General features: G+C 52.8%; 15 protein-coding genes and 5 long non-coding RNA genes across 30 annotated transcripts in view; 9 read left to right on the forward strand and 11 right to left on the reverse strand.

The window, feature by feature from the left end:
- Positions 1 to 9472, forward strand: part of VWA5B1 (von Willebrand factor A domain containing 5B1) — a 39897-nt gene extending 30425 nt beyond the window's left edge. The window contains exons 15-21 of the mRNA XM_064171753.1: positions 1 to 233; positions 2654 to 2791; positions 4257 to 4453; positions 5356 to 5494; positions 6443 to 6512; positions 6737 to 6860; positions 7481 to 9472. The exon at positions 1 to 233 is cut by the window's left edge and continues 76 nt beyond it. Coding sequence (XP_064027823.1) covers positions 1 to 233; positions 2654 to 2791; positions 4257 to 4453; positions 5356 to 5494; positions 6443 to 6512; positions 6737 to 6860; positions 7481 to 8203 — 1624 coding nt within the window. The 3' untranslated portion in view covers positions 8204 to 9472. The remainder of the gene's footprint in view (positions 234 to 2653; positions 2792 to 4256; positions 4454 to 5355; positions 5495 to 6442; positions 6513 to 6736; positions 6861 to 7480) is intronic.
- A 209-nt stretch (positions 9473 to 9681) lies between these two features.
- LOC135190482 (uncharacterized) lies at positions 9682 to 11014 on the reverse strand. The gene is made up of 2 exons (XR_010308542.1): positions 10869 to 11014; positions 9682 to 10758 (listed from the first exon to the last, which is right to left on the reverse strand). It is a non-coding gene; the product is annotated as an uncharacterized LOC135190482 (long non-coding RNA).
- Positions 10475 to 12100, forward strand: LOC135190481 (uncharacterized). Its single transcript, XR_010308541.1, has 3 exons — positions 10475 to 10580; positions 11620 to 11683; positions 12020 to 12100. It is a non-coding gene; the product is annotated as an uncharacterized LOC135190481 (long non-coding RNA).
- Positions 12101 to 35785: 23685 nt separating this feature from the next.
- On the reverse strand, positions 35786 to 41370 carry LOC135190402 (trichohyalin). Its single transcript, XM_064171755.1, has 4 exons — positions 41364 to 41370; positions 38035 to 38172; positions 37747 to 37971; positions 35786 to 37135 (listed from the first exon to the last, which is right to left on the reverse strand). Exons 1-4 carry the CDS (start codon positions 41368 to 41370, stop codon positions 36501 to 36503), a joined length of 1005 nt encoding a protein of 334 aa, XP_064027825.1. The 3' UTR covers positions 35786 to 36500.
- Positions 41371 to 45337: 3967 nt separating this feature from the next.
- On the reverse strand, positions 45338 to 49331 carry CAMK2N1 (calcium/calmodulin dependent protein kinase II inhibitor 1). Its single transcript, XM_064171828.1, has 2 exons — positions 48991 to 49331; positions 45338 to 47249 (listed from the first exon to the last, which is right to left on the reverse strand). The coding sequence occupies exons 1-2, from the start codon at positions 49148 to 49150 to the stop codon at positions 47179 to 47181; spliced, it is 231 nt and encodes a 76-aa protein (XP_064027898.1). The 5' UTR covers positions 49151 to 49331; the 3' UTR covers positions 45338 to 47178.
- Positions 49332 to 54356: 5025 nt separating this feature from the next.
- MUL1 (mitochondrial E3 ubiquitin protein ligase 1) lies at positions 54357 to 59120 on the reverse strand. The gene is made up of 4 exons (XM_064171901.1): positions 58983 to 59120; positions 58785 to 58872; positions 57301 to 57421; positions 54357 to 56010 (listed from the first exon to the last, which is right to left on the reverse strand). Exons 1-4 carry the CDS (start codon positions 59109 to 59111, stop codon positions 55278 to 55280), a joined length of 1071 nt encoding a protein of 356 aa, XP_064027971.1. The 5' UTR covers positions 59112 to 59120; the 3' UTR covers positions 54357 to 55277.
- A 2929-nt stretch (positions 59121 to 62049) lies between these two features.
- On the reverse strand, positions 62050 to 63729 carry FAM43B (family with sequence similarity 43 member B). Its single transcript, XM_064171902.1, has one exon. It carries the CDS (start codon positions 63222 to 63224, stop codon positions 62322 to 62324), a length of 903 nt encoding a protein of 300 aa, XP_064027972.1. The 5' UTR covers positions 63225 to 63729; the 3' UTR covers positions 62050 to 62321.
- Positions 63730 to 68055: 4326 nt separating this feature from the next.
- Positions 68056 to 72980, forward strand: CDA (cytidine deaminase). The gene is made up of 4 exons (XM_064171847.1): positions 68056 to 68325; positions 69402 to 69513; positions 69729 to 69786; positions 70662 to 72980. Exons 1-4 carry the CDS (start codon positions 68151 to 68153, stop codon positions 70773 to 70775), a joined length of 459 nt encoding a protein of 152 aa, XP_064027917.1. The 5' UTR covers positions 68056 to 68150; the 3' UTR covers positions 70776 to 72980.
- A 474-nt stretch (positions 72981 to 73454) lies between these two features.
- On the forward strand, positions 73455 to 85143 carry PINK1 (PTEN induced kinase 1). The gene is made up of 8 exons (XM_064171779.1): positions 73455 to 73789; positions 76125 to 76382; positions 77660 to 77763; positions 78283 to 78465; positions 79774 to 79937; positions 82179 to 82306; positions 82391 to 82627; positions 83999 to 85143. Exons 1-8 carry the CDS (start codon positions 73457 to 73459, stop codon positions 84248 to 84250), a joined length of 1659 nt encoding a protein of 552 aa, XP_064027849.1. The 5' UTR covers positions 73455 to 73456; the 3' UTR covers positions 84251 to 85143.
- Positions 85144 to 87459: 2316 nt separating this feature from the next.
- Positions 87460 to 94108, forward strand: AGMAT (agmatinase (putative)). Its single transcript, XM_064171785.1, has 7 exons — positions 87460 to 87812; positions 87911 to 88113; positions 90711 to 90759; positions 91336 to 91531; positions 93071 to 93250; positions 93758 to 93842; positions 93940 to 94108. The coding sequence occupies exons 1-7, from the start codon at positions 87460 to 87462 to the stop codon at positions 94011 to 94013; spliced, it is 1140 nt and encodes a 379-aa protein (XP_064027855.1). The 3' UTR covers positions 94014 to 94108.
- Positions 94109 to 95905: 1797 nt separating this feature from the next.
- DNAJC16 (DnaJ heat shock protein family (Hsp40) member C16) lies at positions 95906 to 117458 on the reverse strand. 6 transcript variants are annotated; one of them, XR_010308507.1, is made up of 15 exons: positions 117181 to 117458; positions 116149 to 116215; positions 113964 to 114294; positions 110660 to 110844; positions 109290 to 109394; positions 107794 to 107952; positions 106824 to 106954; positions 105206 to 105389; positions 104491 to 104673; positions 104184 to 104260; positions 102539 to 102619; positions 101966 to 102064; positions 100760 to 100930; positions 98465 to 99365; positions 95906 to 96856 (listed from the first exon to the last, which is right to left on the reverse strand). XR_010308507.1 is itself a non-coding variant. In XM_064171774.1 (14 exons), the coding sequence occupies exons 1-14, from the start codon at positions 117354 to 117356 to the stop codon at positions 98969 to 98971; spliced, it is 2343 nt and encodes a 780-aa protein (XP_064027844.1). In that variant the 5' UTR covers positions 117357 to 117458; the 3' UTR covers positions 95906 to 98968. The 6 variants fall into 6 exon arrangements, 4 of the variants coding, with proteins under 4 accessions (XP_064027844.1, XP_064027843.1, XP_064027845.1 ...); XR_010308506.1 differs by having other exon boundaries at positions 95906 to 98260; XM_064171774.1 differs by having other exon boundaries at positions 95906 to 99365; positions 100760 to 100927.
- On the forward strand, positions 109756 to 114052 carry LOC135190425 (uncharacterized). Its single transcript, XR_010308508.1, has 3 exons — positions 109756 to 110028; positions 110672 to 110738; positions 113968 to 114052. It is a non-coding gene; the product is annotated as an uncharacterized LOC135190425 (long non-coding RNA).
- Positions 116956 to 126749, forward strand: CASP9 (caspase 9). 3 transcript variants are annotated; one of them, XM_064171784.1, is made up of 10 exons: positions 116956 to 116993; positions 118511 to 118730; positions 119181 to 119261; positions 120002 to 120033; positions 121817 to 121993; positions 123620 to 123709; positions 124380 to 124527; positions 125008 to 125187; positions 125347 to 125456; positions 126149 to 126749. In XM_064171784.1, exons 2-10 carry the CDS (start codon positions 118634 to 118636, stop codon positions 126239 to 126241), a joined length of 1008 nt encoding a protein of 335 aa, XP_064027854.1. In that variant the 5' UTR covers positions 116956 to 116993; positions 118511 to 118633; the 3' UTR covers positions 126242 to 126749. The 3 variants fall into 3 exon arrangements, with proteins under 3 accessions (XP_064027854.1, XP_064027852.1, XP_064027853.1); XM_064171782.1 differs by lacking the exon at positions 116956 to 116993 and adding an exon at positions 117549 to 117691; XM_064171783.1 differs by lacking the exons at positions 116956 to 116993; positions 123620 to 123709 and adding an exon at positions 117549 to 117691.
- A 2398-nt stretch (positions 126750 to 129147) lies between these two features.
- On the reverse strand, positions 129148 to 132976 carry CTRC (chymotrypsin C). Its single transcript, XM_064171756.1, has 8 exons — positions 132808 to 132976; positions 132596 to 132711; positions 132403 to 132500; positions 132180 to 132305; positions 131114 to 131250; positions 130888 to 131033; positions 129329 to 129478; positions 129148 to 129222 (listed from the first exon to the last, which is right to left on the reverse strand). Exons 1-8 carry the CDS (start codon positions 132974 to 132976, stop codon positions 129205 to 129207), a joined length of 960 nt encoding a protein of 319 aa, XP_064027826.1. The 3' UTR covers positions 129148 to 129204.
- Positions 132977 to 134710: 1734 nt separating this feature from the next.
- Positions 134711 to 141601, reverse strand: EFHD2 (EF-hand domain family member D2). 3 transcript variants are annotated; one of them, XM_064171850.1, is made up of 4 exons: positions 141397 to 141601; positions 136854 to 137001; positions 136568 to 136702; positions 134711 to 135901 (listed from the first exon to the last, which is right to left on the reverse strand). In XM_064171850.1, the coding sequence occupies exons 1-4, from the start codon at positions 141591 to 141593 to the stop codon at positions 135767 to 135769; spliced, it is 615 nt and encodes a 204-aa protein (XP_064027920.1). In that variant the 5' UTR covers positions 141594 to 141601; the 3' UTR covers positions 134711 to 135766. The 3 variants fall into 3 exon arrangements, with proteins under 3 accessions (XP_064027920.1, XP_064027921.1, XP_064027922.1); XM_064171851.1 differs by lacking the exon at positions 141397 to 141601 and adding an exon at positions 140293 to 140600; XM_064171852.1 differs by lacking the exon at positions 141397 to 141601 and adding an exon at positions 138212 to 139278.
- Positions 141602 to 141873: 272 nt separating this feature from the next.
- On the reverse strand, positions 141874 to 146209 carry LOC135190459 (uncharacterized). The gene is made up of 3 exons (XR_010308527.1): positions 146129 to 146209; positions 142979 to 144051; positions 141874 to 142268 (listed from the first exon to the last, which is right to left on the reverse strand). It is a non-coding gene; the product is annotated as an uncharacterized LOC135190459 (long non-coding RNA).
- Positions 146210 to 146714: 505 nt separating this feature from the next.
- LOC135190460 (uncharacterized) lies at positions 146715 to 152430 on the reverse strand. Its single transcript, XR_010308528.1, has 3 exons — positions 152379 to 152430; positions 152237 to 152298; positions 146715 to 146793 (listed from the first exon to the last, which is right to left on the reverse strand). It is a non-coding gene; the product is annotated as an uncharacterized LOC135190460 (long non-coding RNA).
- A 1170-nt stretch (positions 152431 to 153600) lies between these two features.
- On the forward strand, positions 153601 to 154729 carry MRPS16 (mitochondrial ribosomal protein S16). Its single transcript, XM_064171786.1, has 3 exons — positions 153601 to 153715; positions 154176 to 154436; positions 154522 to 154729. Exons 1-3 carry the CDS (start codon positions 153703 to 153705, stop codon positions 154647 to 154649), a joined length of 402 nt encoding a protein of 133 aa, XP_064027856.1. The 5' UTR covers positions 153601 to 153702; the 3' UTR covers positions 154650 to 154729.
- Positions 154730 to 158749: 4020 nt separating this feature from the next.
- SLC45A1 (solute carrier family 45 member 1) lies at positions 158750 to 242969 on the reverse strand. 2 transcript variants are annotated; one of them, XM_064171777.1, is made up of 11 exons: positions 242842 to 242969; positions 223911 to 224002; positions 220710 to 220934; positions 169204 to 169616; positions 168147 to 168239; positions 165876 to 166100; positions 164175 to 164914; positions 162882 to 163035; positions 161068 to 161244; positions 159602 to 159807; positions 158750 to 158965 (listed from the first exon to the last, which is right to left on the reverse strand). In XM_064171777.1, exons 4-11 carry the CDS (start codon positions 169601 to 169603, stop codon positions 158768 to 158770), a joined length of 2193 nt encoding a protein of 730 aa, XP_064027847.1. In that variant the 5' UTR covers positions 169604 to 169616; positions 220710 to 220934; positions 223911 to 224002; positions 242842 to 242969; the 3' UTR covers positions 158750 to 158767. The 2 variants fall into 2 exon arrangements, with proteins under 2 accessions (XP_064027847.1, XP_064027848.1); XM_064171778.1 differs by lacking the exons at positions 220710 to 220934; positions 223911 to 224002; positions 242842 to 242969 and adding an exon at positions 173832 to 173953 and having other exon boundaries at positions 158750 to 159049.
- On the forward strand, positions 220180 to 232298 carry ERRFI1 (ERBB receptor feedback inhibitor 1). The gene is made up of 4 exons (XM_064171781.1): positions 220180 to 220269; positions 227526 to 227722; positions 227847 to 227923; positions 229466 to 232298. Exons 2-4 carry the CDS (start codon positions 227601 to 227603, stop codon positions 230662 to 230664), a joined length of 1398 nt encoding a protein of 465 aa, XP_064027851.1. The 5' UTR covers positions 220180 to 220269; positions 227526 to 227600; the 3' UTR covers positions 230665 to 232298.
- Positions 242970 to 243793: the final 824 nt, after the last annotated feature.

Below are 243793 nucleotides of genomic sequence, written 5' to 3' on the forward strand. Positions count from 1 at the left end.
CACTGCCCGCAGCTCCCCCAGGAGCCTCTGCAAGGCCGTGGTGAAGGGGCTGAGGAGCAACGAGCCTGTGCAGTGGGAGATCACCTTTGACATCCACCCTCTCTTCCAAGAGAGGCAGGGCCAGGGGGATGGCGACACAGACCTGTGGAGTGAGACCTTCCACCACCTGGCGGCCAAGTCAGTCATCAGGGACTTGGAGCAGCTGGCAGAGAAGGAGTCTGAAATCGAGCATGGTAAGAGGCACAGGGTCACAGAGTGGCAGGGGCTGGAAGGGACCTCCAAAGCTCAGCCAGTCCAACCCCCCTGCCAGAGCAGCATCACCCAGAGCAGATCACACAGAACACATCCAGGCAGCTCTTGAGTATCCCCAGAGAGGGAGACTCCACAGCCCCCCTGGGCAGCCTGTGCCAGGGCTCTGCCACCCTCACAGGGAAAAAAAATCCTCCTCATGTTTAAATGAAGCTTCCTATGGCTCAGCTTCCACCCAGTGCCCCTTGTGCTGTCCCTGGGCATCACCCAGCAGAGCCTGGCCCCAGCCTCCTGCCACTCACCTTTCCCTATTTAAACCATTGCTGAGGTCACCTCTCAGTCTCCTCTCCCAGCAGCACAGCTCAGCTCCCTCAGGCTCTCCTCCCAACAGAGCTGTTCCATTCCCTTCAGTACCTTTGTGGCTCACTGCTGGACTCTTTCAAGCAGTTCTCTGAGGTCCTTCTTGAACTGAGGGGCCCAGAACTGGACACAATATTCCAGATGTGGCCTCAGCAGGGCAGAGCAGAGAGGCAGGAGAACCAATCTCAACCTACTCACTACAGCCCTTCTAATCCACCCCAGAATGGCCCTGGCCCTGCTGGCCACCAGAGCACACTGCTGGCTCATGCTGGCTCACCCTCCCACCCACCAGCACCCCCAGATCCTTTTCCCCTGTGCTGCCTTCCAGCAGCTCAGTCCTCAACCTGTCCTGCTCCCTGGGGTTGTTCTTCCCCAGGTGCCAGACTCTACACTTGCCCTCCATGAATTTCATTACATTTCTCCCTGCCCAACCTGTCTAAGTCTCCCCCTAAGGTGCAGCTCCTGCCCACCCCTTGCCCTGCCTTGATGTGGTCTTCCAACAGCTTCAGCAGCCTCCCCAGCTGGGCAGGCACCAGGGAAATCATAGGGAATGTCTCATGTGCTTCCCAAATGAGATCCCTCCCTCCAGCTGCCTTCCTCCTGCTCCTGCAGCCTTGCTGCTCATACACTCATAGAAGTGTTTGGGTTGGAAAAGCTCTTTAAGATCACCCAGTCCAACCATCAACCCATGTCCCTCCCACAGTGCCATGGCCACACACTTCCTGAACACCTCCAGGGATGAGGACTCCACCACCTCCCTGGGCAGCCTGTTCCAAAGCCTGATGACTCTGGCAGGAAATGAATTGTTCCTTGTGTCCAACCTAAAACTCCCCAGACACTATTTCAGGTCATTTCCTCTTGTCCTATCACTTAGGGAGAAGAGACCAACCCTCACCTGGCTCCAACCTCCTTTCAAGGAGCTGTAGAGAGCCAGAAGGTCTCCCCTCAGCCTCCTTTTCTCCAGGCTCAACACCTCCAGCTCCCTCAGCTGCTCCCCCCCAGCCCTGTTCTCCAGACCCTTCACCAGCTTGGTTGCCCTTCAAGCACATGAACATGCTTGAGCTCCTCTGTGCTCCCCTGCTTCACACCTTGGGTGACAGGGATTGCTTTCAAGGAGTTAGTCACTTGGAGCTGGGAGGTGGCATCCAACTCAGAGGGTTTACCAGGCACACATTGCTCTTCTGGGCTCCACATATCCCTGGGGCTGGTCCAAACCTCTTCTCCATCAAAATGCAGCTGTGCATGCAAAATAAGAGCAGATGAAGTAGTAGGCAGAGTTTAGAGGGATCCAATCCCTGCTGGGCAGGGAGCCCAAGGATGGAGGTGGATCTGGGAGCCCAAAGATGGAGGTGGGTTTGAAACCCAAGGACAGAGGTGGATCTGGAAGCCTGAGGATGGAGGGAGGTAGGTCTGGAAGCCCAAGGATGGATGGAGGTGGGTGTGAAGCCCAAGGATGGATGGAGGTGGGTGTGAAGCTCAAGGATGGACGGAGGTGAGTCTGGAAGCTCAAGGATGGATGGAGATGGCTCTGAAGCCCAAGGATGGATGGAGGTAGGTGTGAAGCCCAAGGATGGATGGAGGTGGGTCTGAAAGCCCAAGGATGGAGGTGAGACTGGAAGGCCAAGGATGGATGGAGGTAGGTGTGAAGCCCAAGGATGGATGGAGGTGAGACTGGAAGGCCAAGGATGGATGGAGGTGGGTCTGGAAGCCCAAGGATGGAGGTGAGACTGGAAGGCCAAGGATGGATGGAGGTAGGTGTGAAGCCCAAGGATGGATGGAGGTGGGTCTGAAAGCCCAAGGATGGAGGTGAGACTGGAAGGCCAAGGATGGATGGAGGTGAGTCTGGAAGCTCAAGGATGGATGGAGATGGCTCTGAAGCCCAAGGATGGATGGAGGTAGGTGTGAAGCCCAAGGATGGATGGAGGTGGGTCTGGAAGCCCAAGGATAGAGGTGAGTCTGGAAGCCCAGGGATGGGGCTGGGCCCAAGGGGTGGATGCAGCCACAGGGCAGGTGGTCTCTAACCCTGGGGTCTCTCACGTGGCAGGGTCTGGGCGGCGGTACCAGGTCAGTGCTGTCCACACCAGCAAGGCCTGCAACATCATCAGCAAGTACACTGCCTTCGTGCCTGTGGACCTCAGCACCAACAACTACCTGCCCACCACCGTGGAGTACCCCCACATGGGTAAGATGGGAGTGGGGAGGGGGTGCTGTGATGCCCTGCGGGGAGGGTGGCACCTGGGAAGCCTCACTTAGAGCAAACCCTCTGAAGCAAACCCTCAGTTCAGCACCAAACAAGGCCATGGCTGAGCCTAGCATCGTGCCTGCTGCTCTTGGGGGCAAGAACTTCTTCCCCTCTGCCTCTCAAAAGGTCTGCTCTCGGGTGTGGATGCCCAGAGATGCCCAAGCTCATCAGCCTGTGGGGCTTGCTGCCACCATGTGTGTGCCAGTCCCTCTCTGAAGCTGACAAATCCCTTCTCTTATGCCAAGGAGCAGCACCCAGGCAAGGCAGCCAGAGGAGCCAAGGGCCTTGGGTAGGCTTAGATCAATGAGCCAACATGAGTGGGATGAGTTTCAACGAGGCCAAATGTCAGCTCCTGCACTTCGGTCACAACAACCCCAAGCAGTGCTACAGGCCTGGGGCAGTGTGGCAGGAGAGCTGCTGGCAGAAAGTGATCTGGGAGCTGTAATAGACAGGAGCTGAGTGTGAGCCAGCAGTGTGCCCAGGCAGTGAGTGTGAGCCAGCAGTGTGCCCAGGCAGCTGAGTGTGAGCCAGCAGTGTGCCCAGGCAGCTGAGTGTGGGCCAGCAGTGTGCCCAGACAGCTGAGTGTGAGCCAGCAGTGTGCCCAGGCAGCTGAGTGTGGGCCAGCAGTGTGCCCAGGCAGCTGAGTGTGAGCCAGCAGTGTGCCCAGGCAGCTGAGTGTGGGCCAGCAGTGTGCCCAGGCAGCTGAGTGTGAGCCAGCAGTGTGCCCAGGCAGCTGAGTGTGAGCCAGTAGTGTGCCCAGGCAGCCAAGAAGGCCAATGGCATCCTGGCTGGGATTAAAAATGCTGTGGCCAGCAGGAGCAGGGAGGTGATTGTCCCTTTGGAATCTGCTCTGATGAGGCCACACCTGGAGTGTTGTGTTCAGGTTTTGGCACCTCAATACAAGAGGGATGTGGAGGTGCTGGAGCAGGTCCAGAGGAGGGCAGGGAAGCTGGGGAAAGGCCTGGAGAATGAATCTGATGAGGAGTGACTGAGGGAGCTGGGGATGGGTGGTGTGGAACAGAGGAGGCTGAGGGCAGAGCTCATTGCTGTCTCCAGCTACCTGAAGGGACACTGTGCAGAGGCTGCTGCTGGGCTCTGCTCACACGGAATTGGAGACAGAACAAGGGGGAATGGCCTCAAGCTGAGGCTGGGGAAGCTTAGATTGGACATTAGGAAGAAGTCTTTCATGGAGAGAGTGGTCAGGGACTGGAATGAGCTGCCCAGGGAGAATGAGCTGCCCAGGGAGGTGGTGGAGTCCCCCAGCCTGGCTGTGTTTCAGGGTGGTTTGGATGTGATGCTTGGAGCGATGGTTTAAGGTGACTCTTGTAGAGCAGGGTTCTGGGTTGGACTTGGTGCTCCTGAGGGGCTTTGCCAACCTGCCTGTTTGTGTGATTCTGTGATTCAGGGAACAGGAGGCACCGTGGCTCTTCCCCTGGACGTCCCCAGTCAGCCCTTGGCCAGCACAGAGGTGATGGATTCCATGGTCCTTGGGGGTTTGGCTGCTTCCTGGTGTTCCGCACTGCTTTGGGCTATGAAGGGACACCTTCCCTGGGCTCTTTTGCTTCTCCTTCTCTCTTTGAACGTGGTGCTCATCAGCCACGTGTCTGGCTGGCCTCCACATGGGTTCTTCAGTGGAGAAGAAGCTGCAGTTTGCCCTGAAGCTCCCAAATCTCAGGCAGTGGCTGCTGACAGCTCTGGGAAGTTAATTGGCAGCCGTAGCGCAGGCAACACGAGGGATGGAACCAGGATAATTAGAGGCAAGGGGATGTGAGCCACTTGCTTGTCACCAAATCCCCTGCTAATGAAGACAGCTTGGCTTGGACCTTGCCTGGCCTTGTCAGATCTGCTGCTGAAGTAAAATTTCCCCCTGATCAGGCTTGTTAATCACAGAGCCATGGAGCTGCTTCGGTTGGAAAAGCCCTCTGAGATCATCCAGTCCAACCATCAAGCCAGCACCACCATGGCCACCAAACTGTGGCCCAAGGTGCCATGGCCACAGGTTCCTTGAACACCTCCAGTTCTGGGCTCCTCAACTCAAGAGAGATGTTGAGGTGCTGGAAGGTGTTGAGAGAAGGGCAGCAAGGCTGGGGAGGGGCCTGGAGCACAGCCCTGTGAGGAGAGGCTGAGGGAGCTGGGGGGGTGCAGCCTGCAGCAGAGGAGGCTCAGGGCAGAGCTCATTGCTGTCTGCAGCTGCCTGCAGAGAGGCTGTAGCCAGGTGGGGTTGGGCTCTGCTGCCAGGCAGCCAGCAACAGAACAAGGGGACAGAGCCTGAAGCTGTGGCAGGGCAGGTTGAGGCTGGATGTTGTTAGGAAGTTGTTGTCAGAGAGAGTGATTGGCATTGGAATGGGCTGCCCAGGGAGGTGGTGGAGTCTGTGTGCCTGGAGGTGTTGAAACCAAGCCTGGCTGGGGCACTGAGTGCCATGGTCTGGTTGGTTGGGCAGGGCTGGGTGCTAGGCTGGGCTGGCTGAGCTTGGAGCTCTCTTCCAACCTGCTTGATTCTATAGGGACTCCACCAGCTCCCTGGGGAGACCTGTTGCTGGGTGGGATTGCTGATGGGCTGCTCCATTGCAGGTGAGGACAGCAGCCTGCCAGCCTGCAGCACCTCCTACTCCTCAGCCTGGGAGCGCTGCCAGCTCCCTGAAGGTAAGGAAGGGGCAGGTGGCACCTGCCAGGGCAAAGGGCTGTGATTTGGGGGCCTTCACTGTTGAGGTTTTGGGGCTTTTATAAATGCTTATGGTCTAAAGTGAGACCTGAGTCCTCGTGGGGTGCAAAGGACACAGCCTGGGGGGGGCTTTGGTCAAGTTTCACTCAGTCTTGTGTTTAATTGCATTGTCCAAGCAGGAGAAATGAGGCAAAGGGAGAGGGACAATGGTTTGGGTTGGCAAAGCCCTTTAAGCTCAGCCAGTCCAACCATTCTCTGACTCTACCAAGGCTGGGGCTAAACCATGGCCCTCAGCATCACATCTCCAAGGCTTTGAAACCCCTCCAGGCACGGGGATTCAGCCACCTCCCTGGGCAGCCTGCTCCAGTCTTTGAGAACCCTTTCAGGGAAGAAGTTTCCTCTAATGCCCAACCTAAACCTCCCCTGGGGTAACTCGAGGCCATTTCCTCTCATCCTGTCACTCCATGGGAGAAGAGACCAACTCCCACCTCACTCCAGCCTCCTTTCAGGGAGTTGCAGAGGGACAGAAGGGTCTCCCCTCAGCCTCCTTTACTCCATGCTGAACTGTCCCAGCTCCCTCAGCTGCTCCTCCCCAGCCCTGTTCTCCAGACCCTTCCCCAGCTTCATTGCCCTTCTCTAGACCTGCTCCAGCCCCTCCATGTCCTTCTTGGAGTGAAGAGCCCAAAACTGAACCCTCTGCTGGTTTGGCCTCACCACTACTGAGTCCAGAGGCACAACCACTTCTCTGCTTCTGCTGGCCACACATTTGCTACTCCAGCCACCCTACCCCAAGCCTGGAGCTGCTTGTGCCCATTCTGCCAATGGCTCAGGAGCAGAACAAGCCAGCCCAGGTCCCAGCACACAGACTCTGCTCCCTTTCACCCTCTTGCAGCACCTGGTTTTACCTCCAGCTTTGTGTTTCTTCCCAGGGTCCTTACAGAGCCTGTCTGCTGCTTCTGCACCAGCTCCAAAATCCATTGAGAGCCTCTTTGCTCCCAGGTATGGACCACACCAACCTTCCTCTGACCTTAGCAGACATCTTGCACTACTGTGGGTCTGATGCTGACACAAGCAAGGCTGGGAGGAGGGACAGCCCAGGGCTAGCAGCTTGAGCTGAGACCAAGCCTGCTGCCAGTGCCTGGGGACCAGGGGTGGTTTTTGGAGGGCAGGGTGGGCAGCAGGAAGGGCACAGAGCTGATAGCTGCATTTCTGTCCCCCTGCAGGCTGACCCTGGACAAAACCAGGCTGCTGATTCGAGCTGCCAAGGGCTTCATGAGCAAACCTCCAAGCAGAGGGAGCGAAGCCAGCTCCGAGGGTGACAATGAGAGCATAGACTACCTGCCCCTGGTGAGGAGCTCCTCCCTGGGTCGGGATGGGGTCTCATGGTCACAGCTGGGAAGCAGAGGGCAGGATAATCCCCTTGGACTCTGCCTTCTGCTTTCTCTGAGGGCCACATCCAGTGGTCTGCTCAGAGATGGAGAGCTGCCCCATCCACACATGCCCTTTCCTCCTGAGCCTCCTGGCAGTGGTTGGTATCTTAGAATCATAGAATGTCAGGGGCTAAAAGGGACCTCCAAAGCTTACCCAGCCCAACCCCTCTGCCAGAGCAGGATCACCTGTACTAGATCACACAGGAACACATCCAGGCAGCTCTTGAATACCTCCAGAGAGGGAGACTCCACAGCCCCCTGGGCAGCCTGTGCCAGGGCTCTGCCACCAACACAGGGAAAAATTCCTCCTCATGTTTAATTGACACTTCCTATGGCTCAGCTTCCACCCAGTGCCCCTTGTGCTGTCCCTGGGCATCACCCAGCAGAGCCTGGCCCCAGCCTCCTGCCACTCACTTTTACACATTGATAACCATTGATAAGGTCACCTTTCAGGCTCCTCTTCTCTGAGCTAAAGAGCCCCAGCTCCCTCAGTCTCTCCTTGCAAGAGATCTTGGAGCTTCTCTCTGTGCCTTGCAGGCATCCCTGCAGCTGGCCTGTGGTGCCTTTCTCCTGAACTCAGCCTTCTGCACCGCCGTCAGCATCCCCATGGAGAAGCTCAAGTGGACATCTCCCTTTGCCTGCCACCGCCTGGCCCTCAGCCCCTCTGGCTCCTCCAGCGCCAGGAAGACCACTCCCTCTGGGGAGCACCAAAGCCTCAGCTCCAGCCAGCAGCTCCTTGTCCCTGATGAGCCCAGGAAGACTCCCACCACGGCCAGAGGCAGCAGCCCAAGCGCGGTGCTGGAGGCCACCGGCCGCCTGCGCCACTTCTCGGGCAGCGCAGTGGAGAGCATCTCCAGAGCCCTGAAGGCTGAGAAGGAGCTGTCCCCCCCAGCCATCACCATCCGACGCTTCTCCTCCCCGGAGTGGCAAGCTGGCAGCAGCCAGGGCTTGGAGGTGGATGGCTCCAAGGTGCAGCAGCTGCTCTTGGACATCGAGCTGCAGCAGCAGACGGAGCCGGAGGGGCTGCTGTGGGCCACGGCGGTGGCCTTGGCTTGGCTGGAGCACAGCTCAGCTTCCTACTTCATCGAGTGGGAGCTGGTGGCTGCCAAAGCCAGCCTGTGGCTGAGCCAGCAAGACTTCCCAGAGGGATCCAGCCTGGCCACGGTGAAAGCTGCAGCCCAGCAGCTCTTTGTCCTGCTCCGGCACTGGGATGAGAATCTGGAGTTCAACCTGCTGTGCTACAACCCCAGCAGCGTGTAAAGGGGATGGGGGAGAGAGGCTGGGGCAGCTTGCTGAGGGACATGTCCTCCAGCAAACACCTCCAAGGAGCTTCAGCTGCAAGGACACTGTGTGGTTATCAGAGCAAGTCCTGCAGGCTGAGGCAGCCAGGCAGGATCCTGCTCTCAGCAGTGGGCTCCTGCCCTGGGATTGCTGCTCGCAGCAGGATGCTGTCTAACTGGAGCATCACCTCCAGCTACAGCAATTCCTTCTGCTGCTGGTTCCTTCTGGCTCCCAGCCCCAGACCCAAAGCAGGTCTCCCTGATGCCTGCTTGGCTCATCCCATCTTTGCTTGGCTATCTCTTCCCAGCCTCAAATTGCTGCCAAGCTTCTGCTGTGGTTTCCCTGGCCCTGAGCCGATGCTCTCCTGAGGGTCCTGCCTGGCTTCTGCCATCTCAGATGTCTTTTGTAGGAGGTGAACATCTGCAAACAGGCTCATCTGGTGGACCAAAGGAAATCCAGGGTGGCACCAACCATCTGAAGAGCAGCCTTGTGTCCAGGGGTAGGGATTCAACCCCCTCCCTGGGCAACCTCCTCCAGTCTTTGAGAACCCTTTCAGTGAAGAAGTTTCTTCTCATGTCCAACCTCAACCTCCCCTGCTGCAACTGGAGGCCACTGCCACTTGTTATCCAAGTCCCACCTGGCTCCAACCTCCTTTCAGGGAGCTGTAGAGGGCCAGAAGGCCTCTCCTCAGCCTCCTCTTCTCCAGGCTGAACGACCTCAGCTCCCTCCTCACAGCATCTGTGTCCAGGCTCCCTCATCAGCCTTATTGCCCTGCTCTGGACCAGAGAGGTTCTGCTCTGGCACCTCTGGAGTGAGGGCCCCCAAACTGAACCCATTAGACTCACAGAAAGGGTGTGAGTCTCCTTAATCCTGCCAGCCAGGACCTCAGCAGGTGTGGGGACATTCATCCTTGTCTCCCCACACCATGCCCAAAGGAGCTGGATGCCCTCACCCCCAGACTCACTCTGTGCCAACCAGGCTGGGGGGATTGGGTGTTGAGCTTCCTGCCTGTCCCCAGCTGGGTCGATCCCTACCTGGTGGCCCCCAGGGTGGGTTTCCCTGCAGGATCCATCCAGCAGCAGCTCCACGGATCAAGTGCCTACGGAGGGACCCTCAGGCCATCACCTCTGGCGTGGTGGCAATGCCCGTGGAGCCCAGCCCAGCCCTGCTGCCTTCCATTCCCTCCCTTGGCATGTAGCAGCCTTGCTGTGTCCCAGCAGGTTTCTGTTCTGTGTCTGTGCGTCTGGGGGTGGGTAACGGGAGGGGGGTGGGGGGGCACCCCTCGGGTCTCTGCTCTCGATGTCACCTGTCCAAGGTCCCCAGCATGGCAGTGCAAGGTGGCACTGCAGGTTTGCCAGCTGGGCGCCCTGGCGCGGTCGTGTTCTCCGTTGCAGAAGTGTCGCTGTCCCAGTAAATCACAGCCTGCTTGACTGCTCCCTGCGACTCCTTTGTTTTGGGGGGAGGGGGGAGGAGATGGATTGCTGGAGCTGTGCCTTCCCCTTCTCACCGGGGCCACCCCAGCTTGGCTGCAGCATCCAGAGAGGCACAGAACGGTCTGGGTTGGAAGGGACCTTAAAGATCTGCTAGTTCCAACACTGCCAGAGCAAGATCACCTAGAGCAGGGCACACAAACACATCCAGGCAGGTTTGGGCACCTTACCCCTGCCTGCTCCCGCTGGTGCGGGGCTTGGCCGTTCCTTCCCTTCCCCATCCTCGTTTCCCTTCCCCCGGTTCTCCACCCTGCCCATCTTTGCTGCACCCTTGGCAAAGCCACAGGGGTGGGCACCGCTGCTGTCCCCATCACCTTGCCCCACACTGAGCTGCGACACCACTGCGTGCCATGGAAGTGCCCCGGCCGTGCCTGCCCCCTGTGCCGCAGCTCCTCTGCATTCATTAGCTGGCCTTCGCTGGGCTAATTGGGCCACTAATTAGAGCAGGGCTGGCTGCTAGGAGAGGCTGGGACCTGCTGTCTCCTCCAGGGATGGAGCGGGGCATGATGGAGGTGGGGACGAGCAGCTTCGGCCACAGCATCATCTCCGGAGGGTCCTCTTCAGCATCCCACTTTGCATCCAAGGGGGTTTTTCACCCCAGGAAGTCATCTCCTGGAGGGAGGCTGCTCTGATGCTGTTGCCAGGGCGACTGCAAGTGTCTTATTAAGAGGAATTAGTTTGGGTGCAGTTGTCAGCCGCAGCTTTAATTAATCAGCTCCTTTCTCTGCCTAAATAAATATTTACCGGAGGAGAAAGAGACTTCCCAGCCCCGGGGTTGCATCACACCACCGGCACCGCCGCTTCGGGGGCAGGAGCTCGCTGAACGCAAACCTGCATCCTCGGGGCTGCCGGTGTGGGTCTCAAAGGTGCGTGTGTTGGGGGGTGGGAGGGGTTGTGGTGGGTATCGGGACCCCGAAGAGCCCCCTCCACGTCTCTCCCAAGCCCTCTGGCAGCAGGGAAGAGCTCGCAGCCAAACGTCTCCGCCGAGGGTTTGTCTGCAGGCGAGCGCAGGAGCCTGTCTTGGCTTTGAAGGGGTTATGAAACCTGCAGGAGTGGGGGAGGACAGGAGAGCTTTAAAAAGAGCCGTGGTGGCGTGGCGTGGCGTTCCCCCCACGCCCCCCAAACCCAACCTCCCCCCTCTCCCCTCCCCTTACCCCCAGCCATCTCCTGCCGAAAAGGGCTGGCACGGCGCCGGCAGCCGCTCAAGCACAGATTGTGCCTCTGCCCCCGTCCGCCTGCCAACCCACTGAACTCCGCCGAGAAATCAGCTTCTCAGCAGCTTTTTCTGCCTTTCCCCCGATGCTGTTGAGCAGAGAAGAAGGGCTTGAGGCCGTGCTTGCAATCACAACCTCCCCTCTCCCATCTCCTCCCCTCCGAGCAGCCATCAGCTGCTCCAGATCCTTTCACGCTCCCAAAAGATGCGGCAGAGCAAACTGGGATGCTAGGGATGGGATCAGCAGCCACCCTAGGTGACCCTCCCCCCCCTCAAATAAAAACCCCTTGCCCAGGCAGCAGCCTGGGATCTTAGATATAATAAAAAATCGTGGGTTGTTTTTTTTCTTCCCCCCCCCCCTTTGATTTTTGCCTAATCCCAAGACTGGAGCATGGTTATGAGGGGCTACAGCCTATTGGTGCTGTGGGATTCATGCCTCAGCTAACCCTCACCCCCAAATCCTGTCCCAGACAGCAACTTGGGGGCTTATATTTCATTAACATTTATGTTTTTTTCCTCTTTAGGGATATTTATTCCCCCCAGTCCCAAGACTGGAGGATGTTGATGGGGGTTGAAGCCTGTTGGTGCTGTGGGTTTCATGCCTCAGCTAACCCTCACCCCAAAAAATCTGTCCCAGGCAGCACCTTGGGATCTTCTATTTCATTAACATTGATTTTTTTTTTCTCTTTAAGGTTGTTTTATTTCCCCAGTTCCAAGACTGGAGCATACTGATGGGGGTTGAAGCCTGATGATGCTGTGAGTTTCATGCTCCAACAAGTCCTTAGCCCCTAAACCTTGTCCCAGGCAGCATCTTGGGATCTCATATTTCCTAGAATCATAGAATCAACCAGGTTGGAAGAGACCTCCAAGATGCTCCAGTCCAACCTAGCACCCAGCCCTAATAAAAATCTCTTTAGGGATGTTTTTCTCCCTTGATTTTCCCTAATCCCATGAGTGGAGCATGTTGGTAGGAGGTGCAGCCTGTTGGTGCTGTGGGTTTCATGTCCCAGTTGACCCTCACCCCAAAAACTCTGTCCCAGGCAGCATCTTGGGATCTTATATATCATTTACATTGAGTTTATTTCTCTTTAGGGATATTTTTTCCCCCCAATCCCAAGACTGGAGCATGTTGATAGGAGATGCAGCCTGTTGGAGCTGTGGGTTTCATGCCCCAGTTGACCCTCACCCCAAAAACTCTGTCCCAGGCAGCATCTTGGGATCTTATATATCATTTACATTGAGTTTCTTTCTCTTTAGGGATATTTTTCCCCCCCAATCCCAAGACTGGAGCATGTTGATAGGAGATGCAGCCTGTTGGTCCTTTGAGTTTCATGTCCCAGCTGAGCCTCACCCCCAAAAACCTTGTCCCAGGTCACAGCATGGAGATCATTTTCTATCAGCTAAAGAACTTGGAGGCTTCTGTAGCTTTGTGGATGTTTTGTTGTTGTTGGTTTGGATTTTTTTTTCCCCCTTCCTCTTTCATTTTCCTCAATCCCAAACCTGAGCCACTGCTGCTGGAGGATGCAGCCTGTTGGTGCTGTGGGTTTCGTGCCCCAGCTGAGCCTCACCCCAGACACTCTGTCCCAGGCAGCATCTTGGGATCTTATATATCATTTACATTGAGTTTATTTCTCTTTAGGGATATTTTTCCCCCCCAGTCCCAAGACTGGAGCATGTTGACAGGAGATGCAGCCTGTTGGAGCTGTGGGTTTCATGCCCCAGTTGACCCTCACCCCAAAAACTCTGTCCCAGGCAGCATCTTGGGATCTTATATATCATTTACATTGAGTTTCTTTCTCTTTAGGGATATTTTTCCCCCCCAATCCCAAGACTGGAGCATGTTGATAGGAGATGCAGCCTCTTGGTGCTTTGAGTTTCATGTCCCAGCTGAGCCTCACCCCCAAAAACCTTGTCCCAGGTCACAGCATGGAGATCATTTTCTATCAGCTAAAGAACTTGGAGACTTCTGTAGCTTTGTGGATGTTTTGTTGTTGTTGGTTTGGGTTTTTTCCCCCCCTTCTCTTTCATTTTCCTCAATCCCAAACCTGAGCCACTGCTGCTGGAGGATGCAGCCTGTTGGTGCTGTGGGTTTCATGCCCCAGCTGAGCCTCACCCCAGACACTCTATCCCCAGACAGCATCTTGGGATCTTATATATCATTTACATTGAGTTTATTTCTCTTTAGGGATATTTTTCCCCCCCAGTCCCAAGACTGGAGCATGTTGACAGGAGATGCAGCCTGTTGGAGCTGTGGGTTTCATGCCCCAGCTGAGCCTCACCCCAGACACTCTGTCCCAGGTCACAGCATGGAGATCATTTTACATCAACTAAACAGCTTGGAGGTTTTGGTAGCTTTGTGGATGTTTTGTTGCTGTTGTTTTGGTTTTTTCCCCCCCCTCCTCTTTCATTTTCCTCAATCCCAAACCTGAGCCACTGCTGCTGGAGGATGCAGCCTGTTGGTGCTGTGGGTTTCATGCACCAGCTGAGCCTCACCCCAGACACTCTGTCCCAGGTCACAGCATGGAGATCATTTTACATCAACTAAACAGCTTGGAGGTTTTGGTAGCTTTGTGGATGTTTTTGGTTCTGGTGGTGTTCTTTCCCCCCCACCCCCCCTCCCCTTTGATTTTCCTCCCTCCCAAACCTGAGCCATTGCTGCTGGAGGATGCAGCCTGTTGGTGCCGTGGGTTTGGTGGCTCCCAAAATAGAGCCTCAGGGGCAGCTTTTGGGTGTCGGGGAAGGCATCTGAGCAAAGTCATGTGGTTGTTATGCAAGACTTGATGATAGGTTGTAAACAGCTATTAAAAGTGATTGACAAGCCCAGGATGAAGGCTCTTCTTTTTTCAGGTGGTTGGTTGGGGGGGGGGAGGGGGGGAAATGATGACTAATAATGATTAAAATAATTAGCAAATGGAGACCTTCCATAAGTGAGGGAGGAAAGCTTTAGTGAGGATGGAGGAAGGTGTGGTGGAGGCATCTGGTCTGAGTGCTTCCCCTCAACCCAAGGAGGATGTTTGGCACACGAAGTTTGGGAAGGGTTGTTGTTGGTTTGTTCTTGTTGCTCTTTTCACCGGCCAAACCTCCAGGAACTGGGAAGGGTTTTTTGTTGGTGCCATCCATATCAGCTCCTGATCCTCCTGATGCTCTGGCAGGCAATGGCCAAACTCTCCTGCACAAAGCAGCAGCAGAAACACAGCATTCCAGAACCCCAGCGTGGGGAGGGATGGAAAGGACCTCTGGAGATCATCCAGCCCAATCCCCCCTGCTGAAGCAGGGCACCCACAGCAGCTTGCCCAGAAGCACAATGGCCAGGGGGGGTTGGAAGCTCTCCAGACAAGGAGACTCCACAACCTCTCTGGGCAGCCTGCTCCAGGACTCCTGCACCCTCCTTCTGCTCAGATGGAACCTCCTGGGTTCCACTTTGTGCCCTCTGCCCCTTGTCCTGTCCCTGGGCACCACTGACAAGAGCCTGGCCCCAGCCTCTTGCCCCCCACAGCTCCTTTAGCTCTTGCTGAGCATTGCTCAGATCCCCTCTGGGGCTGCTCTTCTGCAGGCTCTCGGCCCCAGGGCTCTCAGCCTTTGCCCCTCACAGAGCTGCTCCAGGCCCCTCAGCAGCCTTGGAGCCTCTGCTGGACTCTCTCCAGCACTTCTCTGTCTCTCCTGAACTGGGCAGCCCAGAACTGGACCCAGTCCTCCAGCTGTGGTCTCACCAGGTCAGAGCAGAGGGAGAGGGGCACTCCTCTAGGTCTGCTGTCCACACTCTTCCTCATACACCCCAGGACCCAATTGGCCTTCTTGGCCACCAGGGCACATTGCTGCCTCATGGGCAATTGGTTGCCCCCAGCACTGCCAGCTCCTTCTCCACAGAGCAAAACTCCACTGGCCTCAGCCTCCACACTCTCTGCCCCCAAGCACCAAGCAAACCTGGGTGCCCTTCACCCACCTCACAGTAAATCTGGCTGGCAGGAAACAGGGTCTTGAAGGTGGCTCCAAAGGCAATGACATTGAAGAGGCAGGAGGGCATCAGGCTCTTGAGAATGACCAACAGGGCATCCTGGGGGGGGGGGGGGGGGGGGAAGCAAACAAAGCATGGGGCTCTCACCAGCTCCAGCACTGGGAGCTCTGGCCAGACCCTTCCTGCCCACCAGACCTCCTTTCCAACCTATGTTTTTGATCCCCCAAAGCCAACTTTAAACCCAAGAAAGAAACCCCAAGCCCAGCTGCAATCTGACAGATTTGGCTTCGCTGAGTCTTGCCAAATCCCAGCACCCCTAAAAATCCAGGGAGTGAGCAGCCTGATGAGAGCAGCCCCGAGTTAATTAGGAGAAACAAGCAGATTATGGGGAAGACAGCTTCTATTTATCTATAAATACTCCAGTAATCAGCAGTGGAGGGCAAGGGAAATCCAATAGGAATATCTGGCTGTCTAAGAAGCTTTCTGAGCAAAACGTTACACAATCAGCTGTGGTCCCCTGGGATCTGGCACCAGCTCCCAGCAGCCAAGGGGGCTCGAATTAAACACAGTAACCCTGAGCAGGGGGAAGGAGGAAGGGTCCCAGAGCTTTCTGCACCCACAGTGAGTGAGTTCTGTGCCTTGAGATCCTGCCAGGAGCTCCACAGGGATGGCAGAATCCCAGCATGCTGGGGGGTGGAAGGGATCCTCCAGCCCAACCCCACTGCTCAAGGAGGGCACCCACAGCAGGGGGATTTGGAAGCTCTCCAGACAAGGAGACTCCATAACCTCTCTGGACAGCCTGCTCCAGGCCTCCTGCACCCTCACACCAAGGAATTTTATCCTCCTGTTCAGATGGAACCTCCTGGGTTCCACTTTGTGCCCTCTGCCCCTTGTCCTGTCCCTGGGCACCACTGACAAGAGTCTGGCCCCAGCCTCTTGCTCCCCACCCTTTAGCTCTTGCTGAGAATTGCTCAGATCCCCTCTGGGGCTGCTCTTCTGCAGGCTCTCAGCCCCAGGGCTCTCAGCCTTTGCTCCTCACAGAGCTGCTCCAGGCCCCTCAGCAGCCTTGGAGCCTCTGCTGGACTCTCTGCAGCACTTCTCTGTCTCTCCTGAACTGGGCAGCCCAGAACTGGACCCAGTCCTCCAGCTGTGGTCTCCTCAGGACAGAGTAGAGGGAGAGGGACACTCCTCTAGGTCTGCTGTCCACACTCTTCCTCATGCACCCCAGGACCCAATTGGCCTTCTTGGCCACCAGGGCACATTGCTGCCTCATGGGCAATTGGTTGCCCCCAGCACTGCCAGCTCCTTCTCCACAGAGCTGCTGTTCCAGCAGGTCCTCTCTCACCTGTCCTGCTGCAGGGCATTGTTCTTTCCCTCCCCTTGCCCTGGTTGAGCTTCAGGAGGTTCCTCTGCCCAACCCTGCAGCCTGCCCAGGTCTGGCTGAAGGGCAGCACAGCCTGGGGGGAGCATCAGCCACTGCTGCCAGTCCTGCATCAGCAGCAAAGAGGCTGAGGATCCTCTCTGTGCCTTCACCCAGGCTCTTGACAGAGACCCTTGAACAAGAGCAGATCCAGCCCCGACCCCTGGGCAGCACCACAAGCTCCAGCCCTCCAGCTGCACTCTGCACCACCTCTCACGACCCTCTGTGCTCTGTCCTTTGGGCAGCCCTCAGCCCACCAGTGCTGTGGAGGTGGAGGTGACCCTCGGAAGCAGCCCCCTGGCTGTGTCCCTGGGCTGCCCGCGGCGCTGCGGCAGCAGCAGACGTTGGCTGCTGTCAGTGGGTGCTGACAGGGCACAGAAATAGCTGCTGCTGCCTGCCCCACGCTTTCACACTCCACCTGCACTGCCTCCCGCTCCTCTCTGCAGAGAAACAGAAGGTTTGGGAGGGGGGGAGATGAATTTAGGGAGCCCCACACATGCCCTTTGCTGGGCATCACCTTAAGGATGGGGGTTTGGTGGCAATCAGCTGGTCCAATGCTCACCTTGAGGCTGGGAGCTCTCAAAGCCACTTTGGGTTGGGTTTTTTCCCCTCCTTGCTCACACCCCCAGAGCAGCTGCACTGAGTTTTTGTGCTCCTGGAGCTAATACAAAGCTGGAAGGTGAGGTTTGGGGTGGTGGTGGAGTTTAGGGAGCCTCACACATGCCCTTTGCTGGGCACCTCTTTAATAACAATCATTTGGTGGCAATCAGCTGGTCCAATGCTCACCTTGGGGCTGGGAGCTGTTGAAGCACCTGGGCTTGGGCCACTCTGGGTTGGTTCTTTTTCCCACCCTCCTTGCTCACACCCCCAGGGCTGCTGCACTGAGATTTTGTGCTCCTGGAGCTGATACAAAGCCAGAAAGTGAGTTTTGGTGTGGTGGTGGAATTTAGGGAGCCACACACATGCCCTTTGCTGGGCATCACCTTAAGGATGGAGGTTTGGTGGCAATCAGCTGGTCCAATGCTCACCTTGAGGCTGGGAGCTCTCAAAGCCACTTTGGGTTGGGTTTTTTCCCCTCCTTGCTCACACCCCCAGAGCAGCTGCACTGAGATTTTGTGCTCCTGGAGCTCACACAAAGCTGGAAGGTGAGGTTTGGGGTGGTGGTGGAATTTAGGGAGCCCCACACATGCCCTTTGCTGGGCATCACCTTAAGGATGGGGGTTTGGTGGCAATCAGCTGGTCCAGTGCCCACCTTGGGGCTGGGATCTCTCAAAGCCACTTTGGGTTGGGTTTTTTCCCCTCCTTGCTCACACCCCCAGGGCTGCTGCACTGAGTTTTTGTGCTCCTGGAGCTCACACAGAGCTGGAAGCTGAGGTTTGGGGTGGTCTTACAGGAGGGTGTGGTACAGGTCTGGGTTTCTGAGGAGGCTGGCCCTGGCAGCAAGTCTCAGCTGTGAGTGTCCTTGTCCCAGGGCTCAGTTTTTGGAGTGGTTGTTGTCCCTGCCCTGTGTGGAGGAAGGGGAATGGAGATCTGCTCCCTTGTGCTGTGAGGAGCTGGCACCAAGGGTCACCATAAGTGTTCAGTTCAGCTCTGGGGATGCTTTAGAGCCTTGCTTTGAGTTTAAATCAGGAGAATTTCTCCTTCTCTGCTTTTAGTTTGTCTCCTACAGGTTTTTTTTTCTCCTTCTTTCTGGTTTTCTTGTGCCAGCAGCAAAGTCACCTTTGCCCAGAGAAGCTGCTTTGGGCTGGGAGCTTGTCCCCTCCTCTCAGGAGCTCCTTTTAATTGATAAATCATTAAATCTCCTGAGCACACACAGATGTTGTGCTGCAGATGCTCAGCTAGAGGTCTGTGAGCTTCCCCTCCCTCCCTGCTCATTAAATCAGGGGGGGTTCTCTTATTTTTTGGGGGGGAGGGGGTGTGTGTTAACCCTTTCTGTGCACAAGGAGGACAGCAAGGGCTGCAGGGAGGGTGGCAAAGTGATGTGGATCTGTGGGGTGAGAGGGTGCTGGGGTAAAAACATCCACCAGCCCCGAAGCTGTGGGGTACAGCCTCTGGCTGTGGGGTGCAAATGGCTGGAAGAAGGTGGCTGGCTGGGGTGGTCAGTCCTCCCAGCCCCCTGGTTTGGGGCAGAGGGTCCTCCCAATGCTCTGGTTGGGGTGGTGGGTCCTCAGAACACTCTGGTTTGGGGTGGTGGGACCTCCCAGCACACTGGTTGGAGATGGTGGGTCCTCCCAACACTCTGGTTGGGGGTGGTAAGTCCTCCCACCTCTCTGTTTTGGGGTGTTGGGTCCTCCCAACACTCTGGTTGGGGGTGGTGGGTCCTCCCAGCTCTCCTGTTTGGAGTGATGGGTCCTTGGAATGCTCTGGTTTGGGGTGGTGGGTCCTCCCAACACTCTGGTTGGGGGTGGTGGGTCCTCCCAGCTCTCCTGTTTGGGGTGATGGGTCCTTGGAATGCTCTGGTTTGGGGTGGTGGGTCCTTCCAGCCCCCTGGTTTGGGGTGGTGTTTCTTCTTACCCCTCTGTTTTGGAGTGGTAGGTCCTCCCAGCTCCCTGGTTTGGGGTGGTGGGTCCTCAGAATGCTCTGTTTTGGGGTGATGTGTCCTCCCAACACTCTGTTTTGGAGTGGTGTGTCCTCCCAACACTCTGTTTTGGAGTGGTGGGTCCTCCCAGCCCCCTGGTTTGGGGTGATGTGTCCTCCCAACACTCTATTTTGGGGTGATGGGTCCTCCCAGCCCCCTGGTTTGGGGTGGTGGGTCCTCCCAACACTCTATTTTGGGGTGATGGGTCCTCCCAGCCCCCTGGTTAGGGGTGGGGGTCCTCCCAAACCTCTCCTGCCTTGTGCTCCTGCCAGCTGATGTGATGAGCTGATGTCCAAGCACCACAATGGGCAGAAATGACACATTTCTGGGGGGAGGAACAACACACCTTTGGGGGAGACCCCCCCCATCTTTGGGGGAGAACCCCCTATCTGTGGGTGTGCATGCAGAGGGTGCAGCTCCCTGTGCATGCTTAGCAGGGAGTGCATCCCCAGGCTGCTGCTGGCCTCCTGGTTTGAAGGCAGTGGGGTGAGGTCCAGGAGCCAAAGTGACCCTTCCCCACATGCCCCCTGCTCTGCAGGGGGGGCTCCCAGCCTGCCCAAGCCCTGCAGAGTGCTTCCCTCAGCACCCCTTTGCTTCCTGCCCCCTTTCCCTGGGGATAGCTCCAATTCCAGGGCTGGAAGTGAAGGCAAGCAAGTGTTGGGTGCTGTAGGGGTGGGTGCTCAGTGGGCTGGGGGTGCTGGGCAGCCTTTCTCCTGGGTTTGAGTCAGGATGGGTTGAATTCTTTCACTTTTGGGTCTCTCCAGCACGGCTGTGAAGGGACAGAGCAGGTCACACTGCAGGGGGGGGGTCACATCATTGTGTTTGGGGATGTGTCACACAATCACAGATTGCACTGGGTTGGAAGGGACCCTCAGAGGTCATCTTGTCCAAACCCCTCTACACTCAAGCAGGGACAGCACCAACTAGAGCAGGCTGCACAGGCACACATCAAGTTAGACCTTGAATGTCTCCAGGGATGAGGCCTCAACCTCTCTGGGCAACTTGTGCCAGTGTCTCACCACCCTCACTGTGCAGAACTTCCTCCTGATGTCCAACCTAAACCTCCCCTGCTCCAGTTCCAAACCATTGCCCTTGTCCTGTCCCCACAGGCCCTTCTGAACAGTCCCTCCCCAGCCTGCCTGCAGGTCCCTTCAGATACTGAAATGCAGCTCTAAGCCCTCCCTGGAGCCTTCTCCTCTCCAGGCTGCACAGCCCCAACTCTGCCAGCCTGTCCCCATAGCAGAGGTTCTCCAGCCCTCTGCTCATCTTTGTGGCCCCCTCTGGGCCCTCTCCAGCAGGTCCTTGTCCATGTGTTGTGGTCCCCAGAACTGGATGCAGTATTCCAGCTGGGATCTCAGCAGAGCAGAGCAGAGATGCAACCCTGCCGAGGGACCCACAGGACACTCCTGCAGGGGACAGGCTCAGGCTAAGGCTCCCACCCCACAGCACAGCTCTGGGGCCATAGTCCCTGCTGGCTTCCCTTTACTTCTTGAGGCTGGCACTTGCTGCTGGAGCTTATGCAAGCACCAGGAGCCTTGTGTAACAGTGCTGCGGGGGTGGGCGCCCGGGGTGGGAGCCCGCAGGCAGCCGCACACCCGGCAGCATCCCTGCACCTGCCTGCCTCCTGTCTGCACCTTCCCTGCCTCTCCCCCACCCCGCACCTTCCCTGGCTGCTGCCTCCTGTCTGCACCTTCCCTGCCTCTCCCCCACCCCTGCCCCTTCCCTGGCTGCTGCCTCCTGTCTGCACTTTCCCTGCCTGCTCCTCCATTCCTGCACCTCCCCTGCCTCTCCCCCACCCCGCACCTTCCCTGGCTGCTGCCTCCTGTCTGCACCTCCCCTGCCTCTCCCCCACCCCGCACCTTCCCTGCCTGCTCCCCAACCCCGCACCTTCCCTGGCTGCTGCCTCCTGTCTGCACCTCCCCTGCCTCTCCCCCATCCCTGCACTTTCCCTGCCTCTCTCCCACCCCTGCCCCTTCCCTGCCTGCTCCCCCATTCCTGCACCTCCCCTGCCTGCTCCCCTGCCTGCTCCGCTGCCCCTTCCCTGCCTGCTCCCCCATTCCTGCACCTCCCCTGCCTGCTCCCCTGCCCCTTCCCTGCCTGCTCCCCCATTCCTGCACCTCCCCTACCTGCTCCCCTGCCTCTTCCCTGCCTGCTCCCCTGCCCCTTCCCTGCACACCTCCTCCTGCTTGCCCCTTCCCTGGGTGTTTCTCTTGCTGGTGTTCAGGGCTGTCAGATGAACTTTTGGGGGGATCTTGTGGCTGTTTGGTCCTGGTTAGAGCCAGGAAAGACTAGAGCAAGGCTCTGGATTTCCCAGTCGGGCTAGGAACTAACCTGGGAAGGTTGATACACTCCAAACAGGCTGACCAGGGTCGGTGCTGAGCAGCATTTACTTGCAGGGTTGATGAGCTGGGGGAACAGCTCTCCAAAGCCCCTGAGAGGGCTGGCTTGGGGGAGGGTTTGTCAGGTCACAGCCTCCCCTCACTCTCACTCCCTCTGTGCCAAGCTGTGAAGTTGTTTTTCTCATTAAATCCCATCTTCTTTTTTGCTGTGTTGGGTGGTTTTGAGCCCCCTCCTCGCCCCTGCTTCAGCGGCCAAGTTGGGGCTGAACTCGTTGCTATGGAAACCAGTTGAGGATGCTGCCAGGATGCGGAGGGAGGATGCTGAAGGGTCTCATCCTGCTCTCGGTTCAGGATGACTCTGCTGCTTTTCCTTAACCTGTGGGATGGGAGTGGTGCATTAACTCAGGCAACAAGGCTGGGATGAACCTGGCCAGGAGGTTAGACTCCATAGGTGGTTAAACTCAGCTCAGCTTTGCCCCAGGTTAGGTCTAGAGCTCACAGGCAGCTCAACCCAGCACTTGGCATTCCTTCACTCTGAGGATTGGGGCTCTTTCTAGACTCCATAGGTGGTTAAACTCAGCTCAGCTTTGCCCCAGGTTAGGTCTAGAGCTCACAGGCAGCTCGACCCAGCACTTGGCATTCCTTCACTCTAGGGGTTGGGGCTCTTTTTAGGCTCCATGAGTGGATAAACCCAGCTCAGCTTCGCCCCAGGTTAGGTCTAGAGCTCACAGACAGCTCGACCCAGCACTTGGCATTCCTTCACTCTAAGGTTTTGGGTTTTTTTCCCCCTGTTTTGGCCAGGTCAGGTGAAAATAACCCCAGGACAGCTTACCAAGGAGCACCTCCTCCATCATAAACCCTGTTCCTTGCTGCTTTCCATCCCACGGAGGATATTAGCTTGGGAAGAGCTGGGGCTGGATTGCACCCAGCTGGGAGCTGAACTTGACTCTACCACACGTGAGTGTCCTGCGTGTAGAGCTCCACCCTCCCACTACCAACCCAACCAGCCCAGAGCAGGGTCCCTGCCCCAGACCTGCTTCCCCAATGAGCTGATGCTTCAAGTTTCAAGCGACGCTAAGCTGATGAACTGCTAATTAATTAGAGCTGGTCGGAAAGCCCTCAGAGCATCCTCGCAGCAGCGGCAGCAGCTCCAACCTCCCCTGCCTGAGGGTCCCCCTCCAAAACCACACACATTTAAGACGCTTTGAGGCTTCCCCAGACCTGCCTTTTGCAGGATGCTGGAGGGGAGCGTGTGTGTGTGCTGGGGTGTTCATCCCCACCGGGTGGAGTTGGGGGAGGGGATTTGGGGAGCCTGGGGTGGGGGGAGGGTGGGACGGAACTACAAGAGGGTGCTGCAGGCTGAGCCCCAGCACATGGCTCTGAGTCATGATGTGTTTGTTTGTGTTTGTGCGGGTAGGGAGCAGAAACGGGAAACAGGGAGCTGCAGGGGAGAGGAGGGGATGGGATGGGGTGGGATGGGATGGGATGGGATGGGATGGGGGGGGTAAGAAAGGACACACACACACAAACACAGCCTGTGCCTGCCTGGCTGACTCAGAGCTGGATCAGTCCCATCTCCACACCCAGCACCCTGACTCACCGCCGGGTATTTTGAGGGGGTTATGTCACATGCTGGAGGGTTTTATTTTGGTGGCTTGGTTAGGTTGCTTTTTCTTTCCCCCCCACCTCCCCTCCTCCACTTCTCTTTCCCCTCCTCTTCCCTCCTCCTAGCCCTGGGATAGGAAGAGGGGAGCTGCTGCTCTAAGCTCCTGATGGGACCCCAGGAGATGCTCCCATCTGTGTTTTCCATCCTTGCTCTTCATCCTTATTCATGGAGGGAAGGGGAAAGGGTGAGGTGGGGGTGGGAAGATGCTGAAAAGCCACCAAGTGAAGGGTTTGTAATGGGTGGCACAGGGGCACCAGTGCAAAAAAAAATACAGACCCAAAAGTAAAAATCATAGAAATGGATAATTGTGGATCCACAGCACTGAGGGGAGCCCAAATTTCTCTGCTTCCCTCCCTTCTCCCCACAGCACATCAGTGGCAGGGAGGTTGGGCCACTTCTCTGTGCAGATACATCTCACCAAAAACCCAGGGGAGAAAGCCTGGTGGAAAATCTCCAGCAGGAAATCTTCTGCCCAGGCCAAGCAGCGAGGCTGGGAACTGGGACAGCCTCAAGTAGGCAGCAGCCACGCTTCAGAGTGTGAGAAATGCTCCTGGGCTGCAGAAATGGGAGGCTGTGTAATCCTCCTCACCCACCTAAATGAAAGAACCCCCCCAGAAAATAAAAGAAACCCCCTCAAAACCAAAATAACACCCCTCAAAATAAAAGAAACCCACCCCAAATAAAAGAAACCCCCCCAAAAATAAAAGAACCCCTCCCAAAATAATAGAAACCCCCCCAAAAAATAAAGTACACCCTCCCCCAAATAAAATAATCTCCCTCAAAAACAAAAGAATTCCCACAGAAATCAAAGAAACTCTGCAGGAAATGAAAGAATTTCCATAAAAATCAACAAAATCATCCATAAAACAAAAGGATTCCCACAAAAATCAGAGAAACCATCCTGGAAATAAAGGAATTCCCATAGAAATCAAAGAAACCATCCAGGGAATAAAGGAATTCCCATAGAAATCAAAGAAACCATCCAGGGAATAAAGGAATTCCCACAGAAATCAAAGAAACTATTCAGGAAATAAAGGAATTCCCATAAAAATCAAAGAAATCATTCATAAAACAAAAGGATTCCCATGAAAATCAGAGAAACCATCCTGGAAATAAAGGAATTCCCATAGAAATCAAAGAGACTATCCAGGGAATAAAGGAATTCCCACAAAAATCAGAGAAACCATCCAGGGAATAAAGAAATTCCCATAAAAATCAAAGATATTATCCACAAAACAAAAGGATTCCCATAAAAATCAAAGAAATCATTCATAGAACCAAAGAATTCCCACAAATATCAGAGCAACCATCCAGGGAATAAAGGAATTCCTACAAAAATTAGAGAAACCCTTAGAGGGAATAAAGGAATTCCCATAAAAATCAAGGAAATCAGCCATAAAACAAAATAATTCCCACAAAAATGAGAGAAAACATCCAGGAAATAAAAGAATTTCCATAAAAATAAGAGAAACCATCCATAAATAAAGTAATTCCTGCCAAAAAATCAGGGAAACCTTGCAGGGAATAAAGAAATTCCCATAAAAATCAAAGAAATCATCCATAAAACAAAAGAATTCCCACAGAAATCAAAGAAACTCTGCAGGAAATAAAAGAATTTCCATAAAAATCAACAAAATCATCCATAAAACAAAAGGATTCCTACAAAAATCAAAGCAACCATCCAGGGAATAAAGGAATTCCCACAGAAATCAAAGAAACCATCCAGGGAATGAAAGAATTCCCATAAAAATCAGAGAAACTATCCAGGGACTAAAGGAATTCCTACAAAACTCATAGAAACCATCCAGGAAATAAAGGAATTCCCATAGAAATCAAAGAAACCATCCAGGGAATGAAAGAATTCCCACAAAATCAGAGAAACCATGCAGGAAATAAAGGAATTCCCACAAAAATCAGAGGAACTATCCAGGGAATAAAAGAATTCCCATAAAAATCAGAGAAACCATCCAGGGAATAAAGGAATTCCTACAAAACTCATAGAAACTATCCAGGAAATAAAGGAATTCCCATAAAAATCAAAGAAATCAGCCATAAAACAAAAGAATTCCCACAAAAATCAAGGAAATAATTCATAGAACCAAAGAATTCCTACAAAATTCAAAGAAACTATCCAGGAATTAAAAGAATTCCCATGAAAATCAGGGAAAACATCCAAGAAATAAAGGAATTCCCATAGAAATCAAAGAAACCATCCAGGGAATGAAGGAATTCCCACAAAATCAGAGAAACCATGCAGGAAATAAAGGAATTCCCACAAAAATAAGAGAAACCATCCAGGGAATAAAAGAATTCCCATAAAAATCAGAGAAACCATCCAGGGACTAAAAGAATTCCTACAAAACTCATAGAAACTATCCAGGAAATAAAGGAATTCCCATAAAAATCAAAGAAATCAGCCATAAAACAAAAGAATTCCAACAAAAATCAAGGAAATCAATCATAGAACCAAAGAATTCCTACAAAATTCAAAGAAACTATCCAGGAATTAAAAGAATTCCCATGAAAATCAGGGAAAACATCCAAGAAATAAAGGAATTCCCATAGAAATCAAAGAAACTATTCAGGAAAGGAAAGAATTCCCACAAAATCAGAGAAACCATGCAGGAAATAAAGGAATTCCCACAAAAATCAAAGAAACTATTCAGGGAATAAAAGAATTCCCATAAAAATCAGAGAAACCATCCAGGGACTAAAGGAATTCCTACAAAACTCATAGAAACTATGCAGGAAATAAAGAAATTCCCATAGAAATCAAATAAATCATCCAGGGAATTAAAGAATTCCCACAAAAATCAAAGAAACCATCCAGTAAATAAAGGAATTCCTACATAACTCATAGAAACTATCCAGGTGGGGTTGGGCTCTGCTGCCAGGCAGCCAGCAACAGAAGAAGGGGCCCCAGGCTGCAGCTGTGCCAGGGCAGGTTGAGGCTGGATGTCGTTAGGAAGTTGTTGGCAGAGAGAGTGATTGGCATTGGAATGGGCTGCCCAGGGAGGTGGTGGAGTCTGTGTGCCTGGAGGTGCTGCAGCCAAACCTGGCTGGGGCACTGAGTGCCATGGTCTGGTTGGTTGGGCAGGGCTGGGTGCTAGGTTGGAGTGGATGAGCTTGGCAGCAGAGCCCAACCCCACCTGGCTACAGCCTCCTTGCAGGCAGCTGCAGACAGCAATGAGCTCTGCCCTGAGCCTCCTCTGCTGCAGGCTGCACCCCCCCAGCTCCCTCAGCCTCTCCTCACAGGGCTGTGCTCCAGGACCCTCCCCAGCCTTGCTGCCCTGCTCTCAACACCTTCCAGCACCTCAACATCTCTCTGCAATTCAGGAGCCCAGAACTGGACACAGCACTCCAGGGGTGGCCTGAGCAGTGCTGAGCACAGGGGCACAAGAACCTCCCTTGTCCTGCTGCCCACACTGCTCCTGAGCCAGCCCAGGATGCCATTGGCTCTGCTGCCCACCTGGGCACTGCTGCCTCCTCTGCAGCTCCTCTCTCCCAGCATCCCCAGGTCCCTTTCTTCCTGATTGCTTGCACCCCAAAATCATCCCAAAAATGGGATAAATTGGGAAAAGAGATAATAAAAACCTTTAACAATGCCTCAAGTCCATGCCACGAGAAGCCTTTTTCCCAGGGTGAGACCCAAAGGTGAGGGAAAAGGCAGGAAGCAAAATCTCTGAGGCCACATTTGATGGGGGAAGAAGGCCAAAAGGAGGCTCCTGCACCCCAAAAGGAGACTGCTGCACCCCAAAACGAAGAGGAAGCCCAAAAAGGACTGCTGCATCCTAAAAGGAGGCTGCTGCACCCCAAAAGGAGACTGCTGCACCCTAAAAGAGGGAGTAAGCCCAAAAGGAGAGTGCTGCACCCCAAAAGAAGACTACTGTACCCCAAACGAGGGAGGAAGCCCAAAAGGAGACTGCTGCACCCTAAAAGAGGGAGTGAGCCCAAAAGGAGAGTGCTGCACCCCAAAAGAAGACTACTGTACCCCAAACGAGGGAGGAAGCCCAAAAGGAGACTGCTGCACCCTAAAAGAGGGAGTAAGCCCAAAAGGAGAGTGCTGCACCCCAAAAGAAGACTACTGTACCCCAAACGAGGGAGGAAGCCCACAAGAAAGCTGCTGCACCCCAAAATGGAACTGCTGCACCTCAAAAGAGGGAGGAAACCCAAAGTGAGGCTGCTGCACCCCAAAAGGAGACTGCTTCACCCCAAAAGAGGGAGGAAGCCCAAAAAGGACTGCTGCACCCCAAAAGGAGGCTGCTGCACCCTAAACGAGGGAGGAAGCCCAAAAGGAGGCTGCTGCACCCCAGAAGGAGGCTGCTGCACCCCAAAACTCCTCAAGCCCAACTCCATCACCCAGCAGGGATGGACACAGCGCAGGAGTGAGCAGCTGCTGGGGTTTCTCTCACCCCTGTGGTTCAAAAGGTTGGAAGGGATGGGGAGGTGTGGGGGGGGGAGGGAGTAGGAGGGATGGAAATGGATTTCCTTTCTGCAGGGTGCAATTTCTTCCCTGCTTTGGATTTTTCCCCCTCCCTTCCCTCCAATTCCCATGGTTTTAGAGGCTGTTTCCACCTGGGAACGGTGGAGATTTCCACCCATGAACCACCCATGGCTTGAAGCAGAGGACTGATCCAACAGCATCAGGAACAAAAGGGCTTTGATGGCACTGAAGTGACCAGGGTTAGATCTGCCCCACCCAAGGGCACTTAAAAAAAAACCGAATTGGGACTTTTATAGGATTTTTTTACAACAAAAGGGGGGGAAAAAACCAAAATTGAGCAATTTTCTCTCCCCAGACCTACAGCATTTGGATGGGGGTGGGACACACACACACACACGACAGGACAGGATGGAGCATCCCTTGCTCCCTGTCCTTCCTTGCTCCCCTCCACGGTAAATAAATGGCTTTGCAGGGAGCTCTGCCCTAGTTTTAATGTGTCCTAGTTCTGCTGAAGAGGAGAAAAAAAGGCAGAAGAAGGAGAAGAAAGAGAAGAATATTTATTTTGGGCTGTTGCTACATGGGCATCCTTTTGGAGGATCATTTTTTTTTGGGGGGGGGGGTTGGGGGTTCACCTGTTCTTCCTCCTCCCCCTCATGCTCTCTTTTGCTCCAACTGCAGCCCACTGCCCTTGATTTTTAAAGGGCTTGTTTGGCCATGGATTATTGCCAGCTGCTCTGGTGATGTGCTGGGAGCATCCTCTCTGCTGGCACCACCCCCAGCACGCACACCCCCTGCCAGGGATGCCAGCAGGGCAGGGGTTTGGCATCAGAGGATGCTCAGGGTTGGTGCCATCAGGCTTTAAAGGCTGCAGAATGAAAAGTGGCCTTGGAGATGGATTAAAACATCCTCCCCTGGCTCTTGGAGGGGCTGAGGTTTGGCTTTGCTAGGGGAGAAAGCATTTGAGCACCTTCCCCCAGTGCCAAATTCCCTGGGCAATGGGATGGAAGCATCTTTGGGGGCAGGATTTTGCCATCTCAGTGCCACCCAGGACCTCTGCTCCTCGCCTGTCCCTCCAGCACCAGCTCCATTATTGCCAGCTGCTCTGGCGATGTGCTGGGAGCCTCCTCTGTGCTAGGAGCATCCTCTGTGCTGGCACCACCCCCAGACCACACGACCCACCCACTCCCCGAGGATGCCAGCAGGACAGGGTTGTGGGCTCAGAGGATGCTCAGGGTTGGTGCCATCAGGCTTTAAAGGCTGCAGAATGAAGAGTGGCCTTGGAGATGGATTAAAACCTCCTCCTCTGGCTCTTGGAAGGGCTGAGGTTTGGCTTTGCTAGGGGAGAAAGCATTTAAGCACCTTCCCCCAGTGCCAAAACTCCCTGGGCAATGGGATGGAAGCATCTTTGGGGGCAGGATTTTGCCATCTCAGTGCCACCCAGGACCTCTGCTCCTCGCCTGTCCCTCCAGCACCACCTCCTTCCAAAGGTGCTGAGCTTCCTTCCCTTAAATTAACCTTCAAATGACTCTTCTGTGGGTGGGTTTTTTGGTGGAGCTTTTGTGTTTTGGCCTTTTTTCTCCCCATCACTGCCAAACCATCCCACACGGGCTAGGCTTGGGTGGGTTTTTCCCCCCCCCCTCCCCCCAGTTTCCATGGGGATTTGGCTGCCGGGGGCCCAGTTCACGGGGAAAGTGATGGCAGTGGGGGAGGTTGGTTTAATCCTGCCGTGCCTGTAACCGGAGCTCGGTGATGGCCCCAGGCTGCCTGCCCAGCCCTGGCATCTCCCGGCCAAGGTCACCGGGGAGACCGCAGGCAGCCGCCCGCCCGCCTTGGGCCATCTGTTAAATAATGTATGTCATAAACTCCTGCCCCACGGCCAGCTTAATCCTTAAATCCTCCTTCAGAACATCAGCTCCCAGCCAGCCACGGCCCGCAGGGTGGGCGGGGGTCCCCAGCTTGGCTCCTTGGCTGCATCTTTCCCCACCAGCCACCCCACAAACCCTCTTTCCCTCAGCCCTGCGTCCTGCCCGCGAAGGCAGCTCGGCAGCCTCTGCTGCTCCATTATTGATGTGCTGTGCATGAAAGATGCAGATAAAAGAGTGCTTGATAATTTAGCAGAATCTCCTCTCCTTTCAGCTTCCCTTCCCCCAGCTGGCTCCAGCCTTTCCCTCCCTCTTCAGCCCCAGCACCAAGCTGGGTATCTGGCGTGTGGATCCCATCCCTGCAGCACCCAGCCTGGGGGAGGGGGTTGTGTGCTCAGAAGGCTCTTGGAAGGGTGGAGCAAATGGGTAATTTGGGGCTGGTGGAGCCTTTGTAGGGGGAAAAAAAAGGCAGTTTTGGTGAATTTAATGAAGCAGGTGGCTGCATCCAGCTCATGGTTATGGGGGGGCTTATGAGGCACCCAGAGCTGCCTCCTCCATGGGATGCTCTGCTCCCCTGAGGGGTGCTCTGCTTCTCCATGGAATGATCTTCTCTTCCATGGCATGTCCTGCTCCTCCATGGAATGATTGCTCTTCCATGGCATGTCCTGCTCCTCCATGGAATGATCTGCTCTTCCATGGCATGTCCTGCTCCTCCATGGAATGATCTGCTCTTCCATGGCATGCTCTGCTCCACCACAGGATGCTCTGCTCTTCCATGGAATGCTCTACTTCTCCATGGCTTGCTCTGATCCACCATGGTGTGCTCTGCTTTTTCATGTCATTCTCTGCTTTTCCATGTCATGCCCTGCTCCACCACAGGATGCTCTGCTCCACCATGGCATGCTCTGCTTTCCCATGTCATGCTCTGCTCCACCACAGGATGCTCTGCTCCACCATGGCATGCTCTGCTTTCCCATGGCATGCTCTGCTCTACCATGGCATGTTCTGCTCCACCACAGGATGCTCTGCTCCACCACAGGTTGCTCTGCTCCACCATGGCATGCTCCTTTCCACCATGACATGTTCTGCTACACCATGGCATGCTCTGCTCCACCACAGGATGCTCTGCTCCACCATGGCATGCTCTGCTCCACCATGGCATGCTCTGCTCCACCATGGCATGCTCTGCTCCACCACAGGATGCTCTGCTCCACCATGGCATGCTCTGCTCCACCATGGCATGCTCTGCTCCACCACAGGATGTTCTGCCCCACCATGGCATGCTCTGCTTTTCTCTGTGGTGCTTTCCTCCCCTGCCAGCCCTGCACTTAACACTCAGCTGCTGGTAAGGATAAAATCCATTAAATCAGGGGGGAAAATCCCTCCCCCCCTTACCCCTTCTCCTGCTTTCTGGGTGCATTGGGTCACCCCAGCTAGAAAACCCTGAGGCCAGTGGTGTCCACCAAGCCCTGTGGCTGCCACCTCAGAACTCAATCTGCCAAGGGAGAAAGGAAAATGATTGGGGAAAACAGAAAGAACTGGGCAAAATGAAGAGACTTTTCAAGGGAGCACTTCAGCAACCCCCCTGATGCCATCCCAGCCCCAGGAGAGGCTGTGTGGGCTCAGACTGGTGGAATAAATAGCCAGAGCTCTGGGGAGGGAAGTGCTGTGCCTACTCTCCAGCCTTGGCACCCCCAAAATGGAGAGATTTGGGCTGCACCCGAGCTCTTCTCTCCCCAAATTAACCAACCTGCCCCCTCCCCAGATCATCCCCAGAACCAGCCCTGCTTGGTGGCATCACAGGCTCACAGATGTCAGGGGTTGGAAGAGACCCAAAGAGCTCATCGAGTCCAACCCCCCTGCCACAGCAGGAGCATACTACCTAACAGAGCTCACACAGGAACACATCCAGGCAGGCTTGGAAAGGCTCCAGAGGAGGAGACTTCACAACCTCTCTGGGCAGCCTGTGCCAGGGCTCTGGGACCCTTACAGTAAAGAGGTTGCCCCTTGTGCTGAGCTGGAACCTCCTGTGCTGCAGCTTCCATCCACTGCTGCTTGTGCTATCCCAGGGAGCAGTGAGCAGAGCCTGTCCTCCCCTCCTGACCCCCAGCCCTCAGATGTTTATAAACACTTATTCAATCCCCTCTCAGTCTTCTCTAGACTAAGCAGCCCCAGGTCCCTCAGCCTCTCCTCACCAGGCACTGCTCCAGTCCCCTCATCATCCTCATAGCTCTGTGCTGGACTCTCTCCAGCAGATCCCTGTCCCTCTGCAACTGGGGAGCCCAAAACTGAAGGCAGTGCTCAAGATGAGGTCTCAGCAGGGCAGAGTAGAGGGCAGGAGAACCTCCCTTGATCTGCTGCACACACTCTGCTAATGTCCCCAAGGACCCCATTGGCCTTCTTGGCCCCCAGGGCACATTGCTGCCCCATGGATGTTCTCTCCCAGCACTCTCAGGTCTCTCTCCACAGGGCTGCTCTCCAGCAGCCACAGTATCACAGTGTCACAGTATCACCAAGGTTGGAAGAGACCTCACAGCTCATCAAGTCCAACCCTTTAGCACAGAGCTCAAGGCCAGACCATGGCACCAAGTGCCACGTCCAGTCCTGCCTTGAACAGCTCCAGGGACGGCGACTCCACCACCTCCCCAGGCAGCCCATTCCAGTGTCCAATGACTCTCTCAGGGAAGAACTTTCTCCTCACCTCCAGCCTAAATTTCCCCTGGCACAGCCTGAGGCTGTGTCCTCTTGTTCTGGTGCTGGCCACCTGAGAGAAGAGAGCAACCTCCTCCTGGCCACAACCTCCCCTCAGGTAGTTGCAGACAGCAATAAGGTCACCCCTGAGCCTCCTCTTCTCCAGGCTAACCAATCCCAGCTCCCTCAGCCTCTCCTCGTAGGGCTGTGCTCAAAGCCTCTCCCCAGCCTCGTTGCCCTTCTCTGGACACGCTCAAGCATCTCAATGTCCCTCCTAAACTGGGGGGCCCAGAACTGAACACAGCACTCAAGGTGAGGTCTAACCAGTGCAGAGTACAGGGGCAGAATGACCTCCCTGCTCCTGCTGGCCACACCATTCCTGATGCAGGCCAGGATGCCACTGGCTCTTTTAGCCACCTGGGCACACTGCTGGCTCATGTTCAGGTGAGTATCAATCAGCACCCCCAGATCTCCCCCCACCTCCCAGCCTGTACTGACACACTGCTTTTAGCCCCAAACATTATTTTCTTTGCAACAAATCCTCACCCCAGGACCCATTTCCCTGCTGGGATGAGATTTGCTCTCACAGTACAAAGTTTAACAGGTATGAGAACCCTTTTCTCCCCAAAATGAACCAGTCTGCCCCCCCAGATCACCACCAGCACCAGCCCTGCTCAGCAACATTCTGCTTCCATCATGAGAGATTTATTTTGTGATACCCACCCCCAACCCCAGCATCTGTTTCCCTTGGCACAAAGCTTCGCTGGGTTGGCTCCTGCTAACCCCACCCCACTGCCAGGCAGTGCTGCATGATGATGGTCATAGAATCATAGATCAGTCAGGGTTGGAAGGGAGCACAAGGATCAGCCAGTTCCAACCCCCTGCCATGCCCAGGGACACCCTACCCTAGAGCAGGCTGCACACAGCCTCAGCCAGCCTGGCCTCAAACACCTCCAGCCATGGGGCCTCAACCCCCTCCCTGGGCAACCCATTCCAGCCTCTCACCACTCTCCTGCTCAACAACTTCCTCCTCACCTCCAGCCTCACTCTCCCCACCTCCAGCTTTGCTCCATTTCCCCCACTCCTGCCACTCCCTCACAGCCTCAGAAGTCCCTCCCCAGCTTTTTTGGAGCCCCCTTCAGATCCTGGAAGGCCACAGTAAGGTCACCTGGGAGCCTCCTCTGCTCCAGCCTGCACAGCCCCAACTCTTTCAGTCTGTGCTCACAGCAGAGCTGCTGCAGCCCTCTCAGCATCCTCCTGGCCCTGCTCTGGACACTCTCCAGCATCTCCACAGCCCTCTTGTCCCAGGGGCTCCAGAACTGTTTGCAGGACTCCAGGTGGGGTCTCAGCACAGCAGAGCAGAGGGGCAGAATCCCCTCCCTGGCCCTGCTGGCCACACTGCTGCTGCTGCAGCCCAGGCTCTGCTTGGCTTTCTGGGCTGCAAGTGCACACTCCTGGCTCCTGCTGAGCTTCTCCTCCAGCAGCACCCCCAAGTCTCTCTCCTCAGGGCTGCTCTCCAGCCTGGCACAGGGAATCAGCCAGGATTTGGGATTTGGGGGGGCAAGGGAGGAAAGGCAAGGAGGAACACATGCATCCCCCCATCTCCCCCACCCCCATTTACCACCAATTTTTCCCATCTAGAAAGGAGTTGGGAACCTTTTTTATTGGCTCCCCATCCCCAGCTGGTTTGTGGGAGTTGAGTTTTGCCATTGGATTTTTTTTTGCAGGGGATTTATGCCCTGGAGGTGCTTCCTAAGGAAAGATAAAAATAATCCCATAAATTACTGTTAATTAGAATTAATTTTTTTCAGGGTACAGCATGATCCTGGGAGCTGGGGGGAGGGAGGAGGTCTGAGCTGGAGCACAGGCAGGCATTCTCTGGTTGGTTTTGCTGGTGTTTTGGGAGTTGAGAGTCCAGTGGCTGTGCTGCCACTGAGTGAGACCTGGCCAGGCTGGAGAGCTGGGCACAGGAACCTCAGTCCTGCAGGGGAGGAAAAACTTCCTGCAGCAGGGCAAGTGAGGGGGGAGCAGCTCAGTGGAGAAGGAGCTGGGAGTGCTGGGGGACAGTAACCTGCCTGTGAGCCAGCAATGTGCCCTGGGGGCCAAGCAGGACAAAAGTATCCTGGAGTGAGTTCAGAAGAGTGTGGCCAGCAGGTCAAGGGAGGTTCTGCTCCCACTCTGCACCCACAGAAGCAAACCTCTCCCACTCGGAGGGGTGGCTGCTTCCGAGGGTCACCTCCACAGCACTGGTGGGCTGAGGGCTGCCCAAAGCACAGAGCACAGAGGGTCGTGAGAGGTGGTGCAGAGTGCAGCTGGAGGGCTGGAGCTTGTGGTGCTGCCCAGGGGTCGGGGCTGGATCTGCTCTTGTTCAAGGGTCTCTGTCAAGAGCCTGGGTGAAGGCACAGAGAGGATCCTCAGCCTCTTTGCTGCTGATGCAGGACTGGCAGCAGTGGCTGATGCTCCCCCCAGGCTGTGCTGCCCTTCAGCCAGACCTGGGCAGGCTGCAGGGTTGGGCAGAGGAACCTCCTGAAGCTCAACCAGGGCAAGGGGAGGGAAAGAACAATGCCCTGCAGCAGGACAGGTGAGAGAGGACCTGCTGGAACAGCAGCTCTGTGGAGAAGGAGCTGGCAGTGCTGGGGGCAACAAGTGGCCCATGAGGCAGCAATGTGCCCTGGTGGCCAAGAAGGCCAATTGGGTCCTGGAGTGCATGAGGAAGAGTGTGGACAGCAGACCTAGAGGAGTGCCCCTCTCCCTCTACTCTGTCCTGAGGAGACCACAGCTGGAGGACTGGGTCCAGTTCTGGGCTGCCCAGTTCAGGAGAGACAGAGAAGTGCTGCAGAGAGTCCAGCAGAGGCTCCAAGGCTGCTGAGGGGCCTGGAGCAGCTCTGTGAGGAGCAAAGGCTGAGAGCCCTGGGGCTGAGAGCCTGCAGAAGAGCAGCCCCAGAGGGGAGCTGAGCAATGCTCAGCAAGAGCTAAAGGAGCTGTGGGGAGCAAGAGGCTGGGGCCAGACTCTTGTCAGTGGTGCCCAGGGACAGGACAAGGGGCAGAGGGCACAAACTGGAATCCAGGAGGTTCCATCTGAGCAGGAGGAGAAAATTCCTTGGTGTGAGGGTGCAGGAGGCCTGGAGCAGGCTGCCCAGAGAGGTTGTGGAGTCTCTTTGTTTGGAGAGATTCCAACCCCCCCTGGCTATAGTGCTTCTGGGCAAGCTGCTGTGGGTGCCCTGCTTCAGCAAGGGTGGGGTTTGGACTGGATGATCACGGAATCATCGAACCAAGCAGGTTGGAAGAGAGCTCCAAGCTCAGCCAGCACAACCTAGCACCCAGCCCTGCCCAACCAACCACACCATGGCACTCAGTGCCCCAGCCAGCCTTGGCTGCAACACCTCCAGCCACACAGACTCCACCACCTCCCTGGGCAGCCCATTCCAATGCCAATCACTCTCTCTGACAACAACTTCCTAACAACAGCCAGCCTCAACCTGCCCTGCCACAGCTTCAGGCTGTGTCCCCTTCTTCTGTTGCTGCTTGCCTGGCAGCAGAGCCCAACCCCACCTGGCTACAGCCTCCCTTCAAGTAGTTGTAGACAGCAACGAGGTCACCCCTAAGCCTCCTCTTCTCCAGAGCTCCCTTCCACCCACCCCACCCTGGGCTGCTGTTATCCCTGTGGAGCACTTGGCAGGATCTCAGGGTGTGAAGCTCCTCCAGCAAGCAGCTCCTGCTTTAGCAGAGAGAGGGTTTGGAGTGGATGATCTCCAGAAGGTCCCTTCCAACCTCTACCATGCTGTGACTCTGGGCTGGTTCCCAGCAGCAGGAAGCCAGGAAAGAACCAGCAGATGGATTTTTGGTTTGTTTGTTTTTTTCCTGCTGTTGTTTTGGTTTGGGTTTGGGGTTTGGTGGGTTGGGTTTGGTTTTTTTGTTTCCTTTTTGTTTCATTTTCCTCTTTATTTGAACATTGCAGAAATAGCCCTGTGGAAGTGGATCAAAGTGCAACATACACAATATTTAAGAGAAGAAGGAAAAGAAAGGGGAGGGGGGGAAAAAAAGGAAGGAAGGAAGGAAGGAAGGAAGGAAGGAAGGAAGGAAGGAAGGAAGGAAGGAAGGAAGGAAGGAAGGAAGGAAGGAAGGAAGGAAGGAAGGAAGGAAGGAAGGAAGGAAGGAAGGAAGGAAGGAAAACCCCAAACCACAACCCAACCAAAAAAACCTGCTCTGAGCTCTGTCACTCAGCAGAGAGCCTGAGCCAAGAGGGCAAATTGGTTGTTTGGGTCTGGTTATGGTTTGGGTTGAGTGAGGGTTGGGTTTTTTCCTTTCTTCCCCCCCTACCCCCCCCCTTCCCCCTCCTTTTGTCACCTTTTTGTTGTTAGTTTCCAACGCACATCCATGCAAAAAAGAGTCCCAAAAGAAAGGTTAGAAAAGACAGAAGTGAAAGGGGGAAAAAAAAGATGAAAACCAACAAACCAAAAACAAACAAAAAAAAAATCTGACCCCAAACAACAACAGAACCACAAAGCCCAAACGAGCCCTCGGAGGAAGCCGCAGACCCCCGGGGGCTGCGCGGCTCAAGGGAGGGGAGCGCTGCGCTCCGGCGGCTCCGAGCCTTTGGGCACTCTTGTGGTGATGTTCAGCTGCTGCTCTCTTGCCTCTCCCTGCTGCTTTGTTGCCTCTCTCTGCTGCTCTGTTGCCTCTCCCTGCTGCTCTGTTGCCTCTCCCTGCTGCTTTGTTGCCTCTCCCTGCTGCTCTGCTGCCTCTCTCTGCTGCACTGTTGCCTCTCTCTGCTGCTCTGTTGCCTCTCCCTGCTGCTTTGTTGCCTCTCCCTGCTGCTTTGTTGCCTCTCCCTGCTGCTTTGTTGCCTCTCCCTGCTGCTCTGCTGCCTCTCACTGCTGCACTGTTGCCTCTCTCTGCTGCTCTGTTGCCTCTCTCTGCTGCTCTGTTGCCTCTCACTGCTGCACTGTTGCCTCTCACTGCTGCTCTGTTGCCTCTCACTGCTGCTTTGTTGCCTCTCACTGCTGCTCTGTTGCCTCACTGCTGCTCTGTTGCCTCTCACTGCTGCTCTGTTGCCTCTCTGCTGTTTTGTTGCCTCCCTGCTGCTCTGTTGCCTCACTGCTGCTCTGTTGCCTCTCTGCTGCTTTGTTGCCTCTCTGCTGCTCTGTTGCCTCTCCCTGCTGCTTTGTTGCCTCTCCCTGCTGCTCTGTTGCCTCTCACTGCTGCTCTGTTGCCTCTCACTGCTGCTCTGTTGCCTCTCTGCTGCTCTGTTGCCTCTCTCTGCTGCTTTGTTGCCTCTCTCTGCTGCTCTGTTGCCTCACTGCTGCTCTGTTGCCTCTCTCTGCTGCTCTGTTGCCTCACTGCTGTTCTGTTGCCTCTCTCTGCTGCTCTGTTGCCTCACTGCTGTTCTGTTGCCTCTCTCTGCTGCTCTGTTGCCTCACTGCTGTTCTGTTGCCTCTCTCTGCTGCTCTGTTGCCTCACTGCTGCTTTGTTGCCTCTCTCTGCTGCTCTGTTGCCTCTCTCTGCTGCTCTGTTGCCTCTCTCTGCTGCTCTGTTGCCTCTCTCTGCTGCTCTGTTGCCTCTCACTGCTGCTCTGTTGCCTCTCTCTGCTGCTTTGTTGCCTCTCTCTGCTGTTCTGTTGCCTCTCTGCTGTTTTGTTGCCTCTCTCTGCTTTGTTGCCTCTCTCTGCTGCTCTGTTGCCTCTCTCTGCTGCTTTGTTGCCTCTCTCTGCTGCTTTGTTGCCTCTCTGCTGCTCTGTTGCCTCTCTCTGCTGCTCTGTTGCCTCACTGCTGCTCTGTTGCCTCTCTCTGCTGCTCTGTTGCCTCACTGCTGCTCTGTTGCCTCTCTCTGCTGCTCTGTTGCCTCTCTCTGCTGTTTTGTTGCCTCTCTCTGCTGCTCTGTTGCCTCTCTGCTGCTCTGTTGCCTCTCTCTGCTGCTTTGTTGCCTCTCACTGCTGCTCTGTTGCCTCTCACTGCTGCTCTGTTGCCTCTCTCTGCTGCTCTGTTGCCTCTCTGCTGCTCTGTTGCCTCTCTCTGCTGCTCTGTTGCCTCTCACTGCTGCTCTGTTGCCTCTCACTGCTGCTCTGTTGCCTCTCTCTGCTGCTCTGTTGCCTCTCTGCTGCTCTGTTGCCTCTCTCTGCTGCTCTGTTGCGTCTCTGCTGCTCTGTTGCCTCTCTCTGCTGCTTTGTTGTTGCCTCTCTCTGCTGCTCTGTTGCCCCTCACTACTGCTTTGTTGCCTCTCACTGCTGTTCTGTTGCCTCTGCTGCTCTGTTGCCTCTCTCTGCTGCTTTGTTGTTGCCTCTCTCTGCTGCTCTGTTGCCCCTCACTACTGCTTTGTTGCCTCTCACTGCTGTTCTGTTGCCTCTGCTGCTCTGTTGCCTCTCTCTGCTGCTTTGTTGCTTTAATTTTTGATCCATAACTTTGAAACTTATTTTTTTTTTAAATCCTTAATTTTCAATCCATTATTTTTGATCCAAATTTTTTAGACTCCTTCTTTTTTTTTTTCTTTATCCTTAATGTTTCATCCATTCTTTTTAAACTTCTTTTTTTGTTTTTTTAATCCCTAATATTTGATTTTTTAAAAATCCATTTTAAAATCCATATTTTTAATGCATAATTTTTTGGACTTTTTGGGTTTTTTTAATCCTTAATTTTTGATCCATAATTTTGATTTTTTTTAATCCTTAATTTTCGATCCATATTTTTGATTTATTTTTCTATCTTTAATTTTCAATCCATAATTTTGATTTTTTTTTAATCCTTAATTTTCAATCCATAATTTTGATTTATTTTTTTAATCCTTAATTTTAAATCCATAGTTTTGATTTTTTTAATCCTTTATTTTCTATCCATAATTTAGATTTTTTTAATCCTTAATTTTCGATCCATAATTTTGATTTTTTTATCCTTAATTTTCAATCCATAATTTTGATTTATTTTTTAATCCTTAATTTTAAATCCATAGTTTTGATTTTTTTAATCCTTTATTTTCTATCCATAATTTAGATTTTTTTAATCCTTAATTTTCGATCCATAATTTTGATTTTTTTATCCTTAATTTTCAATCCATAATTTTGATTTTTTTAATCCTTAATTTCAAACCATAATTTAGATTTATTTTTTAATCCTTAATTTTCAATCCATAATTTTGATTTATTTTTAATCCTTCATTTTCAATCCATAATTTTTATTTTTTAATCCTTAATTTTCGATCCATAATTTTGATTTATTTTTTTAATCCTTAATTTTCGATCCATAATTTTGATTTTTTTAATCCTTAATTTTTGATCCATAATTTTGATTTATTTTTTTTATCCTTAATTTTTGATCCATAATTTTGATTTATTTTTTTAACCCTCAATTTTCTATCCACACTTTTTATTTTTTTTAATCCTTAATTTCAAAACATAATTTTTATTTGTTTTTTTAATCCTTAATTTTCAATCCATAATTTTCCTTTTTTTTTAATCTTTAATTTTCGATCCATAATTTGGAAACTTTTTTTTTTAATCCTTCATTTTTGATCCATTATTTTTGATCCATAATTGCTAAACTTTGGATTTAATCCTTAATTTTTTTTAATCCCTCATTTTTAATCCATTATGGATAAAAATGAATGAATCAAAAGTAATTTTGGGCCTTTTTTTTTTTAACCTTTAATTTTTGATCCATAATTTTGAGTTTTTTTTTAATCCCTAAATTTTGATCCATTCTTTTTGATCCATATTTTTAATGCACATTTTTTAAACTTTTATTTTTAATCCCTAATTTGTGATCCATTATTTTTGATCCCTAATTATTATTCATAATCTTTTGGACCTCTTTTCTTTTTTAATCCATAATGTTTGATCCATATTTTTTGGACTTTATTTTTAATCCCTAATTTTTGATCCATTATTTTTACTCCATAATTTTTGATCCATTGTTTTTACTCCCTAATTTTTGATCCATCATTTCAAAACTTTTGGTTTTTTTTAATCCATATTTTTTGATCCATAATTTTTGGATTTTTTGTTTTAATCCCTAATTTTTGATCCATTATTTTTAATCCTTCATTTTTGACCCATCCTTTGGAAACTTTTTCTTTGAAATCCCTAATTTTCAAGCCTTTCTTTTTGATGCCTAATTTTTGATCCATCATTTTCAGACTCCCTTTTTTTCTAATCCCTATTTTTTGATCCACAGTTTGAAAACTTTTTCAATCCCTAATTTTTGATCCATAATATCTGAACTTTTTTTTTAATCCCTAATTTTTTTATCCACAATTTTGAAACTTATTTTTTTAATCCTTATTTTTTTTTTATCCCATAACTTTCAATCCATTTTTTTTTACTTCTTTTTTTCCTTTTAATCTATTTTTTCCATTATTTTTGACCCATAATTTTTGGACCTTTTTTTTTTTAGGCCATTTTTTTATTCCAAATTTTTTTAACCATAATTTTTAAACATTCCTTTTTTAATCCATTCTTTTTGATTCACATTTTTTTATCCATAACTTTTTACTTCCTTTTTTTTTTAAATCTATTATTTTTCTCCATAATTTTTTACTTATTTTTTTAATCCATTATTTTTAATCCATATTTTTTACTTATTTTTTTAAATCCATTATTTTTAATCCTTTTTTTTTTACTTCTTTTTCTTATCCATTATTTTTAATCCATAATTTTTTACTTCATTTTTTTATCCATTATTTTTAATCCATAATTTTTACTTCATTTTTTATCCATTATTTTTATCCATAATTTTTTACTTCTTTTTCTTATCCATTATTTTTAATCCATAATTTTTTTACTTCATTTTTTAATCCATTATTTTTAATCCATATTTTTTTACTTCATTTTTTTATCCATTATTTTTAATCAATTTTTTAACTTCATTTTTTTATCCATTATTTTTAATCCATAATTTTTTACTTCTTTTTTTTTTTATCCATTATTTTTATCCATAATTTTGTACTTTTTTTTTTAATCCATTATTTTTTGGAGGTTTTTTTGTTTCATCCATTCTGTTTGATTGATCACTTTTGACTCTTTTTAATCCATTCTTTTTCATCTATTCATTTTTTATTCACTTTTGGACTCATTTATTGGATCTTTTTTTCCCCTATTCTTATATACTTTTAAATGCCTTTTTTTACCTATTATTTTTGAATCTATTGTTTTAGTTCATTGATTCTTGATCCATAATTTTTGACCTTTTTTTTTTTTTTGAGCCATTATTTTGATCTATTTTTTTTCTGTCTACCATTCAAACCATTTTATGTTTTATTCTTTTAAATCCTCTTTCTTTAATCCATTATTTTTAGCCTATCTTTTCCAATCCAATTTTTTAACCTATGCTTTTGCTCCCTCAGGTTTAGGTTTGGCAATTCTTGATCTAATGCTATTTTAATCCACTGTTTCTCATCCATTAATTGTTGACCCATTCTTTTTGATCCATTCACTTAGCTCCATCAGCTTTCAATCCATTCATTTTGATCTGTGCATTGTTGATCTATTCTTTACCCACCATTTTTGATCCATTACTTTTTTGATCCAGTGATTTTTGATCCATTATTCAGCTTCACTTTAATCCATTATTTTGTGCTCTAATTTTTTTAACCTATAATTTTGAACCCTTATTTTTTAATCTTTTTTTTTTCATCTATTTTTTGACCCATTCATTTTTTGACCCATTCCTTTTTTGACCCATTCTTTTCTGGCCCATTCCTTTCTGGCCCATTCCTTTCTTACCAAGTATTTGGATCCATTGATTCTTTTTTATCCATTGGGTTTTTATCTATCATTTTGATCCATTTATTTTTTGTCTATTACTTTGATTCACTCTTTTTGATCCATTTATTTTGATCCATTTAATTTTAATCTATTACTTTGATTCACTCTTTTTGATCCATTTATTTTGATCCATTTAATTTTAATCTATTACTTTGATTCACTCTTTTCGACCCATTTATTTTGATCCAATTTTTTTATCTATTACTTTGATTCACTCTTTTTGACCCATTTATTTTGATCCAATTTTTTTATCTATTGCTTTGATTCACTCTTTTTGATCAATTTATTTTGATCCATTTATTTTGTTCCATTTATTTTTTTTATCTTTTTGATTCACTCTTTTTGATCCATTTATTTTGACCCATTTATTTTGATCCATTTAATTTCTATCTATTACTTTGATTCACTCTTTTTGATCAATTTATTTTGATCCATTTATTTTGTTCCATTTATTTTTTTATCTATTACTTTGATTCACTCCTTTTGATTCTTTCATCTGTTCTTCTGATTCATGTATTTTGATCCATTTATTTTTCTTATCTATTATTTTGATTCACTTATTCTATTCCATTTATTTTTGATCCATTGGGGTTTTTTTTATCTGTTTTTTTTAATAATTTATTTTGATCCATTTTCTTTAAGCTGTTGTTTTGAGTCACTAATTTTGATCCATTAATTTTTGATCCATTGGCTTTTTAGCAGTGATTTTAACTCACTAATTTGATCCATTCTTTTTTAACCCATTGCCTTTTGAGCTGTGATTTTGATTCACTAATTTGATCCATTCTTTTTTAACCCATTGCCTTTTGAGCTGTGATTTTGATTCACTACTTTGATCCATTCTTTTTTAACTCATTCCCTTTTGAGCTGTGATTTTGATTCACTAATCCTGATCCATTCTTTTTTAATCCATTGCCTTTTGAGCTGTGATTTTCATCCACTAATTTGATCCATTCTTTTTTAACTCATTGCTTTTGAGCTGTGATTTTGATTAACTAATTTGATCCATTCTTTTTTAACCCATTGCTTTTTGAGCTGTGATTTTGATTCACTAATTTCATCCATTCTTTTTTAACCCATTGCCTTTTGAGCTGTGATTTTGATTCACTAATCCTGATCCATTCTTTTTTAATCCATTGCCTTTTCAGCTGTGATTTTCATCCACTAATTTGATCCATTCTTTTTTAACTCATTCCCTTTTGAGCTGTGATTTTGATTCACTAATTTGATCCATCCTTTTTTAACCCATTCCCTTTTGAGCTGTGATTTTGATTCACTAATCCTGATCCATTCTTTTTTAACCCCTTGCCTTTTTAGCTACAAATTTGATTCACTAATTCTGATCCATTGACTTTTGATCCTTTCCTTTTTTTTAATATATTCTTTTGATTCATTAATTTTGATCCATTCATTTTTTAATCCATTTAAAAAATCGATTTCAATTCATTAACTTTTGACCTATTATTTTTTATCTACTATTTTGATTCATTAACTTTTGACCTATTGGTTTTTTTTAATCTACTATTTTGATCCATTTATTTTAATCCATTCATTGTTGTTACCCATTATTTTGACTCACCAATTTCAATTCACCAATTTCAGTTCCTTAACTTTTGACCCATTGTTTTTTACCCACTATTTGGATCCATTTATTTTGATCCATTCATTTTTTTTACCTATTATTTTGGTTCACCAATTTCAATTCACCAATTTCTATTTATCAATTTTGATTCACCAATTTTAATTCCTTAACTTTTGAGATATTGCTTTTTTTTTATCTACTATTTTGATCCATTTTTTGATTGTTTGCTATTTCACTTCATTTATTTTGGTCCACTTATTCTTTTATCTATTACTTTGCTCCATATATTTTTGATCCCTCTTTAAAATTCTACTATTTTGCTCCACTGTGGGTTTTATTTTGCTCCATTTATTCTTTGATCCACTACTTTGCTCCATTAATTTTTGCTCCATTTATTCTTTGATTCATTACTTTGCCCCATTAATTTTTGCTCTATTTTTTCTTTGATCCATTTTGTTGCATTAATTTTTGCTCAATTTGTTCTTTGATCCACTACTTTGCCCCATGAATTTTTGCTCTATTTTTTTGATCCATTCTCTTGTTCCATTAATTTTTGCTCCATTTATTCTTTGATCCACTACTTTGCTCCATTAATTTTTGATCCATTTATTCTTTGATTCATTACTTTGCCCCATTAATTTTTGCCCTATTTTTTTGATCCATTCTTTTGTTTCATTAATTTTTGCTCCATTTATTCTTTGATCCACTGCTTTCCCCCATTAATTTCTGCTCCATTTTAACTTTGATCCACTACTTTGCCCTATTAATTTTTGCCCTATTTTTTTTGATCCATTCTTTTGTTTCATTAGTTTTTGCTCCATTTATTCTTTGATCCACTGCTTTCCCCCATTAATTTCTGCTCCTTTTTTTCCTTTTATCTACTACTTTCCCCCATTAATTTTTGCTCCATTTTTTCTTTGATTCATTACTTTGCCCCCTGAATTTTTGCTCCATTTATTCTTTTATCTACTATTTTCCCCCATTAATTTTTGCTCCATTTTATTTTGATCCACTACTTTGCCCCATTATTTTTTCCTCCATTCTTTCTTTGATCCACCACTTTGCCCCATTAATTGTTGCTTCATTCTTTCTTTGATCCACTACTTTGCCCCATTATTTTTTGCTCCATTTTTTCCTTTTATCTACTACTTTACCCCATTAATTTTTTCCTCCACTTTCTTTTATCCACTACTTTGCCCCATTAATTTTTGCTCCATTTTTTCCTTTTACCTACTACTTTACCCCATTAATTTTTCCTCCACTCTTTCTTTTATCCACTACTTTGCCCCATTAATTGTTGCTCCTTTTTTTTCCTTTTATCTACTACTTTGCCCCACTATTTTTTGCTCCATTCTTTCTTTGATGCACTACTTTGCCCTGATAATTGTTGCTCCTTTTTTTCCCATTTATCTACTGCTTTCCCCCATTAATTTCTGCTCCATTTTTACTTTAATCCACTACTTTGCCCCATTATTTTTTGCTCCATTCTTTCTTTGATGCACTACTTCGCCCTGATAATTGTTGCTCCTTTTTTTCCTCTTATCGACTACTTTGCCCCGTTCATTTTTCCTCCTTTCTTTCTTTGATCCCCTACTTTGCCCCGTTAATTTTTGCTCCACTTCTCCTTTGATCTACCACTTTGCTCCATTTATTTTTTGATCCATTTATTATTTTTTTCTTAATCCTTTCTTTTTTTTTTTTTTCCCCTCCATTGTTGGTTGGTTGTTTTTTTTTCGGCTCCACTCTCTTTGTTATCTCAAGCACAACCTATTGAAGACAGGAAACTGCCACGAGAGAAGAAAGGAACGAAAAGAAAGAAATCATCAAACCAAACCAAGATCACCCACACTACAGAACTGCATGGTGGATAGAAAAGCTGAGCGTCCCTCCCTCACCCTCCCCATCCCCTCCCCAGACATAGAAAATCTCTCCCTTTGCTCACAGCAACCAAGAAATACAAGCTTTAAAAAATAAACCTGCAATTCTTCTGCCAGACCCTTCCTTTATAAAAGTTTGGGGTTCTTCTTTTTTGTTTGTTTGTTCTCTTCTTCCCCCCCCTCCCTCCCCTACCCCACTCAACCCAACCTCCCTCCCCCCCTCTCCCCCTTCCCCTTGAGGACCCTTCAAATGAAATAGATTCATATTTTCAAACCAGTTTCTAACACTCAAAGACATCAACATGAAGTAAAATAAAACCCAAACCAACCCCAAGGGGATAGATAAGGGGAGGGGGAAACCCAGCCTGGTACATCCCAAGTGCACTGATTCGTTTTTGCAAGGTTAAATAATGTAAACACTGTCCCCATGGGGAGTGACCCCGGCTTGGGGGGGGGGGGGGGGGGGGATGTAACCCCAGGCCTGCCCCCTCCCCCCCAAAAAATATTCATCCATTGCTGCCCCACTCCCTCCTTTAACCCCCTTGGTTTGACGAGGTTTGAAGTTTATGAACCTCTTATCCCTTTGATCTAGCATGGATGGAGGGGCATAAAATTCATGCATACATACACACACCCTCCAGATGTAGCACACTTTGAGCTTCATGAACCTCTTATCCCTTCAATCTAGCATGGATTGAGGGTCATAAAACTCATAACACCACCCCACCCCCCTCCCAAATCTAACACTCTTTGAGGCTCATAAATCTCTTCTCCTTCCAGACTAACATGGGTTGAGCTTCATGAACCTCTTACCAACCTCCCCAGATCTGAGAGAGTTTGAGCTTCATGAACCTTTTACCAACCTCCCCAGATCTGAGTTTGAGCTTCATGAACCTTTTACCAACCTCCCCAGATCTGAGTTTGAGCTTCATGAACCTTTTACCAACCTCCCCAGATCTGAGAGAGTTTGAGCTTCATGAACCTCTTACCAACCTCCCCAGATCTGAGTTTGAGCTTCATGAACCTCTTACCAACCTCCCCAGATCTAAGAGAGTTTGAGCTTCATGAACCTCTTACCAACCTCCCCAGATCTGAGAGAGTTTGAGCTTCATGAACCTTTTACCAACCTCCCCAGATCTGAGAGAGTTTGAGCTTCATGAACCTTTTACCAACCTCCCCAGATCTAAGACAGTTTGAGCTTCATGAACCTCTTCCCAACCTCCCCAGATCTAAGACAGTTTGAGCTTCATGAACCTCTTACCCTCCAATACAACCCAGACTGAGGTTCATAAAACTCATACCCTCCTCCCCCCACCCCAATCTAAGGTGGCTTGAGGTTCATAAACCTCCTACCCTTCCAATTTAACATGGTTGAGGTTCATAAAACTCACACCCCCTCGAAATCCAACCTGGGCTGAAGTTCATAAACCTCTTCCCCTTCCAGCCTAAGGCGAGTTGAGTTTCACACAACTCATACCCTCCCCCGCCCCAACCTAACACACTTTGAAGTTCATAAACCTCTTGCCCCCACCCACACTTAGCACACTTCGAGGTCCATGAACCTCTTACCCTCCAAACTCCCATCTCACACATTTGGAGGTTCATAAACCCCCTATCCTCCCCGCCCCGCCCGCAGTCTAACACAGCTGGAGGTTGATCAGATGGAGCCACGAAGTCAGGAGCAGCTCAGCGCGGCGGCGATGCCTGGGTTCATCCCTTGGCGCCGGCGGGGTGGGGTCGGGGGGGGGGCTGCTGGTTGTTTCTTTCCCGGGTTTAGTGTTCTTCGACTTCTCATCCATCTCGGTTTGTGCTTGTCGCTGGGCTCCGTCTCCCTCGCTGCCTCGCACCCCTCCTCCCCTCCCAGGAGAGGGCAGGGGGTGGTGGTGCTGCTGGGTGGTGGGGGCTGCAGGCTGGTGAGGTTGGTTCTCCCAGGGCTTGCTCGGTGTTTGGGGGGTGGGTGTGTGTGTGTGTCTGTTGGGGGGGAGGGAGGGGGGATTTTATGCCGATAACCGTCGGAAACCGACTCCCACCCCACTCCCCACCCCGGCGTCCTCCCCAGCTTCATCCGAGCATCCCCAGGGAGGTTTTAAACACCGGGGGGGGCCTTTTCCGAGAGGTTTTGCAGCACATCATCGATTCTGTCATCTTCAATCACCACTGGAAAGGAGGGGAGGAAAAAAAGCCCTGTCAGGGTGAGGCATCTTCCTCTGCCACCCCCTACCCAAGGTCACCCCTGGGGTGATGGCACACTGCAGTGACTGGTTTGGGGCTGGGGTGAGGGATCCCACGTCCCTGGCAAAGCTCTATGCTCCATGGTGTAGCTGCTCCCTGGCAGGGCTCCCCAGTTCCCCGCACCCTGGAGTGGTGTCCTGGCCCTGGGGAAGGTACATGGGACACCGAGGCTTGTCCCCAAGGCAGGTCCTTTCTACTCTACACCTGAAGGATGGTCTGCAGGGCACAATATCCTGACCCTCAGGAAGGTACCTGACACATTGTGGCTTGTCCCCAAGACAGGTCCTTTCTCCTCTACATCCCTGGAGATGGTCCCTGCTGCCCTGCACCCCAGCAAAGTACCCAGAACATGATGCCCTGTCCCAGAGATGGTGCCCATCATGCAGCTCCCCAGGACACAGCATCCGATATCCTGCAGGGAGCATGATGCATCGTGTCCTGCCCTTGGGGAGGCTGCCCAGTGTCCTGCATCCCTAGGGAAGCTCCCTAGAGCACGATGCCCATCAGCTCACTGCCGTCTCCAGGGATGTTCCCCTCTCCCCGTTGTCCTGCGTCCCAGAAGGGTCCCCGGAACACGGCGCCTGTCACCCTCTAAGGTACCCACCGCATCGTGCCCTGTCCTCGGGGATGCTCTCTGCATCCCGGCAAGGTTCTCAGTGCCCCATCCCAGGAGAAGGTCCCTGGAAGGTGATGCCTGGCATCCTACAGGGTACCCGGTGCACTGTGTTCCATCTCCGGGAATGCTCGCTGCATCCCGCTGCCCTGCAGCCCTGGGGAAGGCTCCCGGTGCCTCATCCCGGGGTTCCTTTCGTCTTCCCGATGTCCTTCATCCCGAGAAGATCCCTGGGACCTGATGCTCGACATCCCACAGGGTTCCCGGTGCACCGTGCTCTTTCCCCCGAAGGCTCCCGGTGTCTTATCCCTGGCGATGCTCCCTGCATCCCCTGTCTCTGGGGATAACCTCTGCATCCAGCAAAGGCTCCCGGTGCCTCGTCCCGGGGGATGCTCCTTGCATCCTGGGAAGGCTCTCGGTGCCTCGACACCTGCGATGCTTCCTGCATCCAGCAAAGGCTCCCGGTGTCCTGTCTCCCGGCATAATCCCTGCATCCCGCTGTTCCGCATCGCAGAGAGCTACCGGTGCCCTATCCCCGGGAATGCTCCATGCATCCCGAAAAGGTTCCGGGTGCACCATCCCAGGAATGCTCCCTGCATCCCAAAAAGGATCCGAGTGCACCATCCCCGGGAATGTTCCTGTATCTCGGAAAGGCTCCGAGTGCATCATCCCGGGAATGCTCCCTGCATCTCGGGAAGGCTCAGAGTGCATCATCCCCGGGAATGCTCCCTGCATCTCGGGAAGGCTCAGAGTGCATCATCCCCGGGAATGCTCCCTGCATCTCGGGAAGGCTCCGAGTGCATCATCCCCGGGAATGCTCCCTGCATCTCGGGATGTCTCCGAGTGTACCCTTCCCGGGAATGCTCCCTGCATCTCGGGATGTCTCCGAGTGTACCCTTCCCGGGAATGCTCTCTGCATCTCGGGAAGGCTCCGGGTGCATCATCCCGGGAATGCTCCCTGCATCCCTAAAAGGCTCCCGACGCCCCATGCCCGGGGACGGTCGTGATGCTCCCCCCTCGCTCCCCCCGCTGCCAGTCCCCTCCGGCACCCACCTCTCTTGCTGCGGCCGATCTGCCCCAGTTTGGGGGGCCGCTTGCCCTGCCCTCCGGCGAGGAGCGTGTCGGGGCCGCGGAGCCGAACGGGGAAGGGCAGCTGCCCCACGGCCGCGTCCCCCGCCAGCTGCCCCTCGCCGTAGGGCGGCCCCTCCGACATGGGGGCGGCGGGGGGGGGGCCCGCCGCCGCCGCCACCCCCCGACAGCCTCCCGGGGCTCGGGGCCCTCGGGCCCGGGGCAGAGGCGCAACGGGGCGCGAAGCGGCCGCCCCGTCACATCCCGGCCCCGGCTCCGGTGCTGCTCTGGCGGCTCCGCGGCTGCGGCTGCGGCTCCGGCGGCTCCGGCGATAGAGGAGCGGGGGGCGGGACCGGGCGGGACGGGGCGGGAGCGGGACGGCCCCTCCCAACTCCCCCTCGGTACCGCCAGCGGCACCGCCCCCGCAGGCTGCCCCGCGCTCCCCGGGGATCCTCGGAACTGCCCCACCGGAGCGTCCCGCAGCATCGCCGGGGAGCGGGGAGCTGCCCCATAGCACCCACGGGGAGACGGGAGATGCCCCATAGCACCCACGGGGAGACGGGAGATGCCCCATGGCACCCACGGGGGGACGGGAGATGCCCCGCAGCACCCACGGGGGGACGGGAGATGTCCCGCAGCACCCACGGGGAGACGGGAGATGCCCCGCAGCACCCACGGGGAGACGGGAGATGCCCCGCAGCACCCACAGGGAGACGGAAGCTGCCCCATAGCACCCACGGGGAGACGGGAGATGCCCCATAGCACCCACGGGGAGACGGAAGCTGCCCCATAGCACCCACGGGGAGACGGGAGATGCCCCATAGCACCCACAGGGAGACGGGAGATGCCCCATAGCACCCACGGGGAGACGGGAGATGCCCCATAGCACCCACAGGGAGACGGGAGATGCCCCATAGCACCCACGGGGGGACGGGAGTTGCCCCATAGCACCCACGGGGAGACGGGAGATGTCCCGCAGCACCCACGGGGGGACAGGAGCTGCCCCGTAGCACCCACGGGGGGACGGGAGATGCCCCGCAGCACCCACGGGGGGACGGGAGCTGCCCCATAGCACCCACGGGGGGACGGGAGCTGCCCCATGGCACCCACGGGGGGACGGGAGATGCTCCATAGCACCCACAGGGATATGGGAGCTGCCCCATGGCACCCACAGGGAGATGGGAGCTGCCCTGCAGCATTCCTGGAGAACTCAGAGCTGCCTCATAGCATCACCAGCGTGCCCCACAGTAGCTATGGGGAGCCTGGAGCTGCTTCACAGCATCCATGGGGAGCCCAGTCTTGCCCCACAGCACCCCTGGGGATGCCCCACAGCATCTCTGCTGAGCATGCAATTGTCTACAGCATCCATGGGGAGCCTGAGAACTGCTCCACAGCCACCCCTGGGGGACCCACAGCTCTCCCGGTGCATCCCTGAGGAGCATGGAGCTGCCCCATCCTTTCAGTGCCCCACAGTATCCTTAGGGACTGCAGGCTGCCCTCCAGCACCCAGAAAGCTCAGGCTGCCCAACAGCCATCCTTAGGGAGATCAGAGACACCCCACAGCAGCCCTGGCAAGCCTAGAGCTGCTTTAGAGCAACCCTCAAAGAAACCAGGTTGCCCCACAGCAGCCCTGTAGAGCCAGAGCTGCCCCACAGCAGCCCTGGAGATCCTGGAGCTGCCCCACATCTGCTCCCATGAAGCCCAGAGCTGTGTCAGAGCATTTCTGGGGTGCCTTGGAGTATCCCCAGGGAGCCCAGAGCTGAACGACAGCATCCCTGGGGATCCTGGAGGGGCTCCACAGCAGCCTCCTGCAGAGGCTGGAGCTGCCCCACAGCATCCCTAGGGACCCCAGGAGCAGAGGCTCAGCCCCACACCTGCTCCACAGAGCCAACCAGAAATGAGCCATTGCAGAACCTTTGGTCCTTTCAGGGAGCTGGGGGGGGGATGCTGCTAGGTGGGGACTCATTCTGGCTGCTCTCAGCTGTTGGTCCCCAGGACACATCCCTGCACAAGCCTTCCCAGAGAGGGTCTTTTAGATGGCTGTGAGCTTCCAACAGGTTATGGGACAGATCATCTTGAGTGCCATCACACAGCACCTACAGCATGGCCAAGGGATCAGGCCCAGGAGCATGGGTTTAGGAAGGGCAGGTCCTGCCTGACCAACCTGAGCTCCTTTTATGATCAGCTCTGCTCAGGCCACACCTTGAGTGCTGTGTCCAGTTCTGGGCTCCTCAATTCAAGAGAGATGTTGAGGTGCTGGAAGGTGTTAAGAGAAGGGCAGCAAGGCTGGGGAGGGGCCTGGAGCACAGCCCTGTGAGGAGAGGCTGAGGGAGCTGGGGGGGTGCAGCCTGCAGCAGAGGAGGCTCAGGGCAGAGCTCATTGCTGTCTGCAGCTGCCTGCAGGGAGGCTGTAGCCAGGTGGGGTTGGGCTCTGCTGCCAGGCAGCCAGCAACAGAACAAGGGGACACAGCCTGAAGTTGTGCCAGGGCAGGTTGAGGCTGGATGTTGTTAGGAAGTTGTTGTCAGAGAGAGTGATTGGCATTGGAATGGGCTGCCCAGGGAGGTGGTGGAGTCTGTGTGGCTGGAGGTGTTGCAGCCAAGGCTGGCTGGGGCAGTGAGTGCCATGGTCTGGTTGGTTGGGCAGGGCTGGGTGCTAGGTTGGGCTGGCTGAGCTTGGAGCTCTCTTCCAACCTGCTTGGTTCTATGATTGAAGCCTGAGCTCCCAGAGCCCCTCTCCTGTGCTCCCCCGCACACCCCCGAGCTGTCAGCTCCTTACATAAGGTTGAGTCTATGCCTGAAAATGGTGGGGGGAGGTAGGGGAAAAGGCTTGAACACAGGAGGCAAAAGGTAGTGGGGAAAGCACACACACCACCCCCCCCCACCCACAACAGAAAGAAAAAGCAAGTGTATTTTTAGGCTCTGAGTGGTGCTTCTGCTCCCTGAATAGAACTGTGAGGGCTGAGGCTGCATCCTGCACCGGTGGAGGGGGTGTGGGGGAAGTCACCTCCCTGCTGCCCCCCATGGGGAGGGATGAAGTTCTTTGGGGTAGTTGGACCCCAGAAGTGCAGCCAGGGAGGGGAAGGCAAAGGCTTGATAGGGCTGGAATGGGCACAAACCAAAGCCCTCTAAAGATGGTTGGACGATAGGAAAAAATTGCTTCTAAGAAAAGGAGTTGAGGAGAGGTCTGAGTTGGCCCAGACCTTTAATCCAGCCTCTTGGGGAGGTGGCAGCATGACCCAAGCAGAGCTGATCCCTAGGGATTTCTCCTTGGGTTGTTTGGGTTTTTTTTCCCCCCCCTCGATGCACTCCGAGCTGGCAATGAAAGGAGATTTTTGTTATCTGGCAGCAACAGAAGGGCAAAGAAAGGGCGAGGCAGGGGCAGAGGAGAGGCGAGAGGAATTCTGGCTGCTCCTGCTGGGATTCTGGCTGCTCCTGCTGGGATTCTGGCCGCTCCTGCTGGGATTCTGGCTCTTCCCGCTGTCAGGCAGCTCACAGGCAGGCAGCCACTGCCATCTACAGCCGGAGAGAGGCCGGGATGCAGCTGTCCAAACCCCCTCGTCTGCGGCTGAGTCTGGCCCTTAGAGGTGCTGAGGCTGCCCAAAGCCCTGCTGCTTGGGCTGGATGCATCTTTCTGAGGCACTGGGCTGCCAAATTCCTGATTCTGGGGCTGGATTCAGTGTTTCATGGTGCTGAGGCTGCCCAGAGCTCTATTCCTGGGACCAGAGCGGTGCTGGGATTGCCCAGACTCTGCTCCTGGAGCTGGATTCAGCCCTTCATAGTGCTGGGGCTGGATGTGGTGCTGAGACTGCCCAGAGCCCTTCTCCTGGAGCTGGATGTGGTGCTGAGACTGCCTGAAGCTCAGCTCCTGTGGCCAGAGTGGTGCTGAGGCTGCCCAAAGCCCTTCTCCTGGAGCTGGATGTGGTGCTGAGACTGCCCAAAACTCAGCTCCTGTGACTAGAGTGGTGCTGAGACTGCCAAAAGCCCTTCTCCTGGGGCTGGCTGTGGTGCTGAGACTGCCCAAAGCTCAGCTCCTGTGACTATAGTGGTGCTGAGACTGCCCAAAGCCCTTCTCCTGGGACTGGTTGTGGTGCTGAGACTGCCCAAAACTCAGCTCCTGTGACTAGAGTGGTGCTGAAGCTGCCCAAAGCCTTTCTCCTGTGGCTGGTTGTGGTGCTGAGACTGCCCAAAGCCCTTCTTCTGAGGCTGGATGTGGTACTGGAACTGCCCAAAAGCTCCTAGGACAGAATGTGACCCCTTCCCAGCACTGGGGCTGCTCTTCAGACACTGCCCAGCCACTCTGGCTAAAGTGTCAGGAGGAGAGGAACCACTGCTTTATGGAATTCACCACTTCTCCTGGCAGTTAATGGAAAAAAAACTGTTTTTAGTGTGCCAGGGCAAGGGGAGCCCTGGGAGGGGAAGCAGCAGGTGCAGCGGAGAGTCTGCCCCAAATCCCAGGGGACCAGCTCAGCCCTGGGGGTTCCTGGGGGCTCCTAACTCACTCACAATGCAGAGGCTTTCCCCTTCCCTAATTAGAGCTAACTGATGCTTTGTGCTCGTTAAGGCACCCTATGTGATTCATGGCAAAATGGGGGGGACAGGGCAGGGAATTTCCCTGGGTTTGAGTGAAATTTGGGGGTGTAGCAGTGCCTGTGGCACAGAGAGCAGTGTCTGTCCTGAATGGTGTCAAATCCAGTGCAGAGGGACCCAGCAGGGTCATTCTCCCCCTCTACTCCACTCTGCTGAGATCCCACCTGGAGTACTGCAGCCAGTTCTGGAGCCTCTGGGACAAGAGGGATGTGGAGATGCTGGAGCCTGTCCAGAGAAGGGACAGGAGGATGCTGAGAGGGCTGCAGCAGCTCTGCTGTGGGCACAGACTGAAAGAGTTGGGGCTGTGCAGGCTGGAGCAGAGGAGGCTCCCAGGGGACCTTCTTGTGGCCTTCCAGGATCTGAAGGGGGCCTAAAAAAAGCTGGGGAGGGACTTTTGAGGCTGTCAGGCAGTGACAGAACTGGGGACTGGAGTAAATGGAGCAAAGCTGGAGGTGAGGAGAGTGAGGCTGGAGGTGAGGAGGAAGTTGTTGAGCAGGAGAGTGGTGAGAGGCTGGAATGGGTTGCCCAGGGAGGTGGTTGAGGCCCCATGGCTGGAAGTGTTTAAGGCCAGGCTGGCTGAGGCTGTGGGCAGCCTGCTCTAGGGTAGGGTGTCCCAGGGCATGGCAGGGGGGTTGGAACTGGCTGCTCCTTGTGGTCCCTTCCAACCCTGACTGATTCTATGGTTTTATGATTTCTCCCCCCCAATCCCAACCTCATGTGCCTCACGTTCCCCAGGTGTTTATCCAAGACAGACCCAAAGCCAACCACATTTTCCATCCTATTTTATTACCTTCCCTCCCGTTTTCCACTCCAGCAGAACCAGCCACAGCCTTTTCCTCTCCTCCCTCTCACATCCTGGTATGATGACCCTCAAATCCCCTGTGCCCACACAACCCCTCACAAAAGCTCTTCAAGAGCCCACCCTGCTCAAAGTCAGTCTCTAGAGCCAGGTGACAGCATCACCCCAAATCCTGCAGCCTCTCAGAAGCCAAAATTGAGCTTCCCCCAATTTTTATGAGATTTTGCAGTCAACTCAAAGCCCAGCACTTAACAGAGGAGGTTGAAGCTGCATCTCCCAGCTGAGCATGGTGGTTATTTGCCAGGATTCCTCATTTCCCACCCTAAAAACCTCCAGAGCAAGCATGCTCTGAGTCCCCAGCAGCCAGACTGTCACCTTTGAAGCCCCACTCAAAGCACTCCATGGACTCAAGCTCCCTCCCCTTCCCCAAAACCAAACACTCAAGCAGCAAGTGACAAAACCCCTTGGGGAGAGGCAGTTTTCTCCCCCCAAAACCAAGCCCTCAAGCAGCAGGGAGAGAAAACCCCTTGGGGGGAGGCAACTTTCTCCTCCAAAAATCATTCAAGCAGTGAGGTGAGGAAAAAAAAACCTTGACAAGAGGCATTTTTTTCCCCTCAAAACCAAGCACTCAAGCAGCAAGGTGACAAAACCCCCTTGGGGAGAAGCAGTTTTCTCCTCCAAACCAACCACTCAAGCAGTGAAGTGGCAAACCCCCCCTGGTGAGAGGCAGTTTTCTCCCCCTAAGCCAAGCACCAAGCAGTGAGGTGAGAAAAACCCCTGGATAAGAGGCAGCTTCCTCCCCTCAAATCAACCACTCGAGGTGAGAAAAGCCCTTTGGGGAGAAGCAGTTTCCACACCCAACGTTCTGCCTCCTCAGCCAGAGCCCTTTAACTGTTGTACAAAGGAACCACCCTGGAGATGCCCTGGCGGCAGATTGGGCACTTCCTGGGCTCGGGGAGTGCCAGGTAGCACTGGTGGCAGGAGCAGACGTGGCCACACTCGAGGAAGACACAGGCTTTGGGGGCGCTCAAGCAGACCACGCAGGCGTTTTTCAGCGTCTCTCCCCCCTCGGCCTTCACCTCCCTCAGCAGGCGCTCCTGGGCCTGCCGGAACTCCTCCTGCATCTGCCTGAGCTGCTTCTTCTCCAGGTGGTGCCGGTACTGCCTCCGGAGGAGGAAGAAGAGGATGGCACAGGTGGCAAAGCCGAAGAGGACAGTGAGGGTTTTCCAAAAGCGAGCGTTGGCCTCTTGTCTGTGCAGCAGGGAGTCGAAATCAGAGGTGCTCAGGTAGTAGGGCATGCCCTGCTTGGGTGGCTGCAGCTTGATGGTGGCGCTGTCCAGGACCAGCTCGCCCACTCCCGTCAGGGCCGTGCCCACCTTCAGCATCTGCTCCGTCTCCTGGATGCCCTTGGGGCGCTCGCCGCTGATGTAGTGCCCGATGACGTCGGTGAAGGACTGCACGGAGGGGTGGAACTTCTCATACACTGTCTCCAGGCTGAGCTCAGCAGCTTCCAGAGGCTTCATCACCCGCACGGCGACGCCGCCGGCGCCCTCCTCGGTTGGCACCAGGTCGAAGGGGGTGGTGTTGGTTCGCTGATGGATCAGCTTCTCGTAGTCGTTCCTGGGGAGAAGGCAAGAGTGAGGGTTGGCACCTCCCACGTCAGGCCTAGGCACAAAGAGACCTTTGACAAGGGCTTGTAGTGAGAGGATGAGAGGCAATGGAGCTGGAAGAGGAAAGATTGAGACTGGAGATGAGGGAGAGATTCCTGAGAGTGAGGGTGGGGAGGCACTGGAACAGGTGGCCCTGGGAGGTTGTGGCTGCCCTTTCCCTGGAGGTGTTCAGGTTGGATGAAGCCTTGAGCAATCTGGGCTAGGGGGAGGTGTCAGAAGGGTCAGAACTGGATGACCTTTAAGGTCCCTCCCAGTCCAGTTATTCTGTGATTTTGAGGACTGCTACATGTGGCCTGCCCTAAGTTTATGAGGATAAGACTGATGGGGGAGCAGCATCTTTCCCCTCATGGCACCACCTGGCTGTGCAGGAGGTCTCCACACCCTCACCTCATAGAATCCTGCAATAGTTTGGGTTGGAAGGGACCTTGAAGATCATCCAGTTCCAAACCCCATGCCATGGGTAGGGACACCTTCCACTAGAACAGGTTGCTCAAGGCTTCATCCAACCTGGCCTCAAACACCTCCAGGGAGGTTGTGGAGCACAGAAGCACAGAATGTGATCAAAGATCACATTCTGTGCTTCTGTGCTCCACAACCTCCCTGGGCAACCTGTTTCAGTGTCTCCCACTGTCACTAGAAAGAATTTCTTCCCATTATCCAGTCTAATATCCACCTCAACACTTCCACAGCCTCAATGGAAGCAGTATGGGCTTCCCCTGGCACCAGGAGTGCACCTCAGCCACCTAAATCCCCATCTCCCTGTGGCTACCAGAACCAAATGCTGTATGTCACACACCAAAGTGATAAGCCAAGGTTGGAAGAGCATCACTACGTTCCCATTTCAGCAGCTCTCACAGGCCAGGCTGCTCTCAGGAGCTTCCTCAGGTCCCCTCTGTGTGGGTATCACTCAAACCCAGCCAAATTTCTGCTTTGGAGGTGTTGTTTGTTCTCAGGAAAGCAACATCCTGTGCTCACCTCCATGATAACACCATGGGGCTGCTGATAATGCTCTGCCCATGGTGGGTTGCTCTATGTGCTTGTTTCCTGCAGCCCTTACCTAAAGTCTGAAGGCTACAGCCCTGAAAACAGCCACACATGGCCCATGTTGGCAGCTGTAACAAGGTCACTGGGATATTCTGGGTGACTCTGACCACACCTAAAGTGATTTCAGGGTATCAGGCCCCCCAAAGACACTTCAGCTGGTCTGTAAAGTGCATGTTGGTGGGCACCAGGCACATACCAGAGATGGGTTGTTCGGTTCCACACCATCTTGTGCTCCTGCAGTGTCAGCCTCTGAACAACACCTTTACAGTTCTCCACAAACTGGCTGCTCAGGGTCTCCTTAACGGATCTCACCACACCTGGAAGACAAACCTGGAGCATGTGAAGGGCTCCTGAATCACCTGTTCTGCTTTTTATTGCCTACAGTGAGTATAGCAAGTGTCTGAATGAGATAAGCTTGTAGGCGATACTAAGCTGGGCAGCAGTGTTGATCTACAGAGGGTCAGAAGGCTCCACAGGGGAATCTGGACAGGCTGGAGCAATGGGCCAAGGCCTCATGGGATGAGGTTCAACCAAGGTCAAGTGCTGGGTCCTGTACTTGGGTCACAACTCCATGAAAGGGACCTCTGGGTGATGGTAGAGAGCAGCTGAACATGATCGAGCAGAGTGTCCAGGTGGGCAGCAGAGCCAGTGGCATCCTGGGCCGCATCAGGAGCAGTGTGGGCAGCAGGACAAGGGAGGTTCTTCTGCCCCTCTGCTCAGCACTGCTCAGGCCACACCTTGAGTGCTGTGTCCAGTTCTGGGCTTCTCAGTTCAAGAGAGATGTTCAGGTGCTGGAAGGTGTCCAGAGAGGGGCAGCAAGGCTGGGGAGGGGCCTGGAACAGAGCCCTGTGAGGAGAGGCTGAGGGAGCTGGGGGGGTGCAGCCTGCAGCAGAGGAGGCTCAGGGCAGAGCTCATTGCTGACTGCAGCTGCCTGCAGGGAGGCTGTAGCCAGGTGGGGTTGGGCTCTGCTGCCAGGCAGCCAGCAAGAGAAGAAGGGGACACAGCCTCAAGCTGTGCCAGGGGAGGTCTAGACTGGATGTTGTTAGGAAGTTGTTGTCAGAGAGAGTGATTGGCATTGGAATGGGCTGCCCAGGGAGGTGGTGGAGTTGCAGTCCCTGGAGGTGTTGCAGCCAAGGCTGGCTGGGGCACTGAGTGCCATGGTCTGGTTGGTTGGGCAGGGCTGGGTGCTAGGTTGGGCTGGCTGAGCTTGGAGCTCTCTTCCAACCTGTTTGATTCTATGAAGGCTCCAGGCTTGGGAAAGAGTGGCTGGATACTGCCCAGCACGGGAAGATCTGGCTGAAGGTTGACACCTGGTGAAGATGAGACAGTGTGTGCCCAAGTGTCCAAAAAGACCATCAGCACCCTGGCTTGGGTCAGCAAGAGCGAGGCCAGGAGCAGCAATGCAGGGACAATCCTCCCATACTGGGCACTGATGAAGCCACACTTCTAGTAGTGGGTTCAACTTTGGGGCCCTCACTCCAAAAAGGACACTGAAGGGCTGGAGCATTGCCAGAGAATGGCAACAAAGCTGGTGAAGAGTCTGGAGAACAGCGCTGGGGAGGAGCAGCTGAGGGAGCTGGGGTTGTTGAGCCTGGAGATGAAGGGAGGAGAGCAGCACCGTGGGACTGGCGCTGAGGCCGCCCGGGCATGAGGCCCGCGGGAACGAGGCCATTCCCCTACCTTCGATGACCGCGTAGGGCACACATCGGCCCGGCGCCTCCAGCAGCACTGCCCGCAGATCCCCGTCCAGCTGAACCCTCCTGGCACCCTGCGGGGAGGAAGCAGAGGCCAGGGCTCAGCGGACGGGACCAGGCCGCGATTCGGGCCCGGGCCCCGTGATTGCATTTCCCCGACCCGGCAGAGCCGCCCGGTACCCACCTGCAGGCCGCGGGCGACGCGAGCCTTCTGCCGGTACACGGAGTAGAGCAGAGCAGTGACAGCGGCGCTGGCGGCCAGCAGCGCGGCCTGCAGGGCCGAGGGCCGCCCGCCGCCGCCGCCGCCCTCCATGGCCGCCGTTACCGCGGCAACAGCCTGGACGCCGCCGCGCGGCGCAGAGTGATGACGTCACGCGCGACGCTCTGGCCACGCGGCACCGCTACCATAGAGTCCGCGGTCCTCCAGGGCCGCCGATCCGGGCTGAGGCGGCAAAAAGGGGCTTAGGAACACCTCCCCCAAGCTTTCTAGGGGGCAGGTGTCCACCAGAGCTCAGCCCTAAAGGGCATGGGAAGGGGAGGCGGCCAAATGCCGGCCTCACGGGGCGTTAGGGCGGCGCAAATGCCCCCTCTGGGCTCTGGCAGAGGGTGGGACAGATCCCAGCCCTCCATCCCCGCCGCCGCCTTTTCTCGGGCGGGTGCAAGCTCCCAGCGCACAAAGCCTTGTGGAGGATTGGCCCAGGTCCGAGCTACCCCTCAGGAGCTTGCCAGCGGGCTGCAAATCCTCATACGCTGTGGCTGTGAGGGGAGCACCCCCAGCACATCCCCACCCCCAGGGTGGGGAAAGTCAAACCCCAGCCCCTACAAGCCCGGGGGATGTGAGGCCAAAACGCTGGGCTTGAGCGTGTCCAGAGAAGGGCAACGAGGCTGGGGAGAGGCCTTGAGCACAGCCCTACGAGGAGAGGCTGAGGGAGCTGGGATTGGTTAGCCTGGAGAAGAGGAGGCTCAGGGCAGACCTTATTGCTGTCTGCAACTACCTGAGGGGAGGTTGTGGCCAGGAGGAGGTTGCTCTCTTCTCTCAGGTGGCCAGCACCAGAACAAGAGGACACAGCCTCAGGCTGTGCCAGGGGAAATTTAGGCTGGAGGTGAGGAGAAAGTTCTTCCCTGAGAGAGTCATTGGCCACTGGAATGGGCTGCCCGGGGAGGTGGTGGAGTCGCCGTCCCTGGAGCTGTTCAAGGCAGGACTGGACGTGGCACTTGGTGCCATGGTCTGGCCTTGAGCTCTGTGCTAAAGGGTTGGACTTGATGATCTGTGAGGTCTCTTCCAACCCTGATGATACTGTGATACTGTGTGTGATATCTGCCCACACCCCAGCCCTAAAGCCTCCTGGGCAGGCAGGGGTTGTTTAAACCCCCTTACTGTGTTACAGGGGAGCATCCCCAGTGCCCTCTCCCAGGGGGTTGGTGGGGGAACAGCCTCAGTCCCAACCCCTCCTGAGCTCTGGTTATCACACACACAGTCTCACAGTATCATCAGGGTTGGAAGAGACCTCACAGATCATCAAGTCCAACCCTTTACCACAGAGCTCAAGGTTATGTCAAGCCTATCCCTCCCCAGGCTGGGGTTTGGGCAGATAACCCCCCAGAGCCCAGCCCCATAGCACCTTGGTGGGGGGATTGATTCTGCCCCTTGGCTCTGCTCTCCTCAGACCCCACCTGCAGTCCTGGGGGCAGTTCTGGAGCCCCCAACACAAGCAGGACATGGAAGTGTTGGAGCCAGTCCAGAGGAGGTCTCAAAGATGCTCAGAGGGCTGCAGCAGCTCTGCTCTGAGCACAGGCTGAGAGAGTTGGGGCTGTGCAGCCTGGAGAAGAGAAGGCTTGGAGGAGACCTTGGAGTGGCCTTGCAGTATCTGAAGGGGGCTGCAGGAGGACTGGGGAGGGACTATTGACAAGGTCTGGGAATGACAGGAGGAGGAATAGGTTTGAGCTGAGGAGAGATTGAAAGTGGATGTTAGGAAGAAGTTGTTTGCAGTGAGGGTGGTGAGACACTGGCACAGGTTGCCCAGGGAGGTTGTGGAGCACAGAAGCACCCAGTGGGATCTTCGATCACATTCTCTGCTTCTGTGCTCCACAACCTCCCTGGAGGTGTGCAGGACCAGATTGGATGAGGTCTTCAGCAGCCTGTTCTGGTGGGAGGTGTCCCTGCCTATGGCAGGAAGGTTGGAACTGGCTGAGCTTTGAGGTCCCTTCCAAGCTAAACCATTCTATGATTCTGATTGTTTGCATCCCCTCACTGGGTATCCTATGGCCCCCAAGGGCTCCCCACTATGAGGATACAGCTCAGTGCAACAGGAAAGAAGCAACAGAAGAAGGGGACACAGTCTCAAGCTGTGCCAGGGCAGGTCTAGGCTGGATGTTGTTAGGAAGTTGTTGGCAGAGAGAGTGATTGGCATTGGAATGGGCTGCCCAGGGAGGTGGTGGAGTTGCCATCCCTGGAGGTGTTGCAGCCAAGGCTGGCTGGGGCACTTAGTGCCATGGTGTGGTTGGTTGGGCAGGGCTGGATGCCAGGTTGGGCTGGCTGAGCTTGGAGCTCTCTTCCAACCTGCTTGATTCTATGATTCAGTGTGGAGCCCCTACCCCCATTTTATAGCATCCTTCTCAAGCAGGCTGGCGGGGGGGGGATGGACACACAAACCCCTGTTCCCCCCTCCTTACCCCCTTGCCACTGCTTATTCTGGAAAAGCAGTGAAAGAGGAGGGAAAAAATAGTAACTAAAAGGATAATTTGCAGTAAATCTTTGCTAAATTACCAATCTTCATGCTCTCAGTGCTGGGTTTGGGGTGTGCAGGGAGGGCCTGCAGACAAACCCTGCTCTCTGCTGCGAGGGTCTGAGTGCCCAAACCTCCCATCACAGCCATCTTGGCATCAGGGCCTTGTGCCAATCCCCCCCCCCCCCATCCCAACCCCAGCTCTATATTTAAAGTACTGGTTGCCATGACTACGCCATCAGCTCTCGTCAGCCCTCGGTGCTGCAGGAAGGGTGCAGAGGAAAAAAATGGGGACCCCAGCACCACACACACACACAATCCCCCTACCCCCTTCAAGGTAAATTCAGTCTAAACACCCCCACACCCACCACACCCACCCCCCCCCCCCCAAAGCTGCCTCGGTGCTTAACTCTTCCTCTCCCATTGGCAGGGCTGGGTGCAGGAGGGATGCAGGAGGGATGCAGGAGGGATGCAGCAGGGATGCAGGAGGGATGCAGGAGGGATGCAGCAGGGATGCAGGCGCTGTTACACCACACAAAACCACACATTGCACTTTATTATGGCTGCTGCTGCTGCTGCTGCTGCTGCGGAGGCACGAGAAAGGGTCCATGTGCGGGGGGCCAGCGAGGGCCCGGGGGGGTGCAAAGCCCCTCCTGGGGTGCAAACCCCCATCCTCCCGAGGGCCTTCTTGGTAAAGGAAGCCACCTCGTCCGCATCTGTCCCCAGGGAGGGTCTGGCTTGCAGAGGACACCTCAGCCCCAGGATGCTGGGGTTGGGGCTGGAGGGGGGAGCCACCCTCAGCAGAGGGCAGCCCGGGGGCCACGCAGGCTGCAGCCCCTCATCTCCCTGGCCAGCCGCAGCACGGCGGCTCGCTCGCCGGGGCCGCCGTCCCCCAGGGGTGCCCCGCTGCCGAAGGCAGCCTCCTCCTCCTCCTCCTCCAGGATGGAGCTGAGGCGCGGGGCGCAGCGAGCCCGCTCGGCGGGCGGGCGGTAGGGACACTTGGCGTTGAGCAGCTTGCGGAGGGGCACCAGGGGGACGATGGCGTCGCCCAGGAGCTGCTGCTGGACGTGGCGAAAGTCGTTCTGCCTCTTGAGCCTCTTGAACTCGTTGAAGGCGGAGGCCGAGGTCTGGTAGAGCAGCAGGGCCATGGCGCGGGCCTTGTCTGCCTTGGAGACCATGACGGCGTGGCAGCGCAGCACCACCGCCTTGTTCTTCACCTGGTGCCGGTACACCCAGGCGAAGACCTTGGGGTGGCGGCGGTCGGCGGCGCAGTAGGTGATGCGGTGCAGCAGGTACGCGTGGCCCAGCCGCCGGGCGCCCTTCTCGCAGGGGCTCATGCGGATCCCTTGGGGTCCCAGCGTCAGCTTCATCTTGGCTCCGCCGGCTCCGGCGTCGCTTTTAGCCCAGATCTTGCCCACCGCTTCCTCGGTGCAGCCTTCGCCTTTGGCGTGCAGGGTGACGGCGTTGCCCAAGTACCTCACGGTGTAGGTTGGGTCCTCTTTATTCAGCTCCACTTTCTGGCGCTTGCCGCGGAAGACGCTGCCCAATCGCTCCAGCGGGCAGTCGGGCAGGAGGTCCGGGCAGGAGCGGAGGAAGCCAGCCAGCAGCGCCGCGTAGCTCAGCCCCGGCCCCAGGCTCTTCCCTTTGCACTTACGCTCATTCTCCACCAGCACAAACTTGCTCCGGCGCCAGGGCAGCATCTCCGCTCCGCTCTCCTCCCCCTTACCCTCCCCCGCAGCCTCCCCGCACGCCTCCGCTAATTCCCACTCCCACCGAACCACTCGCAGGGAAAATAAAACCCCACCGAAGAAAAAAAAAACAAAACAGATTGCCTCTCCCCGGCTCTAAACGCCTAAACCCACGCTGGGGGGTGGGGGTTGTGTTATCTCCATATACACCCCCCCACCCCACTCTGGGGGGGGGTGGCGAGCCCCTACCCCAATTGCAGCAGCGGTGAGCGATGCTGTCAGCCCCACGGAGGATGCGGAGATGCTCGGCCAAGGAATCTCGGCGGCGTTCCGGCTGCTGCTGCTGCTGCTGCTGCTGCTACTGCTGCGGGGAGCGATGGCGGGGATGCAGCTCTCGCTCTCCCCGTGGGCTGCTCCACCTCTCCGCGCCGTCGCCGCTGCCACCGCGTCGCCCCGGCCCCTCGAGCACGCGGGGAGCCGCCGGTGGCCTCCCCCCCACCATCACCCTCTACCTCCTCCGCCCCCTCTACCGCCGCCGCCGTGCGCGCCGACGGATGCGCGCTTGGCTTCGTGTTCGGGCAGGGAAGGGGAGATGCTGGGAACAGAGAGATTCACCCACCCCCACCACCAACATCCATGCAGCTGCCAGAACTCCTGCCCCAAACAGCCCAAAAAGGGAGTTCGGGCAGGATCTGGTGTGTGTGTGTGGAGGGTGATTCTGGAGAGGGTCAGACATCAGCTCCTGACCCTGGCATGAGGGAAAAAAGAGCTTCCCCCGCCCCAGATCTGAGCGTTGCATCACAAGAAGCACTAAGGTTGACTGAGCCTGCAGGTTTGCTGTCATTTTTTGCTCCAGAAATCCCATTTTTCTGCATTATTCCTCAGGCAGCCAGACCTTGCTGCCTCTCTTGGGCTGAGCTTTTAGCTTTTGAGCTGAGCTTTTGGCTTTGGGGCTAAGCTTTTGGCTTTGGGGCTGATGTTTTGGCTTCTGAGCTGAGCTTTCAGACTTTGGGCTGACAGTTGAGGTATGGAGCTAAGCTCTTAGCTTCTGGGATGAGCTTTTTGAGCTGAGTTTTTTGGCTGAGCTTTTGCCTTTGAGGCTAAGCTTTTGCCTTTGAGGCTGAGGTTTTGGCTTTGGGGATAAGCTTTATGGCTTTTGGGCTGAGGTTTTTGCTTTTGAGATGAGCTTTCAGGGTTTGGGTCTAAGCTTTTGGCTTCTGGGCTGAGCTTTTGGCTTTGGGGCTGACGTTTGGGCTTCTGAGCTGAGCTTTTGGACTTAGGGCTGAGAGTTGAGGTAGGGAGCTAAGCTCTTAGCTTCTGGGCTGAGCTTTTGGCTTTGAGGCTGAGCTTTTGAGCTGAGCTTTTGGCTTTGGGGCTAAGCTTTATGGCTTTTGAGCTGAGCTTTTGGCTTTGGGGCTAAGCTTTATGGCTTTTGGGCTAAGCTTTTGGCTTTGGGGATAAGCTTTTAGGCTGAGCTTTTGACTTTTGAGCTGAGCTTTTGGGGTTTGGCCTAAGATTTGGAGAATGGGACTAAGCTCTTGGCTTCTGGGCTGAGCTTCTTGAGCTGAGATTTTTGGCTCAGCTTTTGGCTTTGAGTCTAAGCTTTTGGCTTTGAGGCTAAGCTTTTGGGTTTTGGGCTGAGCTTTTGGCTCTTGAGCTGAGCTTTCAGGGTTTGGGGCTGAGCTTTCAGGATTTGGGCTGAGATTTGGGGTATGGGGCTAAGCTCTTGGCTTTTGGGCTGAGCATTTTGAGCTGAGTTTTTTTGGCTGAGCTTTTGGCTTTGGGGCTGAGCTTTTGGCTTTGAACCTGTTGCTTTTAATTCCAGCCAAGGTCCTGGGACAGCTTCTCTGCAGGAAAAACAAAATGCTGGTCCCCCATGGAACAACCTGGGGAGCTTTTATGGGAGTGCTATGGGGTGTCTGTGAGACTTCAGCCCTGTAGTGCAGTCTGAGGCTGTTCAGGGTTCAGCTTCTTTGGCTCAAATCCTATTTTCCACCTATTTTTTTTTCCAAGGCACTTGGGTTTTTTTTAATGTGGATGCAGCAGGGAAGCTTTGATCCTGGGGACCCACAAACATGCTCCAGATGCTTTGAGATTGAAAAACAGGAAAGAGAAAGGGGTAAAACAGCAGCCTGTGCCCCCAGTTTTGGGTCCATTTGGGAAGGAAAACCCTCAGCAGGGTGTTGCAGGGAGTAGGAAGCCATTTCCCAGCAGCTTCCCAGCTTTTCTGTGGTTTGAGCAGAGCAACTGCAGCCTTAAAATAGCAGCTTTGCAGGCAGGCAGCACCAGCCCTGTTCCTCTCACTGCTGTGGCTGCAGAGCTTTTTGTTTTCTTCAGCCAAAATCATTTGAAAATTGTCTGAATTTTGGTTGTTTTGGGTTGTTTTGGGTTTTTTTCCCCCCATTGCAGCTCAGGCTGTGTGGTTTGCTCCTGGCACAGGGATGGTTTTGGAGAGGTGGCAGTTAGGGAATGAGTGCAAATGAGGAAGGTTTTTATCTACATCCGGCCTCTATCTCTTGCTCTTTCTGCTCTCACCCTCAGCAGCAGAGATAAGGAGGCTTTATTTAATCACTTGCTGCTCACATCAACAGGGCAGGTTTAAATCCTCCCCAAAAGCTTGTTTAAGATTTAAGAAGTGGGTCCCTCTGCTCTGATCTGCTCCCACAGTGCCTCCCACCAGCTGCCCTGAGCTTAGTTTTGGTTTTCTCTCCCTGACTCTGGGGGAATTGCAGCACATAGTGGGGCACAGGGGAATCAATGAGAAAACAACCAGGATCTGCACTCTGAAAGCTTGGGAGGGGGGGGAGAAAGGGGCTTGGAGCTGATTCAGGGCTGCCAACCCTTCCCCTCTAGCTGCCTATTGCTTTGGCTGGCAAGATTCATCATCCAGGGTGAACAGACACCTGCTCAGCACAAGGACACTGTCACCATTAGGTGCCAGGGTGAACAGACACCTGCCCAGCACAAGGACACTGTCACCATTAGGTGCCAGGGTGAACAGACACCTGCTCAGCACAAGGAAACTGTCACCATTAGGTGCCAGGGTGAACAGACACCTGCTCAGCACAAGGACACTGTCACCATTAGGTGCCAGAGTGAACAGACACCTGCTCAGCACAAGGACACTGTCACCATTAGGTGCCAGGGTGAACAGACACCTGCTCAGCACAAGGAAACTGTCACCATTAGGTGCCAGGGTGAACAGACACCTGCTCAGCACAAGGAAACTGTCACCATTAGGTGCCAGGGTGAACAGACACCTGCTCAGCACAAGGAAACTGTCACCAATAGGTGCCAGGGTGAACAGACACCTGCTCAGCACAAGGAAACTGTCACCAATAGGTGCCAGGGTGAACAGACACCTGCTCAGCACAAGGAAAGTCAACCTTCTTGTTATCCCCTGGGGCAATATGGATCTCAGCATTCCAGCTTTGGTTTCTGGGTGCCTGAGGTCCTGTCCCTGCCTCTCGCTCCCGGTGTTTACACCACAGCTGAGGCTGCTTCCACTACAGGCTTCTCATTTCAGCCTCTCAAAGTTCATCAGCAACAACCCAGTGCTAAGATTTGCTGGCAAAAATCAGCTGCTGAGGTGAAAAATCCTCCCCAAATCCAGCAAACTGGACAAAAATCCCAGAGATCAATCAATGGGAGGTCATGACACCCAGCCTGGAAGCCAGAAACCAGAGGATTAAGCTCTTCCAGCAAGGGCAAAAGCAGAGAAATCTTTGCTTCAAGAGCAGCTTGGTGAACAGCTCAGCATCCCAGGAGGCCTTTACCCCAGGTGGGCTGATTCCCATGGAAGCATGGGTGGAATTCCACTATCCTGAACCCAGTTTGGGCTTGAAGGTATCTCCCAAACTGGGCTTTTTACCACCTCCACCTTCAGCTTTCCCAGCTGTTAAACATTAAAAAGAACCTGGGGAGACATGAAAGAGGAGGCTCCCAGATGACCTTCTTGTGGCCTGCCAGGATCTGAAGGAAGCCTACAAAAAAGCTGGGGAGGGACTTTTTAGGCTGCCAGGGAGTGACAGGACTGGTGGCAATGGAGCAAAGCTGGAGATGGGGAGAGTGAGGCTGGAGGTGAGGAGGAAGTTGTTGAGCAGGAGAGTGGTGAGAGGCTGGAATGGGTTGCCCAGGGAGGGGGTTGAGGCCCCATGGCTGAGGCTGTGTGCAGCCTGCTCTAGGGTAGGGTGTCCCTGGGCATGGCAGGGGGGTTGGGACTGGCTGCTCCTTGTGGTGCCTTCCAGCCCTGCCTGATTCTATGAATCTATGAATCTATGAAAGAGAGGCACACATACAATTAATTAATGCTGCTTTCAGTCACATCGATTTCCTTCTTTGGACGTCACCAATCAGGAGCTGCCATTCCTCCCTCTAGGAAGAACTGTGATGACATTGATCCTACGGAGCTGGGCAACCAGTTTGCAACCGGGGAAGGGTAAAGGAAGAACCAACCAAACCGAAGCAAAACAAAACAGCGAAGCAAAGCAAAACTAAACAACGAAGCAAAACTAAACAGCGAAGCGAAACAAAACAGCGAAGCAAAACAAAACAACAAAGCAAAACTAAACAACGAAGCAAAACAAAACAGCGAAGCAAAACAAAACAACGAAGCAAAACAAAACAACAAAGCAAAACTGAACAACGAAGCCAAACCGCAGCAGCGGCGACGGAAAAAACTCTTTGCTGGGACAGAAAGTGGAAGAGGAGGAGGAGGAGGAGGTAAACAAATAAATACCAGAGAAATTGGAACAAAGGAGGCAGCAGACAGGGAGGGGACATGAAAACCCCTGATGGACTAGGGAAGGAGGAGCAGGGGGGAAGTCAGGGATGCTGCCCGCCGGCCGGGGCGTTATCCCGGCGGGGCTGGCCCAGCTATTCTCCAAGCGAGGAAATATTTAACCGCAGCGTCAGCGAGCAGGGCAGGAGGGTGCAGGCATGGATAGCTGCGGGCAGCGGCTGGCCCCCACTGTCCCCCCGGCCCAACGGAGGGCTGAGCCTTTGCAGCTTTTGCTTCGTCGCAGCCAGGAAGCCAAAAACTCTGCTTATTGCCCCTACAGCCGCTTCCCGGTGGGTGCTGCGCTGCTCACCGCCAGCGGGGAGATCTTCTCCGGTAAGCCACAGCTCTCACACCCCTTTCTTTGCGTTTTGGGGGTTCTCCTTGCAACCCTTTGGCCACCTATAGGGCTGGCATAGGGTGCTGGTTGTCCTCTCCCCTTAGGTGCCTCTTAGCAGGAGCCATCCCGGAGCGAGCCAAAGATCGCGGCGGATGGGCAAATCAATAAGGGGAAGTAGGGAACGTGTGGGTGAGAGGCTGGGACGGGTGGAAAATGGCTTTTCTTTGTACACTGTCCCCCCCAGTAACTCACCTGGAGGGAAGCCGGTGGGGGTTGGGAGCCCCCAGGGTCAGATGGAGCAGGTGGGAAATGGTTTTGCTTTGCTGTTTCCTTCCAAACTACATCTCCTGGAGAGAAGCTGTGGTGGAGTTCAAGAGCTCAACTTACCCAGAGGGGAAAGCTGGTGGGGTTCAGGAGCCCAAGACCAGGTGGTGCCCGTGGAAAGTTGCTTTTCTTTGCATATTTCCCCTCCAAACAACTCACCTGAGGGGTTGCAGAGTCCCAAATTAAGTGGTCCACATCGAAAGTGACTTTTGTTTGCCATCTCCCCCGCATGTAACTCACCCAGAGGGAAGCTGGTGGGGTTCAAGAGCCTAAAACCAGGTGGTGCCTGTGGAAAGTGGCTTTTCTTTGCATATTCCTCCCCACAACAACTCACCTGAGGGGTTTAAGAGCCCCAGAGTAAGTGGTCCACATCGAAAGTGACTTTTGTTTGCCATCTCCCCTGCATGTAACTCACCCAGAGGGAAGCTGGTGAGGGTTGAGAGCCCAAGACCAGGTGGTGCCTGTGGAAAGTGGCTTTTCTTTGCATATTCCTCCCCACAACAACTCACCTGAGAGGTTTCAGAGCCCCCAGATTAAGTGGTCCACATCGAAAGTGACTTTTCTTTGCCAACTCCCCTCCAAACACCTCACCCCGAGGGAAGCTGGAGGGGGTTCAGAGCCCCTAATCAAGTCGTGCCTGTGGAAAATGGCTTTCCTTTGCATATTTCCCCCCCCAGATAACTCTCCCAGAGGGAAGCTGGTGGGACTGGGGGATGTCTGAGTGGGTGTGCTGGGTGCTTCCTCGCAGGGTGCAACGTGGAGAACGCCTGCCACAGCCTGGGGGTGTGTGCCGAGCGCACTGCCATCCACAAAGCCATCTCAGAGGGGCACACCAGCTTCAAGGCCATGGCCATCTCCAGGTGAGGAGGGATGGGATGGGGAGACAATGGGAAAAGCCTCGAGGGTGTTCTGCTGCAGCAGCCCAAGTGGGTTTTTTTTGGAGGGGGATGGTATGGGGGAGGAATTAGGGGGGAAATCTGCTACGGCTTCGTGTTTATTGTCATGTGAAGGTCTTCTGCAAGTGTTCTCCTCTGCAACCTGAGATTGAGCTCTGTGCCTTCTTTTCCTTTGGCAGTAACATGGGGGAGGACTTCATCACACCCTGTGGTGCCTGCAGACAAGTGATGAGAGAGGTGATGGCTCACATGGGGGTCTTACGTCCCCTGATTCCAGGCACCATCCTCTGATTCAAGGCATCATCCTCCCAACCCCAGGCATTCTCCCCAACCCCACCCTGATCCCAGGCACCATCCTCCTGACCCCAGGCATTCCCCCCCACCAACCCCACCCTGATCCCAGACCTTCCCACCCTGACCCCAGGCATCTCCCTGACCCCAGGCATCTCCCCTTAATCCTTGGCATCTCCTTCCAATCCCAGGCATCATCTTCCCAACCCCAGACATCATCTCCTGACTCCAGGAATCTCCCCTCAAAACACCCAGTGGTACCATCCCCAGCTCTGAGCTCCTCACATTCCACTCTCTGCTGAGGAAAGGGTATTCTTCCCTGTCTCTGTCCCACGGGAATGGGTGGCCAGTGGTAATCTATTAACTCACCCTCCTCAGAGAGTTTTATTCCTCCTGGGAGCTGCTGGGTGCTGGATTTGACCCTGGAGCCATCAGCCCAGCTCTGACATGCCTGAACACGGGGATTTTCCTGCCAAAGCTGAGCTCTCTGTGGAGCCCATCTGGCTCTTGCCTCCCTCCATAGCCCCCACAACCCGTTTTGGGATGATTAATATTTAAGGGGGATGTAGGGGCTCTGCTCAAAGGCTGGATTTAGCAGGCTTGAAGGCAGCAGGGCTCACCCTGAGGGGGCAAACCAGCAAGATCTGAGCCCAAAATATCTCCCAGGGGAGATGTTGCAGAAAAGCCCCCCCAAAAAAAATAGGCATAAGAGAAGGGGATGCTCCCTGCCAACCCAGCCCCAAAGAAGGATTATTTAAAGAAGAAGGAAATTAAGGAAGAAGATTCCTCATCAGGCACTTCTCTCTCCTCTTCTCCTCCAGTTTGGCACAGACTGGGACATCTACCTGACCAAAGCAGATGGCACCTACATCGTGAAGAGGCTGGAGGAGCTGCTGCCACTTTCCTTTGGCCCTGAAGACCTGAACAAGGCATGAGCAGCACGGCCAGCACCAGCCTTTGCCCTTCAGCAGCAGGGGAGAATGGTTGAGGATGGTTCTCTCCCTCCCCCCCAGCGTGTAAGGAGCTTTGTGTGGGACAATGCAATGGGAAATGTGTTTGTAGTGCTAAGTTCCTCCCGTTCCTCTCACTCCCCTTCTGATTCAGCGCTGATTCGCAGGCACCAGCCCCACCTTGCCGTGGGGAAGCAGCCAAATCGAGTCATAGAAATTCACTTTTCAGGGGAAACAAAATTGTCCAGGTTGGAGGAAAGGAGCAAGTTTACAGGCTGGGAAGGGGTTAGGGCATCTCTTGGGCTTCTCAGAATCACAGGATCACAGAACAGTGAAGGTTGGAAGTGATCTCTGGAGATCATCAAGCCCAAACCCCTGGATCACCCAGGGCAGGTGACACAAGAACACATCCAGGTGGGTTTTGAAAGTCTCCAGAGAAGGAGATTCCACAACTTCTCTGGGCAGCCTGCTCCAGAGCTCCAGCACCCATCAGAGAAGGTTCTCCTCATGTTGAGGTGGAATATCTTGAGTTCATTTGTGCCCCCTGTCCCTTGTCCTGTCGCTGGGCACCACTGAGAAGAGCCTGGCCACATCCTCTTGCTCCCCACCCTTTAGCTCTTGCTGAGCATTGCTCAGATGCCCTCTGGGGCTGCTCTTCTGCAGGCTCCACAAACCACTCTAGAGTGCTGCAAAATCCTTGCTTGGGAAAATGCTGAATGCTTCAGCTCCAAATGAGAAGCCAAAGCAGCTCCACCGACCCCAGCAGGTGGCCACAAACCAGTTCAAGTCAGGCAATCCACTGGAGCTGAGTGTGGTCCTCTCCTCGAGTCTCTCCAGTTTGTTTTCTTTGCTTTTCCTGTTTGTGGGAATGAAGGAGAGGAGTTTTGGGGGGGGGTTCTGGAGGGTTTTCTGTCTCCAGAGCAATGCCTTTTGCTGATTGCACTCTTAATTAGGCACAATGCAAATCGATTGTGTTCCATTTCCCAGCCAGCACTGGGCTGGGCACCACTGCCCGTGCCCAAGTGAAATAAAAGCAGCTCTGCACTTTTGGCAAACAGTGAGTTGCAGGGAAGGGGAGAAGGGGTCCTAAGGCTGCCCCACTGCCAGGCAGAGCAGGGAGGCACTTGCTTTGCAGGCACGACATGACCAGGGCACTGCATGGCCCAGAGGCAGCATGCTCCTGCCTTCCCTGGCACGGCATAGGCCGTGCCCTGCTCCATGCCCTGCTGTGCACTGGGCTGTGTGCCAGCCGTGCCCAGGGCAGGACTCTGCTCCATGCCCTGCTGTGCACTGGGCCATGTGCCAGCCGTGCCCAGGGCAGGACTCTGCTCCGTGCCCTGCTGTGCACTGGGCTGTGCCCCACTGGTTTGTGCCATGCTGTGTCCAAGCCATCCCCAGGGTAGTTCTCTGATCCACGTCCTGTTGTGCACTGGGCTGTGCCCTGGCTGTGCTCAATTCATGCCCAGGGTAGTTCCACACTCCATGCCCTGCTGTGCATCAGGCCATGCTCCAAGGTTCACCAGACTATGCCCTACTCCATGCCCTGTTGGCCATCCCCAGGGCAGTTCTATGCTCCATGTCTTGTTGTGCACTGGGCTGTGCCCTGGCTGTGCTCAATTCATGCCCAGGGTGGGGCCATGCCCTGCTGTGCACCAGGCCATGCTCCAAGGTTCACCAGACTATGCCCTACTCCATGCCCTGTTGGCCATCCCCAGGGCAGTTATATGCTCCATGTCTTGTTGTGCACTGGGCTGTGCCCTGGCTGTGCTCAATTCATGCCCAGGGTGGGGCCATGCCCTGCTGTGCACCAGGCCATGCTCCAAGGTTCACCAGACTATGCCCTACTCCATGCCCTGTTGGCCATCCCCAGGGCAGTTCCATGCTCCATGTCCTATTGTGCACTGGGCTGTGCCCTGGTGGTGCTCAAGGCAGTGCCCAGGGTAGTTCCATGCTACATGCCCTGCTGTGCATCAGGCCATACCCCACTGTTCACCACTGTGCCCTTCTCCATGCCCTGTTGTGGACTGGGATGTGCCCTGTCTGTGCCCAAGCCATGCCCAGTCCAGTGTCATGCTCTGTGCCCTGCCCCACACACAAGGCACACTGAGCTGTGCCCTGCTCTGTGCCCTGCATTGCACAGGGCTGTACCATGCCTGTACTCTGCTCCATGCCCTCCTATGCACTGGGTTGTGCACTGCTCCATGCCCAGGGCAGTGCCCTTCTGGTGGCTGCTTCATGCTGAGACCCGCCATGCTCTGGGCTGTGCCCTGGCCGTGCCCACGACACTGCTCTGCTGGTGCCACGCTCCACGCTGTGCCCTGCCATGCACAGGGCTGTGCTCTGCCCATGCCCTGCTGTGCATTAGGCTGTGCCCTGCCCCATGCCGAGGGCACTGCCCTGCTGGTGCCACGCTCCACGCTGTGCCGTGCCCATCCAAGCCCCTGGCCCGGGACCTGCACCGCCTCGCTCCGTGCCCCTCCGGTTCCCGCCGCAGGGCCTGACCGCTGTGGGCGGGGCCTGGCCGCGTAGGGCGGGGTCTGACCGCGTAGGGCGGGGCCTGACAGCTGTGGGCGGGGCCTGGCCGCGTAGGGCGGGGCCTGGCCGCGTAGGGCGTGTCCGTGCGTCAGACGCAGCCGCGCACGCGTGACGTCAGACGCCGCGGCGCCATGGCGGTGCGGCTGCTGCTGGCCCGGGCGCTGCGCCTGCTGCCTCGCTGCCGCTGGGCCCCCCGCGCCGCCCGCCCCGAGCCCCGCCCCGACCCCCGGCCCGCTCCGCCGCCCCCGCTCCCGCCGGCCCGACCATGGCTCTCCTGGCTGCCCGCTGCCTGCCGCCTTCTTTTCCTGCGTGGGCCCGCCCGCGGGTTAGCGTCCGTGGCGCGGCGAGGAGGAGGCGGCGGCGGCGGCGGAGGAGTCTGCCTGGCGCTGGCCATGGCGCTGGGGCTGGTGGAGCCGCGGCTGGAGGAGCAGCGACGGGCAGAGTCGGCCTGTCGGCACATCCAGGTGAGGAGAGCTCCGCTCGGGGCTGCTTGCTGCGGGACCCCAGGGCACGGGCACGTCTATGGGGAGGGCCTCGGGCACCTGCAGTGGAGGTGAGGGGGTGGCCTTGCTACGGGGACCCCCCCAGACACACCTCCCCTTCCCCGAGAGATCGTGGGATTGCAATGTGCGGCTCGCAGGCATATTCCCCAAAGCAGGAGACCCCCTCTTCCCAAAAAGAGGATGCTGGGGAAGGCTGTTGGTACCTAGGCCTCTCATCACCCCAGAGCAGGTAGCAGAGAGGCCTTCACTGCGGGCCGCCGCTTGCTCCCTGGGCTCCCTACAAAGGTCAGGACCCTGGTGATGTGGGATCTGTGTCCCAGGAGGCTGTTGCTGAGCCCCCAGGTCCATCCCCTGTACCTGAGGCTGATGGGAGGCCTGTGAGGCTGGGCCAGGCTGTGCTGGCAGGGCACTGGGCACATATTTCGTGGGTATAAATAGAGCGTTGGTGTTCAGAGCCAGCTGCCCTACTGGCCTGCACCTGTCACGTTCTGTGGAGGTTCTGCCTTTCCCTGACGTTTCTTGCAGTGCTTTCCCCCCACTGCCCTCCCTGAGGAGTTAAATTGGTGTTTTCTCCTTTCCACCGTCCCCAGATCTGTGTCCCTTTACCCCCTGGATAGGTACTGGTGCCTCGGGGTTGTAGTTCATGAAGAAATGCACTGATTGATGTTGGTCCACACACGTTAGGGTGGTGCAGGCTGTGGTGAAACTCAAGCACAGCCCTCTTGTGTTTGGTTTCCTCTTGTCTCTTCTGATTTCCTCCCCCTAGCTTGCTCCTGTCGTGGATTCACTCTCCCTTGAACTAAGCAACCCTCCTACACAAAAGCTCAGGGCATTGTTTTTCCATCAGTTGTGGCTCTTAATTGGATTTTCTTTTCCTTTGGGTTTTTTTTTTCACTCCCTTCTGATTTATTTGTGGAGGTGGAGCACAGTGTAGCACCCTACCTCTGATAGACATCATCTACTTAGCCTCCTCTTTGCACAACATAAATGAGCTCTGGATTAGCCAACAACTCCCTTTCTCCTTCCTCTTTGCCATGTGCACCTACAGCACCCCTGCAAAACCCACTTTTGGGTTTTCCCCCCCCCCTCTCTGATTTATTTGTGGAGGTGGAGCACAGTGTAGCACCCCACCTCTGATAGATGTCATCTACTTAGCCTCCTCTTTGCACAACATAAATGAGCTCTGGATTAGCCAACAACTCCCTTTCTCCTTCCTCTTTGCCATGTGCACCTACAGCACCCCTGCAAAACTCACTTTTGGGTTTTTTTCCCTCCTCTCTGATTTATTTGTGGAGGTGGAGCACAGTGTAGCACCCCACCTCTGATAGATGTCATCTACTTAGCCTCACCTTTGCACAACATAAATGAGCTCTGGATTAGCCAACAACTCCCTTTCTCCTTCCTCTTTGCCATGTGCACCTACAGCACCCCTGCAAAACTCACTTTTGGGTTTTCCCCCCCCCTCTCTGATTTATTTGTGGAGGTGGAGCACAGTGTAGCACCCCACCTCTGATGGACATCATCTAGTTAGCCTCCTCTTTGCACAACATAAATGAGCTCTGGATTAGCCAACAACTCCCTTTCCCATTCCTCTTTGCCATGTGCACCTACAGCACCCCTGCAAAACTCACTTTTGGGTTTTTTTCCCTCCTCTCTGATTTATTTGTGGAGGTGGAGCACAGTGTAGCACCCCACCTCTGATAGATGTCATCTACTTAGCCTCACCTTTGCACAACATAAATGAGCTCTGGATTAGCCAACAACTCCCTTTCCTATTCCTCTTTGCCATGTGCACCTACAGCACCCCTGCAAAACTCACTTTTGGGTTTTTTTCCCTCCTCTCTGATTTATTTGTGGAGGTGGAGCACAGTGTAGCACCCCACCTCTGATAGATGTCATCTACTTAGCCTCACCTTTGCACAACATAAATGAGCTCTGAATTAGCCAACAACTCCCTTTCCTATTCCTCTTTGCCATGTGCACCTACAGCACCCCTGCAAAACCCACTTTTGGTAAAGGCTGATTCATTTCAGCCAGAAATATATGGACTGCAAGGTACTTTTTGCCCTGCCAGAAATATATGGACTGCAAATTACTTTCTCCCCTGCCAGAAATACATGGCCTGCAAGTTGCTTTTTGCCCTCTGGTTACAGCAGTTTGAGCCTGGTGGTGGCTCTCAGGGTGGAGCAACCCAATGGGATGTGTGGTGCTGCTCAAGCAGTGGTGAAGTTCTTTGCTGGGGAGTCGTGGATGACTGAGCAGGTCTCTCATTGCTGCCTTTCCTTCTTGCTTTCAGACAGTGTTTGTTGGAAAGAACAAGCCCCAGAAAGATCCCCTCAGCTCCTCCCGTTGGCAGGGCTTCAAGCTGGAGGAGTATCTCATTGGGCAGCCCATTGGGAAGGGCTGCAGTGCTGCTGTCTATGAAGCAGCCATTCCTTTCTCTCCTGGGCAGCTGACAGGGCAGGGTAGAGGCTCAGCTGAAGAGGAACCTGTAGAGAGACAGCAACCAAAAGGAGGTTTTCCCTTGGCCATCAAAATGATGTGGAACATCTCGGTAAGGAGTTGGTTCTTCATTTCCTTCTCTGTCTCTGTGAGGGTCTGGCTGGAAGGTTTAATGCTGATGTGTTGACAGCACTAATTATCTGGTGCCTAATGAGCTTGTCAAAGAAGTGATGTTGATAGAGCTGGTGTTGGGTGACAGCAGCTGAACATGAGCCAGTGTGGGTGTCCAGATGGCCAGGAAAGCCACCAGCAGCCTGCCTTGAATCAGCAATATTGTGACCAGCAGGACCAGGCCAGGGGTTGTGCCCATGTAGTGGGCACTGGTGAGGCCACACCTTAAGTACTGGGTTCAGTTTTGGGCTCCTCACTTCATTGAGGTTCTGGAATACATCCAGAGTGGAGCAACAAAGCTGGTGGAGGATGTGGAGAACAGGGCTGGGGAGGAGCAGCTGAAGGACCTAGGGGTATTGAGCCTGGAGAAAAGAAGGCTGAGGGGAGACCTTCTGCATCTCTGCGACTCCCTGAAAGGTTGGAGTGAGGTGGGGTTGGTCTCTTCTCCCCAGTGTCAGGCAATAGCATGAGAGGAAATGGCCTCAAACTGTCCTGGGAAGGTTTAGATTGGATATTAGGAATAATTCCTTTGCTGCAGGAGTGGTCAGGCACTGGCACAGGCTGCCCAGGGAGGTGGTGGAGTCCCCATCCCTGGAGGTGTTGGAGAAACCTGTGGCCATGGCACTGTGGGACATGGTTTAATTGCTGTGGTGCTGCTGGGTTGAGGGTTGGACTGTGTCCAGTTCTGGGCTTCTCAAGTCAAGAGAGATGTTGAGGTGCTGGAAGGTGTTGAGAGAAGGGCAGCAAGGCTGGGGAGGGACATGGAGCAGAGCCTTGTGAGGAGAGGCTGAGGGAGCTGGGGGGGTGCAGCCTGCAGCAGAGGAGGCTCAGGGCAGAGCTCATTGCTGTCTGCAGCTGCCTGCAGGGAGGCTGTGCCAGGGCAGGTTCAGGATGGATGTTGTTAGGAAGCTGTTGGTAGAGAGAGTGATTGGCATTGGAATGGGCTGCCCAAGGAGGTGGTGGAGTCTGTGTGCCTGGAGGTATTGAAGCCAAGCCTGGGTGGGGCACTTAGTGCCATGGTCTGGTTGATTGGGCAGGGCTGGGTGCTAGGTTGGACTGGCTGAGCTTGGAGCTGTCTTCCAACCTGCTTGACTCCATGCTCTTAGAGATCTTTTCCAACCCAAACACTTCTATAATCTGGATTGTCAGCTTTGAGTGTGTGCCAGGGCTGGCTGGTTCTGGAGCTGAAGCCAAGGTGCTGTGTCCTTGCTGTTTCAGGCTGGTTCGTCCAGTGAAGCCATCCTGGATGCCATGGGCCGGGAGCTTGTCCCAGCCACAGGCCTTGCCTTAGCTGGAGAATATGGAGCAGTCCCTGGCTGCAGGTATGGAAACAGTGGTGCTGCACTGGGGACACACTCAGCTCATCCACCAGTTAAGAACCACACACTTCAAACAGCATCCAGAGGTGGAATTTCCTCTGGTGGGCTTTTCTCCAGCACAGTTAGGAAACCACACAGGCACTGGCTCCAGAGCTGCTTTGCCCCTGGCTCGAGGCTGGTTTTAGTCTTACTTGCTAGCCAGGGAAGCCCTGAAGGGAGCTTCAGCTTTCAAGAAGGCTGAAAAGGGACTCTTCACAAAGGCCTATAGTGATAGGATGAGGAGCAGTAGTTTGAAATGAGAGCAGAGCAGATTTAGATTGGATGTGAAGAAGAAGTTCTGCACTGTGAGGGTGGTGAAACACTGCAGCAGGTTGCCCAGGGGGATAGTTGAGGCCCCATCCCTGAAGATATTCAAGGTCTGGCTTGACAAGGCTCTGTGCAGCCTGATCTAGTGGAGGATGTCCCTGCTGACTGCAGGGGGTTGGACTGGATGTCACCTGTGGTATCTCTTTTTCTGCACAGAAAGCCTGTCCTTGGGAGGAAGAAGTTGCAGCCTCATCCAAACATAATCCAGGTGATCCGAGCCTTCACCTCCTCTGTGCCCTTGCTGCCTGGAGCCTTTGCAGACTACCCTGATGTGCTTCCACTCAGCCTGAATCCCAGAGGCATTGGCCACAGCCGCACACTCTTCTTGGTGATGAAGAAGTAGGTGGAGAGAAGCTTGTTCAAGTGACTTGGGCTTCTTGGCACTGTGTGTTCTGCTGCTCCAAGCCTCCTTTGCCCTGTGCTGCTGCCAAAAAAGCGCAGCACACTCTTGGAAACACCTCCCAGGGCCTGTTCCAAGCCCTTGAGATGTTAACTCTTGTTTGACGAGGAGGACAAGCTGTTCTTTGTAATAACTCCAGGCAGAAACGTGGAGCTTGTCCCCATTTGCCTGCCCTTGTAGGTCTGAGCTCCACCCCTTGTTTGAACACACCACTGGAGACATAGAATCCAGAAAGAGCTTTGTTAGTGCTTGGTGTCTCTGATGCTCTCAGCTGGGGTATTACTGTGGCACTGACATGAAAGCACCTTCTGTTTCCCACCCTTATTCTGCCTTTGTCTCTGCTTCAGCAGTATCTTCTTTCTCCTCATTAGCACATCTGCAGGCTCTGCATTATTAATCTGCCTCCTCTTCCATGCCAAACATGATCACCAGTCCATAAAACCTTGTCAGGAGTAACCACTGGATTCCTGGGACCTCTCAACAGGCTCTTCAAGAGGCTTCTTTTATTTGCAGTTATCAAACTTGGGTGAAGGCACCAAAATTGCAGTGGTTGGTGTTGCAAAACAAAGGAGTACAGCAGGTGGGGAGTGGAGATTCTTCTGCTCCTCTAATGAACTCACCTGGAGACACCAAAATGTCAGTGTTTGATGTTGCAAAGCAAAGGATGGGAGTACAGCAGGTGAGGAGTGGAGGTTCTCTGCTCCCCTAACCATGGAGGTCAGGTGAAACCACCAAAATTTCAGTGTTTGATGTTGCAAAACAAAGGAGTTGAGCACAGCAGGTGAGGAGTGGAGGTTCTCTGCTCCCCTAATCATGGAGGTCAGGTGAAACCACCAAAATTTCAGTGTTTGATGTTGCAAAACAAAGGAGTTGAGCACAGCAGGTGAGGAGTGGAGGTTCTCTGCTCCGCTAATCATGAACTCAGCTGGAGACACCACAATTTCAGTGTTTGATGTTGCAAAACAAAGGGGTTGAGCACAGCAGGTGAGGAGTGGAGGTTCTCTGCTCCCCTAATCATGAACTCAGCTGGAGACACCACAATTTCAGTGTTTGATGTTGCAAAACAAAGGGGTTGAGCACAGCAGGTGAGGAGTGGAGGTTCTCTGCTCCCCCTAACCATGGAGGTCAGGAAGAATTTGACACATGCCAGGCTGTTGTGTCCCCCAGGCAGCCAGCATGGAAGCTGAACCACAAGGGGTAAGCTTCCAGGATGCTAATTCCAACATTTTTTCCCTTATCCTCCCTAGCTATCCCTGCACCCTGCGTGAATACCTGAAGGAGAACAGTCCAGATGTTCCTCTCTCCACCATGATGATTCTCCAGCTGTTGGAAGGTGTGGACCATCTCGTCCGGCAGGGAATAGCGCACAGAGACCTGAAGTCTGACAACATCCTGGTTGAATTTGATTCTGGTAGGTAGCTCCACCATATCAGGTGGTGCTGGAGGTGCCTTTGCTGCAAGGTCTGGCTCTGTCATCTCTTGGTAGCCAAACAGCATGGGGTGGGTCAGAAAATGTCACCTCTTGGTCAGGTGCTGCACCCTAGGGTGGCGAAGGAGCAGCTGGAAGGCAGGGGAAATGAGAGAGTTAAAGCCCAAAGCAGCATTCCCATAGGCTTGTACATTCACAGGATGGTTTGGGTTGGAAGGGACCTCAGAGATCAGTCAGCTCCAACCCCCATGCCATGGGCAGGGACACCTCACACTAGATCAGGTTGCCCAGAGCCAAATCCATCCTGGCCTTAAAAAAAATCAAGGATGAGGCTTGCACCACCTCCTTGAGCAACCTGTTCCAGGGTCTCACCACTCTCATGGTGAAGATCTTCTTCCTAACATCCAATCTGAATCTTCCCTCCTCTAGCTTGGATTCATTCCCCCCAGTCCTATCATTGCCTAAAAATGTCCCTCACCAGCATTCCAGTGGCCCCCTATCAGCACCCTAAAAAGTCCCTCCTCAGTTTTCTTGTAACCCCCTTCAGATACTGGAAGGCCACATTAAGGTCTTAGAGCCTTCTCTTCTCCAGACTGAGCAGTCCCAACTCTCTCAGCCTGTCCTCGTAGCTCATCCAGCCTGGCCTTCAACAGGGAGGGAGCAGCCACAACCTCCCTGGGCAACCTGTGCCAGTGTCTCCCAACTCTCACTATAAAGAACTTCATCCTAATTTTCAGTGTAAATCTGCCCTCAAGCTTCAATCCATTCCCTCTCCTCAGCTTGTTCTCCTGTCAGCCTTTTTCTAATTGAGATTTTAATTACCTGAACTGGTTTTCAGCATAATTAAGATGGCAAATGGGCAGGAAACAATGGCAGGCAGCCAGATCTGGGTAATTACAGTCCTGGAGGGTTTTCAGCACTGCTAACACCATCCTTCTTTTCATGAAGGCAGAGCTGCTCTGGAGCCATCCTGAATGCAGTTAGGAATGATTTAAGGCATTGATTTTTCCAGATGGGAGCCTGGAGAAGTGATGATTCTGCTTTGTAATGTTCAGCTTGTCAGCAGGACTGCAAGGTTCCTCCAGGCCTTTGTTCTATAGCTCAGTAGATATCCATGTGCTGATAGCTTGTGCTGTGCATAAAGACAAAGGGGGAAAGATAATAAACATTCCTCCTTCATAACCTCTTCCTTGGAAGAAGTGGTCAAGACCAGGCTGCATGAGGCTTTGAGCAACCTGGAGATGTCCCTGCTGACTGCAGGGGTTTGGGCAGGCTTACAGGCTCACAGGATGTTAGGGGTTGGAAGGCACCCAAGGAGATCAAGTCCAACCTCCCTGCCAGAGCAGGACAATCCTATCTAACACAGATCACAGAGGAGCACATCCAGACAGGCCTGGAAAGGCTCCAGAGAAGGAGACCAAACAACCTCTCTGGGCAGCCTGTGCCAGTGCTCTGTGACCCTTCCAGTCAAGAAGTTCCCCCTTGTGTTGAGGCAGAACCTCTTTTGCTGCAACTTAAACTCGTTGCTCCTTGTCCTATCCCAGGGAGCAGTGAGCAGAGCCTGTCCCACACCTCCTGGCAGCCCTCAGATATTTATTAACATTTATCAAATCCCCTCTAAGTCTTCTCCAGACTAAGCAGCCCCAGGGCCCTCAGCCTCCCCTCATAAGGCAGTGCTCCAGTCCCCTCATCATCCTCGTATCTCTCCACTGGACCCTCTCCAGCAGATCCCTGTCCCTCTGAAACTGGGGGGCCCAAAACTGAACACAGTATTCAAGATGAGGTCTCAGCAGAGCAGAGTAGAGGGGCAGGAGAGCCTCCCTTGACCTGCTGCACACACTCTTCCTAATGCACCCCAGGATCCCATTTGCTTTCTTGGCCACAAGGGCACATTGCCTCCAGCAGAACTGGAGGCAAGGTTGGAGGTGAGGTCTCAGCAGAGCAGAATCTCCTCTCTTGCCCTGGTAGTCATGTTCGCTGCAGAGAGGTTAGACCTGATGACCTCTAGAGGTCCCTTCCCACCCAAGCCACTCTGTGGCACGAAGGAAGAAGCTTTGCTTTAGCAAACCTGATTTCAGCTGACAGCACAGAGGTGGCGCAGGAGGACACTGCTTGGTCCTGCTGATTGCCGAGTGGAGACTGATCCAGAAAAAGACTTTTTGGTGTCTCCACACCAGGTCCTCCCAAACCAAGCACTGACTTTGCTCTCTTTGTTGTCCTCAGCTGGCTGCCCCTGGCTGGTGATCACAGACTTTGGCTGCTGCTTGGCAGATGACAGCATCAGCTTGAGGCTGCCTTTCAGCAGCGCCTACGTGGACCGGGGCGGCAACGGCTGCCTCATGGCACCCGAGGTAAATCCCCACCCCCCACCGTGGTGATGCTTTGTGATGCTCAGGCTAGAGCTGTGTGCTTGAGCATCTCCATCTCTGGGGCAGGTGATCACAGCATCCCCAGGCCCGGGCACAGTGATCAACTACAGCAAAGCTGACGCCTGGGCCGTGGGAGCCATCGCCTATGAGATCCTGGGCCTAGCCAATCCCTTCTATGGCCACGGGGGCTCCTCGCTGGAGAGCAGGAGTTACCATGAGGACCAGCTGCCCAGGCTGCCCCAGCATGTGCCCCTGGAGGTGAAGCAAGTGATCAAGATGCTGCTGCTGAGGGATCCTGACAAGGTGAGGCTTGTCTGGAGGAAGGGGACTGCAAGAAAGCTGAGGAGGGACTTTTTGACAAGGGCTTGTTGTGATGGGATGAGAGGAAATGGATTGAAGCTTGAGGAGGGCAGATTTAGGCTGGGGATTAGGAGGAAATTCGTTACAGTGAAAGTGGGGAGACACTGGCACAGGTTGCACAGGAAGGTTGTGGATGCTCCCTCCCTGGAAGTGTTCAAGGCCAGGCTGGATGAGGCCTTGAGCAACCTGGGCTGGTGGGAGGTGTCCCTGCCCATGGCAGGGGGTTGGAACTGGATGTTCTTTAAGGTCTGTTCCAACCCAGCCTATTCCATGGTGCTAATACTGCCTGTAGCTGATGAGAAGGGACTCAAACATCTCCTGTGAAGAAAGACTGAGAGCCTTAGGGATGTTCAGTCCTGAGAAGGCTGAGAGGGGATCTGATCAATGCCTACAAATGCCTGAGAGGTGGGTGTCAAGATGAAGGTGCCAGGCTCTTCTCAGTGGTGCCCAGTGATAGAACAAGGAATAATGGGAATAAACTGGAACTTGGGAAGTTCTACCTCAACTTGAGGTAAAACTTTGCAGTGAGGGTGCAGGAGCCCTGGAGCAGGCTGCCCAGAGAGGTTGTGGAGTCTCCTTCTCTGGAGGCTTTCAAGACCCACATGGATGTGTTCCTGTGGGTGATCCTTCTTTGGCAGGGTGGTTGGACTGGCTGATCTGTAGAGGTCCCTTCCAACCCCTTTCATTCTGTGAGTGCAGATCATTTCACAGCAGGGCAGATAATGATCAAAGACAAACAGAAGGTCTGTGTGACCTCTCACTGAAGAGTTGCAGGGATTTCAGTGGATGTTTGTGTTAGAAACTGGACCTTGAACTGGGGGGTTAGCTGCAGCTTCCTGATAGTAGTGGTCATAAAGAGCTTTTGAATTAAGGAAAGGAGCCTTCCAGTGCCTGCAGTGGTACAAGAAAGCTGGGCAGGGACTTGACAAGGGCTTGGAGTAATAGGATGAGAGGGAATGGATTGAAACTGGAGCAGGACAAATTTAGTCTGGAAATCAGGAAGAAATTCTTTGCAGTGAAGCTGGTGAGACACTGGAACAAGTCGCCCAGAGAAGTTGTGGCTGCCCCATCCCTGGAAATGTTTAAGAGCAGGCTGCATGAGGCCCTGAGCAGCCTGAGCTAGTGGAGCTGTCTCTGCCCATGGCAGGGGGGTTAGAACTGGATGATCTTGAAGGTCTCTTCCAAACCAGCCCATTCTGTGATTCACAGGGACTCTGTGGTGGCTCAGAGGAGGCCTGGAGTACTTTTGACAGTGGAGATGCTGCACACTAATGATGTGACCTCAGCTAATCTGCCCTCTCCTTCCTTTTGCAGAGGTTGTCTGCCAGAGTGGCTGCCAACGTGCTTCACCTCAGCCTCTGGGGGGAGAACATTCTGGCCTCCCAGACCCTGAAACCTGACCAGATGGTCTCCTGGCTCCTCTGCCAGTCTGCAGCTGCCTTGCTCATGAACAGGCTGGTGGATAAAAGCCTGGTAGAAACCAAACTGAAGATGTGCTTCCTGGCAAACCTGGAGTATGAAGAGCTCTGGGCAGCAATATTCCTCTTACTGGCCTGGAGAGGCTGATCTGGGTGAAGACTCACCCAGGATACAACATGTGGTAGATAAACAGCACTTTAAAGGCACATAGGAACCTCTCTGTCTGCTGGCACCTCCTAGAGCTTTAGGGAACCAGACTGGGTTGAAGAGCTTGAGTTTCTCCCTAGCCAGCATTAGTACCCACTGCTTTTCTCTCCCTGCTAGAGGAAGTCCTCTAGCTGCATCACCCTCATGGTGTGAGCATCTTGCAGGTGTCTTGAGGTAACCTGGTTGGGTTTGGTCACATTTGGGAGTTTTTCAGTGACCTCTGAGTCCTGTGTTGTGTGAAGGAAGTCCCCTTTCAGAGGAGGCACTGGCTGGCTGCTCTTCACAGGGATTTGAACAGTAGACTTGAGAAGGCCAAGCTGACAAAGGGATGTGCAGTCTTAAGGAAGGCAGTGATCACCTCAGAGTGCTCTTCTGCAGCCCCAAACAGAAGTTGCCATAAAATAACAGCCCCAAAGCCTCTTTGAAGTGCTGCAGCAGCAGCAGCTCGCAGTGATGCACCATTAAAACATCCATCTGGTGGGACACAAAAGACTTTGAACTCAAAAGCCACTTAGATTTGTTTCTTTCCCATCATATCTGTGCAGTGACTGCTAGGATGGGGTCCCAGGCAGCCAGGCTGTGCACAGTTAGGGATGATACTGCAGGGGAAGTGGGGTTGACCTGCTGGAAGAGTTCAGAGTGATGTTCTTCAGTCTTACCCATGTGTTCTCCCTGTTCAACAGGGGCAATCCCTTGGTCAGGGAAGACAGGAGACAAGAAGCAGCATGTTTATGAAAACATCATTTGGTTTTTGTGTCTGTTACTGTGTTTAGAGACCTTGGGGTGTGTAGGGGGAACATTTTTGCCTGTTGCACAGTAAACTGAAGATTTAAGTTCTGCTGCTGAGTGGGTTCTTTAAATCCCCTTTCATCACATCCAGATTTGAAGCCATGGAGCAATGGGGACAGCACTGCCCTGGTTCACTGGTGTCTGTAGAACACTTCAGTGCACCAAGTGAAGTGTCCTGAAGAGGAAATGACTTTGCCTTGTGGTTGTGCCTGGTCTGTACTCACCCAGACTGGGATATCACTGCCTGCTCCTGCAGTTTCCAGGTCCAGAGACAGTGTGTCCAAAGGCTGATATCCCTCATCATCATCGTGTGAGAGGAAGGTGCCAGCAACAAGCAGAGAAATGTGGGGTTGTTTAGTCCTGAGAAGAGAAGGCTTTGAGGAGACCTTATTGTGGCCTTCCAGTATCTAAAGGGGGCTACCTGGGGATGGACTTTTAGGGTGCGAGGTGGTGATAGGACTGGGAGGAATGGACCCAAGCTAGAAGAGAGGAGAAGTTCTTCACCATGAGAGGGTGGTGAGAGACTGGAACAGGTTGCCCAGAGAGGTGGTACAAGCCTCATCCTTGATTGTTTCTAAGGCCAAGCTGGATGTGGCTCTGGGCAGCCTGATCTAGTGTGAGGTGTCCCTGCCCATGGCAGGGGGGTTGGAGCTGGATGATCTTTGAGGTCACTTCCAGCCCTGAGAAATGTGTGAGGCTGTTACTGAAAAACAGCATCTGCTCCAGCACCAGTGCCACACAACCTGCTGGGCACAGCCCTGCTCCTTCTGCCTGTGAACCCAGCAGGCTGCTGGGGCTGTAAAGAGGCCTCAAAACAGGACACACAACCTGGAGAATCACAAAAAATGAGCTCTTGGGGCAAAAAAAAGTGGCAGAAAAAGAAACTGAAATCCTGTTCTGAATCTGCTCCTGATTCTGAAACCCTAACAAGCTGCTGCTGCTGGTTCTTAGGTGCCAAGTTCTTACAGTGTGGTTCCAGCTGAGACTGCAGCCTTGGATTTGGGTAGGAGCCCTTCTGTGAGCTCTGCACTGTCTCTGACAGTGAGGCCAGCTGCTGGCAGTGTCTCTGGAGCTTTTTGAAGAGTAAATGGTGTTGCTTTTCTGCTAGATCCCCTCTCTGAACCTCTCTTTTCTTGAGTTAGCTGAACAAGATGGAGCTCCCCTTACTGGTCTGCTGAGCCCTTCCTTGTCCCTGCAGCACAAGGTGTGGAATCCACACACAGCCCATGGCCAAGCCCCTGTGTGGAGCAACTTTCTGCTGTCAGTATTGCCTGGTTGGTGGTTTGGTTTTTTCCTTTCCTCCGTTGATTTTCTTCCCAGGTTCAATCCCTGCACAAGGGGACACAGCCTCAAGCTGTGCCAGGGCAGGTCTAGGCTGGATGTTATTAGGAAGTTGTTGTCAGAGAGAGTGATTGGCATTGGAATGGGCTGCCCAGGGAGGTGGTGGAGTCTTGTGTGCCTGGAGGTGTTGAAGCCAAGCCTGGCTGGGGCACTGAGTGCCATGGTCTGGTTGATTGGGCAGGTCTGGGTGCTAGGTTGGACTGGATGAGCCTGGAGCTGTCTTCCAACCTGCCTGATTCTGTGATTCTAGGTGGGAGGAGCTGGAGCACAATTCTAAGTGTGCCAGCATTATTTCAGCCAGGGTTTGAGGCACACTGTTTAGCTCCAGGCTTTGGAAGCTCACTGCCACTGAAATCCTGCTCATTTCACCCCTCTGACCCAGAAAAAAAGGGCCTGAAATGCCTGTCCCACAGCACCACAAAATCCCTGTCTCTGCTTCTCCTTTGCTTGCATTTTCTCGCTGAGGATGTGCTGAGGCTGGGCTGTTGCTTTGTGTCCTTTCACTGCCTGCCTGTCACTAACCAGAGTTGTGATTCTTCAGCATTCTGGGGGAGGCTTTTGTGAAGCACAGCTGAGAAGTTTAATGCAGTCCACTGGCAATGCTGCCTGGCTTCTACAAATGCCCCAGGGGAGAAGAGCTGGAGCATTCCCAGGATACCAGTTGGACTTGGGCATCTTAAAGGTCTTTTCCAGCCTAATTGATTCTGTGAGCCTCTGACTCTTTGCTTTCCCAGCTCTAATCCTTGGACAGTCTCTTGGCAAGCTGAAGCCTCTTGCTGCTGTGCTTCTTCCTGCTGTTCTCTGTGGCAGGGAGAAGGAAAGGGGTGGCCAGGAGGGGAAACACAAGGCTGGAGCCAAAAGCTTTACCCTTCCTGGGGCATCAGGTTGGCCAACTGCCCTTTGAACCGCAGGGGGAGGGCGGATGGGGGCATGGCAGAGGCAGCTGGCTCCCTGCCTGGCTGGGATGGGACAGGCTGCACTCCCAGCGCAGAGCACGGGGTTGGAGCCCGTGGGGCAGAATGAGACCCCTGCTGTGGGCTGCCTGCAGCCAGCTGCTGCCCCTGGAAGCCAAGCTCTGTGCTCGCCAGCTCTCTCTGGCCACCCCAGGCTGTGCCCTGCGGTCCTCGCTTCTCCGGGCCAGCTCCCTACCCGCTGTGCCCGCGGGGCTCTGCCGGCGCCCAGCCCTGGGGCACAGGTCCCCTTACCGCTGGGGCTCGCAGTTCAACGTGCCCCCCAGTGCCCTCTCCGTGGCCCGGCCCGCAGGGGTCTGCTCCATGCTGAAGCTGCCAGTCGAAGCCTCCGCAGAGGGGCTGGACGCAGCTTTCGTCGGTGTCCCGCTGGACACAGGCACCTCCAACCGGCCGGGAGCCAGGTAAAAGGGGCAGCCGTGGGTGGGAGAGGGGTTGGCAGCACGGTGCTGGCACTGGGAATTCTTGCCTGGCAGCTTTTTCCAGCCCAACCCTCGCCCAGGTTCGGTCCGCGGCAGCTGCGAGCCGAGTCGGGAATGCTGAGGAGGTTCAATGGCAGCACCGGGGCTGCGCCTTTCGACTCCCTGCGGGTCGCTGACATCGGGGACGTGAATGTCAACCTCTACAACCTGCCTGCCAGCTGCCGCCTCATCCGAGAGGCCTTCCAGAAGATCGTGGCCTCTGGCTGTGTGCCACTCACCTTGGGTAAGGATCCTGCATCTCCCTCCTGTGCCACCGCATCACAAGGACTCCTCTCACCCCAGCGCCCTCCTCATCCTCCCCTCCGCCAGGCTTTGTGCACTCGTGGCCAGGAGGGGCGATGCCATTCTGGGGGGGATTAGAAGGGCTGTAGTTAGTAGGTCGAGAGAGGTTTTCTTGCCCCTCTACTCTGCCCTGGTGAGGCCACATCTGGAGTACTGTGTCCAGTTCCAAGAGGGACATGGAAGTGCTGGAGAGAGTCCAGCACAGAGCCACAAAGGTGCTGCAGGGAATGGAACAGCTCTGCTGCAAGGAGAGCCTGAGGGAGCTGAGCTGTGCTGCTGGGAGAGGAGACTGAGAGGTGACCTCAGCAACGGTTTAAATAGGGAAAGGTGAGTGGCAGGAGGCTGGGGCCAGGCTCTGCTGGGTGATGCCCAGGGACAGCACAAGGGGCACTGGGTGGAAGCTGAGCCATAGGAAGCTTCATTTGAACATGAGGAGGATTTTTTTCCCCTGTGAGGGTGGCAGAGCCCTGGCACAGGCTGCCCAGGGGGGCTGTGGAGTCTCCCTCTCTGGAGATACTCAAGAGCTGCCTGGATGTGTTCTGTGTGATCTGCTCTGGGTGATGCTGCTCTGGCAGGGGGGTTGGACTGGCTGAGCTTCGGAGGTCCCTTCTGGCCCCTGACATGCTATGGTTCTGTGAGCAGGTTGCCCAGGGATGTAGCTGGAGACATTCAAGGTTAGGCTCAATGTGTCCCTGGGCTGCCTGCTCTAGTTGGAGGTGTCCCTGCTGACTGCAGGGGGGTTGGACAAGGTGACCTTGGAGGGTCCCTTCCCACTTGGAGCACTCTTTGAATTGGGTGAGCACTGGAGATGGCCTCTGCATAGAATCATAGAGTCATAGAATGAAGCAGGTTGGAAGAGAGCTCCAAGCTCACCCAGCCCAACCTAGCACCCAGCCCTGCCCAGTCAACCAGACCATGGCACTAAGTGCCCCAGTCAGGCTTGGCTTCAACACCTCCAGAGATGGTGACTCCATGGGGTGTTGTGGTAAACCATGGGGAAATTGATGCCCTCTCTGCTGAAACTGCTGCCACTCCTGGCAAAAAATGGGGAGAATGGAGCATCCAAGAGGCTGTTTCAGTGCCCAACCTGAAGCTCAACCACAAACCTAAACACAGAATTGTAGAATGCCAGGCTGGAAGGAACCTCAAGCATCATCTGGTCCAACCTTTCTAACTGATGGTGCTGGTGTCCTGTTGAGCAGGAGCTAAAGAAAGAGCAGTTTGTGTTCCTCTGGAAAGCTTCCAGCTGGCACAAGGCATGTTTTGGGCACGTGTTCAAGTGCCCAGCTGTCACAGCTTGGCATCACCCAGTGCAGTGAATGTGTTCAGGAACCATGGGCACCTTGTCAGCTGCAGGGCCCTCAGAAGTTCACTCAAGCACCTATTTATAAGCCTGGTCAAGTGTCCTGCTCCATGGGCAGCCCCTGCCAGCATTTCACAGCTTCAGAGATGGCATCAGGTTGGAAGGGACCCTCAAAAGTCATCTGTGCAAACCCCTTGCAGGCAGCAGGGACACCTCCGACTAGAGCAGGCTGCACAGGGACACAGAGTCTGACCTTGAATATCTCCAGGGATGAGGCCTCAACCACCTCCCTGGGCAGCCTATGCCAGTGTCTCACCACTCTCCTTGTGCAGAACTTCCTCCTGATGTCCAATCTAAACCTCCCCTGCTCCAGTTTCAAACCGTTGCTCCTTGTCCTGTCCCCACAGGCCCTTCTGAACAGTCCCTCCCCAGCCTGCCTGCAGGTCCCTTCAGATACTGAAATGCAGCTCTAAGCTCTCCCTGGAGTCTTTTCTTCTCCAGGCTGAACAGCCCCAACTCTGCCAGCCTGTCCCCATAGCAGAGGTTCTCCAGCCCTCTGATCATCTTTGTGGCCCCCTCTGGACCTTCTCCAGCAGGTCCTTGTCCTTGTGTTGAGGGCCCCACAGCTGGGCACAGCGGTGCAGGTGAGGTCTCACAGAGCAGAGGGGCAGGATCCCCTCTCTCCATCTCTGCCCATGCTGCTTTGGATGCAGCCCAGGCTGCCCTTGGCCTTCTGGGCTGCCAGTGCCCATTGCAGGCTCCTGTCCAGCTTCTCACCCACTCTTTCTGGTTCTCCTGAGCAGGGAAGAGGAGAGAGGAAACAACCTGCCTCAGGTTTTCATGCAGGAATGAATCACAGAACTGACCAGCTTGGAAAAGACCTCAGAGATCACTGAGTCCAACCTAGCACCTAACACCTTCTAATGAACTAACCCATGGCACTAAGGGCCTCATCCAGCCTCCTCTTAAACACTTCCAGGGATGGTCACTCCACCACCTCCCTGGGCAGCCCATTCCAATGCCAATCACTCTCTCTGACAACAACTTCCTCCTAACATCCAGCCTGAACCTGCCCTGGCACAGCTTGAGGCTGTGCTCTCTTGTTCTGTCCCTGGCATACAAACAAGAGGAGGATAAATTCAGTGGGGAGGAAAACCAAGCATCTCCTGGGGACAAACGTGCTGAGTGCTGAGCACCTCCTGTGGCACTGCACCCTCTTCCCTGTCCTGTTGCAGGTGGAGACCACACCATCACCTACCCCATCTTGCAGGCTGTGGCTGAAAAGTAAGTTTCTGCCTTGCCCTGGAGGTGTAGAAGGAGGACCTGGGAAAGACTCCTCCTGCTTTGCTGCCTGTGGGGTAGGTGGGCAGGGGATTAACAGGGTCACAGGGACAGGGATCTGCTGGAGAAGGTCCAGTGGAGAGCTATGAGGATGATGAGGGGACTGGAGCACTGCCTGAGGAGGAGAGGCTGAAGGACCTGGGGCTGCTTAGTCTGGAGAAGAGAAGACTGAGAGAGGATTGAATCAGTGTCTATAAATCTCTGAGGGCTGGGGGTCAGGAGGGGGGGACAGGCTCTGCTCACTGCTCCCTGGGACAGGACAAGCAGCAGTGGATGGAAGCTGCAGCACAGCAGGTTCCAGCTCAGCACAAGGGGGAACTTCTCTCCTGGCAGGGTCCCAGAGCCCTGGCACAGGCTGCCCAGAGAGGCTGTGGAGTCTCCTTCTGTGGAGCCCTCCCGGCCCTGTCTGGATGTGTTCTGTGTGAGCTGTTAGGTAGTATGCTCCTGCTCTGGCAGGGGGGTTGGACAGGATGATCTCTTTGGGTCCTTTCCAGCCCCTGACACCTGTGTCCCGCCCAGGCACGGCCCCGTGGGACTGCTGCACGTGGATGCCCACACGGACACGGGGGACGGAGCCCTGGGGGAGAAGATCTACCACGGGAGCCCTTTCCGGCGCTGCGCGGAGGAAGCGCTGCTGGACCGCGCCCGCGTGGTGCAGATCGGCGTCCGCGGCTCCTCCTACGACCCCGACCCCTACCGCTACTGCCGGCAGCAGGTGAGCCCGGGCTGCCTCCGGCCCCTGCCTCCCTCCCTGCCGCAGCAGGGACGTGGCATCGTAGAGCCTCGGTTTGGAAGGGACCTTGGGGCTCACAGGATGCGGAGGGTTGGAAGGGACCCAAAGAGCTCATCGAGTCCAACTCCCCTGCCACAGCAGGAGCACACAGTCCAGCTCAGGGCTCACAGGAGCACATCCAGACAGGGCTGGAAAGGCTCCAGAGAAGGAGACTCCACAGCCTCTCTGGGCAGCCTGTGCCAGGACTCTGAAGTACCTTCTGAAGTACTCTTGGTTGGTGAAAAGCTCCGCAGGAGCCTGCAGTGTGAGTGCAGCCCAGAGAGCAACCCTGTGCTGGGCTGCAGCAAGAGCAGTGTGGGCACAGGGCAAGGGAGGGGATTCTGCCCCTTGGCTCTGCTCTCCTCAGACCCCACCTGCAGTCCTGGGGGCAGTTCTGGAGCCCCCAGCACAAGCAGGACATAGAAGTGTTGGAACCAGCCCAGAGGAGGTCTCAAAGATGCTGAGAGGGCTGCAGCAGCTCTGCTCTGAGCACAGGCTGAGAGAGTTGGGGCTGTGCAGGCTGGAGAAGAGAAGGCTTGGAGGAGAGCTTGGAGTGGCCTTGCAGCATCTGAAGGAGTCTACAGGAGGGCTGGGGAGGGACTGTTGACAAGGTCTGGGAATGAGAGGATGAGGAGGAATGGGTTTGAGCTGGCAGAGAGGAGATTGAAAGTGGATGTTAGGAAGTTGTTTACAGTGAGGGTGGTGAGACACTGGCACAGGTTGCCCAGGGAGGTTGTGTGCTCCATAACCTCCCTGGAGGTGTTCAAGGCCAGGTTGGATGAGGCCTTGAGTGACCTGTTCTAGTGGGAGATGTCCCTGCCTATGGCAGGGGTTTGGAACTAGCTAAGCTTTGAGGTCCCTCCCAACCTAAACCCTTCTATCATATACTCAGTTCCCCACTCAGTCTGGTGTTATGAGCCAGCTCCACCAGGACTGATCTGGTCCCATCATCAGGATCATTTATGAAGCTATTAAACAGTGTTGGGCCCAATAGCAAGAGTGACAGAATAAAGAGGGCATAGGCTCAAGTTGCCCCAGGGGAGATTTAGGTTGGACACAAGGATCAGTTTGTGCCCCAGAAGGGTTGTCCAGGCCTGGCCCAGGCTGCCCAGGGCACTGATGAAGTCCCCATCCCTGGAAGGGTTTCAAAGCCATGGAGGTGTGGTGCTGAGGGACATGGTTTGGTAGTGCCCTGGCAGTGCTGGCTTAAGGCTTGGGCTCAACGACCTTAAAGAGCTCTTTCAACCTAAATGTTTCTGTGACTGGCAGCTGGATCCCTGGGGGACTCCACCTGTGCCAGGTTCCATCTTGGCCTACGCCAGAAGCTGCAGGACAAACTCTCCTGCTGCATTGAGCCCAGGCAAAGAAAGTGGTGATGAGTGGAGGATGCTTCAAGGTGCAGCTCGGCCCTGGGAGGAGGATTTATCCCCACGGGGCCAGGGGATGCTCCCATTTGCTTTTCCCTCTCTGTGCCCATCGCAGGGTTTCCGGGTGGTGCCAGCTGAGGAGTGCTGGGGGAAGTCCCTGGTGCCACTGATGGCAGAGGTGAGGGAGCAGCTGGGGGCCAAGCCAGTGTACATCAGCTTTGACATCGATGGGCTGGACCCTGCCTACGCCCCGGGCACCGGCACGCCGGAGATAGCAGGGCTGACCCCTGCCCAGGTAAGGGGCACAGCACCTGGGCTCCTGCAGCCACGGAGGGGCAGGGGTTGGAGGGGGCCTCCGAGGGCTTGCTGAGGCCAGCAGTGCCATCAAAGCCTCTGAGCAGCTTCATGGCCTCCTCCCTGACTGTGCTGCACTGAGCACTCCAGAGCTGGCCCCAGCAGTGTGTGGGTGGGGGGAGCTCAGCAGAGCGCTGCAGAGGGGCAGAATTCCCTCCCTGCCCCTGCTGCCTATGCTGCTGGGGATCAGCCCAGGCCAGGGCTGGCTTTAAAGGGGATGATGGCACCAGCAGAGTGAAGCCAAGGGTTAGGGAGGCCAGGGAGCATTCGATGGGGGGGGTGAAGAGTGGAAAAGTTGACCTGGAGTGGTTGGGCTTGCACAGGCTGAGCTTCCCCAGGTGCACAAGAGTAAAGCAGAGCCTCCACCATTCCCACTTGGCCAAATGTCTTACTTGATCCCAAATCTGGTTGTTATGTGGTTCTCCCCCCCCCCCCCCCCCCCCCCAAGGCTTTGGAGATCATTCGTGGCTGCAAAGGGCTGAACATTGTGGGGTGTGACCTGGTGGAAGTCGCCCCAATGTATGATGTCTCTGGTGAGTCTAAAGGTGCTTGGAAGTCCAATGTGCATGCATGGCAGAGGTGGTGGCCCACCATGCTTGGACATCCATGGCTTCTTGTTCCCCTTTCTAGGCAATACAGCCCTGCTGGGGGCAAACCTGCTGTTTGAGATGCTCTGCGTGCTCCCTGGAGTGAGGACACTGTGAGGGCAGCTCCGAGCTCAGCCCAGGCTTTCCTGGTCCTTTTCCCTGACTGTGGAGCTTGCAGTGAGGAATAAATGGCATTTGCTGCTGGGAAGGGTGATGTGATGGGTTTGAACAGCTCCTTTAACTGGTGTCTGGGGTTGGGATGGGAAAGGGAGAAGCAGAGAAGCGCAGGCTGGGGAGAGGCCTTGAGCACAGCCCTACGAGGAGAGGCTGAGGGAGCTGGGATTGGTTAGCCTGGAGAAGAGGAGGCTCAGGGCAGACCTTATTGCTGTCTGCAACTACCTGAGGGGTGGTTGTGGCCAGGAGGAGGTTGCTCTCTTCTCTCAGGTGGCCAGCACCAGAACGAGAGGACACAGCCTCAGGCTGTGCCAGGGGAGATTTAGGCTGGAGGTGAGGAGAAAGTTCTTCCCTGAGAGAGTCATTGGACACTGGAATGGGCTGCCCGGGGAGGTGGTGGAGTCACCGTCCCTGGAGCTGTTCAAGGCAGGACTGGACGTGGCACTTGGTGCCATGGTCTGGCCTTGAGCTCTGTGCTAAAGGGTTGGACTTGATGATCTGTGAGGTCTCTTCCAACCCTGATGATACTGTGACACTGTGATACTCATCCAGTCCAACCGTTCCCTGACTCCACCAAGGCTGGGGCTAAACCATGGCCCTCAGCACCACATCTCTGTGGCTTTCAAACCCTTCTGGGGATAAGGATTCAAGCACCTCCCTGGGCAGCCTGTTCCAGTCTTTTGAGAACCCTTTCAGTGCAGAAGTTTCTTTTAATGTCCAACCTGGTGCAGCTTGAGGACATCTCCTCTTGTACTGTAATCTGTTCCTTGGCAGAAGAGCCCAACCCTGATGTGGCTCCAACCTCCTTTCAGGGAGCTGGAGAGAGAGCAATGAAGTCTTCCTCAGCCTCCTTTTCTCCAGGCTGCACAGTCTCAGCTCCCTCAGCTGCTCCTCCCCAACCCTGTTCTCCAGACCCTTTCCCAGTTTCATTGCCCTTCTCTGGACCTGCTCCAGGTCCTCAAAGTCCTTCTTGGAGGGGTCCAAAACCAAACCCAGGCCTCAAGGTGTGGCCTTATGAGTGCCCAGCACAGGGGGACAATCCCTTCCCTAGTCCTGCTGATCACACACTTGATCCAAGGCAGGATGCTGGTGGCCTTCTTGGCCATTTGGCACAGCCTGTCTCATCTTCAGTACTGTGTCCAGTTCTGGGCCCCTCAATTCAAGAAAGATGTTGAGGTGCTGGAACATGTCCAGAGAAGGGCAACAAAGCTGGTGAGGGGCCTGGAGCACAAATCCTATGAGGAGAGGCTGAGGAGCTGGGCCTGTTTAGCCTGGAGAAGAGGAGGCTCAGGGGTGATCTTATTACTGTCTACAACTACCTGAAGGGGCATTGTAGCCAGGTGGGGGTGGCCTCTTCTCCCAGGCAACCAGCAATAGAACAAGGGGACACAGTCTCAAGTTGTGCCAGGGTAGGTATAGGCTGGATGTTAGGAAGAAGTTCTTCACAGAGAGAGTGATTGGCATTGGAATGGGCTGCCCAGGGAGGTGGGGGAGGCACTGTCCCTGGGGGTCTTCAAGAAAAGGCTGGATGAGGCACTTAGTGCCATGGTCTGGTTGATTGGTTAGGGCTGGGTGCTAGGTTGGACTGGATGATCTTGGAGGTCTCTTCCAACCTGGTTGATTCTATGATCTTTAGCCACTGCCCATCAATTCAGAGTGTTCTGATGAGGCTAAAGGTGTCCTCAGTGAGCAAAGAGGGAGCAAGGGCAGCCAAGGGGAGCCTTAGGCTCATTCTGAGAGTTCCAAGGAGAACATTTGCCTAGATTTCTGCTGGAGATAAGCAGGAGGACTGGTTCAGTGTCCTAAGACATGGATGGAAACACAGAGCCACCTCCTCCCAGGTTAAAATAGTTTATTTTGGTTGTGAATCTGTAATCATCTTAAAACCAAATGACATCAGTGCCTGTCACTATACAAAGAAAACAAAACCAAACCAAAGGCAAAACCAAACAAACAAAGACAACTTTGCCAAATAAGTTAATTTCCCTCCCACACTCCCAGTATCAAAAGTGCAAAATGATCTCCCTAGGTCCCAGTCCTGTGCCCAGGCTGCTCTTCCCTGGCAGGTTTTGGTGCCAGAGGGAGCAGCAGCAGGCAGATGCCCACGACACTCAGCCCAGGGAGCAGCTGTGGGCCAAGCCTTTGGCTGGGGGTCTGCATCCCTTGGCTTCAGTTGCCCAGTGGTGTGAGATTGCTCAGCTGCCACAGGGACAGTGCCCTAGGGCTGGATTCCTCCATCTTTGGATTCTCAACCACCAAGTGCAGAACAAAAGCATTCTGCTGACCAAGAGAGGTCGAGTGCTGTGAGCTAGGAAATGGCCTGGGGGTGCTGACTCCCAGCTGCTGGGAGAGGGCAGTTGGAGCTCAGGCATCAAGCAGCCTGCACCCCATGCTCTCTACAAGCAGTCAGGCAGCTGCTGCTCCACCACTGACACCAAAGGGAACTAACTGAGGGAGTTAGGACACTTTGGGGGTTGCTTCAGCCACTGAGAGAAGTTTTCCTCTAGAAGGGACACAGGGCAAGAGAGTCTGAGCTGAGCACAAGGGCTGACAGCAGAGCTACAGCCAGACAGGAAATGGAGGCTGGACTCCTGCAAGTGCTCCTTCAGCAAAGCTCTGCTTCCAAGAGGGCCTCACCTGTGCTCTGAGACAATTCAAACCAAGACTGCAGCTGGAGTGTGGCCCAGGAGCTGTGTTTTGAAGGCCCTGCCTGGGGCAGGGCTGAATTCCTTTGCTGAGGCACAACCAGGCACTTTGTCAAGAGTTTGCTCCTGGTTTCTCCCCACCTGCAGAGGCAGCAGAGAATCAGAGAGAATTGGTTTGCTTTGCAAAGTTAAGTGGAGCCTTCCACTGGGCTAAACCCTATTCTAGCCACATCCCACATGGAAAACTGCAGGAAAAGCATAGGAGAGCCAGAGGCATTGCTCCAGCCAGCAGAAAATGCAGTCTAGCAGCATCAGGCTGGGCTTTTGCTCTCCCTCCAGCTCTGTTTCAGCAGAACCTGTGCACCTCAGAGCCCTGTGGCTGGGAGAAGCCCTCACCTTCCTTCCTCCCCTAAGCTTTAGTGCCTCACTCAAGCTGCAGCTAAAATTAAGTAACCTCACAGGGGGTTGGTTGGTAGCATTGTAGCCTTTATTTGGAAGTAGATTACAGATGGTGGTGGAGGTTCCTGTGGTGGCTGGAGCACACCAATCTGCTCCCAGGGCGGGGAGGGGCGCAGCAAGCCAGGGCTTTGTGAGCAGCTAGGGCACGGTGGCAGTGAGATGACTTTTCCTATGGGATGGGCAGCGAGCTCAGGGGTTGGCACTGTCATTCCTGCCACCTGGCTGCTCCACAGAGATGGTAACTAAGGTGGTGAGCGCTGAGTGAGCTTTTAGTTAACACCACATGCTTGACCAAGTCAAGGTCAGAGCCCTGCTGTGGCAGCTGCCCCATGCTTTGGCAGTGCTGGAGCCCAACAGTGACTCGGTACCGTGGGGGCTGGGCAGAGAGATGAGGACCAAGGTGCTGGGGTCTGCCCTGGAGCAGCAAAAAGGAAGAACAAACCCCTTGAGACTTCAGTCCTGGCCACAAAGCTAAACCCTGCAGCTTTGCTTTCTCACTTGAGGAGTGGAAAGCAGCCTCAAGTGTGCTGCTTTTCTCCCTCTGCCTTGCAGAAGTCCTCCTCTTCCCCCTACATGGTGTTGACAGTGTCTGCTGGAGCAAAGCAGAACCCAAACCCTGCGACTGCTTTAGCTTCACACAGACCTAAGTGTTCAAAAAGACCAAAAAACCCCAAACAAAACCCCAATGCAACCAAAGAGAAACCCAAGCAGCAGCCTGCCTGCAGAGGAACAAAGCTTTGTGATGAGGAGGAAAGAGGTGAGAGGCTGAAACCAAAGATCTCCCAGCCAGGCCTACACCAAAAGGGAGTTTCACAGGCGAGCGACGGTCTGATGATCCAGCACTTCTGGGGCAAGGTTTCAAGGATACAATCATTGAAGAATTAGGTTCCTTGATACAAAGAAAGGTTGCTTTGTACTACAGACGTAAGGGTGCTTGGAAGGAGCTCAGATCAGCTCCCTAGCAGCTAGGTGGAGTTTCTCTTACACATCTACTGGCTCATAGCAGCTCACGCCTACGATCTGAGGACACAAAAGTTATGGCTCTAGGAGACATCGTCTAAGATCGACAGAAGCAGAGAAAGGCATCTGAAAAAAAATCCAGGTGACACTGAAAATGGCTCAACCCCTTGACAAGATTCTGTGCCAAACCCCATCCCTTGCCAGCTGCAGCTGGAAGGATGAAGAGGAGCGTGAACCACGCAGCTCTCCTGCCAGCCTGCGCCACAGGCGAGTCCCAGCTGCAGCCTGGCTACGGGGGAGGTGCTCCCAACCACGCTCCACATCACTTACCACGGAGGGGAGGCTGATAAAAGTACCACTGCCTGGTGGGAGGAGACCTGTCAGATGGGCAGGGCCAGGGAAGGTCTGCAGGTTCTTGCCAGTGTTACACCATGCACCATGGGCTAAGCACACGGGGAAGGAAGGAGAGAGACAACCGGGACCTGGTCTGCACTGAGCCGCCGCAGCAGAGGAGTCACAGGTCTGTTTTCTTCAGCTGAGGTCAAACAAGGATGAGCTGTCAGGACAAGGAGGGGTTACCAGACTGCTTGGCTCTGGGGTAGTTTGGTGTCCAAACGCACGAGGAGGTGGTGGATGGGATTTTGGGGTGCTTGGCTGCACTCCCAGGCTCCAGACACAGGGGGAGATTATTTTCTAGTCGCCAGCCCTAAGAGGAGAGTTCAATCTAAAACCTAAGGTCCATTCATCAGGCTTGTGTGGATGTGCTCCTGGAAAGAGCTGTCCCTGGTCATCTTCATAAAAAGTTTTGTCCATGAGGATCTCTTTTAAAACCCCTCAGTCTAGTGCTGGCCACGAGGGGATATAGAACCTCTGCAAGGACCCCTCCAGCAGCCGCTCCATCCAGAAGGACAATTTGTGTAACTTGTTTTTAATGGATCTAGATCCTGGGCTGCAGGAAGGTTTCCCTCTGGCTTCTGTGTGTAGTGAGGAGTCATAATCCTCACAGGATCCCAGGGTTCCCCCCTCGTCCCCTGCTCTGTGAGGCTTAAAGAGGCAGAAGTATTTCTTGTGGCCGTTCAGGGCCAGCACGTAGCCGGTGTAGTCGCGCTCCAGGAAGTGCTTGTCGTACTGGTTCGGGATGGGGGCTGCATCCTGGGCAAACTCCAGCAGGTACTCCAGCCACTCCCGGTGCTTGTCCAGGCTGAGGAAGGAGAAGTGAAGAGAGCTGCTCCTGGGGAAAGAGCAGAGGAGAAGCAGGGTTAGCTGCCTTCCCGGCTCTGGCTGGGTTCCTGCTGGACAGGCAGGCGTGAACAAGGGCAGGCACTGAGACGGAAGCACTGAACCATAGCGTGGGGAGGGATGGAAGTGACCTCTGGAGATCAATCCAGTCCAATCCCCCTGCCACAGTAGGGTCACCCAGGGCAGGTCACACAGGAAGACCTCTGGAGATCAATCCTGTCCAATCCCCCCTGCCACAGCAGGGTCACCCAGGACAAGTCACACAGGAACACCTCTGGAGATCAATCCAGTCCAATCCCCCTGCCACAGCAGGGTCACCCAGGACAAGTCACACAGGAACACCTCTGGAGATCAATCCAGTCCAATCCCCCTGCCACAGCAGGGTCACCCAGGACAAGTCACACAGGAACACCTCTGGAGATCATCCTGTCCAATCCCCTCTGCCACAGCAGGGTCACCCAGGGCAGATCACACAGGAAGACCTCTGGAGATCAATCCAGTCCAATCCCCCCTGCCACAGCAAGGTCACCCAGGGCAGATCACACAGGAACACCTCTGGAGATCAATCCTGTCCAATCCCCCCTGCCACAGCAGGATCACCCAGGGCAGATCACACAGGAACACCTCTGGAGATCAATCCTGTCCAATCCCCCCTGCCACAGCAAGATGACCCAGGGCAGGTCACATAGGAAGACCTCTGGAGATCAATCCTGTCCAATCCCCCCTGCCACAGCAGGATCACCCAGGGCAGATCACACAGGAACACACTCACTGAGACTGGAAAGTCTTCAGTGAAGGAGACTCCACAACTTGTCTGGGTTGGACTGGATGATCCCAAATGTCCCTTCCAAGCCATAGAATCATAGAATCACAGGATGGTTTAGGCTGGAAGGGACCTCAAGGATCATCCCATCCATGATGGGATCCTGGGATTCTGTGAGTGCAGAGGCTGCTTTGCTGGCCAGCAGCACTGCTCCTAACTTGTCATCAGAGGCAGGGACACCTCCCACTAGAACAGACTGCTCAAGGCCTCATCCAACCTGGCCTTGGCCACCTCCTGGGAGGTTGTGGAGCTACTGTCATCAGAGCTGCCCTTCCCAAGCTGCTAAAGCAGTAACTGAAACCCAGGAGAGGATCCCAACTAAGTGGAAATTGAATCATAGACTCATAGAATGGTTTAGGTTGGAAGGGACCTCAAAGCTCAGCTAGTTCCAACCTTCTGCCATAGGCAGGGACACCTCCCACTAGAGCAGGTTGCTCAAGACCTCATCCAACCTGACCTTGAACACCTCTAAGGAGGTTGTGGAGCTCCTAACTTGTCATCAGAGCTGCCCTTCCCAAGCTGCTAAAGCAGTAACTGAAACCCAGGAGAGGACCCCAACCTACCCTGTGAAGGTGTAGACTTCCAGGGCAAACTTCTGGAGGAGCATGGTTTTGGTGGAGTTGGACAGGATCAGGACCACGTTCATGTGACCCGGCCTGAGGCGCACCAAGTTGCTGTTGTAGTTGATGTCTGTCAGCTCAGTCACCTCCACAAAGCCCTTCTTGGGAATCCTGCTGCAACACAACAGTGTCTGAGTGCCAGGGGAACAAGGCACCAGGCTGAGGATGGAGACACCATAAAGCCTTCCCTAGTCTTTTACACTGAACTGTGTGACTAAAGCCAGTTCAATCAGTGCAGTGCCCAGACTTGGATCTTCCTCAACCACTCAGTCAGACCTTTCCGTCCATGGAGGTGTTCAAGTACAGACTGGATGAGGCACTTAGTGCCATGGTCTGGTTGATTGGCTAGGGCTGGGTGCTAGGTTGGACTGGATGAGCTTGGAGGTCTCTTCCAACCTGGTTGGTTCTATGATTCTATGTTGTTTGAGATAAACTAGGTGGAAATTGAATCATAGAATGGTTTAGGTTGGAAGGAACCTAATAGTTCAGGCAGTTCCAAACCCCTGCCATAGGCAGGGACATCTCCCACTAGAACAGGTTGCTCAAGGCCTCATCCAACCTGGCCTTGAACGCCTCCCTGGGCAACCTGTGCCAGTGTCTCACCACCCTCAACCTGTGCCAGTGTCTCACCACCCTCACTGCAACCAAATTCCTAATACCCAGTTTCAACCTCCCCTCTGCCGGTTCAAACCCATTCCTCCTCATCCTGTCATTACCAGACCTTGTCAACAGTCCCTCCCCAGCCTTCCTCTAGGCCCTCTTCAGATACTGAAAGGCTTCCCCAAGCTCTCCTTGAAGCCTTCTCTTCTGCAGGCTGCAGAGCTCCAACTCTTGTAGCCTGTCCTCAGAGCAGAGCTGCTGCAGCCCTCTGAGCATCTCTGAGACCTCCTCTGGACTGGCTCTGACAGTACCATGTCCTGCTTGTGCTGGGGGCTCCAGAACTGCACCCAGGACTCCAGGAGGGGTCTGAAGAGAGCAGAGTGTGTGCACCCCTGGGTCCTGGCTGAACACCCTTCTGACCCACATCGCCAGGCCTGTGCTATGTCTGTGCTATGTCTGTGCAACTTGGGCTCTTCTCTGCTGTCCACCTAACGTTCTCCTTCTGCACAGATGCTTCCCAAGCAATGCTGGAGAAACTAGAGAGGGAACCTGTTACTGTCTTTGCTGAAGCTGGTGTCGTTCTTCTCCGTCTTTGTGGCGGTTTCCTCTTTCTCAGAGGGAGGAGAGTCCCTGGTATCACTCGAATCACTGCAAAGGAAGATGATCTACTGTGAGTTTAAGGCACCAAGACTGGGCTGAGGTGGTGTTGGGCTGACTGTAACATGCCCCTAAGAGGTTTTGGCAGGAAAGCCTGAACAAGAATCATAGAATGGTCTGGTTTGGATTGGGCCTCTGGAGGTCATCCAGTCCAACTCCCTCTGCAGTCAGCAGAGACCTCCTCAGCCAGAACAGCTTGCCCAGAGTCCTGTCAAGCCTCACCTTGAGTACTCCAGGGGTGGGTCCCCAACCACATCCCTGGGCAGCCTGTTCCACCACCCTCATGGTGCTGAACTTCCTCCTAACATCCCATCTAAACCTGCTCTTCTCTGGTTTGAAGCCATTGCTCCTTGTCCTGTCACTACAGAGCTCTGTAATCAAGGCTCTCTCCACCCTTCTTGTAGGCCCCCTTCAGGTACTGGAACGTTGTTATTAGGTCTCCCCCAGAGCCCTCCCCACACTCACCTGAAAGCTTGCACAATGACAGTGCCAAAGAGGATGAAGAGAGCAGAGAAGAGCAGGGACAGCAGCGGCATCATCTCTCGCCTGCGGGGAAGGTGTGCAGACAGCAATCAGGCCTGAGGGTTCCCCTCTGCCTGATTCTGCCTCCCCATTCCCATTTATCTCAAGTAATACATTGTGGGTTTCCCAAAACCTCAGCTCCTTTCCTGGCTGTGGGGGGGAGTCTTAAAGATTGAGATTTTAGAGGACTCTCCAGCTCCCACCCAACAGGAGGAGGATGAAAATGGATCTGTTTTAAGCTAAGGTGACAGGGAATTGGTGAAAACCAACAACGGATGAGTGGTTTCAGGAGCATCACAGAATCATAGAATCAAGCAGGTTGGAAGAGACCTCTGAGATCATCCAGTCCAACCTAGCACCCAGCCCTGCCCAACCAACCAGACCATGGCACTAAGTGCCCCAGCCAGGCTTTTCCTGAACACTCCCAGGCACGGTGACTCCACCACCTCCCTGGGCAGCCCATTCCAATGCCAATCACTCTCTCTGACAACTTCTTCCTAACATCCAGCCTAGACCTCCCTGGCACAGCTTGAGGCTGTGTCCCCTTCTTCTGTTGCTGGCTGCCTGGCAGCAGAGCCCAACCCCACCTGGCTACAGCCTCCCTGCAGGCAGCTGCAGGCAGCAATCAGCTCTGCCCTGAGCCTCCTCTGCTGCAGGCTGCACCCCCCCAGCTCCCTCAGCCTCTCCTCACAGGGCTGTGCTCCAGGCTCCTCCCCAGCCTTGCTGTCCTTCTCTGGACACCTTCCAGCACCTCAGCATCTCTCTTGAACTGAGGAGCCCAGAACTGGACACAGCACTCCAGGGGTGGCCTGAGCAGTGCTGAGCACAGGGGCAGAAGAAGCTCCCTTGTCCTGTTGCCCACACTGCTCCTGAGCCAGCCTAGGATGCCATTGGCTCTGCTGCCCACCTGGGCACTGCTGCCTCATCTTCAGCTACTAGCAATCAACATCCCCAGGTCCCTCTCTGCCTGGCTGCTCTCAACCACTCTGGCCCCAGCCTGTAGTGCTGCTTGGGATTGCTGTGGCCTAAGTGCAGAACTCTGCACTTGGCCTTGTTCAGTCTCATCCCATTGGCCTCTGCCCACCCATCCAGCCTGGCCAGGTCCCTCTGCAGGGCTCTCCTACCCTCCAACAGCTCCACAGCTGCTCCTCTCTTGGTGTCATCTGTAAACTTACTGAAGCTGGACTCAATCCCCTGCTCCAGACCATCAATAAAGATACTGAACAGGACTGTGCCCAGCACTGGTCCCTGGGGCACACCACTAGTTCCAGCTGCCAGCTGGATGTGGCACCATTCACCACCACATGGATGAGGGGTTTCAGGAGCATCATGGCCACACTCAGCCTCAAGGCCAAAGAACTGGAGGCAGAGGCTAATGTCACTGTGTTGGTGCCCACTCTTCAGCTGCACAGACTCATGATTTGGGTTGGAAGGGGCCTCAAAAGATCATCTCAAGAAAAGAGAGGCACCTATGTGTGTTTTGAGATGTCCTCAGTTGCTGGCAGTAAGCCCTTGGCTCTGCTATGCATCTGACCACAATAACAGCAGACCTGCTCCCTAGCAAGATCCATTACCACCCAGTCCATACCAGTTACTGTGAAACAAACTGTCCCAGCAGTCTGAGATGTAGTCCAGCGTGAAGTAGAACCATCGGATAAGGAACATCTGTGTCAAAAGAAGAAATGAATAAAGGAAGTGAAAACTACTCACAGCCCTTAAACAGAATCTTGGGCTGAAGCAGCTTCACAGCATGCCCCAAGCTTCCTTCCACGAGCAAGAAAACTTCTAAGAGTCTTGCCTTGGCATTTTAAGATAGAAATAATGCCCAAAGATGACCAGAACAGGGCTGTCCAAAAGGGTGAGGTGGTGCTAGGACAGCTGGGAAGTGCACTCACAGGAGCAAGTTCATCATTCAAGTCTGCCAGGACAGTTTCTGAAGAGAGAAGCCCAGGGTCTGTCCTCAGCTGATCCAGGAGATCCAGGAGGATGAAGTTGTCCTCTTTGCTACCTTGCCAGGCCTCCTCCAAAGTTTTATAGGCGACCTTCCCTGCGTTGTTTCGTCTCTCCAGGATGACCACCTGGCCAAGACAACAGCATCACAGATGTCAGAGGGGAAGGATCTTTTTACAATCCACAATTATCCCAGAATCCCAGAATGTTAGGGGTTGAAAGATCCTGCCAGAGCAGGATCATCCAGGGCAGGTCACAAAGGAACACATCCAGGAGGGTTCTGAACATCTCCAGAGAAAGACTTCACAACCTCTCTGAACAGCCTTCTCCAGGGCTCCAGCACCCTTACAGTGAAAAGGGTTTTCCTTACTGTCACATGGAATCTCATCTGCTCCAGCTTGCCCCTCTTTGTCCTGTCACTGGACATCCCTGAGCAGAGTCTGGCTCCATCCTCCTGACACTGCCCTGCACATCTTTATCAAAAGAAACGAGGGCAGCCCTCAGGCTCCTCTGCTCCACGCCAAAGAGCCCCAGCTCCCCCAGCCTGTCCTTACAGATTCAGCAGAACTAGGAGTCACATGGAGGTTTAGCACCCTACAGGAAGTGATGTTAGAATAAGAGATGAAAAGGAGGGGAGAAAACACAAAGGGAAAGGCTCACAGCTGATCTTCCCCGGTACTTCTCCTCATCCAGCAGCAAGGCGTCTGCCAGCTCGGGCTGCCGATCGTTGTAGGTGTGCACAAACTTCAGAGTGTCCTTCGTGTTGGCCACAGCAAAAGTCAAAAAGGCCTCATAAGCCTCAGCAAACTTCTCACCTTCTCCAGTCAGCAAGACCACACAGTGCCTGGGCAACACAAGCAGAGGATTAGGAACCGTTCGGGATGCAAATGGAAAGCACCATCCCCTTTCCGCTGGCTGGACTGATCCTGAAGAGCCACAAATCCAAGCTGTTCCCCCAGGCAGCCTGCTCCTGCCTCCTACTCAGCCTCCCTGTTTCTCCTTCTTTCCAGCTTCACTCTGTCCCAGGATATGCTTAGCAAAGGCAGGAAAACTACCGAATGATGCAGATATCCAGCAGGATCCAATGCAGTTCCCCTTCTCCCTCAAAATCACAGTATCACAGTCTCACAGTATTATCAGGGTTGGAAGAGACCTCACAGATCATCAAGTCCAACCCTTTACAACAGAGCTCAAGGCCAGACCATGGCACCAAGTGCCACGTCCAGTCCTGCCTTGAACAGCTCCAGGGACAGCGACTCCACCACCTCCCCGGGCAGCCCATTCCAGTGTCCAATGACTCTCTCAGGGAAGAACTTTCTCCTCACCTCCAGCCTAAATTTCCCCTGGCACAGCCTGAGGCTGTGTCCTCTTGTTCTGGTGCTGGCCACCTGAGAGAAGAGAGCAACCTCCTCCTGGCCACAACCTCCCCTCAGGTAGTTGCAGACAGCAATAAGGTCACCCCTGAGCCTCCTCTTCTCCAGGCTAACCAATCCCAGCTCCCTCAGCCTCTCCTCGTAGGGCTGTGCTCAAGGCCTCTCCCCAGCCTCGTCGCCCTTCTCTGGACACGCTCAAGCATCTCAATGTCCCTCCTAAACTGGGGGGCCCAGAACTGAACACAGCACTCAAGGTGTGGTCTAACCAGTGCAGAGTACAGGGGCAGAATGACCTCCCTGCTCCTGCTGGCCACACCATTCCTGATGCAGGCCAGGATGCCACTGGCTCTCTTGGCCACCTGGGCACACTGTTGGCTCATGTTCAGGTGGGTATCAATCAGTACCCCCAGATCCTTCTGTCTGGCTGCTCTCCAGCCACTCCCACCCCAGCCTGTATCTCTGCATGGGGTTGTTGTGGCCAAAGTGCAGCACCAGCACTTGGAGCTATTGAACGCTATCCCATTGGCTCACTCAGCTCTCCAGCCTGTCTCCCTGTTCCTATTCCCTTCCACCCAAACTCTGTCCTGGGATATGCTCAGTAAAGGCAGGAAAACTACCAAATGATGTAGATACCCATCAGGATCCAGTCCAGTCCTTTCCCTTCTCACCCAAAATCAAACACTCAGCTCTCCAGCCTGTCTTCCTGTTCTTCCCTTCCACCCACTCTCTGTCCTGGGATATGCCTAGTAAAGGCAGGAAAGCTACCAAACAATGCACACATATCCAGCAGGATCCAGTCCAGTCCTTTCCCTTCTCCCTCAAAATCAAACACCAGGTAGCTCTAGGAGCAACCCCAGAGCCTCAGGGAACAAACCAGGATAGAAATGTCACCCTCGGAGCCTCACTTGCGCTGTCGGTGAGACTTCTTCACAGGACACAGCTCCTGGAACAGCCTCTGGCTGGTGAGTCTGGCCACCATCAGGAACTTATTCTGGGAAAGGAAGTCATCAATCAGCTGCTTCTTCATATCTCGTGCCTGGTGAGGGCAAAGAAAGCAGAAGTCAGAAGCAGGGCAGGGCCAGGAGGGTAAAGTCGTTGTGTTCCTGTTGGCAGGCTGCCAGCCGTCACGGCCCTCGCTGGGACCATCTGATATGTTCCAACACCCTGAGACTGAGCAGCCACCTGTAGCCACAACCCCTTCAAAGATCAGGCACCAGACATGAGACATAGATGCTCAGAGGGCCATGAAGATGATCATGGCCACAAAGATGCTCAGAGGGCTGCAGCAGCTCTGCTGAGAGGACAGGCTGAGAGAGCTTGGAGAAGAGAAGGCTTCGAGGTGACCTTGGAGTCACCTTTCAGTATCTGAAAGGGGCTGCAGGAGGGCTAGGGAGGGACTATTGACAAGGTCTTGTGATGACAGGAGGAGGCATGGGTTTGAAGTGGCAGAGGGGAGACTGAAACTGGATGTTAGGAAGTTGTTTGCAGTGAGGATGGTGAGACACAGGTACAGGTTGCCCAGGGCGGTTGTGGAGCACAGAATCGAAGATCACATTGGGTGATTCTGTGCTCCACAACCTCCCTGGAGGTGTTCAAGGACAGGCTGGATGAGGCCTTGAGCAACCTAGGCTGGGAGCAGGTGTCCCTGCCTATGGTAGGAGGTTGGAACTAGATGATCTCTGAGGTCCTTCCCAACCTAAACCATTCTATGATTCTATGAAACCTGCTGAGCTTCCTCCCCTCCTAATGGTCACTGCTCTGCCCCTGCTGGAGCTCACAAGTTCCATCTGAAACCGACCACTCCTTGCTCTAAACCACACCACTGCCCACGGCATCCACACGAAGCAAGCTGTTGGGGAGGGCTCTGGGCAGTACCTGCACGACATCTGAGGGCCTGTCAATGTGCTCCTTGAAGACCATCATGGTGGGAGTGTAGACATTGATGTTGTACTGTCGGGACAGCTCCTCGGTGCCTCGCAGCCCCACGTAGACGTAACCGAAGGAGAGGTAATCGCGGTAGGCGAAGGCTGTCAGCTGGGTGAGAGGAGAGCACCAGGACATGGTTACACCTCCACAAAGGGACTTGGGATAGATTGGATCCACAGGCCAATGTTATTGGGGGGTGCTGGTAGATAGTAGCTGAAGCTGAGGCAGCAGTGTGCCCAAGTGGGCAGCAGAGCCAGTGGCATCCTGGGCTGGCTCAGGAGCAGTGTGGGCAGCAGGACAAGGGAGGTTCTTCTTCCCTTGTACTCAACACTGCTCAGGACACACCTTGAGTGCTGTGTCCAGTTCTGGGCTCCTCAAGCCAAGAGAGATGTTGAGGTGCTGGAAGGTGTTGAGAGAAGGGCAGCAAGGCTGGGGAGGGGCCTGGAGCACAGCCCTGTGAGGAGAGGCTGAGGGAGCTGGGGGTGTGCAGCCTGCAGCAGAGGAGGCTCAGGGTAGACCTCATTGCTGTCTACAACCACCTGCAGGGAGGCTGTAGCCAAGTGGGGTTGGGCTCTGCTGCCAGGCAACCAGCAAGAGAAGAAGGGGACACAGCCTCAAGCTGTGCCAGGGCAGGTTGAGGCTGGATGTTATTAGGAAGTTGTTGGCAGAGAGAGTGATTGGCATTGGAATGGGCTGCCCAGGGAGGTGGTGGAGTCTGTGTGCCTGGAGGTGTTGAAGCCAAGGCTGGCTGGGGCACTTAGTGCCATGGTCTGGTTGATTGGGCAGGGCTGGGTGCTAGGTTGGACTGGATGATCTCAGAGGTCTCTTCCAACCTGCTTGATTCTATGATTCTAAGCTGTAAATACAGCTTCATTCCTTAACTTCCAGCTGGCTGAATCTAGTCCAGGTGATTTTCTTAAGTGTGTGTGGGGAGGAAACTCCCAAACCATCACACTGTGATTAGAAATGCTGTATCCAGCAGGAGTAGGGAGGTGACTGTCCACTTCTGTTATGAGGATAGGCTGAGGGAGCTAGAGAGGAAATGACTCCAGGAGAGACTTTAATGCTGCCTTCCAATACCTGAACAGATCCTACAGGAAGGCTGCAGAGGGACTGCTCATGAGACTGTCTGGAGACAGGACAAGGGGGGATGGTTTGAAGCTTATGCAGAACAGGGTTAGACTGGATCTAAGGAAGAAGTTCTGCAGCATGAGGGTGGTGAGACTCTGGCATAGGCTGCCCAGAGATGTTGTGGAAGCCTCCTCTCTGGGGCTGATCGAGGCCAGGTTGGATGAGGCTTTGCGCAACCAAGTCTAGCTAAGAGGTGTCCCTGCCCATGGCAGGGGTGTTGAGTAATGATCTCTGAGGTCTCTTCCAACCTGAGCCATTCTGGGATTCTGTGATTAATTAGCAAGTCAGCAACAGGGTGACAGAACTCAGCTCACCTTGTACAAGAGTGGCACAACTGGCATGTGGTCAAAGAGCAGGACGTGAGGCTTGTTTTCTCTCTTCCAGTTGGAGAGGAAGTGGATGTAGTTTTTATCTGTAATCTTCAAACAGAACCAGGGGGTTAGCTGGAACCTCTGAGCTGCTGGACACATGCAGTGCTCTGTGATCAAGTGTCTGCAGGAGAACTGAGCCTGGAAAAGCTCTCCAGGTGCTACAGGAAGCAGATTGAGGGTTTGCCTTTCCAACAGGTGCACTTGGACTGTGCTTTCTGATACAGGAAATTAAGCCCAGCAGTTCTGACCCCCACACCAGCCCTCTTAGCTCCTGCACCCTCTCCTGATGCTGTCCCAATTCAAAGCTGGTGCCACTTTCATTCTCATAACTGTTCTTGAGGTCATATACTTTAGGTATCGTGGGGAGCCAAGGGGTAGCAGATACCAAACATCCCTCAAACCTACTCTGTTTCAGCTGAGTACCTCTCTGACCCAGAGGAAGGACATAAAAAGGAGGTCACAGCTGGTTTAAGAGTTTACAGGGAGAGGAGCACGCTGCCAGCTCTGTTGGTGAGGAGAGCCTAACTGCAGGAGGTGAAATGGCTGTTTTGGCCATGGGAAAGGACTAGACCCTGCTTTTGGGGTGAAAAGCCATACCAGGAGGACAGCAGGGCATGAATCTGTTGGGAAGGGCAGCCCTTGCTGCAGACTCCAAGGGAAAATGATGTGACCAAGGCTGCAGGTGAGAGCTCTGTGGGGAGTTTCTTGCACTAAAAAGTGGGGGAGGTTGCTTCAGGACTCTGCTAAAAATAAGCAAGCAGGGGCAAAAGACAGAGGGGGGTTCTTTATCTAGTAGGAGGCTTTACCTACTGGAGCACTGCCAGCCCCAGTTTCAGAGGCCTGGCTCAAAACTGGATGAAGCAAACAGCAGGTGTCTGTCTGGCTGAGTTTTAGCAGACAGTGCCTACGAGTCAGTGAGTGGCCCTCATTTGCTGGATGAAACAAGAGAAGGGAAGGCAAACCCAAGAAGCAAGCTGGGCACGATGCCAGATTCCCAATCCAGGGATGGCTTTTCCACACTCAAAGGGGTCACAGCTGGGCCAGCAGCAGGCGCTGGAGGTGCTGGTTTAACAGTGTAGCAGCAGGATAAGCCCTGCTGGAGGAGAAGCCTTACAGCGCTTGCGACAGCTCCAGGCTTTGGCGCTGCAGCTGCTGCTCTCCATACACCTCTCACCTCAGCAGCCTCACTCAGAGCTTCTCAGCTCTGTGCCACAGCTCAGGGGGCGCTGAATGAACCAGAGGAGGCAACCAAAGCAGGGAGGTGAGCAGCCAGCGAGACAGGAGGAGCAGAGGGGGAGTCAGCTGAGTGTTACCTTCTCCACCAGGCTGCCCGGCAGCAGGCTCTCCACGAAGTGCCGCAGGTTCTCGCGCAGGACGGCGCTGTGGAAGAAGGTGACCCTGCCATTGATGAGCCCCAGGATGGAGGGGGTGCTGTGGGCACCGAGGTGATGGGCGAGGCGCCTCTCGTACCCGGCGTGAACCACTCCGATGCCCACCCCTGCGGAAGGAGAGGGGGATGGTGGGAAAGGGCAGCTGGGAGGAAAGGGAGGATGGAGACCTGGGCTCTTGCCCAGCAGCCTGCTCAGGAGTGAATGTGGGACTGTCCTTCCTAAAGACTCCTCATGGCATTCAACAAGGCCAAGTGTAAGGTCCTGCACCTGAGTGGGTGCAATCCCAAGCACAGCTCCAGGCTGGGTGGGGAATGGCTGAGAGCAGCCCTGAGGAACAGGCCCTGGGGGTCTGGGGTGAGGAAAAGCTCAACAGGAGCCTGCAGTGTGAGTGCAGCCCAGACACAACCCTGTGCTGGGCTGCAGCAAGAGCAGTGTGGGCACAGGGCAAGGGAGGGGATTCTGCTCCTTGGCTCTGCTCTCCTCACCCCACCTGCAGTCCTGGGTGCAGTTCTGGAGCCCCCAGCACAAGCAGGACATGGAATTGTCAAAGCCAGCCCAGAGGAGGCCACCAAGATGCTGAGAGGGCTGCAGCAGCTCTGCTGTGAGGACAGGCTGAGAGAGTTGGGGCTCTCCAGCCTGGAGAAGAGAAGGCTTCCAGGAGACCTTGGAGTGGCCTTGCAGGATCTGAAGGGGGTTACAGGAGGGCTGGAGAGGGACTATTGACAAGGTCTGGGAATGAGAGGACAAGGAGGAATAGGTCTGAAGTGGCAGAGGGGAGATTAAAAGTGGATGTTAGGAAGAAGTTGTTTGCAGTGAGGGTGGTGAGACACTGGCAGAGGGAGGCTGTGGATGCTCCCTCCCTGGATGTGTTCAAGCCAGGTTGGATGAGTCCTTGTGCAACCTGCTCTAGTGGGAGGTGTCCCTGCCTATGGCAGGGGATTGGAACTGGCTGAGCTTTGAGGTGCTTTCCAACCTAAACTATTCCATGATTCTATGACTGTCCCTCCTACAGGAGCTATTCATGGGACTGTCTCTCTTAATTATCTGCTGCAGCATGTCCAGAGAAGGGCAAGAAAGCTGGTGAAGGGTCTGGGGAACAAATCTTTGTGGGGAGCAGCTGATGGCCCAGATGGCAGAAAGCAGATCACATCCTGGGCTGCATCCAAAGCTGTGTTGCCAGCAGATACAGAGTGGGGATTCTGCCACTTTGGTCTGCTCTGGTGAGACCTCATCTGGAGTACTGTATCCAGGTCTGGAGCTCTCAATATAGGAAGGACATGGACCTGACGGAGAAGGTCTAGAGGAGAGCCATTGAAATGATCAGGGGGTTGGAGCACCTCTGCTATGAGGACAGGCTGAGGGAGCTGGGGGTGTTCAGCATGGAGGGAAGGATCTGGGGAGATCTAACAGCAGCCTGCCAGTACCTGAAGTGGGCTACAAGAAGGATGGAGAGAGACTGTTTGCAAAGGCCTGCAGGGACAGGACAAGGGACAATGGCTTCAAACTTGAGCAGAGCAGATTTAGATTGGATGTTAGGAACAGGTCCTTTACTATAAGGATGGTGGAACTCTGCAACAGGGGTGCAGGTGGTGGTTGGGGCCCCATGCCTGGAAATATTCAAGGTGATGCTCAAGAAGGCTCTGAGTAACCTGATCTAGTGAATGTCCTCCACTTGATCTTTGGAAGTCAATTCCAACCCACACCATTCCATGATTCTATGACCTGGGGAGAAAAGGGGGCTGAAGGGAGACCTCACTGATGTCTACAGCTCTCTGAAAGGAAATTGGAGCCAGGTGGGGGTTGGTGTCTTCTCCCGAGGAACAAGGGATAGGCCAAGAAACAGTCTCAAGTTGCACCAGGGAAGGTTGAGGTTGGACATGAGGAACAATTTCTTCCCCAAAAGGGATGTCCAACTCCAGAACAGGCTGCCCAGGGCAGAGTCCCCATCTCTTGAGGTGCTTCAAAGCCATGGAGATGTGATGCTGAGGGACATGGTTTTGTGGTGATGTGGCAGTACTGGGTTAAGGGCTGGAACTGGATGATCCTAAAGGTCCCTTCTAAGCAACCTGATTCTATGTTTCTAACTCTCTGCTCTCCTCCTTCAGTATTGTATTTAAGACTTGTAGTTTTATTTAGAGAGAGAACACCCTGTCCTCTTTTGTTGTCTGCTGGTGGTTCATGTGCCACATGAAAACATCAAGGAAGAAAATCTTAGTAAGCAGGAACTACCCTGCCTGTGTCTCCTGCTGCCTGCTGAGCCTTCATCTGCAGGGAAAGCAAAGCAGCTGAGTGCAGAGGGGCATGTGAAAAACACCTCCTTGGCATCCAAACATCTTTAATGAGCCTCAAAACCTCACTGTATGGCAGCAGGCCTAAAGCTGAAGAGGTTTTCTGCAAGGATTAGAGCCAGCCAAGTGCAGGAGGAAGAGGAACACAGCATTTAGGCACCACAAATTGAGGCTTGGTTTGTAGCAGTGCTATCAGTCCATGGCCATGCCACCCTGTCTTAGCATCCCTTTATTAGCATCACTGCATCCAGTTCTGGTGCAGCCAACAAAACAAAGACATCAAACTGTTGGAGTGGGTCTCTGGAGCAGACAAAAGTGATCTGAAGGCTGCAGCACTTCTGTGAAGATAGGCTGAGAGAGTTTGGGCTTTTCAGCCTGGAGAAGAGAAGGCTTCACCCAGGGAGCAGCCTTCTAGTACAGGGGCTACAAGAGAGCTGGGGAGGGACTTTAGGCAAGGGCTTGGTGTGACAGGATGAGAAGGAATAGATTGAAGGCAGAAGAGAGAGATTTAGAGTGGAGATTAGGAAGAAATTGTTTAGAGTGAGGATGGGGAGACACTGGCACAGGTTGCCCAGTGAGGTTGTGCATTCCACCTCCCTGGAGGTGTTCAAGGCCAGGCTGGATGAGGCCTTGAGCAATCTGGGCTAGTGGAATGTGTCCCTGCTCATGGCAGGGGGCTGGAACTGGATGATCTTTAAGGTCCCTTCCAACCCAACCCACTCTCTGATTCTATGATCAGCACCAGGCTAAGCCACTGGCTATGTGCTCCTGTGATCCATGGGACTCTTTCTTCCCCTCCCTTCTAACACATTGCCTCACCAATCACGACTGGAAAACATTAGGATAGATCCTTTAGGCAATCTATGAGCTAAACTCAGCCCCCCATAGCTGAAGACAACCCCTGCAGTTCCACTGGACCTAACCAGCCTTGTTCTTACCCAGTGCTTCCAGTTCCTGAGCGACCTCCTTCCAGACAGGCTCGATGTGGATGCAGCTGAAGCACCAGTCCGAGGTGATTTTAATGAGGTAAGGTTTCTTGAAGCTGTCTGGCAGGATTTCGTTGATGTAGTGGGAGAAATGGAGCAGGTACTTCTCATCAGAGCTGTCTCTCCTCTCTGAGTTGAAGGGGAAGTGGAAGAAGGACTCATCAAAGTAGAAGCCTTCGTGGAAGTGGTGGAACTGGCGCTGCTGGTGCTGGGAGTAGCCCTGGCTCTCCCCAGCGTCTCCGTAGCGATCAAAGTTTGCCCTCTTCTCCTCGTTGGAGAGAATCTGGGAAGCAGATGATAGAAGAATGGGCACCTGAAAGTGGCCTGACAATGATCCTTGGATGATCCACAATCCCCAATCAAGAGACAAGCCTTCAGGCAGGAGTTCCTCTGCTGGCAGTTTGTGTATTTAGGCAGAAGAAAGTAAGGAGATAACCCTGGGGAGCAGCTCTAGGGAAGAGCAGCTGGGAGTGCTGGTGGACAGGTTCCCCCTGTGCACAAGAAGGCAAATGGTCTTCTGGGGTGCATCAAGAAGAGTGTGGCCAGTAGGTCAAGAGAGGTTTCACTCCCTCTCTACTCTGCCCTGGTGAGGCCACATCTGGAGTACTGGGAGCAGTTTTGGGCTCCCCAGTTCAAGAAGGACAGGGAGCTGCTGGAGAGGGTACAGCAAAGGGCTACAAAGAGGATTAGGGGACTGAAGCATCTCTCTTAAGAGCAAAGATGGAGAGAATTTGGGTTCTTTAGTCTGGAGAAAAGTAGATGAAGGGGGAACCCCATCAATGCTTACAAATACTTCAAGGGTGGGTGGCAGGAGGATGGGACCAGGCTTTACTCAGTGGTGCCCAGTGACAGGATGAGAGGTAATAAGCACAAACTTGACCATTAAGAAGTTTCCTCTAGGCATGAGGAAAAACTTCTTTGAATTCAGGTTGCCAGAGCACTGGAAGAGGCTGCCCAGAGATGTGGTGGAGTCATCATCCCTGGACACATTCAGAACCCCACTGGATGTGTTCCTGTGTGACCTTCTCTAGGTGACACTACCTTGTGGGGGCTCTTGGACTGGATGATCTCCAGAGGTCCCTTCCAACCCCTACCATTCCATGATCCTGTGAAATAACTGCAGCTGCATATGGATGGGCTAGGAGGGAATGTGCAGCCTGTGCTGTGTGCCAGAGAGAGAAATATACTGAAATAAGCCTGGGGAAAAAAATAAAAGCCAAATCCCAAAGAACAGGAGGCTGCAGCTCAGGCTTGCTGCATCCATTTCTGACACCAATTGCTCCCTGAGCCATCTAAGCATTAATGCTCTTTTCTGGAGCAGCTTCTGCTGGCGTCTGCTTGAACACTGAGAGTTCCTCAGCACATCAGAAAGCAGAAGTAGTTTTAGACAAGCTGCATTTTGCAGCCAGCAGCTGAGGATTTGCTCTCTTTCCGCAGGCTCAGCTTCCCTGCCATGGAACGATCAGGGTCAGCTTCCTCAAACTGGGGCAGCCAATCTCCAGAGCCATGCAGGAGCAACGTGCAAAATAATGACTTATCCAAGGAATAATTTGAAGTTACTAAAGCCCTCTGGTGATTAATGTCACTTACATCATCCCCCAAACACTGAGAGGTACCCGTGACACGGCCAAGGCAGCCACCCAGCTGTGTGGGGCTTGCTAATACTCAGAATCAATGAATGCTTTAGGTTGGAAGTGACCTCAAAGCTCAGCCAGTTCCAACCCCCCGCCATAGGCAGGGACACCTCCCACCAGCATAGGCTGCCCAATGCCTCAATCAACCTGGCCTTGAACACCTCCAGGCAAGGAGCATCCACAACCTCCCTGGGCAGCCTGTTCCAGTGTCTCACCACCCTCATCATAAAGAACCCTTCCCTAACAACTAGTTTGAAAGCTAAACTCTTCCTCTTTTAACTGAGAGCAGGGCAGGCTTGTAGCAAACTATTTGTCACACAGACCATGCTGCTGGCATCCAGTGCAGAAAAAAACCACAAGCCTGAGCTTCTCTGGGCACCTCCAGAGGGTTGAGCACTTTCTCTTTGTAGATGTACACAGAAAAAGCACAAAGCCCCAGAGCAGAAAAATAACATCACTGAACCCTAAACAACAGCAGGAGTTTAGCAACAGGAGCATGTTACCTCGTAGGCCTTGCTAATCTGGATGAATTTGTCTTCTGCTCCTGGGTCCTTGTTTTTGTCAGGGTGCCTACGAGGCAGAACCAGAAGAAAAAAGGGGTCAGTGGTTCCCCAGGGGGCCCAGTGAGCTGTCAGCCTCTGTTCAGAGGTGAGCGAGATGCAGGTGGTGCGTGGCAGCATCCCGAGGCTGACAGCACATTTTATACCCAGCAAGTGCTCTCCCTCCTCACATCCAACCCCAAAACACAGCACTGGGACACATCCATCTTCCTGCAGCCCTGTTTCTTCAGCTGACCCATCACCAGCAGCCCGGGACAGGGGATGTGTATCTCTCCTACCCACAGCAGCCACACATCCCTCAGCTCCTGCCCTACATATCTGCCGAGTCCTTCCTGTGAAACGCCTCCTACCACAGCCCCCGGGGATGTCTCTGACAGAACTATGCAGGCTCTGAAAGCTCCAGGTGAGGCTATTTCCCTCAAGCCTGCTCCTCAGAGCACACACAGAGCTCTGAAAGCTCCAGGTGAGGCTTTCCCCCCTCAAGCCTGCTCCTCCGAGCACACAACCAAAGCAGCAGACATGACACTTAGCGATGCAACACGTTTCCGTCCCAGCACGGGGGCTGAGTTGCCTTCGGGTAATGATGTATCAAACTGAGACGTATTAAAGGCTCCCAGCCGAGTCAGGAAGAACTCTTTCCCCCGTGGCCAGACTCCGGGAGCGGTTTACAGCACAGGTTCCTAGCGTGAAAGCGGTTGCTTGGCCTCAAGAGGACTCTTGGCTTGCCGGAAGGACTCATCGCTCATCTCTCCCTGCCTCCTGAGCCCCCGTTCGGCACGGACAGCCAGGTAAGGTGGCTAATGCCACCACCCTGCAGCACTTCGCGCTGCTCAAAGCACGGCGGCCTAGCTCCGGCAACCGAGAGGACGCCAAACGACACCGTGTGCGTGTGTCTGTGTCTGTCTGTCCCCGCCGCCGTGCGTCCGCAGGGGATCAGAGCCCAGGGGAAGGTCCAGGCGGAAAGGAGGCACGTACCATTCCCGGGCGAGCCGCTTGTAGGCCTTCTTGATGTCGGCCTGGCTGGAGCTCCGGCCGACCCCCAGGACGCGGTACGGGTCGAAGTCCCCCGCCGCTGCCGCCGCGGCCTGCGCTCCCAGGGCCGCCAGTAGCAGGACGGCGACCCAGGCTCGACCTGCCCGCCCTAGCTCCATGGCTCCGGCGGAGGGTCGGCACGGAAGTGCGGGGGAACGGGACGGGAGGCAGACACCGGCGCTGCAGGACCGGCGAGGGCCGCGGACGAGCCGCCCTCAGCCCCCCCGCGCCGCCGCTTCCGGCGCGCCCGCCCCGCCGTCACCATAGAGACGGCGCCGACTTCCGGTCAGCGAGACGAGGCGGGCAGAGCGGCGGCGGCGCCATGGAGGAGGCGCAGCGGCGAGCCCTGCGGCGCGGGCGGCCGCGGCTGGTGGCGGAGCTGCGGGTGGCGCCGCTCTGGGAGCCGCTGGAGCAGCGCGGCCTCTTCACCCGCACCATGATCGAGGAGCTGCAGGTGCGCCCCGCGCTTCCGCCGAGCCTCCGGGCACAGGCCCGAGGGAGGGCCCCTGTGCCCCTCGCTGCTGGGGGCAGGCCTTGGGGCGGGACCCCTGCGTTCGCCTGGCACCAGTGACAGGCCTGGGGGGGGGGAGCATCGTGTCCCCTCAGGCCCGAGAGAGCTCCGAGCTCCCCCGTGTCCACTGAGCCCGGTAGCAAGCCCAAGGGAAGATGCAGTGACCCCTTAGCCTCCGTGGCAGGTCAGAGGGTGGGTCTTGTTTCGCCTCAGCCGATACAACAGGCCTGAGGGTGTGGCCCCCCTGACCTCTCAGCCCCTGGGGACTGTGTTCAAAGTCCCAGCGACAGGCCCAAGGGAGGCTGTTTCCGCCTTGTCCTGCGCGCTGGTGACGGCCTAGGGGGTGCCTGTTTATCACAGGATGTCAGGGGTTGGAAGGGACCCAAGGCGATCACTGAGTCCAACCTCCCTGCCAGAGCAGGACCACACAATCTAGCACAGATCACAGAGGAACACATCCAGACAGGCCTTGAAAGGCTTCAGAGAAGGAGACTCCAAAACCTCTCTGGGCAGCCTGTGCCAGGGCTCTGGGACCCTTACAGAGATGTTCCCATGGAGATGCTTCCTCCTCCCTCCAAGCCCTATGCTGGGCTGCAGTCATATGTCCTGCCTCTGGGAGCTGCTGTTGGGGTGGCTGCTGGTGGTCTTCTTCATGCCATGCTGGGTGTGGATTCCACAGTTTCCCCTCTCTGTGTGCTGGCTGGAAGGACTTGTCTTGCTTAGGGGTGAATGTGCCTTGTCCTGGGCTCCCCTTCTCTGCAGAGTGCTGGCAGCCGAGGAGATCAAGCCAGGAAGCTGATCATTGACCTGGAGACCCGAGGGAAGCAGGCTTTTCCCATCTTCCTCTCCATCCTTCGGGATACTGGGCAGGGTGGCCTCGCAGACATGCTGATGGAGAAGTGCCAGGCCCTGCCAGCTCCACCACAGCTGCCCGACCTCAGGCCTGTGGAGCTGGAGGTACACAGAGAAAAGAGTAACAGAAGTGAGTATTTCAGGGCTAAGAGCAGCACAGGGGTGGCAGCTGGGATCCCTTCTCCATGGGGAATCATCTGTGAGGTCTGGATTTGTAGAGGAGAGTGCACACAGCTGTTGGGAGAATGCCTTGCTGTCCAGTAGCAGAAGATTGAAGCTCAGATTCTGTACTTGTGGTATTCAGAGTTCCTGCTCTGTGGGGTTTTTTTTGCATGTGGTTCCTTGGTGAAAATGCATTTTGCCACATTCTCACCATCCTGTGATCTGCTGGATCCAGCAGATCCATCTTCTGTTGTTGGAAGGAGAAACATTTGTCCCTTAAACCTTGACAAGGGCAATGAGAATGTGATGTGGTATCACAGCAGGGGTGCTGTGACAGGATCAGGTCCTTCTGGGCACCCACTTGTGCATGAAATCAGACAGGGAGAAGGTCAGACTTGCCTGTCCCTTGTCATTACAGATGTCAGCTTCCCTGAACGTTTGTCCATCCCAGTCCAAGCTGAGAGTGAAAGACCTCAGATGTCTCCCATACCAGCCCAGGGTAAGCCATGCCTCAAAGAGACAACAAACCAAGTGCTTGTTCCCAGTCTGTGATCAGGCAGGAATGGGGAAATTGTACTTGTCACTGATGTATCCTGGGTGACAGGGAAGGACTGATGGGAATCTCTGCAGAAGGACCTGGCCAGGCTGGATCCATCAGCTGAGGTTCAACAAGGCCAAGGGCTGGGTCCTGAACGTGGGTCACAACAACCCTATGAATGCTCCAGGCCTGAGGCAGAGTGGCTGCAAACTGCCCAGCAGAGAAAGACCCTGGGAGTGTTGGTTGACAGCTGAAGATGAGCCAAGGTGTGCCTAGGTGGCAAGAAGGCCACCAGCAGCCTGGCTTGGATTAGCAAGAGTGCAGCCAGCAGGACCAGGGCAGGGTGAAGCCACACCTTGAGTACTGGATTCAGTTTTGTCCCCTTCACTCCAAAGACATTAAGGTGCTGGAGCAGCTCCAGAGAAGGGCAGTGAAGCTGGTGAAGGATCTGGAGGAGCAGCTGAGAGAATTAAGGAGATGAGAGAGATGGTTGAATCCCCATCTCTGGAGGTGCTTAAAGGCTGCAGAGGTGTGGTGCTGAGGGCCATGGTTTAGCCCCAGCCTTGGTAGAGTTAGAGAATAGTTGAACTGGGTGAGTTTAAAGGGTCTTTTCCAACCCAAATGATTCTATGAATTCTAGGAGGAGCATCTCATGGTGGGCTGAGAAGAGCTAAACACCACATCTTTGTTGTGTGTTGCAGGGTCAGCTGTTGACAAGAGGAACCACAACTTGGTGAGTGTTTGGTTAGGCCCAAAATGTTTTCCATTAAACAAGAGCTCTGTGCCTTGTGAGTGGCTGCCAGAAGACAGCCCTGGGCTCACCAGTTCTTGCTTGGTGTTATCTAAGTGATCTGAGTCACTGACACCACAGTTACAGGGCTGATAAATTCAGACTGGGTCAATCGCTGACCACCTCCTCCTGAAGACCATAACATAACACAGAGTTTAAGCTGGTGCTGAAGCAGTTCCCAGCAAGGCAAATGGTGATTCTAGAAGGCACCAAGTTGTGTGTGCTCTACAAAGTGGTCTTTGGACCTTGTAATCCTGTTGTTGAAAGACAGACACCAGGCAAGCAACATCAAACCTCTTGACCTGTTGGGGAGCACAGCTGGAGTTGACTTCTGGTAGCTCACAGTTTTGGCTGCCCATTTGGGAGGTTTGTGGCTGATTTGGTGCAAGTATTTGGGTGGTTCTCATGAAGTTCTTGTGGTGCAGTTGGTGGCGGTAAAGCTGAGTCCCTGAGGGACTTAACTGCTCCACCTCTAATGGGGAAGTTTGGCCACCTAAAATAACTCCTAGAAACCTCAGCTTGCCCTTGGAGATGCTGCAGGTGATGAAGCAGCTGCTTTTTCACAGAGGAAGTTTGTGCCTTGAGAGGTTGTTTTATGTTGCTCAGCTGCTGGTAACAACATGCTGTGGAGGATGGATGCTCTCATCCACCCCTAGGCCTGGAGAGATGGAAGAAAGGTGAAATGCACCACTTGAAAGACTCTTTCCTGATTGGTGCTGCACCCTGTTGGATCAGGTTAAGAGGGAGTTTAATCATAGAGTTACAGAATTGTCAGGGCTGGAAGGGACCTTAAAGATTATCAGCTTCCAACCCCCCTGCCATGGGCAGGGACACCTCACACTAGATCAGGTTACCCAGAGCCACATCCAGCCTGGCCTTAAAAACATCCAGGGATGAAGCTTCCACCACCTCCCTGAGCAACTTGTTCCAGTGTCTTACCACTCCCATGGTAAAGAACTTCTTCCTAACATCCAGTCTGTATCTACCCAGTTCTAGTTTTACTCCATTTCCCCCTGTGCTATCACTACCTGAAACCCTAAAAAGTCCCTCCCCAGCTTTCCTGTAGCACCCTTCAGATAATGGAAGGCCACAATAAGGTCTCCTGGGAGCCTTAGAATCACAGAATCAAACAGGTTGAAAGAGACCTTCGAGCTCATCCAGTCCAACCTAGCACCCAGCCCTGCCCAACCAACCAGACCATGGCACTAAGTGCCCCAGCCAGGCTTGGCTTCAACACCTCCAGCCACACAGACTCCACCACCTCCCTGGGCAGCCCATTCCAATGCCAGTCACTCTGACAACAACTTCCTCCTGACATCCAGCCTGAACCTCCCCTGGCACACTTTGAGACTGTGTCCCCTTGTTCTGTTGCTGGTTGACCAACCCCACCTGGCTACAGCCTCCTTTCAGGTAGCTGTAGACAGCAATGAGCTCTGCCCTGAGCCTCCTCTTCTGCAGGCTGCACCCCCCCAGCTCCCTCAGCCTCTCCTCACAGGGCTGTGCTCCAGGCCCCTCCCAGCTTTGCTGTCCTTCTCTGGACACCTTCCAGCACCTCAACATCTCTCTTGAATTCAGGAGCCCTTCTTCTCTCCAGACTGAGCAGCCCCAACTCCCTCAGTCTGTCTCCATAGGAGAGGTGCTGCAGCCCTCTGCTCATCCTCATCCTTCTCTTAACAAAGTGGGTGCTTAATGAAGTGGATGTTTAATTGTGCTGTGTGCCTGCCAGGTTTACCAGCTGAAAGCAAAGCCTTGTGGACACTGCCTGGTCTTCAACAACGTCACCTTCAGCAGAGATTCAAAGCTGTCAACTCGAAATGGCTCTGATGTGGACTGTGAGAAGCTGGAGAGGATCTTCAAGGCCTTCTCCTTCAACGTCCTGACAAAGCGAGATCTGAAGGCTCAGGTGAGGCTTGGCCATGTCCAGCCAGCATGTGGGAGAAGAGGTGATGGGAGCACTTAGAATCATAGAATCAACCAGGTTGGAAGAGACCTCCAAGATCATCCAGTCCAACCTATCACCCTGCCCTATCCAATCAACCAGACCATGGCACTAAGTGCCTCATCCAGTCTTTTCTTGAAGACCCCCAGGGACAGTGCCTCCACCACCTCCCTGGGCAGCCCATTCCAATGCCAATCACTCTCTCTGTGAAGAACTTCTTCCTAATATCCAGCCTAGACCTACCCTGGCACAACTTGAGACTGTGTCCCCTTGCTCTATTGCTTGTTACCTGGGAGAAGAGGCCATCCCCCACCTGGCTACAATGCCCCTTCAGGTAGTTGTAGATAGCAATGAGGACATGTATCCCTGTGTTGGCAGCACTGCAAGCCCCAGCATCTACCTGACAGAGAAATAATGAACAGAACCTTATTTGTGGTTGTTAGAATCATAGAATCACAGAATGGGTTGGGTTGGAAGGGACCTCAGAGCTCATCCAGTTCCAACTTCCTGCCATGGACAGGGACACCTCCTGTCACAGAACAGGTCACTCAAGGCCTCATCCAACCTGGCCTTGAATACCTTCAGGGAGGAGACAGCCACAACTTGCCTGGGAAACCTGCTCCAGTTGTCTGTCTGCACTTCAGCAAAGCCTTAGCCACTCATCTCTGCTGACTGCTATCAGGAGTAGTCAGCATGGATTCATGAAGGGAAATCATGCTTGACCAATCTGACAGCTTTCTGTGATGGTGTGACCAGCTGGGTGGGTGAGAGGAGAGCAGTGATTGTTGTCTGCTTTGACTTCAGCAAGGCTTTAGATGCTGTCTCCCATAACATCCTCCTAGGGAAGCTTGGAGGTGTGGGTTGGATGAGTAGACAGTGAGGTGGAGTAAGAACTGGCTGAAAGAGCTCAGAGAGTTGTGATCAGTGGTACAGTGTATTGGTGTTCCCCAGGGGTCAGAACTGGCTCCAGTCTAGTTCAACATCTTGATCAGTGACCTGGATGAGGGGAAAGAGTGGACCTTCAGATGACTTAAAAGTGAGAGGAGTGACTGACTCCTCATCAGGCTGTGCTGCCATCCAGCCAGACCTGGCCAAGCTGGAGAGAGGGAAGGAGGGAACTTCATGAAGTTCAGCAAGGGCAGGTGTGGGGTCCTGCAGCTGGGCAGGTGAGGGAACATTTCTTCACTGCAAGTGGTCAGGCACTGGTAGAAGCTGCCCAGGGAGGTGCTGCAGTCTCCTTCCCTGAAGGTAGTCAAAAAATGTGTAGACATGGCACCTGGGGACATGGTTCAGTGACTGTGGTGGTGTTGGGTTGATGGTTGTGTGTTTGGTTTGTGTTGCTGTATTGTACAGACTGCAGTGAGGAGCAAAACCTGGGTCATTAAAGCAGCCAAGTGTTAATTAAGGGCAGAGCTACCAAAACGCTCACTCTCTGCTGGTGCTTCTGCTGCCTGTATGTGGGCTGCATGTTACCCTGCAGCAGAGAGATCCTTCTGAGATCTTCTGGATCCTTCTGAGCAGCACAGCAGGGCCCAGCAGTAACCTGTGGCTGAGGTGTGGCTCACCTTTCTGTGATCTTTGTCTGTGCAGGAGATGGTTGTGGAGCTGCAGAAGCTGGCACGACAAGACCACAGCGCCTTGGACTGCTGTGTTGTGGTCATCCTCTCCCATGGCCGTCAGGTGGGTTTGGGCAGCTCTCCCTTGGCTCAGCACCACGTGGAAGGGGTTAATTCCCTGTGCTGGTGTCCCATGGGTTAAAGATCAGTGGGAGCTTCTCTGCTGTGGTTTGATCCAGTGTGGACAAGTGTTCTCCAGCAGTTTGGGGTGTAGAATCTGGCTCTGAATGATGAGCAGGGTGAAGGATGCTGGCCCTGACCTTCATCCTGTGGTCGTTTAGTTCTTGCCATATCTCCAGCCCTGATGGGGGAAGGTGGTGGTGGTGGTGGTGGTCAAAGCCATCTATCACAAGCCAGCATGAAAGGTGAGGAGAGTGATGGTTAGGCAAGTGTTGGATGTTGTGCCAGGGGAGGTCTAGGCTGGATGTTAGGAGGAAGTTGTTGGCAGAGAGAGTGATTGGCATTGGAATGGGCTGCTCAGGGAGGTGGTGGAGTCTGTGTGCCTGGAGGTGTTGAAGCCAAGCCTGACTGGGGCACTTAGTCCTGGTTGATTGGGCAGGTCTGGGTGCTAGGTTGGGCTGGATGAGCTTGGAGCTCTCTTCCAACCTGCCTGATTCTACGATTCTAGCTCAGGCTGCCCAGGACCACACCAAGCCTGATCTTGCATGGCAAAGCTGCCTCAGAGCTGGCCTCACCTTGCCTGTGACTAGCTGCTGGTCACTTTCCTCTTGCAGGTCAGCCACATTCAGTTCCCTGGAGCCATTTGTGGGACAGATGGAAATCTCATCCCAGTAGAAAAGATTGTGAACTATTTCAATGGGTCCAATTGCCCCAGTTTGAGAGGAAAACCCAAACTCTTCTTCATCCAGGCCTGTGGTGGAGGTGAATCTTTGTTTTGGAGTCATTGGGTGTGAGCAGGTTTTGGAGATGCTGTTAGGCTTTGGCTTCTCATTTCTTTATTGGTTGTCTTCAGCACTCTTCTTTCAACTCTTGGGCATGGGTTGAGTCTAGCACAGGTTGAGTCTGAGGGCTCAGGCATGAACAGGATTTGTGGCTTCTGGAATGCTTTTTCTTCATGATAAGGAGGTAGAGGATGGGAGGAGGGGAGTAACTACTGCACACAGCCAAGCAGTGCACCTGGAGTGGTGGCTCCAGGTCTTCAGCTGTGAGGTTGATGGAGAATTAAAGTGTGAGAAGCACAGCCTGAGGGCTTTCCACAGCCAAAGAGCCCCAAATCTTTGTTTCCTGGGAAGGCCTTTGTCCTTTCTGTAACTTTACCTTCTCCTAACGAGGTCATACAGTGTTTGAATGCTTGAGTAAGGTGAACCTCAGGGATTGCCTTCTTGTTGCTGCTCTCTGCAGATCAGAAGGATCGAGGCTTTGTAGTGAATTATGATGCCCCTGGTGAGGAAGCTCCTGGAGGTCCCTTGGAGTCAGATGCAAATCCTTTCCAGACTCCACAGGGGAACCTGGACCAGCCAGACGCCGTGGCCTGTCTGCCCACACCCAGTGACATCCTGGTCTCCTACTCAACTTTCCCAGGTGCAAAACCTTTGTGGATTTAAGGGGGATTTAGCCAAGAATTCAGAGCTCTGCGGGCAAAGGGAGGGACCGGTGGGGACAGCAGGGGGCAGCAGGAACTCGGGGAGGTGAGAACGGAGGGATGGCTTTAGCGACAGTGTCCTCATTCTTTCTCTGAAGGTTATGTGTCCTGGAGGGAGGAATCGAGAGGCTCCTGGTATGTGGAGACACTGGTGAACGTGCTGCAGCAGTGTGCCTATGCAGAAGACCTGCTGAGCATGCTAGTGAAGGTAACTGCTTTTTGCTTCTGCTTTCTGTGCTCATGGTGAGGGAGCTGTAATGTGCAGGGGCATGGAAGAGGAGTGAGGAAGGAGGCTACAGCAGAGCTGGAGAGGGGCTTTTGCTAAGAGCCTGTGGTGATAGAGGGGGTGAAGGTTTGAAGCTGGAGCAGGGGAGATTTAGGCTGGATGTCAAAAGGAAGTTCTTTACTGTGAGGAAGGTGATACACTGAGGGGGATTGCCCAGAGAAGCTGTGGGCACCTCATCCCTGGCAGTCTGTTCCAGGCCTTGAAAACCCATCTGGGGAAGAAATGGCTCTTCATGTCCAACCAAAACCTCCCCTGGGGCAACTTGAGGCTATTTCCTCTGGTGCTGTCACTTGTTCCTTGAGAGAAGAGATCAACCCCTACTTGGCTCCAACCTCCTTTCCAAGAGCTGTAGAGAGCCAGAAAGTCTCCTCTCAGCCTTCTTTTCTCCAGCCCCCTCAGCTGCTCCTCACCAGTCCTGTTCTGCAGACCTTTCACCAGCTTGGTTGCTCCAGGAGCACCCTAGTGGCAATGGTAGCTGATCCAGCTGGGGCCACTTGGATGTCTCATTTTGGGAGACCTCTCTGCTCTCCTGCCCCACAGTCCAATTCTCTGTCCTCAGCACTGTGCCACTCGAGTTGGAAGAGCTCTCTCAGCCACTCTCCCTGTGTCCCCAGGTGACAGATGCTGTGGCAGACAGGGGGATCTACAAGCAGGTCCCAGGCTGCTTCAACTTCCTCCGTAAGAAATTCTTCTTCATGGTCCACTGACCCTTGGGCTGCCAGCTCCCTGCCCAGTGCCAGAGGGCACCCTGCCCTGCAGCTGGCTGGAGCCTGCACCTGGTGGCCTTTTTGTCTGTCTCTTGAGGTGTTTGTCCTGAGAAATGTGACCTGTGCCTGCTGGCCCTGCTGGGCACTGGAGACCAGGTGGAGATGTCTTAGGGCCAGAGCAGGGATGGGTGACTCACAGAATCGTTTGGGTTGGACAAGCCCTTTAAGATCACTCAGTCCAACCTTTCTCTGACTCTGCCAAGGCTGCCCTCAGCACCACAGCTCTGCAGCTTTTAAACATCTCCAGGGGTGGGGGTTCAACCACCTCACTGGGAAGCCTGTTCCAGTGGTGAAGAACTATTTGAGTGAAGGAAGTTTCTTCTAATGTCTAATCTCCCCTGGTGCAACTTGGGGCCATTTCCTTTTGTCCTTCCACCTGTTCCTTGAAAGAAGAGACCAACCCTGATGTGGCCTCAGCCTCCTTTCAGGGAGTTGCAGAGACCCAGCAGGTCTCCCCTCAGCCTCTTTTTCTCCAGGCTGAACACCCCCAGCTCCCTCAGCTGTCCCTCCCCAGCCCTGTTCTCCAGACCCTTCCTCAGCTTTGTTGCCCTTCTCTGGACCTGCTCCAGCCCCTCACTGTCCTTGGAGTGAGTGCCCCAGAAACTATGGTTTCAGCAGTACCAAATACAGGAGAATGATCCCTGCCCTGTTCCTGCTGGCCCTACTCTTGCTGATCCAAGCCAGGATGCTGATCTTGGCCACCTGGCCACACACTGACTCATCTTCATCTGTTGTCAGCCAACCCCCTACAGGGTCTTTCTCTGCTGGGCAGTTGCCAGCAAGCCTGGAGCACTCAGCACTTGGCCTTGCTGAGCCCATTGGCCTCAGCACCTTGATCCAGCCTGCCCAGGTCCTTCTGTGGAGCCTCTTGACCCTCCAGCAGAGCCACACTCCCTCAGCTCAGTGTCATCTGAAGGAAGCCTCTTTTGCATGGCCCATTCCAGGCCAGAGCCTCCATGCTCATAGAGCAGAGCACCTCTAGCTCACCACAGCATGGCCATGCTTGGCCTCCAAGTGTACTTTTGGTAACCAAGATATTTTTGTGTCCTTTGCTGCCTGGAGAAGTGGTGGCTGAAATCCAAGTCTGCCAGTCAAGTAGAGAGGAGTTTTTAGCCTTTGATATTTCATGTTTTCAATAAAATGGAAAAGGGGGAAAAAAAAAACATCTAAAAGCTTCTGTGTTCTATTCCCTTGTCCACTGTGTCCCTTGAGTGCCACCTCAGCATCTCCTGAAGGCTCCTCTGAAATGGGAAGACCACAAAAATCTTTGCTCAGGAAAAGTTTTTGCCCCCAGCTGTCACTGGTGGCATTCCCAGTGGCCACCTGACCCCTCAAAGAAGACACTGAGTAGGAGTTAGAGCAGGAATCCAATGGGAATTCCTTCAAATCTTGGAGCTGAGTCCAGACACACCCCCTGAGGAGCCCCTGGGGATAGCTGTGGTGACAGTTTTAGGTCAGAAGCTCTGTGGGATTTCAGGGGAGAGGCATCCTTGGAGACCAAGGAGCTGCCCTGGGGAGGTGGGGAAGGGAAGTGGTGAAGCCAGGACAAGGTGGAGAGCAGCTCCTGCTCTCCACAGTCTGTAGCTTCCCATCCCAGGTGCCATGGACCTCATCATCCCACCCACTGCTGGCCCAGATGGCACCTTGACCACCCACAGACATCAGAGACAGAGCAAGCTTCTCCACCTGTCCTCAGACCTTTATTACCCCTGCAGCTCATGGCTGTGCTCTCTTTGCCACAGAACCCATCCAGACCCTCCAAAAGTCTCCCACCCCACTTACACCACTGGTGGGGCTGGCAAGTGCTGCATGGTCCTGGAAGGACCCACAGCCCTGGCCCAGCTCAGGCAAGTGGCCAGCAGGAGCTCCTGCACTCCTGGTGGCCACTATGGTGCTGGTCCACTGGCAGCATGACCCCAAAGCTGGCTACCATCCATCATGTCTCCTGCCAAGCTTGAAGTCCATCTCTCATCGTTGTCCTTCTGCCTCAAGGGTCCATGCTGGGCTCCAGCAGCCATGAAGAGATGATGACATGGCACAACCACTGGCATGGTGAGTGGTTCTGCCTGGTGGCTCATGGTGTGGCACCTGTCCACACCTCCCAGGCTCCACTCCTGCTCCTGTTGCCACAACTTCTGTCCCCAGCAGATCTCAGATCTCCCCCCTGGCAGTCCCCAGCTCCTTCTTAGGACCCCAGAAGCATGACACAGGCAGGACCCACCACTCACCTTCCTCCAGGCACCATGGAAAGAGCCTCATGATAAGATGCTTGGTTTCTGGGCCACATTGCTGGTCCTGAAGCCAGAGCTGGCAGTGTCACACAGCTCTCAGGAGCCCCCAGGCTCCAAGAAGTCTGCTTTAAGCAGCCCCTAGACCAACCAGCCCCCTCTCAAGCCTCCCAGGACCATCTGCACTCTCAAGCCTCCCATCAAAAATCAGCTATCTTCAAGCAGTGCAGTACCACCAGCAAGATCCCCTGAGGCATCCCAGCACCAGCCAGGTCCCCTAAAGCATGCTGGGACCAACCAAGTCCTCTAGAGCTTCCCAAGGGCCACTTGGGTTCTCCAGAGCCCCCCTCAGGACCACCTGGGCCAGACTCCATCCCTTCTGTCCCCAAGCCTCAAGCCCTTGGTGCCATGGGCATGGCTCCTACCTCCTTTCTCCCCACAGCTGAAGGCATCTTAGGGGTTTATGCCCATCTCAGCCACCCCAGGACACCATCCAGCCTAACTGCACCACATGGGGACCCTCCTGAGCACATGGGCCAAGCTCCAGCATCACCAAACACAGCCTTGGGTGCCCATCATGTCCTCCCCTCCAGAAAACAAACATCAGCACACAGGAGGTCAGCTCAGCACTGTTGTCTTTATCACATTTGAGCTGCAGCACTGCACACCACGGCCTCAGTTGGAGCTTATTTTCTGCCAACAAGAAGACAAGAGGGGGCTGATGGTAAGACTCTGGGCTGGGTGAGAGCAGGGAGAGTGTGCTCAGCCCCTCCATGGGGGTAGAGGAAGGGGCACCCACCTCGTTGATCCAGTCAATGTAGGCAGACACACGGGTGAAGACAGTAGGCTTCCTCTTCATGTTGCACTTCAGCCCGGAGCCGAAGCTGACGATGCCGTTCACCTCCCAGAGTCCATCACGCTGGCAGTTCAGGGGGCCACCAGAGTCACCCTGCCCAGGACAGATGGACACTCAGCACCCACTCCTGGGCACCCCCACTCCTTCTCCTCCATGGGATCTACAGCCACAAGTCACTTGGGCACTTCTGCCAACTCCTTTTCTCCCTGCAGCCCACTTTTGGCAGGGAGCATCAGAGAATCATAGAGCCATGGAATGGTTTGGTGTGGAAGTGACCTCAAAGATCATCTACTGCCAACCCTCTGCCATGGCCAGGGACACCTCCCACTAGCCCAGGTTGCTCAAGGTCTCATCCAACCTGGCCTTGAACACCTCGAGGGAGGGAGCATCCACAACTTCCCTGGGCAACCTGTGCCAGTGTCTCACCACCCTCACACTAAAGAATTTCTTTTTAATCCACCATCCCCTGGTACCCAGCAGCAACCCCATGGTACCCACCATAACACAGCACCCATGACCCCCTGGTACCCAGCAGCAACCCCATGGTACCCACCATAACACAGCACCCATGACCCCCTGGTACCCACCAGCAACCCCATGGTACCCACCGTAACACAGCACCCATGACCCCCTGGCACCCACCAGCAACCCCATGGTACCCACCGTAACACAGCACCCATGACCCCCTGGCACCCACCAGCAACCCCATGGTACCCACCGTAACACAGCACCCATGATCCCCTGGCACCCACCAGCAACCCCATGGTACCCACCATAACACAGCACCCATGATCCCCTGGTACCCACCAGCAACCCCATGGTACCCACCATAACACAGCACCCATGACCCCCTGGCACCCACCAGCAACCCCATGGTACCCACCGTAACACAGCATCCATGACCCCCTGGTACCCACCAGCAACCCCATGGTACCCACCGTAACACAGCATCCATGACCTCCTGGTACCCACCATCAACCCCATGGTACCCACCGTAACACAGCATCCATGACCCCCTGGTACCCACCAGCAACCCCATGGTACCCACCGTAACACAGCATCCATGACCCCCTGGTACCCACCATAACACAGCACCCATGACCCCCTGGTACCCACCATCAATCCCATGGTACCCATCACCTCATGGCACCCATGACCCTCTGGTACCCACCATCAATCAATCCCATGCTACCCATCACCTCATGGCACCCATGACCCCCTGGTACCCACCATCAATCCCATGGTACCCATCACCTCATGGCACCCATGATCCCCTGGTACCCACTATCAATCCTATGGTACCCACCATAACACAGCACCCATGATCCCCTGGTACCCACCATCAATCCCATGGTACCCACCGTAACACAGCACCCATGATCCCCTGGTACCCACCATCAATCCCATGGTACCCATCACCCCATGGCACCCTGGTACCCACCATCAATCCCATAGTACCCATCACCTCATGGTACCCATGACCCCATGGTCCTGGCACTCACACTGCAGCCAGAGACGACGCCATCGCCACCAGCACAGACCATGGTGTCACGCACCGTGCTGCCCCACCAGTTCCACTTGGAGCAGGTGCTATGGTCCACCACAGGCAGCAGGGCCTGCTGCAGGGCATCAGACAGGGGACCATTGGCTGCAACAACAAGTCACACCTCACACCCTGCCACCAAGCAACCTCCACCCTGCACCCCCTCCCGGGCACCCCTGGCTTACTGCGGATGTATCCCCAGCCAGTGACATAGCAGGGGTAGTCGTTCTCCAGGATCAGGTCAGCAGGTGGCAGGCAGGCGGCTCGGATGGTCTCAGTCTCCTCCACCTCCTCTGCCAGCTTGATCAGGGCAATGTCGTTGCTGGGGGGGAGAGTTGTGGGGAGAGATAAGTTGTGGGGATGGAGACCCTGAATCAGGGAGGTGGTAGACCCTGAGATGTGGGGATGGAGGATCCTGAGATGTGGGGATGGAGGATCTTGAACTATGAAGGTGAGGGACTACAAATCTTAAGAACAGAGGACTTTGAGTTGTGGGGATGGAGGACCTCCAGTTGTGGGGTTAAGAGACTCCACATCTTAAGAACAGAGGACCTTGGGTTGTGGGATGGATGAACTCCAAATCTTGGGGGTGAATAACTCCAAATTCTAAGGATGGAGAACCTTGAGTTGTGGGAATAGAAGATCCTGAATCAGGGGGATGGGGGACCCCAAGATGTGGGGATGGAGGACCTCAAGCCATGGACATGGAAGACCTTGAGCTCTGGGGATGGAGGACTCAAAATCATAGGAACAATAGACACCAAATCATGAAGGATATTGAGCTCTGGGGATGGGGGACTCAAAATCATAGGAACAATAGACTCCAAATCATGAAGGATACTGAGCTCTGGGGATGGAGGACTCAAAATCATAGGAACAATAGACTCCAAATCATGAAGGATACTGAGCTCTGGGGATGGAGGACTCAAAATCATAGGAACAATAGACTCCAAATCATGAAGGATATTGATCTCTGGGGATGGAGGACTCAAAATCAGGAACAATAGACTCCAAATCATGAAGGATCTGGAGCTCTGGGGATGGGGGACTCCAAATCATGGAGATGGAGGACCTTGAGCTATGAGGATGGAGGACTCGAAATCATGGAGATGAAGGATCTTGAGCTCTGGGGATGGGGGACTCAAAATCCTGGGGACAAGAGACTCCAAATCATGGAGCTGGAGGATCTCAAGATGTGGGGATGAGAGATTTGAGCTCCAGTGCTCCCCCTGTGACATATCTCCCCCTTACATGATAAGATAGGAGTTCCACTTCTCGTGCACGATGATCTTATCCACAGCCACAGCCAAGGAGCCAGGCTCGTCGGCTTCAGACAGGTCCTGCTTGCCCAGCACCACACGGTAGGTCAGGCTGGAGCTGTTGGTGGGCAGAGGGAAGGTGTCAGTCTCCACCACCACCACCACCTTTTCCACCCCGGTGCAGACTCCCTCCCCTCCAAGCACCCAGCACCCACCTGATGCAGTGGGCAGCAGTCAGCACCCAGTTGGAGGCGATGAGGGTCCCGCCGCAGGTGTGGCGCCAAGTGCCGGAGCGGTCGTACTGCAGCGAGATCTGCCACGGCAGGGGTATGGCATCAGAGCGGGCATGTTCCCCTCCCTCCCCCGCTCCCCATGCTCCCCATCCCTGTGGGGGGGGTCCCCTCTTACCTGCCAAGGCCAGCTGTGGGCCACGGCATCTTCACCGCCAACCACGCGGGTGTTCAGCTGCGGCGGCACGGCCGGGTTGCCGCATCCGTAGGCTGCAGGACACCCAGCAGAGGGACCTCAGTAACTGCCTGTGCCCCTGTGCTGGGGACCAGGGCGGGTGGGTACCAAGGTCCTCCTGCCCACTCCATCCCCTTCTTGCTGCCCACACTTACCGTAGCCCAGCAGCACAGCGAGACAAAGAGCTCCCAGCATGGTTGCCAAGTCCCAAAGTGCCGCAGCGTTGCTGCTCTCCCCTCTTATAGCCCTCAGTGACCATGGCAGTGCCCCTCCCACCCCCAGCATGTGGTGGCTGTCCCACAGTGGGGGGTCCTTAGCCCCCATCTTATCGCTCTCACCTGTCCCACCTGGGAATGGCCACATCTGTGCCAGCACCATGCCGTGGCACCAGGCCCCACCATGGTGACAAGGTGCCTCTTGGGGGATGGCTGGCAGACAGACCACCAGCTGTGCCTCCCTCCTGGGGTGCATCAGGAGTGGCCAGCAGGGCAAAGAAGGTTCTGCTCCCCCTCTACTCTTCCCTAGGGATGCCAGAGCTGGAATCCTGGGTGCAGTTTTGAGCTCCCCAGTTCAAGAAGGACAGGGAACTGCTGGAGGGGGTAGAGCAAAAGGGCTGCAAAGATGCTGAGGGGGCTGAAACATCTCTGATGAAGAAGGCTGAGGACTTGAGGCACCCCCCTCAGTCTAACCAGCCCCATCAGTGCTGATCAATACTTAAAGGGTGGGTGGCAGGAGGATGGGGCCAGGCTTTTGCCTGTGATGCCCAGCGACAGGACAAGAGGTAACGGGCACAAACTTGACCACAAGAAGTTCCATCTAACCATGAGGAGGAACTTCTTTAATTAAAGGGTGGTGGAGCACTGGAGCTGCCCAGAAAGGTGACAGAGTCTCCATCTCTGGAGTCATTCAAAATCCACCTGGGCACCATTCTGTGCAACCTGACTGGATGATCTCCAGGGGTCCCTTTCAACCCCAAGCAACCTGTGGGTACTGGGCAGCCCAACTGCTCCCCAATCTCAAGCACCAGCCACTCCAGCACACGTTCATCTCCCCAGCCTTCTGTCCCCACAGGCAGGGTCCCCTTATCTCATGTTCCACGTAGCCAAGGCCAGTGCCCCTCTGGGAAGATGCCAGCAGGGACACTGGAGACTTTGACTAACACCAGGTCCATGCATCTGGATCATGCCCTTGCTGCTTCCCACGGTGCACACAGCTCAGACAGCAACCCTGTGCTGGGCTGCAAGAGCAGTGTGGGCACAGGGCAAGGGAGGGGATTCTGCCCCTTGGCTCTGCTGTCCTCACACCCCACCTGCAGTCCTGGGGGCAGTTCTGGAGCCCCCAGCACAAGAAAGATGTGGAACCGTCACAGCCAGTCCAGAGGAGGTCTCAAAGATGCTCAGAGGGCTGCAGCAGCTCTGCTACGAGAACAGGCTGAGAGAGTTGGAGCTCTGCAGCCTGCAGAAGAGAAGGCTTGGAGGAGACCTTGGAGTGGTCTTGCAGTATCTGAAGGGGGCTACAGGAAGGCTGGGGAGGGACTACTGACAAGGTCTTGTAATGACAGGATGAGGAGGAATGAGTTTGAAGTGGCAGAGGAGAGATTGAAAGTGGATGTTAGGAAGAAGTTCTTTGCAGTGAGGGTGGTGAGACACTGGCACAGGTTACCCAGGGAGGTTGTGGAGCACAGAAGCACAGAATGGGATCTTTGATCACATTGGGTGCTTCTGTGCTCCACAACCTCCCTAGAGGTGTTCAAGACCAGGTTGGATGAGGCCTTGAGCAACCTGTTCTAGTGGGGGGTGTCCCTGCCTATGGCAGGAGGGTTGGAATTGGCTGAGCTCTGAGAGCCCTTCCAACCTAAACCATTCTATGATTCCATGTCCCAGCACCACTGTAGCTCATCCCTGGTTGCCATCAACATCTCCAACCATAGTTCCCAGGTTCTCATGGCTTGATCCCACTCCTCATCAGGCTCCTTCCCCCCCCCATGGACACAACCTCTCCCCCCCAAGGCTGTGCCACCACAACTCCCTCCCTCCCTTCTTGCCACCACCCAGCAGGTTTAAGAAATATAATATTTATTTGGGAAGAAAATAAAAACCCAACACAGGCCCTGGCACCACTGCACAGGGCACACAGGGGGACACAGAGTGTGTTTGGGGGGGGGCGGGGGAATGACACAGAGGTGCTTCTTTACAACCACCCACAAACATGGGACCCTGGAGGGGCTGATGGGACCTGCTGGTGGCTTCACCACTCGCCCTCCTGGGCTGGATTACAGACACAAAAACACAGAACAGCTTTGTCAGCCAGCAGCTGCCTTTCCAAAACGAAGGGATACAAGCAAAGGGGGCAGCCTGTGCCCCATCCCACATTGGTGGGGTGGGCTTCCACCCCCTTGGCATCTCACACATGGACCCTTGGCACATACACACAGACAGACTCTTTGCTGGCACTTGGTTGTCCTTACCATGCTCACCTGCAGTGTTCTTCACAGTGAGGGTGGTGAGACACTGGAGCAGGTTGCCCAGAGAGGTTGTGCATGCTTCCTCCTTGGCCAGGCTGGGTAAGGCCTTGGGCAACCTGGGCTAGTGGGAGGTGTCCCTGCCCATAGCAGGGGGTTGGAATTGCCATGGGCCATCTCTGCAGTCCCTTCCAACCCAACCCTTTCCAGGATTCCTGGCTTTTGGCACACGTGGCAATGCTAGCAGGCACTGAGCCAGAGTGGCCACGGTGGCACCTGCCCGGGCAAGTCCCCATCCTGCAAACCACAGCACATGCACAACACGTGAGAGCCTGGGGACAGGTGTCCCATTTCCCCTGGCACTCAGTAGCAGCAGCTCCTGGCACAGCTGAGGGCAGGGGACAAAGTGCTGCTGTCCCTTGGGGCTCGGTGAGGGGGCACGAACAACACCGACAGACACCACAGTAAGGGGAGGGGGGGGGGGGGGGTCAGGGCCACCCAGGCTCTGTGCCAGGCCCAAAGCGGTGGCCCAGCCCTCGGGGAGTCACCAGTGGCGTGCAGCTCGGGCATGGCTCCTGGCACGGTCGGCACACACAGCACTCCCAGCCCGGGCACCACGACCCAGTCCCGCCCGGCTGCGTGCCAGCATCCCGTCACTGCCTGAAGGTGGACTGCAGCTCCTTGAACGCAGCCTTCCTCTGCTTCAGCTCCTCTGCCTGCTTCTTCTTCTCCTCCTGCTCCGCCTTGATCTCCTCCTCGAAGCGGCTGGCATCGTGGATGGCTTGCACCTGAGGATGGTGACACACCTGGCTGGGTTCCGAGACCCCCACCGAGCCCTGCTGCCCACCCCAACACCTCCACCTCCTGCCCCAAGCTCCTGCCAGCAGTGGTGCACCAAGAGCCACAGTGAGCCACCGCTGTAGCCCCGGACCTGCGCCGGGACCCGTCCTGCCCCGGAGCCGCGCCGGGACCCCTCCTGCCCCGGAGCCGCGCCGGGACCCCTCCTGCCCCGGAGCCGCGCCGGGACCCCTCCTGCCCCGGAGCCGCGCCGGGACCCCTCCTGCCCCGGAGCCGCGCCGGGACCCCTCCTGCCCCGGCGCCGCGCCGGGACCCCTCCTGCCCCGGACCTGCGCCGGGACCCCTCCTGCCCCGGAGCCGCGCCGGGACCCCTCCTGCCCCGGAGCCGCGCCGGGACCCCTCCTGCCCCGGAGCCGCGCCGGGACCCCTCCTGCCCCGGGACCCGTCCTGCCCCGGACCTGAGCCGGGACCCGTCCTGCCCCGGACCCGCGCCGGGACCCGTCCTGCCGCGCCGGGACCCGTCCTGCCCCGGAGCCGCGCCGGGACCCGTCCTGCCCCGGAGCCGCGCCGGGACCCGTCCTGCCCCGGAGCCGCGCCGGGACCCGTCCTGCCCCGGAGCCGCGCCGGGACCCGTCCTGCCCTGGCGCTTGCCTCACCTTGGCCTCAAAGAAGTTCTTGGCACCTTTCACCCCCTCTGTGGAGACATCGATCTCGGAGAGCCGGGCCAGGGCGTGCAGGCCACTGTCCTCCTGCAGCTCTCCCGCCGCTGCCTTGCGGAAAATCAGCAGGAACTGCCAGGAGAGATGTTGGCATCAGCTCCTGCGAGACCTCAGTGCCACCGCAACTCCCTCCCCACCTTTCCTGCCACCACCCAAGCCCAGTGGGCTGAGCTGAGCAGCGCAGACACCTCTGGGCAAACGTGGAGGTCTCCCAGCCCCTCACCTCTCGAAAGCTGAGTTTGCTGTCCAGGTCTTCATCCACTTCCTTGATCATGTTCTTCAGGCCCAGGTGGGTCTGTGGAGCCCCCAGCTTCTCCATCATCAGCTTCAGCTCCATCAGGTCAATGAAGCCATCCTTCCCTGCATCATACCTGCAGGATGGAGACGTGGCCCTGTCACATCACCGTGGGGCATGGAGAACACACCACAGTCCCTGGCACAGGCACCTCTGTGCGTGCCCACGCTGGTGCCCGTGCTGGCTGAGGAGCCAAGAGAGAAGAACAAGGAGCTGGGCACCAGCAACCTCAGGCAGCTTGCCAGGCCACGGGAAGCTGCCAGTGAACCACCAACAGCTCCCTGGAGCACCACCCGGGATCGCTCCTGCTTCCGTGCGGCATTTGGCAGGAGAGCCCTGGAGCTGCTGCCTGGGGCCAGGAGCCCGAGCACACACTGCCCTTGGCTGCCACCAGGGAGAACAGGCCACGGTGCTGCTCCCCCCATCGCCCCTTGCCCATGAGCCACCTTCCTCTCAGCACAGCAGGCAGCTGTCCCAACTACCAGGGGTTTGGCACCATGGCACCTCCTGCCCACAGGGTTGTGGGGACCATGAGTCCACCAGGTGTAGCCATCTTCTCCTAAGACACCTCCAGGTGACTGATCCCACCTACCTAAAACCCCTGGCACCCATACTCCAGCTCCAGCCAGAAGCTCAGGCTTGGCTGTGAGGTATTGAGGTACTGGAGCATGTCCAGAGAAGGGCAATGAAGCTGAGGAAGGGTCTGGAGAATAGGGCTGGGGAGGAGCAGCTGACTGACCTAGGAGTGTTGAGCCTGGTGAAGAGGAGGCTGAGGGGAGACCTTCTGGCTCTGAACAGCTCCCTGAATTGAAGCCAAGTGGGGGTTGGTCGCTCCTTTCTAGCATCAAGTGACAAGAGTGAGAGGAAATAGCCTAAAATTGTGCTGGGGAAGGTTTAGGTTGGAGATGAGGAACAATTTCTTGGCTGCAACAGTGGTCAGGGATTGGAACAGGCTGCCCAGGGAGGTGGTGGAGTCCCCATCCCTGGAGGTGTTCACGAAATGTGTGGACATGGCACACAGGAACATGGTTTAGTGGCCATGGTGGTACCAGGCTGATGGTTGGACTCAGTGATCCAAGGGCTCTTCTGCCCCAAAGAGTTGTCTGGCCCTGGGATTTTACCTGTTTTCAGGGTTTGTAAAGAGCTTGCTTATGGACCCTGGCAGGAACAGCCCCTCCTGGACCCCCTCCCCACAAGCACACCACCACCCCAGCCAACCTCCCACTCACCACCCCCGCAAAGCTCTTGCTGCTGCCACCTCACCCCACTCCCTTCCTGCCTCTCACCACGGCTGCAAGATGAAGCCCTCGCAGCACGTCCCAGTTGCAGTGCAGAAGTCGGCGAGCAGCTGCAGGGCTGCAGCCACCCAAACCAGGCTGGTTAGCTCCTGCGGTTGGTCCTCTCCGAGCCTGCAAGCGCTGCAGCAGCAGCCAAGCGGAGCCTCCAGGCTCACCGCGCTGCAGCTTGTGACTCATTTGTACCTTCTCGGCTGTGCTCTGCTCTGGCCGTGTCGCAAGCGGAGTCTTCCTGCCCTCCCACGCTGCTCGGAGACCTCACACAGGGCTGGCCCTACGCTGGTCCCACTCTCCTCTGCCTGTTGCTGCCACCAGCACCCCAAGAACTGGGCTGGAGGTGCAGACCCCACACAGACTGCTCCCACATCACTCCTGCTCCCCTCTGCCTACTGCTGCTATCAGCACCCCAAGAGCTGGACTGGAGGAGTAGACTCCACACAGACTGCTCCCACATCACTCCTGCTCCCCTCTGCCTACTGCTGCTATCAGCACCCCAAGAGCTGGGCTGGAGGAGCAGACTCCACACTGCTCCTGCTCCCACACTACCCCTGCTCCCCTCTGCCTGCTGCTTCTATCAGCGCCCCAAGAGCTGGGCTGGAGGAACTGGCCCCACACTGCTCCTGCTCCCTCTGGCTGCTGTCACCAGCACTCCAGAAACTGGGCTGGGGGAGCAGACTCCACACAGGGTTGGCCCCACACTGGTCCCACTCCCCTCTGCCATCAACACCCCAGGAGCTGCAGACCCCACACACTTTCTGCCTCGAGATGCTCCCGGAGCATCACACCAAACGTTTCTCTGCAAGGGGCACATTTGCTGCCGTGGTCCCTATTGCCTCGTTCCCTGCAAGCCATCCCCTAACTGCAGGGCGCTTCCTCGCTCCCTGATTTCCAGGGATGCAGGAATCCCTCTGCTTCTCTAAGGCAAGCTCGCAAGGACAACATCTCCCCTGCAGAGAGCAAGCCCAGAAACAAACCTCCTTCCATGCCCTGCTTCATCCTGCACAGCCCAACCATCACAGGAGGAGGCCAGTAGCGGTGGCCTGGGCTCGGCTGGGCAGCCATCCCTTCCCTTGGGAAGACCCCCACACACAGTCCAACAACTCCCAGCCCCCCCAGCCTCACCATGAGGCTCCCAGCCCCGGCGCTGCTCCTTTGGCTGCAGCCAGACGCTGCAGGTGTCAGAGCAAACAGTGCTGCTCCGCTCCTCCGCCTGCGCAGCGCCCGCCAGACGCCCACCGCCACCACTCCACACAGCCCTGCCCCCCCCCCCCCCACCGCCACCATCTGTGCCGTGACCACAGCACCCACAGCCAGCCCCGGCTCTGCCCCCGGGACCCCAGCCACGGCGTCTGTGTGTCCCATCACCACCAACTCCAGCCACAGCTCTGCCCCTGGGCACCCCAACCACGGTGTCACCCCCACATCACCACCAGCTCCAGCCACAGCTCTGCCCCTGGGCACCCCAACCACGGTGTCACCCCCACATCACCACCAGCTCCAGTCACAGCTCTGCCCCTGGAGACCCCAGCCACGGTGTCACCCCCACATCACCATCAGCTCCAGCCACAGCTCTGCCCCTGGGCACCCCAACCACGGTGTCACCCCCACATCACCACCAGCTCCAGTCACAGCTCTGTCCCTGGAGACCCGAACCACGGTGCCACCCCCACATCACCATCAGCTCCAGCCACAGCTCTGCCCCTGGAGACCCCAACCATGATGTCACCCCACATCACCACCAGCTCCAGCTACAGCTCTGCCCCTGGAGACCCCAACCATGATGTCACCCCCACATCACCACCAGCTCCAGATACAGCTCTGCCCCTGGGCACCTCAATCACGGGAGTGGGAGTGTGTGTCCCACTGTGAGCCCTTCTGCTGCAGTCCAGGAACCTGCCACAGCAACCCACACATCTTGCTAGCTGCCATGTCCAGGTCGGGGGGATGGGAGAGGGGCATGACAATCCTTTGGGAAGAGATGGGGAACAGGGGGTGCCCCTCATCCTACCACGGATGATGGGAGGCCATGCCTGCACCCAAAGAGACCCCAAACCATGTGCTTTGGAACTCACTGCCTCCACGCTGCCTGCACGAAGTGGGCTCTGCAGGGATGCTCCACGGGGATGCTCTGTGGGGATGCTGCAGGCCATCCCACTCACCCCCAGCTACTCACACGCATCCTGCCGTGACCGTGGTTGGAGCTATCCTGATTTCTATCCTTCCCTGGAAATTTCCAGGGCTTGCTGCTTGCTGCCAGCTTTCCCCCCCCTCCCGAGGGCTGGGGAGGTTGAGCTCGCAGAGTCACGCCTGGCCGTGCGTGGTGGCACGCAGCATGGCCAGGGATGCTGGGGACATGCCGCTGGTCCCCGCCAGCCTTGCTGCTTGTGGAGAAGCAGAGGCTCCTTGGCACTGACCCTCCTGGTGTCCTCCAAGCGCCTCCTCCCCTCCCCAGCCTCGCACAAGATGCCCTGGCTCCCTTCTCCCAGGAAATGGGGGAGGCAGGAGGTGCCCCCCTACAAGAAGCTGGGGGTCTACAGGAGTCTCTCTCCTGTGAGGAGCTAGGGGAGAAGGTTTCCTTCTCATCCCTCCTGGAAGATGCTGGGAGGGAAAGGGGGGGGGGGGGGGGGGGGGGGGGGGGAAAGAGTCCCTAGGAGTCCTCCTGCAGAAGTTGGGGGTGTCCCAGGCATCCGTCATGCAAAGAACTAGGGTGGGGAGAAGACTGCTGCAAGGAGCTGGGGGTCTCTCCTGCAAGGAACAGAGAGGAAGCCTCCTGCAACGAGCTGGGAGGTCCTTGAGGTGCACCTTGCAAGGAGCTGGGAGGTCCTGATGATTTATCCTGCAAGAAATGAAGGGGAGTCCATCCTGCAAGGAGCTGGGGAGGGTTTCTCCTGCAAGGAGCTTTAGAGGGAGAGGGGGGGTCCCCTCCATCAAGGACCTGAGGAGGGTCTTGGAGGTCCCTCCCGCGAGGAATGGCAGGGTCCCCCCTGCAAGGATCTAAGGGTTGCTAACGCAAGGATCCAGAAGGGTCCTGAGGGTCCCTCCCGCAAGCACAATGCGGGGACCACAGAGCATCACCCCCACCAACAGCCGGGAGTGCCCCGCTAGGGGCTGCAGCGCTGCCACCCTGGGGGGGTCCCCGTGCCCACCCCAAGCCCCCCATCCCCGCCAGCACTCACTGTCGGAACAGCCGCTCCATGTCGCGGAGCTGTCGCCGGGAGAACTCGCGGAACTCCGCGGCGGGGCTGAAGACTCGGCGGCTTCCCCCGGGGGACCCTTCGAACCCAGCTCTCCCCCCGCCGGGGCTGCCCGGCCCCGCTCCCGGCTCCGCTGCCCGGCCCCGCCGCCCCGCCAGCTCCTCCGCCGCCGCCGCCATGGTGCCCGGATGGCCGCCCCCGCTCCGCCCCGCTCCGCTCCGCCCCGGGGCCGGGCTGCGGCCCCCAGGCACTCGGAGAGGGCCGGGCTGGGGTCCCCACGATGTGTCCACCCCCTCCCCAGGGGATGCCGAGCATCATCCGACCCTGCCTGTCGCCCCCCATCAGCCCCGCTCCGTGCCGCGGCCACCCGCGGGGATGGTCACATCGCATCTCCGGTGGGATCTGCGCGTGGGATGCGGGAGGGATTCCTTAGGATGGATGGAATGTGGGGGGGGGGGGGGGAGGTTGGAAGTGTCTTCAGCAGCTACAGGTGTATCTGCAGGTCCCTGCGCCCCTGCCAGCTCCAGGCATCGGCGAAGGGGTGAGTTGGGAGGCTCAACATCACACAGCTCAGCCTGGAACCACCACGGCCACAAAATCCCAGCACTGTTTCGGGCTGAAAGAGAGCTTTAAGATCGTCGAGGTGAGGAGTTTGCATGAACAAATCGTTTATACTTTCATTAATTCCCCACCTCACCCCTTTTATCCCTAATAGCTACCCTCAGGTTGCTCTGGGGACAGCTTTAACATGTCACTTATCTTCTCTCTGGGATAGGTCACAGCAGCCATCTCCAAGCTCACTGCCCCATTGCCAGCTTCGTGTGATCCTCTGTGTTAGAAAAGTGGCCAAAGACCTTCATTGACAGGGAGAGACTGTGCTAGGTTTTACATCACCCCTCTGCCCCGTGGCTGCTGCTTTAGCCTCCCCAAAAGCCTCATTTTCCCCATTCCAGGGAATCCTTTCCCAAGTCATGAGCACCACAACCCACCTTCTTCTTAGAATCATAGAACCATAGAATCAGGCAGGGTTGGAAAGGACCACAAGGAGCAGCCAGTGCCAACCCCCCTGCCATGGACACCCTACCCTAGAGCAGGCTGCCCACAGCCTCAGCCAGCCTGGCCTCAAACACCTCCAGCCATGGGGCCTCAACCACCTCCCTGGGCAACCCATTCCAGCCTCTCACCACTCTCCTGCTCAACAACTTCCTCCTCACCTCCAGCCTCACTCTCCCCACCTCCAGCTTTGCTCCATTCCCCTCAGTCCTGGCACTCCCTCACAGCCTCAAAAGTCCCTCCCCAGCTTTTTTGTAGGCTTCCTTCAGATCCTGGCAGGCCACAAGAAGGTCACCTGGGAGCCTCCTCTTCTCCAGCCTGCACAGCCCCAACTCTTTCAGGCTGTCCTCACAGCAGAGCTGCTGCAGCCCTCTCAGCATCCCAGTGGCCCTTCTCTGGACACACTCCAGCACCTCCACATCCTCCTTGTAATGGGGGCTCCAGAACTGGATGCAGTACTCCAGGTGGGATCTCACCAGAGTGGAGTAGAATCACCTCCCTCTCTTCTTACCTTGGTGGCCTTCAGTTGTGCTCCTGATGTGACTGCAGACTCCTTCTTGACACCTGTTTTCTGGACCATGATCCCTGCTAAGACTTTTGGCAGAAGCATCAATGGCTCTGAACCCTTCACCGTGGCAGCTGGAGGCAAACAAGACCCTCTGACTCCTTCCACTGCCTGTGTGATGTGCTGTGGCTTCACATCTCAGCCACTTGGAGAAACGTTTCGACTCATGGAGACCACTCCTGGAGAGCTCTATAGACTATGGAGGGAAGTCTGCACCTGCAGGCACTGCTGTCTGAAGCTGCCTGAAGGTTTGGACATTGCTTTCTCTACCGAAGCAGGGTGCAGAGCTCTCATCCAGGTGGCAGCTCAGAGGTTGCATCACAACCTGCTGCTCTCCTGGTAGCTTCTAACAGAGATGGTGCTGCTTTCCCAGACAGGGACCTACTTTCCATACAGGGACCTGCTTGATGGAAAGGGGTCAAAAGAGCATGAGTTAGGGTGAGGAGGAGACTCTCACAGCATACAGTGTCATGGAATTGTGCGTGGTTTAGGTTGGAAGAGACCTTTCAGGGTCATCTAGTCCAAGCTCCCCTGCAGTGAACAGGGACATGTAGAGCAGGTTGCTCAGAGCCCCAGACAACCTGACTGAAAGATTCCAGGGATGGAGCATCTCCCACCTCTCTGGGCAACCTGTTCCAGTGTCTCACCATCCTCCTCATCAAAAGTACCTCCCTTAGATCTAAAGGAAAGCTTTGCAAGACCACAACACCCAAGGGTTGGCTCCTTTAGGTGATACCTGCTCTGTCTTGCCTTGAAGACAGCAGCACAGAGCCAGGGGTCTGCTTGCTTCTGGCTCTGACTCCCTGGTGTTCTGGGCTCCACCAGCACAGGACATGGGGTCTGCCACATGGATCCATCCTCCCTTTCCAGAGACAGCCACACTCACTTGAGGACTGCTGCCTCTGTAGCACCTTGACTCCCTCCTGGAGCTTGACCAAGCCTTCTCTTTGCTGCTGGATCATTTCCTCCTGCCAGGGGCCTTGGCATTCAGCACCAACGTGGGCCAACTCCAACACCAGCTGCTGGAAAGAAGAGCTCAGCTGGTCCTTACCTAGCCTGCATCTGACTCATCACGAGTTCAGCTTAAACCCAGCTTGAATTCAGGTTTGCTGGTGGATCTTAGTCACTTGACACATGCCAAGGGGAAAGGCCAGAGAGTGTCTCACCCTGAAGCCTCCCTGTGGGTTTGTGGGGTAGAAGAGCAGCATCAGAGAGCCCTGTCACTCTCTGCTGCAGCCTGGAGAGGTCACAAGCCCCACAAATCATAGAATCACAGAATCATTTAGGTGGGAAAAGACCTTTAAGATCATCAAGTCCAACCCTTAAGCCAACGCTGCCAGGTCACCACTAAACCACATCCCTCAGCACCACATCTACACAGCTTTGAAACCTCTCCAGGAATGAGGACTCCACCACTGCCCTGGGCAACCTGTTCCAGGGCTTGGTGACCCACTTGGAGAAGAAATTGTACCTCCTGTCTAACCTAAACCTCTTCTGGTGCAACTTGAGGTCATTTGCTGTTGTCTTACCATTTGGTCCTTGGGAGAAGAGACCAACCCTGACCTGGCTCCACCTTGCAAGAGGTGAAATGCTCCAGGCAGTGGGAGAGAGACACTGGGGGGCTCTTGCATTTTTCTCTTGTACTTGCTGCATTTACTGCCTCCAAGACACAAATACCAACGCTCCTGGCCTACATCTCCACATCCTCTCATGCTTCCTTCTCTTTCAGCCTCCTCTCATACATCCCAGCCTCACACTTCTCCCCCTTCTTGCCCCATCCAGTTTGCTGCATTACAACAACCATCCTAAAACCTAGGATGTGGCAGGTCCATCCTCAAACCCTGCACACAGCTGATGGTGGCTGCAAACCCCCAGCTGCACTCTGGCTACCATCTCCTCACAGCACTGCTCAGCAAGATGCTGTTTGCTCCAGAGCCGAGGCTTTGGCCAAGCTGCACCTCCAGCACTCCAAGCTGGGTGCAGAATGGGCTGGGTGATACCTCCTGCTCATCATCTGGCTCTGAGTCACCACCAGGCTCCCACACATCCAGCCCTTCTGCTGGCACACTGTCTGCCACTGCTGTGGTGCACAATGTACAGTCTCTACACAGTCCCTCCATCTGCTGCTGCAACCTCCTCAAAGTTCTTCCCACTTCTAACGCCAGGGAAATCAAACATCCTTTCAGCCCAGGAGGAAAAAACTCCTTGGCTCCTACCCTCTCCAGCAATCCACCTCAAGTCCTGCACATTCCATCTCTGACTGCTGTTGTGTTGCCCAGAGAAGCCAGCGAGGTCGGGAAGAGGAAGGCTCCCGGCAGATCTTGTTGCTGCTCTCCCCTCTAATTGGCAATTAGCACAGCCATCAGCATGCACAGCACTGCAGCTTCCAAAGCCTTCTGCAAACACCAGCTCCTCAGTGAGCGCCGGGAGTGCTGCCTGCACAGCTGCCCCAGCTCCCTGGCAGCCCTTGGATGGAGAAAGGGTGGCCTGGTTGCTCCTGTCCTCCTGTCTTCAGCCCCTCAGCAGATGTGAGGCTTGGATGAGCATTGCCATCCCTCACCACTCCCTTCTGCTGGGCCAAACTCTGGAGTCCTTGGCACAGCAGAGATGTGGACTTGTTGGAGCAGGGCCAGAGGAGGCCACAAAAGTGGTCCAAGGGTTGGAATCTCTCTGCTGTGAGCACAGGCTGGCAGAGTTGGGATTGCTCAGCCTAGAGGCTCCAGGGAGATCTTCTGGTGACCTTTCAGTACTTAGAGGGGTCCCATAAGAAAGATGGGGAGGGTGTATTCACCAGGGGCTGTTGTGATGGGACAAGGGATGATGGGTTAGAACTAAGAGAAGATTTGGAGTGGAGAGAGGGAAGAAAGTTTTCACACTGAAGTCCAGAGAGGTGGGAGATGCCCCATCCCTGGAACCATTCCAGGTCAGGCTGTACGGGGTTCTAAGCAACCTGCTCGAGTTGGAGCTGTCCCTGCTGGCTGCAGGGAGTTGGACAGGATGAGCTTTAGAGGTCCCTTCCAACCCTTCTCTGATGCTGAGAAATGCCATGTGCACAGCTGATGCCCTCAGCAGACCCAGACCTCCACGTGGGCTTACCCTCCTGGAGGCTTCCTCTCCTGCACTGCTGTCCCAGGAGCATTCTCTGGCTTTTCCTTTGTTTCTTGGGAGCCATCCTGCAGAGCCTGGATATGGGCTGGAGCTTGCCTGTGCCAGGAGAGAAGACCCTTGTGGGATGTGTGAGGGATGAAGGTTGCCCAAACAGCTTGTGGAGAGCATCACCCTGAGCACCTGCTGGTGGCTGCCATGGTGTGAGTGGGAGCATTTGCTTAGTTACAAGTGGCTTAGTAACACGGCCACCAGCATGAGCTCCACTAAACCCCCAGCTCAGTTCCATGCTGCTTCCATAGAGACACCACTGCTGAGCTCAGTTCCAGTGCTCTCCCCCATGCCTTTGGCTCCTGGGCAGATATCTACATGTGCTGGGAATAGAGCAGCTTGGGCAAAGCAGCAGGTCCAGACACCTCCTACCAGAGCAGGTTGCTCAAGGCTCTGTCCAACCTGGCCTTGAGCACCTCCAGGGATGGGCAGGGTGTCAGGACAAGTTGTGGTTGGTCTTCCTGAAGCTCTCCTAGCAATAACTGCTGTCCTCCAAGCCCCTGTGAACATGGCCACAGCTTACCTCAGATGACAGTGAGATTCAGTGACAGGAGGAACCTCCAGCCAAGCTCCTGACCTTGACTTGCAGGCATCATCCTGAAATCCTAGAGGACACAAAAGCAAAGGCCAATGACTTCTTTATAATGGAGCCACATCTGGCCTGCTTGCTGCTGCTGTGGAGATCTTTTCCTTCATGACAGCTTTGAGGACCAAGGACCATCTTTTTTGGGAACCTCTGCCTCCTAGGGCCCAGCTCCAACAGTGCTTAGCCAGTGCCCTACATCCTTCCCTGCTCAGCATCCCTCCTGCCTCGGTGCAGCCCAAGGTGCTCCAGACTTGCCATTTCTGAGGGCACAGAGCCCTTCTCCAGAGGGAGAACCCTGATTCCTCTGAGCACTTTCCTGTCTGTCTTCCAACAGTGTCTCCAGAACACCCAGCAGCCCTGCAATAGACAGTTCTGCTGCAGGAGCTGCTCACTCAGCCCATGGCTTCCACCTGGACCACTCTTGGAGACCTTGGGATGTCTTTTGCCTGCTTGCAAAGCTTCCTTTGGCCATTGCTGACCTGCAGCCCTGGTCCTCATTCACCTTGCCTCATAGAGGGGCCCCTGATGGGAAGGATCCCTGTGCCTCCACAGCCAGCAGGGCTGAGAAGGGATCATCACTAACATGCCACACAGTCATGCTCCACGCTCACTGGCACACCCAGTGTGGGTGTCCCTGCTGGTGTTGGCCACAGGGAGAGGAGAGACCCACGGACAGCAGCCATGCCTTGCATTCAGAGACTCCTGCCAGCCTGGAAGTCCTCCCTAACTCCTTGCTGTGAGACTCCAGCTTCAAGATCCCCTTGGAAAGACTCTCAAAGCCAGCTGAAGGTTTCTCCTCCACGTTTTCTGGAGCTGTGGTGCACTCCTACCCTTGGGAGATGATTGCTGTTGCTGCTGAGCCATTGCTGGAAGGGAGCTTGACTGCGCAGGCAGCCCAGCTGCCTGTTCCCACCAGGAGCCTTGTTTTCCTTGTCACACACTGTCACCCACTTTGCTGCCTCACCCTGTCTTCTCCAGGCCTCTGCAAGAGCTGAGGACAGCTCACTGCTGCACCGTGCTCCTGGTAGAGCTCTGTGCCAACTCTAACTGCAGCAGCTTGAACAGCATCTCCTGTGCTCTCACCCCCACCACTCCACCCCATGGCACGTCCTGCACCCCTGTGCAGAGTGATGTTCACCCTCCCACGCTGCTGTCAGAGCTGTTCCTCCTCTGCAGTGACACTCCAAACAAACACAAGATGACTTGACACAGACACAGCTCTGCAGCTGCTGCTGCCTTCCCCATGCACCCTGCACAGCATCACACTGAACCCCAGCACAGTGGGAGTTGGAAGGGACCTCTGGAGAGCATCCACTCCAAAAAGTCAAAGTAGGGTCACCAACAACAGGTTATCCAGGACCACAGTGGCCAGCTGGGTTTGGAGTCCCTCCAGAGAAGGAGACTCCATGACCTCTCTGGGCAGCCTGCTCCAAGACCCTCACACCAAAAAGGTTTCTCCTCACCTTTCACCTCGACTTGTTTTTGGCAGTCTCCATCTAGCAAACACTTTGCTGCTCCACAAGAAAGGGAGCACAGGAAAGGGGAGGTAAAAGCCATTCCTAAGCTCAAGACAAGGTTTTCATAGCTCAGCCAGCTCTGCAGCCAAGAAGCATTTCCACCAAGGTAAAAAACACCAAGTGCCACGTCCAGTCCTGCCTTGAACAGCTCCAGGGACGGCGACTCCACCACCTCCCCGGGCAGCCCATTCCAGTGTCCAATGACTCTCTCAGTGAAGAACTTTCTCCTCACCTCCAGCCTAAATCTCCCCTGGCACAGCCTGAGGCTGTGTCCTCTTGTTCTGGTGCTGGCCACCTGAGAGAAGACAGCAACCTCCTCCTGGCCACAACCACCCCTCAGGTAGTTGCAGACAGCAATAAGGTCACCCCTGAGCCTCCTCTTCTCCAGGCTAACCAATCCCAGCTCCCTCAGCCTCTCCTCGTAGGGCTGTGCTCAAGGCCTCTCCCCAGCCTCGTTGCCCTTCTCTGGACACACTCAAGCATCTCAATGTCCCTCCTAAACTGGGGGGCCCAGAACTGAACACAGCACTCAAGGTGTGGTCTAACCAGTGCAGAGTACAGGGGCAGAATGACCTCCCTGCTCCTGCTGGCCACACCATTCCTGATGCAGGCCAGGATGCCACTGGCTCTCTTGGCCACCTGGGCACACTGCTGGCTCATGTTCAGGTGGGTATCAATCAGCACCCCCAGATCCCTCTCTGTCTGGCTGCTCTCAGCCACTCCGACCCCAGCCTGTATCTCTGCATGGAGTTGTTGTGGCCAAAGTGCAGCACCCTGCACTTGGAGCTATTGAAGCCATCCCATTGGACTCTGCCCATCTATGCAGGCAGTCAAGGTCCTGCTGCAGAGCCCTTCTGCCCTCCAACCCAGCCACATCTGCCCTCAGCTTAGTGTCATCTGCAATCTTGCCCAAGGAGAGTCACTTCTTCAGCTTGGAGGAGAAGAGGGAGAGAAAGACACATCCCAGGGTTCTGTCCCCTGCTGCTTGCCATGCTGGGAGAATCCACGGCTGGGAGATGCAGAAACACCTGCAGAGTTTTCAGGACATCCATTTTTATCTCTCACAAGTGCAGATCCAGAGCTGTTGGTACCTCATGTTCACATTCTGCTGCACAGAGAGTTCTTTTTCCAGTAGGGGCTGTTAACTGGGAGCAGGGAACAGCCTGTGCTATCCACTTTGGAATAGCAGACAGCACAGCCACGCTTCCCACTGCTCAAAAGGACTGGCTTCAGGAAGCAGTTACTGGAGGGTGTAGAAGAGTGAGCTGGGGTTACTGGGAGCACTAGGAAGGGAATCTGGAGTTACTGGGAGGGAGTGGGATGACATGGGGATAACTAGGAGTACTGGGAAGGGAATTTGGGGTTGGCTTGGAGCACTGGGAGGACACAGGAGGGAGCACTAGGAGGGACTGGGAGTACACACAGCTTTACTGGGAGCACTTGGATGAGATTTTGGAGTTAGGGGGAGCACTGGTGGGTCTGCAAAGGCACTGGGAGGTTTGCAAAGGGGTTTTGGAGTTACTGGGATGGCCTTAAGTGTTACTGTGAGCATGGGGAAGGGACTTTGCAGTTACCAGCAGCACTGGAATCACTGGGAGGTCACTGACAATTACTTGGAACATCAGGAGGGAATTATGGAGTGACTGGGAACACTAGGAAGGACTAAGGGCACTGGGTATTACTTGGAGCACCCAGAGAGACTGGACAGCACTTGATGTTACTGCTAGCACTGGGAAGAGAGTTTGGGATACTGGGAGGAACGAGGTGGACACTGGGGACACACTAGAAAGAAGACTGGAAACCATAGAATGGCTTAGGTTGGAAGGGATCTCAAAGCTCAGCCAGTTCCAACCCCCTGCCATAGGCAGGGACACCTCCCACTAGAACAGCTTGCTCAAGGCCTCATCCAACCTGGCCTTCAACACCTCCAGGGAAGGAGCAGCCACAGCCTCCCTGGGCAACCTGTGCCAGTGTCTCACCACCCTCACTGCAAACAACTTCTTCCTAATATCAACTTTCAGTCTCCCCTCTGCCACTTCAAACCTATTCCTCCTCCTCCTGGCATTACCAGTCCTTGTCAATAGTCCCTCCCCAGTCCTCCTGCAGCCCCTGCAGATCCTGCAAGGCCACTCCAAGGTCTCCTCCAAGCCTTCTCTTCTCCAGCCTGCACAGCCCCAACTCTCTCAGCCTGTGCTCACAGCAGAGCTGCTGCAGCCCTCTCAGCATCTTGGTGGCCTCCTCTGCACTGGTTCCAACACTTCCATGTCCTGCTTGTGCTGGGGGCTCCAGAACTGCCCCCAGGACTGCAGGTGGGGTCTGAGGAGAGCAGAGCCAAGGGGCAGAATCCCCTCCCTTGCCCTGTGCCCACACTGCTCTGGCTGCAGCCCAGCACAGGGTTGCTCTCTGGGCTGCACTCACACTGCAGGCTCCTGTTGAGCTTTTCCTCACCCCAGACCCCCAGGGCCTGTTCCTCAGGACTGCTCTCAGCCATTCCCCACCCAGCCTGGAGCTGTGCTTGGGATTGCACCCACCCAGGTGCAGGACCTTACACTTGGCCTTGTTGAATGCCATGAGGTTGGCCTGGGCACACCTCTGCAGCCTGGGAAGGAGATTTGGGAGTTACTGGGAGGGCACTGGGAGCACAAGGAGGAGGGTTTGGAATTACTGGGAGAACTGAGAGGACACAGGGCCCATACTGGAAGCACTGGAAGGGGATTTTGAGGTTAATGGAAGGGACTAGGGGACACTGCAGCAGTGGGCAGATTCATTGGCTCATAGGAACACAGGGGGTCACTGTGTCATACCAGGAGGCACTGGGAAGGAGATTTGGGGGTTACTGGGAGCACTAGGAAGAGAATCTGGAATTTCTGGGAGGACACTATAGGCATGCTGGCAGCACTGGGAGGGACTGGGGTGACATGGGGATAAGTAGGAGCACTAAGAAGGGAATTTGGGAACTGCTTGGAGCACTTGGAGGGACTGAGAGGACACTGGAACCACACTGGGAGCACGAGTAGGGACAGGGAGTGCAGTGCACATGGTGTTAACGAGAGGACTTGGATGAGATTTTGGAGCTCCTGGGAGCATTGGTGGCTCTGGGAAGGCATTTTGCAGCTACTGGGAGGGACCAGAGGACACTGAGTATTACTGGGAGCACTGGTGGAGACTGGGCAGCACCTGGTGTTATTAGTAGTATAGGGAAGAGAGTTTGGGCTATTGAGAGGAACCGGGAGGTCACTGGGGCCACACTAGGAGCACTGGGAAGGAGATTTGAGGGTTACTGCAAGCACCGGGAAGGAATTCTGGGGTTACCGGCAGCACTGGGCGTGTCTGTGTAGCACCGGGTGTCACTCGGAGGCATTGGATAACACCGGGAAACAGCACCAAACATTAAAAACCTGCTGGCTCTGGTCTGGGAAGCAACCTGAACCTGCAAACCGCTTGCGGCTAAATCTACCCTTTGAGAGCAGACAGCGGCGCAGCTCGCATGCGGCAGCTCGCAGTGCCCACCCATGGCCACACGGCGGCAGCAGTGAGGCCGAGGGAACGAGGCACCGAGGCGCATGCGCCGCGTCCATAGCAACGCGCAGGGCTGCAGCAATGCCAGCAGGGGAAAGGAGTCTTTGGGGGGATGTGGAAGAGGGAAAAGGAGAAAGAGGGGCTTGTGGAAAGGGTTCCCCTATCTGGGATAGAGAGAAGGGTCAAGGGCGTAAGCCCTTGCTATAAATAGCATTTATGAGCCGTTTAGAGACCTGCACACAATTAGCATTAGACTATTCAGGCTTAGCTCTCTAGTTACACTTACCGGCAGTCTCTGGGCTGCACAAACAGGCTGCTCAGACTGACTATGCGAACCAGCAAGCGCAGACAGCTCTGTTAAGAGTGGTTTTCTATTGAAAGTAACAGGAAGCTATATACGGAGGAATTTCAAAGTCCATTACTTACACAAGTTGCCCTAAAACGTGTCCCGGATCCACCGCTGCTGATCAATTGATTTGCTGAATCCCCTTGCATGAGAGAAAAAGGACGAACCTCTCTCAGCGAATGCGTGAGGCTTCCCCCTCCCCCGCCCCCGAAAGGACGCTACCTCCGTCCTGCTCGGCTCCTTCTGCTCCGTCTCTGGCTCCCGCTCCGTCTCCTCCCGGCGCCACTCCGCTCCACTCGGTTCAATCCGCCCAGCGCGAATGCGCCGCAGCGCGCCGCTATAAAAGGCATGCGCGGCGTCCGTAGCAACGCGCACCTGCGGTCCCGTAGCAACGAGGCTTTCTAAGGCGCATCCTCCAATCACTAACCCGGCGCGGCTCTGTAACGCGTAGCACTAGCGCCGTAACAGCGCTGGTTTCCATCTTTAAACCCCCTTTTTATGGTATAGTGCAGCGGTCCTCAGACTTTTTAAACAGGGGGTCGGTCACTGTCCCTCTGCACTGTCGGGGGCCGGACTGAAGTCTCGTTCCAGCGCTGTCCCGGCGAGAGCTTGGGAGGCCGGCGAGCGGATTAAGCGGCAGGGAGTGGCTGCTTGGTTTCCCCCCCAGCCTCCGGCGGAGTGGGTGTGTAAATACCGGCGGGCCGGATTGAGGACCCTGGGGGGGGCGTGTCCAGCCCCCGGGCCGTGGTTTGAGGACCCTCGACATAGTACGCACGGGCTTTTAGCGACGAGGGAGCAGCCCCGGCCGGGAGGCATGCGCCGTTGCACAATTGCAGTAACGACATTTTAACACCGCGTGGCAGCACTGAGCACTCACCGGGAGACACACGCCGAGGCAGAATTGCAGTGTCGACAATTCACCACCCGGTGGCAACACTGAGCATTGCCGGCGCGGCACGCTCCGCTGCAGCACTGCAGCGCCAACAATTCACCACGCGGTGGCAGCACTGAGCACGGCCGGGGCAGCAGACCCCCTACAGTCATAGACTGCCCACGCAGGAGGGGATCGCTCACTGCTGCCACGGGTGGTTAACTGTCGGAGGGTGGGAGGGGGTCTCTTCTCTCAGGCAACCAGCCACAGAACAAGGGGACAGAGTCTCCAGTTGTGCCAGGGCAGGTCTAGGCTGGATGTTGTTAGGAAGTTGTTGTCAGAGAGAGTGATTGGCATTGGAATGGGCTGCCCAGGGAGGTGGTGGAGTCTGTGTGGCTGGAGGTGTTGCAGCCAAGGCTGGCTGGGGCACTGAGTGCCATGGTCTGGTTGGTTGGGCAGGGCTGGGTGCTAGGCTGGGCTGGCTGAGCTTGGAGCTCTCTGCCAACCTGCTCGATTCCGTGGTTCTGTGTTCTGTTAAGCAGCAATCATCAGCGGCTCCACTGCAGCGCGGCTCAGGGGAACCTCGGTACCAAACGCCGCCGCCGCTGCGCTTCCCCTTCCTCTACGTCATCTGCACGCGCCGCGCCCCGCCGCGCCGGGGGCTCCGCCGCCGTCATGGTGCAGCTCGGTAAGGGCGCAGCTCCGTAAGGGTGCTTGGGCGCAGCTCGGTAAGGGTGCTTGGGCGCAGCTCGGTAAGGGCGCTTGGGCGCAGCTCGGTAAGGGTGCAGCTCGGTAAGGGTGCTTGGGTGCAGCTCAGTAAGGGCGCAGCTCGGTAAGGGTGCTTGGGCGCAGCTCGGTAAGGGCGCAGCTCGGTAAGGGTGCAGCTCGGTAAGGGTGCTTGGGCGCAGCTCGGTAAGGGCGCAGCTCGGTAAGGGCGCTTGGGCGCAGCTCGGTAAGGGTGCAGCTCGGTAAGGGTGCTTGGGTGCAGCTCAGTAAGGGCGCAGCTCGGTAAGGGTGCTTGGGCGCAGCTCGGTAAGGGCGCAGCTCGGTAAGGATGCAGCTCGATAAGGGCGCAGGCCGGTAAGTGCGCGTGGGCGCAGCCCGCCGGACTGGACTTGGCCCTTAGCCCCCGCTCGCTCTCTCCGCAGGTAGCTGCCTCCTGAAAGGCTACCGCGGCGGGCACGTCGTGATCCGTTTCGCCCTCGGGGGCTGCGCCAACCGGCCCTTCTTTCGAATCGTGGCGGCGCACAGCAGGCGCGCCCGCGACGGGAAGTACCTGGAGCAGCTGGGCTGCCTCGACCCGCTGCCCAACGCCTACGGCGAGAAGGTGGCGGGGCTCAACCTGGAGCGGCTGCGCTACTGGCTGGGCTGCGGCGCGCAGCTCTCTCGGCCCGCAGAGAAGCTTTTGGGTAAGCTCAGGGCGGGCGTCCGAGAGCGGGGGACCGAGGTGGGGATGCGCTACAGCTGGCTCTGTCTCACTGCCTCTCCTTGCAGGTCTTGCGGGGTTCTTGCCGCTGCACCCCATGACAGTGACTGGCGCCGAGAGGCTGCGGCGCCGGCGAGCAGCCTCAGCTGTCAGCTCGCCCGGGCCCGGCGATGCGCCTGAGAAAGGCTCAGACTGAGAGGCTGCCGAGGGGCCCCGGCGGCACCCGCCTGCCTCTCGGCGCTTCTCTCTGCATTAAAAGAACGTTTGCACACCCTACACTGTGCATGTGCTGCTCTCTTAAGACGCCACTTTGTTGCTGCCAAACTTAGTGCAGCAAACATAGAAGAGGTTTTGCTACTATAATGTAGGCGTGGAACCATTCCATGAGGTGTATACAGCATCTCCTACGGGCTGGTACTGGCTGTACCATACAGCACCCTGCAGCACCTTCCATTTGCCTGATGTGCTCAGGGAGCTGTTTTGGTTCCTGTCAGTGACTCAGGGGAACAGTCCAGTGATCCAGCTGAGACTGACACAGATAGATGCTGCATTTCTGTTTAGTCTCTCCATGCTGGTTCAGAGCCTGTTTGTTTAGTTACCAGCACAAGAGAAAGATTTCAGCCTCATGAACAGAGAGTGGGGGCTGTGTGAAGTGAGATGAGTCTTACTTATCACATAATTGGCCCTATCTTGAGAAGCAAGAAACTCATAGAATCACAGAATCACCCAGGTTGGAAGAGACCTCCAAGCTCAGCCAGCCCAACCTAGCACCCAGCCTTAGCTAATCAACCAGACCATGGCACTAAGTGCCCCAGCCAGGCTTTGTTTGAACACCTCCAGGGACAACGACTCCACTACCTCCCTGGGCAGCCCATTCCAATGCCAGTCACTCTCTCTGACAACAACTTCCTAACAACATCCAGCCTGGACCTCCCCTGGCACAACTTGAGACTGTGTCCCCTTATTCTATTGCAGTAGAAGCCCCAACATTTTTTAGCAGGCTATTTTGAAAGACATAGCAGAGGTCAAATAAATGGCAGACAAACAGTGAAATGGTTACAGCTAACTTAATTACAAACAGTTAGTAGGTGCTTTCTCCACCCCTCTCCCTGCCTCTCCCCTACCTCTGTGCATGTGTTATGAATACATTTATGGACATAGACAACTAATTGCCATCAAGCAACCTTTAATGATAAGAATTTCATCCAAATTAACCTTTAGGCGCCACTGGAAAGATGAAACTACAGTATGACATAAGATCATATTCCTGCATTAAGTCATGCTCCTTACTTCTATAAAAGCAGCTGGAAGATTTAGAGAGTGTTTGAAGTGCAAAAGACAAACATCACTTTGCAGCTCACAGTTCAACAGAGACAACACAGAGTAGTTTCTGTAAAGCACAAAATGTGTGACAAAGGAAGGGAACAAGCAAGCAGGCAATGCCTCTTTTAAGTCATTCCTGTGGACTTGGTATGACTTCCAACTCTGCACCATCACGGGATATTAGAGGTTGGAAAGGACCCAAGGAGATCATCAGGTGTCACAATGATGACAAGCTCAGGGTTTATTCCAGACACCATCAGCATTGCTCAGAAGTCTGAAGTCTTACACGGATGTTAAAAGTGCTGTGTATGTAAAGACTGCACAAACACATAAGCAAAATAAAGTGCATATCCCATAAATCAGAACCAATTAAATACACTGGGCAGTGCATGTGGCATAGCAACAGCTTACAGCTATAGGAACATACTGGATGAGGTATTTAGTGCCATGGTCTAGTTGCCTGGATAGGGCTGGGTGATAGACTGGACTGGATGATCTTACAGGTCTCTTCCAACCTGGTTGATTCTATGATCATACTTTACAGTGCTTATTTGCAGATAGAAGCAAAGGCAAACATTACCATCAAATATACTGTGGCTCCATGAAGATTCTCACTTCCAACAAAATGACCTGCAGTTCCAGCTGCCTAGAACCACAAAATGTTCATGATCCACTGAGAGGATTAATGCTGCCTACAAAGCTTGAGGAGGGAACCCATTTTAAGAACTGGTACTGCTAACAGAACCAAAAACACCAGGATGAAACAAAACCTTGGTGTTTAAATGTGTGGTAAGATATGGAACAGAAATTAAGGCTACACAGCAGAGCAGCCAGAAAAAGCTTGCAAAGTCTTTAGATGAGTCAGACCTCAAAAGCTACAAATGTACAATTTCTCAGGCTAGTTTGTTCTAGCTCCACTGTGAGCATTCTTGGAGACAACCATCCCACAATCACAGATGGTTTTGCAGGTCTGACACTCTGTGAGCCCAAAGGCAGATGAGTAGCCTCATCCATCTGACAGCCTTTTAGCTCTGAGTGCTTGACTTCAGTGGTGTTCATCAGAATCACAGAGCTGCAGAGGTTGGAAGGGACCTCCAGAGATCATCGAGTCCAACCTCCCTGCCGAGGCAGGAGTCAGTTTATCGCTTGCCCTCGAGGGGGACTCGAACAGCTCCTTTCTGCTGAAGCAGAAGGCACAATACAGAGCAAACAGTAAACAGAAGCTGAGCAAAGAGCTTTCATTACAAAGAGGCTTTTTAGAATATTTACTCACAATCTGGTACCTTTGTGTTCCCAGGGCTGCATTTCAGTTCCACACAGCACCCACAGCACTTGGAGGGAGCTGTCAGTGGTATAACACATTGGAAGCTTTTGGAGTCAATCCTGAGCAGTATGAAATTAGCTTCTCAAATGAAAAAGGCAATACTCAGGGGCAGATGATAAAGCCAAGAAGTTCTTAAACGTTTTGCATTATGCTTCAGCACTATGGTAAGCCACAACAGCCAAAGAGTACACAAGTTTTCACCACCAAGCATCAGAATAAACCTAGTCAACAGGCAGCTAAAACTCATTCCTAACAGGAATGACCCTCCAGAGAAAATCCTTCTTCTGGACCTAAAGCCCAGGTGAGCAAAAAATAACCTCCACAGAGCTGTCATGCACAGCACAAGTGAACATTCAAAGTCTCACTGGCCTTGGTAAACCTTGTCTGCCTACCCATGGAGAGAAGCTGACAAAGATCCTAGCAAGAAGTTTGGGTTTTATCTTTGCTCTCAACCCTCCTGTGCTTAACCAAAAGTCGTAGGAGAACTCACACATTCACCACGTTCCAAAATCAGATGAAGAACTCTCAGAGACAATGAAACCCAAAGCCCTTTCACTCCTTACAATGAGAGACCTGACCACTGGTGTCCATGCAGGTTTTGAACTGTCACAAGGTACAACCTGACAAACAAGGGTGGGGAGGCTCTGAGCTTTCAGGGAAATTCATTTTGCTTCAATTCTTTGCTTTGGGAGTAAGCTTCCACCCAAAGGAAGCTGGTGCAAAAAGAACCTTCTCTTCAAAACCAGGTTATGGATAGCTGCTCATCCTCCCACTAAGTGGTGGCAAGCCCCTGCAGAACAAGTGCAAAGTCTCTTTGGGCAGGAGATAGGAACATATTGGCAACCAGCACCACGGACCATAGGCAGAACCTCCGGAGCAGGGTCTGGGAGCCAGGCCGCTGTGGTTCCACTCCGCAGCAGCTTCTTGGCGCAGCTCTGCTGGTGGGAGCCCTGCACACCCAGGAGCCTGGCTGTGGCACCTGGCAAGAGGTTTTATGCCACCTGAGCAGTCGCTCTCAACCTTTCCAAAGTTTTTTAAAGCACCCTCCAGAACCAGGCTTACCATGGGCACAGGCCAGGATTTGCAGGTTGGCCCTGCTGCTGCCCAGGGCTTCACAAGAGTCACTTTGCACCCAAGTGACCGAGGACAGGGCTGCTCTGCCTGGCTGCAAGATGATGCCTTCTGTCCACCAAGCCGCTGGAGCGCCACGGTCCCAGCACTCCCACGCTGGCAGTGCCCACAGTGGCAAGTGCAGCCCTGCAGTTTGCTGCCAACGGAGGGATCGAGATCACCCTGCCCAGGCAGCAGGCTTCTGGGTCCCCTGCCTCAAGTCAAACACCACCACTCATCCCCCTAGAAGTGACGGCACCGAGGGGCAGCTGGAGGGAATGGCCCCATGCTGACACCAACCACTCCCTGGTGCTGCGGCCCCAGGGGCACAGATGGGCCTTTGCCACCTTAAGGGAAGGGCGAGCAGTGCCAGGCACTGCCGACCAGCCCCTCACCCTCCCGCAGGCAGGGTAAAGCTCAGCGAAGCCAGCGCAGACCTTCTTGCCATTTCCTGTGCTCACTTGTGCCATCCCAAGGGCGCATGAGCCCACCATGCCCCCACGGGGAGGCCGAGGGCAACACAATGATGCAGCAGAGGCTGTAGCAGCTTTCCCTCTTTATTCGTTCTGTGCGCGGGGCAGGAGTGGGCGCTGCTCCTCCGTGGGTGGCATCTCCTCAGCGGGTGGTGACTCATAGGTGACGCACAGGGAGGAGAAGAGACAGCCCAGGAAGGACACCAGGCTGGCGAAGTACATGGCGCCGCTGGCACTGCCCACGGCCGCGGTCAGAGGGCCCATGGCCAGGGCCACGAGGATCTGTGCCAGGAAGTATTGGCAGCTCAGAAGGGAGATGTCAACGCCCATCCCGCGCCGTGTGCCCTCCGCCTGCGAGCCTACAAACTGCAGGGAACAGAAGGGCCCCCCAGTTTAGGAGGGACATTGAGATGCTTGAGCGTGTCCAGAGAAGGGCAACGAGGCTGGGGAGAGGCCTTGAGCACAGCCCTACGAGGAGAGGCTGAGGGAGCTGGGATTGGTTAGCCTGGAGAAGAGGAGGCTCAGGGCAGACCTTATTGCTGTCTACAACTACCTGAGGGGAGGTTGTGGCCAGGAGGAGGTTGCTCTCTTCTCTCAGGTGGCCAGCACCAGAACAAGAGGACACAGCCTCAAGATACTCCAGGGGAAATTTAGACTTGAGGTGAGGAGAAAGTTCTTCCCTGAGAGAGTCATTGGACACTGGAATGGGCTGCCCGGGGAGGTGGTGGAGTCGCCGTCCCTGGGGCTGTTCAAGGCAGGACTGGACGTGGCACTTGGTGCCATGGTCTGGCCTTGAGCTCTGTGCTAAAGGGTTGGACTTGATGATCTGTGAGGTCTCTTCCAACCCTGATGATACTGTGATACTGTAATAAGGGGGCACTGCAGGAGCCCCTCTCCCCTCCCTGTCCCGGGGCTCACCTCGTGGCTCTGGTAGTAGTCACAGAGCAGGGAGTAGGGCAGGGTGCAGAGCGTGGCAAAGAGGATGCCGTAGGTAGCACAGAGCGACAGCACTACGTAGATGTTTCTGGAGAGCGTGGCCAGCCCCGTGCCCAGCCCGAAGGCCAAATACGCCACGAAGTACAGCGTCCGAGTGCTGAACCTCTCCTCCAGCTTCTCCAGCGCAGCTGCAAGACAAAGGCATGGCATTCAAGGTGAACTGTGGCCCTCCCTGCCACTAGCTGCTCGTGGACCCAAGATGTTAGGCAGCCACATCCTGGCAGTAGCCACTACGCCTTTGTGTAACTGGTGTCTTGCATGTAGGCACCAAGGGATCCCTTCCAAATCCCACTGCCACAATGCAGCCTTGCTGCCCCACCTGCATGGAGGCAATGGCAGAGCTGAAGCCTAGCAGTGCTCCTGGCCTGAAAAGGTAAATGGGAGTCGTTGAGGGCCGGGGTGGAGGTGCACGTGGCACATGCACAACACACAGGACAAGGTGCTTGGGTCGTGTGTGACACTGGGATGGTCCACACAGGGCACATGGCTACTGACTGCTAACGTGACAGACCTGTGCCTATGGTGGCTGCATGTCTTTCTGGATTCAATATACATTAAAAATGCTACTTGTGAAAAGAACTGTAGACTAACAGAGATGTGCTTCCATTGGACTGCAGACCTCATCTGCTGTCAGTGCAGGCCAGGATAACCAGGAGAGATAATACAGCATGACCAGCAGGTCGAGGAAGGTGATTTGCCCCCTCTACTCTGCTCTGCTGAGACCCCACCTGGAGTACTGCATCCAGTTCTGGAGCTTCTATTACAAGAGGGATGTGGAGATGCTGGAGTGTGTCCAGAGAAGGGCCATGAGGATGCTCAGAGGGCTGCAGCAGCTCTGCTGTGAGCACAGACTGAAAAAGTTGGGGCTGTGCAGTCTGGAGCAGAGGAGGCTCCCAGGGGACCTTCTTGTGGCCTGCCAGGATCTGAAGGGAGCCTACAAAAAAGCTGGGGAGGGACTTTTCAGGATATCAGGCAGTGACAGGAGTGGGGGGAATGGAGCAAAGCTGGAGGTGGGGAGAGTGAGGCTGGAGGTGAGGAGGAAGTTGTTGAGCAGGAGAGTGGTGAGAGGCTGGAATGGGTTGCTCAGGGAGGTGGTTGAGGCCTCATGGCTGGAAGTGTTTAAGGCCAGGCTGGCTGAGGCTGTGTGCAGCCTGCTCTAGGGTAGGGTGTCCCTGGGCATGGCAGGGGGGTTTGGAACTGGCTGATCCTCGTGGTCCATTCCAACTCTGACTGATTCTATGAAAAAAGCATCCCCTGCTTTGTACCAGCACTTGTACCACATGGCAGGCTCTGTTCAACACAGATCCCAAACTACTTGTTGCAGAAACATTGCTTAAGGAGTGAATGCATCTTCTCCCAGCAGCAACTAGGGTGGCTATGCTAAGTACCTGAATAGAAAGCAGCACTGAACGCATAGATGCACATTCCCCAGCAGCCCATGGTCACCCCAGCGTTGTACTTCTGATACTCATCTGAGTTGTGAGGTGCTTTAGCATTCCCTTCAAACACTACTTCTCCCATGAAGTCGGTATAGAAGAGTAGCATCCCCTCAAAGGAAAGCCATCCTGGAAGAAGACAGAAGGAACATATTAGGATTGCAGAATACAGCTCCCTCTGTAAGCTTACAAGGATGCTACCAGCTATATTTCAAATCCCAACTGTGACACTGTGCTGAGCACTGTGTAACATTCAGTCACATGTATTTGAGGCTGGTGTCCCTGTGCACTACACTACAACGCTTGCCAAACACATTTGAGATGTCAAAGACCATGATTTTTATCCTTTCAGTTCCTAAGAGGACTCCTAAAGGCTGACTGCAGGCCACAGACTAGTGGTGTAGCAAGATGCTACAGCAGTCTGAGCTACCTTCAGAGTGGCTCATCACCTTGTCTTTTCAGGTTGCTGTTTTCCTCCCACACAGAACTGGAAAGAGTGCTACTTCTGTTATGGCTGCAGACTCCAGAGAGCTTCTGACCCAGGTCAAAACTCCTACTCACAAACTGGCATTAGGGTCACTGATGCAGACAAACCATACTCATTTCTTTCCCAGCCAATGAGTATTAACTGCTTGCAACCTTCTGTCCCCTTTTGTGAACACTGGATTGCTTTGCAAGGCCTTCCTAGCCCTCAGCCACACACTGCTAAGAGTAATGGTGTGCTGGTGAAAAGGGTTAACCCCTCCTAGGGGTCATCTGAATCTGACCCCAGGTGCTCCTGACTCCTCTGGGGGGGTGGTCTGAACCTGACCCCAGGTGCAGTGGGTAGCCCACTCCCACTTCTGTCCTGACCCCCTATAAAAACAAAGGAACTCCCTGTTTTTCGTCCTCTCTTCCCTGCCTGTTTGATAGCATCACCCTTGTTCCTGCTGCTCCTTACTTTGCCACGTGGCCATGTGGTGGCACAACCACCTCCTGAATCTCCCTCCACCCACTGTCTGACTCTCCCTCCACCCACTGCCATCAATCTGGTTGTATATATATTTTGTATCTTGTTTCCCTCCCCCACACCTTTTTGTAACTCCCCTTACTTAAATACCTTTCATTTATTGGTAAAGTGATTCTTTTAACTTCCAAATGGAAGCAAGATTTTGGGTGTGTTATACTTTTCACTCTCTACATCTAATTCCTTTCTTTACAAAAGGGGGAAAGCATCCTATGATTGCATTGTTCTGTTAGGATTTGGGCTCTGCAAAGCTTAAACTAGAACCAGGCACAGAATAGAATCACAGAATCAACTGGGTTGGAAGAGAGCTCCAAGCTCATTCAGCCCAACCTAGCACCCAGCCCTGGCCAGTCAACCAGACCATGGCACTAAGTGCCCCAGCCAGGCTTTGTTTCAACACCTCGAGGGATGGTGACTCTACCACCTCCCTGGGCAGCCCATTCCAATGCCAATCACTCTCTCTGACAACAACTTCCTAACAACATCCAGCCTAGACCTCCCCTGCCACAACTTGAGACTGTGTCCCCTTGTTCTGGTGCTGCTTGCCTGGCAGAAGAGCCCAACCCCACCTGGCTACAACCTCCCTTCAGGTAGTTGTAGACAGCAATGAGGTCACCCCTGAGTCTCCTCTTTTCCAGGCTAAACACCCCCAGCTCCCTCAGCCTCTCCTCATAGGGCAGCTGATTACAGGCACTCTCACAGTGTTGTCTTCCATGTCACTCCATGGCCTGTTCCATGACCCCATACACTTTCTGAATACCTAGGAAGTGGTTGATGCAGAGGTTACGAAGAGCCTTGGGCATCTGGCAGATGGTGGAACAAAGAAGTTTCACAGAGAGTGGCTGCTCAGAGGTCTCAGCTGATCCATTCAGCTCGCTCTCATACTTAACACCATTCAGCAGGATGTTAGCAACCTGTGAAGACAACAACTACCATGTCAACAAACACAGCAAGTGAAAAACCCTTTGAGCAAACCTGTGTAACATTACACACCTCATCTGATGATCTGAAAGTTAAAACTCTGCTGCTGCTGCTGCAGGATGTTGACTTAGAGATGAAAAAGGGAGTTTAGCTAAGCCAGCAGCTCAGGCTTGGAGCGAGTGTTAAATGACAGCACTGAGAGACAGCTTTCAGTACACCTCAAACACTACCTTTCACTTCTCTAGGATGTTTGCAACCACAGCCAGATGCTAGTGTAGAAGACATTAATTCCACTGCATTGAACAGGAGCTGCACCCACATTCAGGTGAATTTGGTTCCTGAAGTTTAATAGACATGAGGAAGAAGGAGCCACTTTTAATTGGAACACATTCCCACTGCTTGCTAACCTTGATGCTCAATCTCTACTCACACAGTACGTAAAACCCTGGCCCCAGCAAAGTCTGCTCTCATAAAGTGCATCCAAGTACAGCAACAAACAGATGAATCAAAACAACCCCCCCCCCCCCCCCCACACCACCTCCCCTTAACAAAACAAGCAAACCAAAAACAGTTTACCTCATCCTGGATCAATAAAAAAAGGGCCAGCATAGAGAGTTCTCAGACATTCCAAGTTATCATCAACAGTGGGAGGTGAGGTCAGAGTCTTATCCCCAGGTAAGGGAAACCTCAACACCCTGATGGAACCAGATGTAATGACTGCCATAAGGAGAAGCTCATGGGAGAATCCTATCCCTGGCCCTATATTGCAGGTATTTCTGTGGAAAGGGAAGATATAGGCTCAATAAAAATGTGTCTTTTTTTGCTCGTGTGGTAGCTCCTTGGGTGGCAAAGCAGGACTAAAATAACCAAACTAACTTCCTCACGTGGCCCAATGAGTGCAGGATGCTCCCACTCCTGCCATCTTCACAAAGGCAGCTGACAGACTGCCAGCTGTAATTCACATCCTACCCACTGTCATAGCAGGTATGCTGTTCTCAGTATGACTTTTATGAGCTAATTGTGACAATCAGCCTTTGAGGGTGAATCTGTGCAGCACACATCTGAAAACACATGAAGAGATGAAACGAATGCTCAGGTTTACAGGCTCATGGCACCGAGTTCCTGCCCTTACCTGCTGGCTGAAGGTTACGTTTCTTCTTCTGCTATTTTCTGGACAGTGTCCCGTTAGAGTATCTGGAATGGCCAAGGTTTGAGGTCTTTTCAGGATCCCTGATGACCGTGGCTTTATGGCATCCAGTGAGCCCACCCTTAGTGCCTCACCATCAGGCCTCGGCATTACACTGCTCTCCCCTTGCTCCAGAACTCCGTTTTCTCCTTGGTAACAGCCATCGAGCGCTCGAGGAAAGCTAACACTGACAGGCTGCCTGGGCAAGCTAGCTGGAAGTGACAGGTAACTACTGTGCCCGCCTGTAAAGCAGTCTATAAGCACACCATCGATATTTGAAATCCCAAAGGACGATGCAAACTCATTAATTCCTGTCAAGGAATTGTCTCTGCTGACAAAGCTGCCATACTTGGGTGTTAGTGGACTCATGGGGGAAACAGGAGCTGTAAAACTTGCATATAAGTGAGCTGAGTTATGAGAAGCAAAGTTTTCATTTACCCCTTCCTCAAAGAAGAAAGGTGGAGAAGGAGGGAGAGGAAGACTTGGACTCTTCATCACCTTTTTCTTCCTGCTAAAGAACCTTAAGGGTCTTTCTGGAATGCTAATGAGAGTCAGCACAGTAGTGATAGACAGCGTAACTGAGGTGAAGACATAGATGACACGAAGTTGCCCTCCCACAGCTTTTCCAAAGCTGGTTTTATCCCAGTGTATTCCTCCAACAACATAACCAAAGCCACCTCCAAGACCTGGTGGAAGAAACAAAGCCAAGATTATCTTCCCTAACCAACCCTGGAAGTCAGTAGCAGAAGAGTGTCATTTATCTAAGAGCAGAATTCAACTAGTGACTTCTGGTTTACTACTGAACCCTGTTTCAATTCAAATGCAGTAACAAACACAACTATCCACGCTCCAAGAGTAGTCTGCATGTACAAACACAGTACAGAAAGAGGGAGAAGTGATGATACAAATACTCAACAATCATATTTCTTTCTTTGCCAAGAACAAACCACTTTACCTTCAGCTATTTTAGTCTGTAAAACAGAAGTGTCCACCAGCCTCGTGTCAAGGCTCTGCAATCAGTCAGCTACGACTGTTCTCCTGAAAGTAAGTGAAAATCCATTTTCCTCACTCAGTTAGAGGAACACAGATCTAGCTGCCTCCAAGACAGACCAAATGGCTTCAGGAGCACAGCAAGCTCATTACTCAGCAGTGTGCTGGCAGCATACAGAGCTGCCACTGCGCTGCTCCCAGTGAACATGGAAATTCCGAGGGCACTGGACACCTCTCTCACTCTCATTTCTTTTCTTCCTTACAAACACATTCAGGAGCATGAAACATTCCCCTCAGAGAGAAAAGCTAGGCTAGGACAGCACAGCAATTGAAGGTGATAGCAAAGAGGGATTACAAGGCCCAACAGGCACTTTTCCCTCCAATAGAGCAACTGAAAAAGGCATTTCCACACCTGCAAAAAGCCAAACCTCCTCCCTCACAGCTTGATTTTGTTGTTTCTATATGTGTTACATATGATGCAAGGGACAGTCCAATGAACAACCCAAGGGCTGCATCTTGCCTGCTGTTACAAAAGCCTTCTGCAGCAAGCAGGTATCCAGTTATACAAAGAAGACCCAAGATTCACACTCTGCTTTCCTGCAGCAGGGCTTGTTTACTTAGGACTCCCACCACCTAGGGAGCACCAAGAAAACTTACCTGCTAACAAAGCATGGATGTTGAGGCCCCTGTCCTGATCCGCTGGACTGCATACATCCATCATGTAGGCATGACTGGGATTGTCTGCTGAATCTGCACTGAAGTCCATGAGGACAACACCACAGACTGTAAGGATGATTCCCCATTTATGGTTATTGGTGGTGTCAAACAAGGCACTCCCTATGTCTTTGCCATTCAGCATAAGCGAGAGCCCAAGCAACGCTCCTGGGAAGAAAAGCAAATCCAAATCAAGCAATGGACTATTTCTAAGCAAAAAAAAAACCAAACCTCTGCATCACCTCATACTCTAGAAGCACTACATGAGCTGCACAGGCCTGTGGCAAGCACAGATGTGACTGAGTTGGAAGGCAGAAGGGCTCTGCAGCGGGACCTTGACCGCCTGGACAGATGGGCAGAGGCCAATGGGATGGGGTTCAATAGCTCCAAGTGCAGGGTGCTGCACTTTGGCCACAACAACCCCATGCAGAGATACAGGCTGGGGTCGGAGTGGCTGAGAGCAGCCAGACAGAGAGGGATCTGGGGGTGCTGATTGATACCTGCCTGAACATGAGCCAGCAGTGTGCCCAGGTGGCCAAGAGAGCCAGTGGCATCCTGGCCTGCATCAGGAATGGTGTGGCCAGCAGGAGCAGGGAGGTCATTCTGCCCCTGTACTCTGCACTGGTCAGACCACACCTTGAGTACTGCGTTCAGTTCTGGGCCCCCCAGTTTAGGAGGGACATTGAGATGCTTGAGCGTGTCCAGAGAAGGGCAACGAGGCTGGGGAGAGGCCTTGAGCACAGCCCTACGAGGAGAGGCTGAGGGAGCTGGGATTGGTTAGCCTGGAGAAGAGGAGGCTCAGGGGTGACCTTATTACTGTCTACAACTACCTGAGGGGTGGTTGTGGCCAGGAGGAGGTTGCTCTCTTCTCTCAGGTGGCCAGCACCAGAACAAGAGGACACAGCCTCAGGCTGCACCAGGGGAAATTTCGGCTCGAGGTGAGGAGAAAGTTCTTCCCTGAGAGAGTCATTGGGCACTGGAATGGGCTGCCTGGGGAGGTGGTGGAGTCGCCGTCCCTGGGGCAGTTCAAGGCAAGGTTGGATGTGGTACTTGGTGCCATGGTCTAGCCTTGGGCACTGTGCTAAAGGGTTGGACTTGATGATCTGTGAGGTCTCTTCCAACCTTGGTGATACTGTGAGACTGTGATACTGTTGCTCCTGTTCAGATCCCCACAGTCTAGAGAATGAGCGTGGCTCACAGGGTGTGCGTAATGCTTTGCACTGTTCAAGCCTACAGGTGTCTGGAGTTGGCTTTTGCCAAAGGAAAACACTCTTGACCCTCAAAACACCATCCTTTCAGCCTCTGACAAGAGAAGCTTTTATGGATGGATCTCTGGCTGCCAAAGCATCACCCCAGCACTGCTCACCACCTTCTTCAGACCCCACAATACCCAACACTTCAGAGGCATTTTGTTCAGCCAGGTGCCAGCGTAGCCAGCAGGGCAAGGGAGGGGATTCTGCCCCTTTACTATGCTCTTCTCAGACCCCACCTGGAGTCCTATGTGCAGTTCTGGAGCCCCCAACACAAGAAGGACATGGAACTGTTAGAGTGAGTCCAGGGGAGGGCCACAAAGATGCTCAGAGGGCTGCAGCAGCTCTGCTATGAAGACATACTACAAGAGTTGGGGCTCTTCAGCCTGGAGAAGAGAAGGCTTTGAGAAAACCTTATAGCAGCCTTCTAGTAACTGAAGGGGGCTACAGGAAGGCTGAGGAAGGCACAGATGAGACACCACAGGTTCTGTCTTGACTGCCCAAGCATTGCCTAACATCAGCAGGGATTTACACAGAATTCTTGGTTTTTTAACTACCACTCACACTGCCCAGGAGCTCCAACAGAACAGCAATAGGTTCACATTGACAAGGTCTTGTAATGACAGGATGAGGGGTAATGGGTTTAAACTGGCAGATTCAAAGTGGAGATTCAAACTAGATGTTAGGAAAGGATTCTTTCCAGTGAGGGTGGAGAGACACTGGCACAGGTTGCTCAGGGAGGTTGTGGATGCTCCCTCCCTGGAAGTGTTCAAGGCCAGGTTGGATGAGGCCTTGAGCAACTTGATCTAGTGGGAGATGTCCCTGCCTGTGGCAGGGGGTTGGAACTGGATGATCCTTGAGGTCCCTTCCAACCTAAACCACTCTGTGAGTCTATGTCACAGAAGACAGACATGCAGCATTTCTACTTTACAAGTGCTACACCCAACATTTCTAACAGACTCACCTATTGCTAAGACCAGAATGAAAGGTCTTCTCCTCCCAAATCTTGATGTGCATCTGTCACTCCAGGCCCCCAGCAAAGGCTGTAGCAAGAACCCTAGGAAAAAAGGAATCACCAAGTAGTACTTTTCTGCAAGCCTGTTTCAAAGGACATTTATAGTAGGTAGCACACAGCCATTGCCCCAGCTGGTACTAGCTGCCCAGGTGCACATACACTGTACCAGTGCTACCAAATGTCACATGCCACTGCTCATGGTCATGGCTGTTCATTCTATATCATTAGTACAGCTAAGTCTGACATCAGATGAGGAGTAAGAGGATATCTATATCATTAATACAGCTAAGTCTGACATCAGATGAGGAGTAAGAGGATAACAGTTACACATTCTAAAGGATTACTCCTTAGAAGCTGTTTAATTTGTCCTACCTTAGATAGGGGATCCCCTACACAATTGGCTTGGAAGGCAGCAGGAAGCAGACATGAGGACTGGCAAGCTGCCTGTGTTACTCTGGGCCAGCCTGTGAGTAGGGCTCTATCCTCACATCTTGCAAGAACAGAGAGAACAAATTTCCAAGTGGTAACAGCTCATCCTACAGTTCTTTCCATAGCAAAGGATATGCTCCCAGCCCTGCCTCCATAACTAAGACAAGGAATTCAATGCTTGTAAGATTAGCAGCCAATGGTCTTTCTTCACTAGGACACATTGGCTTCAGAGAGCTAAAGAGAAGGAAGTCTCACTGACTCTCTTTGGCTAGCTTAAATACAGGAACAGAGTAATAAAGCTGACCCTTGCTAAAGACCTAAAAGGTTGAGAAGTCATTAAAAGGCTTTTTAATGTTGAAAGTCAATAAAGGCTGTGTTTTGAGCACACTCAGCTCGTTTCAAGCAAGACACAGCAAGAATTAGTCTCCAATTGGTTGTCTAAAATTACAGGTAGTGGTTCTTAACCCAAAGAGCACATGGAGTATACTTGTGAGCAGCTGAGGCAGAGAAAACAAACCCATTTAACCCCATGTAGTGGAAAAAACAAAAGGGAAGAAACAGTGCAAAGAAAAGCTACCTAATATAGGGCTGATGAACCACACCATTCCATACAGCTGGTCTGGAAGCCCCATCTGAAGCAGCACAGGGGTAACATAAGCTGTTTCCATAGCATAGCTGAACTCAAGCCCAAAGAGAATGCACCCATTAAAGAGGAGTTCTAGGAAAGATCTTTGAGGCTGGAGATCCCCAAAGTCAATCAAATCAACAGGACACGGAGTATTTGGTGGTGGTGGTGGTGAAGGGTGGATGTGTTTTCTCCTTTTGGGATGTCTCTTGAAGTTGTTGGCTCGATGGCTTATGTGCTGTGTGATTGATCCAGAGTAGCCTGGAACTTGTGACCTCCAGATTTCCTGAGATGCTGCACTTGGCAAAAGCACAGCATCACTGACAGGCGTTGCTGCAGATGGTGGTATCATCGCAGGTAGGTGTCTGGAAGGAAAACACCTCAGGATAAAGTGCTTGAGTATGAAAAAGTTTGCTTAATTTAATTTAGTTTACCCAAGTTCAAGCCATTTCTCAACACTTCACAGAGTGAGTGCAGCCTTCATGTTTTATTTACCATATTGCTTCTCCACCTGCTCACATGAGGCACCTACACCTTAGAAACATAACTCCTCCATTTCACACAGATGAGACACCACAGGTCCTGTCTTGACTGCCCAAGCATTGCCTAACATCAGCAGGGATTTACACAGAATTCTTAGTTTTTTAACTACCACTCACACTGCCCAAGAGCTCCAACAGAACAGCAATAGGTTCACATCTACCTACAGTTCGTTTGAGCTAAAGTAAGATGAATCACAACCTCTGTCTAAGTTTACAACAATGCAAAGCTGTGGCTTGGCTGCAGATCCAGACTCCTGCTGCAATGTAAAATCACCTTCTGGTACTGATCCTGTCAGAGGGCAATGGGATGAGACTGAACAAGGCCAAGTGCAGGGTTCTGCACTTTGGCCACAACAACCCCAAGCAGCACTATAGGCTGGGGACAGAGTGGCTGGAAAGTAGCCAGCAGGAAAGGGACCTGGGGGTGCTGATAGAGAGTAGGCTGAAGATGAGGCAGCAGTGTGCCCAGGTGGGCAGCAGAGCCAATGGCATCCTGGGCTGGCTCAGGAGCAGTGTGGGCAGCAGGACAAGGGAGCTTCTTCTGCCCCTTTGCTCAGCACTGCTCAGGTCACACCTGGAGTGCTGTGTCCAGTTCTGGGCTCCTCAATTCAAGAGAGATGTTGAGGTGCTGGAAGGTGTTGAGAGAAGGGAGCAAGGCTGGGGAGGGGCCTGGAGCACAGCCCTGTGAGGAGAGGCTGAGAGAGCTGTGGGTGTGCAGCCTGCAGCAGAGGAGGCTCAGGGCAGAGCTCATTGCTGTCTGCACCTCCCTGAAGGGAGGCTGTAGCCAGGTGGGGTTGGGCTCTGCTGCCAGGCAGCCAGCAACAGAACAAGGGGACACAGCCTCAAGTTGTGCCAGGGCAGGTCTAGGCTGGGTGCTTTTGAAGGAAAGAGTGATTGGCACTGGAATGGGCTGCCCAGGGAGGTGGTGGAGTCTGTGTGGCTGGAGGTGTTGCAGCCAAGGCTGGCTGGGGCACTTAGTGCCATGGCCTGGTTGGTTGGCCAGGGCTGGGTGCTAGCTTGGGCTGGATGACCCTGAAGGTCTCTGATTCTATGGTTGATTCTGTAATTCCTGCTGCATGCACTGAGGCCAAGGCTTAATTAAAAACTTCTTTGCACATAGATTCAATTTGGGTTTCATCCTGTTTACATTCCTGAATTCAGCAAGCACAGGATCTTATTCTCTGCTTCTTTCTGGTTCTACCTCCATGAGACTTTACCATAGTGCTGAAAGAATGTTTTTGAAGTTCAGACTACACAACTTAACACTCAGACGAGGTCAAGAGAAAACAAATCTGCTTGAGACCAGTGTAGGAACTGAAGTTTCAAACTAATTCCTGAGTAGATACATATGCCACAAGCCAGCCTCAGCACAGTTCCTCTCTTAAAGATTAATGACACACAAGTGCTGAGCAGTTTCCTCAGGTCTCATTCCAATCAATGACTCCTGCAGCCAACGCATGTGCACTGTGGTAGGTAAAACAGCCAAAGAGGTTCCAAAACAGCATCTCAAGGTAGATCATAGAATCAACCAGGTTGGGAGAGACCTCCAAGATCATCCAGTCCAACCTAGTGCCCAGCCCTATCCAGTCAACCAGACCATGGCACTAAGTGCCCCAGCCAGTCTTCTCTTGAAGACCTCCAGGCACACAGACTCCACCACCTCCCTGGGCAGCCCATTCCAATGCCAATCACTCTCTCTTTATCAAGAACTTCCTCCTCACATCCAGCCTAGACCTGCCCTGGCACAACTTGAGACTGTGTCCCCTTGATCTGTTGCTGGTTGCCTGGCTGAAGAGGCCACCCCTCACCTGGCTACAGCCTCCCTTCAGCTAGTTGTAGACAGCAATGAGGTCACCCCAGCTCCCTCAGCCTCTCCTCATAGGGTTTGTGTTCCAGGCCCCTCACCAGCTTTGTTGCCCTTCTCTGGACACCTTCCAGCACCTCAACATCTCTCCTGAATTGAGGTGCCCAGAACTGGACACAGTACTCAAGGTGTGGCCTGAGCAGTGCTGAGTACAGGGGAAGAATAACCTCCCTTGTCCTGCTGGCCACACTGCTCCTGATGCAGGCCAGGATGCCATTGGCTCTGCTGCCCACCTGGGCACTGCTGCCTCATCTTCAGTTACCATCTACCAGTACCCCCAGGTCCCTCTCTGCCTGGCTGCTCTCAGCCACTCAGTCCCCAGCCTGTAGTGCTGCTTGGGGTTGTTGTGGCCAAAGTGCAGAACCCTGCAATTGGCCTCGTTAAATGTCATCCCCTTGGCCTCTGCCCACCCATCCAGCCTGGCCAGGTCCCTCTGCAGGGCTCTCCTACCTTCCAACAGATCAACAGCTGCTCCCAGCTTGGTGTCATCTGCAAACTTACTGATGCTGGACTCAATCCCCTCGTCCAGACCATCAATAAAGACACAGAATGATGATCATGCATTTGCTGCATTAATGAACCACACATGATTTCTTGCCTCTTGCTGTCAGAAATGGAAACAGCTCATAGGTGAAGTCTGAACTTTTCTTCATTGTTTCTTGCCTAAGCACCGAGCTGCTGCTGCCCAAGAACAGTCCAGCACCACTCTCCACACCACCCCACACCTCTGCAGCAAAGAGCTGGCAGATGCACAGCAGCTAGAACAGAACAAACCTACTACTGGTGTTCTTTTGTGGTTTACAGCCTCAAAAATACACACAGTGGTCTGCAATGCCTGGGAATGAAAAGGTGTTAGCCATAGTGTGTCAGCAGTCCATCATGAACCCAGCATAAACCTGTGCTCTGAGCCTGTGATGCTCATTGGCCATTCCCAACTGACACATCGCTCACCAGAGGCCATCTCTAAGGGACTTAGGTCCGTCCAGCCGGTGACCACAACGGCTTCACAGCAGGAAACCTCTCCTTCAGCACGGCAAACAATCACCCGGCCGTCAGCCTTCACCGGCAGGACCTCGTTTTTCCTTCTGGTGCCCAAGGGTTGCTGCGCCCATAGCTACACATCCCTATCTGCGGGGCCTGCGCGACGCCCGCCACCTGCGCAGCCCAACGTGTGCGGCGGCAGGCGGGGCCCGACCAGCGCCCTTCTGCCAGGGCATCTCTACGCCCACAGAGGAGTTTTGCCTTCCTCGCCACAATCCGGCCTCGGCTTTTCCGTGGCCGCTCCCGAGGGTTCCATCCTCACTGCAGACCCCTGTGCCGCGGGCAAAGCCTGAATCTGGCCCGGTGCGGGTGACGCCGCCGCCGCCGCCTCCGTGCCAGCCGACAGCGTGACTGCCGCGGAGCCGCCGCCCGCCCGGGGCCACCAACGCGCAGCGACCCCCGCACCCCCAGCATCCTTCCCCGCCGCCCGCCCGGGGCCGCCAACGCGCAGCGACCCCCGCACCCCCAGCATCCTTCCCCGCCGCCCGCCCGGGGCCACCAACGCGCAGCGACCCCCGCACCCCCAGCATCCTTCCCCGCCGCCCGCCCGGGGCCACCAACGCGCAGCGACCCCCGCACCCCCCAGCATCCGTCCCCGCCGCCCGCCCGGGGCCGCCAACGCGCAGCGACCCCCGCACCCCCAGCATCCGTCCCCGCCGCCCGCCCGAGGCTGCCAACGCGCAGCGACCCCCGCACCCCCAGCATCCTTCCCCGCCGCCCGCCCGAGGCTGCCAACGCGCAGCGACCCCCGCACCCCCCGCATCCTTCCCCGCCGCCCGCCCGGGGCCGCCAACGCGCAGCGACCCCCGCACCCCCAGCATCCTTCCCCGCCGCCCGCCCGGGGCCACCAACGCGCAGCGACCCCCGCACCCCCAGCATCCTTCCCCGCCGCCCGCCCGGGGCCGCCAACGCGCAGCGACCCCCGCACCCCCAGCATCCTTCCCCGCCGCCCGCCCGAGGCTGCCAACGCGCAGCGACCCCCGCACCCCCAGCATCCTTCCCCGCCGCCCGCCCGAGGCTGCCAACGCGCAGCGACCCCCGCACCCCCAGCATCCTTCCCCGCCGCCCGCCCGGGGCCGCCAACGCGCAGCGACCCCCGCACCCCCCAGCATCCTTCCCCGCCGCGCCTTTACCTCCAGAGACGCCCGGCCTGACCCGGCGCTGCACTGCGCCGCCCGCTGACGTTGTCCCGCGCAGCGCAGCCACCAGCCAGCCGCCCGCCCCGGAGCCGCCGCCGGCACCGACCCCCTGCGATTCGCCGGCGGAAGCCGCCGCCCCTCGCACCGCCCTTCCCCGCACCGCGCTCCGCCGCCTCTGCAGAGCTCCGCTAGCGGCTGCTGCGCAGGTGGCAGGTGTGCTGCGCAGCCACGGGGCCGGTAGGGCTGTCGGGAAGCGCCCTCGAGGCTGCAGCAGAGGCCGGTAAGGGACCGGCCAAGAGGCAAGTCAAGCACTCGCACTTCAGGCTGCCTACCGCAGGTCCGCTGCGTCGTTGCAAGAAGATGCTCGCCCCAGGCAGGTGCGAGCCGTCAATGGCACATCTTGATCCGGTCCTGGCCCTGGAACGGCAGCGCTACGCGCATCGTGAGAGAGAGCTTTGTAGCCAGAGCAGGGATGGTTTTGGATAGGCCCATAGGCATCCTGGGCTGGCTCAGGAGCAGTGTGGGCAGCAGGACAAGGGAGCTGCTTCTGCCCCTCTGCTCAGCACTGCTCAGGCCACACCTGGAGTGCTGTGTCCAGTTCTGGGCTCCTCCATTCAAAAGAGATGTTGAGGTGCTGGAAGGTGTTGAGAGAAGGGCAGCAAGGCTGGGGAGGGGCCTGGAGCACAGCCCTGTGAGGAGAGGAGGCTCAGGGCAGAGCTGATTGCTGCCTGCAGCTGCCTGCAGGGAGGCTGTAGCCAGGTGGGGTTGGGCTCGGCTGCCAGGCAAGCAGCAACAGAACAAGGGGACACAGCCTCAAGCTGTGGCAGGGCAGGTTGAGGATGGATGTTGTTAGGAAGTTGTTGTCAGAGAGAGTGATTGGCATTGGAATGGGCTGCCCAGGGAGGTGGTGGAGTCTGTGTGCCTGGAGGTGTTGAAGCCAAGCCTGGCTGGGGCACTGAGTGCCATGGTCTGGTTGATTGGCCAGGGCTGGGTGCTAGGTCAGGCTGGATGAGCTTGGAGCTCTCTCCCTGCCTGGATGATTCTATGATTCTCTGGTTCTACAGTAGCTGCTGTAGATGACACCACTTTTCTTAACAATGGTACTCCATCTTCCCCTTCCTTGGGTAAGGCAGTTTGGCAGTTTTGGTTTATAGTGCCATATTTTGTGCTTCTCTTCCAGATTTCCTCGTGGTTTGCAAACACACCATTCTATAATGCAGTCTGCTCTGTGTATTTCAAAGCTTTAGACAGAATTCAGCATCCTTATTACTGCCCTGTCTCCAGTGGTTACCATAACTCTGCATGAATCCATAGTGTGTGTTGGTATTTAGCTCTTGTAGCATTTATGGTAGCAGTGCAGTGGCTGCCCTGCGCAGAAATCTTTAGTCATGGCAAGAGTAAAAGCTGCTGCAGCGTTTGTAGGCTAGCTCTCCTTTATCTGAAGATGTCAGAGCACTATTTAAGGCAGGTAGGATTCAGACAGTGCAAGAATAGCTGTAAAGTGCACCAAGAAATGGTGAGAAATCAGGGTAATCTTGTAGAACACATGGCACAAGAGGTGACTGAATGTTATCGCCACACATTCTATGTCACTTGTTCTCTGTTCAATGTTTTTATGTCAGTTTGGCTATTCTATTGCTCAAGTATCATTCATGAGTGATTATGTAACCCACAGCAGTGTAAAGGATCTATTTACGCCAGAATCACAGAATTAACCAGGTTAGAAGAGACCTCTAGGATCATTGAGTCCAGCCTATCACCTAACCCTTCTAATTAACTAAACCATGGCACTGACTCATCCAGCCTCATTCTAAACAGCTCCAGGGATGATGACTCCACCATCTCCCCAGGCAGCCCATTCCAGTGAGCAATCACTCTTTCCATGAGGACTTTCTTCCTAATGTCCAGCCTAAACCTGCCCTGGCACAGTTTGAGACTGTGTCCTCTTGTTCTTTCACTGGGTGCCTGGGAGAAGAGACCAACCCCTGCCTGGCTGCAGCCTGCTCTCAGGCAGTTGAACACTACAGGTTATTATCTCTCAGCACAATGACATTCATGTGGCATAAGGGGATTGTACTGGTCTGAATGAAAAATGAGACTGGGTTTGTCCTCACCTGCCCTCACAAATGTTCTTCCTCAAAACTGCACCGTAAGCAGGATGCCAGCAGTGACTGCAAACCTTTCTCCTCTCTTCTGCTTTTAAGACAGGGTCCTGTGTAAGCTTCTTGTTTCCAAAGGCACCCTAAGATACACATCTAATTTTGCTAGATTAGGTTAAAAAAAAAAAGGTGAGTAAGAAACATGTCAAGCACTGACACTGTTGCTCTCAGCTGTTTGATACAGTTCATCTCTTCTTCACCCACGTCAAACTGTTCATGCAAAGCATAAGCCCTTCAGAAGGGCTGTCTACAACTACCTGAAAGGAGGCTGTAGCCAGGTGGGGGTTGGTCTCTTTTCCCAGGCAACCAGCAACAGAACAAGGGGACACTGTTCTGGTCACCTCAATTCAAGAGAGATGTTAAGATACTGGAACGTGTCCAGAGAAGGGTGACAAAGATGGTGAGAGGCCTGGAACACAAACCCCATGAGGAGAGGCTGAAGGAGCTGGGGTTGTTTAGTCTGGGGAAATGGAGGCTCAAGGCAGAGCTCATTGCTGTCTACAACTACCTGAAGGGAAGTTGTAGCCAGGTGGGTTTGGGCTATTCCCCAGCACCCAGCAACAGAACAAGGGGACACAGTCTCAAGTTGTGCCGGGGGAGGTCTAGGCTGGATGTTAGGAGGAAGTTGTTGTCAGAGAGAGTGATTGGCATTGGAATGGGCTGCCCAGGGAGGTGGTGGAGTCTGTGTGCCTGGAGGTGTTCAAGACAAGACTGGCTGAGGCACTTAGTGCCATGGTCTGGTTGACTGGATAGGGCAGGGTGCTAGGTTGGGCTGGCTGAGCTTGGAGCTCTCTCCCAACCTGGTTGGTTCTATTCTAATTCTAGCTTAATCTGACATTTTTGACCACCCCAACCTGACAATTATACAGAGAGAATTAAGTATCCTTCTTTTCCTACTCCACATTGAAGTGCCAAGTTAATGATTGTCCATGTGTTAAAGTTTTTCATAAGGAAAACCAAAAAGCTCTCTTGTTTGGAAGAATGAGATTCAAGGTTGCAGGGGTGGTGGCAGGATTCCAGTGCTACTCATGAGTTAATTATTTATCAGAAAGGTTAGATTAAGGAAAGCACTCAAAAACTATTAGCCAAAACTGGGATTTCTTACCTATTTGGTGCCAGTTTTCACTGCAAGAGTATTTGGCTGAGTCAGCTCTGCTGTGCTAGGCCTTAGTCCCTGAGCTGATTTGGCAAACTCATTGCAGTGATATTACACAGCACATCTGCTTTTCAGCATGTGGTGCTTTGATAGTTTCTGGAGAGATAGATGTGATGCAGTGACCTTCAGTCAGTTTGGATAGATACAGATGCAGTGACCTTCTAAGGTTCCTTCAAGCTGCACAGGGCTTAGTGCCATAGATTCAAAACATTTGTCTTAAGAGGAAGAGAGAGAGGAAGAGAGAAGAGGAGGCTCAGGGGTGACCTTATTGCTATCTACAACTACCTGAGGGGAAGTTGTGGCCAGAAGGAGGTTACTCTCTTCTCTCAGGTGGCCAACACCAGAACAAGAGGACACAGCCTCAGGCTGCACCAGGGGAGATTTAGGCTGGAGGTGAGGAGAAAGTTCTTCCCTGAGAGAGTCATTGGACACTGGAATGGGCTGCCCGGGGAGGTGGTGGAGTCGCCGTCCCTGGAGCTGTTCAAGGCAGGACTGGACGTGGCACTTGGTGCCATGGTCTGGCCTTGAGCTCTGTGGTAAAGGGTTGGACTTGATGATCTGTGAGGTCTCTTCCAACCTTGGTGATACTGTGATATAAATTAAATTGTCCAAGAAATGTTGGGTGAGATTTCAGAAGGGATTAGGGGAGAAACAACCACTCATGTGGCTTTGCATGACACCTTCGTTTACTACTGCCTGTGAAACACATGCCCCAGTCTGTTGCATCTTCCTAATGACACACTTGAGTGAAACTGTTCCAGCACTGTGCAGCTGTGATGTATGGAGATTTGGCTTTTGCACAATAAGATGTTCATAAGACTTTAATCAGTAAAACAACAAGGTAGCTGGTGGAGTTAGCAGTTACCAGGGGGTCCAGGACCAAAGATAACAGTGCTGCAGTGAGCGCTGGGAGGATCCAGGAGGCCACTCTGATTGATGTGCAGAGAAGAGAAAAGAGGGCAAGGTCACCTTGCAAAGACCAGCTGTTGTTTTGATTGAAAGGACTAAAGGGTGGGGGTTAAGGGGGGCTAAGGGTAGCGCTTTAAAAATGTAAAAGAATATTAGAATCATCAAATCATAAAATCAGCCAGGTTGGAAGAGATCTCCAAGCTCATCCAGCCCAACCTAGCACCCAGCCCTGTCCAACCAACCAGACCATGGCACTCAGTGCCCCTGCCAGGCTTAGCTTCAACACCTCCAGGGATGGTGACTCCACCACCTCCCTGGGCAGCCCATTCCAATGCCAATCACTCTCTCTGACAACAACTTCCTAACAACATCCAGCCTAGACCTGCCCTGGCACAGCTTGAGGCTATGTCCCCTTGTTCTGTTGCTGGCTGCCTGGCAACAGAGCCCAACCCCACCTGGCTACAGCCTCCCTGCAGGGAGCTGCAGACAGCAATGAGCTCTGCCCTGAGCCTCCTCTGCTGCAGGCTGCACACCCCCAGCTCCCTCAGCCTCTCCTCACAGGGCTGTGCTCCAGGCCTCTCCCCAGCCTTGCTGCCCTTCTCTGGACACCTTCCAGCACCTCAACATCTCTCTTGAATTGAGGAGCCCAGAACTGGACACAGCACTCAAGGTGTGGCCTGAGCAGTGCTGAGCAGAGGGGCAGAAGAACCTCCCTTGTCCTGTTGGCCACACTGTTTCTGATCCAGGCCAGGATGCCATTGGCATCACAGGGCTCTGCTCCAGGCCCCTCACCAGCTGCATTGCCCTCCTACGACTCAGTGATGCAGGGGCTGGTGCCTCCGGCAGTAAGAAGCCAGCGCAGTTCAGGGGATCGGCCACTAGAGGGCAGTGGGAGAATCCCGCAGGTGGCGAATGCGCTCGGCGTGGTCAGGCTGCAGCTCCTGCACAGTTTGAGTCCAAAGGATGAGGTTTGTGTTTAGTTCCTACCCAGCTCCTGTGACCAACACTAAGATACAGAACCAGGAAAAGAATTATATTTCAGAAGACCTTTATCATCTTCTGGTTTTTCAAGGAACCGAGTGAAAGAAGGCAAAGGAACATAGAATCATGGAATGGTTTAGGTTGGAAGGGACCTCAAAGATCATCCAGTTGCAACCCCTTGCTGTAGGCAGGGACATCTCCCACTAGAACAGGTCACTCAAGACCTCATCCAACCTGGCCGTGAACACCTCCAGGGAGGTTGTGGAGCACAGAAGCACCCAACGTGATCTTTGATCACGTTGGGTGCTTCTGTGCTCCACAACCTCCCTGGGCAACCTGTGCCAGTGTCTCACCACCCTCACTGCAAAGAACTTCCTAACATCTAGTTTGAATCTCTCCTCTACCAGTTTAAACCCATTACCCCTCATGCTGTCATTACAAGACCTTGTCAGTAGTCCCTCCCCAGCCTTCCTGTAGCCCCCTTCAGATGCTGGAAGGCCACTCTAAACATGTACCTGGGCTGCCCTGGCCATGCACTTCTGGACAACTGCTGAATGAAAGAGTTAACTGCAGGCATGTAAGGGATTCACCACGGAATATAGTGGTGCTAAGTGTCAGTGTTGAGTCCAGCTTCAGGGAAGGAGGTGCAAGAGCACACAAAGCACCATGCCAAACCCCCTGAAGTACAGTATCCCATCCAACTGTGATGCCTCAAGGGGGCTGGGTGTTTCACACCTAATGGACAGAGCTATGCCCCAAAGACTGTGCAAGGTTTCTTTCCAGATGTGACAAACCACAGCAAAGCAACAAGTAGGATAGCAGGAACAAGAACCCTGGATGCAAGAACTTGAAGCAGATGTGAGCTGTATCTGTTTTAGAACCATACTCAATTTTAATTTAAAGGCAGAGCATAAATAGAGACTACTGTCATCCTTGGACAGCTCAGTTCCTTGCCTCTCATATTAATTGTGAACTGCAGCTTCCAGCCAGGAGGTCCTGTCATTAGTGAGATCAAAGTTTTCCTGGCTACCAGGTGTCTTATTTCTGTGATTCAGTTCACTTCTGATCTTCTTAGTGGAGCAGGAAGGCAGAACTCACATGATCGGTGAGCTCTGGAGAACCTCAAACAGCTGCTGCTGTGAAGGCTGAATACAGGGCAGGACACTGCTGTGCAGAGGCTGACAGGAAGAGGTGGCAGTGTGAGCAGGCCACAGCAGCTGCCTGCAGGCAAGCATGGCCACAGGTGACTTTGGCAGGTCTGCCACACTGCAGCATTCTCAGCAGGAGAGGTGGTGAGTGGCACCAGAACGGTCCTGCACTAGAAACATAGAATCATAGAAACACAGAATCATAGAAACATAGAATCATAGAACCAACCAGGTTGGCAGAGAGCTCCAAGCTCATCCAGCCCAACCTAGCACCCAGCCCTGTCCAGTCAACCAGACCATGGCACTAAGTGCCCCAGACAGGCTTTTCTTAAACACCCGCAGGGATGGCGACTCCACCACCTCCCTGGGCAGCCCATTCCAATGCCAATAACTCTCTCTGACAACAACTTCCTCCTAACATCCAGCCTAGACCTCCCCTGGCAGCCCATTCCAATGCCAATCACTCTCTCTGACAACAACTTCCTAACAACATCCAGCCTAGACCTCCCCTGGCACAGCTTGAGGCTTCTTCTGGTGCTGGCTGCCTGGCAGCAGAGCCCAACCCCACCTGGCTACAGCCTCCCTTCAAGTAGCTGCAGACAGCAATGAGGTGTTCTCTAGCAGCTGCACTGGCAGAGGCTTGGGCTGGCTCAGCAGAGCCCAGACAAAGACAGGTACGTGGTGGGCACTGCAGGAAGGGCAGAGGTGTGCCTGCCTCTTGCTAAGCTTTCATTAAAACTTGGGTTTATAAATCAGCCCTGTACCTTGTCTAAATTGACTTTGGAAGCCTATGGGAAGTGCTGCCCCACTTCCCTGTGTTTACCACAGGGGAAATGAGAAACCACTGGGTCCCTGGGGCTAATTACATTCTTCAGCACAGCACTGCTCTACGTTTCTGACTCAGTGCAGCCTTCAATTTTCTGCTGAGATTGTATCTCTATCACATTGCAGGAGGAGTTGCAATAGCCCTGGATGTTAACTGCAGTGCAGAGAAGGCTCCTTTCTCTCCTTTATGTATAAGCAGGTTCCTTTTATTCTTCAGGGAAATGAAGTAATACAGACCCTACCCATTGGGTTTAAATTGATGTTGGATTTCCAAAGCAAGACAAAAATACAAGTGCAACCTGGATTCAGTTCAGAGCATCTTTGCCTCTGAGCTAGTTCAGGCCAGAGAGATCACAGGCTCACAGGATGTTAGGGGTTGGAAGGGACCTAATGGGATCATCAAGTCCAACCCCCCCTGCCAGAGCAGGACCACACAGTCTAGCACAGATCACACAGGAACACATCCCGACAGGCCTGGAAAGGCTTCATAGGAGACTCCACAACCTCTCTGGGCAGCCTGTGCCAGTGCTCTGGGACCCTTACAGTAAAGAAGTTCTACCTTGTGTTGAGGCAGAACCTCTTTGGCTGCAACTTACACCCATTGCTCCTTGTCCTATCCCAGGGAGCAGTGAGCAGAGCCTGTCCCCCCCCACGACCAGCCCTCAGATATTGATAAACATTTATCCAACCCCCTCTAAGTCCTTTTCCAGACTAAAAAGTCCCAAGTCTCTCACCCTCTCATAAGCCATGCCCTCTAGTCCCTTCATCATCCTTGTAGCCTTTCACTGGACTCTCTCCAGCAGATCCTTGTCCCTCTGAAACTGGGGAGCCCAAAACTGAACACAGTACTCAAGATGGGGTCTCAGCAGGGCAGAGTAAAGGGAGCAGAGGGCTGTTCCACAGAAATAAAACCTTCATGTGATTAAAGAACATGAACAAACATAGAGTATGCTATTAACAAAGCCCCAGACTGCAGTTCATGTTGATTTTTCTGGCTGATGACCCATGGAGGTGACTCAAAAAGTTAACAAAGGTCCAGCCTGTTCTAACGTCAGTAATCACAAGAGACACTCTGAAGCCAAAAAGCTGTTAACTCTGATCCTGGCAGTGGGCACAAACACAGTGCTGTGAGACCCTGTGCTCAAAAATGTGTGCTGAGAGAATAGAATAGAATCATAGAATCAACCAGGTTGGAAGAGACCTCCAAGCTCATCCAGTCCAACCTAATGTTGTGGCATCTGCTGGGTAGGAATTCTACCTCGCTCACTACTCTGCAATTAGGCTCCCTGCTGCTTCTTGGCTCCTCATGCTGACAGCAGCATCTTTCATTTTTCCCTTGTGTTCTGACTCAGGTCTGTCAGTGCCATTCTGTCTGGTCTGCCTTGTGGGCCCTTCCATTTTCAGGCCAGCCACTGATCTGTGTGGGCAGACTATGAGTCACTGGTGTGTGGTGAGTACGTAGCAGAGGCATGAGGTGAAGGGTATGTGGAGTGTGGAGACTTGCACTTGACAAGCAGCTGGCAAGAAACTGTAGTCACAAGCAGGTAGACATAGAATCACAGAATCAACCAGGTTGGAAGAGAGCTCCAAGCTCAGCCAGTCCAACCTAGCACCCAGCCCTGCCCAACCAACCAGACCATGGCACTCAGTGCCCCAGCCAGCCTTGGCTTCAACACCTCCAGCCACACAGACTCCACCACCTCCCTGGGCAGCCCATTCCAATGCCAATCGCTCTCTCTGCCAACAACTTCCTCCTAACATCCAGCCTGAACCTCCCCTGGCACAACTTGAGGCTGTGTCCCCTTGTTCTGGTGCTGCTTGCCGGGCAGAAAGATGTAGCAGTCTTGGCTGGTCATGTGCAAGGACGAGAATAAGGCTGGTAACAACTGCCCTCTGCTCTTGCACATGTGCCCACTTGCACATGGCTTACAGAGAAGATGATTACAAAAGGCCTCATGTATCCTGGGCTTTTCTTTTCAGGGCTTCACAAATGCTGTTAGTTTCCCCATTTGTCTTTAACACCTGTAGCCAAACGCAGAGCTGTAGCTGTAGTTCAACTCCTCTTCAATGTTGCAGGCTCATCATATTTAACATGCATTTTAGCCAGGAGTGAAAGGAGCCTTTGGTGCTGTGGAAGCAGTGGGTGTCAGATCCCTGACAGGCAATGCACTGCTATTAAGATGACAGCTTTTCCTGTGCTGCCCACAGCATCCCTTGGAAACCTGTCTGCTCCCTCACACAGATGCCAGCTGCTTTCCCTTCCCAGCCCATCCTTCCTGCTCACTCAGCAGATACTCCACTCCTCCAGATACAGTGTAGATCTTTTCACTAACACTTCCTCGCTCTTCTTTGTTAGCTAACTCTCGTTATTGCTAAAACTGAGCTTTGCAGAGGCACTCTGAGTATGGGGTTGCTCTGAATGCAAGGAGCAGCACATATGGGAGCTGCAAGCAGAGGCCCTGGGGTGTCTGCCTGGGGGCGAGGCATGCGAGCCTGAGTCACAAGCTGCAGAACTGGGAGGGCAGAGGCATCAGAGCCGTTTGTGCTTGAATCACTCTTAGCCAGCAGCAGGTCAGCTGGCGGATGACTGCAGCCTGAAGTGAAGGCTTCCAACTCCCCAGCCAGCATCCGGTTCCAAAAGTGAATATCTGCATTTCATCAGCATCTTGTATTGTCTCTCTGAGAAATGGTATTCAGTTGCAGGTAATTAGTAGTGCTTTGGTTTTCTGTGGCTTTCCACTTATTTATTCATTTGTGTTGGGTCAGCTCAATTGCTTTATAAGCATGGAAATGTGCTTGAAATCTGATGAGCTTGCAACATGAAAGAAACCCTACAATGCTATTAGATCTCAAATGCCAGGACTGTGGGGCTTGCTACCAAGCTCCAGTTCAGGTTTGCACTTGATGGCAAAGTGAAAAACACATCACTTCTTTCAGGCTGTGCTAGTTTGAGCCTAGCTTGAACGTTTTGGTGAGAAGAATTAGACCATTGGCTGTGAAAAGGAAACAGTGGTGATGGCTACTGCACTCACAGGCTTGCTGAGATGTCTAAGAGCAAGAACACACAGACAAGAGAGTCTCTCTCTGGGCTTTGGGCTGAACTTCTCTCTCTAACCTAACCTGCTGTCTGTGTGACTAATCCATCTGCTCCTAACCCCCCTCCAAACTACCTTGAGCATAAGGCAAAGTCTGGGGTAAGGCAGAGGGATGGGAGGAAAGGTGGAAAGGTGGTTGGGAGCCCCTCTTGGGGACTCTGGCTTCTAGGAGGGCTGTTGTGTTTCTCTATTACCTTTTAACTTGTATATCTCTGTCTATTGCTGTAAATATCTGCTTGTATACTGTGCTAAGCATAAAGCTTCATTCCATTTCCAGGGCAGCTGAGTTTAGTCTGGGTGATTTTCTTAAGGGGGGGTGGGAGGGGTGGAGGGCAGGGAACACCCAAACCATCACACAGGCTCATCAGAGAAATTGTTCCTAGGTACTGTACACTATTAAAAGACCAAATCATTTTCCAGTGCTTGTGTTCTTCAGGGGGAAAAAAGGGCAAATACATGAGAAACCTGTGGCTGCTGAGAGGAAAGTGTGGTACCAGTGAAGTCAGCTGGCCTGGAAACCTTCTTGTGTCCTTGGTATGAAAAAGCACATAGGTTTTGCAACAAAATGGCAAACATAAGGTACCATGACCTGTTTTCTAACCCTGGGACAAGATTACATTTGAACTGGTGGCAGGTATCAGAACATTTGCCTAAGCAAGCAAGGTAAAAGTTGTGTTAAGCCTTTTGGAATGTTCAGTCACCCACTCTTGTGTGATTTGCATGATAAAAATCTCCAAGAATTGAAAAGAAACACTTTTCATATGTAAAGTAACAACCATCAAGTTCTTCCAGAGTGTTCTGTCTTTGTACTGAAAGGTTCTGCAGATTTTTCTGCAAGCTGGCTGGAGCAAAAAGGCAACTTGGCCAGCTGAAATGTCGTGTTCTGATTGCATCCCAAATACGCTGTTACAAGGAAACAATGTGAAATCAAAGCTGCTCTTTCTCAGAGCTCTGTCACTCTGTGCAGGGTTCTGCACTTTGGCCACAACAATCCCAAGTAGCGCTACAGGCTGGGGCCAGAGTGGCTGAGAGCAGGCAGGCAGAGAGGGAGCTGGGGGTGCTGGGAGAGAGGAGCTGAAGAGGAGGCAGCAGTGCCCAGGTGGGCAGCAGAGCCAATGGCATCCTGGGCTGGCTCAGGAGCAGTGTGGGCAGCAGGACAAGAGAGGTTCTTCTGCCCCTGTGCTCAGCACTGCTCAGGCCACACCTGGAGTGCTGTGTCCAGTTCTGGGCTCCTCAATTCAAGAGAGATGTTGAGGTGCTGAAAAGTGTCCAGAGAAGGGCAGCAAGGCTGAGGAGGGGCCTGGAGCACAGCCCTGAGAGGAGAGGCTGAGGGAGCTGGGGGGGTGCAGCCTGCAGCAGAGGAGGCTCAGGGCAGAGCTCATTGCTGTCTGCAGCTGCCTGCAGGGAGGCTGTAACCAGGTGGGGTTGGGCTCTGCTGCCAGGCAGCCAGCAACAGAAGAAGGGGACACAGCCTCAAGTTGTGCCAGGGCAGGTCTAGGCTGGATGTTGTTAGGAAGTTGTTGTCAGAGAGAGTGATTGGCACTGGAATGGGCTGCCCAGGGAGGTGGTGGAGTCTGTGTGCCTGGAGGTGTTGCAGCCAAGGCTGGCTGGGGCACTTAGTGTCATGGTCTGGTTGATTGGGCAGGGCTGGGTGCTAGGTTGGACTGGATGAGCTTGGAGCTCTCTTCCAACCTGCTTGATTCTGTGATTCTATGTTCAAGCCAAAGCATTTAGTTTACTAGCAGAGAAGTTCTAGTCAGAGGCTATAAGTCACTTTCTGTCTTTTCACCTCTCCTTGCAAGACCTTCCAAGCACCTTCAAAGTATTCCTATTTTTTAGCAAACTGTTTTCCATGGTGTTCATTTAGAGGTAATTTAGCTCTATCCTACCTACTGCCTATAAATTCTTGAGAGATTATTTTGTCCCAGTATCCTGCTACACTGCTACTGAACCCTGTTTTACAGCCCAGCATCCTCCCAGCTCAGTGTTCATCTGCCCCCTTTGCCATAGGTGCTTTAATCCATCAGTGGCTGTGGAGCATCTATGCCCAAAAGCAGAACCCTGAGCACTTTTATGAAGGCCTGCAGTGGCCTCTTGGGTAGTTTGGCAGGGCTGTGATGGGTGATCTGCCAGGCAGTGCCTAGGTGGTAGCTTCCAGCATGGCCTCTCTCCTCCTGCAGAAATGATGGGTGGGCTGCCAGGCAGTGCCTAGGTGGTAGCTTTCAGCACAGCCTCTCTCCTCCTGCAGAAATGATGGGTGGGCTGCCAGGCAGTGCCTAGGTGGTAGCTTCCAGCATGGCCTCTCTCCTCCTGCAGAAATGATGGGTGGTCTGCCAGGCAGTGCCTAGGTGGTAGCTTTCAGCATGCCCTCTCTCCTCCTGCAGAAATGATGGGTGGGCTGCCAGGCAGTGCCTAGGTGGTAGCTTTCAGCATGGCCTCCCTCCTCCTGCAGAAATGATGGGTGGGCTGCCAGGCAGTGCCTAGGTGGTAGCTTTCAGCACAGCCTCTCTCCTCCTGCAGAAATGATGGGTGGGCTGCCAGGCAGTGCCTAGGTGGTAGCTTCCAGCATGCCCTCTCTCCTCCTGCAGAAATGATGGGTGGTCTGCCAGGCAGTGCCTAGGTGGTAGCTTTCAGCACAGCCTCCCTCCTCCTGCTTCACAGGGGTCCAGGGAATCACACACAGTCACAGAATGTTAGGGGTTGGAAGGGATCTCAAAAGATCATCCAGCCCAACACTCCTGCCAGAGCAGGATTACCTAGAGCATGTCACACAGGAATGCATGCAGGTGGGTTTTGGATGTCTCCAGATGTGCTAGTTAGAAGCTAGCTAGGATGTTTTGGTGAGAAGAACCAGATTATAGGCTGTGAAAGGAAAACAAGGGTGATGTCTGCTTCCCTCATAGTCTTGCTGAACAAGAAATGAAACCATTAGATAACACTCTTGCCATTTTCTCTCACTCTGGCTTGGGCTGCTGGCTGAGCAACATCTTACTCCCTATCCTCACCTTCCATTTGACCTAACCCACCTTTGCTTCTTAACCTCTTGGCCGAACCTCCATTCTTCCTTAGGACTGGGGTAAGGTTGAGAGGGGCAGGGGGAAGGTGAGGGGTGGTTGAGAGCCCCTCCTGGGGACTCAGGTTTCTGGGAGGGGAGTTGTGTTTCTGTATTACCTTTTACCTTGTATATTTATGTCTATAACTGTATATGCAGTAAATATCTGCTTGTGTATTGTGCTGCTGTAAATAAAGAGCTTCATTTATATTCCCAGAGCCAGCTGAGTCTAGTCTGGGTGATTTCTAAAGTGTGGGGGGGCAGGGAACACCCAAACCATCACACCAGAGAAGGAGACTCCACCACCTCTCTGGGCAGCCTGCTTCAGCACTCCCAAAGTTCCTCCTTGTGCTTTGACAAAATCTCCTATGTTCCAGTTTGTGCCCCTTGTCCTGTCACTGGGCACCACTGAAAAAAAGCCTGGTCCTACCCTTCTGACACCCACTCCTGAAGCATTGATCAGCATTGATGAGATTCCCACCCCCACCCCCTGCGTGCTGCTCTTCCCCTATTGTAAAGGCAGCAGCACAAGTTAACAAAACTCTGATGCAATTGGTCTCTCTGTCACACATTGATTGTCATCTGACTGAAAAGAACTGAGGTAAAACTTAGTTTGAAACTAGAGCAAGAGGATTCTTTTCACAGGCAATATATATCTATATACACACATGTATAAATACACATATACATGCACCTATACACGTGTATGTGTGTATATATATAGAGAGAGAGGGAAAGTTTCCATAGCACAAATGAAACCAATTCCAATCTTTTTTGTAGCTTTTCAATGTCAATGTTCAAGTTTTTTCAGTTTCAATTTTATTCACTGTTCAAATTCTGTGCCTTCTCCTGCTTTTGGACTGGTGTTGAGCTCTTAGTCCTGAGCTATCTGATCGATGCTTCTAGATGTTAACTATCTCTCTGATCTAGGCAGCTGAAACTCAAGTGTCAGCAATCAGATCTTCAGCCATCTCACAGGGCTCTGGGGTGCTGATTAACTTCTCACTGCTGGTACCAGTCTCAGATGTTGAAGATATGCTACATGCTATGTGTTGTATCACAGCATCACAGTATCACCAAGGTTGGAAGAGACCTCATAGATCATCAAGTCCAACCCTTTACCACAGAGCTCAAGGCCAGACCATGGCACCAAGTGCCACTTGCAGCCCAGAGCAGAATTAACAGTGAGAAATAACAACCTTTTCTGTGTTTCTGTTAGCAGCTTCTACCCTCTGAATGCAGTAATGAGCAATGTGATTGGTAGAGCTGGGGTTATAGTTTGCAATGTTTGCTTTTACCCTGATGCAGTTAACCACTTCTGATTGTTTGCTGGAAAATGGTTTGGGGGTTATTGAATCATAGAATCAACCAGGTTGGAAGAGACCTCCAAGATCATCCAAGTCCAACCTATCCCCCAGCCCTTTCCAGTCACCTAGACCATGGAACTAAGTGCCTCATGCAGTCTTTTCTTGAACACCTCCAGGGACAGTAAGTTGTTTGACTGTGGATTGGTTTTGTCTAGATGTGTTTTTGCTGCTTGGGGTTTCTAACCCCTTCTTCACTGCCTTTTACTTCCATTTCCCAAGCTGGTTATGTGCAGTTGCTGCTATTTTTAGTTCCTTTCTGGCTTCTAGGAAACTATAATTTCCAAGACCTACCACATTTGGGACAAATATTTGCTAACTAAAAATCACTCTTTTGAACTGCCCTGACCAAGAGGGGGGAAAAAAAGGATTTTAAACATAATTTCTGATTGCTAGAGATGTAACTTTTCCCTGCCACAAGTAAGCTGGTAGCCCAAGATTTGTCTGCAAACCTACTCTGTTTCTTGTTTTTCAGGTCAAAGTAACATCGAGTCAGACTTTGCATGGCAAAGAGGCATAAACAGGATTTTCTAGCATGGTGAGTACCTGCAGAATCAACAGAGCTGATGATTTCTAATGACCAAGGATTCCAGAGACACTGCATCCTAAATAAAAGCAAAAGGGGGCCATAATAACAAAGGAAATTCTGTTTCACCTCTACCTGGTGTATAGGTGACTTGAGGGAGGAATTTAGGAGAGATGCATTGCAGAATGACTTAATGTGAGCTCTCATGATGACTGCAAGGAGCACGACCAGAAAGGAGTTCAGAAGCTCTCATGATGACTGCAAGGAGCACAACCAGAAAGGAGTTCACAAGCTCTCATGATGACTGCAAGAAGCACTACCAGAAAGGAGTTCAGAAGCTCTCAAGATGACTGCAAGGAGCATGACCAGAAAGGAGTTCAGAAGCTCTCAAGATGACTGCAAGGAGCACAACCAGAAAGGAGTTCAGAAGCTCTCATGATGACTGCAAGGAGCACAACCAGAAAGGAGTTCAGAAGCTCTCAAGATGACTGCAAGGAGCACAACCAGAAAGGAGTTCAGAAGCTCTCAAGATGACTGCAAGGAGCACAACCAGAAAGAAGTTCACAAGCTCTCAAGGTGACTGCAAGGAGCACTACCAGAAAGGAGTTCAGAAGCTCTCATGATGACTGCAAGGAGCACTACCAGAAAGGAGTTCAGAAGCTCTCATGATGACTGCAAGGAGCATGACCAGAAAGGAGTTCACAAGCTCTCATGATGACTGCAAGGAGCACTACCAGAAAGGAGTTCAGAAGCTCTCATGATGACTGCAAGAAGCACTACCAGAAAGGAGTTCACAAGCTCTCATGATGACTGCAAGGAGCACTACCAGAAAGGAGTTCACAAGCTCTCATGATGACTGCAAGGAGCACTACCAGAAAGGAGTTCACAAGCTCTCATGATGACTGCAAGAAGCACTACCAGAAAGGAGTTCACAAGCTCTCATGATGACTGCAAGGAGCACGACCAGAAAGGAGTTCACAAGCTCTCATGATGACTGCAAGGAGCACGACCAGAAAGGAGATCACAACTGGAGTTTTGAGGGAGTTAGTATTTGTTGGTGCCATGGACAGAGGCACTGAGTGCAGCCTCAGCAAATTTGCTGCCCACACCAAGCTGTGTGGTGCAGCAGCCAGGCTGGAGGGCAGGATCCGTCCAGAGGGAGCTGGGCATGCTGCAGAGGTGGGCATAAGCCAAGCTCAGGAGGCTCAGTGAGACCAAGTCCTAGGTCCTGTAGCTTGGTCAAGGCAATGCCAAGCACAAATCCAGGCTGGGCAGTGAGTGGCTGGAGAGCAGCCCTGAGGAGAGGGACTTGGGGGTGCTGGTGGAGGAGAAGCTCAGCAGGAGCCAGCAGTGTGCACTTACAGCCCAGAAAGCCAAGCAGAGCCTGGGCTGCAGCAGCAGAAGTGTGGCCAGCAGGGCCAGGGAGAGGATTCTCCCCCTCTGCTCCACTTTGATGAGATGCCACCTGGAGTACTGCATCCAGTTCTGGAGCCCCTGGGACAAGAGGGCTGTGGAGATGCTGGAGAGTGTCCAGAGCAGGGCCAGGAGGATGCTGAGAGGGCTGCAGCAGCTCTGCTGTGAGGGCAGACTGACAGAGTTGGGGCTGTGCAGGCTGGAGAAAAGGAGGCTCCCAGGGGACCTTCTTGTCACTGTCTAGAAAATGTTTTAAGTCATTTTCAAGCTATAGAATCATAGAATCAACCAGGTTGGAAGAGATCTCCAAGCTCATCCAGTCCAGCCTAGCACCCAGCCCTGCCCAACCAACCAGACCATGGCACTCAGTGCCCCAGCCAGGCTTAGCTTCAACACTTCCAAGTACAGAGACTCCACCACCTCCCTGGGCAGCCCATTCCAATGCCAATCACTCTCTCTGACAACAACTTCCTAACAACATCCAGCCTCAACCTGCCCTGGCACAACTTGAGGCTGTGTCCCCTTGTTCTGTTGCTGCTTGCCTGGCAGCAGAGCCCAACCCCACCTGGCTACAGCCTCCCTGCAGGCAGCTGCAGACAGCAATGAGCTCTGCCCTGAGCCTCCTCTGCTGTAGGCTGCACCCCCCCAGCTCCCTCAGCCTCTCCTCACAGGGCTGTGCTCCAGGCCCCTCCCCAGCCTTGCTGCCCTTCTCTCAACACCTTCCAGCACCTCAACATCTCTCTTGAATGGAGGAGCCCAGAACTGGACACAGCACTCCAGGTGTGGCCTGAGCAGTGCTGAGCAGAGGGGCAGAAGAACCTCCCTTGTCCTGCTGCCCACACTGCTCCTGATACAGGAAAGCAGGCAGAGAGAATTGTTGACACACCAACAAGTGCCACACATCTTCCTTTGTAGCCCTCCAGATATTTAATAAGCAATGATTTAGAAGTCATAAAAGTGTTCATGTGTCAAAGTGAGTCAGAGAAGTAGGAAGTGACTCGTATTCCAGATCATCTGCCTGCACCTTACAGTCTTTTGGCAGGATTCCCACAAGGCCCAAACTCTTTATGAGTCTGATTGCTTTGTGACACAAGCTCTGTTGCCAGCTGATTAAAGAGATGCTGTAAGAAGGCTATAGGTGAGGCTCCCAGTATTGAGGGCAAGCACATTTGCTGGCCATATTTACCTCTACACATGCATTATGGGAACATTCCCAGCAGTCTGCTACCATGCAGCTGACTGCAAACAACAGTTTGCTGATGTGGCAATGAATAACCCCCACCATGCACACTGTAACACTTATAAATACTCAATATTGTTGATTATGAAGGTCACAGAATCACAGAATCATCACAGAGTTGCTTCGATTGGCAAAGCCCTTCGAGCTCATTGAGTCCAATCATTAGTTTCACACTGACAAGTCCTTGACTGACCCAAATCCCTCAGCACAACATCTCATCACTATGAGTCACTGTGGTTGCAAAGGACCACCAGGATCAGCCAGTCCAACCTTCATCCCAGCAGCCTTCATCACCAGACCACAGCCTCAAGCACCACAGCCACTCTCCTCTTAAACACCTCCAGGGATGGTGACTCCACCACCTCCCTGGGCAGCCTGTTCCAGTGCCTGACCACCCACTCAGGAAAGAACTTCCAATATCCAACCTAAACCTCCCCTGAGGCAACTCGAGGTCATTTCCTCTTGCCCTATTGTTAGTAATTCAGGAGAAGAGACCAGCTCCAGCCTCACCACAACCTCCTTTTAGGTAGTTGTAGAGTGCAATAAGGTCCCCTCTCAGCCTCCTCTTCTCCAGACTAAATGTCTCCAGCTCCCTCAGCCACTCCTCATAGGTGATGTTCTCCAGACCTCTCCCCAGCCTCATCACCCTTCTCTGCACCTGCTCCAGCACCTCAGTGTCTCTCCTGTACTGTGATGACCAAAACTGGACACAGCACTCGAGAAGTGGGCTAGCAAGTGCTGAGTACAAGGACATGATCACCTCCCTACTCCTGCTGGTCACACCACTGCTGATACATTGCCTGCCATTTGGTAACACCTAGCAATGAGTATGGTGACACATTGTAAAAACACTACTTCTATCTGCAAAGGTCTTCCAGGCACCTGATGAGCTTGGTTTGTTTATTTCATTTATTGTTCCACCAGGAATTTAGCTGAGTACTGCCTGAGCACAGACTGAAAGAGTTGGGGCTGTGCAGGCTGGAGCAGAGGAGGCTCCCAGGTGACCTTCTTGTGGCCTTCCAGGATCTGAAAGGGGCTACAAAAAAGCTGGGGAGGGACTTTTTAGGCTGTGAGGGAGTGACAGGACTGGGGAGAATGGAGCAGAGCTGGAGGTGGGGAGATTCAGCCTGGATGTGAGGAGGAAGTTGCTGAGCAGGAGAGTGGTGAGAGGCTGGAATGGGTTGCCCAGGGAGGGGGTTGAGGCCCCATGGCTGGAGGTGTTTGAGGCCAGGCTGGCTGAGGCTGTGTGCAGCCTGCTCTAGGGTAGGGTGTCCCTGGGTATGGCAGGGGGTTGGAACTGGCTGCTCCTTGTGGTCCCTTCCAGCCCTGCCTGATTCTATGATTCTAATAAGGGCATATTAGCGTTAAGCTTCTTTCCATGTGCAAAGTACTGCTGTAGGTTGACCATCATCCAAGTGCTGTATAACTGATAGACAGATGAGTTACACAGACACCTGCAATGCACACCACAGAATGCTAAAAGCAAACTTTATCTTTTCTAGAGCTCCATTCCCACCCAGCTTAGTGCCTGCTTTTACAGGCAGTGCTTCACGGCCGCGTGTAGGTGGACTCTGGAAACGAAAGGCTATGCCTAAGTTATGACTGTGCCATGTGCCAAGAAGTCAATTTCATGATTCATGCCTTCCCAGAAGAGGCCAGATGGACACGGGCATGACTGTAAAACAGACTCTCTAGTACTCCTCAGATGGGGATTTTTTTCTTATCAGCAGGAAGGGGAAGCTTTATTCATCTGTCACAAGCCATCAAGGGCCCACTGGTGCCTGTTATGATGAAGTCAGAGTGAAAAACGACTCATAAATTCATTTTTCAGATGGTAAAAAGATGGGTTATAAAGCACAAAGAATACAGTGAAGTAGCTCTTGATGTTTGTGGGCTCTAAGTTCATACTTGCCACTAGGCACTTTTACTCCTCTCTAGTAATGGCAGCACAGTGGCAGTGAGCTGCCAGGCTCTTGATCCAACTCTGACCTTTAACAATGTCAGTCAGCCAAGTCTGGTTATACTTCTTGGCACGGCTTGCCAGAGAACATCTGCATGAAGAAGTAGCTGCTACACTGACAGCAATGTATGAGAGAGCAGAAGTGCCTCTGAAAAGTAATTCCACACTTTCATAGGCATGCTTGCAGCTGAAGGCAGTCTGACCTGAAAACAAGCCATGTGAGCTGGGCTACCAGTTGGGGCACAGAAAACACCAACCATCTTGTCAGTCAGCTCCTCAGACATGAAGCAGACTGTAGGAAAGTTGTTCCTTAGCATTTGTAGTTGGCAGCAACCTGTAGCGCAAGGACTAAGGCTGAGGGTGAGGCAGGTCTGACATGCTGAGCCCTGAGCACCACTGTGCGGTGCTAGAGACCGAGCCTGGCCTGGCCTTCCTGCAGCACTTGCAGTCGAGATGAGAGCAGGACATGCACCCACTCTGCCCCCACCTTTACTGCAGGGACATGCCCAGCGCTTCCCTCTGCACCTGCACGAAGCGTGATGAACAGCTTCACACAGAACCATAGAACCCACCAGGCTGGCAGAGAGCTCCAAGCTCAGCCAGCCCAACCTGGCACCCAGCCCTGCCCAGCCAACCAGACCATGGCACTCAGTGCCCCAGCCAGGCTTGGCTGCAGCACCTCCAGCCACACAGACTCCACCACCTCCCTGGGCAGCCCATTCCAGTGCCAATCACTCTCTCTGACAACAACTTCCTAACAACATCCAGCCTAGACCTGCCCTGCCACAGCTTGAGGCTGTGTCCCCTTGTTCTCTTGTTGGGTGCCTGGCAGCAGAGCCCAACCCCACCTGGCTACAACCTCCCTTCAAGTAGTTGTAGATAGCAATGAGGTCACCCCTGAGCCAAGACCGGATGGGGCACTTAGTGCCAGGTTCTAATGGATGGATAGGGCTGGGTGCTAGGTTGGATGGATGATCTTGGAGGCCTCTTTTAACCTGCTTTATTCTATGACACAGCTCAGAATTCCCTGCCACCTAGCAGCCCACTGCCCTACAAGCTATGAAGAATGTGCACTCTTCCCTGAGAGAGATGTGAAGGGAGGAGAGGAGGAGGGAAAGCGAGCAGTATCAGCCAGGCACTGATTTATAAGCTGTGCTACTGGAAAACAGAATAGAATAACAACATTACAACATCCTGAGATGCCCAAATCCATCCTCTGGGGTGGGTCTTGGTCTCTGTAGTTTTCTTAGGGGAACCTGAGACTCCTCAAACTATGATAATGATGTTCAGGTTCTTTGCCACCTGGGCACACATTGTCCCTTTCTTAGCCAACTGTCAACCAGCACTCCTAGTTTGATGATTTTTTTTCTGCTGAGCACTTTTCCAGCCACTTCTCCCCAGGCCTGTAACATTGCATGGCTGCAGCAGGAGGATTTTAAGACACAATGGACATGAATCAGCAGTGCCTTGGGCTCCCCTTGTAACAATATTTTTCTCCACATGAGGAGAATGATCCTGTGCCTGCCAAGATCTAAAATCAGAGAGGGAATGTAGCTTTCTAAACCACCTTCTAAGCTGAAGGACTGCAAATTAAGGAGTTCCCTGAATTTTACTTCCTCAGCTGATGTGCAGACAAGAAAAGGCATGATGAGTCCTGGGGCAAACTGCCCTCTAAAATGCCCATGGTCTTTCAGCTCTTTAATGGCATCTTGGTAGCACCAAGTAAGTTCCTCTGATCCACATTAACATGGTTCTAAAGCCACATTCCTTTTGAAAGCTGCTTCCTTGCCTGATTTTCACTAGTCCAGGTAGCCCATGGACATACCCAAGCTTGTCAACCTTCTCTCTGCCATGTGGCAGCAGTGGCATCATTGGCAAGCCACACTACACAAGCAGTAAACAAAACTCCTTTCAACAAGGTTTGAAGTGTGTCTGGAATCTGTTTGCACCTACATGGGGATGCAGGACAAACTCACAGCCTGGGGCCAATATTCTACATCAAGACTTCTGGCCAAGGTTAAGTGTCTGCCTTTGCTGGGCAATGCTATGCTGACTTCTCAGAGCAGAGAAACAGAAACAAAGCTATCTTGAGGGACAAATGTGCCTCAGAATGTGCATGCTGCACATAAAGACTGATTATGGCTGGGTCCAGTCTTGTTCAACATCTTCATCAGTGACATTGATGAGGGGACAGACAGAGTCTGCTCAGCAAGTTTGTACTGACACCAAACTGAGAGGCTTGGCTGAGACAGCTGCAGGCTGTGCTGCCATCCAGAGAGACCTGGACAGGCAGAGCTGGGCACAGAGCAACCAGATGAGGTTCAACAAGGACAGTGCAGAGTCCTGCACCTGGGGAGGGATAATAAACTGCAGTAGTACAGGGTGGGAGGTGACTGCTGGAGGGCAGCCCTGTGGAGAGGGAGCTGGGAGTGCTGGGGGATAAAAAGTTACCCATGGCACAGCAATGTGCCCTTGTGCCAAGAAGGCCAATGGGAGCCTGGGGTGCATTAAGCAGAGTGTGTCCAGCAGATCAAGGGAGGTTCTTCTGCCCCTCTACTCTGACCTGGTGGACCTCATCTTGAATACTGCCTTCAGTTTGGGGCTCCCCAGTTTCAGAGGGACAGGGATCTGCTGGAGAGAGTCCAGCAGAGAGCCACGAGGATGATGAGGGAGCAGGAGCACTGCCTGAGGAAGAGAGGCTGAGGGACCTGGGGCTGCTTAGTCTGGAGAAGATAAAACTGAGAGGGGATTGAATCAATGTCTATAAATATCTGAGGACTGGGGGTCAGGAGGGGGGGGACAGGCTCTGCTCGCTGCTCCCTGGGACAGGACAAGAAGCAATGGGAGTAAGTTGCAGCAAAAGAGGTTCTGCCTCAACACAAGGTGGAACTTCTTTACTGTAAGGGTCACAGAGCACTGAACAGGCTCCCCAGAGAGGCTGTGGAGTCTCCTTCTCTGGAGAAGGCCTGTCTGGATGTGTTCCTCTGTGATCTGTACTAAATTGTGTGGTCCTGCTCTGGCAGAAGGGTTGGACTGGATGATCCCCTTGGGTCCCTTCCAACCCCTAACATCCTGTGATCCTGTGACCTTTTCCCTCTCCATGCAGCCTACAGCACATTGCTTTACAGCTACCTGATAGTGCTTCTTGCATCCAAAGGCAGGTCAAATGAGATTTCAGGAAAGAGTAGCTTTATTTATTTATTTACCCACAAAATATATCCCCCACACCTCAACTGGAGATCTGTTTAAGACTCAGACTGCCTGCAGGTAGTGCTGTGCTCTCTCTGCCTCCAGGAAAGGAGATAAATCTTATCAAGAAGTAATTAGGACAGGCAGCAAACCATACTGTCAGCTGAGCCAATGCAGCTATACCCTGTAACAGCTGCCTTTCTTGCCACTGCTTACTGCTTAAATAAACTGACCCAGTGAGTCAGCCATTGCAACAAAATGATGTAATGCATCCAAATTCTGAACTAGTAACCTCCAATATTCTTTGAATACTCAGGAATAACCCCTGCATTAGTCAGGAAGCAGCAAGTACAAGCTGCCACTGCCTGCATGAGTCACAAATGAAAGAGACTTGGCATCTCTTCCAGCTTTGTGTAACCCTCCTCCTCCTCCTGTTCACAGAACCATAGCATCAGAGAATAGCCAGGTTGGAAGAGACCTCCAAGATCATCCAGCCCAACCTAGCACCCAGCCCTAGCCAATCAACCAGACCATGGCACTAAGTGCCTCATCCAGGCTTTGCTTGAACACCTCCAGGGACAGCAAGTCATAGAATCATAGAAGCAACCAGGTTGGAAGAGAGCTCCAAGCTCATCCAGTCCAACCTATCCCCCAGCCCCATCCAATCAACCAGACCATGGCACTCAGTGCCCCAGCCAGGCTTGGCTTCAACACCTCCAGGGACACAGACTCCACCACCTCCCTGGGCAGCCCATTCCAATGCCAACCACTCTCTCTGTGATCTCCTCTACCACATGAAGCCAGCGTTTCCCAAAGTGGTCACACAGAAGGAGCACAGCTGTGATGCTGGCTACATCCCTACTACCTCCCATCAGGGACTAACTCAAGCATACCCCAAGCAATTAGTGCTCCCCAATCTGTGCTCCTCTATGCTTACCTACATTTTCCCATGCAAACAGATGCATTTCTGCTTTGGATCTTGATCCAGCTGGGTAATCTTCATCTGAATACAATCTGAGTGTTTTAGTTAAGCAGTCTTCTCTTCTGATTCCTGTATATGTTTTGCCTCAACAGAATGCATTTCCAAGCCCTTGTTAAACTTAGGGGATCACAAAGAGCACTCTTCCAGTCAACCAAACTTTGCTGCCTTTCTCAATCCTGTCAAAAGGCAAACCTCAAAACCAATCAAGTTTTACCACTGCAACTTAACATCAGGCCTATTCCAAAGGTCTGGATATTCCTCGAAGCCAAACAACCACCACATTGTCTCCTCCAGGTCCTTCCCCGCAGGAATTGCCAACTCAACCTTTCCAAAAGCTCTCTTTCACTTCAAAGAAGCACTAGACACAGTCTGGAGAAAGCTACACATGTGTAGCAAGGCAGAGTGCCCAGAAATGCAGAATGCATGCTGCAGCTAGACAGCATCATAGTGCAAAGAACCATAAGGCAGGATTGCCTGCTGTACTTCAGTGCAGACTAAACTGGTAGAGAGGAGCTGCAGAGGAGGCAGCAGTGTGCCCAGGTGGGCAGCAGAGCCAATGGCATCCTGGGCTGGCTCAGGAGCAGTGTGGGCAGCAGGACAAGGGAGGTTCTTGTGCCCCTGTGCTCAGCACTGCTCAAGCCACACCTTGAGTGCTGTGTCCAGTTCTGGGCTCCTCCATTCAAGAGAGATGTTGAGGTGCTGGAAGGTGTTGAGAGAAGGGCAGCAAGGCTGGGGAGGGGCCTGGAGCACAGCCCTGTGAGGAGAGGCTGAGGGAGCTGGGGGGGTGCAGCCTGCAGCAGAGGAGGCTCAGGGCAGAGCTCATTGCTGTCTGCAGCTGCCTGCAGGGAGGCTGTAGCCAGGTGGGGTTGGGCTCTGCTGCCAGGCAGCCAGCAAGAGAAGAAGGGGACACAGCCTCAAGTTGCGCCAGGGGAGGTCTAGGCTGGATGTTGTTAGGAAGTTGTTGTCAGAGAGAGTGATTGGCATTGGAATGGGCTGCCCAGGGAGGTGGTGGAGTCTGTGTGGCTGGAGGTGTTGCAGCCAAGCCTGGCTGGGGCACTGAGTGCCATGGTCTGGTTGGTTGGGCAGGGCTGAGTGCTAGGTTGGACTGGATGAGCTTGGAGGTGTTTTCCAGCCTGGTTGATTCTATGATTTAGTGTAAGGGCTGCAAAGGTAGGATCAGTTTGTTTGGTTTGGGAGTTTATTTTGTTAGATAAAATTAGAAGTGGTTCAGGAATGAAGCATGAGAGAGTCATCATGTCCAAAACAGACAAAGAATTCCAGCTGCAAGAGAAGTTTACTTCCTGTCAGTGCTTCATTCTTCAACTTGCTATTGTGTCTCAGTCACTACAGACAGCAGAGCTCAATGGACACACATAAGAATCTACAGCTATTAAAATGACAATCCAATGAAACTTTGTGTCTCTACACAGCACACATAAGCAAAGCTTTACTCTGCCATCCTTCCTGGTGTTCTATGGCTCTATGACTCTACCTGGATCTCTAAGCCAGCAAAAAGATTGCCATTGCAATGATCTCACTACGCTCCCAGCAGGCAAGTTTATGCAAGGTAACTGTGCAAGACAAGCAGAACCCTTGGCTATGTGATCTGCAATTCAAATAGCTGATTCTTTGCAAAATTAACTCCCCTGTTTCCTCCCAAACCCATGGTAGCTGCTGGCATTCTGGAAGCCTTTCCCATTACATGTTGTGATACTTCAATGTACCTGATTGCACTGCAGAGGGAATGCCAACGTCTGTGGCTTAGCAACTACAGCTGCTGGCTTGCACCACCACACACTGACATTATGAATCATGCTTTAGGTGCAATGATTGGATTAATGTACATTGCTTTGTAGTCATTCACTGAAGATGCACTGGACAGTGAAAGCAGAAATGCATTGTTCCAAGTAAGACTCTAATAAAGAACTCAAGTGCCAGTTTCCTAAGGACAGGGAACCTCTTCTGTGAAGGCAGAAGCTGAAGCTGCTTCAACTGCTGTTTCAAAAGCACAAATGCTAAAAAAGAACCTGTTAATTCTACCCCTGGCTTCTTGTTTTTTTCCATTTTCAGTTATTCTTCTGATCCAGCCCCAGCTTTAAACTGTAAGAATTCAAGGTGTGTTGCAGAGGGCAACTTTGAAATGAGAATCATCCTTTCACTGCTCCAGGTCTTGGTTGGTCTGACAAAATGGCATCCTGGGCTGGCTCAGGAGCAGTGTGGGCAGCAGGACAAGGGAGCTGCTTCTGCCCCTCTGCTCAGCACTGCTCAGGACACACCTGGAGTGCTGTGTCCAGTTCTGGGCTCCTCAATTGAAGAGAGATGCTGAGGTGCTGGAAGGTGTTGAGAGAAGGGCAGCAAGGCTGGGGAGGGGCCTGGAGCACAGCCCTGTGAGGAGAGGCTGAGGGAGCTGGGGGGGTGCAGCCTGCAGAAGAGGAGGCTCAGGGCAGAGCTCATTGCTGTCTGCAGCTGCCTGCAGGGAGGCTGTAGCCAGGTGGGGTTGGGCTCTGCTGCCAGGCAGCCAGCAAGAGAAGAAGGAGACACAGCCTCAAGCTGTGGCAGGGGAGGTCTAGGCTGGATGTTGTTAGGAAGTTGTTGTCAGAGAGAGTGATTGGCATTGGAATGGGCTGCCCAGGGAGGTGGTGGAGTCTGTGTGGCTGGAGGTGTTGCAGCCAAGGCTGGCTGGGGCACTGAGTGCCATGTTCTAGATGATTGGCTAGGGCTGGGTGCTAGGCTGGACTGGATGATCTTGGAGCTCTCTTCCAACCTGGTTGATTCTATGACTAGAGTGATGAAAATGGTCTTCCAGGTTCTGTTAAAGACTAACTACAAAATAGCTCACCAGGCAAGGATAACATTTCTGAAGTGAACACGTTTGTCACAGCAAGGGGAAGCTGCAAAACAAACTTGAACTGCCTGCTGTGACAGGTCATGTGCTGAGCCCAGTACAAATAACTGCTCCAACTTCCTAACAGCACCACAATGAATAATGGCAGTCATTGCACAAGTGCAGGACAAGGTAGTCTCTGCATTGCTACTGGCAATAAAGGAGTCTGGGTTCTGGACCAAAAATGAAAAAGGATTAATCTAATTCTGTGCCTTGCCTAAGGGAGTTGCTGATATTAAACCTCCTTAAAGCAGGACTTACGAAAAAGCCCTGCAAGGAAGAGCCTTCCTCACAGAGGAGCCAGCCTGGTTATGGGTTTCCTCTGTGCAGGGCTTCATCACTGAGCCAGAAAGGCCAACAACACACACTGCACTGCAAGTGACCCTTCTGGCTCCAACAGACTTGTGCCAAAGCCTCTTAAAGGTTTGGCTCCCACTTCACAACCCTGGCAAATGTCTGAGCTACTTAGTAGTGTCATAGCTTGGGAAACTGAACCCTTTAGCAAGGACAATTAACAGGTGACCACAGGAGGGGACCACTGGTGAGACAGGAACATTCATAGGTGGAAACAGCAGGACCTAAGACACTCTCTGCTGTGGATTTTAGGTAACAGCATCTCTTGACTGCAGGGAAGACAGAGGTGGAACTGAACATGGCAAACTGCCCTCCTGTCCATGAGGGCTGACCTGCTCTGGAGGGCATTTCTCTAGGAGCTTTGCTGCAAGAGTCTAGCCAAATAAACATCAAGAGTTGCTAGGCACAGGTAGCCTTTCTGGGGCTGGAGTCATTGTTTTCAAAGGATTGAGGGCAAACTACTCAGCCTTGCTACCAACACAAAGCACTTGTGGACTGCTCCCTCTTACAACAACTGGCAGCTCCCAGGAGGCAACAAGGGGCCTCAGAAGGCTGGCAGTGCCCTGAGACTTCATCTGAGCCAAGTCTGTTGGATGGAGCCTTAAAGATTATCTAGTTCACAGGCTCACAGGATGTTAGGGGTTAGAAGGGACCCAAGGAGATCATCGAGTCCAACCCCCCTGCCAGAGCAGGACAATGCTATCTAACACAGATCACAGAGGAACACATCCAGACAGGCCTTGAAAGTCTCCATAGAAGGAGACTCCACAACCTCTCTGGGGAGTTCTGACCTTCCTGCCATAGGCAGGGACACCTCCCACCACTCCAGGTTGCAGCCTCATCCAGCCTAGTCTTCAGCACCTCCAGGGATGAGGCACCCACACCTTCTCCTGGCAACCCATTTCAATGTCTCACCACCTTCATAGCAAAGAATTTCTTCCTAGTGTCCAATCTAAGCCTCCCCTGCTCTCGTCTCCTGTCCTGTCACCACAGGTCTTTGTTAATAAAGTCCCTCTCCAGCTTTCCTGTAGCTCCCTTCAGGTTCTGGAAGGGTGCTGTAAGGTTCCTCCAGGACCTTCAGCAGGTTCAAAAGACCCAATTCCCTCAGCCTGTCCTCAAAGCAGAGCAGCTCCTTTGAATCATCTTTGTGAGCCTCCTTTGGACCCTCTCCAACAGTTCCATGTCCTTCTTGTCTTGGGGGCTCCAAAGCTGGACATAGTACTCCAGGTGGGGTCTCCTGTGCCTTTACCTTTCCTGATTACACACAGATGAGGCACAACTGCATTTCCTTGTCTCCAGAGGAAAGCAGCACTGACAGTGACACATAGGCTCAGTTCTTCTCCCGTTTCTGTTTTCCAGTCTAGTTTATTCAGAGCCAGCAGCCAGATCTAACATACTTAAGAGGAGGGCTAGCCTCTTCTGAATCCCATCCAACCTGAAATACTGGCTTTGTTGGCCAGAGGCCCAGGTGAGGCTGCAAATGTGACAGCAGATGCAGTACTTTTGCTTAACCTCTTCCCTCCCACGTTGCCAGAATGCATTTCAGAGGTTTTGACATCTCAGCCACAAAGATGATTTCATACACAGCTTTTTACTTCTCTTTCCAACCGAGCATGCCTAATGCACTACTCCGCAGCCAGCATCATCAGTGCAGCCCTTTCCAACCTCTGAGTCAGATGCTAGGCTGTCTCTTTGCCAAGCAGTCAGTCTCCACAGCATCCTCAGGGACAGAGGCTGCTGCACCAAGTGCCTCCAGCCCATCTCAGGGAAGGGCTCAGCATCACCCTCACCTTTGGCCAACTGCTCACTCTGTTCCACCCCTCCTGACTCAACCTCAAGGAACAGCCAAGTGAGCAAGTGCTGCTCATGAGTCTGCAGGCTTACACACACAGAGGAACCCAGGTTAAGTGAGCAAGTGCTGCTCATGAGTCTGCAGGCTTACACACACAGAGGAACCCAGGTTCTAAGCACTGAGTGACTTTCAGAGAATCCTGCCACTTCGTGGTGTCCTGAGATGCTTATAAACATTCCCTAGCCATGCCACAGGTGGCTGACTCAGGGTGGGGGAGAAGGTTAACTAATCAGCAGCAGCCAGGGCTGGCAGTTGTGAAACTCATTGTCTTTAAAGACAGCTGCCTTTGAGAAGTTTGTCTTCAGGTCCCTATGGGGGACTGCAATTTCTGAAACTGTAAGGCTTTATTCAACACAAAAAAAAACAATCATAGAATCAAGCAGGTTGGAAGAGAGCTCCAAGCTCATCCAGTCCAACCTAGCACCCAGCCCTGGCCAATCAACCAGACCATGGCACTAAGTGCCCCAGAGCCAGGCTTGGCTTCAACACCTCCAGGCACAGCGACTCCACCACCTCCCTGGGCAGCCCATTCCATGCACTTTGGCCATGACAACCCCAAGCAGTGGAGCTCTCTTCTGACCTGGTTGCTTCTATGATTCTATGAAAAGCAGATAAGCTCTCCCTGGTCCCAAGGACACTTCCCCTTTATCCCCTGTAGAAAGTTTAACTTGTAATTACTAAAAATCGGATTCAAGATTGCAAATAGCTCTCATAGGAGATGCTGAGTAGAATACACCTTAGCATTTGACAAATTGTAGCCACCCTGGTTGATTCTATGATTGCTCTTCGTGCAGAAGAGAAGCTGGAGCAGCTTGTTTGGTGTTCAATAGCTCCAAGTGCAGGGTGCTGCACTTTGGCCACAACAACCCCATGCAGAGATACAGGCTGGGGTCGGAGTGGCTGAGAGCAGCCAGACAGAGAGGGATCTGGGGGTGCTGATTGATACCCACCTGAACATGAGCCAGCAGTGTGCCCAGGTGGCCAAGAGAGCCAGTGGCATCCTGGCCTGCATCAGGAATGGTGTGGCCAGCAGGAGCAGGGAGGTCATTCTGCCCCTGTGCTCTGCACTGGTTAGACCACACCTTGAGTGCTGTGTTCAGTTCTGGGCCCCCCAGTTTAGGAGGGACATTGAGATGCTTGAGTGTGTCCAGAGAAAGGCAATGAGGCTGGGGAGAGGCCTTGAGCACAGCCCTACGAGGAGAGGCTGAGGGAGCTGGGATTGGTTAGCCTGGAGAAGAGGAGGCTCAGGGCAGACCTTATTGCTGCCTGCAACTACCTGAGGGGTGGTTGTGGCCAGGAGGAGGTTGCTCTCTTCTCTCAGGTGGCCAGCACCAGAACAAGAGGACACAGCCTCAGGCTGTGCCAGGGGAGATTTAGGCTGGAGGTGAGGAGAAAGTTCTTCCCTGAGAGAGTCATTGGACACTGGAATGGGCTGCCCGGGGAGGTGGTGGAGTCGCCGTCCCTGGAGCTGTTCAAGGCAGGACTGGACGTGGCACTTGGTGCCATGGTCTGGCCTTGAGCTCTGTGGTAAAGGGTTGGACTTGATGATCTGTGAGGCCTCTTCCAACCCTGATGATACTGTGATACTGTTTGTGTACCAAGTTCTGGTAACCAATGTTTATTTTGGTGAGAAGATATCAACAACATTGTTTGGCAAGCAGGAGAATGTGAAGAAATGTCAGGGGAGTCATTATTTCTCAGTGTCAAAGGGAAAGAGTTGGCTTGATAATTTGTCCTGATAGCTGAGTAACCCTGGGTCACCTGAGGAAAGACTTGAGTGCTGAAGTCAGATTTTAGGCAGCTGGGGTATCCCAGTCTTTATTTCCTTAGAGTTGCTACGAAGTTGGAATCCTTTTTCCCTTGGGTAGGGGTGGAGAAGCAGTTTGTCAGCATTTTCCATGCTACTATGAATTCACCTGGAATTCCTTCAGGGGTGGCTTGCACAGCTGGGCTCCATCTCTCATCTGCCTGAAGTTCTGGAGAAGTTAGCACACGCCACAGGAGCTGTGGAAGCACTGCCCCACGGTAGAAGCAGCAGCTTCATCTGCAGCAGTTTCCATGGCAGGAGCTGAAAACAAGGTAGCTGCTGTTGAGGCTGGCTGCTTCTGGGAGATTTGGGTTTGGTGATGCTCTTGGAAATGCTATGAAGGAGAAGGAGAGACTCCAGTGCTGCAGAGTGCAAAGCTTCTGTGGATCCTTCATCTTGCACAGGAGCATTCAAGCAAGAAAAGGAATCTTTCTTTGCAGGGGCCTGCAGGTGTTCTCAGAGCTGAGAAGGTGTAAGGAGTAAGCTGAGACAACCAAAGCAAGAAATCCCAGGAAGGCTTCTGAGCAAAAACCAGCAAGGTGGGTTAGGTGTAGGGGATGGCATAATGAAGGTGAGATGATGAATCATAGAATCAGCCAGGTTGGAAGAGACCTCCAAGCTCAGTCCCACCTAGCACCCAGCCCTGATTTATCCTACCATCCATGACAATTTCAAGGCATGTATTGAGAGGCACCAGGAACTGGGTCAGGTACCATTCAACAGTTCCTCAGCAAGCAAACAGATAGGGAAGGCATAATCCCTGGAACATCTGCCAACAACCTTCTCGAGTGCCTGTCCAAGAACCATTTTATCCCAACTTGTCAATCCAGGTTTTGTTTTGCACCAAATGTGACTTATGTTACACAACTCCATCCCTGTGTTCTGCCTCTGAAAGAAACTACTAGCAAACACAGGAGTGAAGCACATTAGGAACTGGGTAGAAAAACCTCACTTTCTGCCCACTGTCCCCTAGGGACTCAGCAGTCAGCTCTAGTACCATGTCACAGATGACAGGATGATGGATGAACCAGCAGTGTGCATTTGCAGCCTGGAGGGCCAAGCAGAGCCTGGGCTGCAGCAGCAGCAGCAGTGTGGCCAGCAGGGCCAGGGAGGTGATTCTCCTCCTCTACTCTGCTCTGCTGAGACCCCACCTGGAGTACTGCATCCGGTTCTGGAGTCCCTATGACAAGAGGGATGTGGATGTGCTGGAGAGTGTCCAGAGCAGGGCCAGGAGGATGCTCAGAGGGCTGCAGCAGCTCTGCTGTGAGCACAGACTGAAAGAGTTGGGGCTGTGCAGGCTGGAGCAGAGGAGGCTCCCAGGGGACCTTCTTGTGGCCTGCCAGGATCTGAAAGGGGCTACAAAAAAGCTGGGGAGGGACTTTTGAGGCTGTGAGGGAGTGCCAAGACTGGGGAGAATGGAGCAAAGCTGGAGGTGGGGAGAGTCAGGCTGGGAGGTGAGGAGGAAGTTGTTGAGCAGGAGAGTGGTGAGAGGCTGGAATGGGTTGCCCAGGGAGGGGGTTGAGGCCCCATGGCTGGAGGTGTTTGAGGCCAGGCTGGCTGAGGCTGTGTGCAGCCTGCTCTAGGGTAGGGTGTCCCTGGGCATGGCAGGGGGGTTGGCACTGGCTGCTCCTTGTGGTCCCTTCCAACCCTGACTGATCTATGGTTGTCTGCCTCCTCCAGGCTGCCCTCCTCCTTGGACAGAGGCACAGCACTTGCTGAATGGGCCCTTCAGAGCCACCTTGAACTCACCCTGCCCTGAAGGGGCACCTTTGCTGGTGACTGTACTGGAACCCAGGCTACTTAAAGCCACAGTTCCTTACACTGTGTGTTTGTTTTAAAAGAACCCATAAGCAGCTCATGCTACAGACTGATTTAAGAACTTCCAAGCCTTACAACACCTCAGAAAATGCAGGACAGACCTCCACAAGCAACAGCTCACACTTGGGCAGCTGCCAAAACCTGTGTCCCATGTGTGGCTCTGGTCTCTTCATCGAGGGTGTTTGCAGACAGAAAGGCAATTCCAGCAATGAAAGGGACAGGAGCTCAGGAGGAAAGGCTGACAGTGCTGGGGTGCCCATCATGGGGGAACAAGGACAGAGGAGACTGGAAGGGTTATGATCCAGCTTAACAGCCCCCATGAAGGCAGTAAGCAAGCTGAACACACAGCTCACACCACATGGAGTTATTTGCTAGACTCTGATTTTAGGAGCAGGGGCTCCTGTGGAAACTAGCAACAAATTGGGTTGGAACAGGTAAGAGAAAAGACTTCTGCAACAAATTGGGTTGGAACAGGTAAGAGAAAAGACTTCTGCAACAAATTGGGTTGGAACAGGTAAGAGAAAAGACTTCTTTATGCTGTGAGAAAGGAAATCCTTGAGTCTGCTACCATCAGTGGTTGTGGAGGCAGCCACACTTAACAGGTTCAAAACGGGACCAGATATGTGCATGGAAAACTGATCTCTAACCATTAAAAACAGGACCAGGTAAGGATGTAAGCCACTTACAACAGCTGTGGCTTCTGAAGGAGTATGAAAGATTGGACTACAAAATTGTTTGGGTTTGCTTCCCCCAAAGTAGCCTCTCCCATTGCTCCCCCAGGAGTCCACCTACTGACCTAAATGGACTGTTAGTCTGACCCATGAGGGCACTTCCCATGCAAAACTCTGTTGGCTTCAGCTGGATCCTCTTAGGCAGAGGAGCCAAATTCAGAACTCTGTGCACCAGCCCAATACTCACATGAGATCCTGAACAAATGTTACTTTTATTACACATACTCCTGGATCATTTTCCTTTTCCACTGAAACACAGGCTGTCTTTTGGGAGCCAGTCAACTGACTGCAGCAGAGAATGCTGCTAAGTGCTCTCAGCTGCTGGAACACAAACCCATGTGGCAGACAAGAAAAACAATTCCTAAGGTGTTCAGCGTGAAGATGGCAGAGGTTAGCACCAGGGTCTGTGGTGTGAGAAAGAGAAGGAAGTTGACAAATGCTCTCATATACAGTGAACAACTTAGAAAAGGGCAAACTAACAGATTTGCAGAGTAGAATCATAGAATCAAGCAGGTTGGAAGAGACCTCCAAGCTCATCCAGTCCAACCTAGCACCCAGCCCAATCTGATCAACCAGACTAGGACGTTAAGTGCCCCATCCAGGCTTGGCTTCAACACCTCCAGGCACACAGACTCCACCACCTCCCTGGGCAGCCCATTCCAATGCCAATCACTCTCTCTGACAACAACTTCCTCCTATCATCCAGCCTAGACCTGCCCTGGCACAGCTTCAGGCTGTGTCCCCTTATTCTTGTTCTGTTGCTGGTAGCCTCTGCTGTGCAGCCACCTTTCTGCTCATGTACATTTCTGTAGGTTAAGCTTATTTTTAGGGTTACAGAAAGAGGACATAAGAGAAATCATTAACTCATCCCCAGAAACCCTGTCCTCTGCAGAAGTCCAAAATTCCCAATCAATATACAGACAACATTGGCTCCTCAATTCAAGGGAGATGTTGAGATATGGGAATGTGTCCACAGAAAAGCAACAAGGCTGCTGAGAGGGTTGGAGCACAGCCCTGTGAGGAGAGGCTGAGGGAGCTGGGGGTGTGCAGCCTGCAGCAGAGGAGGCTCAGGGCAGAGCTCATTGCTGTCTGCAGCTACCTGAAGGGAGGCTGTAGCCAGGTGGGGTTGGGCTCTGCTGCCAGGCACCCTGCAACAGAACAAGGGGACACAGCCTCAAGCTGTGCCAGGGCAGGTTGAGGCTGGATGTTGATAGGAAGTTGTTGTCAGAGAGAGTGATTGGCATTGGAATGGGCTGCCCAGGGAGGTGGTGGAGTCTGTGTGCCTGGAGGTGTTGAAGCTAAGCCTGGCTGGGGCACTGAGTGCCATGGTCTGGTTGACTGGGCAGGGCTGGGTGCTAGGTTGGACTGGATGAGCTTGGAGCTCTCTGCCAACCTGCTTGATTCAATGATTCTATGAACATCTTTCCCTGCTAGAGCAAGGCCATACTGAAGTAATTTCGAGGTGAGGCCTGTATTACTAGAAATTATTTCCCAGCAGAACCCTGAAGAAGGCTTTGCTTTGAAACAACTGCTTCTGGCAAGGGCAGAAAACCTGGGAGGTGGCACCAGCGTGACAAAGTGCCCACATGCCAAGTCTGACACTGAGCCACATAACTTTTTCCCCTTCCCAAAAGCCTACACTGACAACCTATTTTGGCTTAGCTTACTTACAGCTTTGCAGGTCATTTTTTAACTTGTCAAAACACAGGCCAGGCATGTGTGCAGCAGGCAGGCAACTTATCATGGAAGCCATTTCTGAAAACAACATGCAAAACCAAACGTTTAATACAGATGATTATCACTTACACTTTGATTTTGGCTTCATCCTGCTATCTTTGCATCGCTCTGCTTAATTGCACTCCCCATTTCCTTCATGATTCATCGTTGCATAACAAACTAGATAGCCACTTGAAGGGTGTGTTGCAGGTTTGCACAATTAACTGAGCCTATTGGACTGGAAGTGACGATTTGTATTCGCTGAAATGATCATGTGGCTGCCTATTTTGTGGGTGTTGGTTTTGAGAATGGAAAGTGCCAATTAGAGAAGGAGAAAACAAAGACAAAGTCACTGCATTTTAAAAAGAGAAGGACCTATGGCTACCTGGAAATGTTAAAAGTTTGGCTGGGATAGGAGTCCCAGCTGCTAAATTACAAAGGAAGTTATTCTTCCTGTGTGCACAGGCATGGAGGAACAGCAAAGATGGAAGGGCAGGACACAGAGGGAGAATCAGAGAATCAGCCAGGTTGGAAGTGACCTCCAAGATCATCCACTACAACCTAGCACCCAGCCCTAGCCAATCAACCAGACCATGGCACTCAGTGCCCCAGCCAGGCTTTGCTTGAGCACCTCCATGGACAGAGACTCCATCACCTCCCTGGGCAGCCCATTCCAATGCCAATCACTCTCTCTGCCAACAACATCCTCCTAACATCCAGCCTAGACCTCCTCTGGCACAACTTGAGGCTGTGTCCCCAAAACACACAGCTCTCCAGGACCAGCAGGAGAGGAGTTTCCAATCATACCTGACTCTTCACATCTTTCAGCACTTACATCTCATTACCAAAAAAGTACACTAAAAATCTATCACCCCCGACCAAGAGTTATGTATTTGACTGTAATACTTCATTTTGGTTAGCAATCAGGTGATCCTTATAACAGAACAAACATAGAATCAGACAGGTTGGAAGGGACCCCCAAGATCATCCAGTCCAACCTAGCACCCAGCCCTGGCCAATCAACCAGACCATGGCACTAAGTGCCTCATTCAGGTTTTTCTTAGCACCTCCAGCCACACAGACTCCACCACCTCCCTGGGCAGCCCATTCCAATGCCAATCACTCTCTCTGACAACAACTTCCTAACAACATCCAGCCTAAACGTCCCTCAGCACAACCTGAGACTGTGTCCCCTTGTTCTGTTGCTGGCTGCCTGGCAGCAGAGCCCAACCCCACCTGGCTACAGCCTCCCTGCAGGCAGCTGCAGACAGCAATGAGCTCTGCCCTGAGCCTCCTCTGCTGCAGGCTGCACACCCCCAGCTCCCTCAGCCTCTCCTCACAGGGCTCTGCTCCAGGCCCTTCACCAGCTTCATTGCCCTTCTCTGGACACCTTCCAGTACCTCAACATAAAAATTCAAGCTGCTTAGTGGCACCACAGTCTCAATCATTCACCTCACAAATCGAGTGTGAAATACTTCCCACAAGTTTGATGGACTTTAAAAAAAGGAAGAAAATGCATAAATTCTTTATCACTTTTAAATTTCTTGAATTCAACCAATGATTGGAATTCAATTTAGAGGCTGAAAAAGTGTTTGACATTAAATAGAATCATAAAATGGTTTAGGTTGGAAGAGACCTCAAGGATCATCCAGTTCCAACCCCCTGCCATAGTATTTTAGATTCGGGCTGCAGCAGCTCTGCTGTGAGCACAGACTGAAAGAGTTGGGGCTGTGCAGGCTGGAGCAGAGGAGGCTTCCAGGGGACCTTCTTGTGGCCTTCCAGGATCTGAAAGGGGCTACTAAAGAGCTGGAGAGGGACATTTTAGGATGTCAGGGAGTGACAGGACTGGGGAGAATGGAGCAAAGCTGGAGGTGGGGAGAGTGAGGCTGGAGGTGAGGAGGAAGTTGTTGAGCAGGACAGTGGTGAGAGGCTGGAATGGGTTGCCCAGGGAGGGGGTTGAGGCCCCATGGCTGGAGGTGTTTGAGGCCAGGCTGGCTGAGGCTGTGTGCAGCCTGCTCTAGGGTAGGGTGTCCCTGGGCATGGCAGGGGGCTTGGAACTGGCTGATCTTTGTGGTCCCTTCCAACCCTGACTGATGCTATGATTTGGGGCTTTTGTCTTTTGGGGAGGGAAGGGAGGACAAAGAAACACAGACTGAGGTTATTCCCTTAACTTTTATGTTTAGAATTCTATCCATTTTTACATGATGTGTGAGAACACTGAAGAGTAGATAGAGACCCACAGCCATACTTTTCCCTTCCAAAAGCAGATAATTTTTTCCTACAGCATGAACAACTTCCAGTTCACCTTGGGATGCCTTTCCCCCCCACACCCCTTCCCAATTTCACAGCAGAGGCAATACAAGTGAAAGCCCAGGAGCACATCATACACGACTGCTCTAACGTGAACGTGAGCAACCCAGGAGCTCCTTCTGACCCAATCACGTGCAAAGGCAGCTGGAAGGATTTCTACAAACCACTGGTCCATACATCCACAGCTTTGCTTTTCCTGCCAACTTGCCTTGGTGACAGCTTGATACTCCAAACCCTGCCACAAGGTCTGGAAGCACAACCCAAGCAAGGCAGTTTGCTCTGCAGTAATTTCTCAGCGCCTCAAACCAAGAACCGTGTGGGTGTTGGGAGCAAGCACAAGAGAAATCTCATCTTCCATCATCAGGCTGATGAATGATGTTAGAAAAACCAAACAGCAAGAAAAAAAAAAAGAGAAGAGGAGACAAGCAGGGAGATAAAAAGAGATTGAGTCATGCCATACAAAGTGTTTGTTGAGAGTTACTGTGAGCTTTTGCCCCTTATCTGCTTCGCAGCCAATGCTGCTGCGCAGAAGTGCAGTTAAGACTTGCCTTGTACACACCCATGCATATATATGTACACATTAACGTGACATATAATGTTTTAAGAGCAAAAAGCTATTCTCAGACCTCAATTTTTAAGATGCCTGGGGTTGGAAATATTTCCAGGCAAGCTGATCGTAAAGGCACAGCTTTATTTTGCTCTCCAAGCCTCACAAAGGTTATTTAGATCACACACACAACCTTCACTGGAGACACCAACGTTTAAAAATACCTCTACACAGATATTTTACATGTCAGCCATTCAGCTCCATGCTGCAGGGGCACCCCTTACTCCACTCCACAACAACCCCAAGCAGTGCTACAGGCTGGGGACAGAGTGGCTGAGAGCAGCCAGGAAGAAAGGGACCTGGGGGTGCTGATGGAGAGGAGCTGAAGATGAGGCAGCAGTGCCCAGGTGGGCAGCAGAGCCAATGGCATCCTGGGCTGGCTCAGGAGCAGTGTGGGCAGCAGGACAAGGGAGGTTCTTCTGCCCCTGTGCTCAGCACTGCTCAGGACACACCTGGAGTGCTGTGTCCAGTTCTGGGCTCCTCCATTCAAGAGAGATGTTGAGGTGCTGGAAGGTGTTGAGAGAAGGGCAGCAAGGCTGGGGAGGGGCCTGGAGCACAGCCCTGTGAGGAGAGGCTGAGGGAGCTGGGGGGGTGCAGCCTGCAGCAGAGGAGGCTCAGGGAAGAGCTCATTGCTGTCTACAGCTACCTGAAGGGAAGCTGTAGCCAGGTGGGGTTGGGCTCTGCTGCCAGGCAGCCAGCAACAGAAAAAGGGGACACAGCCTCAAGTTGTGCCAGGGCAGGTTCAGGCTGGATGTTGTTAGGAAGTTGTTGTCAGAGAGAGTGATTGGCATTGGAATGGGCTGCCCAGGGAGGTGGTGGAGTCTGTGTGCCTGGAGGTGTTGAAGCCAAGGCTGGCTGGGGCACTGAGTGCCATGTTCTAGATGATTGGCTAGGGCTGGGTGTTTGGTTGGACTGGATGATCTTGGAGGTCTGGCCACAGCAATCCACACATCTCACACTGTGCAGGACAACATGGTGTGCCTGGAGATTGACTCACTGGATGCAGGGCCTCAGCAGCATACACTGCAGTGCACCAGATCAGATGAGACCAGCTCCTTGTACACACAGCCTACCTGATCTAATTTATGAACCTTACCTTGGTGCCTTTGATAGAGTAATGAACTTTACTTTGTGCAAGGAGTAGTTCAGAAGCCCCTGCATCAGATATCCTGCTTGCAGTGTGAAAACCAGTTGAGATCTCTTGGAACAAAGAGGAAATCCTTCTCTGGCAGCGATAAGAAACACTACACACAAGGAGTGCTTTGCAGTTTTCAGATGCAAGCTCATTTTGCATGTCTATCAAAGCTGGGACACAAGATAGGGTATAAAAGCTCAAGATGAGCCCTGTACCACACTGTTTCCACAGATTCCAATTGTTCTGAAGAACAGCCACTGCAGACACCTCTACCTGCAAAACACTATGTGAATGCATCCTATCGTTCTTGGGCTGTTCAGCTTCACCACAAAGCCAACATCTATCTATATAGTGAGGTGATCATGGGAGAAGAAAGCACACTGGGAAAAAAATAGCATGAACTAAAGGTAACAGAATGTGACATGCATGAGAAGAGTGCAAAGGATCACAGGATGTTAGAGGTTGGAAGGGACTCAAGGAGATCATCTGCCAAGGATCCAGTTTTCTCCATACACCTCTGCTAGATGCTAACTGCAAATGATGGGCATCAGCACAACATGAAGCTAGACCACTGCTTCACTGGGAAGAGGGACAATGTTTTCCAGCCTATGAATTGTTTCTGAGAGTCACAGGATCACAGGATGTTAGAAGGCACCCAAAGAGATCATCCAGTCCAACCCCCTGCCAGAGCAGGGCAATACTATCTAACACAGATCACAGAGGAACACAAGCCTTGAAAGGTTCCACAGGAGGAGACCCCACAACCTCTCTGGGAAGCCTATTCTAGTGCTCTGTGACCCTTACAGTAAAGAAGTTCCCCCTTGTGTTGAGGCAGAACCTCTTTTGCTGCAATTTACACCCACGTGCCATTTACACCCACAGAGCTGCAGACCCTAACACTGCACATGGGTTGATTCCTGAAACATCCCCCAATGTGTCATTATGCACAACACTGCACTTACATGAAACACCATGCCTAAAGGGCATAAAATCACAGCAAAGCCAGTCAACTGACAGCAAGCCTTCTGGCCCTGTAAGGAAGGAGATGGGATGCAACAGGGCAGTTAGACTGGGATTTGAGTCAGCTCCTTTCTGCAGATCCACCCAACATTCTGCACCGGAACATCTCTCAACCCTGCCCTAAAAGCATCCAGTCTAATAAATTAAGTGAGCTCTGCATACTTTGCCAGACTGGAGCTCAGCTTCCTGAAGGCCAGTTTATGTGCCTGAGAGCAAGAAAGGACTCAGCCTGGGGAGACCACATAGCAACGTCCCCACAGCAGCAGGATGGCTGCAACAGTTCTGCGAGGTGCTCACATATTACAGAACAGATGGTAAAACCCAAATGTGGCTGTGGCCATTTCTGGGATACACAAGTGTGACCAACCAGCTATTTTTAATTTATCAAGTTCCACTCTAGTCTAAGCTGCCACTGAATCCGTGCCAATCTTTGTGTCCTTTTTTGATCTCTTCCCTCGCTCGGTTTATGCTTATGTACTGAAAAAGTCTGAGCACATGATTACCCCAACCAGGCAACATGTCTTTGAAATGGCTTTTTAATCTAGACTCTCCACTCCCTACAGACTGACTTTTGCAGTATGTCTGTATTTGCTGTCTAGACACTTGAATATGCTAACCTCTAATTTAGCCCTCCTTTACTGACCCATGAGTTTCCTCCCTTCTGTGGGTCTTCTGGCTAAACTGGAAATGCAACACACTCATTCTGCCCTGTACCTGCTTGGTGTAACTGCATTCATACCAATCTGGCCAAAGTAAGCACACATTTCTTGTTCACAGCAAGGACAAATCCTTAAGCTGAAAATGTTTTGTAATGCTCTCCTAACTGATCCCTTATTTACCATCTCCAAACCAAAACAATGCATTCCTTTCCTGGAAGGGTTTGGGACACATCTGCAGAAACAAGGACTTGAGTTGTATCTTGCAAGCAGAATTAAATCTTTGTGTCTCCAGACACACAAGCAGAAAACAATGGAAAAGCCTGAATGAAATAAAGGAGAGAAAGCAAAACACATCCTAACAGCAGTTACATTGCCTCAGATCCCAAGGTTCACCTAACCTAACGCTGCCACTTCTACCAGACTCATAACAAGGCTCTTTCTCTACAGCCTTAATGGACTTCTCTTTCCTCAGGCTCTCTGTGCCTAGTTTTTGAAGCCATGTCAAACTTCCAGCATTTGCAGCATTCAGAGATGTAATCAAGGCAAGCAGATGTGAGCTCACAAAAGCCATGCTGTGCTTCCATTTGAGATAGTATGTTTGCCTCACAAACCACTTCCACCTGCCCGAAGCATAAAACCTCAGCCATCTGTGTCAGTTTCTACAGATGAGTTAAGATGCAATTTAGTGTTATCCAATTGCTTTAAAGTCTTGTTTAGGGTGAATCTGTGCAAAGCTTGAGTAATGGCCCCTGGACAAGGCTGAATTTCAGCACTGGGTCTGCACAGCAGTATGCTGTTATCCTTGCAAAGCAAGAGTCTGTATTACTCATCTATGGATATGTCCTACACTCAACTCACTGTCTCTGCCCCTTCCTTGCACATCCACACACAGAATCGACCAGGTTGGAAGAGACCTCTAAAATCATCCTGCCCAACCTAGCACCCAGCCCTAGCCAAATAACCACACCATGGCACTAAGTGCCCCAGCCAGTCTGTTCTTGAACACCTCCAAGGCACGGTGACTCCACCACCTCCCTGGGCAGCCCATTCCAATGCCAATCACTCTCTCTGACAACAACTTCCTGGCTGCCCAGGGAGGTGGTGGAGTCACCATCCCTGGAGGTCTTCAAGAAAAGACTGGATGAGGCACTTAGTGCCATGGTAGCCAGGTGGGGGGTGGCCTCTTCTCCCAGGTAACCAGCAATAGAACAAGGGGACACAGTCTCAAGTTGTGCCAGGGTAGGTCTAGGCTGGATGTTAGGAAGAAGTTCTTCACAGAGAGAGTGATTGGCATTGGAATGGGCTGCCCAGGGAGGTGGTGGAGTCACCATCCCTGGAGGTGTTCAAGAAAAGACTGGATGAGGCACTTAGTGCCATGGTCTGGTTGACTGGATAGGGCTGGGGGATAGGTTGGACAGGATGATCTTGGAGGTCTCTTCCCACCTGGATGATTCTATGATTCCTCCTGACATCCATCGTGAACCTCCCCTGGCACAGCTTGAGACTGTGCCCCCTTTTTCTTTTGCTGGTTGCCTGGCAGAAGAGCCCAACCCCACCTGGCTACATCTTTCTCTATCCCACAGTACATACCATAATATACATCACAACACCTTCCATACAAAGAGAAGAGAAGAAGTATAAACTGTTTGTGATTTGGGCCATATGGTTTCTGCACACATGTAGCAACACATGAGTTTACACTTCTGCACCACAGTCTCTGACTTACCAGTTCAGTGAGACTAGAGCAATTCCAGTTCCATATGTATTGGGTTTTTTTTTTTCCACTCCTCAAAGGAAGAGATGCTTAGGTTGATTTCCCTCACTTCAGGGTAATAAATGCTGAAACTTAGGTAACTAAGAATTTTATTACCTTTATACTTTGTTTACATTGTCATAATGCATGCATCAGTAGAATCAGAGAGCACTGTGAAGACTCATTAACCTCCATACTCGTATGTAGATCCACTCTGCCAGACTATCACATAACAGAAGATAAGGACCTGAAAGACCTATAAAAATCAAACTACCTAATGACTGCATACAGTTTAACTCTGCTCTGCAAATCTCGCTTCCGCTTGAGCTACAGGCTGTGATTGTTAGGAGGGATGTGACAACTTACTCATTTTGGAAGTCAGTATCCAATCTGAGGCCAACTGAATTTTAATCTAATGAATAACAAAAGAATTTGAGACATCTCACGATGGAAAGGTTTATTCATAGACCACCTCCTGCGTTACTGTTTGCTAAGCTTGCTTTTCCCAAACAATCCCTCACAAAAGGGTTCACAAAGACAACCTAAACAGCTGAAGTGACAGCCACAGCTTTGCAAAAGCACCTCTGGAAAGTGCTGTAGTGTCTACACCACCCTCATTCCCACAACTAGTCATGCAAAAACTAGCACCACCGCATCCAACTCACAATTCATTTTCCTCTCCTCAGAAAAGCTTTTCCTCTCTGACGACTTACCACAATTACCTTCTCTAGTCATTAACAAGGCAGAAAAGAAGAGTGTCTGAGCTGCTCATTCCCTTTCAGGTAACCAGATCAGAAGTGCACTTACCAGAAAACATGTAAAAAAGCTTCCAAGCTTCCTGCTCAAGAGCAGCTGCCACAAATAAATAGGATTAATAAATAATACAGGAGCAGCTACTGTAAAGCAAAGTTATTGTTTATAGAAGGTGACTCACCAAAATGAGAAAATTAAACTGCAACTATCTACAGAACATCCATACAAGAGCTACATCTGATGCTGAATACTCAAATCTATTGCTTCCCTTCTTAGTTAGAAACTTTACTTTCATCATCTACCTCTGTAAAGATATTTTGCTTTTCACTTCTTTAGCTGCTGCTTACATTTACGCCTAGAAATAGCAACCAGAAACTTTAAGGCTTGAAAATGAGAAGTATCAAGGGAACTGAGATCATTCAAAAGGCTTAAGTGGCAAAGCAAGCCCGAAATTGAACTCTGATGAAAGGACATTCAGTATTACATGTGAATAGAACTCTTGAATAAAAAAAGATCATCATGAGTGAAATGCTTTTGCTTTTTGCAGAACTCAGGCATTTATTAAATGCAGAGAAATCTGATGTCCACTTCCAAAACAGAGTAGAAAATAAGTCTAAAGCATCTTGTAATACCACCCGAGCTGGTTTTTTCAGCAGACTTGTTATTAACTAGTATTAACCAACCAGGATGTCCAAGATTACTTAGGAGTTAGTCTCTAGGGCAATTAGCCAAGAGTGATTTACAAATGCCTACACAGCTGCAAGGTGGTTTAACGATCCCAAAGTAACTTCATGCTGCAAAGAAGGGGGGAGAGAGGAGGATGTAATTTCCTCTGTGTACAAATACACACTGACCACTTGAATTCAGCAGAACAATCATCCATTTAAGGCAGTGGGGTTTCAATGAACAAAGGCCACAGGTAAAGTCATTCAACAGCAAGAGATACAAATTCCCTTATATGCACAGGAACCAAGTGCTAAACTATCTAGCAGCAGAAAAGCAGGCTTGCTGACAAAGGTACAGAGGCCACAGGGGAACACCTGCAAGGAAAGCCAGGATGACCTTTTCCTGAACAAAAGATTCTCTGGCACAAACACAAAGCAAAACGTCTGTTATCCCTCGTGTTCCATCACAGAGCTCCTGCAGGAGCTTGTCCTTCTGAAGCCATCCTCAAAACCTGGAGAAAAAAATAAATCTTCTCTCTTGTATCCACTCTCAACAACATTTGGTGCTATTTGCAGCATCAGCATCAGGGTACATCAACATACAACTAAACGGGAAGAAAAAGACAACAAACCACCAAACCCAACAACTTTTTCAACACATATATGTAACCAGAGCAGTTAAAACTGTGCATGCAACACAAGTTATCCACAGAAACAGTTACAGCCTTCATCCAGAGCAAGGTAAGCACAGCAAAGCATTTGGAAGACTATGAGCATGTACAGTTCAGCACAAGTTGTTATAACTCCAACAGGAAACACTTGCTCTGTCCAGCACAACCCATAATAATTAACCCCACACACAGCAAACGGATTCACAGCGTGTTGTAATAAATAGCACCACCTGCAAACGCTCACGTCTTTACACAGCAGCTTACATCAAGAGTCCTACTCCTCTAACCACTGCCTTTTCCCATCGCAAATGCTGTCTAGACACAGAACACACTGTTGAGTCTGTGATAACCCACATATGATTGCTCAAGATGCTAAATAAAGCATTACACACACGAAGGTGGATTTATTTCAACACAAAGTTCAAGAAAAAGGACATTCGCAGCAGCAGCTCCTCCAAGGGGGAAAGCGTTGGGTTGCTTTTTCCTTCCGCAGGGAGCCAAGACCGAGCATTCCCCGTGACTGCCACACTGGCACACTAAGCGTGGGGCAAGCCAGCTCCCGCCCCGCAGCGGAAGCGCCGCACCAAGACGAACCAAAGCTCGGCGGCTCCGGCCGCACGCCCCCCGCCAGCCGGAGCAGAGTGGCAGCACCGCGCCCCCGGCGCCGCCGGCCGCGCACAGCCGGCTCAGAGCGGGAGAGCGCGCTCCCTGCTGGCGGCGGGACGGCGAGGGAAGCGTCCCCGGGACACGGCTCCTGGGCTGAGGGAAGGGGCATCTGCGTGGAAGCTGCGACAACTGCGGGGAGCCCCACGTAGAAGCTGAGCGGGGTGACCGACCGTGGTAGTGCCGGCCGCTGGACGCGGACATGCCAACAACAATCGGCCGCCAGCCCCCGGTGAACGGGGAGCCTGAAACGGCGGGCAGTTCTCCTGAAAGATCAGCGCAGAGGTCAGGCAAAGCCGAGCAGATGCCCTGCGCATGGAAGGACGCCGAGCACTCACGAAACAGGCATCTGCTCGGCGCAGCCAGCCGCCGCGGGAAGCGCTCGGCGCCAGCAGGGTTTTACTGGCGCTGCCTCCCTGGCGCCGCGCAGCATCCACTGCTCCCCGCGCCTCTGGCACGGACGCTGCGCTCTGAAGGGACTGAACGCAAGTGCCCGCGGTGCGCTGCGGTACCGCGCCACCTCTGCGCTGCCCGGTTCCTCACTCGCACCGCTGGGCCAAGCCAAAGGCTTCAGCGCCCCGGCCATCCCCACCAGGAGCTCGCTCAACGAAAGCCCCAGCCCCTCTCGTTCAGCTCGGACGCAGTTGGCCCCGCAAGCCCGCGCGGAGGTGGAGGAAGCGGCACAGTAGCAGCGCTGCCGTTCCCGCACATGGGCTCATCGGAGCGGACAGTACCGCCCAGGCCCACTGCAGTCCCCAGCCCTCGCTCCCCACCCATACCCAGCGAGACCAGCACCCGACTAGAAACCACGGCACCACCTCTGCCAGCCTACGCGTGGCCATGGCCCCTTTAAGGCGTTTCCCAACGAGAGGGCAACGCGCGGAGGGGCGCGCTGGGGCGGGGCTTCCTGCCGGCTCCGCCCCCCGGTATAAAAGGGGCCGCCCGCCAGCGGCGCGCCAGTGACCGGCGCTGTGGCGGCTTGGCGCATGCGTGCGGCGCCGGCGGGGACATGCGGGGCTGCGCGACACTGTCGGGGTAAGTAATGGGCCCCCACGGCGGCGCCTCCTGCCGCCTCGCTTGTTGTCATGGCGGTGGGGCACCTCCCGCTGCCGCGGCCTGCCGAGGCTGCTGCCGGCCGCCGCGTCCCCTGAGCTACTCGACAAGGCTTGGCCGCGGCCCGGGGCAGCCACGTACCTGCCGCGCCGGGCCCCGCCACCGGCGAGAGGAGCAGGACCGGAGCCAGTGGCGCGGGCAGCCGCACGCGGCACCTGCAGGTCGTCCGGGCTCGGTCGGGCCGCGGCCGGCTGGGCCCCTGGCACGATGCCGCAGTGCCGGCGCGGCCCACGCCAACGGGCGCGGGGGGTGGCGGAGGGCCGTGGCTCGGGAGGCGCGCCGGGGAGGAGCGGGAACACGTTTTCTGCCCTTACGTTGGCAGCGCTGGCACCGGGGCCCAGACCTGCCGTCGTACCGCTTACCTGCGGGGTCTGGCGGGGAGGCGTCTCGGGCAGGGGCAGCGGGTGGCGCCGGTGGGAGCGCGGTTACGCGGCTACGGGAAGCGCTCGGGCAGCAGCCTGTAGCCGGGACCCGTCCGGGGTCAGTGATGCCCCTAGCCGCAGTTGTTGCTGATCAGCCTGCCGTGCCATGCCTTTTCTTCCTGACCCCGAGAGTATCGGTGTTCCCTCGCACTCGCCTCCGAGCTGCTGGAGTAAACAGAGACCGCATTGCGGGATCAGGCTCCGCGTTTCACACTCTAATTTAGGCCAGCTTAATTTAGAATAAACATTTCTTCATGGCTTCATACTCCGGCGCATATCCTCGATTTGCTAAAATAGCCAGTCTGCGGTGTTTAAATCTGGAGGCATCACTGACCCTTCAAGTATGTGCAGTGGCTGTCGAGGCACTGTGTTGGTTATGCAAAGCGAACAGTCCAGAGCGGCTCTGAAGCTGCAATACCCTCGTGTCATTAGTGCAGGGACTAAGGACCCTATGCAGTATTGCTGAAGGATGTTATGCTGTGTGATAACACAGCAGTGCTTAGTTATCTGTTGATAAACTGGACGGGAAAGGCTCTGGGGATAAGGTCTCTTTGGTCAGTCTGGAGCTATTTGAAGCTCTGTCATACTGGAATGACGGGTGAACCATGTCTCTGCATCACAAATGCACTTATGAATGGCATTTACAAGCTAGTAAAACTTTCAAAGAGGAAACCAAACTGCTCAATTCACCCGTGTCACTTTGTGCACAATCCAGGTTTTCTCTCCTTAGCAGTTGGTCTTTGATAGAAGCCTATCTTTGGAGGTGTTATCTTCTGGGTGGTTCTTTGCCACCCTGTGCCATACAGGGGTTATTTCAGGGGAAAACAGTTCCACTTCTCTGGAGTGGAAAAGAGAATTAAAACTTATCACAGCATGTCTAATGCTATGGTTATGACTCTGAGTCAGCTTTGTAAAGGCATTTTTGTTTCCTGAATGTAAACTGGCTATATTCACATTGAAATTTTCAGGAGGGTCAAGCATGCATCTGAAATCTGACAAGCTGAGGCAAGGGAATCGTCTGGCTATTTAATTACTGGTTTTCTACTGGTAATTTACAAGTTCCTCCCAGTTGCTGTGTAGGACCAGGAAATAGTAGCCCAAATTTTAACTGAACTTAAACACCTTGATGAACTGTAGTTCTTTGAATATATTCCAAACCAGCTTACTACTATAATAAAAGTACTTTGTCAGATGTTTAGTCCATTTCTGTCTTGAAATTTCTGCCCATCATCCTCTGCCTTAGACCTGTAGAGTTGATTTTATTTGCAACCTCCTGTGGTTTATTCTCTTTATTTCTGCCATTTCTGGTTGCAGTATGTGTAGAAAAGTCTCTCAAAACTAGGAACATACTACATTTATAGAACAACTATAAAGAACAGAATTCCTATAAATGGAAGAGTCTTTTGAGGCATGAATCTGGCTTGTGACTTGAGGAATACTGAACTACATTGTGGAGGTTCAGTGCATAGTGAATAAGATTAACTATTTATTACATGAGTAGGTTTATGAAGCTGCTTCTTGGAGGTGTCAGTTACTGAGAGTTCATCGAGTTAAGGACAAAAGCACTTAGGGAATGGTAATAGCCAGTAGAGAACCAGTATATGAAGTTCCAGAAAGTATCCTAACAGCTCTTTGGCTTTTAAAAGTCCAATTAGAAGTCTGAAATACTTAAATATGAAAAGGTTGGCTCTATCTCAGATACTTTCATTAAATAGAAAGTCAAAGGAAATTACATCACATTGTCAAATAAGGAACAGCTAGCTGGAGCAGATGACTTGTAGTGCAAAAATGTGCCCCTCCTCCTGTGAATTGCTTCTGAGATTTGTTGTAGATATGTGGTGGCAAGGTGAGCAAAATAGGTTGTGGATTTAAGGTGGTCACATTTCTTCCCCTCTCAAAAGCAAGATGCTTCTCTCCCATTTCTCATGAGAAGTATATAAGCTGCTTGTCCAGAGTGGTGCCTTTTTACAGAGTCTGTAAAGTCTTACAGAATTGGTGTAAGCATTCAAAAACCTGCCCAGCAAATTGCTCTCCATGAAGTAAAACATTTTTGGAGCATGCTTTGGTCTGCTGTGCATACCAGAAAGGTTTGCTTTAGTATGAATCTGACTTGGTTGCGTTGGGGCTGGGAGGGCAGGGAACAGAGGAACAAAATTGTGTGTGACCAGTGATAGGCCTTGAGCTGAAATATATGTAAAGGCTTCTTAGTTTCTCAGCAGAGGATTATTGTTGCTAGGTGAGTATTTAGTGATATGTATCAGTATGAAAACTGTATATTTGGGATGCTTGATGTAGCTCCACCTCACAAAACATTTCAGCTGTATGCCCATATGCATTCCTCATTGTGTAGATACCCTCCTGTTTAGGGATCCATTGCACCACTTGCAGCTTACACATACTTACCCTATTATTCATCACACATCACTTCAAGTCTGAAAGTGTACTTGACCTTGTAAAAAGTTAATTAAAAATCTCATCTCCAGTACTTAGAAGGATTCATTTGTGAATGTGATCAGGCATGAATGATTGGAAAGTATCTTTTGCACTGTTACCTTGCCTTAAACGGTGCCCATACCGACAAACCTTTGATTGCCTCGCGTCTGCCTTTTACTGATTACTGCCTGTGATTTTATTTTGAACTCCATTTCTTTGGAGTAACAGAAACTTAACCCCTTCAAAAGTGCTCAGAATGCTTTGCTCTTTCTGCATGCTGTAATCTGTGCATAACTAGGGCCAGGCCAGCAAGCTAACAGGAAACTCCATGCTGTGCAAATGAGTGGCAGCCAAGCGCTAGATCCAGAACGCTTCATTACTACACGGTGTTGCTGTTAGCAAATGGAGCTTGGTTTAAGTTAGATCCTTCAGTCTTTAAGGAGGCAGAATGGGACCAGCAGTTGCAGTGGTGCTTATATCCTCATGACTGTTTTTAAAGCCAGTTACTAGAAAATAGCAGCCTCATGAAATATGTGCTGCTCAGCTTTAGTAAGAGCACGCCATGAAACAGAGTTTGTACTCAATTACACATCCTCTTAAGATACTGGTTCTTCAAACAAGGTTATGCCTGGTTTAAAACACAAGTACCAACTATCTAGACTGCACTGAAAAAGGAACTGGGTGCTTTAGTGAAAGAGCACGTCTTACCTCTCTTGATAACTCTTAGCTTAAGGCGTGGAGAACAGTTTCATAACTGTCCATTCACAGCTCCCTGCTGAAACATCGAGGCAAGTCACCTTCTGTGAATGAACAAAGAGGTCATTGTTAGAAGCAAGCAATTTTTATGGCTGCAGAACTTGTCTGTTCTTTATTTTTAAAAAAAAAAAAAAAAAGAGTTGATTGAAACAAGTGGAGATTACCTTCCCCTGGAGTATGTAAATATTTAAGTCCATTTCAGAAGTGGAGTTGAGCATTCCAGAGGGATCTCAGAGAGGTGATTGTGCAACTATGAGTCTTGAGAGCTGTGATTTAGACAGCATTCAGAAAGCTGACACAGTAATTACTTACAGTGGTTTTGGCAGGGTATCTAATGAAGGTTGGTCTTAACAAGCCCTGCAAGGGCTGTACGTTATCATAGCAAGCACATTAGATGTGCTCTCCAACTGCAGCAGTGTCACCCCACTGTGGCTCAGTTTTTATATCATAATCAATGGTCTTGTTTGATCTTCTATGTGCACTGAAGTGGCATACTATAATTTGCTGACTAATCAGGGGTTTTTCAACTTGTGACTTGCATTTGACTTCAAAAAATGCTGAAATGGAAGCAGGAGCTTCCCAGTTAGCCTTCAGATCACTAATTCACTCTCCGTTTCTTTTGCAGATTCTTTGCTCCTAGGATAGTATCTGTGAGGCACTGCTCAATGCTGTGTGAGCTCATGTGATGGGTGCTTTCTTTGCAAACTGTGTTAACATAATAGGAAGTAATTTTAGAACTGGTGCTGTGCTGGCACTGCACTGCTGCAGTCTTTTTGACAGATGTATTTCTCCAGCCTTCTGCTCCTCCACAGACAATGCTTTTGCTTGCACGTACAGAATTGGAAGGGAGATCTGCTGTTACAGGGCTGATAGAGATTCTGAACTCATTTGCTAATCAGAACAATGTTATTGCTTCCTGGGCCTATATCCTTCATTTTACTATGAAAATCTGCAGTTCCTATTGGTGAGAAGGGTCTAGCTTGACTGTATAATGCAAACATTTCCATGGTTAAGCTAGCTATTAAGGAGATTGTCTGAAAAGGAAGAACACAGGCTTTATTAAAATTAGGAGAGTAAGACCTAATCCTTGGCTGCAACAGCCAGAAAATTGTTTGGCCCTTGTTCACTTTTATTAAAGCTACCAACCTCCTGTCTAGAGTTCCTAAATGCCTGGCTAAAATACACTGGCTATCTCCTGGTGAGTTAAACAAGCCAACTTGTACTGCCACAAAGGCAATCACTGGTAGTCACAGAACCATAGAATCAACCAGGTTGGAAGAGACCTCCAAGATCATCCAGTCCAACCTAGCACCCAGCCCTATCTAGTCAACTACATCATGGCACTAAGTGCCTCATCCAGGCTTTTCTTTAACACCTCCAGGGACAGTGACACCACCACCTCCCTGAGCAGCCCATCCCAATGGCTAATCTTTGGGTTGGGTTTCCTTAGGAGTTTTAAACAGAGAGTCTTTGCATGGTTTACAGAAGTAGTAGCACTGATTTCAAACAAAAAGGTCAGCAAAACCACCACACACTTTAAAGAGAAGGTGATTAGGTCTGGCACACTGTAAGGAAGTATGCAGTCAGAATCTGGTTCCTATGAGCATGTGTGCAGTCAGAACCTGTTTTTTGTACACTGTTTGCTTGGATGATCAATACTGGACCCAATTCAGATTTGGAAACACACAGCAAAGCTCTTTCTCAAACAGCTGTTTGTACAAGGCAAATAGTGGTATTAGCCTGCAAATGAATCCTGGGGCACCTGGTTTACAGTTCTGTGTCAGAGTCTGTCCATTCCTCTCTAAGGAACAGGCAGATCACACAGCTGCATAAATGCCTGCTTTTGAACAGGTTAAGCACAGTATCACAGTATCATCAGGGTTGGAAGAGACCTCACAGATCATCAAGTCCAACCCTTTACCACAGAGCTCAAGGCCAGACCATGGCACCAAGTGCCACATCCAGTCCTGCCTTGAACAGCTCCAGGGACGGCGACTCCACCACCTCCCCGGGCAGCCCATTCCAGTGTCCAATGACTCTCTCAGGGAAGAACTTTCTCCTCACCTCCAGCCTAAATCTCCCCTGGCACAGCCTGAGGCTGTGTCCTCTTGTTCTGGTGCTGGCCACCTGAGAGAAGAGAGCAACCTCCTCCTGGCCACAACCTCCCCTCAGGTAGTTGCAGACAGCAATAAGGTCTGCCCTGAGCCTCCTCTTCTCCAGGCTAACCAATCCCAGCTCCCTCAGCCTCTCCTCATAGGAGCCTCATGAAATATGTGCTGCATCAGCTGTTGTTTGTTTCTGTACCCCCCTTTGTTGCAGTACCATAATGCAAAGGAGTTTTCTTGACATGTCTACTGCACTGTTTAACAACTGGCCCTCAATTGCTGGTTGACTTCTTTAAGTGGAAGCTCCTGGGAAGGAATGGGTAGTATTTTTTGACTCTCAAGGATGCAAAGAGTGGGTCATGGTGGCTTTTGTTTCTTTGTTTTGGTTTTGCACAGCCATGTAACACGGTATTGTACCTGTCACATTTAGAATACTATTGCACATGAAGCACAGACCTAGAGAACATCTTTGTGTATAGTCTTGGACTTCATTTCTCCCACCCTCAGAATGCTGACTACTTTGACACTCTGCCCCCTCAATAATGCATTCTGAATTTCCTCCACAAAGCCCTGTTCCTTAGGCTATGATGATTTGCTCAATATAAAGCAAGTGCCAGGATTTATTTTTGTTACAAATGGAGCAGGCAAAGCACTGTTCACACACTCAAAATAAATTTGAGTGCAGCAAGCCAGTTTAAGAGGAGATTATTTCAAATCACTAGATTTACCATTGGTTTGAAATAGCTAAAGGACTTGAGGCTGATTTATCTTCATGCTTGAGTTAATAATAGCAACTCCTTCATTCAAAAAGGTTTTGAATTCTGATTGAAGTAATCAGTGATTCCTGTTTATTGGAGCAAATACTGGACCTGAGGAGGAAGTTCTGCACCATGAGAGTGGTGAGAGCCTGGAATGAGTTGCCCAGAGATGTGGTTGAGGCCCCATCCCTGGAGGTGTTTAAGGCCAGGCTGGATGAGGCTGTGGGCAGCCTGATCTAGGGTAGGGTGTCCCTGGGCATGGCAGGGAGGTTGGAACTGGCTGCTCCTTGTGGTCTCTTCCAACTCTGACTGATTCTATGATTCTATAAATGCTATTTGCTAGTCTTAAGATGTTGTGTTGGCTGCATCAAAAAACATCAACTCATTAATGAAAAGATCCAATGGAAAAGAGGTGGCTGCTAGAAAATCAGGGATTGCTCTGGACCCTGGCAGGTGCTGTAGGGCTGAAGCTGTTGACAACTGCCACAGGTTGACAGCTTTTCTGATACTTCTCCATACAGTTTAATTCTGTAAGAGAAGTTAATCTATTTTATACTTCAGTTTTGCAGTCAGACACTAATGAATGTGGTAAGATCTCCCTGTTGGCAAGAGTTGTTTAATAACTAGAAATACAGACACTTACTGCAAGTGGTGAACACATCAAGTTTGCATTTCTGACATTTATGTCCTTCTCTTTTTTGAAGGGAATGAAAGCTGCAGGAAATCTGTCAGGAGCTGAATTTCTAGGGTCGTGAGATACCACCAGAGAGCAGTGCACAATGACAACTGCAGGAGTTGCTGCTCAGGAGATGAGAGTCCAATTAAAAAATGGCTTTCTTCACACTAGTCAAGGCATGGGGAGTCTGAAAACCTGCTGGGGTAGCCACAGTGGATTTGAAAAGTGAGTGAGACTGAAGTTTGATCTATTGCACTGTCAAGTGTATGAGTGTTAAGAATGCTTTTACCAGTACTGCCCTATGCTCTGTTTACAGCAGAGGTGTGTTTGTTGTTTTCTTTTCCTTTAGTACTTTCTTTAATGTGGACCCTATAGCTGTGGCATATAACTTGAATCCATCAACAGAGCAACATTTACCATCCACTGGTAAGTATAAAGACTAACTTGTATTTAGGTAGTGTGATGCTTTGGGTGTTACCTGCCCCCACCCCCCAACGCTGAAGAAAATCAGCCAGACTGGACTCAGCCAAATCTGGAAATTGAGTGAATGAAGCTTTCTATTTACAGCTTAGCACAATATCCAAGCAGATATCTACAATAGATACAGCTACAGACAGACATATAACAGTTTAAAAGTAATCCAGAAACACAACAGCCCTCCCAGAAACCACAGTCCCCAGGAGGGGCTCCCAACCACCCTTCCACCTTCTCCCCACCCCTCTACCTTAGCCCAGACTTTGCCTTATATTCAAGGTGAGTTTGGAGGGTCAGGAAGCAGAAGGGTTAGTCACAGGGATGGCAGGTTAGAGAGAGAGAAAAGTGCAGCCCCAAAGACAGAGACTCTGTTATCTATGTTTATGTTCTTGTGCATCTCAGCAAGCCTGCGAGTGAAGTAGCCATCAGCATTGTTTCCTTTTCACAGCCTAGCATCTAATTCTTCTCACCAAAATATCCCAGCTAGATTCAAACTAGCACAGGTAGTGTAGGGGGTTTGGTCTTGTGGAGAAAGGAAAAGTCCTCAGGTCTAACTTAGGAGACTGAACATATTCTCCTGGCTAGAGAGCTGCCCTCTGGTGACTGAATGCAACTGAAAATGCCACTATTCCAGCCCCCAAACCCCAGCCAAACAAACATTTTTAATAACATGATCAAGCTACAGCAAACAAAAAAAAGTTCTCCTTGTACTTAAGAGGCCTCTGAGTTGCCATTACCCCTCTGACAGAAAAGCCAGTTAGTAAACCAGCACTTGTTCCATAGTAGTCTGTTGATAGGATCTTTCTAGTTGTGTCTGCTCTCTGTTGCTTATACTTAGGGACTTAACCTCATGTAACTGATGTATGGCCTGCAGCAGTAATATAGTCAACTGCTCTCTTAACATATAAATCCTCAACCAGAAGAGATCTATAGTAGCTATGTGAGGGGCCTAGAGCACAGCCCTGTGAGGAGAGGCTGAGGGAGGTGGGGGTGTGCAGCTTGCAGAAGAGGAGGCTCAGGGCAGAGCTCACTGCTGTCTACAGCTACCTGAAGGGAGGTTGTAGCCAGGTGGGGTTGGGCTGTTCTGCCAGGCACCCAGTGATAGAACAAGGGGACATAGTCTCAAGCTGTGCTAGGGCAGGTTCAGACTGGATGTTAGGAGGAAGTTGTTGGCAGAGAGAATGATTGGCATTGGAATGGGCTGCCCAGGGAGGTGGTGGAGTCTCCATTCCTGGAGGTGTTGAAGCCAAGCCTGGCTGGGGCACTTAGTGCCATGGTCTGGTTGATTGGCCAGGGCTGGGTGCTAGGTCAGACTGGATGAGCTGGGGGTCTCTTCCAACCTGGTTGATTCTATGATTGTGTTTTGCTACTTGAGTCATTAAGCAGACATTACTGTTGCATTAGAAGGAACTAAATGGTTAAATAGGCACTGGCAAAGTCATGCACCAGACTGTTACTTCGAGAAGCATTTCTAACACTTTCTCACCTTTGCAGGGCACTCTTCCAACCACGCTCTCACAAATGACCACAGCTTTGCTGAAAACTGCATCCAAGTCCCACCTCAGAGATCCAGTCCACCTCCTCTAAGTCCCAAAACCGAGCAGCCTATCTCAAGACCTGAAGACCACCTCATTCCTAGCTTCAGCAAACTGTCATTAACCATGGGCTGTGTGTTTGAAGAAGCACATCCTCACCTGCCAACAAAAAATGGGCCAATTCAATTTCTGTCTGTGTCTTCCAGTGACCGTAGCTCCAGGCCTCTCCCTCCTCTGCCCATTTCTGAAAGCCTTGCTCCAGATGAGGTTGACAAGGAGGTGGAATTCCTGACTAGCTCAGATACTGACTTCTTGTTAGAAAGTTATGATCTTCCTCCTTTTAAATCCAGCGCCCCGAGCCGGCGGAGCTTTAGAGGCTGTGGACAGGTCAACTATGCATACTTTGATACACCAACAGGACCAAAACCAGAAGATCCCAACCCTACACAAAGCCTCAGTGGATACATATCCAGTATTTATCCTCCTCCACAGCAGCTGCATCGACGTTTACGAAGGTCCCATTCTGGGCCAGCTGGATCTCTTAATAAACCAGTAGTGAGACTATCTGGACACTTAAACAGGTCTTCTCCAAACTCTGATGAGGATAAACCAGAGATTCCACCAAGAGTTCCCATACCTCCAAGGGCTCTCAAACCAGATTACAGAAGATGGTCAGCAGAAGTTGCTTCTAGTGCATACAGTGATGAAGACAGGCCTCCAAAAGTGCCCCCCCGAGAACCTCTGTCGCGCAGCAACTCCCGTACGCCCAGTCCCAAAAGCCTGCCGTCATACCTCAACGGGGTCATGCCCCCCACCCAGAGCTTTGCACCTGATCCCAAGTATGTCAGCAGCAAAGCTCTACAAAGACAAAACAGTGAAGGATCTTCCAACAGGGTCCCTTGCATTCTCCCAATCATTGAAAATGGTAAGAAGGCCAGTTCAACACACTACTATCTGCTGCCTGAAAGGCCTCCGTACTTGGACAAGTATGAGAAGTACTTCAGAGAAGCAGAAGAAAGTAGCTCTAACACAGAGGTTCAGTCCTGGTCTGGTGACTGCACAGCCACTTCAGCCCCAGCAAAACTGGACTCAAAACCTAGAATGGACATAGCTGGTCACCTGAAACGAAAGCACCTGTCTTATGTGGTTTCTCCATAGTCTCTGGGAGCACAGTCTCAGCTCAGTTGTTCAGGATGGCACTGAAGTTTGTCATGTTACAAAGCTTTGAGGTTCTCAGATAATGAAGTAGGACCAGTTTGTCCTCCAAGAACTGGAAAATGGATGAAGTCCTTATGCTGCATATCTCTGATTTCTTTCTTAGGACTGTGGTTTTTTTTTGGTCTAGCTATACATAGCTGGAACCCTACAAAGGTTGCATAGAAACATGGAGGGATAATAGTCACAGTTGGCCAGTTATATGCTACCTAGAGGATTGTATTTGGTAGTCATGTTATCAACAACAACAAATAAAATCAATCTGTCTTTATTTAAGAGTTACTTAGAAAGCTGACAGCAGATAATGCAGTAGAGTTTTTTTTTGTATCAGGCATTTCCAGAAGGTTTTTTTTTTTTCCACACAGTTAACTGCTGAGAACAGACTATTATCTTTGACTGGCATGTGCCAACCTGGTTAGAAGGTAACTGCAAGATCTGATAGCCACTTCAAGACTTGGCAAGCATATTGGAAGTGTGTTTCAAAAGATGAATCTATTTTAAAACTTAATTTGACACTAATAGACTTTAAGTGAGTTAGGTTTTGTGGATTCTTTCAGTTGCTAGACACACTTGGCTCAGTTTTGCAGTTTTTCCCTAGGAGATATTTGGACCAGCTACTACTAAGTCTCTGCTGCTTCTCTTTTCATGCTGGATCCAAGGAAAAGTGTGAAAGTGTCCTAAAAGTGGCAGAGGATAGGAGCAACTTTGCATTGCTGTTTAGGTACATGCTCACCTAGAGTCTGAAATTCTGACTGTATTAAATAGAGGAACACAGCACAAGCTGGTCTTGTGTTTAGGTTTCTGTTCAGTATTTTAGGAGAGGAAGAGGGTATGAGGAAAAAAACCCAACCCAACAAACGTGATTCCATTTACGAACAACATCAGTCCCATCTCTTACTGCTTCAGATGCTGCTGCTTGCTGTTTTCTCCTCGTGCCTCAGCAATCCACTGAAGTTCACTGAGGTGCCACATTTGTGCATTAGCAGTTTTCTCGTGCTCATTTTGATGACATTTATCTTCTTACAGATAAGCACAAGAGAAAGGGTGCTCACGGATGGGAGGCACAGAACACGAACGTGTTCCTCCTGACAGAAATAATCAGGCTGTTTACAGTTTAAACTGCTGAATGAGAGGTTGGAGCTATTTTAAAGCTTACTTTTTATTTGTTTCAGTACAAACTAAATGAAGGTGAAATACATGCTATAGAAATGCACTGATATTTCTGCATTATGTACAGTATTGAATAAAAAAGAAAAAGAATTCACTTTGTATTTTGAATATTGTCATGAGTTTAATAAAGTTACAAAATATTTATGATACATTGGGGTTATTTTTTTTTTTTTGCTTTATTGACCAGTGTATGAATTTGTGCATTTGAGTTCTGTGTTTACTGGAAAGTTCAAAGTGAGTCATGCTAAATGTGCAACGGATGTGCAGCTTGGCCTGGTGTTCAATGAAAGGCTGCAGAAGTGTTCAATACCTGGCATTGCACACCATGAATTTTAATTGCTCCTTACTACCTGGTAGCATGGTGAGTAGAGTTTTGTGCTGGCAATAAAACATTCTGTAAGATATAAGTTACTTGGCTTATCATTGTTAAAAAGCTTCCTGTTTTCAGAGCCACCCTTGTGCAAAAGAGAAGGCAGCACTGCTTGTGCAAAAAAGGAGGCAGCAGTGTGCAGAAGAGAAGGCAGCACTGCTTGTGCAAAAGAGGAGGCAGCACTGCAAAAGAGAAGGCAGCACTGCTTGTGCAAAAGAGGAGGCACCAGTGTGCAAAAGACAGAAGGCAGCAGTGCTTGTGCAACAAAAAACAGAAGGCAGCACTGCAAATGAGAAGGCAGCAGTGTTTGTGCAAAAGAGGCAGCAGTGTGCAAATGAGAAGGCAACAGTGCTTGTGCAAAAAAGGAGGCAGCACTGTGCAATAGAGAAGGCAACAGTGCTTGTGCAAAAAACAAGGCAGCACTGCTTGTGCAAAGAAAAACAGGAGGCAGCACTGCTTGTGCAACAAAAACCAGAAGGCAGCACTGCTTGTGCAAAGAAAAATCCAGAAGGCAGCAGTGCTCCTGTCGTCAATTCCTCCCCTATCAGAAGAATTAAACTGTACATTAAGGCCGGCTGAAAAGGAGCTACTCATTCTGAGAATGAAAAAAAGCAAGCTTGAGCATAGCATGGCTTTTTCCCTCAGAGGAGAAAGATCCTGCAGAGACTCCTCACAAAGCAGTGTATTTAACTGTAGTATGTGAGCCTTGGATAAAACTACTGAAGATATGAAACACCACACAACTTTGATCTTGTAGCTGTGCGTGCAGGTAAGCACTTGTCTCCATCTGGCAGTCTGAAGACTTCACCTTGTTTGTGAATGATCTTATTTCAGAATAAAGCAGGTTACCATCCTTGGAGTTAAAAAACATCAGGTTTGTTTTTCCACAGTGCCTAATCACTTGGCTTTTATTAGGTAGGGAGATTGCTAAGTTTCATTGATGTAGGTGCTTAGAAACCTACTGCTGTGCCCTAACTGCTAAGAACCCACGCAGACGGTCCTCCAAAACATAAACAAGTTATCTAATCCTTCGCAAGGCAGATGACTGTAATCACCCTTCTGAAACCTCTGCTTCTCCTTCACCCCCCAGATTTTTCTAAGGGGGAAAATCTCACTGTTTGCAACCCTTAAACCTAAGCAGCTTTAACCCTGCGACCCCAAATTAACATAGCTTCTGAGTTACACACTTAGAGCGGTAGCAAACAGGTCAACATTGCAGCAGATCAAAGCTGCAGTTTGTTCTTTGTCAATTGTGAGGCTGGCACAGACTCAGAAGTCTCTGCTAGAGGAAGCTACTCCTCTGCCCTTACTTGGAAGCACTTGAATGTCCCAAAACCTCAAATCTCAGTTCTACCCTTACTAGCATTTGCTCTCAATACCACAGAATCAGAGATACATGAGTAAGGCCACTCGTGGATGTGAACACAAAAGACAGCTTCCCCATACATATACCCATAGTAAGCATAGTAACCCTGCTCTCAGTGAGACTGATTTGGGCAAAAGCCACGTGGCTAGTGTGCCCACACTGCAAAGTGAACCCATCTCGATGGGCATTCTCACTTCCCTGGATGTAGGAGGCTTCACACTTGAAGTAAAACTGTGAGCAAGCCATCACACCTGCTGCCACATCTCCTCCTCTCTTTGTGAATGCAGGGACTGGGTAAGCCTCCTGTCCTATCTCATAGCATTTCATGAGGGCCTGATGCTAGTGCTTAGTACTTGCACAAGGTAAACCAAAGAGACTTCAAGAGACTAAAAGCTGAACACATCTTGGGTATAAAATGGAAGGGGGTTACCATTTCCCCAGCCCTACAGCCCAGCACTTCTGCTAGCAGTTGAAGTTGCTTAGTTCTTGGGCTAAAACTTTCTTCTGCTAATTTAGCATCAAGACTTTTTTGGTTTCCTTAGAGTAAGATCTACTGAGTACAAACTATGTTCATATTTACAGCACTGAAAAAGTTCAAAGCCTTATAAAACATGCTTTTGGATGGCCTTAGACAACCCTCTCTGAAATTCCAAAGGCATGAAACACTTTTATCCTACCCTTTTTTTTTCCCCTAGGAGAGAAATGACAGAGAACTGCATGCTGCTTTCCTGCAATTATTGATATTTACTACTCAAGTATCAAAAAATACAATTAAATTATCCTTTCTTTTTCCTACCTTTTTTTCCCCCTCAGGACAAAAATGACAGAGAACTGCATGCTCCTTTCCTGCAATTATTGGTGTTGTCTACTACTCAAGTATCACAAATAGTTATCCTTACTTTTTCCTACTTTTTTTCCCCCAGGACAAAAATGACAGAGAACTGCATGCTCCTTTCCTGCAATTATTGGTGTTGTCTACTACTCAAGTATCACAAATACAATGAAGTTACTCTGTAGTGATGCTATCTTTCCAACTGTGTGTTAGCTCAGTAACAGCACAGTAGTGCTAAGTCTCCAGCAGTCGAACAATGAAACTGAGTTTAGTGCAACTGTAGCTGAAATAAAAGAGGCTGAACCCAACTAGAAAATAGCTTGGCTGCAAGCAAGGCATTCAGACAAGCTACAGAGCTCATGTCCCTCTTCAGCAGCAGGAAAGTCATTTATAGGCTAATCTTACAGCATTTAAATGACTTGGCCACTTGCCCTTTAAAAATCCAAAGCAATAAGGTTTCACTGAGGACTCAGCCCCAAATGGTCTACGATTCAGTAGCTGTCTCTAGGTGATGGTGAGGAGATCACTGACACAGGCAGGTGGAATCCTTAACTGCTGTGTTGTGAGGGACAAAGCCTGCACGATCCAAAATCTGTGTTCTGTTTTCCAGGTGAGTAATTAAGGCTTGTAGAGCTGTGGGAGAAGCTCTGCAAGTTCTGGCCAGAAGATACTTCTCTACTCATTCCCTGGCACATGATAAGACTTGTCAGGACACAACATGCTTTTGCAACAGCCTGATCAGATTTGACTATTTAGATCTTGGCCTTACCTAGGCAAAGCCTGACAGCTTGCCTCTGAGGAGGAAGCCCCTTGCCAGAGAGATTTGACTGGAATAATCACACTTCAAAGCAATTATGACTTGCTATGCCCAAGTCTGAAGAGTCAAGGAATTTGAGTTAAAGCAGGGAAGCAAGATGTGCATTTAGGTAAAGGTAATGCTTCCCACAGCCTTTTGATTCCAGTGGGCTGTGCTTATTGCTCACACACCCACCCAAGCAGTCTCTTTCTTGCCTCAGCAATGCTGTTGTGACGACCCAGCCACATCAGCGAAGGACCCATGGGTCCCAGGAGGCAGCCACCGTGTGGCAGAGCAAGTTGGGCTGCAAACAAACTACAGAGGTCTAGATCCAGAGCAGCCCTACAGTGAACCCATGATCACTGAGCAGACCTCAATCATGGGGCTGGCAGCAAAGTTTGTGGGAAGGAGAGGTGGGGTGACCTCAGGCTCAAAACTGTGCCACAAGCAAAATCCCACTCAAGTAAGCAGTGGGAGCAAGAAGCATCTATCACATCTACCCCGTGCAAGTCAGTACTGCTTAGCACTGCTGCTCCAGTGCTGGCTTAAGACCCCCTCTGCTTTGTGAGTTTCATACTAACAAATCAGCTTAGATGAGCTGATCACAGGACCACAGGATGTCAGGGGTTGAAAGGGACCCAAAGAGATCATCCAGTCCAACCTCCCTGCCAGAGCAGGGCCATACAATCCAGCACAGATCACAGAGGAACACATCCAGACAGGCCTTGAAAGTCTCCAGAGGAGACTCCACAACCTCTTTCGGCAGTCTGTGCCAGGGCTCTGGGAGCCTTACAGTAAAGAAGTTTCCCCTTGTGCCAAGGTGGAATCTCCTGTGCTGCAGCTGAGTCCAGCTAGTAACTAAGGACAGAGCCTTTGTCTCAGCATCCCTTTTCACCTCCTGTGCTGCAGCTGAGTCCAGCTAGTAACTAAAGGACAGGATCTTTGTCTCAGTATCCCTTTTCACCTCCTGTGCTGCAGCTGAGTCCACCTAGTAACTAAGGACAGGATCTTTGTCTCAGCATCCCCTTTCACCTCCTGCGCTGCAGCTGAGTCCAGCTAGTAACTAAGGACAGGATCTTTGTCTCAGTATCCCTTTTCACCTCCTGTGCTGCAGCTGAGTCCAGCTAGTAACTAAGGACAGGATCTTTGTCTCAGTATCCCTTTTCACCTCCTGTGCTGCAGCTGAGTCCAGCTAGTAACTAAGGACAGGATCTTTGTCTCAGTATCCCTTTTCACCTCCTGTGCTGCAGCTGAGTCCAGCTAGTAACTAAGGACAGGATCTTTGTCTCAGTACCCCTTTTCACCTCCTGTGCTGCAGCTGAGTCCAGCTAGTAACCAAGGACAGGATCTTTGTCTCAGCATCCCTTTTCACCTCCTGTGCTGCAGCTGAGTCCAGCTAGTAACTAAGGACAGGATCTTTGTCTCAGTATCCCTTTTCACCTCCTGTGCTGTAGCTGAGTCCAGCTAGTAACCAAGGACAGGATCTTTGTCTCAGCATCCCTTTTCACCTCCTGTGCTGCAGCTGAGTCCAGCTAGTAACTAAGGACAGAATCTTTGTCTCAGTATCCCTTTTCACCTCCTGTGCTGCAGCTGAGTCCAGCTAGTAACTAAGGACAGAATCTTTGTCTCAGTACCCCTTTTCACCTCCTGTGCTGCAGCTGAGTCCAGCTAGTAACTAAGGACAGAATCTTTGTCTCAGTACCCCTTTTCACCTCCTGTGCTGCAGCTGAGTCCAGCTAGTAACTAAGGACAGGATCTTTGTCTCAGTACCCCTTTTCACCTCCTGTGCTGTAGCTGAGTCCAGCTAGTAACTAAGGACAGGATCTTTGTCTCAGTACCCCTTTTCACCTCCTGTGCTGCAGCTGAGTCCAGCTAGTAACTGAAGAACAGAGCCTGTCTCAGTACCCCTTTTCCTGAAAGGAAGAAGCAGTGTTACTATCTGATGACTTAAAAAAAACATTAGCTTTAATTCTCCATCATGTTAACTTGCTCTTAGCTAACATCAGGAACTAACACACAGATGTAATGGGAGGTCATTAAAAAAAACCCTTGAGACCATCAAGTCTCTCTTGAGTCATAAGAGCTAAAGCAGAGCAGAAAAATCCACCTGATGTGAAAGCATTCTGACACCAGGATTGGATTCCCAGGTCATTCCAATTAGCCAATGGTTGTTGCTGTTAGTTTTCTGTCCACTCCCAGACTGGCTCAGACACACAGATACTGCACTGAAACTGCAGAAGAGCTCACACTGAGTTAAAACCCATACTTAAACACAAAAAAAAAAGCCCATCAATTAAATTATACAGGTAATTATAAATTCCTATTGTGACACTAATTTGAGCAGCTTAATGTCAACAGTCAATGTGGGGATTTATTAAAAGAGAAAGGCAATAAAATAATTGCACATTTGCTTGTGGGAAGTAAAAAAGAAAAGAAGACCTCTGAATAAAGTTGGTCACAGAAGATCACAGAGTTTAGATTAAATGCATTTTTGTAAAGTGGATCTTATTTTGTGAAGTGCATCTTCTTGGGGCCTTTCACTATGAAGGGGGGGGGGGCTACAAAAAAGCTGGGGAGGGATTTTTTTAAGGCTGTCAGGGAATGACAGGACTGGGGGGAATGGAGCAAAGCTGGAGGTGGGGAGATCCAGCCTGGATGTAGAGGAAGTTGTTGAGCAGGAGAGTGGTGAGAGGCTGGAATGGGTTGCCCAGGGAGGGGGTTGAGGCTCCATCCCTGAAGGTGTTTAAGGCCAGGCTGGGTGAGGCTGTGGCCAGCCTGATCTCGGGTAGGATGTCCCTGCCCATGACAGAGGGGCTGGAACTAGATGATCCTTGTGGTCCCTTCCAACCCTGACTGATTCTGCGATTCTGCAGCCTTGGTTTTGTTTCAAGCAGTCCAAGTGAAGTGGTAGGCTTGACACCATGAAGTAAAACATCCATCCAGGCTAGGGCAAAGACACAAATTTTGTAAGGGCAGTTATTAAAGCAGGGAGTAGCTGCAGCTGGTGTTCAAACTGAGCCTTGTCAGGAACTCAGGGTTAAGATGCTGATCTGATCACTCACAGTGAAATTCCTACCCTTCAACCTTATGATTAGAGACTGTGGCTCTTAGAAACACTTTTTAGAATCACAGAATCAGTCAGGGTTGGAAGGGACCACAAAGGTCATCTAGTTCCAACCCCCCTGCCATGGGCAGGGACACCCTACCCTAGAGCAGGGTATATACTTCTTATAGCCCTACAAACTGAATGTTAAATACATAGTCTCTAGATTATCATCCAGAAGGAAATCTGAGGTGGAGGTAACCAGATGCATCATTTCATCTGCTTGCAGGGTCTCTGCAGTTAGGTGGCCCTGGTGCTGTTGGGGTTTGTTTTAAGCAGCCTAATCTTTTCTTTCCAACGCAAGTTACCTTCGCTCCAAACTAAAAACACATAACCAACATTCTGTCTCTCATAGCTCCTTGGCAGTGAAAAAAATCCAGCATGCCATGCTTCATTATACATATTAATATTTGTTAACCAGCACTGCTGAGATTTCTGACTCCCTAGCTCGTGATTAGCATTTGTAAGCTGAAAGAGGTGCTACCCCCACCCATCCTGCGCTGTAATTCAGGCCCTTGCATAATCCCCGCCCAAATGCCTATTTTCATCCACACAACTCATTATTTTTTCTGAATCATCTATGGAAACCACACCCATGATGGCTCACAGACTGTTTGCTGTATTATTTGTATGCTGGTATGCACCTTGATCCCAGGTTGTGGTTAATTTTGGAAAGAGGTGTTAGGTATTCCAAATTTTAAGTGGTGTGCCACTGAAACATGGGAACTATTTACTGCTATTCATTTCCTTACAAAGTGATTCAGAGGAAGAGATTCTCCCTTCTGTGTTTTAAAACCTGCTGAAGATTAAACCTGTTGCCTGCAACTTGTTAGCATGTGAAAGCCACAAAGGAAGAAGAGGGCAAACATACTGTCATAAAACATGAGAGGAAAAACCATGCCAGATTACCACCTGGCACCATCACCACCCTGAATCTGCCTGAGGATGCTAACCACTGCACACTCAGCCACTGTGACAAAATACTGTGAGACCCTCCACAGGTGAAGTCTCTGAAGGGACACTGTAGCCAGGTGGGGGTTGGCCTCTTCTCCCAGGCATCCAGCAATAGAACAAGGGGACACAGTCTCAAATTATGCCAGGGGAGGTCTAGGCTGGATGTTAGGAGGAAGTTTTCCACAGAGAGAGTGATTGGCATTGGAATGGGCTGCCCAGGGAGGTGGTGGAGTCACCGTCCCTGGAGGTCTTCAAGAAGAGACTGGCTGAGGCACTTAGTGCCATGGTCTGGTTGACTGGCTAGGGCTGGGTGCTAGGTTGGCCTGGATGATCTTGGAGGTCTCTTCCAACCTGCTTGATTCTATGACACAGAAGACTAATGAGCTCCTGTCCACCACCAACTCCCCAGGTGACATATACAGACACACTGCTGTTACCTAAACTATTTCTTTTACCTTTGTCAGTGTGTTTACTACGCTCACAACAATTCCCAGGGCACAGCCAGTGCTCCCAAGTACCCTTCTGGGAGGCCACTGGCACACACAAACAGCCCTATACACTCAGCAGTGTTCAGCTATAAAGCTCTTGAGGAGCTTACCAGAGGAGGTTACTCCAGGGAAGTTCACACTAAGGACCACATCAGCTTATGCCACACTGAGTCCAACTGCTGCACGGCAAGGCACAGAGGAGACACCAGTGAGCAGCAAGAGGAGCTCTGTGAGGTTACTCATTGCCTTGCAATCTCTGTGTTGTCATCTGCTGGGTATTAAGCAAGGCCCAGAGGAAACCCGAGACTCCCGACCATATTAGGTTGCACCTGGTGACTTCATGTGTCGTCTATCACGTTGACAAGTTATTCAAGAGAAGCTCTCCTGCATCCTGGTTGCACACCCCTGCACTTAGAGCTTAAGCAATTTGAATTGGAAGTGTGCTCTTATGATGCAGAGCCTCCATCACCCCAGCACAGCGACAGGCACGTGGCAACGCAGAGGTCTCCTAACAACTCGGGGTGGAGATGAGATTACAGCACACACCCTGACACATTCTGTTGCTCCTGGAATTCCAAGATAGCCTAAACTGCTTTTTGCTGGTGGGAGGGAGGGCTGTCTTTTCCAGGCTGAAAAAAAACCCAAGGAACTGAAATGGTGACCTCATTAAAAGCCACAGGGATGGACAGCCCTGTCTGAGACAAAACTGGATGGCAGCGAGGCAAGTACCAGAGAGCTCCTCCCTTATACACAGCCTGATGGAGAACTGGCATGGGGGGCTGAAGATGAAGGGCAAGCCTGAATGATGAACTGTTTAGCTTCAAGTTAAATGCTCTACTCCTCTTGTTCTGTTAAAGACTGTCAGTCCAAATATACACAGCTTTAAGGACTACCTGAAGGGAGGTTGTAGCCAGGTGGGGTTGGTCTTTTCTGCCATGCAATCAGCAATAGAATAAGGAGACACAGTCTCAAGTTGTGCCAGGGGAGGTCTAGGCTGGATGTTAGGAGGAAGTTCTTGCCAGAAAGAGTGATTGGCATTGGAATGGGCTGCCCAGGGAGGTGGTGGAGTCGCTGTGCCTGGAGGTGTTGAAGCCAAGCCTGGCTGGAGCACTTAGTGCCATGGTCTGGTTGACTGGACAGGGCTGGGTGCTAGGTTGGGCTGGATGAGCTTGGAGCTCTCTTCCAACCTGCTTGATTCTATGATGAGGAGGTCACGTTAGGCCATTTTCTTCCGCAGGATCTATTAGCCACACGGTGCCCTGCGCTGGATGCAGCACAACAGAGCTGTCTGTGGCAACAGCCAAGGCTTCGGTGGCTCCCCAGGTCACCTCTCCGCTGGAGCAGCAGGCTGCTAGCCGACTGAGACAGAGCCAGCAGGCACAGCCTCTGCTTAACACACAGGACACAAGGGTTAGCTCAGGGCTGCTCAGCCTCTCAGGCTGCTAACGACCTAAGGAGCTGCCGCAAGGTGCTGCGGACATGCTGCCGCTCCCGGGCCACACTTCTCCTGCCACCTGAGCTTCATCAGAGCAACCTGAGCAGCAGCATTCTCCTCGGTAAGGCAGGATGCTATTGCATGCCCCGGAGCAGTACAAGGCAGAAGGGGGCCGGTTTACAGCTAATGCCCCAGCTTTACGATGGGCCACTCGGTCACGCACAAAGGAGTAAGGAGCGCAAGCCAGAGGCGGAACCTTGGCGTGCCCAAGCCGCGCAACGAGCCGCGGACAGCCTCGCTGCCTTTGGCTCCGGACAGCTCGCTGAGGCCGAAGATTAAACCCGAAGTGGCCCAGACCTTCGCACTCGCAGCTAGAGAAGCCGCAGCCCGCCGGCTCCTGCGGGAGCCCCACAGGCACAGCCGGCGCAGAGCAGCAGCCGCGGCGATGCCCGGAGCCGGCGGCAGGGCGGGCAGGCGGCCGGCGGGGGGCGCTGCCGGCCCAGCCCGCTCCAGAGCCGCTGCCGGCTGCCAGCCTGCCCGAGCATGGCCCCGCGGGGCCGGGCAGGAACTCCTCCCTTTTTCCCTTAAAACACCCCATTGGGATCATTAACACCCCGTAGTCCTCCGAGGCCGAAGGAGTCAAAACCCAAACCTCGCCTCCGCACTTTGCCCCAGGGGATGTGAAAGCCAACGGCAAAGCCCCTGTCCTTGGGAGTCCATGCGCGTCCCTGGGAGCTTCATCTTCCCTCTGCACAGCTCAGAGGAAGGAAAAGCGCTAAGCGCTCCTCTGCAAAACTCGGTGGAAGTGCAACCAAGCAACAGGTCATTAGTGATAGATGCACCTTCTTTTCACGGAATCAACCAGGTTGGAAGAGACCTCCAAGCTCAGCCAGTCCAACCTAGCACCCAGCCCTATCCAATCAACCAGACCATGGCACTCAGTGCCTCAGCCAAGCTTTGCTTCAACACCTCCAGGGACAGCGACTCCACCACCTCCCTGGGCAGCCCATTCCAGTGCCAATCACTCTCTCTGCCAACAACTTCCTAACAACATCCCCCTGCAATTCCTGGCCCAGCAGCAGATTCCCGGTCAAAAGCACACCTGGCAGTGCCGTGCTAACGAGCGCCGCTCAGGGCAGCTGCTGCCAATCTGCCAGGCACTATCCCTGCCCAGTTGGTGACTTGGGCAGCAGAAGGCTTTTTTCTCTATCTGCATACAAAACAATGCAGGAGAAAGCGGGAGTCTGAGGCTAGAGGTGCACGCATGTGGAAGCCAGCAATGCTTTCCCAGGAGAGCTCCCTGCAACTTGGAACCGTTTCCGTGCAGGCAGGCAGCTCCCCGAGCTCACAGCCCGTAGAGTGCCAGGTGTCCAATGCCCAACTCCAGGGAGACCACTCTCCCAAAATAACTCATTGAAACTTAACAACACGAGGAAACCAAACGGGTCGAAAAAGAGGAACTGCGAACGCCTCTAAAAGAGCAAACACAGAGGTACTGACCGCCAGGGAGCAACAGCAGCAGCTTCTCTACAACGCACGAACAGAGCCTAAAAGCCTCAGAGACGCCGGACAGGGCAGCACCAGCGAAGGGTACAGCCCCACGTACCTGAGCACGGAATGCCGAGAAGGTCCTGTAGAAGCAAGTGCTTCAGCCAGCAGTTCTGGAGCAAAAGAACTCTGGAGCAGGTCCAAAACCAAACTGCCATGCTCCCTGAGCAAGTGAAGCCCATCAATAGCCACAGCTGCCCCTGAGCCTCAGCTTATAGGGAGCTCCTGCGTCATGATAGGCTCTAAGTGCCCACAGCTGTTGCTCGACCCTAACAAAAAACAAGACAACCAAAACCGAACCAACACCTCTGTTTCCAAGCTGTCTGAAGGAATTGTGATCACTGTTTAATAAAACATTAATTTAAAGGAACTGGCAGGCAATTTAGAATCATAGAATGGTTTAGGTTGGAAGGGACCTCAAGGATCACTCGGTTCCAGCCCCCTGCCATAGGCAGGGACACATCCCACTAGAACAGGTTGCTCAAGACCTCATCCAACCTGGCCTTGAACACCTCCAGGGAGGTTGTGGAGCACAGAATCATTCAATATGATCAAAGCTAACATTAGGTGCTTCTGTGCTCCACAACCTCCCTGGGCAACCTGTGCCAGTGTCTCACCACCCTCACTGCAAAGAACTTCCTAACATCTAGTTTGAATCTCCCCTCTGCCAGTTCAAACCCTTTACCCCTTGTCCTGTCATTACCAGACCTTCTCAATAGTCCCTCCCCAGCCATCCTATAGGTCCTCTTCAGATACTGGAAGGCCACTCTAAGGTCTCCTTGAAGCCTTCTCTTCTCCAGGCTGAAGACCCCCAACTCTTGTAGCCTGTCTTCGTAGCAGAGCTGCTCCAGCCCTCTGAGCATCTTGGTAGCCCTAATTTAGGCTAATACTTTTAAGTGTCCTTTAGCAGAAAATGGTTTGTCTCAAGAATGTGGTGCTACAAGGCACAAGACTTCAAAAGCTCCTATCAGAAGCCTGAAAATGTACTCTGGGCATTTCTGGTCAGAATC

This window comes from Pogoniulus pusillus, chromosome 36 (genome assembly GCF_015220805.1).
Source record: "Pogoniulus pusillus isolate bPogPus1 chromosome 36, bPogPus1.pri, whole genome shotgun sequence".
Classification (NCBI taxonomy): domain Eukaryota; kingdom Metazoa; phylum Chordata; class Aves; order Piciformes; family Lybiidae; genus Pogoniulus; species Pogoniulus pusillus.

Excerpts from the sequence above, each read along its gene's own strand:
- LOC135190402 (XM_064171755.1), bottom strand. Across the intron at positions 37,972-38,034 it reads GCAACAACAAAGCAGCAGAG|GCAACAGAGCAGCAGAGAGA; the intron begins AGAGGCAACAGA and ends AGCAGCAGAGAG. Across the intron at positions 37,136-37,746 it reads GGCAACAGAGCAGCAGAGAG|GCAACAGAGCAGCAGAGAGG; the intron begins AGGCAACAAAAC and ends CAGCAGAGAGAG.
- CAMK2N1 (XM_064171828.1), bottom strand. The coding sequence starts at position 49,150 with ATGTCGGAGGGGCCGCCCTACGGCGAGGGGCAGCTGGCGGGGGACGCG. Across the intron at positions 47,250-48,990 it reads GATCGGCCGCAGCAAGAGAG|TGGTGATTGAAGATGACAGA; the intron begins GTGGGTGCCGGA and ends CCTCCTTTCCAG.
- MUL1 (XM_064171901.1), bottom strand. The coding sequence starts at position 59,111 with ATGGAGGGCGGCGGCGGCGGCGGGCGGCCCTCGGCCCTGCAGGCCGCG. Across the intron at positions 58,873-58,982 it reads GCGTCGCCCGCGGCCTGCAG|GGTGCCAGGAGGGTTCAGCT; the intron begins GTGGGTACCGGG and ends TCCTCCCCGCAG. Across the intron at positions 56,011-57,300 it reads AACCGAACAACCCATCTCTG|GAACGACTACGAGAAGCTGA; the intron begins GTATGTGCCTGG and ends CCTTCTCCCCAG.
- FAM43B (XM_064171902.1), bottom strand. The coding sequence starts at position 63,224 with ATGCTGCCCTGGCGCCGGAGCAAGTTTGTGCTGGTGGAGAATGAGCGT.
- CDA (XM_064171847.1), top strand. The coding sequence starts at position 68,151 with ATGGATAGCTGCGGGCAGCGGCTGGCCCCCACTGTCCCCCCGGCCCAA. Across the intron at positions 68,326-69,401 it reads CAGCGGGGAGATCTTCTCCG|GGTGCAACGTGGAGAACGCC; the intron begins GTAAGCCACAGC and ends GCTTCCTCGCAG. Across the intron at positions 69,787-70,661 it reads GCAGACAAGTGATGAGAGAG|TTTGGCACAGACTGGGACAT; the intron begins GTGATGGCTCAC and ends CTTCTCCTCCAG.
- PINK1 (XM_064171779.1), top strand. The coding sequence starts at position 73,457 with ATGGCGGTGCGGCTGCTGCTGGCCCGGGCGCTGCGCCTGCTGCCTCGC. Across the intron at positions 76,383-77,659 it reads AAATGATGTGGAACATCTCG|GCTGGTTCGTCCAGTGAAGC; the intron begins GTAAGGAGTTGG and ends TTGCTGTTTCAG. Across the intron at positions 79,938-82,178 it reads CCTGGTTGAATTTGATTCTG|CTGGCTGCCCCTGGCTGGTG; the intron begins GTAGGTAGCTCC and ends TGTTGTCCTCAG.
- AGMAT (XM_064171785.1), top strand. The coding sequence starts at position 87,460 with ATGAGACCCCTGCTGTGGGCTGCCTGCAGCCAGCTGCTGCCCCTGGAA. Across the intron at positions 88,114-90,710 it reads CTGTGTGCCACTCACCTTGG|GTGGAGACCACACCATCACC; the intron begins GTAAGGATCCTG and ends GTCCTGTTGCAG. Across the intron at positions 93,843-93,939 it reads CCCAATGTATGATGTCTCTG|GCAATACAGCCCTGCTGGGG; the intron begins GTGAGTCTAAAG and ends TCCCCTTTCTAG.
- DNAJC16 (XM_064171773.1), bottom strand. The coding sequence starts at position 117,356 with ATGGAGCTAGGGCGGGCAGGTCGAGCCTGGGTCGCCGTCCTGCTACTG. Across the intron at positions 107,953-109,289 it reads TTGTGCCACTCTTGTACAAG|CTGACAGCCTTCGCCTACCG; the intron begins GTGAGCTGAGTT and ends CCTCTCACCCAG. Across the intron at positions 105,390-106,823 it reads AAGTCTCACCGACAGCGCAA|GCACTGTGTGGTCTTGCTGA; the intron begins GTGAGGCTCCGA and ends TGTGTTGCCCAG.
- CASP9 (XM_064171782.1), top strand. The coding sequence starts at position 117,560 with ATGGAGGAGGCGCAGCGGCGAGCCCTGCGGCGCGGGCGGCCGCGGCTG. Across the intron at positions 119,262-120,001 it reads GTCTCCCATACCAGCCCAGG|GGTCAGCTGTTGACAAGAGG; the intron begins GTAAGCCATGCC and ends TGTGTGTTGCAG. Across the intron at positions 125,188-125,346 it reads CTCCTACTCAACTTTCCCAG|GTTATGTGTCCTGGAGGGAG; the intron begins GTGCAAAACCTT and ends CTTTCTCTGAAG.
- CTRC (XM_064171756.1), bottom strand. The coding sequence starts at position 132,976 with ATGGGGGCTAAGGACCCCCCACTGTGGGACAGCCACCACATGCTGGGG. Across the intron at positions 132,712-132,807 it reads CGCTGTGCTGCTGGGCTACG|GTCCCTCTGCTGGGTGTCCT; the intron begins GTAAGTGTGGGC and ends GCAGTTACTGAG. Across the intron at positions 131,034-131,113 it reads TGGCTGGGGATACATCCGCA|CCAATGGTCCCCTGTCTGAT; the intron begins GTAAGCCAGGGG and ends TTGTTGTTGCAG.
- EFHD2 (XM_064171850.1), bottom strand. The coding sequence starts at position 141,593 with ATGGCGGCGGCGGCGGAGGAGCTGGCGGGGCGGCGGGGCCGGGCAGCG. Across the intron at positions 136,703-136,853 it reads GCAAACTCAGCTTTCGAGAG|TTCCTGCTGATTTTCCGCAA; the intron begins GTGAGGGGCTGG and ends CTCTCCTGGCAG. Across the intron at positions 135,902-136,567 it reads AGAACTTCTTTGAGGCCAAG|GTGCAAGCCATCCACGATGC; the intron begins GTGAGGCAAGCG and ends CACCATCCTCAG.
- MRPS16 (XM_064171786.1), top strand. Across the intron at positions 154,437-154,521 it reads GCCCGCAGAGAAGCTTTTGG|GTCTTGCGGGGTTCTTGCCG; the intron begins GTAAGCTCAGGG and ends CTCTCCTTGCAG.
- SLC45A1 (XM_064171778.1), bottom strand. The coding sequence starts at position 169,603 with ATGATACCACCATCTGCAGCAACGCCTGTCAGTGATGCTGTGCTTTTG. Across the intron at positions 163,036-164,174 it reads ACGTAACCTTCAGCCAGCAG|GTTGCTAACATCCTGCTGAA; the intron begins GTAAGGGCAGGA and ends TTGTCTTCACAG. Across the intron at positions 159,808-161,067 it reads CAGTGCTGCTTTCTATTCAG|CTGCGCTGGAGAAGCTGGAG; the intron begins GTACTTAGCATA and ends TTTGTCTTGCAG.
- ERRFI1 (XM_064171781.1), top strand. The coding sequence starts at position 227,601 with ATGACAACTGCAGGAGTTGCTGCTCAGGAGATGAGAGTCCAATTAAAA. Across the intron at positions 227,723-227,846 it reads AGCCACAGTGGATTTGAAAA|TACTTTCTTTAATGTGGACC; the intron begins GTGAGTGAGACT and ends CTTTTCCTTTAG. Across the intron at positions 227,924-229,465 it reads GCAACATTTACCATCCACTG|GGCACTCTTCCAACCACGCT; the intron begins GTAAGTATAAAG and ends TCACCTTTGCAG.